Source organism: Ambystoma mexicanum, chromosome 7q (genome assembly GCF_040938575.1).
Source record: "Ambystoma mexicanum isolate Mex_15411 chromosome 7q, UKY_AmexF1_1, whole genome shotgun sequence".
NCBI lineage: Eukaryota > Metazoa > Chordata > Amphibia > Caudata > Ambystomatidae > Ambystoma > Ambystoma mexicanum.
The window spans coordinates 1,123,146,917-1,123,435,274 of NC_090941.1; the positions used below are offsets into that span (position 1 = coordinate 1,123,146,917).

At 46.6% G+C, this 288,358-nt stretch overlaps 1 protein-coding gene across 1 annotated transcript; it reads right to left on the reverse strand.

Moving 5' to 3' along the window:
- Positions 1-28,398: 28,398 nt before the first annotated feature.
- On the reverse strand, positions 28,399-228,437 carry LOC138528208 (pepsin A-like; the record flags this gene model as incomplete). The annotated part of the gene is made up of 7 exons (XM_069639665.1): positions 28,399-28,650; positions 33,042-33,186; positions 77,890-78,009; positions 166,698-166,894; positions 204,322-204,440; positions 218,761-218,878; positions 228,276-228,437. Coding segments are annotated over 7 exons (1,113 nt in total), but the record flags the coding sequence as incomplete, so codon positions are not given.
- Positions 228,438-288,358: the final 59,921 nt, after the last annotated feature.

Below are 288,358 nucleotides of genomic sequence, written 5' to 3' on the forward strand. Positions count from 1 at the left end.
GCCTAAGGCGCCAGGACAGGGGTCCAACATGAGCCTGGCACCTAAGGCGCCAGGACTGTGTCCAAAGGGCCCCAGCTTGGGCCCGCTGGCACTTCCCTGAGGGGAATGATGCCTGCCTCTGGGGTTGCTGGGTTGGACCTGGCTCCTTGGAGGTAGGCATCATGACAGTACCCCCCCTCAAGGCCCCTCCCAAGGTTGTTCCCTCCGGGGGTTTTGGCTTGTTCGGAAATCTCCGGTGGAACCTTTGTATCAATCGAGGTGCGTGAACATGGTTACTAGGCTCCCACGATCTCTCCTGAGGTCCATATCCCTTCCAGTCAACAAGATAGAAGAGTTTCGACTTTAACACCTTGGAGTCTAAAATGTCTTTAACTTCGAATTCCAATTCCCCTTCAATTTGAACTGGGTCTGGAGGCTTGGACAGTCGGGTCCCTGGTTGTACTGGCTTCAAAAGTGATGCATGAAAAACTGGATGAATACGCATGTTGGACGGTAAATCCAGTTTAAAGGCCACGGGATTGATTATAGCCTTGATGGGATAAGGTCCTATGAATCTGGGATTGCAGGTTTGCGGGCCCTTGAGGGGTAAATGTTTCGTTGATAGCCATACCTGGTCTCCTACTTGGTAAGGAGGAGTTTTACTTCGGTGCAAATCAGCGTTTTCCTTATACTTTTTCTTGGCTTGCTGTAAATGAGTTGCAGCTTCTTTGAAGGCTCGGGTTATTGTGGAATGCAGATGATTTACTGCAGGCATTTCCAGGGTCAGAGGTGGATCTAGGTCAGAGGTCCGAGGATGGTGGCCATACAAAGTATAAAAAGGAGTTTATCCGGTTCCAGAATGCACTGAATTGTTGTATGCATATTCTGCGATCCAAAGGATGTTTTTCCAATTTAACTCGGATTGGTGTAACATGCACCGAAGATATTGCTCGAGAGTCTGATTGGTTCTCTCGGTTTGTCCGTCGGTCTGGGGGTGGTGGCTGGTGGATAACCGCACATCTATTTGTGCTAGTTGGCAACACGTCTTCCAAAAATGGGAGATAAATTGACTTCCACGATCCGAGACTAATATGGAAGGGAAACCATGTATGCGAACTATATTCTCCAGAAATTCCTTGGCCAAGGTGGAAGCTGAAGGCAAACCTTTTAAAGGGATAAAGTGGGCCATTTTGGAGAATAAATCCACAATTACAAGGATAGTGTTGTAACCAGCACAAGGAGGCATATCAGTTATAAAGTCCATTGACAAGGTGTGCCATGGTGCCGGTGGAATATCCAAGGGTTGAAGTAGGCCGGCTGGCCTTTTCTTTTGACCCTTGTTTTGGGCGCAAATTCCGCAAGACAAAACAAAAGACTTTATGTCTTTTCTCCAAGAAGGCCACCAGAAGTGGCGTTTGATTTTTTCCTCCGTTTTAGCGATACCAGGGTGTCCTTCCATTAATGATTCATGATGATGGGCAATAACAAATTCTTGCAATTCTTTACTTGGCAGAAACAACCGCTCCTGGAAGTAGGGTAAATCATCCTTAACGGTGTAATGAGGACCCTTTTGACTCCATTCCAGTAAGGCTGAAGAGTCTAGAAGTTGTTTTACTTGCGTTTGGATGTCCTCAATAGTTTGCAATGAAGTTAGGCCTAAGATTCTTTGTTCAGGTATGATTGGCACAGGTTCTAAACTCGAATTGGGTTCTTCCATGCCAATCCGGGATAAGGCGTCCGCTTTACCATTCTTGCAGCCAGGGCGATAGGTAATTACAAAATCAAATTCCGCAAAGAATAGAGCCCATCGGAGTTGTCGTGAAGATTGAGCTTCAGCCGTCTTTAAATACTGTAAATTTCTGTGGTCCGTAATTACGGTGATGGTGTGTCTTGCCCCGAGAAGGTAGTGACGCCAAGCCTTGAAAGCAGATTTAATAGCCAGTAACTCTTTGTCGGTAATTGCGTAGTTGATTTCAGGAGGAGAAAATTTCCTGGACCAAAAGGCCACAGGGTGTAGTTGGTTAGTTTTTGGGTCTCTTTGCGACAGGACAGCTCCCATCGCCGAACTGTATGCGTCGGTTTCCACAATGTAAGGGAGATCTGGGTGTGGGTGCTTCAATACAGGTACAGAGGTGAATTTGGTTTTCAGGTCCTGAAAGGCTTGTTCGGCCTCAAGAGTCCATTCAAAGCTGTTTTTTTTCTTTAGGAGAGCTGTGATGGGTTGGACTGTTTGGGAAAATTCCGGGATGAATCTTCGATAGAAATGGGCGAAGCCGAGCATGCTCTGAACTCCCTTCACCGAGCTAGGAGATGGCCATTTGAGGATGGCATCCACCTTTCGCGAGTCCATTCGGACTCCTTGAGATGTCAGGATGAATCCGAGAAACTCAACTTCTGTGGTATGAAAAACACATTTTTCGAGCTTTGCAAATAGTCTGTGCTGGCGCAATTTCTCAAGAACTGCCCTAACATGTTTTCTGTGATCGGATTCTGAAGAAGAGTACACCAGGATGTCGTCAATATAAACAATGACACAGACATCGATAAGTTCCCGAAGAACATCATTCATAAAGTACTGAAAGGCGGCAGGTGCATTACACAACCCGAAGGGCATCACCTGATATTCGAAGAGCCCAAATTTGGTGCGGAATGCAGTCTTCCATTCGTCGCCTTCTTTTATACGCACCAGGTGATAAGCTCCTCTGAGATATAACTTGGTGTACACACAAGCGTCTTTCACCTGGTCGATAAGCTCAGGGATCAGGGGCAGAGGATAACGATTCTTAATCGTTATTTGATTTAGGGCGCGATAGTCTATACATGTTCTAAGGTCGCCCTCTTTTTTCGGCACGAAGAACAGAGCTGAGGAGACAGGAGACTTGGACGGGCGAATAAAACCATTGGCTAGGTACTTATCTAAATAAAGACGCAAATGCAGGTTCTCAGGTTCCGTAAGAGCATAAATCCTACTACAAGGTAGTTGAGCATTGGGTACCAGATCGATTTGGCAATCATAAGAGCGATGGGGAGGTAACGTGTTAGCTTGTTCCTTCTGAAAAACGTCTTGGAATTCTTGGTATTCTGACGGTAGCTGTACAGGGGTGGAAGTTGCTGAGGCTAGACCCATAGCTGGATTTCTTGGATAACAAGTTGGTTCACAATCAGGAAAACTTATCTTCTTTGCTCGCCAGTCAATTCTGGGATTATGTGTTTCTAACCAAGGAATTCCAAGAATTACTTGAAATTGTGGGGCCTTGATCACATCAAACACGATTGCTTCCCGATGTCCATCCTGACCCACCAGTGTCACTTCAACAGTGGAATGCGTTACAGGCCCTGAGGCTATTTCGGTTCCATCTACTGTAGTAATGACATCTTGGGTTACTTTCGGGCGGAGAGGGAACTTAATCCTGGAAGCCAATTCACGGTCTATGTAATTTCCAATAGCTCCACTGTCGATGTACGCTTTTATAGCATGCAACTGCTGAGGCTGTTTTAGGTCCACGAGCACCATTGGCATGACAAAATGCGAGGTCAAAGAGTTTGTTTTCAAGCTCGGCAAGCGGACCCCTACGCTTGTCGGGCTAAGTCGTTTCCCGAATCAGGTGTCAATAAATCGTTATCAGTGGCTCCAACTACCTTCTTATGTGGTTTAACTGGACAATTTCGAAGAAAGTGACCGGAAGTCCCGCAATACAGACAAAGTTGCATTTGCCGCCTTCTCTCTCGTTCCTTCTGCGTTAATGGTCCTTTAACACTGCCGATTTGCATAGGTTCGGATACGTCGGTACTCTTGGAGTTAGCGTGGGTTTTGATCGGTACTCGGGTTTCGTACTTGAACCGATCTGCTTTTCTATTTTGAAGTCTGTGATCAAGTTGAACCACCAAGTCTATGTAGTCTGCGCAGACCTGGGGTAGATTTACTATCTGAGCTAGAACATCCTTAAGCTCTCCGCGCAGGCCTCAATGAAACAATGTGATCCTTTTGTTTTCTGGCCATCCAGTTTCCACAACCAGCCTATTAAAGGTGGCAACGTAGGACAGGAGATCCTGATTACCTTGTCGTAAGGATAGCAGTTCGTTATCAAGGGCCTGTCCTTGAGAGTGTCGAGCAAACAATCTTTCCATGCTGGCCTGGAAACCCTGAAAATCCTGGAGAATGGGATCATCCTGATTTACCAATGGAATAGACCAATCGGCAGCACTGCCACTGAGGTAAGATAGTATAAAGGCTACCTTGGTCTGGTCGTTAGGGAAGGCCCCGGGTCTGCATAGAAAGTGTAAACGACATTGGTTCATAAAGACGGCATATTTTTTGGGATCCCCCGCAAAACGTTCAGGCGGGGCCAAAGGCATGTGTCCAGGTAGATTGATTTGTACCGGGTTATTCAAACCCATTGATGTGGAAGTACCACCGGAATTAGGTAAAGGAGTGTGCCCTGCCTGGGCCTGCAATAACCTTCTGGCCAGGTCATCTGTTCTTTCCTTGGATAGGATCAGTTCTCTTTTGAGAGCGTTAGTCTCCTGGCGGGCTGAGTGCACATCTGCCCGTAATTCCCCCAGAGCATTGCCAGTGGTTAAGATTAAGTCTAAACCTTCCAGCCATCACCTCTTTGTTTTTGCTATGTCACCCCGAGTGGGACGGGTATGCCCAGACGTGGGTCCCGTGCCTGCTGGGCCTAGAGACCCAAGCTACTCCTCACTGATGAGCCCCAACAAGGGCGAAACATGTTTGGGGATGCTTGTGGTCTCGTACAGAAGGGATGTGACCTAGCAGTTCGGGCTGGACTGCCCCTTTTGGGGTGGGGCCAAGCCTGATTTGCATATGGTCTTTCCCTTCTGTAATGGCTTGGCAGGCGAAGAACGGTGGTCTGGAGGGTTGCCCAGAGCATTGCCAGTGGTTAAGATTAAGTCTAAACCTTCCAGCCATCACCTCTTTGTTTTTGCTATGTCACCCCGAGTGGGACGGGTATGCCCAGACGTGGGTCCCGTGCCTGCTGGGCCTAGAGACCCAAGCTACTCCTCACTGATGAGCCCCAACAAGGGCGAAACATGTTTGGGGATGCTTGTGGTCTCGTGCAGAAGGGATGTGACCTAGCAGTTCGGGCTGGACTGCCCCTTTTGGGGTGGGGCCAAGCCTGATTTGCATATGGTCTTTCCCTTCTGTAATGGCTTGGCAGGCGAAGAACGGTGGTCTGGAGGGTTGCCCAGAGCATTGCCAGTGGTTAAGATTAAGTCTAAACCTTCCAGCCATCACCTCTTTGTTTTTGCTATGTCACCCCGAGTGGGACGGGTATGCCCAGACGTGGGTCCCGTGCCTGCTGGGCCTAGAGACCCAAGCTACTCCTCACTGATGAGCCCCAACAAGGGCGAAACATGTTTGGGGATGCTTGTGGTCTCGTGCAGAAGGGATGTGACCTAGCAGTTCGGGCTGGACTGCCCCTTTTGGGGTGGGGCCAAGCCTGATTTGCATATGGTCTTTCCCTTCTGTAATGGCTTGGCAGGCGAAGAACGGTGGTCTGGAGGGTTGCCCAGAGCATTGCCAGTGGTTAAGATTAAGTCTAAACCTTCCAGCCATCACCTCTTTGTTTTTGCTACGTAATTCCCCCAAAAGCTGGGCCAGCTGATCTGTCTCGGAAGTCTCCATAGCGCCCGGGTGGGAAATTGTGGGTAGGCTTCGGGTTCTGTCACGCTCACCTGATTCCCACGGAGGCGCAGGTCTGGCTTCGACTGCTGATGCTTCTTCAATGGTGAAGCGCAGGACTCTGATGATGGACAGGAAGGGCCCCTCTACTCTGGCTTTTCTGGCTCGCAGGAATATTCCCCTGTGCGTGAAAAGTGAGTATTACCTACTGACGGAATAATGCTCAAGCCTCCCACTCCCTTCCAACCCTCCACGATACCCTTCCAGGATTCCCCGTGAGGTCTCACCTTAGGGTCTGGAAGGATGAGTTCTCCATCCTGCTTCTGATGCAGGGGCGCGTTGAAACCCAGTTACTTCACTGGACTCAGGTTTGATGGGAGTTCAAAATAAGCTTGACTATTCAGGTGAGGCGCTGTAAGAGTTCTGTTGCAAGTTCAAAAGTTCAAGCTTAATAATAATGTTCATTGTCTTATTGCATCAAGCGCTAATGCTTATGTCTTTTTCCCCTTAGGGGCCGGGGTTCGGAATGCCGGAGATATGGCGCCGACCCGAAGTGAAACGTGCAGTTCCAGTAAATGACAGGTAAGTTCTGGATGAGCGTTCAGGTAATGTCTTTGCATTCGCTCATTCAATGTCTTTGTCTTTTTTCCCCATAGGGGCCGGGGTCCGGAATGCCAGGAAGCGGCAGGACCCGAAATGAAATGGGAATGACCCAACAGGTAAGTCTTAGAAGGAAACTGAGCTTTTCCTATTTCCCTTCCTTCTCTCACCTTGTTTTCTTGTCTTTTCTCTCTAGGCTCTGGGAATTGGGTGTGGATCCGGATGATCGCTGCTGAAGATGGAGGCGCCCAGGAAAGGTGAGTGAAATGCAGCGCTGCAGCGTTTGAAGCAAAATGCTTTTAAAATGATGTCTTCCCTTTCAGGATCGTCGGTGTGATGTCTCCGTGATGCAGCTTTAGCAGGTAAGGTCTTCTTTCTCTCCAATTCTCTCTTATCTCCCTTTGCAGGCGACCCTGGATGCTGACAGACGTGGCTGAAGTCCAGATGCAGGAGCTGACATGGTGAGCGTCTAGCTCCGAGGAGCAGAACAACGCGAAGCGTGAGTTGCTGATCGGGCGTGGTTTAAATAGCTTTGGAAGAAGTTCCAGGTATGTATCCTTCCACCGATCAGGTATGTATCCTTCCCCGACCACACCCAGATGGAAAGTAGTCCCAGAGGTAAAGTAGTTCCATGGGCCTGATGTAGCAGCATGGTCTACCTCAGGTAAGTGCACATTAAAACACTTGAACACATGTCTAGCTTTATGAGCCTGGCGCCTAAGGCGCCAGGACTGTGTCCAAAGGGCCCCAGCTTGGGCCCACTGGCACTTCCCTGGGGGGAATGATGCCTGCCTCTGGGGTTGCTGGGTTGGACCTGGCTCCTTGGAGGTAGGCATCATGACAGTGGCCTGCTTTTAAAGCTATTGTTTTTTTAATTTTATGTCCTTTTAGAAACATAGTCCGTGTGTGTGTGAGTTACTGGGCACCCTTATAGGAAACAGTGTTGTAGAGGTGGAGCCAAGCACCCCTACTCAAAGCTCCTCCCCATGCCCCCTGTATGTTGGAAGCCGGATTGTGAGACACGTGCAGTACCAGTGAAAATATCTATACCAATGAGACTCTTGGAAGTAAGGTTTCCATTAAGAAAGCCATACATGCATACACAACAGTATGATGGCCATTTGAATAAAGTCCCGAAGGAAGTGGGAAAACTGAGCAAAAGAAAAGACTGGTGACGTCATACAGAACAGAGCTGGCCCACTTATAAGAAGAGATTGAAGAGTATAGGCATTCTATAGAAGCAAAGGAGGAGGTGTTAAGGGTGAGCAACAATTTGGGCTCAAGATGAAGATGCTCATTCTAACAGAAAATAACAAAGATATCAAGTTATTTTACAATTGTGCAGTCACAGCAACGCAAGTAGACAAGTATTCTTACAGGCCAGCTATGTAGTAAATAGATTGTGGCAATGCGCCAACGTATATGTAGAGGAACGTATGGACTATGGATGGTTCCACAAAGCAGTTTAGCAGAGCTGAATCCAGTGAAAAGAAGGGTTTTCAGTGTGTCAAACATTGTCTGCAGTCACATGGATGGATGAAAATAGACACTAGGATGGGCTGTATCAAAATAGAGAAAAGTATGCCTATACTCCCTCATATTCTCCAGCACAGAGAACATTTCCAAGGCAGAGTTCGAAGCCTTAATTGACTGGCAGGCTGCCAGAGTGATGATGGAAGACAGGCTAATTGGAGGGAAGTTATGGTTATGACCAGCCCACCAGCACCTGGATGCCAGGCTGTGTGCTGCTGGCGCATGTGGAATAGTACTGTTACGCTCACCTGGTATCCACAGGGACGCCACCCAGCTGGGTTATTCGCTGGTATGCTTCTCGGCTTTGCCCTGATGTGGTCTGTGGGGAAGGTTCTGCCTGAAAATACAGGAGGACTGTGTTCAAGACTGACTGACTGGGGTAAGTATCCTCCCTCCAGCCCTGTATGCTTTCAGTCCCTCTGGTGCCCTCTCCTCACCTTGTGGTAGAATTAGGCATGCTCTCCGTCCTGCCTTCTTTGCAGGGGTGCGTTGTCTTTCATGGGTGAGTGCGGTCCAGTTACTTCACTGACGCCGGCCCGTTTGATATTGTTCAGATAGGTCTTATTGCTGTTCTTTACTTTTGTTGCTATCCTGCATGCCTTTCATTATTTAAAATGTCTCTTTTTTCTCCCTTAGGTATGCGGAGCTTCAGCACGGCGAACTGGCTTGGTTGAGCCCCACTGGTAAATGAAGGCGGATTAAGAGCGCTATGATGCGGTAAGTAAGCGCTATGCACAGCACTGCGAAGTCTTGCCTTTGCTAACCTGTGTTTTCCTTCCTTGTAGGTTGCGGTGTTCTTCAGCATGAGTGGAATGTCCAGAGTGGTGCCAGCCGAAAGGCGACCAGCCAGGTGAGCCTTTTCAGCAGTTCGTAATTTGTAAATGTCTCTACTGCTTTCTTTAATGTTGCCTCTATCTTCCTCTTTCAGGTCGTTCTGTCCGGGAGGCGTGCAGATTTGAGGAAGCTGTTCTCAGTAGCTGCGAGAGTTTAAAGTTGAAGACTGCAGGTAAGATGCTGCTGCTAATGATGTTCCTTTTGTCTCCTTGCAGGTTCTGCTTCTCCGAGGTTCGAGGGAATAGCTGGACACGGTGAGCGTCACATTGCAAGCTGCAAAGTAACACGAAGCATGTTCTGCAGTCAGGGTGTGGTTTATATTGCCCAGGTAAAGTAGTACCAGGGAAAGTAGTTCCAGGCCTGCCACACCCAAAACACTAGACCACATAGCTTGGTTCTTAGGAACCAAGCTATGTGGATGCCTCCATTTTGGCTGACAATACAATAAAGTAGTTCCCAAGCACGTTGTTGTTCATGGTGTATGAGCCTGGCACCATAGGTGCCAGGACTGGCCCCATGAGGGCTTTTGAAGAGGATGCCAGGCTCTAGAGGCCCAAGTCCTGACTCCAGCTGGCCAATGGGTTTGCCAGAGGGGGTTTTGGGACAGAGTCGTGACAAGTACAGAGGGTTACAAGGGTGGCAACCAATTATAGAGGGACACGTAATAGAGAGTCCTAGAGTTTGTATAACCAATGGGATGTCGTGTATTTGATGACGTTCATAGTGACCTGAAATAGCGGAGGGCTTAGTTGCCCCACCTGATGTTAGAGACCCAATCACTTTCCCTGACTTGTATGGAACGCATACCTAGATGTTCCCTGTAAGCCTATCATCATTCCAAATAGGTTTTTGTCGGTTGCCAAGTAATTAGACGTCAATGATGATGGGATTTTAGTATATAGGTTTTTTTTTTTCTGAAATGCATTGAGAAGATCGAGTGAGTTTGTGGATGTTTGCTGTAACTCCCTGTTTTAGATAATTGATATTAAATCAGACGCACTTTTCCAACTTCCTGAGTCAGTTTGATTATTGATGTTTGAGTATATTCTGAATCTCCATCCATCTCTAAGTATTGCTATCTCGTCTTAAAGGGATGGGTCGCAAACCCCAGTTCAGTGTGTTGTTCATTGTAAATGCTGCTTGGAGCGGCAGGAAGGTGCTTGGCGTCCTGATATTTTGATTCACAGACGCGCTCCGCTGTCTGTCTTTCATGTCCTCCCCCAGTGGGTGGAGCTTGATTGCTTGTTTCCTTTAATATTGTGCTTATTCAGCACCCGACGCACTCGCAGGTAGGACCTGCTTTTAAAGCTATTGTCATTTTTATTTTATTTCCTTTTACACACATAGCACGTGTGGGTGAGTGACTGGGCACCCTTATAGGAAAAAGTATTCTTTTCCTTGTAAACACTGCTTGGAGCAGCAGGAAGGTGCCTGGCTTCCTGATATTTGTATCCACAGACACGCATCGCGGTCTGTCGTCCATGTCCCCGCTAGTGGGCGGAGTTAGGTGTGTTCACCATGTGTATTGGTATAAAGGATTGTTCCAAAGTCGCGCCTATGTCCAGCCCGTCTGTGCTCGAACGTGCCCAGGCCGTGCATGTTCTGCATGTAGCTGCGGATTTTCCCTTGGAAACTGGTTATTGGGAGCGCAGTGCTTTGCTATCTTTAGCCCCTCCCAACACCCGATGGCCAGTGGACTTTAATAGACTCTCTAAAGCTGCCAACGCCACTTTGGTAGGGGCTCCTCCATGTGGGCTGCTCAACACTTGCTTGTTAGTGGCTCACACCATGGAGTATTATGACTTGGTGTGAAGCTCCCAGCCTGATCTCCTGTTTTTGATGGAGAATTGACTGAGTACCTCTATTGTTCAGGCTCTTCCCCCTACTAATGAGCTGGATCATGTGTATCATATTTTGCCCTTCCCACTGGTGGGTTAGCCATAAACCTACATATAAAATGTCTTGTACTGTGCCAGAGCAAAAACAAAGAGGTAATTGCTGGAAGGTTTAGAATGAATCTTGACCACTGGAAATGCTCTGTGTAACCCTCCAGACCATCGTTCTTCGCCTGCCAAGCCATTACAGAAGGGGAAATAACATATGCAAATTAGGCTTGGCCCCACCCCAAAAGGGGCAGTCCAGACCGAACTGCTAGGCCACATCCCTTCTGCACAAGTAGACAAGCATCCGAAAAATGTTTTGCCCTTGTTGGGGCTCATCATTGAGGAGTAGCTTGGGTTCTAGGCCCAGCAGGCACGGGACCCACGTCTGGGCATACCCGTCCAACTCGGGGTGACAAAGCAAAAACAGGAATAGGAAACCAAGCTGTACCTCACTGAGGAGGCCCAACAAGGCCGAAACATGTCTGGGGTTGCTTGTATTTCCATGCAGAGGGGACCTGGCCTAGTAGTTCGGGCAGGGCTGCTCCCATTGGTGGCAGTACCTGACTGATTTGCATATGGTTGGACCCCTTTTGCAATGGCGCAGACGGGCTAAAAAACGGTGGTGTGGAAGGTTGCCCAGAGCAATGCCAGTGGCTTTGAATTATTGAAAACCTTCCACCCATCACTTTTTTGCTTTCAGTTTGTCTCCCTATGTGAGAGAGGGTATGCCCAGACATGGGTCCATTGCTCGCTGTGCCATAGGAAACCAAGCTGCACCTCACTGAGGAGGCCCAACAAGGCCGAAACATGTCTGGGGTTTCTTGTGTTTCCATGCAGAGGGGACCTGGCCTAGCAGTTCGGGCAGGGCTGCTCCCATTGGTGACAGTACCTGTAACGCTCACCTGGTTCCCAAGGAGGCGCGGCGTCGAAGGCGCAGAACTCTGAAGATGGACAGGAAGGGCCCCTCTATTCTGGCTTCCCTGGCTCGTTGGATACCCTCCTGTGCGTGAAAAGGGAGTATTACCAACTGTGGAACAATGCTCAAGCCTCCCACTCCCTTCCAACCCTCCACGATACCTCCTCCACGATTCCCCGTGAAGCCTCACCTTAGGGTTTGGAAGGATGAGCTCTCCATCCTGCTTCTGATGCAGGGGCGCGTTGAAACCCAGTTACTTCACTGGATTGAGGATTGATGGGAGTTCAGGTAAGCTTGACTGTTCAGGTAAGGCGCTGTAAAAGTTCTGTTCAAAAGTTCAAGCTTAATAATAATGTTTGTTGTCTAATTGCAGCAAGCGCTAATGCTTATGTCTTTTTCCCCTTAGGGGCCGGGGTTGGGAGTGCCGGAGATATGGCGCCGACCCGAAGTGAAACAGTTCTGGATGAGCGCTCAGGTAATGTCTTTGCATTCGCTCATTCAATGTCTTTGTCTTTTTTCCCCATAGGGGCCGGGGTCCGGAGATGCCAGGAAGCGGCAGGACCCGCAATGCAGTGGGAATAATCCAACAGGTAAGACTTAAAAGGAAACTGAGCTTTCCTTAGTCCTTTTCTCCCTCTCACCTTTGTTCTTGTCTTTTTTCCTCTAGGCGCCGGGGCGTAGCTGAATCCGGAAGATCGCTGCTGAAGATGGAAGCGCCTTGCAAAGGTGAGTAAAATGCAGCGCTGCAGCGATCGAAACAAAATGCCTTTAAAATGATGTCTTCCTTTTCAGGGCCGTTGGAGAAATGACTCCGGGATGCAGATTTAGCAGGTAAGGGCTTTTCTTCTCCTATTCTCTTCCTTTCTCCCCTTGCAGGTGTTCCAGGGTGCTGGCAGGCGTGGATGAAGTCAGGATGCAGGAGCTGACACGGTGAGCGTCCAGCTGCTAGGTGCAGAACAACGCGAAGCACGTGTGGCTGTTCGGGTGGGGTTTAAATAGCCTTGGAAGAAGTTCCTGGTATGTATCCTTCGACCAATCAGGTATGTATCCTTCCCCGACCACACCCGGGTGGTGAAGTAGTCCTACAGGTAAAGTAGTCCCATTCAGGCCTCAAGAGGGCCTGGATGAAGCAGCAAGGTCTGCATCAGGTAAGCGTGCACCCAAGCACTTAAACACATATCCTCTTCTATGAGCCTGGCGCCTAAGGCGCCAGGACTGGGGTCTGCTATGAGCCTGGCGCCTAAGGCGCCAGGACTGAGTCCAAAGGGCCCCGACTTGGGCCCGCTGAGACTTCCCTGGGGAAAATGATGTCTGCCTCTGGGGTTGCTGGGCCCGGCCTGGCTCCTTGGAGGTAGGCATCATGACAGTACCTGACTGATTTGCATATGTTTGTACCCCTTTTGCAATGGCGTAGACGGGCTAAAAAACGGTGGTGTGGAGTGGTTGCCCAGAGCAATGCCAGTGGCTTTGATTTATTCAAAACCTTCCACCCATCACTTTTTTGCTTTCATTTTGTACTGTGCCAGAGCACTCCTTGAAGATAGAGTGTCTTCTGGGTTGTGTCTTCCTATCCCCCTCCTCGACGCAAGCCTTTCTGGTAGTCTATCGAACCCCTGGTGCGGGTGGCCCCTTCTGTGTGGATTTCCCTGCTTTTGCTTTGGAACTTCAGATTAAATTCTCAAATTTGGTGATTGTTGGAGATTTTAACCTCCCAGCAAATGAAACCAATACATGTCAGGTAGAAAATGTTCTGGCCTTGATGTCTGATCTTGGCCTCCCTCAGTTGACTGTGCAGACTACCCATTGACTGGAAACATATCCTGGACTTTGTCTGTGCGCCCAGGTTGTCCACTATTGTCTCTCTCCTGAGTCCATTAGTGTTGTCTGACCACTTTTTGTGGTACCTTTTTCCATTCTACAGTGGCATCCCTTTCTTCCTGTGGCTAAAACCCGCTATCTTTAAACGCAGATGGCATTGGGTCGCAAACCATGAGCTAGTTGCCTCCCTTCAATCACAGTGTGATCAGTCTGCCCCTTGCTCCTTGAAGACACTGGACGCCTCCTTTGCACCAGCTGCTGATCTACTGGCTCCCCTTAGGCTTTGCAAACAAAAAAACATCCCTCTGAGCCCTGGTTCTCTGATGAACTTAGGGCTGGTAAACTGTTGTGTAAGAAAGTGGAGAGGAAGTGGAGTGCAAATTGTCTTGCTGATGATAAAGCTGCATTACGTTGCACTTTATTAGAGGGCGATTATATATGCAAAAAAATCCTTCTTAATCAGAAGGTAAAACATGCTGTAAATCAACCTAAGGCTTTGTTTGAATTTGTAAAATCTCTTCTTTCTCCTACAAAAGCAGGACCTCAAGCGGTGCCTTCTCAGGGTCTCTGTGATTCTCTTTCCTCCATCTTCTACACTAATATTGAGCCTATTCATGACAATATCAGCAGCACAGCTGGTCAGTCTGTGGCTGTGTCTAGTATTCAAGTGTCACCTGCACCAAACTCTATTTGGTCTGCGTTCCCTACCTTTTCTGACCAAGACATTCTTCGGGCTATTCCTCAGCTAAAATTGTATTCACCGACTGATGCTATTCCCCTGACCCTACTTAAGAAAATCTCTGGAGACTTGATCTCCCAAATTACTTTAGCAGTAAATATGTTGTTCTGCAATGGATGCATCCCTAACACCTTGAAACATGCTTGTGTGATCCCCTTACTAAAGAAATCTTCTCTAGATCCCACGGTGCTCGCTATTTATCGTCCGATTACTCTCCTTCCCTTCCTTATGCAGGTACTGGAGGACCTTGTGTCCCCTCTGCTCTCCTCCTTCCTGGAATCCTCTGGGTTCTTTGATTCCTGTCATTCAGGTTTTCGGCCTGGGAGGGGCACGGAGTCAGTCCTAAACTCTGTGCTGGATGACCTGGCCCACTTGGTTGATCAGGGTGGAGTCGGAGCAGTATTATTGTTGGACCTATCTGCTGCGTTCGACAGTCGATCATCCCACCTTGATCTCCCGGCTATCTGCTGCTGGTCTGTCAGGCCAAGTTTTGGTGTGGTTCTCTGCCTTCCTGGCCGATTGCTCCCAGTCGGTTTCTCTCCCACCTTTTCGTTCTAAACCGGTGCTGTTGTCATGTGGAGTCCCACAGGGTTCTGTGCTGTCACCAATTCTGTTTAATATTTACATTAGACCACACCTCCGCCTCATTCTATCCCATGGGTTCAGGTACTACTCCTATGCCGATGACACGCAGATCCTGGTCCGGTTGGATCTTACTCAATCAGGCACTGCGGCACGGCTTAGGAGTTGCCTTGAGTACCTGGGCTATTGCATGGCGGCAAATTGGCTAAAATTGAACAGTAACAAAAAGGAGGTCCTGGTTGTTGGAACCTACAGTCCTCTTTCTTTTTGGATAGCTGATTTTTGGGCAATTTCTCTTGGTCCGATTCCTTTACATTCCTCTTTAGTAAAAAATTTGGGGGTAAAAATGACCATGTCTCTCTCGATGAATGAGCAGGTAGCAGCGGTTTGTAAGACTGGGCGCTTTAAATTGAAAATCTTGAGAAAAAGTCCTTCGCTTCATCCTGGCAAAATTTCAAGCACCAGTAGTTGCAGCTCTTGTGCTCAGCGCAGTTGACTACTGTAATTCACTTTACCTTGATCAACCACGCTATCTTATAAATCATCTTCCGTTGCTTCAAAATGCTGCTGTCAGGTCGATTCTTCATGCCCCGTTTGGAGCGCATATTTCTCTTCTGCTTAGACAGCTTCACTGGCTGCCTATTGAGAAGCAGATTCTTTTCAAAACTGTATGCATTGTCCATCGCACCGTCTAGGAATCGGGGGCGGAATATCTTCAAGCTAAGTTTCCTTGGTATGTCTCCTCTCGTCCCGTTCGCTCTCAGTCGGCCTTACAGGTTCCAGTTCCGTGGGTCAGATTATCCCGAATGGGTGGTCGAGTTATCAGTGGCTGCTGCTAAGCTCTGGAAAGCTTAGCCTCACTCTTTGCGAGCTATCTCGATTATCTCATCTTTGGCCGTTCTCTTAAAACCTTATTGTTCTAGGCTGTGAATAGAATTGCAGGTCTTTGTGATGGCGTAGCGCCAAGATGCCTTTGGGCGAACGTGCGCTCTATAACTTTAAATAACATAACATAACATAACAGAACGTGCAGTTATGGTTAAGCTGCTCAACCTATAGGAAGAGCACATTTTGGGTGGCTTATGACTTGGCCCCCCTGGACAAATCCTAATGGAACTTTATAGAACAAGTATATGGCACTGTTATATTGATTCTGCAAAGTTTGGTGAGGTTTCGTGCAGTAGGGACAAAGTTATAGGGGATCCTAAAATGTGTGTTTTTTCCCTTAGACGCAATGGAACATTTTTTTTGCTCAAGCCTAAATCCCAAACCGCTGGATAGATTTTCACCAATTTTGTGGCAGGAGTGGCGGCCTGGTCCCGAAGGTTTGGTTTGGTAAATGAGGTCTAAATCAGTCTAGTAGCATTTTTAAAAACTACCAAAAAGTAGGTAAAAAAGAATTGTGATATTGGGTTCCGTCCGCAGACACACTTCCCTAATTGTTCCGTGAACGGGCCTCTAATTAGTCCAGGGGGGCAGCGTAATGTCCACAGACATCGGACTCACCCGCTGATTGAAAGGTGGAAAGCGTGATGTGTGTCGTATTTTTGGAAACGCGCGCCATGTTGGATTCGCGGACAGCTGGCCAGTAAGCGCGATCACCACAGTGAAAACATATTAAAAAATACAACATTCCACTTGTCAAATTAATGTAACAATGTCTGGGGAGCTGAGGGGTGATGAGGATGGGATGGGATGGGATGTGGCCTTAAAAAGCCTGAAAAAACAGGTGTTTTTTCAACTCTGACATGTGCAAACGGTCCAGATGTCCGGGGCAGTCCTGTGATGTTCACGAACATCTTTGCCTAGTTATGCATTACAGGGTTGGTGAAATGCAGTTTTTGGATGGCTTATAACTTTGGTGCCACTCAATGAAACTGCATGAAATATTGGAATTTCAATCTAGATCTGACTCTGAATGGTTCTGCAAAGTGGGGTGCTGCTTTGTCAAATGGGAGCAAAATTAGAGGGGGGTCCCAAAATATTGTACAGGCTTATAATTGTAGTGCAATTTGATGAATCTGCACAAAAGTTTTTTTTTACCTAGATAAGAATGTTTTTGCAAAGTTTGGTGTGATTTTTTTCAAGAGGGGGCAAAATTCGAGGGGGGTTTCAACATTTTTAGATGGCTTATAATGTTGCTGTTTGACAAACGTGGACAAATGTTTTCAGAAAGATTATAGAATTCACCTTGAATGTTTGTGCAAAGCCTGAATAGATTTTCGTCAAGTGGGGGCTATGTTATATTATATGAACTTACATTTTGACACTTTTCAAAAAAATAAACCATGGGTGGATTTGCAGCAAACACGTGCCAGGAGCATTGGCAAGGACTTGAAAGCATGGTTTTTGCAAATTAGTCCATGTTTTCTTGTTGTTAAAAAGTGTCATAATGTAGATACAAAAAATAGAGATATAGCTTTGGTGACTGAAGTATAGCCTGTGACCATGGGCAGTGGCCAGATTGTCCGGGTCATTGCCTTTTATTTTTTTTGAAAGTGTGAAAATGTAAGTACACAACACAGTGATATAACATTGGTGCCTGGGCAATGGGCCTGGCCATCAGCAAGGAGTAATGTGTACTGTAATTTGCTTACTGGGGCATACAGCATGGCCGCAGCGGTAGGTTTGAATGGGAAAATATATTCTGCTTGCAGTTACAGCTGGAAGTGGTGGACTAGATTACAACAAACTTGCACGAGGAGCATTAGCAAGGACCTAAAAGCATATTTTTGGAAATATATCTTGTGTTTTATTTTTCCAAAGTGTAAGAATGTAAGTAGAAAAACTAGTGATATACAGTTGGTGTCTGGGCAGTGGGCCTGGCCCTCTTCAAACATGCATGTGTACTCTGATTTACTTATTGGGGAATGTAGCATAGCCAAAGCCCAGGCCCAGTGGATTTGGAAACTGCCATGACTGCAAGCCATGAGCACTGGCCATTGCTTACATTATTAGTGTATAGTGGACACAGAGCTAGGTTGCAGGGTAGGTGCTGTGAATAATACGGGTGATTTGGTTGGGCTGGGGTCATGGTGGAGCCTGATTCCATAGGTAATGGAACGATGATTTGCATCCCCAGCATGCACTGCTCATAACGACAGACATAAGTAAGTGTTGCAAAAAATATGTTTCTTGAAGGATGTTTATAGTTCTTTCATATATATAAAAAGAGGAATTATTAATAATTTACATACAGTGATGCAAGAACATGAAATATTCTCACTTATAAAAACCTATTAAAGTGACAGAAAAAAGCTGTTAAAGGGATGTTACGGTTAAAATGCATCCCACCCTTGAGACTCCTCTGATCCATTTGTTAGCCAGTGGCATCCGACATGATCACTTGCCCATCCGTACTGCCCCTTCTATTTATGCACTTCTGTCACTGCACAATGCATATGAGCATGTATAGGAGCACTGTCTACACTTTGTTTTGTATAAGTAAAATAAATGCATATGTAAAAGATTTGTAGAAGATTGTTAAGTGGCATTTGGTGTGTGGAAGCTTAATATTGTCATTGGGTTATATGTACAGTTTGTGGAAGTGACTGAATGTGTGACTGTTTGAAAGCAGGCATTGCAAGTTAGCTGGTGGGATTTTGTGTCCCTCAGAAGTAGGCTGTGTGGTTACAGTATTGGTTGAGGAAGATGAGGTGGAGGAAGACAGCCTACTACTTGCTAACAAAGGAACAGTCTTTCTGAGAGCATTGTGGTGGTTGGATTTGGTGGGGTGGCGCATGGAGGTGGTCCCATTGGAGTACTGTCCAGGTTGTCCATGACTGAGTACAAGGTTGCCCTCAGTGCATTTCACTTTGGTAGATTTAGTCTTTGGTACATTCCCAAAAGTTGTAAAGAACTGGCACACCCATGATTCCCTCTGAGTGCTAGAGGTAGGCATTTCCTCTACCTCATCTTCCTGGTCCTCTTCATTGTCTTTTGAAGTACTGCACTATTTCTTTTGTGTAGGTCCTCCAGCTGGTGGTGGTGGCTCTTGGGGAGGAGGGATGGCAATAGCTGGTGCCATTTTTAAGATAAGTAGCAGTTTTGCTAATATTCTTCCAAATATGTGCTATGTGCTAGATTGTTAATTGATAATGGGCCTCATTACGAGGTTGCCGGTAAGCGAAAAACCATGCCGGTAATGGATTAGCAGCATCGCTTACCGCTCCGATGCATCACGACCCGTCAACCTGCTATTAGTGGCACCCTAAATAACGGTGCCACTAATAGCGGCATGGCTGCGTACAAGCGCCCCTCCGGGGAGAAAATACCGGCATGCCGGCAGTAGGAGGTAATCCCAACCCACGTGGACATGCAAATACAGGCATCACGAAGCCGGTATCCATGGGCTGCGCGATGCCGCCCATACAGGCATCGCGTACCACCCGCAAAGAGCAATCAGGATACTAGGCAACTGTCACAGGTACACACCATCCCCACAGGTGGAATCAGTGGAGGCTGGGCCAGTATAAAAGGAGCACACACACACAGACACCACACCCCTTCCAACACCACAATGCTACCACTAGCTGTTGCAATCATGGCGCTGGAGGACATGCCTATACTGCTACAACTACAGCAATAACAGCAACAACAATAACAACTACAGCAGCAACAAGAGGCAGCACAGAGGAGACACAGGAGGAGAAGGAGGGTGAGACAGGCCCAGCAATTACCACCAGTGCAGCCAGCAGTGCCTCGTAGGCAACCACCAATCCCTCGCACCAGACCCAGCCCTTTTAACCTAACCCCTGAGCAGATCCACACCCTGTACCGGTTGGACCATGACACCATCACCACCATAGTGGACATGATACAGAACGACATTGCCAGCCTCATAGAAATAGGCACTGCCATCCCCTCTGCTAAAGGTGGTGTCTGTGCTCCACTTCTTGGCCACAGGCACCTACCAACACACAGTGGGCCAGCTGCATGGCATTTCACAGCCACTATTTTCGCGCATGTTGAACCAAGTGCTGGATGCCCTCCTGAAGCACGCAAGCAGACACATATCCCTAACACAGACTGCCCAGGAGATAGCCGACACCAAAGTAGGCTTCCATGCACTGGCAGGCATGCCCAATTGTGTTGATGCCCTCGACTGCACCCATGTGGAATTGGTAGTCCCCCATGCCATAGAGGCGGTGTACCGCAATCGCAAGCAATACCACTCCATCAATGTGCAAATGGTATGTGACTCCAGCAAAATCATCACACATTGCTGCGCCCGATTTCCCGGATCAACACATGATGCCATGGTACTGCGCAACTCCACGCTACCCCGTCACATGGAGCGACATGCTGAACCACGTGCCTGACTGCTTGGTGAGTTGCACAACTGTCCCATGGCAGTGCTCTGGGGTACTGATATGTAGGGATGCATAAGGGGGGGGCATACTCCACCTGGGTGGGAAAGGGGGGGCATACTCCACCTGGATGGGCAAGGGGGGCATACTCCACCTGGGTGGGGAAGGGGGGGCATACTCCACCTGAGTGTGAAAGGGGGGGGGCATTTCCAGTGATTGGAGAATGCATGCAGAGCTAAACACTCCTGACCTGAACCGCCCAAACATAACATGACACATCACTGGGCCACATTTCACAAATTATGCATATCGATGACAACAAGTAAGCGGCACAACCAGGCCACCAGGGTGATGGCAAGCAATGCATGAATGAACAGGATGGCAACTATGGCAATGTGGTCAGTGTGACCATGCATAATGAAGAATGAACAGCATGAATTGGAGGCTAAACAGTGTTACACTACCGCAGCACATCTGCCAGAGCATGCATGTTTACACCCTGCATCATCTATTGAATGCCAACCAGACTACCACACCTCATGACAGTATAGATTGCATCTAGGTGACATTTTTGCATGCATGCAGGGACATGTGCAAGCCCACACCAAATAGCTGCCGCCATGACTGTGCTCCCTGAAGGTGGCAGTTCAGAGTGACACACACCTATTTGTATCTGCTTGCAGGTGATGGAGGATATCCCCTGAGGCCGTGGCTACTCACCCCTGTGCAGAACCCACAGAACAGCCATGAAGAGGAGTACAATTGTGTGCACACCCATACCCTGGTTGTGATTGAGCAGACCTTTGGCCTGTTGAAGGTGCGTTTCCGCTGCCTCAGCTGGTCTGGTGGGGCACTCCTATATAAGCCTGAGAAGGTGGCAAAGATCACCATGGCCTGTGTCATGCTGCACAACATGTGCATCCAGAGAAATGTACCACTGCGACCTGACATTGACATGCATGGCCCAGGTGAGGATGATGAGGATGGAGATGGAGGTGAAGTAGGCCCCCTGCCAGTACATAATGCACGGGATGGCCATACTGTACGCCAAGCACTAATTCACAAATACGTCTGAAACACAGGGACTATGATAGACATGTGTCAGTGACACACTGGCTCCATGTGGACATGCACACTTGTATTGTTGGGAGTTGGCCACTGAACACCATCACACATTAAATGAACATGCACAAAATGAAGAATGTCCAGCCATTGAATTTTTGGCACACAGCGGGTGTATTTTTCAAAAAGGCAACAATGCGAGCCCTCCCCCCCCAACCACCAGTGAACTCCCTAGCCCACCCTACAAACCCCAATAACCCCCAGTGAACTCCCTAACCCACCCTACAAACCCCAATAACCCCCAGTGTACTCCCTAACCCACCCTACAAAACCCAATAACCCCCAATTAACTCCCTAACCAACCCCACAAACCCTCAATGTCCCCAAATGTACTCTAATGATTGTTCCCTTCACCAACAACCATGTGTCCAACGCCCATTGTCTACCACACTACTTCTTGACCTTTTTGTTATCCGGGGGTGGCATCTCCGAGTGCCGTGCACTCCTCTGGGTCATCCGCACAGGGCTTGTGGGGGTTGAGGTTGAAGGTGTTGTAGCAGAGGACGTGTCAGAGGCAGGTTCCACGCCTGCTCCAAGGCGTGGCCGCTGCATATGGAGCAGGATGGAAGTTAGCACTTGCGTTACTTCCCCCAGACAGTCCCTCATGAGGATTACAGACGCGTTAACGGCAGCAGTGTTTGCAGCGATGGCTGCTGTCGTCTCCCCAATGGCAGTAGCAAAGGGCCTCTTGGTGTCCTCCCCATCGGCAATATAATGCCGCATGAGATCAAGCATTGACTCCTGTCGTGCATCCACCCTCGACAGGCGAGCCTCAAAGGTGTTGGTGGTAGCTGGAGTGGTGGTGGCTGGAGTGGTGGTGGCTGGAATGGTGGTGGCCAGGTGGTGGTGGCTGGGGTGGTGGTAGCCGGGTTTGTGGTGGCCAGGGTGGTGGTAGCCAGAGTGGTGGATGGTGCATGCGTCAGGCCCACATCCAGGGTGCTGTCCTCCTCGAAGAGGCACATGTCGGAATCTCTGAGGTCGGAGTTGTGGAGGCACGGATCGTCACTGCTGTCGGCATCCATATGGGGTGGGGAGTGGTCAGGGGGCTTGCGGTGGGTGTAGTGCACACGACTGTGACGCCCTCGGTGTTCACATTTGCATCCACAACGTCCGCGGTAGTTGGTGGTGCAGGATCGGAAACGCCTCCCACTGTTGTGGGTGGCTGCTGCTGGTCTTGATGTGTGTGGCCCACACTGGCAGCAGGTGTTTTTTGCTGGGTTTCAACCCGGTCTGGCACACTGCCTGTTGGTCTGGCCTCTTTCTCTGGCTGGGGGGTGGTGGTGGCCCATGGCGTGATGTTGATGCCCTTGCGCCCCTCTGCTGACTGGCATCTTCCTCATCGGTGCCTGGGGGTTAGAAGAGATGCAGGTCATCAGTGATGGTGTCACATGCCAGCGACATACTATTGTGCTGTGATATATTCATACAGTCATGCATCCGTTTATTACAGGGGTGTGGCAATTGGTGTTCTGTGGGGGCATGTAGGCTATCAATGCATGGCAGGTGTCATGCCATTGATATGGGGTCTGTGTGTTGGGTTACATGGGGACGGTCGTGTTATGTTGTCCGTGTGTTGGTATTGAATGTGATTGGCACTCAGCATGCATTTGTGTGTGGCAGGGTGTGGCATGCATTCTTGACTGGATATGTTGATGTGGGCCTGGGACATACATTGCCTTGCCTAGTCTCACTTCCACGTCACTTGTGCTACATCATGGTTTGCCCTACAGGGATGTGCTGGGTCACTCACCTCCTTCTGGGGATGATGCGGCGCCCATCTCCATCTCTCTGAATCCCTCTATTGACTCGGGATCAATGAATGAGCTGGCAGCCTCCTCCCAGGGCATCAGCTTTGCTGGTGAGTGTGGCCCTCCACCTGTCACCATGGCCGCACTCCTGTTGGCTGCCAGGATGTTCCTCACCCTCAAGCAGAGGTTGTCCCACCTCTTGCGGCAGTCCTGCACTGTACGTGGGGTGGTCCCCATGGCTGACACCCTCTGGGCAACCTCCTGGCACATTTGCTTTTTCTTCATCTGAGCAGCATGCTTCATGTCATTTGACTTGATTATGTCTGCATGCTGGGCCAGAGTGTCTGCCATCATGCTGAGCTCAGAGTCAGAGAAACGCTGTTTCCGTTTTTGGGTGTTCGTCTTACGGGTGGCCTTGGACATCCTCAGGGTTTTCTGATGCAGCACGACACGAAAGGACTGGTGGTTAGGGAGGATGGCAATGGATTGTGTTTTTAAAGATGGCCGCCGGCCCATTTCCAATTCCTGCGCGATGATGTAATTTCTGGGTCCGGTTTTGCGAACCCGGTATTAGCATGGTGGTATTACCGTGCCGGTATTTAGGGGTTGCTCCGAGGCGGTGGCGTTATAGGCGGGTCCCGCGATGCCGCTATAGGGGGGCTGGAGGGCCTTTAGCAGCATATCAGTATTGCCATTACCGGCATGGGGGTTCACGGGTGCTCGCGCACTCGTAATCACCCGCTATTGGCGGATTCATACGAGCACGGACCCGCTCTTACCGGCATGCCGGTAATGAACCCGTTTTTACCGCGCTACTCGTAATGATGCCCAATGTCTAAGAATAGGGAGCTGTGCAAGGGTACATTTTTATTTTTTATTTTTTATGTGTTAATGACTCTAAAGTCTTTACAAAATTATTAAAACACATTCAAATTTTAGTTAAAATTTTTACACCAGTGTATAGCAATCCAAAACAGAAAGAGGAAAAAAAAAACACAATAGCTAAATCTTTTTACTTAGTAATTAATGCTACTACATTTGACATGGCTTCTCTTTAACTTCTCTTCCTTTACTCGCCTTAAGGCATTATAATGTTCTTAAATAATGATATCGCAAATTGTTTGCGCACATATCACCGCTGCTGTTAATACGGCATTGCAGCCCAAGACTATCTTATCCCAGAAAAAGTCTGAGACAATGTACTCTTTGTGCTGCACAAAACACTTAAAGTGTGCTATGCGTGGGCTCCATGTGCCTTACCAGTCCATGAGCAAGTGTCTAAGCGTTTGCTTCTCTGGATTAGTGCAGATTTTGCATAGTTGTTTTGCTCTATGTCCCTGTTTACGCCTTGCCAGTACTTCCTCACAATGGACCAGATTTAATCTGATTCTTAGGAAGTTATTGCGTAGAGAACTGCCTGGGTACTTCATGCGATATTGTGAGATGCAACCTAACTTCTTTTTGCCATGCAGAAATGGATTTACAGGTGAGCCCATTCTACATTTTTCAAAAATTTTAACCCAACAAGTTTTTGCTTGACTTTTAATGGGTTGGAGGTGAGTTTGTCTAGATCGAGATCGACACTAAGAAGGAGCTCTCTTGCCTTGCCCTCCAATCGTGTCAGAATTACAGATTTCAATTGTTGCTATAAAGAGAGGCCTCTTGACCAATGGTAATCTCCCAATATAGGCAGATTAGCTTCCAGCTCGCCATGCAACCCAAAGATTTTAGGCCGAGCTCATATCTGAGACTCCAACTACGGTGCAGGCAGGGAGACCTAGTACTCTCTTCCATAGTCAACTTTCAAATCTGTCCAAGTTGGTGGTCCAAAGTTGAGGTTTGGCCTCCAACCCATAAAGGATAATTGGTACTATTTTTGCTAAATAGTATCTGATTAATGGCAGGATAGAGAATTTACTGAGTTTATGTTTTAGTCTCACCATTTGCACTGCACCCTGTACCACTTTTGCTGTAATTTCGGATTTCAGCTTTATAGAGGGCTGGTGAGGCATGGATAATGTATCCAAGATATTTAACCGCCTACACTTTTTGTACCTTCTGTCCGTCTAATTCCCAGTTTGAGCATTTAATTTTTTGCTGTGGGTGTTTAAATACCATTATATTTGATTTGGCAGAGTTTATAGAGAGTTTATTTGTTTCTGCATAATTAATGTGTGTTCTATCCAACAGCACTATGTCGTCTGCACAGGCAAGCCAAAATATCTTTTTCCCATTCAACATTGGGCTGGCCGATGCAGATGAACCCAAGGAAATGCCCATGTCTGCTATAAAAAGATTGAACAAAAGTGGGGCTCCTAGGCAGCCTTGTCTAACCCCCTTGTGTGTCTCAATGGTTTCTGATTGGTGGCCGCACTCGTCCAAGCGGACTCTAAGATTGGTTTCTTTGTGCATCTCTACAAGCATTGCTAGAATTGTTTTTGGCAGGCCCCACTGTCTCAGTTTATTCCAAAGTAGGGCCCTGTCCACTTGGTCGAAGGCTTTCGATAGGTCAACCTATGCACCAAACAGAGGCAGTGTTCCTCTTCTGCCTGCTCGCAAACCAGATTTAGTATAAGGCCATTTAAGGCTGTTGACATGCCCTTACGAAAGCCTGTTTGAAAGCGAGATAGGATGCCCCGATCTTCTAGCAACTGCTCTAGTTCATTCAGCAAAAGCTTCATGAAGATCTTGCTTTCAATGTCAAGCAGGGCTATTGGTCTATAGCTAGCCGCTGCTCGACGATCGACAGATTTAAAGAATGGGATAACCAGTGCCGTTTTCCAAGATGTTGGGAATTGGCGCCTCTTTAGAATCTAACTAAATAATCTGAATAAAAGTTGTGACCACGACACCAGTTCTTTTTTGAGTATTTGATAGGTCAGGCCATTAGGGCCTGCTCCTCTTGACGCAGAAGATTTCATAATTATCTCCTCTATATCCCTCTTACAAAAACTCAGTTGCCAAGGTGTACATAGCTTAGCTACAAACTTAGAATCGCTGGTATTTCTGAAAACCTCTGTTAGATGATCTATCCACCCCTTCTCAGAGACCAGATTACACCGGGAGTTACTGCAGTTACCCTCACAATTGTTATTGAGTGTCCAACATTTTTTTGTATTCCCTTCTGCAAGTGTTTTAAGCATTCGTTCTCCGTCATTCTGAAGCTGTGATGCTTTATGAAGGGATGACCATGATTTATAGTTTGTCTTTTCTCTACCAATTTCTGCTTTATAGGCCTCTAATGACAGCCTTGCCAACTTAATTCTCTGCACAACTCTTCTGTGCTCCCTTTTTTATTTTGTGTTGTTTCATCAAAAATGTGTACATGTTTTTGTTTAACCAGATTTACTGGTTCATTGGGAGCTGATGTAGCCCAAAGGAATTTAATGAATGTTTGTGGATGGCATTTGGTTTCCCAGATGCTTCTTGGGATCTTTTTCAACTGTAGATTTAAACTTTTCTCTCATGCCTGTACTTTACCAGTCTAATTTTCCCTTTTTTCCACATAACAGCTGATTGCTTATACTTTGTGAAGAGCTAGCGAGGTCAGGGAGGTAGAGTTCTAATCTACTGTGATCGCCCCCTCCATCATGTTTCACTAGCAATGACGAGGGCAACGTAGACAGAAAATGAGAGACAAAAATGTAGTCCAAGGTTGAGGATAAATCCCCTCTCCGCCATGTTGCAGAAGGCTCCCCATTCTCTTCCACACTACTGCTCATCATTTTTAGCCCCCAATATTACATGAAGACCACCCACAGTCTCACATTTTTGGATTTACCTAATGGTGGAACAAGTATTTTTCCCCATTTTTAATTGCAAACATTCCCCATTTAGTTCACCAGTCAAAATTATATTGCAATTTGCTGGGCCTAGTTTTATTGATTCTAGTAATGAGTTCAGGAGCTCCAGAAATGCTTGTAGTTTTGAACAGGTGGGCTTCCAGTGAACATTAATTATCACCCATACTGTGATTCTGTTGTGCTGGTGCAAGTGGGCTTTACATGCTTGGATTTCCCACAGCATGTTCGTAGATGGGGACTATATTTTTAAAGGTGTAGTTTTTTTTATGGCTATCAGGAGACCTCCCGAGGGTCTTCCTTTTGATTTTTGTAAAGCTGGTAAACAGGTTATGGTAAAGCCCTCTCTATTCAGAGGGGGCCACCAGCCATGTTTTCTGCAGTAGGATTATATCTCCCAAGTCGAATAAATAGTCCCCCACCCCCACAGTCCTCAAGGCCCCCGTTGGACTCAATGATTGAGATTTCCAAGCCATATGTCTCTAGTTCCCTTGCTTTGTTCAAGATAGCATTTATTGCGTTGGATGATGCAAACACTACTTCCACTAAGTAAGGATCTTGTGTTAAGGGTAATGTCACACTCTCAATGTCCTCTGATGCAAACAGATATAATTTTTTGACATTTTTAATTATTTGGAGGATTACAGAGAAATTTAAGGATTTGTGTTGCTTCAACTTTTTTCAGAGTCTAAGCCATGCTCTTGGGATAGCATAATCTTTGGGGTTGTCTAATGTTTGTGTATTTCTTGCTTGGGTTCTGCCTGAGGCACTGAACAATGTTTTCCATGAATATATTGAGTATAGAGTGCCGCATTTCACATCCCCATTGTACACGCAGTTCACTGCTGGAGATGTTATCTCAGATGGGTCTTGAGCTAAAGCCGCTGGAAACAGAATTTGTGGTGCCGAGCATTCCACCCTTTTTTCCTATTTGTTGGTAGAAAAATTGGGGCTAGTTTAAGATTTTTTTGGACTTGGACTAATGCTGGCTGACCTGAGGGATTAGTCGTTTGCTTCAAGAGGGAGCTTTTCTGTAGGAAAATAGGTGCCCATTTGACCTTTTTCTGTAAATTGACTTTTTGGCAGATACAGGTAATAAATTGGCGTTCTGACTTCTTTTAGCAGGATTTGGTCCTCTTGCGTTATTCTCGTCCAGATCCTCCTATATAACACTACTTCGTTTTTGGCTTGGATCTGTTTGAGAACCTATACTTATGTTCACTGTTTTTACAATCTCATCCGTAATAGCTTGCACAGTACTTTTAGATTTTCTTTCCACCATTTTTCATTGTTCCTTTGGTTCTTATTTTGTCAGGGACCTCTTTTTTCCCTGGAAGAAAGGCCTCATCTCTTGGGCCAGCTGGTTTTAGTTGCACCTCGTCTCCACGATTAGGAGTTACAACTTCCTGTTGATCGATAGAATTGTCTATTGTGATAATATTGAGTTCATCTTTAGTTTTTGCTTTTTTTTAATTATTCTTCTTGGAGGTTGGTTGCATCACTTTTGATCTTTTCCTTCCTGCTTGGCGTTTTCTCATACTTCTTCTGCTTCTTGATTATTGGCAGTATGCTGGACGCCATTCAGACTCCACCTCGGCTTGCTTTTTTGTTTCTGCCACAGGTGTAGTTTTTACAGTGGCCACAGAATTTTCCAGCTCTCCATCCACTATGGTTGCCAAACGCCAAAATTCTTCCAGCACTGATTCTGAGACGGTTGTATCATCGAAGGGATGAGTGTGAGTAACGTTCTCCTCTCCATCTAGGATTTGCGGCAAGGTGTTGTCTTTCAGATATTGTAACATTTCTCCCAAACGTTTGTTGTTTTCCTTGTCTGTTTTTTGTCAGCTGCTTATCATAGTTTGGATTGAAGAAATGTCCAGACCCTGTTTGACTATTCTAGTCTTAGGTCTCTTAGTGGTAGGGTAATGTTACTATTGATAGTTGATACCAGCTTTACCAATATTGGCTCGCAGGATGCTACTTCGCTGGTCATTTCTAAGAGTGTTCCCGCTTGTGATTGAACTTCTGTTTTCAGTAGTTCAAAGACCGAGACTAGGCAGTTCAAAACAAAGTTCAGAGCCATCAACGTATCTGTACTTGGCTTGGATTTTTCTATGGACAGATTTGGTAGGGTTACATTCTCCTGCAGTTCCAAATCGTTTAAGAAGTTTTTTGAAAGACTCCTAGTTAAAGGTAGTGAGAGTTCTCTGCCCTTTGCTAAGCGTGCTTCATCCATAGCAATGTCTGAGTTAGCAGTCAAGGGGTGCATTTCAGAGCTAGAGGATGAGGTTTGCTAAGTTTGTGGCACAGGCCAATAGATAATGGAATCTCTCTCCGAATCTCTATGGCTTTTATGCCTTTTCTTCCCAAAATGGTTTTGAATCGTTTGATGGATTTTTTTCGTTGTTAGTGTGTATTCCAAACCTTGTTGCCATTGTTGCAGGAGTATAGTTTGATGCGTTTGTTCTTCTTCTCTGCTTTTTGGTGTAGTAATTATTGCCTCTGCATGAACTTGAGCATGGATTGTTGATTGATTGCTACGACATATATCCTGAAAAGCCACTTGGATGGAGGTGGATCCCTCCTGCACTGGTTCTTGCAGGTAGGAGCCGTCGCCCTCCATCTCCCCCTCCCTGCCTGTAAACAGACTGCTGTGCAATTTCATGTCGGGTCCTAGAGTACGAGCCCTGACAGTACTTCTGTGGTGACTGTTCACGTTTATGTACATGGCGCAGCGATCTGCGCTGAGTACAGCTAATGGTGCCGGGACAGCTACAGCAGCTCAGTGGCATGTATCTACTTTTGCGCCAAGAAGCAATAATCACGGGATCAAAGGAGCAAGGTTTCTCCAACAGTCTCCCGAATTCTCGCTCAGATTGCTTTACAGATCTCCTCTGCCAATAGTTTCTTGCGGTTTATGTTTGTGGCAGCCTTTTTAATCCACACCCCTTTACACGCCTCCAGTTCAACAATGCAAGCTGTTGTGCAGTATTTCTGCTATACCTTTCCTTTGGTGTCTGGGAAACCCCAGTCTAATCTGTTGCATTTACCGCAAGTAGTGCAGAACTGTTCCTCTGCACTGGAATGACCGGAGGTGAAGGGTAGGGGCTGCCGTGTCCCTTTTTCTCCGCCGCAACCAGAGCCAAACAGCAGCAAAACAGCACAGGAGTCCACAACTGCACCGCCCTTAATCCGCGGCCGGGCTTCACGCCACAAGGGCTCGGTACACTGTATTTCACTTCCTGTTCTCCAGGGTGCGTGGCTCTCTCTTCCAATGATCTTAAGGGAACCGGCACTGCTTTCAAGTCCAAACGTAAAGTGCTCCAGCACTCGAGCACACCATTTGTGTTATTATACTAACATGTGCTGAATAAGCAGAACACCAGTGCAACAGACTCCAACAGTTTCTAGCCCAGAACCACAGCAGCGAAACAGCACAGGAGACAACAAGTGCACCGTCCATTACTCCACGGCGGGGCTTCCAAGTACAAGGGTACATTTTGAGCTTGAAAGTTCCTAGATCAGCAGACAATGCAGTTTCGAACAGTTCATGGGACACTGCCCGAAAAGTCAGCGATGAGATCAAAGGTTCGCAAACATTGACAAACACAAAAACAGTGGAAAAAGTTGCAAAAGTGTATGGACGTATACAAAATGATGCTGGAAGGTGGGGAAACTTTGTAAATTGGACATACATTTTGCTATATTGGGGTAAATATGATATTAGTAAGTTGTAGGAAATTAGTGTGCACTGGTAAAAACCGATGAAATTCACTGAAAAAATGTTGTTAAAGAGATGTTATGGTTAAGTTGCATTAATAAAAACCTATGAAATTCAATGAAATAAGGTTGATAAAGGGACGTTATGGTTACAAGTAAAATCGAAAAACCCCAGAAATTCACCATTTTTGGTCAACTAAGCAACCATAACTCGCACCACCACTGTGCACTGCTAAGACTAACAACCAGGACATTAAAGATGACATCACCCATGTCATTGATGACATTACTGATGAAATCACATATTAAATTAATTTTAATAAACAGTCCCTACAAGGGGTTGAGTTTATAATTTTGGAAACAAGATGTTAGTGGTGATTGGGAGACCTATCATGAACTACTTAATGTATTAAATAATGTAATCATGTAAACATATCATTATATTCTAGTGTTGTTGTTAGTAGAATAACCTAATCATACATACATATAGGCAATGGTTGCAACATGCACTACAGAAGTACAATATTTTTAATCTTGTCATTTCCGATAATAAAATAATAAATGCTACCTTTTGAGGGTTTTGAGTAATGATAAACATGGAATAAATAGGTAACAATTGAAAACTTACAACACACGTGTTAGTAGAATGAAATATATATAAAAACACACAATGCATACAAATTAGAGGCATATACAGGGAACTAAAGTAAGGAAGAAAGAAACAATAGCATCAAAAAATGACAATAATATTAGAGTTATTCATGATATACACAAATCAATTGTGTGTTTGAGGCGTGCCTATTGCCCCATGTATGTGCACTATGAGCTCAGATTAAACTCTAAGGAAAGTACTTTGAGAACATATAAAAGGGTTAATGTGTAGATATATAGCACCTTTTTAAATTTTGGAAATTCTCATTGTCAGTAAAAACAAAAAACTAGCCTCATCATGTCAGTAAACAAAAACAAGTGGCTCGGATATGTGATGTCATCAATGATGTCATCAATGGCATTTGTGATGTCTTCTTTCGTGTCCTGCGTGTTAGTCTTAGCAGTGCACGGTGGTTGCGTGGGTTATGGTTGCTTAGTTAACCCTAACTGGTGAATTTCTGGGGGGTTTTGGTTTTATTTGTAACCATAACATCCCTTTAAGAAAATGTTTTCAGTGAATATATATACATACACTCCAAAATCCTAATGTTTCTTTGTAATCACACAATTGCACTCTCCTCCTCCTGTAAACTCGCCACTTTATTGATCAACAAATATAAATGAACACAAAGAAATTTTGAAAATCCACAGTAAATTTAACCATAAAGATATTAGGGCTATAACCATAAGCATTTCTTAAACTACAGAGGTTCGAAACACATTTTGACAAACGTGATTTTGTTTAATATTCCAAAAGTTTTCAGACACATTTTTTCATATCTATACCCTGCAATAAGTGTTGTACAAATATTAAAATCTAATATGTTTATGGAACACCCACCCTGCCTCTACCTGTCTTGAGCCGTAGCACCTTAAGTTCCAGAAACTCCACAAAACTTTCCTTTCCTCTTCCTCTTTCGCTCCCCCTCTCCCTTGCTATACTCCTTTCTTTCTCTCCACCCTGCTTCTCCCCCCTAACTCTGTTCAGATTTCGCTAACTGGTTGCCTGGTTCACCTCCAGAGCCTGCAGGTCCCAGGCACCCCTGCCAGTCTTTTTGCACTTGCCTCCAGGCTGCTGCACTTTGTTCGGCATTACTGCACTTTCAGCTCACGCTGCATGAGCGGGGCAAGCTCCCTGCACTTAACCCAGGGCCCCGCTTGATCGGACTAATTTTGTTCCTCCCCAGTGCCCCCGTTCCCCGCACCTCTGTCTGTACATATGCATTACCTAAATGTACTAGTACCAATTAGATGTCTCTCCTGTCGCCGCCGTCTCTCGTCCCCCCTCCGGAGCTTTGCCGATACTTAACACTTCATGCACTTGCACTAGGAGAAATGTTGTCATACCTAGTATTCTAGTTTACCTGTGTTGATTATTCGGAATCTTCAAGGCCTAAGACTGGTTACTATATTCCCTTGTTCCCTTCCCTACTTTAAGCACTTTGAAGCACTTCACCTGTGTATAAGCGCTTTATAAATAAACAATATATAAAATAAATGTAATAACACCACGTGGACATTCAATATTTTGACCCATTATGCAGGTACAGAGGACCTGTCCCATCGCCTATTTCAGGAATTTGGTGGCATGCCATCCCTTGCAGTAAGTGCATTTTTAAGTCATGTACTCTTAATCTTCAGAATAATCCATGAATCATCCCTGTTTGCATGGATATGCCTCTACCATCACGAGATACAAACATTGTTCCATGTACCAGGGTCCACTATGTGGATGTGGGCTCTATAATTACCCCACACAAAACCAAAATAAACTAAATTGAAGATATTTCCTTAAGGAAAAGCTGATAATTGCTTAAGGATTTGTATGGAAATTGGGGATCTTTATGCACACTTACTTCCAGAAGGAGACCCATATGATCATCTCGAGAGGCTGTTCTATGCACATATGACCATGCCTACAATAGTACTCTATATAATGTACATGAGGCTGTACATAATTCGAAAGCAAAATAAGTGTGTCTGAGCCAAGAACACAATGATTGGACATTATTCTGAAATATTAATTGCAGTGTTAGAACCTTCAACCTAGGAGTGCTTCTTATTTTGGAATAATTCCTCGATTATGCTATGGTGAGACACGTGTACAATGCCTGTGCTGCTACGTGAGGACAGTGGTGACCTTATGATATGCATGGCACTTACAACTCCGGAACCATCCAGTGTCGCTCCGATATAATTCTGGATTTTGGCAATGTCGGTCGAGGGTCCAACTATCAGGGACGTTCCGGTGTCAACAATGGCCTGGCAGCCTCCGTTGCAGGCAATCACATTCCCATTCTTGGTGATGCTGAGGAAATTAAGTGAGGAAACAAGATCACTATTAACTAATTAATGCAAGCTACAACAGTTTGGGTGATGCTAAGTAAAATGAGAGTGAGTAGACCAGATCACCTTCAACGGGTTCATGCACATGGTCATGGTGAAGAAATAAGGTTGGGACAGCAAGATCACCATCAACCAATCCATGCACACTGAGACATTTGTGGTGATGCTAAAGAAATTAGAGTGAGAAGACCAGATCACCATTAACAGATCCATTCACATTGAGGCATTCATGGTTGTGCTGCGGAAGAAATGAGATTGAGAAGAGGAGATCACCATCAACCAATTCATGCACATTGAGCCATTCATTGTGATAGTGAAGCAATGAGAGTGAGAAGCATGCAATGGCTAAGAGTGCCACTGTTTGGGGCTGTGCTGCTTTGCTTGGAGCCTTTCTTGTTTCCAAATGGATGCGCAAGCATGCAGATTGGGCCCCAACCCCCGACCCCCTTCCTGGTACCTGGAGCTTAAAACAGACAGCTGGTCGCCAATGTGGTGAAGCCTGTGTTGCCTAAGTGTGCCAGTGTTTGGGACTGCATTGCTTTGCTTGGATCATTTCCTGTTCCCAAATGAATGCCGCAAACATGCTGATCGGACCCCAACCACACCTTGGTGCCTGGAGCTTAAAAAAGCTGGAGAGTGATCCAGACGGTGAAACCCTCGCCACCCAAGGGTAACAATGTTAGGCAGTGTGTTGCTTTGATTGCAAACCTTCCTGTTCTCAATTGGATGCCATGAGGAAGCTGATCGGGTCATTCCACCCCTGATGCCTGCAGTTTAAAACAGCCGACGGGTCGCCCAAGCGTCAAAATCTGCATTGGCTTAGGGTGCCGCTTTCGGGGTTGTTTGGCTGGTCAGCTGTGAGAATACAAGATCATCACCATCAACCGATCCATGCACACAAAGACATTCATGGTAATGTTAAAGAGAGTGAGAATACAAGATTACCTTCAACCGATCCATGCACACAGAGGCATTCATGGTAAAACCAGATCACCATCAACTGATCCATGCACACAGATGCATTCATGGTAACACCAGATCACCATCAACAGATCCATACACACAGAGGCATTTATGGTAATGCTAAAGAGAGAATGAGAATACCAGATCACCATCAACTGATCCATGCACACAGACGCATTCATGGTAACACCAGATCACCATCCACCAACGCATCCACACAGAGGCATTCATGGTAAGACTAGATCACCATCAACCAATCCATGCACACAGAGGCATTCATGGTAATGCTAAAGAGAGAGTGAGAAGACCAGATCACCATCAACCGATAGATGCACACAAGGAAGGGAAGAAACCAGCAGCAGTGCAAAGCAATGAATAAAAGGTGCACTCCTTAAAACCCAAACAGGGTCCAACCTTCCTGGCTATCCGGCCCACTGTAGCTCTGTACAGTGAATTCGACCAGAGGAGGGGTCCTGGCTTGCAGTTTGGGCGAACTGGTTGGTCCCACCAGCTCAAGGGAAGAAGTTTCCTGGAGGATCTTCTCTGTCATCGGATTCTGAAGATTTGGACCTGCAGCAGGGCTTCACCGGGCAGTTCAGTCGTTGTAGGGGTGCTCTTTCATCAGCTCCTCATTGGTTCTTTTGTTCCAGTGGTGACTCTGCCTTTCCAGACCCAGAGACCTGGTTTTTATGCAGTTGTCCCCCATTCACACAGCCTGGCTCTTAATCACACAGCAGGGTGGCTGTCCTGGCAAGGACAGTCACCCAGCCAATCAAACAGGAGTGTGACTTGGGTACCAAAGGAACCCATGGCGGGGGTCCTAAGACCCCTCCCTCATATCCTGCCTACCCAGACTTTCAGGCGCCTTAAGGAGGGCTTCTGTGCAGAAGCCTGCGAAAAGACAGCGAACAAAGGGACCAAACCTGGTTTGGCGCGCAGAGAAAAACACGATTAAGAAATATACAAAACGAAATGGCAAATAAACCCAGCCGGAACTGTAATAAAATATATATGGTCAAGCGGGTTTATGTTTGAGGCTAATACAATAGCCTAAAACAATACCATGGCTATTTAAGATTACCACGGTATGAAAAATAGGGTAGTTACCACTGCCACCAGCCAAGTCTTAATGTAAAGGGAGCGAAACAATACCCCAAGAGGCACAGACAAAATGGGATAAGAATTAACCCTTTCCAATACTCTATGTAAGATGGGGTGTACTGGGTCTGTGGTGTAAAATTAATGGCAACTTTATCTTTTCTGGGGGACAGTAGTCAGCCCCAGAAAATGGAGTCAGTGGGAAGTCTCAAAGCTAACTCTGTGTCACTGCACTGAAGGTGCTGTGTACCACACATAGCAAATATGAGACTGTGGAGTAGGTGAGGCTCCAGTGCCCACCGTCACACAAAAAGTAGAAATACACTCAGCAAAACACATGTAAGAGTGGGAAAAAGGTTCACACTCTACCAGGTGAAAAAAAAAGAAACCCTAGAAATCTAGCAAAGCTGCTGAGGGACTCATTAGGTAAGTTAAATCAGCCATTTATGAGAATTCTCCCTAACAAACAGATAGATGCACACAGAGGCTTTCATGGTAAAACGAGATCACCATCCACCGATACATGCACACATGGTAATGATAAAGATGTGAGAATAATAGACCATCAACTCATCCATGCAAGTAGAGGCATTCATGGTAAGACATGATTACCATCAACCAATCCATGTATGCAGAAGCATTCATGGTAAGACCAGATCACCATCAACCAATACATGCCCGTAGTGGCATTCATGGTAATGCTAAAGAGAGTGAGCATACCAGATCACCATCAATCGATACATGCACACAGAGGCATTCATGGTAATGCTAAAGAGAGTGAAAATACCAGATCATCATCAACTGAAACATGCACACAGAGGCATTCATGGTAAGACCAGATCACCATCAACTGATACATGCACACAGAGGCATTTATGGTAAGACAAGATTACCATCAACCAATCCATGCATGCAGAGGCATTCATAGTAAGACCAGATCACCATCAACTGATCTATGCATGCAGAGGAATTCATGGTAAGACCAGATCACCATCAACTGATACATGCACACAGAGGCATTCATGGTAAAACAAGATTACCATCAACCAATCCATGCATGCAGAGGCATTCATAGTAAGACCAGATCACCATCAACTGATCTATGCATGCAGAGGAATTCATGGTAAGACCAGATCACCATCCACCGATACATGCACACATGGTAATGATAAAGATAGTGAGAATAATAGATCATCAACTGATCCATGCACACATAGGCATTCATGCTAAGACCAGATCATTATCAACCAATACATGCCCATAGTGGCGTTCGTGGTAATGCTAAAGAGAGTGAGCATACCAGATCACCATCAACTGATACATGCACACAGAGGCATTCATGGAAAGACAAGATCACCATCAACCAATCCATGCACGCATAGGTATTCATGCTAAAACCAGATCACCATCCACCAACACATCCACACAGAGGCATTCATAGTAAGACCAGATCACCATCAACTCATCCATGCACACAGAGGCATTCATGGTAATTCTAAAGAGAGTGAACATACCAGATCACCATCAATCGATACATGCACACAGAGGCATTCATAGTAATACCATATCACCATCAACCGATCCATGCATGCAGAGGCATTCATGGTAAGACCAGATCACATCAACTGCTGTTCATGAGATCCATCCAACATTTCGCTTGAGGGGAGAAGAGAGTATTAGGGATGTCAAGACATTTTAAATTAAGATCACCAGCTATTAGGACAGTGTCAACGGCATTATCGCTCAGAGTTAAATCTAGCATATTCCCTGCAAGTAAAATAAAGTGATCATCAGCAATCGCATGGGGGTTCCAATAAAGATTTAAGATGGCTATAGTTTTGGAAGGAGAAAAAGTCAAATTGTTAGTATCGGAAAGCTTGGATAATTGAATAAAGGGATGCAGGGAGGCCCAAGGAAATAAAGTGTAACCAGAATTCATTTTACAAGTTTTTAAAAGGTCTGCAGACAGCCGCCCCTTAGGATGTTTAATTGCTGGAATCCAGCAAACAGTTCAAATGGGTTGGTCAAGTAGTCAAGTTTCCTGTAAGAGAATAAATCATAAAATGGCGAAGAATGAGGATCAGCAGAAGAGAGAAGGTGTTAGTAACCCCTAGTATTCCAGACTCCAGCTGAGAATGTAGAGGTCTTTATAGTCTTATGACACTAATGTGAAGAGACAACTTCACTATAATTGATTGCTTGTTGTAACCATCACCATGTAGATTATTGAGATGTTTTGGTCAAGATACCTAATTGCTACTTTTCTAGAAAGGTCACCTTGGGTGTCATGACAAGGGATCGATAGTGGTTCAAAGATTGAAGCTGTTTTTATTCTAGAGGCCGATTTCTCCATTTGATGTCTGGGTTTGGTTATAGATCTGTGAACATTTACTTCTTTATTAGTTTCCAGTTTGAAGCCTCTCTGATAAAGATGATGTTTGCCACCCCAAAGGAGATTTCGTGCCATTTGGGAGGAAACTATGAATTTTACTTTATCAAATCTATGATAATTTATAAATTGGATGTAATCAATGTCTTGCGATTGTATGTCGTTGAGAGAAGGAATGGATTTCAGGATGGTTACAATTGTGGTTCTGTTTGGAAATGGATTATGCCAGTGGCTGTCTTTCATTGTCAAGAATAGACAATCTGAGTGACCTAAGTTGATTGAATTTATGAGCTGAGGTTCTTATGAAACAGCAATTGTTTTTAATTTTCATTTAGAGTTTTGACAATGGTGGCTGGAGAAGACAAGCTTCTCGATGTTAGAAATTGGGTTTCTATTCTGGGATCTCTTGTTCTTTCTTGAGTAGGATTTGGGGAACCAAATTGAAATAGTGTGTTCTAAGATGCTGTGGTGGAGTGCTGATACGTATCAGAATGAGGTAGATTGTGATTTGTAGATGTATTCAAACTTAACTGTCTTTTTTGTTCTAGGTTATGAAATTCAATGGTTTTTATGGAGCTGAATGGTCCTCAAATGGGTCTATAGTTTTGGGTTGAGAGGTCAAACGGCCATTGAATATTAAAATAGGAGCTGAATGAATAGGGGGAGAGATGGCTTGTGATGAAACAGAATATGTAGATGGATTCATTCGGTCTGTGCCATCCAAGGAGATGTGAAGTGTATTATTCAAGTCTGATCGTTCAGAACGGGCCAGTTTTGGAGAGCTTGGTGGGGGGAGAGGCCGTTCAGTAATTTTTCTTTGAATTTTGGCCGCTGGATTGAGGGGCTTTTGCTGACCATTGGATGAGGTTATAGCATGGCATCTCCTTCGAGGTGTGGTAATGGAGAGATTATTTTTTGTTTTTTTTGTTGTAGTATTATTCCTATTGGGAATACTAGAACCATTTGATTTGGCCTTTTTACGTTGTTTTTGGATCTCAAACAGTTCAAATACTAGGTCTTCTGGTTTTTGAATAAGTATTACAGATTCTGCGGGTGTAGCGGACATTGATTTTTGCATAGAAATCAAGTGAGTTTCAGCAGCGATGCCAGTGTCCTCAGTAGATTGATGCTAGGTCCTATGCGCTATTCACCCGGCCTATTTCGTTATTGTAATTGTCAGTTATATGTCGTCTAGCTGCAGGAGTCTCACAATCTGAGAATCCTCCACAAAAGATTCATCCTGTAATGGCAAAAATTATTAAATTATTGCAAGACTGTCACCGCGCTTGAAACTAGTATTCATCATCCATATAACTATATTAGGCGACAAGTCGTCAGATTATTCCATTCAAAACAATAAAGTCCACACATTGAAATCAAAATTATGTTTTTCTTTATATTGTTGTCCTGTACTGCAACAATAGTATAGCTGACACGTGTTTCGACTAATGCGGTCATCCTCAAGGCTATTAATGTCCATACAAATGATGTTAAAGCATAGCCAAACAAATGATGAATGTTATCATTCATAACAAATCCATATGATGGTTGCCATTAAAAGCAAATCACAATTGACAACATTAAAAGAGTAGGCAGATTGTCAAAACCATGTCAAAAAACATACCACACAGGTTGTTGCGGGTTGGCAAATGCAAGCATCCATTGCAATCACGGTGAAAAACAAAAGAAAAGCATTCCCAGTTAGCTACGTCTAGAATTCACATGCATTTCCACACAGTTCACATGAAATGTTATCTAGTAGCATGTGTCCATTCTAATTAATTTATGAATAACGTGGTCCATAATCCATTGATTGGGAACATGCGTTAAGTGCAACCATCTACCATTTGTACATTATCCAAGTTCTCAAATCTCCCATGCCCACACGGTGATGACTTAATGCAAAATTATATCCGAATTAAATGTGGCACCCAAATAGTGCTCCCCTGAATACTAGCCAGTGTTTTGATGATTCTCTTACCCTTATCCTTTATTTAAACTTCAAAATCTGTGTTGAAAATATAATATTGTCAGTAAGTGTATATTGTATTATATTCTCTGTGCATGATATCATGCAGTTAGTATAATGTTACGCCCACCTCATATTCTGCTCTATATTCCAATCCTGAAAAAGCGTTGCTTCTAATGCAGTCACAAGTATATTTTGGGTTATATCCCAGTGCCCTGAATGGATCAAGAGAAAATGTAAATAGTTTGTTTGTTAATATCTATTATACGTGTGCCATAGTGTAAGGTTCATCTCACCTGTTATGTAAGGGTTAATCCCTAGACCGGCATCCTAGCCCCATCGATCGAAAAGTCTGTTCTGTTTTGTCTTGGCTTAAAAAACAAGCCGCTGTCAAGCTGATTGGCCCGAGAGGACCGCGTACCTGTAGTCTTGGTGGTTGGTCTCGCAGAGGTCGCCAGTCTGGAGTCCAGGAACTGATGAGATAGCGGCACGAGGAATCAGCCTCTCCACCACCCAAAAGAGGAACTGGGTGAAGGATGGACCAACCCCCAATGTCACGAAGGCACTCTCCCAGGTAAGCGTGACAAGAGGATGTAGGCTCAGATGGATGGAACCATAGTCCAGGTAGAGCTTGTTGTCAAGACCATGAATCTTCCAAGAACCTCAGTGCAGCGACAGTTGATAGATAGACCAGTGTAGCAGAAAGGTATTCGCAGTAGGCAAAAGGAGCTTGGCTGGTGCAGATGGGTCCAATGGTACACAGGATGAGATTAGGAGTCAGGCAAGACAGGAAAGAGTGAGGACAGTTGGAACTAGCATTCTGGCCAATTAGAGAACTGTAGGAACGTGCCCAAGATGGAACAGGGGGAATGCAGGCTAGTGTGGGATAAGTCCCATCTACTCAATGATGACTCAGGACAGAACTCCGGAATGGGCTGAGGGAAGACTGACCCAGGGCAGAACCCAGGTAGTAGCTGGAGGCTGGCTGGCCCAGGGCCGGACCCAGGTGAGGATTGGAGGCAGGCAGGCCCAGGACAGGCCACAGGTAAGGCTGGAGGTAGGCAGGCCCAGGACAGGCCACAGGTAAGGCTGGAGGCAGGCAGGCCCAGGACAGGCCACAGGTAGGACTGGAGGCAGGCAGGCCCAGGACAGGCCACAGGTAAGGACTGGAGGCAGGCAGGCCCAGGACAGGCCACAGGTAAGGCTGGAGGTAGGCAGGCCCAGGACAGGCCACAGGTAAGGCTGGAGGCAGGCAGGCCCAGGACAGGCCACAGGTAAGGCTGAAGGCAGGCAGGCCCAGGACAGGCCACAGGTAAGGCTGGAGGCAGGCAGGCCCAGGACAGGCCACAGGTAAGGCTGGGCAGGAACAACAAGGTGAGCAAAGCGAACCGCGTTGAGACGCGGCCCGCTTTGACTCGCGGCCTCTTTTATGGGCCGCCGGCGCCCGAGAGACCTGGAACGCAAACCGTTCCGTTTCCGGGCGCCGGCGAACCCAGAACGAGGCTTGGGAGGCAAGCCCCCACGGCGCATGCGCGGAACCGAGGGAGAGGGCCTCCGCGCATGCGCCGAAGGCCGCCGGCCCCGTAACCCGTCGCTCCCCTCCCGGCGAGTCCCCAGACGCGAACGCGCGGGTAGACTCGCCAAGAGGAAATGGGAGCGGCAGACCCCAGTCTCCCGCGTGACATGACACTATGCCCCCTCCCAGGAAGACCCGGGGCCCCAGGTTTCCAGGGAAACCGTACGTAGAACTCACGTATCAGCCGGGGAGCATGCACGTGCTGGCGCGGTTCCCAGGTACGATCACAGGCTGGGTACCCCTTCCAGTCAACCAAATAGTGGAGCACCCCTCTACGGTACCGAGCATCACAGATCTCGTGTACCTCAAACTCAGGGACGCCCTGTACCAAAACAGAGGCCGGACGAGGAGAGGTGCGGCCGTAATCATCGACCACATAGGGCTTTAACAGGGACACGTGAAAAACGGGATGTACACGCCAGGAAGAGGGTAGGCGAAGACGGAAGGCTACAGAGGACAACCGTTTGGTGATAACAAAGGGACCCAAATATCGAGGGGCCAGTTTGACGGGCAGATTGCGGAGAGGCAGGTTCTTTGAGGACAACCACACCTTGTCGCCCTCCTGGAAATTAGGTTCTGCACTCCTCTTCCTGTCTGCCTGTCTCTTCATCCGATCCTTGGCTTCACTTAAGATCTTGTGTGCAAGTTCTTGCTGTTCCCAGATGTGTAAGACCAGACCATCAGCAGAGGGAACAGTACTAGATGGAACTGGTTGAAAAGGCATTAACCGAGGATGTAGACCAGTGGAACAGAAAAATGGGCTGACTCCAATGGAAGCATGAACAGTGTTGTTGTAGGATACTTCGGCCAGATCTAACCCACCTTTCCAATTAGACTGTGTGGCATTGGCAAAACAGCGGAGGTACCCCTCCAAAGTCTGATTGGTCCTTTCGGTTAGCCCATTTGTCTGTGGGTGGTAGCCTGAGCTTAGAGCACGATGTATTCCCAGATGACCACACACCTGTCTCCAAAATGATGAAAGGAACTGGGTACCTCTATCCGATATGATTTTCTCCGGTAGGCCGTGCAACCGGTAGATGTCGTGCAGAAACGCTGAAGCCATTTGAGTAGCTGTAGGTATTTTCTGGAATGGGATGAAATGGGCCAGTTTGGTGAAGCTGTCCACAACCACCATTATACAGGTGTACCCTTCAGATGGAGGCAAATCCACAATGAAATCGGTGACGATGGTATGCCATGGATAGGGAGCCACTTCGGTGGGCATTAACAAACCCAATGGTCGTCTTCTGGGAACCTTGCACTGGGCACAAATTGGACAGCTGTCGATGTACTTCTGGACCTCGGTCGCCCAACCAGGCCACCAGAACTGTCGGGATATCAACTCTCGAGTGTGCTCTGACCCCGCGATGTCCTCCTATGGGTGAATCATGGGATCCATGTAGAATGCCCCTTCTAATGGCTCCTCTAGGTATGTAGAGTCTTCTCTGAAAAAACAACAGTCCATCTCGTTCTGAAACCGATTGCCGGCTAAGAAGGGACGTTCTTTCTGGATCCGACCGAGTGGCTTCCGCGATGGACTTAAGGTGAGAGGACAAGGCCAGCAGAAAATGGCGAGGAGAAATCAGTGGCAGTTCTGGACAAGGCGTTCCATCTACGTTTTGCAGGGACCTGGAAAGCGCATCCGCCTTTGTATTGGAGGTTCCCGGGATATAAGTAACATGGAACTCAAACGGAGAGAAGAAGAAGGCCCACCGGGCTTGACGAGGAGTCCGACATTGCAGAGAGCGAAGATATTGCAGATTGCGATGGTCTGTCCGCACCTCCACAGAAAAGCGTGCTCCGAGGAGAAAATGTCTCCATTCCTCGAATGCGGTCTTGATGGCCAACAGTTCCCTTTCAATCACCGCATAGTTTCGTTCGCTGGGACTCAACTTGCGAGAATAATATGCCACTGGATGTTCTTCTAACGTGGTTGGATCTTTCTGAAGAAGGACTGCTCCTACAGCAAAGCTGGAAGCATCGGCCTCCACTATGTAAGGCAACTCTTCCTGGGGATGGCGCAGGATCGGGGCAGCCATAAAGGCCGACTTCAATACGTCGAAAGCCCGGGAAGCCACGGGATCCCATTCGAACGTGATCTTGTTGCTGGTTAGCCTGGTGAGGGGCGCCGAGATCTGTGAGAACTGTGGGATAAAGCGCCTGTAAAAGTTTGCGAATCCCAGAAAGCGTTGGAGAGCCTTGATATCGTGTGGATGTCTCCATTCTTGTATGGCTCGCACCTTCTTGGGATCCATCCCAATGCCTTCTTGATTGATAACAAATCCCAAGAACTCAATGCTGGGTTGGTGAAAGCTACATTTCTCCGCTTTGGCGAACAGGTTATTGACAGACAGCCGATGAAGGACCTCACGAACGTGTTCCACATGCTCGTCTAAGGATTTAGAGAATATCAATATGTCGTCCAGATAAACCCAAACGGATAATCCTAACAGATCACCAAAGATGTAGTCCATGAATCGTTGAAAAACAGCGGGGGCATTACATAGGCCGAAAGGCATAACCCTGTATTCAAAATGCCCAAAAGATGTCTTGAAAGCTGTCTTCCACTCGTCCCCACTCCTGATGCGCACCAAATGATAAGCTCCGCGGAGGTCCAATTTGGAGAAGATTCGCGCAGTATGCAAGGTTTCAAGGATACTGCGAATTAAGGGTAAAGGATACCGGTCCTTGGCTGTTATGTCATTCAACTGCCGGTAGTCGACACAGGGTCTCAATGTACCTTCTTTTTTCTTTACAAAAAACAGGGGGAATCCTGCAGGTGATTTTGACGGCACAATGTACCCCTTTTCTAGACTCTCCGACAAATACTCCTGAAGAACTAGCTTCTCGTCACGTGTCAAAGCATATAATTTCCCATGGGGAATAACGTGGTCCGGGAGCAGGTCAATGGAGCAATCAAAAGAACGGTGTGGAGGAAGGGGTATGTTGCCGGGTTCAGAAAACACCTGTTTGAATTCAGAATATTCCTGTGGGACCAGAGACGTGGAACATAGATGAACCCCATTGCTGTCCGTAACTAGAGAAGTCGAGACGGTCCTGGTGGGAACCGGTAGCTTGCATTCTTGGGCACACCTTTCGGATGAAAAGGTCAAGGTCTGGGTTCTCCAGTCTATCAACGGATTGTGGTGTTGCAACCAAGGTAATCCCAAGACCATCTTGTAGTTTGGTGACTTAATAACATCAAAGGCTAGTTCCTCGTAATGATCAGCAATCAGAAGGGCCAGTCCAACTGTGAACTGACTAACGGGTCCAGAAGACAAGGGAGTACCATCAATAAGCTCCACCGACAGGGGCGTGTGTCTGGAAACGAGTGGTATCTTATGTCTGGTGACGAACGTTTCATCGATGTAATTGCCGGAAGCCCCACAGTCCAGTAGACCGGATACTTCCAGGTTCTTGTCTGGTAGTTTAATTCGGACCTTCAGGGTCTGTAGCACCGCTGGTTGCATGGGTAGACGAATAGCACAAATAACAGAAGGGTCTGAGGAAGGAATGGGACCTGTCGTTGCCCTTCCTGTATACGACAGGTCTCCTAGTTTCCCGACTTCTTCTTCTGCGGACGCAAAGGACACGTGCCCAAATAATGTCCAGCTGCCCCACAGTAAAGACACAAACGCAAAGACCTCCTTCGTTTCTTTTCTTCTTCCGTCAAAGGTCCCCTCATGGCTCCTACTTGCATGGGCTCAGGTCCGGACTCGGTCGACCCAAACGAACCAGCGGGTGTGTTGGTTGTCCGGGGACCGCTTCTGTCAAGCCGACGTCTCTCAGCCTTTCGTTCGGCTAGCCTTTGGTCAATACGGAGTACTTGATCAATCAAGAGTTGAAGGCTCTCTGGTTCAGGGATGTGAAGTAACTCATCCTTGTACTCCTCTCACAGGCCTCGACGAAACAGTGTCTTCTGTGTAATCTCGGGCCACTGGGAGTCGGTAGCCAAAAGTCGGAAACGGCTGATGTAGGTGATGACGTCATTGCTTCCCTGTTTGTAGTCCATCAATTGATTCTGTGCAACGGAGGCCAGGTTCGGCGTCTGAAATACCTCAAGAAAGGATTTTTCAAAGGCAGCAAAGTCATTCAAAATAGGACTGTTGTAACCACAAACGGAGTTGCCCAAGCTAATGCGTTCCCAGTTAGGTTCCCCAAGATGTAACCAATCTTGGCCCTATCGTTGTTGAAGTAGGTAGACCGGAAGAGAAAGTGTATCCTGCAGTGGTTACAAAACTCAGCCACCCGTCTAGGGTCTCCGTCGAATTTGATGGGTGTTGTATGAGCCAATGATCCCTCTACTTGAGAGGTACTAGGTGCTCCTTGCGTTATCATTTGTCGTAATGTTTGATTCTCCTGACGCAGGGCGGTCATCTCGGCCCTGAGCGCTAGCAACTCGTTCCTCATGTCCTGCGATTCATCCATCTCTGAATCAGGAGGAAGGCGTCTCAATCTGTCAAGCTGATTGGCCCGAGAGGACCGCGTACCTGTAGTCTTGGTGGTTGGTCTCGCAGAGGTCGCCAGTCTGGAGTCCAGGAACTGATGAGATAGCGGCACGAGGAATCAGCCTCTCCACCACCCAAAAGAGGAACTGGGTGAAGGATGGACCAACCCCCAATGTCACGAAGGCACTCTCCCAGGTAAGCGTGACAAGAGGATGTAGGCTCAGATGGATGGAACCATAGTCCAGGTAGAGCTTGTTGTCAAGACCATGAATCTTCCAAGAACCTCAGTGCAGCGACAGTTGATAGATAGACCAGTGTAGCAGAAAGGTATTCGCAGTAGGCAAAAGGAGCTTGGCTGGTGCAGATGGTTCCAATGGTACACAGGATGAGATTAGGAGTCAGGCAAGACAGGAAAGAGTGAGGACAGTTGGAACTAGCATTCTGGCCAATTAGAGAACTGTAGGAACGTGCCCAAGATGGAACAGGGGGAATGCAGGCTAGTGTGGGATAAGTCCCATCTACTCAATGATGACTCAGGACAGAACTCCGGAATGGGCTGAGGGAAGACTGACCCAGGGCAGAACCCAGGTAGTAGCTGGAGGCTGGCTGGCCCAGGGCCGGACCCAGGTGAGGATTGGAGGCAGGCAGGCCCAGGACAGGCCACAGGTAAGGCTGGAGGTAGGCAGGCCCAGGACAGGCCACAGGTAAGGCTGGAGGCAGGCAGGCCCAGGACAGGCCACAGGTAGGACTGGAGGCAGGCAGGCCCAGGACAGGCCACAGGTAAGGACTGGAGGCAGGCAGGCCCAGGACAGGCCACAGGTAAGGCTGGAGGTAGGCAGGCCCAGGACAGGCCACAGGTAAGGCTGGAGGCAGGCAGGCCCAGGACAGGCCACAGGTAAGGCTGAAGGCAGGCAGGCCCAGGACAGGCCACAGGTAAGGCTGGAGGCAGGCAGGCCCAGGACAGGCCACAGGTAAGGCTGGGCAGGAACAACGAGGTGAGCAAAGCGAACCGCGTTGAGAGGCGGCCCGCTTTGACTCGCGGCCTCTTTTATGGGCCGCCGGCGCCCGAGAGACCTGGAACGCAAACCGTTCCGTTTCCGGGCGCCGGCGAACCCAGAACGAGGCTTGGGAGGCAAGCCCCCACGGCGCATGCGCGGAACCGAGGGAGAGGGCCTCCGCGCATGCGCCGAAGGCCGCCGGCCCCGTAACCTGTCGCTCCCCTCCCGGCGAGTCCCCAGACGCGAACGCGCGGGTAGACTCGCCAGGAGGAAATGGGAGCGGCAGACCCCAGTCTCCCGCGTGACATGACAGCCGCAGCAAAACAAGATGGCGGCCGCGCGTAGCCTGATGACGTCACGTGTTGTGTTGCGCGTGACTTTACAGTGTAAACAAAGTACGTCATTATTGACATGATATTTATGTAATTCCCTAGATCGAGTACGATGTCTCGTTCATTTTATGTTATACCAATGAATGCATTTGCTATATGAATGTCTTAGTACAAATATGATGCATGTGTTGTTTGTTATTTGTCAAACTTGTGTATAGAGATACACTTTGTATTCATAATATACTTATAAAAGCCAGTATAGATTACTTGCAACCTAAATATATGTAGTATCTTTGATTGTTGCCGCTGTACTTTAGCGCGTTTGATAGTGCATAAAAAGAAAACCTAAATTTGGTATGAAGTGAGTAACCTTTTGACCGAAGAATGTGGTATTTGGTTGACAACGACATGCTCCCAAATTATTAGTGCAAAACCTCAAAATGTATATCGGAGTAATACAATCATAAAAATACATACATCTCATGATCTGAGTTAAGTCCGTGTTCTGTGGAGCGTAGAAGCCAAATTACTTTAGCTTCCATTTTCCGTAATGTCAATTGTAAATCACCCCCTCTCTTTCCTTTCTTGGCTTTCATAAGCCCCACAAACCTTGTATCATCTATATTGTCCATTTGATGTAGACTTTGCCAATGTATGGCCAGTGGTGTCTTAGGCTCAGTGTTCTTCAAACTTGACCAATGTTCCCTGATGCGTATAACTGCCCGATAGTACTGCCAACATAATTCTTTCCACAAACACATTTGATTAGATATACAACATAACATGTTTTACAATTAATGTGATCCCTGATATTGATTACATTGCCAAAAAACTGATCTCTAAAGTTTTTACATTTATCCCAAGCGTATTTGCATTGGTTGCAATGCCCACATTTATAAAAGCCCCCTTCACTTTTTAGCCAGTTTGTGTCTGAATATTCAGTCTAGTGTCCAGAAAAGACGGACATAGTTTTTTTCTGATGGTTGGTGCTTGTGTAAACGTGAATTTTGGCTTATCCGTGAGAAAAGGAACCAAATCTTTATCCAGTTTGAGAATATCCCAATATTTAGCTGCCATTCGATATAGAGTGTTACTATCTTTGGTGTTATGACTGCAATTGGTTGTGTTTGAGATCTATCTCTAATGCTCTTATTGACCAATTCCTTTTGTTTGATATGTTTATATTTATTGGCTGCATGGTTAATGCATTGCAGGCTGTATCCCCTCTCAAGAAATCTATGTGTGAGTAACTTGCATTCTGAGTTATAGTCTTGATCTCTGCTGCAATTCCTGCGTGCTCTATAGAATTACCCACCAGGTATATTCTCAATAGTTTTCCGTTGGTGAAAGCTGTCTGCATGCAGGACTGAATTCACCTCAGTAGGTTTGCGATACGTTGTAGTATGTATAGAATTCTCTGAAATTAATATGTGAAGATCTAAGACGTCTATCTGCGATGGACTCACATGCCCCGTGAATTGAATACCAAATTTGTTCTTGTTGGCATAAGTAACAAATTCCTCAAAGGAGTTAGATGTCCCATCCCATATCACAATTATATCATCTATAAATCTCTTCCAACCTATGATGTTGTTGCAAAAGACTTCATGTTTATATATATGCTCCTCTTCATATTGTGACATGAATAAGTTTGCCAAAGAGGGCACAAATTTAGCGCCCATAGCTACTCCTCTTTCTTGCAAAAAGAACTGGTCATTAAATAAACAAATGTTATTCTTCAGTGTGAAAATTAAAAATTCTTTCAACATTTCAACTACTGGCGTAACAGGGGCCCCCGCACCCACGTGACCACATGTTCTGGATGGGGGCCCCACTTATGTAAAAAAAACAAAAAACATTTTTTTTTTTTACATTTTCTTTTTGAATTCACTCTGCATGAAGGGCCGAGTGAATACAAAAAGTCTGGTGGCTACCCCCATCCCATGACATGAAGACCCTAGGCTGGAGGCCTCCATGTCATGGGGTGGGGGAAGCCCTATGACTTCAAAAATAAATAGTTTATTTTTTAAGTCACTCTGCCTTCATAAAGATATTATTTCCATTATGGTTCAGTCCTTAACGGAAATAATTTCTTTATGGAGTCAGAGTGACTTCAAAAATTAAACAATGGGCCTCATTACGAGCATGGCGGTAGCCGTGCCTGTATGGCAGGCACGACTTCTGCCATGCTCGCTACCGCCACAGCCTGCTGCGATTAGACAATAACCGGCCCATTACAAGATGACTGGTCTGGTAATTGCCCATTCGCGGGTAGCGGTATTGCCGGGCTCCCGATCCCCATTCAGCCCTATAGGGCAGAATGGGGGTGGGGAGTATTGTTGCGCCGGCACCATTGTTAACGGTGCCGGCACAATTACGAGTTATGCTCGCTGGTGCCGCACAGCCCGCCAGGTAAGACCTGGCGGGCTGGCGGGAACCTGCGAGCAGAACTCATAATGCAGAGGGACAGTATGAACGGTGCCCTACCGCCACCGTTCATACCATCACCGCCAGGGTCCTAATGAGGCCAAATGAATTTTTGAAGCATTATGGCTCCCCTCAACCCATGACGTGTGCATGAGTGTATGTTGAAAGAGTGCACACAAATGTATGGCTGGCTGGTTATGCGTGTGTGTGTATGGTGAAAGTATGTACACATAAATGTATGGGTGGCTGCTTGGGTGTGCCTGTATGGTGAAAGTGTCCACACTTAAATGTATAGTTGACTGTGTGAGGGTATGCTGAAAGGGTGCGCACTTAAATGTATGGGTGGCTGGTTATGCGTGTGTGTGTGTGTGTTTGTGTATGGTGAAAGTATGTACACTTAAATGTATGGGTGGCTGCCTGTGTGAGTGTATGGTGAAAGGGTGCACACAAATGTATGGGTGGCTGGGTGTGCCTGTATGGTGAAAGGGTGCACACTTAAATGTATGGGTAGGTGGCTGGGTGTATGTGGCTGTGTGGTGAAAGGTTGCCCACTTAAATGTACGGGTGGCTGCCTGGGTGTGCCTGTATGGTGAAAGAGTGCACTCTTAAATATATGGATGGCTGGGTGTGTGTGTGTATATATGGTGAATGGTGTGTGTGCTTGTGTTCAGGGGCGCAACAAAACCTACATTTCAGGGAGGCTAACCCTTCAAATGATGGGAGAGGCGCTAAGTTCACGTGTGGTGGGGAGGAGAAAACTTATTTGTGTGGCACCATCTAACTTTTTTACGCATTTTAATGAGACTATTCTAGTGCAGCTTCAATATTACAAGCAGTTAAATCTCTCCTTTAGGTCTGAAAGCACCCACTTATGGGCTGCTGTGAGAATGACTGGTCTCCTGTTTCCTCTCTACACTTCCAATCACTCCCCCGGCAAGCAAGTACTAAACCCACATCGCAATTTCAATTGCTTAAAAAATGTGGTATTTGAATGCAGGTACTAACAGTGAAATGCTGTATATTAATAATTGCTGGGCCGGGCCCTTCTTAACGGCAAAACCCAGGTGCCGTTTAACATCTGTGTCCTTTTCTGTCTGGCAACTGCTCTGTAGGTCAGCCAGGTCAAGTCAACATAGCCCACAATTTCAGTGGGGGGTTGAGTGCTGAAACCCAGTCAGCTCAATGGTGTTGCACCACTACTTGTGTTTAATGCCTTGATTAATTAATTAATTATTGGTAATCTTCTTTCACCTATGCCTATTCTTCCTCATTCCAGTACTTGTGCATGAGGCACTATGCCTCATACACAAGTACTGGGATAAGGTAGAGGTACATAAAGGTAATGCCTGACTTAGCTACCTGTAATCTTCATTACTCCTAGTCCCACTCTGCCCCATCCCAGTACTTACCAGTGAGGCAAGGAGCCTCATACGTAAGCACTGGGACAAGGAAGAGGGACATGGAGGTAATTCTGGGCCAAGGAGCTGGTTTTGGAAGTTGGGGTAGGGGATGGGAGGGAGAAGGGATGTGTGGGGGGGTTGGGGTTGTGCAATAAATCATAATGGTCATCCATGTCCAGGCTAAGCAGGCATAATATGTGGCATTAGTGGCTAGAGAGGCATTTTGGTGCAACCAGTCTAGTCATTCCTCAGTTTGGTATGACTTTTTTAACTGGGCATTTCTGATAGAGCAGTGTAAGTGCTAAGTGTAATTACCTAGCTAGACTGACATTTGGGTTCTGCCAGTCTAGCCGTTTCTTACTGCGGCACTGTATATTTTTCTGGGCATCTGTGATAAAATATGTTATGATATGATAAGTCATATATAACGCACCTGTACACAAGTGTTTTTAGGCACGACAAGACAAGGGAAGGAAAAGTGAGGGAGGACAAAACAAATGATCTTACTAAGCCTTGTGTCATTCAGATCATGCAAGTGTGAGAACGAGAAGTGCAATTGAAAAGGGAGGGGGGAAGTGCAAGGGAGAGGGGAGGGGAAAACACGGCAGCAATGCTCTGAGTAAGTGCCGCCAGGGCAGCGTGGCTCTGGGTAGTGCAAGGAGAACAAGGGACTGTATGGTTACAGTTACAGCCCCTAACTGCGTGGTAGGCCTGGAGGCAGTGCAAGGGTGACTGATCAAGAACGAGCCTGGACTCAGTGAGACAGAGGGTAGCCAAGCAACCAGTTGGTACAGCGGACAGGTAGGTCAGCAGGGGAGGGAGAGAGAAAAAGCAGAGGAGAAGAGGAACATTTTGAGCTGTTTCCAGAGCATCAGGTGGTCCGGCTCAAGTATGGGAGAGTCAGGGAGGCCATTTCAGAGGGAGGCACCTGCAGGGGAGAAGAATCTACCCCCCCCCCACTCTCTGCCTGGAGAAGCATCTAACCCTTAGGGCTCGAGAAGGAAGGTATTTTGGAAGATAGCGTTGGATGTAGTGCGTATCCCAGCCCCAGAAAGCCTTGTGAAAAATAAAAAGGGTCTTGAACTTGATCCTTGCAGCCACCGAGAGCCAGTGGAGAGCTTTCATGGCTGGAGAGAGACAGTCCCTGGGCTTGAGGCCAAGGATAAGTCTTGCAGTCCTGTTCTGGATTAGTTGCAGAGGGCGGAGAGTAGAGGAAGGCAGATTGAGAAAGTGGCTGTTGCAGTAGTCCACCCTAGAGAGAACCAGTGCTCTGGAGACAGTGAGCTTCTGGGGGAAAGTGAAAAATGTAAGAGTCCCTTTGAGGAGGTGCAGCTGGTAGTGGGGTTTCATGGCTACGTCCGAGATGTGAGGAGAGAGAGAGTGGAGTTGAAGATGACACCTGGAATGAGCGAGAGAGGAGAGGCTGAGGGGAGCTTGAAGGAAAGCTGAGTGTCATCCGCATAACACTGTAAATTAGAGGACAAGGTAGAGATCAGGTGGGTCAAAGGGGCCAAGTAGAGGTTGAAAAACCAGGGTGAGAGGAGAAAGCCCTGGAGAACGCTACATGTAGAGAGAGGTGGCGGAGTGAAAGGGACCAAGTTGGACCTGGGAGGGGCGGTCCAAGAGAAAGGAGGACAGCCACTCCAGGGCCTGATCCATGATGCCCATGCCCTGGTTCTCACAGAGTCAATTGATCAGTATGGCGTGGTTGACCGTGTGGAAAGCAGAGGAAAGTTACAGGATAATGAGGACAGAAGGAATGTGAAATCAAGGTTAGAGATCAGCTCTTCACAGGTGTTCAGGAGAGCAGTTTCAGTTCCTCTGACAGCTCTTAAGCCAGACTGATGGTCATGCAGAAAACCAACACATTCAGTATGGAGAGTAAGCTGGCAGTTGGCCAGCTTTTCCAAGAGTTTGGGAGAGGGGAAAGTTCCAGTGGCAAAAGTATGATTACAGAAATGGATCAAGGGTGTCAAAATAGTCCATAATGGTTCTGGAGGAGCAGGCGAGCACCTGTTTCGCCGATACTTCCAGAGGTGGGACTTGCCTAGAAACCTAGTCAGGTGTTAAAGAGAAAGAGGAGAAAGGAGGAGGAGAGGGAGAGATGGCCAAAGGGGGCCCAGAGAGGAAGAGGGAGAGGAAGAGGAGATAGTGGACAGGATGTCCTGAGTTTTAGCGGAGAAGCGAGAGGCCAAAGCTGTACAGAGGACCTGTTGAGGGGAAAGGAGAGGTAGAAAAAGCAACAGGATTGGCCAGTTCCTTGCAGATTTTAAAGAGTTTGGCCGTGTTGTTAGAGGCACACGCTTTAATGTGTGCTCTCTTCTTGATGAGTGTTATTGCTTCGACTGGCATTTTGGTGCAACCAGTCTAGGTATGTCTAAATGTGGCCTGGCATGCTTTACTGTAATGTTATTATGTGTCTACACTGGTCTACATTGTGCAGCCAGTTGGACATGTTTTCATTGTGGCTTGGCATTTTTAATAGCAAAGCATTAATGTTCCTGTGCACTGTTGGTGACTTGCATGTATTGGATTGCTGTTACCCTACACAACAATACCAAACACTGTGGCTTTTTAGCCAATTTTTCTCAGAAAGTGTGCTGTATATTGCATTAAAACACATATTTATATCTTTCTCCTAGTACAGTGTATGGTATACCCCTTCAGCAACACGTTTGTGCATATGGCGCAAGCGTGGTAATCTAGGCCGGCCCCCAGTGTGTGGCGCGACCCGTGATTTGTTGCCGAATTGGAGGGGGCCCCCTCAGCATGGCTTGCAGGGGGGCCCCAGACCATTTGTTACGCCACTGATTTCAACATACTTCTAATGTGAAGCCGAACAATTTCTAAAGGTAAATTCTAATGCCTTCACTGCTAAGTCATGTCCAATGCTAGTGTATAGCGCTGTCACATCCAAAGTAGCTAATAAGTAGAATGTGTGCCATTCAATAGATTCTAGAAACTTAAGTACATGCGTACTGTCCCTAATATATGATCTTATTTGCACCACAAATGGTTTGAGAGCCTCATCTAAATATTGTCAGAGGCCCTCTGTGGCCCACCCTATGCCACTCATGATTGGCCTTACTTCCGGCAGTTGTTGGTACGCTTTATGTATTTTCGGTAGAAAATAAATAGTTGGTATTATAGGCTTGGTAACAATTAGAAACTTTTTTTCTTCATCCTTAAGAAGTCCCATAGTATGCCATTTAGAGATTAGATTGACCAACTCAGTGACTATATTTTTAGTGGGATTGCACTTGATTGTCCTATAGCATTGTGGTGTGTTCAAGTGATTCATACCCATTTTTATATAATCAACTGTTTTAAGCACCACAACGTTGCCCCCTTTGTCTGCTTCTTTTATGGTAATCCTGTTGTTTTTAGAGAGGGAATTCAGCGCTTTGCATTCATCTTTGGTGAAATTATGTTTTGATTTATCAGATTTTTTGGAATTGTGATTCAAAGATTTATCCATTATACAATGTATGTCCTTAATCATAGAAGTTCTTAGGATGTACTCCCAAGTCCAAACAAGTTGAATCTAAGCCTGAATTCCCTTCTGTACAGAGTGAAGTCAACATTTCTATACTATTAAGATCCGCCAAAGTTAAGGTACTCAAAGGTTCTTCTGTTACTGATGGTATAAACATGTGAACTTGTGTTGCAAAGAATTTTTTTAATCTAAGTTTGCGCACAAATTTAAACAGATCAATTTGAAAATTGACATAGTTAGTATTTGTTGCTGGTGGAAAAGGAAGTCTCTTGTTGAGTATGGCAATCTCATCTCTTGTCAAATTGTGGTCTGATAAGTTAATAACTAAATTAGGTGTTGTTGCTGTGCTTGTCTCTTCTTGACGGTTGATCTCATCAAGATTCCTGGTCGGCATGTGTCTTCGTCTGAACTGCCACTTCCGCTTACATCCCCCCCCTCCTCCGGCCCCTTGTGGGGTATTGGTTGTTGGCGTAGATGTTCCTGGGGAAGTCTGGAATCTGACTTGTTTTTGGAGGAATCTTTTCTGATCTCCTTTTCTGTGCCTCCGTATTTCTTCTAAAAAAGTAAAACCGCGTTGGGTAACTTGTACAGATTTATCTGCTGTGTTAGTTGCCAATTCTTGATTTGGATTATCTCGGATCTCCTCCTCTGAATCGGGGTCAGAGCTGACAGGAGTAGTATGAGTTGAACTGGGTTTGGATTTGGGGCCACTGTTGTCGTATTTGGTCTGAAAAGTGTAGATCCTGTCTAGTCTGTATTCCTTATCATCCCTGAAAAACTTTCTAATTTTTCTCATTTTAATCTCATCTTGATATTCCCAAAGGATCTCATTCATTTTATCAGGATTTTTTTCATTTTATCAGGATTTTTTTGTTTGGTTGTTTCTGCATTAGTCATGTTCTTGATTTCCTCCTTTAATTGGTTGATCTGTTCTAATACCCTGGTGTGTTCTCTGGTGGCATGCATAATCAATAGTTCCAACATGTTTTTAGAACTGGAACTTAAGTTGTGTTCCCATTTCTCTGCTAAATCCGCATCCTCATCTTTATCACAGTTTGGGAATATGAGGATCCTTAGACCACGGGGAACAATATTGTTCTCCAGATAATTAGTTAGTAATGCTTGTTCCCAGTATTTATGTATTTATTTTTTAGAAAGTCTTTCCATTCTGATACATTTTTGCTTCAATGTCTCTACTGAGTCGTAATTGCTCTTAAATGGATTTGCCGTTCTGCCCCTTGGTGCAAAAAGTGCCGCACTATCCTCATCCCTGTTTAACATATAATCTGTCATATTTGCCGATGGTTGTCAGCAGGCACAGTATTGTATCCAAGAAACAAACCTATTAAATTGCAGTGGATTGATACTAGGTCCTGTGCGCTATTCACCCGGTGTCATGATCTCTGCTTCCAAAAGGTCAGGGTTTTCCCAACTCCCTTGGAAGCAGATCCATAACCCAGGTTCCGAGTGCCAACCAGTCCCAACTGGGACCTTTTGGACCCAGTCCTGGCGCCAGTGGCACCAGGCTCATAAATATGCCCAGTCCCAGCGCTGGAAGCGCCGGGCTCATAATGCTTCAGTGGACTTACCTGCAGCAGACCATGCTGCTTACTTGCCTGCCAGTTGAGCCTCTGATCCTCTTCTGTTTGGAACTACTTTTCCTGTTGGGTGGGGCAGGAGCCACTCCCTAGATTCAGAACACTGGAACTCTTCTGGAAAGCAGGAACTCTTTTCTTACCTAGGCGTGGCTGTGGAAGGAGGGACCTAAGCACTACAGGAGGCTATTTAAACCACACTCGATGGATGAATCTTGCTTTGCGTTATTCTGCATCCTCTGCAGCAGAACGCTCATCGTGTCTTCTGCATCTGATCCTGGGCCTAAGGAAAAAGGCTTACCATCCTGAATCCAGTCTTCAGCAACACCTATAAAGACAAGAAAGAACAGGTTAGCATTACGGTCTTCAGTGACAGCTCTTCACTTACCTGGTCCATCGGCTGTCACCAACGCCTCGCGTTGCATTCCGGCATCTGAAAGACAAAGGCTTACCTACTCTTCGTGCGCTCCGGAGGTCTCCGCACTGCATTCCTGCATCTGAAAGACAAAAGCTTACCAACTCTTCGCACGCTCCGGAGGCCTTCGGCGCTGCATCCCGCATCTGAAAGACAAAACAAGGTGCGTTTAAAGACATTGGGGAACTTTAATACTCACGTGCCATTACTCCTTTCCACATCTAACCCAGTGGGTATTCCGGCACCCTGCAGCCGCTCCGAACTTGTACCTGCAAAATAAAAAGACAGTTAGAGCGCATCGTGAAGCAGGCAACAAGCGCTTACTTACGTGCTTCCAGGCGCTTCTATTCATCACACGGGCTCCATCTTCAACTCACTTCAGCCCGTCATCCGCCATCGCCGGAACCCTGAAAAACAAGAAACATCATTACTAAAGACTTTAAAGACATTAGAATTACTCGAAACTTGCCGTTCGTGCAGTAAACGACGGACAGCAGTCCTCTGAAGTCAAGAGGCCTGCTCCCCTTATCCAGTGAGGAAACTGGTTACAGCACCCTTCCCCAAGGCAGATGGAGAGCACGGCGTTCACTTACCTAAGGTGAGAGCGTTAACCTTTGGGGTTGTACAGGAGAAGAGAAAGGGAAGAAGAGAGAGACATTCAATAACCCAGTTCCTTAATCCCATATTTTCTATCTGCAGACATCTTACCCTTCGAGTCAGACATACAGTGCACAGAGGTCCAGCCCAAAGAGCCACCCGTGTGTTACACATCACCTTTGAAGATACGGTATACGCCCAGTCAAGACCGGCGCCTCTACGGGAATCAGGTGAGCGTTACACCCGGCCTATTTCGTTATTGTAATTGTCAGTTATATATCATCTAGCTGCGGGAGTCTCACAATATGAGAATCCTCCACAAAAGATTCATCCTATAATGAGAAAAATTATTAAATTATTGCAAGACTGTCACCGCGCTTGAAACTAGTATTCATCATCCATATAACTATATTAAGCGACAAGTCATCAGATTATTCCATTCAAAACAATAAAGTCCACACATTGAAATCAAAATGATGTTTTTCTTTATATTGTTGTCCTGTACTGCAACAATAGTATAGCCGACACGTGTTTCGACCAATGCAGTCATCCTCAAGGCTATTAATGTCCATAAAAATCATGTTTAAGCCAAGAAAAAACAGAACAGACTTTTCGATCGATGGGGATAGGATGCCGGTCTAGGGATTGACTGCCAACAACGGCCGTAAATAAGGCCAATCATGAGTGGCATAGGGTGGGCCACAGAGGGCCTCAGAGGGCCTCTCACAATATTTAGATGAGGCTCTCAAACCATTTGTGGTGCAAATAGGATAATATATTAGGTACAGTACGCATGTACTTAAGTTTCTAGAATCTATTGAATGGCACACAAGCTACTTATTAGCTACTTTGGATGTGACAACGCTATACACTAGCACTGGACATGACTTAGTAGTGAAGGCATTAGAATTTACCTTTAGAAATTGTTCGGCTTCACATTGGAAGCATGATGAAATGTTGAAAGAATTTTTAATTTTCACACTGAAGAATAACATTTGTTTATTTAATGACCAGTTCTTTTTGCAAGAAAGAGGAGAAGCTATGGGCGCTAAATTTGTGCCCTCTTTGGCAAACTTATTCATGTCACAATATGAAGAGGAGCATATATATAAACATGAAGTCTTTTGCAACAACATCATAGGTTGGAAGAGATTTATAGATGATATAATTGTGATATGGGACGGGACATCTAACTCCTTTGAGGAATTTGTTACTTATGCCAACAAGAACAAATTTGGTATTCAATTCACGGGGCATGTGAGTCCATCGCAGATAGACTTCTTAGATCTTCACATATTAATTTCAGAGAATTCAATACATACTACGACGTATCGCAAACCTACTGAGGTGAATTCAGTCCTGCATGCAGACAGCTTTCACCAACGGAAAACTATTGAGAATATACCTGGTGGGGAATTCTATAGAGCACGCAGGAATTGCAGCAGAGATCAAGACTATAACTCAGAATGCAAGTTACTCACACATAGGTTTCTTGAGAGGGGATACAGCCCGCAATGCATTAACCATGCAGCCAATAAATATAAACATATCAAACAAAAGGAATTGGTCAATAAGAGCATTAGAGATAGATTTCAAACACAACCAATTGCAATCATAACACAGTACACCAAAGGTAGTAACACTCTGTATCGAATGGCAGCTAAATATTGGGATATTCTCAAACTGGATAAAGATTTGGTTCCTTTTCTCACGGATAAGCCAAAATTCACGTTTACACAAGCACCAACCATCAGAAAAAAACTATGTCTGTCTTTTCTGGGCACTAGACTGGATATTCAGACACAAACTGGCTAAAAAGTGTAGGGGGCTTTTATAAATGTGGGCATTGCAACCAATGCAAATACGCTTGGGATAAATGTAAAACCTTTAGAGATCAGTTTGGCAATGTAATCAATATCAGGGATCACATTAATTGTAAAACATGTTATGTTGTATATCTAATCAAATGTGTTTGTGGAAAGAATTATGTTGGCAGTACTATCAGGCAGTTACGTATATGCATCAGGGAACATTGGTCAAGTTTGAAGAACACTGAGTCTAAGACACCACTGGCCATACATTGGCAAAGTCTACATCAAATGGACAATATAGATGATTTAAGGTTTGTGGGGCTTATGAAAGCCAAGAAAGGAAAGAGAGGGGGTGATTTACAATTGACATTACGGAAAATGGAAGCTAAAGTAATTTGTCTTCTACGCTCCACAGAACACGGACTTAACTCAGATCATGAGGTGTATGTGTTTTTATGATTGCATTACTCCGATATACATTTTGAGGTTTTGCACTAATATTGTGGGAGCATGTCGTTGGCAACCAAATACCATATTCTTCTGTCAAAAGGTTACTCACTTAATACCAAATTTAGGTTTTCTTTTTATGCACTTTCAAACACGCTAAAGTACAGCGGCAACAATCCTTTGATTGCCGATACTACATATATTTAGGTTGCCTTTGGTTGCCGATACTACATATATTTAGGTTGCAAGTAATCTATACCGGCTTTTATAAGTATATTATGAATACAAAGTGTATCTCTATACACGAGTTTGACAAATAACAAACAACACATGCATCATATTTGTACTAAGACATTCAGATAGCAAATGCATTCATTGGTATAACATAAAATGAACAAGACATCGTAATCGATCTAGGGAATTACACAAATATCATGTCAATAATGACGTACTTTGTTTACACTGTGACGTCACGCGCAACACCACACGTGATGTCATCACGCTACGCGTGGCCACCATCTTGTTTTGCCGTGGCTTGTTTTTTAAGCCAAGACAAAACAGAACAGACTTTTCGATCGATAGGGCTAGGATGCCGGTCTAGGGATTGACCCTTACATAACAGGTGAGATGAACCTTACACTATGGCACACATATAAATTTACTTACAGTTTGTTAATAGATATTAACAAACAAACTATTTACATTTTCTCTTGATCCATTCAGGGCACTGGGATATAACCCAAAATATGCTTGTGACTGCATTAGAAGCAACGCTTTTTCAGGATTGGAATATAGAGCAGAATATGAGGTGGGCATAACATTATACTAACTGCAAGATATCATGCACAGAGAATATAATACAATATACACTTACTGAAAATATTATATTTTCAACACAGATTTTGAAGTTTAAATAAAGGATAAGGGTAAGAGAATCATCAAAACACTGGCTAGTATTCAGGGGAGCACTATTTGGGTGCCACATTTAATTCAGATTTAATTTTGCATTAAGTCATCACCGTGTGGACATGGGAGATTTGAGAACTTGGATAATGTACAAATGGTAGATGGTTGCACTTAACGCATGTTCCCAATCAATGGATTATGGACCACGTTATTCATAAATTAATTAGAATGGACACATGCTACTAGATAACATTACATATGAACTGTGTGGAAATGCATGTGAATTCTAGACATAGCTAACCGGGAATGTTTTTCTTTTGTTTTTCACCATGATTGCAATGGATGCTTGCATTTGCCAACCCGCAACAACCTGTGTGGTATGTTTTTTTATATGGTTTTGACAATCTGCCTACTCTTTTAATGTTGTCAATTGTGATCTGCTTTTAATGGCAACCATCATATGGATTTGTTATGAATGATAACATTCATTATTTGTTTGGCTATGCTTTAACATGTTTTGTATGGACATTAATAGCCTTGAAGATGACCGGATTGGTCGAAACACGTGTCAGCTATACTATTGTTGCAGTACAGGACAACAATATAAAGAAAAACATCATTTTGATTTCAATGTGTGGACTTTATTGTTTTGAATGGAATAATCTGACGACTTGTCGCCTAATATAGTTATATGGATGATGAATACTAGTTTCAAGCGCGGTGACAGTCTTGCAATAATTTAATAATCAGTGTCCACAGTACATTGCGATCCCACCTCGATTGTTTCAGCTGCGATGCCAGTGTCCTCAGTAGATTGCGATCTCACCTCGATTGTTAATCTGGGCTGATGTATAATTGGGATATAATGTTTGAGTGAGAATTGTGAGAGTTCTTGATTTGATCCCTATTTGAACGGTGAGTTTGAATGTTCAGTAGGGGTTTTAAGAACTCTACTTTCTGTAACAGGGTATTTATAAGGAAGGTTTGATCGTAGGATTTCCTTTCTATTACTTTGAACAAGTTATTTAATGTTAAAAAATTGATACTCATTGTTGTCAATGTAATTTTGTGTAAAGAGTTCATGGAAGGGAGCCCAAAGAAAGGTCTTGGGATGGGTTTCGCAAATGACATTTTGGAGAGCTTGCAGAGCAAATTAAAGTAGAGTTAGAAGACTCAGGGTATAAGATTGGAGAATGTGATAAATTAAGTGGGTGCAAATAGGGAGACTCACCTGGTTGGGTTTCTTGAATTACTTGGGAGGTATTATTATGCAATAAAAATGAAGTTTGAGAAGGAATCACCAACACAGTGAGGAGTGAAGGTAGGGCTGTTGACAAGCAGCATTGAGCTTGGTTATGGGAAGGAGCTTTGGAGGGTAATTAACCAACTTGGGAATTAAGCAGCAGGGTTGTCAAATAATTTTTTGTGTGAATGAGTGCTTCTGGGGTCACAGTGAACTCCGCAGTTCCGGTTGTGTTTTGACCAAGACTTCTAGGTTTAAAATTAGTAATGAGAACAACCTTTAAGAGTGCAATAGTGGATAAAGGCAGCACCAATTCACTCCTCTGAGTATTAATAATGTTTGTTAATTCTGCCAATAGGTCACTAGCTGGTATGTGATTAAAGTCAATCAGACAGGCACCTTGAGTAACCTAGATGGGCAACAGAAGGGACAGGGGGTGTGTGGTGATGGGACTTGGACTCTTTTGGAGGTGATTCAGCGGTACAAATGGCTGTGCGCCATGATGCCACAAATGCCTGATGTCTACTGTTAAGGATTTCGATTGCTGATATTTCTTTTGATGGGATGGATTTCTGGAGTCAGATGCCGCCACTTGTCGAGCACTCAACGTTGATTGAGAGTGATTGCCAGCAGAGTTTAGCATGGTTGTTTTGAGGTTATACATATATATTTAGAGATTTGAGAGAGAAGATGAAAAGAAAGAAGGAAAAAGAAAAAGATTATTTCAAAAAAACAGTCGGAAAGTCTAAACGGATGAAGTAAGCAGCTTTGAAAACATTCATACACACACAATCTTAGTGCATAATGTAATGTATACCTGGGAAATAAAGATAAAGAACACAGTTCAGTTTAGAGCTGAACAGTTTAACAGCTAAACAGCACTCCACGTGCACTCCCTTTCTGTGTGCACGCTTGCCAAATTTAAGGAGGTGGGTACGAGTAGGAGGAGGCAAAGTTGATATTTACTTTTTACTAGGACAACAATTGTGAATTAATTCATATACCAGTTCGGAGAGGGTGTTGTTGGAGCGGTCACTGAAGGAAAGGATTAGCGGTATGAGACTGCTGAACAGCACTTCACTTGCACTCCCTCAATGCGTGCGGTGCTGGGCTACTAATGGTGATAATCCCCTAGCTAGTTTGCTATGCCATCTAGTAATAAAAATAAGAATTACTATTGTTAATATGACTGTATTTACTGAGGACAGAACAGAGCATGTTACAAATCAAAGGGGAACGCCAGGGAACAATACCAGGGATCAGGGAGCTAACAATAGAGGATGGGGAGGGGGAAAAAGTGGCAGCAAGTGAACTAGACGCAAGCAATGGAGAAAATAGATGGAGCAGATTGCCCTTTGTCAGATTAGGTGGGGAAAGAAGAGGGTGGAGACCTAGGTGTTAAGGACAAGCCATTCCTTGAAGACGGAGGTGTTGACCTCCTTCATGAAATGTAGAAGCAATGGGGCTGGTCTGGTGTTGATGGGGAAAAAGTTCCAAAGTCTGGGAGAAGCAACAGACAAGACCCGTATTCAGGTCCTTTCCCTTCTACAGCAGCAGAGTTAAAGTTTGCACATGTCCCTGCATCTGGTGCTGCACATGAATCCGAAGATGCTGAGCTTCTGATTGAGGGCCACAGCCTTGTAACTGCATAAAGGATCCCTTTGGGGGAGGATGATGGCTTGGACAGAAGATCCGAAGTTCTTTAATAGGATTGAAAGGTGTGAATTTCTGCTGGATGGCAAGTTATTTGTGCCTTCCTTGTATGTGCTACTTGAAGAAGAGGCGTCTGTCAATGTAGAACTCAATGGACTTTGGCACAGGTGGCCAGCTGGGGTGTGTAGCCCTCAGGGTTGATAGTGGAGAGCGAGGTCTTTGGTGGTGTTGGTCAGCTTTAGGAATTCAGTTTTGGAGGGATTGACTTGCAGGTAAGCACTGGAAATCGCGGACTGGATCAATGTGAGGCAGGCCTTAAACCTGCGGATGTCTTCAATGGAGGATATCTTAATGCACAGCGAGAGGGAGTATCATCTGCATATTGGTGAGTGTGCATGTTGTCTGGAGCCAGGAGGGTTCCAAAAGGTTTCTTGTAAGGGTTGAATATCCTCCCAGGATCCTACAGTTAATGGATAGGAATCCAGTTGGATCTAATGGTGGTGGTCAGCAAGGTAGGATTTGAACAATGACTTCACTGATTCCCTTGCAGCTATTTAGAGTGCAGCTGAAAGGTCACAGAGAACTTGGAGGCAAAGATGGCTATTGTCGAAAATGGCTAGGGCATTGCTCGTCACCTTGATGATGCAGCTAATCTCAAGTGGCATTGCCAGATGGTCGACCAGTTGAGCGGATTCAGAGGGCTCTGAGAGAGGGTGGGCAATGCATTGATGTTGATGCTTATGATGTTATCTTAGGGTAGTGCACCTGTATCAGAGGTGAATTCTTTAATTAATTAATCTTTTATAATGCACTTGATACTGTAGACCAATCTCTAAGCACATGGCTGGGATTCAAACTTGTGCTGTTTTTTGTTTTGTGTGTCTTGCTCCCAAGACAAACTCGTTGAGCTTGAGCTCTCCTACCGCCCTAGTTACATGCCCTGGAGATTATCACCTAATGAATGTATTGCAAGGTCGCTCCATCACCTATTATAACCTAAGTTTAATATATAAGAATGCCGCTCCAAAGGAACATATCACTTTCAATGAATGCACAAAAATGTCTTACCATGGAAGCATTTCACCTTAAATGAACACATTAGCCAGTCAAAGAATGAGTAAACCTAAAATAAGAGCAGTGCTTAATTTGTGGGGTCTCAGCCCTGGAACTTTATTCTCAGGACTGGCACTTGTTCTATCAGACTCATTTCAATGATGATATGGTGTTTTGACAACTATATTATTTGAACTCTCAGTATTAGTCACATAACAAGCAGCAACAGTGTGAGCCACGCTGGTGTTGATGTGCTAGTTATACTGCTTCATGAAAAAGATACCATGACATTTCTGGGTAACCACGCTCGTCATGTTGGTGCACGGTTGGTTCCAGTTGGCATACATGTTCAAAGTGAGTACCTCCACATTCCACTGACAAGTCCTTCTCCAACCACTGTTCTAGGTCAGCTTTGATTTCAGGGCAGGTGCAAGCTATGCACTGATTGGCTGGGTGGGGATGTCCTTGATGCTGAAATAACTAAATATGGCCATTGTTGGGAATGTATGGTTGTGCTTTTTCACCACTTTGTGGCTGCTGCTTGTTGTCCTTTTCCGACAGACTGTGTCTCAAGCTCAAAACCTGGGCAAATCCATTTGGGGAGGTGCTGTATAACAATTGAGAGTGCACTGTAGGGTCAGGAACATTTAGTCATTTACAGGTCAACACTCAAACACTCAATTAAGTATGTCACTATGAGGTTTCTGCAGTTTGAGATGGCGTTGAGCTCATTAAATGCTTGAATCCTTAGGGGGAGGCAAGATCTGCAGAATGGTGTTCATGTTCCTGGCGTTTTGGTGTGTTAAGTGTTTTCTAAGGCAAGGTTCCAGTCTTTGTACCAGCATTGAGCCGGTGGGAATTACCTTGGCAGGTTGTAGAACAGTGAATACCAAGAGTGCAGGCCTTCTGTTCTTGTGAAGATATAGCTGATGTGATAGAGGTAAGAGCAAAGCATTGTAGAACATTTTCAGAGATGCTCCAAAGGTGAGCAAGTACCAAAGGGAGGTGACACCAAGCAACTCACTGTCCTTTGCATTGTAGTGGAGTTCAGGATATCATTCATTTGTATCTTTGCAGGTACAAAATCGGTTCTGCATTACAGCTGCACGTCTTTGGCTCCATCAGCTGCAGTGAATCTTAGCGCATGAATGTGCTCTCTCCCAGAAGTCAAGTCACCGTCTGATGAGAGCTTGTGCATGGGATAAGTGGCAACAATTGAGGCCTTCTACTGATACAAGAAAAGTGACCTCAGCACATGGTCTTGAAAGTTCAGTTCACCAGGGCAAAGTGACGCTTCATCGGCAGGTTGTTTCGAAGGGTCGTACAAGTTCCTTAGAAGGGCGTCCATACACTGTATTCTAGTCAGGACTTCTATTCTATATATAAATAAGTAACTGGGGCACCCCCTCTAAATATATAAGCAACCAAAGTGAGGGTGTTTGTCCCAAATTCCAATCACAAGGTTTCAGGCTCTCCAACATTTGTGTAGCCTTCTAATACATGATAGTCAACCCATTCCACCAGTGGGAATTTTTCCTTGGAATCTCTCCAGATGTGGATTGACTGACAATCCTACACATCCTTTAGCTTACCTTGCCTCTGGAAATCTCTGGCTGTTGACCAGTAGCCAAACTTCCCACAAGAGTGTAATACCCACAATGTGCATAGAAAATATGTACAGAAGCAGAACCACACCTGCAGACTTCAGGAAGGGTCCTTTGTCAGTACACCCAGTTCTACAGCCATGCTGTACAGTACTACCTAAATAATGAACTGCGATCAAGAAAGGTGATCTCTCTATAGTCAGCCAGCTACATTTGCTCACAGGACAAGTATGGGGTGCACAGTGAAAGCCATTACCCCAGGACCCTTGAATTCCCAGGAGTGCACAAGTGGGGTTCACCCTGATTTGATCCTCTGCCATGATTGGATGTCCATTGTTCAAAACAAGGAGTTTCCTGGGAGCCGGCAGATAATGTCAGCTCCCTACCAAGGCCTACAATCAAGGCCTGTGTCGTTGTTCCCTGTTTGGCCCTGTTAGGCCATGGATGGCCAATACACAAGGTACGTTGCTGCCCGCAAAACAATTGGTAAACTAACAATGTCTAAAGACCTGCCACCTCACTTACAGATCCCTCCTTTTCCTCCCCTTGCTCTGGGCTCACAGCGACCCACACACACCTTCAGCCTCCCAACTGCTATGCTAACAACACCCAGTCTGGCCACTGCCAGATGTGCCCCCCACCCTCTCCACATACATATGTAAGCCATTGGCCCTCCAAAAGCTATTCAGCTTTTTCTACTAAGCTCAACAAACGCTTGAGATCACAACCTTGCAAACCCAGCCCACCCAGACCCCACCCTGCACCTGTCCATGTAGGCCACAAGAGTGCACCGGCTATCCTAAACACTGCACTGTGTCCTCAATCTAATACCAGAAGCATGCCAGAGCTCACAACAACACTGTCTCTCCAGAACCGCAACAAGCACCTGGGAATGCACTCCCAGAGAGCAGGTACACATCAGCCTCTAAAGCAGGACCCTGTGGACAAGAGGCTGACAAGAAGCAATACCACAATACGTCCCTGTGCCCATCCAAGTCAGCTCACCGCCCCCATGCCACTGCCCGCAGATCACACCAAACTGTGCCAATGACTCGCATCACCTCCCCCTTTCCCTGGCACAAGCACCTCAGTGCACATACTCACGTCAAGCCAGCCCTCACCTTGGCCCCTCTGGTGCCAGTCACCACTAGACACATAACGCTTCTCCAGTCAGCTTGACCACCCTAAACACCTACGCACCCGACCAGTATCTACCTAAGCCTGCTGCATCTCGAACAAATGACTCTGTGCACGTTCCCATCAGCCTCCACTGTGAACTCTATAGGTTACCATGCCAGCACTCTCCTCACCAACACCTCGACCTCAGTGATGCCACCCAGTTTACTCTGGTCCAACATATTGTGCTGCACACGGCATGCACCAACTTGAACCACCTTGTGAAATTTCAAAAGAGCTCCCCACCAACACTACTACCAAAAAGCTTACAATAGTCAACAAAAAGCCCACAATACTCACAGTCCCTACATTGAAGGGTGCTCTGGTGAACACAAGGTCCATTGAGTACCAGGCCCTCTGCTCTCCTTTGAAGAAGAAATCACACAACTCTGGTCATTCAATGCCAAACCCTCCTCCAGGACAATCCTCACGGGTATTATATGATATGATAAGATATGATAAGTCATTTATAACGCACCTGTACACTAGTGTTTCTAGGCGTGACAAGGGAGGGAAGACAGGGGGAGGACTAAACAATTGATCTTAGTAGGTCTTGTGTCAATCAAATTGTGCAAGGGAGGTAACTCAAAGTGTGGGGGGGTGCCACGGAGAGGGAAAGGAGAAGTGCAGCCAGGGCAGCGTGGGTCTAGGTAAGTGCAAGGAGGCAAGGGACTGTAGGTTTCAGCCTTCATGTACCTGGTAGGGCCGGGGGCAGTGAAGGGGAAACTGGTCATGGAGGAGCCTGGTACCCAGTGAGACTCTGAGGGTAGTCAGGCCACCAATCAGCACAGCAGATATGTAGGTCAGCAGGAGAGATACTGAGAGAAAGCAGAGGTGAAAAGAAGGTCTTGAGCTGCTTCTGGAACTTTAGTTGGTCCCGCTGAAGTTTGAGATGGGCAGTGAGGCCATTTCAGAGGGAGGTACCTGCAGAGGAGAAAGATCTACCCACAGTCTCTGCCTGGAGAATCGTCTGACCCTCAGAGAGTTGGAATTGACTAAGTGAAGGGTTCGGGAAGGAAAGTGTTTAGGAGAGAGTTGGATGTAGTGCGGGCCCTGACCCCAGCAATCGTTTTGGACGATGGAGAGGGTCTTGAACTTGATCATTGCAGCCACCGGGAGCCAGTTGAGAGATTTCCGGGCTGAAGAGATGCGGTCCCAGGGCTTGAGGACAAGGACAAATCTTGCAGTCCTGTTCTGGATTAGTTGAAGAGGGCTGTGAGTAGAGGAAGGCAGATTGAGAAAGAGGCTGTTGCAGTAGTCCAGCCTAGAGAGAGACAGGGCTGTGGAGACAGTGAGCTTCTGGGGGAAGGAGAGGAAAGGAACAATACCTCTGAGGAGGTGCAGCTGGTAGTGGGCCTTCTTGGCACAGTCTGTGATGTGAGGAGAGAAGGAGAGAGTGGAGTTGAAGATAAAAAAGAGGTTGTTTACCTCACAGGAAGGTGAAAGAAGAGGCCCACGGAGGGCAGCCAGAGTGAAAGAGGGAAAGCAGGGGGTCCAATGAGAAGGATCTCAGTCTTACTGGCATTAAGGCAGAGATTTTTTTGGAGGCGCACCAATCCTGAATTGCGGATATACAGTCAGGAATGAGCGAGAGAAGAGAGGAGGCTGAGGGGAGCCTGAACGGCAGTTGAGTGTCATCTGCATAACATTGAAAGTTAGAGGAGAAGGTAGAGATAAGCTGATCCAAAGGGGCCAAGTAGAGATTGAAGATCCAGAGTGAGAGGTTGGAGTCCGGGGGAACACCACCTGTGGAGAGAGAGGTGGTGGAGAGAAAGGACCCAAGTTGGACCTTGGAGGGTCAGTCCAGGAGGAAGGAGGAAAATCACTCCAGGGCCTGATCCATGATGCCCAGGTTCTCACGGAACAGATTGATCAGGATGGCATGGATGACTGTGTCAAAAGCAAAGGTTAGGTCAAGGAGAATTAGGACCGAAGGAGGGCTAGAATCTAGATTAATGAGCAGATCTTCATGGGTGCTCAAGAGAGCAGTGTCCCTGCCTCTAGCTGCTCTGAAGCCAGACTGATGGTCATGGAGACAACCAACAGATTCAGTGTTGAGGGTAAGCTGGGAGATCAGCAGATTTTCCAGGATTTTGCCCAGGAAAGGAGTGATAGAAATCGGGTGATAGTTTGCCGGACAGGTAGGATCGACAGAAGGCTTTTCACAAGGGGAGGCCACATGGGAGTGCTTAAGGAGAGAGGGAACATTTCCAGTGGCAAAAGAGTGATTGCAGAAATCGGCCAAGGCTGGAGCGAAGATGTCAATGTGGTCCCCTTGATGGTTCTGGAGGAGCAGGGGAGCACCTGTTTGGATCACACTTTTTCATAGATCAGACTTGTCTAGAAACCTTGTCAGGTGTAGTCAGAGAGAAAGAGGAGAAGGGAAGAGGAGACGGAGAGGCATCCAGAGGGGGGCCGGAAGAGGTAGAGGGTGACCACAACTTATATTTCAATGACAACACTGACTCAAATGCCTTATCCCTCACAAGCACCATTAAGGCTCTAGGGTTCACACAACATATTCAGAGCCCCACGTACGTCAAGGTAGTATACTGGACTGGCTTGCAGAGTCAAATTGAAACATCATGGTCTCCTCCAACCTGCCCTGCCACTGGACTGATCAAAACATTATCTCCTTTGTGATACCAGAAACCTACTCACCCCTGTCAACACCATTTCTTAGGCCCCCATCACTAACTAGTAATGCCATGAACATAACCTGTAGCCGCATTCTTCCTCTGCTAGCCGTTCTCACTTGCCCTTACACCCTGGACACTGGCCCTGCCACTTGGGTTGATACTTACTATCAAGACTTCACACTGGCTATAGACAGGGTAGCCCTGCTAACCTTACGCAAATCCAAACCTATCACACATCTGAACTCGTTGTTCACCCCCCAACTTGAAAGTACTCTGTGCTAATTAACATTAAGAGGATACCACCTGAATGAACTCCCCCTTCACCTCAAACAAAGCACTACTGTTCTCCCTAATCAAGACATACAAACTACTAGCAGAAACGTCCAATTATAATGCTAGAATTGGCAAATCTAACTTAAGCGCCAATGAGCCCGTTACCATTTTATGGGAGCTAGAATATCCTATCCCGCTTGCAACCAACTGCATCAAAGATAGCTCCTGGTAATCTAACATTCAAACTGTCCTACACAGAAACAGAACACACTGCTCAGAAAAGCCCCTGCAATCACTGCCCCTGAGTCCGCTTCCATGCAACCAAACTATCTGACATTTGAGTTTAAAAATTGTAACTGAGATGGAGGTTATCCAGATTATTAAAGGTCTAAAATCTTCTAGATATCAAGGACACGTCTGCCTGCCCAGAGTCATCAAGCACTTTGCTGAAGCTCTCGCTCCCTTTATCACGAGCCTCATTAACTCCTCGTTCAGCACAGGCCTATTAGCAACTAACCTCAAAAATGCCTGGGTTCTGCCACTACTAAAAAAACCTACGCAAGACCCAGCAATCCCAACCAACTACCGGCCAATTACTACTGCCCCATTCCTTCTAAGAAATACTGGACTGTGCTGCCTACCTTCAAATCCAGGCGAACCTTGATGCCAATAACTTACTCAGCCTTCATCAATCTGGATTTTCACCTGGCCATGATATGATATGGCATTTATAACGCACTTATACACAAGTGTCTCAAGGCGTGACAAGGCAAGGGAGGGGAAACAGAGGGAAGATAGAGACAACGTTCCTACTAGGCCAGGTGACATTGAGATCACGCAAGTGCAGGGCAGGGGGGAAGGGGAAAAGTGTGCAGGAGGGGGCAGTGCAGTACATAGGATAACAGTAAAATAAATAAAGACAATGAATACAAAGTGCAGCCTGCTGGTGGCAAGTGCAAGGATAAGTGCAGGCATCGGGGGTCAAGTGCTAGTAGGGGCTGTAGGGATACAGAAACAGCCCCCGGGTGCAAGGGTTGCCAGGGGGCAGTGCAGGTGTGCAACAGGCGGGGAGGGGACCTGGGCCTGAGATCAGAGGGTAGCCAGGTAACCAGTGCAGTTTCAGATTCAGCCAGGAGATCAATAGGGGAGAGGAGGAGAGAAAGCAGAAGCAACAAGGAAAGTTTTGAGGTGCTTCCGGAAACAGAGATGGTTCTCCTCAAGTTTCATAGAGGCAGTGAGGCTGTTTGAGAGGGTGGCCCCAGCAGAAGAAAAAGATCTACCACCAACTCGCTGCTTGTAGAAGCGACTGACCCTGAGGGAGTTGGAGGTGGATGAGCAAAGAGCTTGAGACAGAAGATATTTAGGAAGAGAGAGTTGAAGGTATGGAGGTCCCAGACCCCAGAAGGATTTGTGGACAATGCAGAAGATTTTGAACATAATCCTTGCCGCCACTGGGAGCCAGTGCAAAGATTTCAGTCCTGGAGAGATGCGATCCGTGGGCTTGAGGCCAAGGATAAATATTGCAGTACTGCTTTGGATGAGATGCAGAGGGCGGACAGTGGAGGCAGGCAGATTTAGAAAGAAGCTGTTGCAGTAGTCCAGCCTAGAGAGAAACAGAAATCTGGAGACAGTGAGCTTCTGGGGGAAGGAGAGGAAAGGAAAGGAAGAATACCTCTGAGGAGGTAGAGCTGGTAGGGTGAATTCTTACAGATGTCAGAGATGTGAGGAGAGAAGGAAAGTGTGTAGTCGAAGATGACCCTGAGGTTTTTAGCCTCACAGGTGGGAGCAGGAAGAGGGCCAAGAGAGGCCGGTCAGAGTGTGACAATAAAGGGGGGAGCAGGTGTGCTGATGAGGAGAATCTCTGTCTTACTGGCATTAAGGAAGCGATAATTGGTGGCACACCACTCATGGATGGCGGACAGACAGTCAGAGATGAGAGAAGGCAAAGAGGTGGCAGAAGGGAACCTGGAAAAGAGTTGATTGTCATCCGCATAGCACTGAAAGTTGGAGCAGAGAGTGCCAATACGGGGGGTAAGAAGTGCCAGGTATTGGTTGAACAGCCAGGGAGAGAGGTTAGACCCCTGGGGTACACCACAGGTAGAGATTGAGAGAGAAAAGAGGAAGAACCCGAATTGGAAATGGGAGAGTCAATCAGAGAGGAAGGAGGTCAGCCAAGCCAGGGCCTGATCGGTGATACCCAGGTTATCACAGAGGCAGTTGAGCAGGATGGCAGGGTTGACCGTGTCAAAGTCAGAAGAGAGATCAAGTAAGATGATGACCCAGGGGGTATTGGAATCAAGATTGGAGAGCAGTTCTTCAAGGATGTTCAGGAGAGCAGTTTCTGTGCTTCTGGTAGCTCTGAAGCCAGACTAATGGTCATGCAGACAACCAACAGATTCAGTGTGAATATTAAGATGGGAAATGGCCAGATTTTCTAGGAATCTGCCCAGGAAAGGAGCAATGGAGATTGGACTATAGTTAGCTGGGCAGGAGAGGTCAGCAGAGGGTTTCTTAAGAAGAGGGTGCATAAGGGAGTGCTTCAGAGGGGAGTGGAAGACTCCAGTGGCGAAAGAGAGGTTGTGGAAATCAGCCAGAGCAGGAGCGAGGGTGTCAATGTGGTCTTGATGGTTTTGGATGAACAGGGGTGAACCTGTTTTGTCGAGACTTTCATAGATCGGACTTGTCTAGAAACCTCGTCTGGGGAGAACAAGGGAAAGGCAAAGAAGGAGGGAGGAGAGGTGGCCGAAGAAGGTCCAGAAGAAGAGGGGGTAGTAGAAGGAGGAGAGGAAGAGAGAGAGGACCGGATGTCCTGAGTCTTAGCGATGAAATGAGATGCCAGGGCTGTGCAGAGGGCCTGGGAGGGGACAAGAGAGGTAGAGGCTGCAGCAGGATTGGTCAGCTCCTTGCAGATTTAAAAGAGTTTGGCCGAGTTGTTAGAAGCCGTAGGGATGCAGGCTTGGCTGCAGGCTTGGATGTGGGTTCTCTTCTTGGTGCAGACAAAGAGCCGGTAATGCCTTTGGAGCAAGCGGCAGGCCAGTTTGTCAGAGGATGTACCGGAAGCATGCCATTTCCTCTCAGCCACCCTCTACTTGCATTTAAGGATGAGGAGGTCTGAGTCGTACCAAGAGTTATACTTGGCTTTGGGTTTCAAGCAGATTCTCATGACAGGGGCAAGAACATCGAGAGTATCAGATATAGCAGAGTGGAGCATGGAAAAGGCTGTGTCAGGGTGTGAGTCAGCCAACGGGGGAGGGTGGAGAAAGTGGCAGTGAAAGCCTCATCTGACACACGCTTCATGGATCGGATAACCAAGAAGGTTGGTGGCAGGGCTGGAGTTGGCTTGGCCTGAGGGGTAGAGAGGGTGTGATGGGAGGAAAGGAGAAAGTGATCTTTCCAGGAAAGAGGAGTGGTGAGATGGATCGGAAGGGGAAGGTCTGTAGAGATCAGAACATCCTGAGTGTGCCCTGCAGAGTGAGTTGGGCCAGAGGAGAGAATAGAGAGAGAGAGAGGGAGAGAGAGAGAGAGAGTCGAAGAGGTCACAAAAGAGTCCAGTGGAAGGACAGGAATCATCCACGTGGATATTGAAGTCGCCCAGAAGGAGCCGTTGAGTGGTTTAGACGAGGAGGGAAGAGAAGAGGTCCCACCACTCGGAGTGGAATGAGGAGATCTGACCAGATGGCCGATAGATGGAAGCCACAGTAAGGAAATGGCCAGTAGAGAGAGAGAGCCTGCAGACGAGGCATTCGATAGAGGAGTATGCCTTCATAGGAATGACAGAGGCAGGAATCCACTAAGGGAAGATCAGGGCTACACCCCCTCTTGAACGGTTGGATCTGGGCACAGAGAGGATCTTGTAGCCATCAGGGAGGAGAGTTTCAAAGCTTGTGACAGAGCTGGCCATGAACCTTGTCTCAGTGAGACCGAGGACATTGGGCCTCATTACGACCCAGGCGGTAAATTACCGCCTGGGCCGTGACTTTACCACCATGGCGTAAACTATGTTTACGCCATGGTGGTTGGCGGACTTACCGCCCCATTCCGAGGTTGGCGGGGGCGGTAAGTCCCCAATCCCCATTTACCCTTCCCCATTCCCATTTTTGCCCCATAGGGCATAATGGGAGTGGGGAAGGCGTTAATTACGCCACCGTAAATTACGGTGGCGTAATTAACTCCATGGTCCCTTAGCGCCATGGATTTTAACACCTGCTAAAAGCAGGTGTTAAAAGCGCCATGGCGCTAAGGGACCTCGTAATTGGCGGTAAGGGGTCGACGCAGCTAACGCTGGCGTAAACCCCTTACCGCCAGGGTCGTAATGAGGCCCATTGAGGTCAAGTTCCTCCAGGAGGCAGCAAATGTCAGAGGAATGTTTGACAGCTGAACAAGTGTTTAGAGTGGCAATATGGAGAAGGGTGCTGTCTTTGAAAGACATCCGGATAGGGGTACAAATCAGAGGCACACCCTGCAGAGGTGTAGAAGCAGCCCAAGGCGGGGCAGAAGATGAAGGAGGTAAGGGCAAGGTAGCCAAAGAGGAGACAGAAGGGGGAGGCAGGGAAGCTGTGGAGGGGAGAGAGGGGACAGCAGGAGAAGAAAGGAAATTTATGAGGCGCGGGAAGCATCTATGAAAGAGGAGAAGGTTGGCTTCAGAGCCTTGGACCAAGACAGTACCATTCAGGTAAACATTAATGATGACCTTAGAGGAGTGGAAGGAGGCCAGGATGGCCTCCCACTATGTGCCAACATTAATGGAAGAGGAAGAGAAAGGAGAGCGCACAGAGACCATATGTAGAGTCCATAGGTCTGGTGAGGGAACGACAAAGAGGATGTTGTTGAAAGTTTGCCTGGAGGAGGCACTGGTATAGGTGTCAGCGATAGGGAGGCCTGGTTTGGAGACCAGGTTGTCCTTTTTGAACTCCTTCCTACCAGATTTAGTGAGGAGTGCAGGATAGTTGATAGAGAAGCAGTTAGAAAATATAGGAGAGGCAGAGAGCACCAAAGAATAGGTGGGGTGAGGAGAGGAGTGGGAGGGGGTAGGGGAGAACACTAGGGAACACAACAGGGCAGGATGCAAGCAGACAAGACAGGGAAAGACAAGACAAGTTAACCATTGGACAAGACAGCAGGCACTAGGTAGTGGTAGAGCAGGTTTTCTAGATGTGTTATTTGTTAGGAGGCAAAGCTACAGAACGGCACTACTTTCACAATGCAATTTTAAAAAAAAGAACAGGAGAAACACACATAAACTGGAGAGTCCTGGATAATGGGAAAAAGGCCAAGGTTTCACAGTGCAATTTTAAATACTTTCACAATGCAATTTTAGAAACCGGAGAAGCACACCTAAGTTTGAGAGTTCTAAATAGTGGGGAAAAGGCCTAGGTTTCACAGTGCAATTTTAGAAACAGGAGAAACACACCTAAGTTTGAGAGTCCTGAATAGTGGGCAAAAGGCCTAGGTTTCACAGTGCAATTTTAAATACTTCACAATGCAATTTTAGAAACAGGAGAAACACACCTACGTTTTAGAATTCTAAATAGTGGGGAAAAATCCTAGGTTTCATGGTGCAATTTTAAATACTTTCACAATGTGAGTCTGCTATATGGACAGGTTTGCAGGGTAGAGTGAGGTTCCATACCAAACCTGGGCCGCTCTTACCTTCCTTAGTTGCTGCTGGTTGATGGCTGGCCACTGGCTTCCCCTGCTGACACCTGCAGACACATGGCACAGAAACAGCCCTTCTCTACCTAGAAATACAGATGGACAACCTCAAAGATTCTGGCACGATTGCCCTCCTACTACTCCTGTACCTGTCTGCGGAATTTAACCTGGCAGACCACCAAATCCTCTGGCAACATCTCCAGTCAGCTGCACACATATAGATTGTGTGGATTTTTTCAGATGAAAAACTGTTCTCATGTAATATTATTGGTTGTACAATGTTCATTGGACATAAGTTGTTCTTTCTCACCCTTTTCCTTTCATGTGCTGGATATAGGTTTTTGCCATTTTGAGGCTGGACGTGCTCCTTTCGATTGGACAGATACAACGTCTTCCGTATTGGCAATCTACATTTCAGCTGCTAATCAATAACTCTAGGACGTCAGAACTTTTATCGTCGTTATACTCCAATACATTCAGATACGAATGCTTCCCTCAGAGAAACTATCATTGCAGAGCTTTGCCTTGAAAAAGACCTGTGAAGGTTGAAACACGTGTTGGCACACAACTCTGACTTTGAACTCAATTAAATTTTGAAATATATAAGTTTGCAACTTCTTTGAGCAATATTTTTTGAGGACTTGGAGCACTGGCAACTCTGAACTGTACTATCTAAGGACTCTCTATTTAGTGGCAGCTGGCAGCGCATTCACATGGTGAAACAATTCCTGTTTTTTTTATTCTATCAAGCTCCTCAACGTTTCCAGTCCCTTCATCCCCAGAGACAGCTGCCGCACCATCGTGCTTGTGCGTATCGGTTCTAGATTGGATTACTGAAATGATATGCTGGGTCCTCCTCCCATAATGTCAGGAAGTTGCATGTGATCCAGAAGAATGCGCTCACGGCTGCCCTGAATATCCCCTGGCGGGATAACATATCGACTGCGAGAAGGAGTGTGCACTGTCTACCATTTACAAGCGTATCATCTTTAAAACCTTAGCAATTACACACAAGTGCCTCTCGAACGTCACCTCAAGATACCTTTCACAAAAACTCACGAAAGTTAACTTAATGAGACCTACCCAGTCCATGAACACTCATCCCCTTATCACCCTAGATTCAGGCTGAAAAGATCGGAGGGGCTGAGCTTCCCAGTCATAGCCACCAGGAACTAGAATGCCTTACCCCCTTTGCCTAGATCTGAACAATCCTACTGGGTCTTCCTCAAATGAAGACCTTGCCCTTCAGCCATGGTTTGACACTGGCACCTGCTAGTTTACCCAGTAACTTACTGATTTTGCCACTCTGTGGCCCTGATGTAACTACCACTTGTTTATGAACAACTACACTGCTGCATATATCCATGTAACAGTTGCACATAGCGACTTGATGCCTACTGGTTTAGTGTACTTTACAAATACCAAAATAACATTAAAATGAATGAAACTAGCAAAAGTAGCCATTCTCCGAACGGGTTCTGTAGGCAGACCTGATAACACTCTTAATCATTTTAGAAAATGAATGATCCTGTAGGTTGCTGTTCCGCCTTACCCTGGTGTAGTGCATTTTGTTTTGGTGCAAATATCTCAGAAATTGTGCATCCTTGAGCCTTGAAAGGTGGTGTTGGGATCAGTTGAGGAAGAACATTTTTTCTTTCCCTTCCCAGTGAACATGGCTTACGGCTTCGCCTGCAGGCATCATCTGGCAAAAATCCCCAGCAAAAATAGTTTCACCTGATGCAGCAAGCATTTGGGTTTCCCTTCCCGGTGAACATGGTTTACACATTGTAAAAGTTGTTTATAAACATAATTTTGTGTTTCCCTTCCTGGTGAAGATAGTTTATGCTTCGTCGATGGGCACCATCTTGGAGAAATTCTCTGGAAAAATAATTTCACCTGATGCACAAAAAATGTAGAAACTTCTGGAATTGTGCCTGCCTTCACCTTCACCTCTCAGGTCCATTCGCCTCTCATACATTTTTTGTTACCCTTCCCAGTAACATGTAAACATGTCCTATGTCTTCGTTGGCAGACCACAAACTTACAAACATATTTTAACCCTTGTTGAAATCCAGTGAGAGGGAAATGGGGTGTCCAAATGCCATGTAGCCAGTAATGTGTGGAGGCTCCTAAGAGGTATCTATGCAAGAGTTGGTGCCGATTGGTGAAACAGTGTGGAATTGTATATGGAACAACGCTTTGCCAAGCCACACAAACCCATAAACACACACACAACTTTTGACTTTTATATACATAGATTAGAACTTATCAAGGAAAAATCAAAAACACAGTGAGGTGGGTGGGGAAGTTGAACTATTGCATAGGGGTTCGCTGAAGAAGTGTACCTTATGGCCTTGTTTCTTGAACACAGAAATGGTGTGAGTACCTGGAAACATGACTGCAATGCAGTTACTGGCAACACAGAAAACGTTTCCACTATAAACGTGTTGGCTTTGTTGATGATTGCTCCCTAATGTGGATGCTTGAATTGTTTCTGTACTGTACCTCTCCAGGTCGATTTGCCAATATTTTTGCACGGTAACCGGTACCCAGTTGAGTTTTCCTGTATAGTACGAAGGGTCATATCCACCAAACATTATTGAGCTCCCAGGTTCTGAACTTTCACTGAAAGATAGAGAATTGATTTTGCTTTATACATGTATAGTGGATATCATGACCGACGTGGCCAAAAATGTATTTCAGTATTCATTATATTATATATTAAGTCAATCTCACAAATAAAATAACCATGCACAATTTGGATACAGAATATTTGCATAGTTCATTGACATAGTCAATAGATTGCATTCAAATATTTTGATGTCAGCATTTTATACAGTTCATTCAATATTTGATCTATTAATTATTAAATAGAAAATGTGTGTGTTGCACAAAAGCTTGAGTTTCCATTTTTTGAATTGTAAAATAATTATGCAATTGCCAAATTGACAAACACACGGAGTAAACAAGAAAGATCCCCCACCAGGAAGAGTAGCCGGGTTCATTAGACATGGTTTTCCAGATAGAAGACACATAGTGAGATAAGCGTGCAGCTGTGACATTGATTGCAGTAGAATATGGCTTTCGTGCCCTGCCAGAAGGGTGGACATGGCCTTTAATTTAATGGCTTGCCAGCGCCGAGCTCTCAACTCGGGCTGTGGGCCGCTAAAGGCCATGTCTGCCCGACTGGCAGGGCATGAAAGACATTTGCACCGCAGGGTTCATACGGGGTGCAAATGGCTTACTCAATTTTTCATTAGCAGATCCGCGCTGATAGCAAAGCCAATCTCCATATGAAAAAATAAAAGATTGCCGCCGCCTTATGAAAAGGGACTAAGTCACTTTTCCATGTCTATGGTGGTGGACAGATGGGAAGAGCTATGGGATCGGGGTGCAATGCTCCGGTCCCTTAGGTTAGTGGGGAGGCCTCTCACAATGCAAATAGAAAAACAATAAGTGCTACCAAGGGAAGGGCCTCGGGTGGCTGGGATTGTGTATTCTCGCCCGCTGTTCCAGCCACCTCATTGGCTATGCGCCCTTCCCTGGGCGCAAATGAGTTTCAGTCTCTGAACCTTAACTCTCGCTTTGAGACTGGGGCCAGATCATTAACATTCCTTGAAATCACTTTATTTTGGCAATGCTGCCATAAAAGGATAACAACATAAATAAAAACATTAGAAATAATACAAATCTCAAGAACATTTACAAAAATTATATAAATACTAAATTACAAAATCTGTCTGTCCATGCCAATATAACTGGGTTAAAATACATCTATTATCAGTACAAAGATAAATAAGAAACAGTTATTTAAATATATTACAATCTTTTACATCCCCAGCTTGTTTCCTTAATTCCTCTTGGTTGTTATGAGCTAGACAGATGTGGGGCACCGTCACATAGAAATAAATGAAAAACACAGATGCCCCACTAGCTAGTGCTTGTCTAAAAAAAGAGAGCAGCGACCAGCTCACAAACGGGTCCTCTGCCCAGAGAAGATATAACAAAGCAGGTTGAGTTTGTGCAAATTGGCTGAAGATTTGTACTAGCGTTGTTGCTCTAAGGACTTTAAAGACTCAACAGAAGAGCACAAAATGCAGAGTATCCTCCTCTGCGTCGCAACCAAAGGGACACACTTTGCCATCCCGCCCCCATACCATCAGGACAATGTGGATCTTTTAGGGAGGCAAACAAAATGTGCTTGAGTTAGAAAGTTTCTCTCGGCAGGATTATTTGCCCATAATAGATAGTTTTGGATTGGACTGGATTCTGGATTTCCATGGGGTTCTCTCTCTGGATAGCGGTTGGTGCTTACGCTGGGTCACAGCAGCTTTAGTAATTAATACAGGATTGGTCAGATGGTGTTCAGCGTTCAATTTCACCAACCACTTCCTCACTTGTCACAGCCATGGGACTTTCTTAGAGCCACCTCTGGTTGGCTATCAGTGAGTGTGTTACCCCAGCTTTTAAATGTACCCATAATCTGGCCTAGTGGAAGATTGGCTCCAACTCCATTTTTTATTGCCCAAAAACAGCATCCCTAGCTCGGTATGGGCACCATAATTTGGGGCAGATTGGGGAAGGTCGAGAATACGTTTTAAAAAGAAGTTCTCAGAGACTTGAATGCTTTGTGTATTTCCACAGCCCCATTTTTTGCAACTGATTTTGCTTTGCTTATATACGCCGTCTTTATCAAGTCTAGTGGCTTAGAACTGGACTTCGACATGATTCTCCTAATCCCCCCAAGAAAATGATTGAGCCTGGCCCCTTGCTTCTCAATCTGAGCCGCAGGTTTCAAGTTTGAAGTGAGACATATCCGCTGGTAGTCAATAGATATCACCTTCGGGATTATAACACCATTCGAATAGATTGGTGCAACGTTTGGGCTCTTCCTACTCAGATCACACGACATCGCAGCCGATTTGGCAGCATTAACCTTCAAGTCCAATGACATCAGAAAATCTGTATATGAGTATGGCAACACTGGGTACAGCTTCCAATAAATTTTTGGCACATCCATACTAGGTTGCATCAATGCCCATTAATGTACAGAGAGAACGAAACCATCACACATCCTTGTCATACTCCCATGTGGGCCTGAAAGCAAGGAGTGCAATGGCCAAAGGAACCCCTTCTCACAAAGATTGGCTACTTTTATGCAAACCAATCAACAAATTCATTATCCCCACGGGGCAGCCCTGTAACGCAAGCACAGCCCACAGTTTTCCCTGATAACCTTATCAAATGCTGTGCTTAGATCCATGACGGCAAGATATATTACACTTTAAATAAAGTGAGTTAGCCAGAAGCAGCTAGAGTTTTAGGATTTGCACAATGGTCCCTAGTCCTGGGCAAACACCCAAGTGTATCTCATGAAGAGTACCACTGGAATTACTCCAAGATTCAATGTTACCCAGCAGCCCTTTTCCAAAGATCTTAAACAGAGAGATGAGGAGTGGACTTGGTCTATACGAGGCCAGAGTGTCTCTTGGTCCCTTTTTATAAATGGGGTGAATTGTCGCCTTACCCCATGATTCCAGGAACTGCACCTTCACACACATGGCATTGAAACAGGCTGTTAGTACTGGGGCCCAAAATTCTAAATTTTCTCTGAACAGGTCAGCCGGAATGCTGTCCGATCCTGGTACACGGCCGAGTTTCTGATGGGAAATTGCATCTGCTACTTCTTCAATGGAGAATGACACCAATTGCACTTTGTCTCTCCGTTGCCTTATTTCTAGAGACTTAGGTGCATCGTCAGGGTCATCCACGCCCATTGCCACCTCAGAAGGGGTATTTAGGGTGGCAAAGTGCTTGATCCAATCTGCATCCGCCACATTGGTTTCTAACCCATCACCCAATCTTTTATGTTTGGGCCCCAAGGAAACTAACTCTTCCTTGCACTCTACGGCTACCTGCTCATGGTTTACTCTAGCTAACCTGATCAGGTTTCTGTTTGTCTCTTTCCTTTTTAGCAGGGCAAGCAAAGATCATGTTGCCTTCTTGCACTCCTTGTTAAACCAAGAAGCCTGTTTTTTCCGGCCAATTTCGATGGCCTCCTTCTGGAACCCTGCAGTCAATTTCCTGTATAAAGAATCAAAATCATCCAGGACGTTGGTTCCCCTCTGGGGTTCAACCATCTGCTCTAGCATATAGCTGAGGAATAGTATGGCCTTGTTATAGATCCTTCGCAGTAGTTTGTCTTTATTATCCGGTCGCCACCTTATCGTACTTGTGGTGCCCTCCCCAAGGTACAGGATGATACTATTCATTAACAAGATGCATTGGAACTGGAGAGAACACACCTGTCTGCGGAGGAAGACAGCTGTAAAGTAGATTGATTGGTAAAGTGAGAAAAATAGCAAGATCTGCCAAGCATGGACTTTTATTCTGGAACAACTCATGCCACTGAACCTTTGTAGGTATACCAAGATGGCCCTCCATTTAATTATTTATCTGAATGTTTATTTATTTATTCTAAGACTTTGTAAAGCACAATGTGCCACATGTTACACCTTCAAAGGGCTTTGGAGGTGGGCAGAGAAGAAGGAAGTGTTGCTGGAGAGAGGATTATTTCTAATGAGTGTCATGATTAACAAACAATATTCACCAGGCTTCTGCCAGTCTTCTTTATCACAGTTGCTCAGGTAGGTAAGTAGTCATCCGAAAGATGAACAACTGACCCGCAAGCTAAAAGAAAAAACAAACTATTTGTTTGAAATATGAACACTGAACATTGTTTTCTTACAAAAGCTTCTGCACTCACCAGGACATTCTGTTTTAGATGCCAATAGCTAAACCCCATAGTTTCAGAAAAAGAGAGGGTATAGGGATGTTGGACTCTCATGCACAATCAAGAGGAATCTACAAGTCGCCTTCTCAGACATCTGTATTATTACAGTCCCCACTCTAGGCAGAAGAACCAAGCGGGACTTCAATACAATAGAAAAGATCCAATGTAATATCACAGCCGAGGCAACCATGCACGAGCTACCAAATTCTCCCATGAATGAAACATGAAAGAGCCAGGAAGAGATGCTTAGTCAACTTTATTCTCCATGAGAACTATCATCCGAAGGTAATAATCACACCCGGGCTGCAGCAGCAGCTCTTCTCAAAGCCAATCAGACAGACAGCACCAGCTGTGGTGACAGGATGTGCTTCAGTGGGGAGGTGATATTGTGCAGGACTACCTGCAGAACATTTTTGAGAACGGGGACAGCTGCCGAAATATGTAATCAATGCTGTAAGAGAAAGAGCGGGATGTAGTCAGTGACACAGACTTTGTCCAAATCAAAGCACGATATTTACGAAACAGATCGATAACATCATATTTGGACGGAAAATATATAACAGTCAAACAACCGCAGAGGTGAGGCCAAAAAAACAGAAAATAGCATTCCCTTAGACCAAGTCTGAATAGATGAATACTTGAAGGTTCAAATACCTCCCTGTGACTTGACCGCCAGCTCAATAATCAAAGGGGAATCCTCACGGATAGAAAATCGATGGGTGGATCCTAGCTGTGCAAATCAAGAAGTCAGGGTTAAGCATAGATAGAGCACTCTTGCCAAAACCATCCGAAAAAGAAAACACAAACACAAAACCGCTAATGAGGAAAAGTCACTGTGAGAGAAATGAGAAATGGAGTGAGACAAATATCAGAGGTCCCCAGCACTAACTGCTAGAAGAAAGGGAACCCTGAACACATATTAATGATCCCTGCGAAACATTTTGTAAAAAAGAGGCACCAGGCATATTCTATTTTTTTTTTTTTTTTTTTTTTGAATTTAGCTGAGAAAATCAACTTTTATCAAATACAAAGCTTAGTTCATTAAATCTTCATTTTCAAAGAACAGTACAGTTAAGAAAGACATTTTACAAGTTACTAAATCAAGAACACCCACATAAGCACATATTAAAAAGAGGACGACATGTCCAGGCTTTGGATATTACCATAATATAAGACATCAATACGTTAAAAGTAAGATAAAATAAAATGCAGGTGGACTAACACGTTTCCCCTTCTCTTAACCCTATATAGCTTCTGCGCATCAAAGTTTAAAGACCCTGCAACCAACCTATTTTTCACTGTGCAGTTCACAACCTTACATTTAGGTCAGTATTCAATTTTAAGGCATTCAGAAAGTTATATGTGGCAATGCGGATACTAATAATTCTTGTGGCTAGAATAGTAGTCCATCTGTGCTCTTCTGCCATCCAGCCAAAAAGGGTTAGATGTTTCCAAAAACACTTGGCTCTGAGATCTATTAATGCTGGACATTCTACTATTAGATGTTCTAATGATTCTTTAATGTTTTTATTTGTGCAGAATCTACAAAAATTCAACTCATTCTCAATTTGTCGCCTCCTTAGCAACACTTCTCTTGTTGGAAACAAATTAAAGCGGAGACGTAAGATGCAAGATCGCACTTGCGGCGTTGGAGACCTGAATAAATAACTTTCTAGTTCTCCCAACTTTTTATTAGAAAAGGCACTGCTATTGAAGTCCTTATATCTAAGGCAGAGATTTTGGGTCTCAATCCAATCCCTCTTATGGATTTTATCTTTAGCCTTGGTTGGATTCATAATAAGGAGCTCTATGCTTATGTCAGAGTTGGCCAACATTCGCAAAATGTATTTTGTCCAGGTAGTCGCAAATTTATGTGACGATGTTAACATATACTTGGACAAAGTGGTAAGATTATCCATTTGTGTATGTACCAAACATTTGCGAAACAGGGCACATAATCGCCACTCATATTCCGCTAACAGCGACGTGAGGCCCAGCTCGTGTCTTACCCACGGGCCTGGAACGCATGGAGGTAAACTTAACACGGCTCTCCAAAATTTAGATTCTAATGTTATTAAGAAGGCAGATTTAATTATGTTCAACGTTTCCAGACCATATAATAGTTTGGGCAACACTTTTTGTCTCCAGAAAATAATTACACAACTGATTGAGAACTTGCCATATTTATATAGTAGAATTCTGGACTGAGAGATTGCTGACACTAATTTATTCTCAAGGGCTCTCATCTGGGAATCCATTTGTGTGGTTCCATCAACCAAAATGCCCAAGTATGGATAGTTCACAGCCACCTCAACACTGATACCCTTAATCATCCAGTTCATTCTCGTCCTTTTAGTCGCTCTGGGTGCATAGTACACAATTTGTGTTTTCTTCATATTTATAATCAATTCATTATCATCCAAATATGATCCCACAGCGTTTAAGAGACGTTGTAGACCTATCGGTGTTTTAGAAATTAAGACTAGATCGTCAGCATACCATAAGGCCCTAAAAGCAAGGCCGTTCAACTTCGGGGAATCAGATGCAACATGATTAATGGTGTGCATCACATCATGTATAAAAAAGTTGAAAAGGGCAGATGCAAGAATACAACCTTGCTTTAAGCCTCTGAAGGTATTGATGGCAGCTGACAGCAAGCCTAATACCGATAGCCTCACCTTAATGGATGTCTGGGAGTGTAGATCATAAATAATGTCGCACAAAGTAGCGGGACAATTTGCAGTTTGAAGTTTTTCAAAAAGCTTGACACGAGACACCGAGTCAAAGGCTGAGCTGAGATCAATAAATGCAAAATAAATTGGTTGATTGAGGGTTTGGGCCTGCGTCTTCAAGGCATTCAGAGTTAGTAAATTTACCGCCGTACCCAAGCCTGCAACAAAACCTGTCTGGCTCGGATCGCGATGATGGAAATCTAACGTCCATTTGACAAAGTCTCTCAAGACCAGCCGAGAGGAGATTTTTCCCGGAGCGTCAAGAAGAGCAATAGGACGATAATTGGATGGAGAGCCTCTATCTCCCTTTTTAAAGATTGGCACAATCAAAGAAGTTTTCCAGGAAGTTGGAACTTCCCTGGAAAGTAGAATTTTTTGAAAGATATTATTCAGAATGGCGGCCCATCTCGATGGGTTGTCATTGAACATGGCATTACTCAAACCATCTGGGCCCACTGCTCTGGAAGAGGATGATTTTCTGATAAGATCTTCAACTATATTCTCAGAGCACTCTAATTGCCATGAACCTGAGCACTGTTTCACATAATTATTTTCATCAAATTTGGCGTCTGCATAAAGCTTTGTGAAGTGAGCCAGCCATGCAACTTCAGTCACCCCACTCAATTGGTCATTGTTTCGGGTAGAATTTGTCGTTTTATTCAAGAGTGCCCATATTTGTCCAGAATTTTTGTTCTGGATGGTTTGCATAAACGACTCTCTATCGGACTGGAAGAGCGTCGCTTTCCTCGCCCTCATCCAGTTACGGTAGCGGAATTTAACGCGCTTCTGAATTTCTCTGCGCTCTTTCGATGGTAATCTGAGACAGGCCTTCAGGTCTCGTCTATAACGAGCTCTGGTTTGTTGGACAACCCGATCAAAAGTATGCCGATGCGGATATTTTAGATTTTTATCAGTGTGGATGTTTTTCATACTGGATAACACCTCCACATATGACTCCATCCCGTTGCCCAAACACTCTCTCGTGCCATTCTCAAGGTCATCAACCGCCTTCCTAGACCATCTAAGGCGGGTTTTTTTAACATTGGTATCAAGATAGTGTCGATACCACTGTTGTTTTTGCTCTGGCTCGTTTCGATTCTCCTGCCATACTACAGTTAATGGCAGGTGGTCACTTTCTTTTTGCTCTACAATCTTGAAATCCAAAATTTTAGAGAACAGTTCTTTGGTAACAAAGAGATAATCAATGATAGATTTAGATGTTCCTCTTTCCCACGTATGGTGAGGCGGGATATCTCTGGGAAACGCCCCATTTACCATAAACAGATTGTGGTCTAGTGTGAATTTTAACCATCGTGCTTGAGCAACAGAGATCTTCTTTACAGAAAAACAATCAAGGTTCAAATCCCCTACCACAATTGTAGCAATCACATTTTGATCTTGTGCAACCTTTTCTAGGATACTTACTAAATCTCTATAAAATAGATCATCAGAAATACCCATAGGGTTACGATACACATTAATTAGAGCAAAGGTAATGTTAGAGTCGGAGATCTTAACCAATTGAGAGAAATTATTAGGATCAGCCCATCTGTTTACACTCAAACCTTTGCTTGTCTTAACAGCCACCATAAGACCAGATGTCGGTCTTCCCTTGTTTCCCCCCACGGCTGGCAAAAGTACAATATCATGATCATCCCATACAGGCGGTTTTAAGAGCCAGGTTTCCTGAAGGACCACTATATCAAACTGATTTAAAAAAAGGTTTGAGGACCATTGAAGATGAGTATGTCCCCTTGTATTCCAGCTAACCAGAGTCAGGGGACTATAGTTAGGTTCTATTAATGGTTATGTCCTCGAATGTATCACGTCTACTTGGCGCGGTTTCTCAGTAGGACCACAGTAAGAACAAGAGCAGACGGCCAAGCATCCTTCAACTTCATACGCAGCTCAGCCTTTACGTTCTTCTATTAGACGTTCGGGGTCTTGAGCTATCAAGAAGCCCATCTTGAACAAATCCATTTTGGCCTTCCAAATCAAGTTCAAAACCAAGCCTGACTTAATCCACAAACGAACAATCGACAGATTCTGATCACATACAAATTCCACTTGATCAATATCATTTGACGACACATCTTGTAAATCATGCACATCCCCAAAAATATTAAGAACACTGGTTCTAGATAAGTCGTATTTTTCAAAGGGCTCATCTCTACATTTCATGATCAAAGAATGACAATTTGCAAAGGTGTTTTTGCGTTGACGGGACCCTGATTTTTTGAACTGATTTTCTTGAAAACGTACTGATTTTGGTGTAGCCAGCATGTCAGTTTTATCGTGCAAAGCTGAGGTTACATGTAAACCTTGCGCGACAGCCAGATGATTATTAGTGCTAGCAGACACTGTTGCTTTAGTGCAGTTCATTTCTTCAGCTTGCGAGCTATCTTTTTTTGAATGTGTTACTTCATATTTAGTTTTTACTAGGGCTCTAGATTCCATGTCATAGCACTCATCATGCTTTCTCATAGTTCCTACAGGTTCGCTTGTAGTAGCCTCTATGAATCTAGTATTTAGGTAAGCATCAACCGCTGCTCTAATAGAGGTCATTTGCCCCTGAATATGTGATTCTTCGGCAGTTTTGTGCCGAAGAAGTTGTTGGTCATGAGAATTGATTTGTGACAGAGATTGCGCTTGGCTATTCAGCGCAGAGGAGCTTACTTGCACCACTTTCCTAACGGGCTCAACCGGATCAATCAATTAAGTCAACGATTTCGTTAAGCGGGGCGTAATTCACATTATTTTTGTGATGACTATAAAGTGCATCATTCCTAGTTTCACCTTGATTGTTCCCAGCCCAAGTCTCTGTTGATTTAGAGGGTAGGCAATTCAAATCTTGTGACAGTGCTGCAGCAGGAGTAGTGTCAGAAATTAATGTGGGTTGTGTTAGTACTTCACTCACAAAATCCCTTGAATCAGCTGTCCTCAGTGTTTTGGTGTTCGTTTTGCTTATGGACGCAACTCTTTTCGTGCGGGCTAGAAAAGTGGTTTTGTGATTGACATTCTCCACTCGTGATGTTGATCTAATATTACGAGGTTTTTTTCTCTTTACGCTTCGATCTAAACTGATCCAAGAATCATTTATATTAATAGCCTCTGAGGGGAGCTGTTCTATCGGACATATTACATGTTCAAACAATGGGACGGCTGATACAAACTCATCTTGTTTAGAGCAGGTCATTTTTTTTTGTTGTACTTCATGTTGATTACCACTATTTTTAGTTGATGCCAAATCTAATGACATAGAGGAAGTCCATTCAAGGATTTGTTGTATTTGTTTATCCTGGGACGTGATTTTTGAATCCAAGCCTTCAAAAAGCTTGAACAAGCTAGCCAATGTTGTATTAACAGCAGCTAGTGTAATTTCGATAAGAGCAAGATTCTCTGTCCTATTCTCATGGTGACTTAGTTGAATTTGCCGACGAGGTGTTGGATATGCAAAGGAATCAGATATAGCCTTATGAGGGATTTCCACAATTTCTTCAAAGCTATCATTTTGATAGGAGTTTCCATGTATTGTGCTAATTTTTCTGGTGCTAGCATGAATGGAGATATTTGATATATCCATTATTGATTCATTATGTTCATTTACCGGCGAAAGTAATTTATTTTTAATAACTTGCTTACTCGGTGTATGAACCACAGTTAACAAGGTATTATCAGATATACTTAATATCGTACCATTACTATTGGCAGCCGGAGACATAATTTGTGGTGAAACTAAAGATAGAGGTGTTTTTTCGTTCCAGTTGGAAAGGTGAGAACTAGTTCCCACCCCATCTGTCTCATGAATGGTTGGTCGAGTAGATAAGACCTGACTTGCTAAAGCGGATAAAGTTACCATTTTTGAAATATGATTGTTCTTGGGGCATTGGGATGTAGCTGAGGGCCCCTCTGGCTGAACAGTTGTCTTGCCAATAGATGGTTTTTTAGTTTCACACTGCCCAACATCAGACATGCATGCTTTCCGTTTAGCACAGAAAGCTCGAATGTCTCTATTTGGAAATGGAATGCGTTGAGCCGGTGTTAAAACTATTGTTTTTTTCGATAATCGGGATTGTGGTGTAACTTTCACACCCGCCGGTGTATTCATTAAGCTAATTGTTTCCGGCATATTTGTTTTTAAAGTATATATATTGGAACTCATACAGGGACTGAAGATGTCTGAGGAAAGAAAATAAAAAGAAAAAAGAAAAAAAAAGAAAACAAAACAAGTAAAAACAAGTAAAGAAAAAAGAAAGATGAGATTAGGTTTCAGAAAAGTCACTCAAGATTCTGCAATCATAAATTCAAAAAAAAAAAAAAAAAAAAAAAAAAAAGCCAGCAGCAAACAGGTTGAATTGAATTAAACTGCAAAGCCTGTTATAGAGGCGTAGCTAAGGCAACCCATACCCTCTGGGTTGCGAGCACAATCTACACATAGAGTGTCTCCCCACGCCTCCCGCCGCACCGCGGTAAAGCGGGTCAAGCGGTACTTCAGCAAGGTACTTCTTGCTAGGTGCGCGCGCGCTGGTGCGCGTGCACTTTCAATATATAGCCAAGTCCAGCCCCTATAGTGGGCGAGTCCAAGTGAAGCAGGGAGTTCTATAAACAAATGAACCAAACAAATAGTTAAATGGTTATCCAAGTCCAAGTCCAGAGCCAGACTGTAGTACAGTCTAGGAAAATCCAGATGAAAGCTGACCTGGTAAATGGAGTTCAGTCACATAAAAAACAGCGTGCCGAAAGCAGCGTTCCGAAGCGGGTCAAGCGGTACTTCAGCAAGGTACTTCATGCTAGGTGCGCGCGCGCTGGTGCGCGTGCACTTTCAATATATAGCCAAGTCCAGCCCCTATAGTGGGCGAGTCCAAGTGAAGCAGGGAGTTCTATAAACAAATGAACCAAACAAATAGTTAAATGGTTATCCAAGTCCAAGTCCAGAGCCAGACTGTAGTACAGCCTAGGAAAATCCAGATGAAAGCTGACCTGGTAAATGGAGTTCAGTCACATAAAAAACAGCGTGCCGAAAGCAGCGTTCCGAAGCGGGTCAAGCGGTACTTCAGCAAGGTACTTCTTGCTAGGTGCGCGCGCGCTGGTGCGCGTGCACTTTCAATATATAGCCAAGTCCAGCCCCTATAGTGGGCGAGTCCAAGTGAAACAGGGAGTTCTGGTAAATGGAGTTCAGTCACATACAAAACAGCGTGCCGAAAGCAGCGTTCCGAAGCGGGTCAAGCGGTACTTCAGCAAGGTACTTCCAGGCATATTCTATTCAGGAGCAAATACATAATTTGATTCCAATGAAATAATTATGCATTTTAGGCTCAATTTCTGTCTAGGGCATGTCATGCTAAAATCATGGTAATTCCGATATATTACACAGTATAAACCACAGACATGTTTGATTTTCAGTTATGGCTCTCTAGTACATCTAATCTGAGAACATTGATCATGTGATATGGTCACCAGCATTGAAACAAGTATTCCACTTAAAAATGATAAAACTCATTTTAGTGGAGATGCTTGACTTAAACCATTTAAATGGGACAACACTTAAGAATGAGGTTGAAAATGTAAGCCTACTAACTGAGGCACAATCAACCAGACTATATAAAACAAAAATATATTAATATGTAAAACAAAAATAATATTCTCATTAGTGAACATCCAGTGAATTTCTCGAACAACGATGGTGTTAGAAGTAGGTTTGATCAATCTGTAGCTTGGAATTCGACAAACAAATCTCACTTTTGTCTACCTCATTAGATCTCTGGAAGTGAGCCCTGGCCAATCATGATGCTCGGAGCGCAGGCTATATTGTCTGTTACAAGTCCACTTTCTGATCACTGTGGGTGCTGCCAGCCAGTATCCCCTTTACTTCCCACTCCTCCTTTCCTAATGTTCCCCCACCTCTTAGCACACACATAGTTTCCTACGCGGGTGCTAAAGGTGTGTATTTAAAAAAAAAAGAATGTTACCTTGCTGCACGGCCCAGCACCATGCAATAGTTTGGCCGAGTCCATTTTCAAAGTAGATAACGTGACAGACATCAACATTAAAAAAATACTTCGGAAAAATGGTGCAGCACCGGGCCGCGCAGGTGGGTTTCTTTTTGTTAATACAGGGCCTGCAGTATCGGCCCTGTAGTTATGGTTAAGTTGCTGAACCCATAGGAAGAACACTTTTTGGGTGGCTTAACATCACCGCCCCTGGACGAATCCTCACAAAACTTTGCAGAAAATGTATATGGCCCCATCAGATCGATCCTACGAAGGTTGGTCAGGTTTCATCAAGGGGGGGGGGGTTATTGGGGTGTCCCAAAATGTGTGGTTTTTCCCATAAACGCAATGGAAAAAAAATAAATTGCTCATGCCTACAGCCCAAACCGCTAGATGGATTTTCAACATATTTGTGGAAGGAGTGGCAGCTTGGCCCTGAAAGCTTGCTTTTGTAAATTTGGTGTAAATCCGTCCAGTAGTTTGTATTAAAACGACCAAAAAGTAGGTAAAAAAAACAATTCATGATATTTGGGTTTGGTCCGCGGACTCACTTCCCTGTTCAGTCTGCAGAAGGGCCTCCAATTGGTCCAGAGGGAGGTGTGATGTCCGCAGATGCCGGACGCGCCCGCTGATTGGGTGGTGAAAAGCATGAGGTGCGTCAGATTTTCAGAAACGCCTGCCATGTTGGATCTGTGGACAGCGTGCTGGGGAAAATGTCTGGAAAACACATTTTGGGTCATTTGGTGGTGGAAAGAGGGGCTGGGAAGGGTGGGTGAGTGGACAAAAGATGATATAGGGCTGTTTCTGTTGGTTGAAAAAGGCCAGGCAGGTGTTGCAGCTCTCCACGGACACTGTGGTAGTTTGCAGACAGTGCTGTGGACAGACAGGCTGGAAAAGACATTTGGGGTCATTTGATGGCTGGAAGAGAGCAATGAAATGACAGAAATGGTAGGGAAGTGTAATGAAGGTAATGTGGAGCTTTTATTAGGTGAAAAATTGGTTTGGAAATGCCACCCAGTCCGCAGTCAATTTCGGTGTCCATGGACATCATTTTGATTGCAGGGGGGTCAGGGTGAGTTTCATTAGTTGACGGTGGATGGTACGTACTTTATATATAGTTAATTGTATTGCAGTGGTTGTGGTCTAGGGTACATACTTGCTATGTAGTTAATTATATTGTGGAGGTTGAGGCCAGTGATCTGATTTTGGGGGGCATGGCCGAAGGCCATGGCCCCAAGAATATGTGCAGTGGGCACAACCACCACAGTAGTAATATGTGTATAGTAATTATAGGTGATGTAGTAGGAGTATGGCCATAATCACCATAGTAGCAAGATGTGTATAGTAATTGTATTGTAATATGGAGGAATTATGTAATTGAACTGTATATGGAACTTATGATTGTAGTACAATTGAGGATAATGCTCATAGTACATGTATTTGATTATAATTGCTGGGATTACTTAATGCTGTAGCATTATGAAGCTGCAATCTCTGGTTTATTGTTTGTGGAAAGAAAAACAGTACAATTGGTTCAGCATGATAGTTCAAAAGCTGTAGTTGAATACAGTTTTAAATATATATATTTTTTTTTTTAGACTTACATTCTAAGTACTATATTTGGAACAACATTAGTGTATGACACACTACTGTTGTAATGACATTAAGTAATCATTGTGTCATTGGAAAAACATATGTACTGGATTTAAACAATGATTACAGTTACGTGAGTGTAAGGGGGATAGTACGTTTGTTTGAAGTATGTTGTGATTAAGGGAATGCTTGAAGTATTTAGATAAATGCTGGCGTTTTCTATCTACATTAGAGTTTAGAAGATGCTTTGTCTTAAAAGAATTGAGATGGTGTATTTGAAGTGCTTTGCAATGAAACATGGTTTTCAAGTAGTTAGATACCTGTTGGCGTATTCTAACTAGATTGACTTTCAAAAGTACTATTGCAGTATTATGGATGTAGTTAGATACGTTTTGACATATTCTAACTGTTTATTGTGCTACTGCAGTTTAGTGACTACATTTGGGTTGCAGGAATATTAAGTAGGAATTTGTTAAATGTGCTTGTAACTTATGCTTTGGAGTAACTGAAGTATTGTTACATTCAAACAAACAACTTGCTTTTTTGACATATGCAGTGTAGTGCCCTGAAGTGGTTGTGGCACGAGTGTAGTATACTATACCTACTGTTGTGAAGGTTTTCTTTCCAAGAGATACTTGGCCGTGTGTAAAGCCTGTAAGCGTACAGTTATTTTTGGTACCATCTGCATGGTACCTTAGAAGCATTAGTATGACATGTGGCTATGTGAATATATTTGTATGGTAGAACGATTACCTGAATTGCAAAAAGGGGATAATATACCATGTTTTGCATTCTGCAGAAGCTGATGAATTGGCAGGATTCAGAATTGTTTGGTTTGGAAATCGTTCAACAGGGATGTGGTCTTGTGAAACATGATTGCAGAGAGTGCATTTATGTTTCCACGTGTACGAAATCTGGAAGATTTCATTTATAGGTATTTTTTTGGTTTGCAGTACTTGTATTAAGCACATTAAGAATTCTTATGGATCTTCCTGTGTGTTTATGGTAAATGATATCATTCCCGCACAGTGGCCCGATCTGCTTTATACCTGAGACACTGCAAGTGTTGTCAGGATTATTTGTGGCATTTATGTGAAGGATGAGCATTTGCAAACACAACTGGTCCGAGCCGTTTAGGTTAATGTTGTAAACAATTGGTGGCAATTGAAATAGAACATTAATTGTCACATTAGCATAACAATGTACTCCAGTTGTGTTTCTGAATTTAAATGGACCAGAGAGTTCTGCTTGTGGATCATTTGATGGGCCTGCAGATGTTTCTGGAGAAGAGAGATTTGTGTGTTTCTTTTTTGATGGATGTGCACGTTTATATTTATTTATTTGGTTATTTATATGGCACACCTAACCTGGAGGTATCTGGGTGCAAGAATACAAGTTACAATTATAGTACAAGATGTTTCATTACATGTAGCAAGATACATAATTTGAGCTGGAAGACAAATTACAGTACATACGAATAAAAATAGTTAACATTACTGTTTACAGTGTGATTCTTACATCTGACTCTATATAAGGTACTATAAAAACATAAAGATAGAGTACTGAATCTATAGAGGCCTGACAATTTCAGTTGTGGTTAAGTAGAAAGGAAGCAGCACCATTATCCCTCCTGTGCAAGGAGCCGTGTTTTCAGTTTATGTGTGGCAGGCCCAGAAGGCAGGCCCAGAAGGCAGGCCCAGAAGGCAGGCCCAGAAGGCAGGCCCAGAAGGCTGGCCCAGAAGGCAGGCCCAGAAGGCAGGCCCAGAAGGCTGGCCCAGAAGGCAGGCCCAGAAGGCAGGCCCAGAAGGCAGGCCCAGAAGGCAGGCCCAGAAGGCTGGCCCAGAAGGCAGGCCCAGAAGGCAGGCCCAGAAGGCTGGCCCAGAAGGCAGGCCCAGAAGGCAGGCCCAGAAGGCAGGCCCAGAAGGCAGGCCCAGAAGGCAGGCCCAGAAGGCTGGCCCAGAAGGCAGGCCCAGAAGGCAGGCCCAGAAGGCTGGCCCAGAAGGCAGGCCCAGAAGGCAGGCCCAGAAGGCTGGCCCAGAAGGCAGGCCCAGAAGGCAGGCCCAGAAGGCAGGCCCAGAAGGCAGGCCCAGAAGGCTGGCTTGGCTCTTAGGTCTGCTGGCAATGTTAAGTGCCACTCTTAAGGCATTGTTCTGTAGCACTTGTAGTTTTCTTAGATAACAAATGTTAGTCCCAATATATAGGGCATTGCAGTAGTCCAATCTTGATAACATGAGGGCTCTGGCCAAGGTAATGCAACTTCCCTGCAGGTGGTGATAAGATTAGAGGTGTAGACCACCGCAGAGGCTCTTGCATTGATTTGTTTAGTAAGAGAGAGTGTTGAGTCCAGATAAATCCCTTACGTTTTTACTTTGTTTGAGACTTTTATGGTGATGGTATCAATGACAAAGGATTTAAACTGTTCTGGTAGTTTGTTTAACCGATTTTGGGATCTGATCAGTATTATCTCTGTTTTATTGCCATTTTGACAGAGGCCATGAATGGCCACCCATGCCTGAATAAATTGATAAATTGAATTCACAAGTTTGTAGTATGTGTCAGAGGAATCTGTGTTGGGAATGAGGATTTGGGTGTCATCTGCATAGTTAGTGTAGGTGACACCCAAATTGTCCAGGTAGTCGAATACAGGCTTAGTAAAAATATTATACATGTAAGGGAGACACAGGATCCCTGTGGTACTCAGCGTAGGACTGGGGAAGGGTCGACAATGGCCGTTGGGGCGCATACCCTCATGGTTCTATTAGAGAGAAAGGATTGAATCCATGATGATGCTTTAGTGGAAAATTGTGCTGCTGATGTCAAGTCTTTACAAAGGACTTCATGGTTGATCAGGTCAAAGGCCGCAGATAAGTCTAGTATGAAATCTGCAAAACTCCGAACCTCCAAACCTTGAAACACTTGCTACTGGAATGCGAAGGCACATGGGCCATAAGAGTGTCTTTTTTGAGGAGATTCGTCAGCAGAGAAGAGAGCTTAAACCAAAATGCATTCTGGAACAGACTGATCTCCGGCCAGGAAATTATGCTTACTGCCGCGATAGTAAAAGTATCAGAGGAACTCACCATTTTAACAAAGCATCAAAAGATGACACAGTCTAATGAGCTTCCTGGTGGTCACTCATTGGCCTTTCAGGATTTTTAGCTACTCCCTGGCTTCCGAGAACCGTTAGAATTTTATCTAAGGAAATGCACTATGCTTTTGTAAAGGTTTTCTTGTAAAACCAAAAACAAATAAATAAAAAAAAAAAAAAAAAAATAAGTCTAGTAGGAGAAGGAGCACAATGTTACCTTTGTCTTTTATCTCGTCCATTTGTATTTTGAAGTCTATGAGAGTAGATTCTGTACTGTGACCTGGTCTGAAGCCTGATTGGCAGAGGCCAAGGAGGTTATTTGATTCTAGATCATTTTGAATTCGCAGGAAAGCTGCCCATCCAGAATTTTAAGTAGGAAGGTGTGATCGGAGGGATATGGACGACATGAAAGGGAAGAGGCGAGAGGAGGGACCACATGAGATAGAGCACCCGGTCGAAGGAAGACCACCTGAGAGGGGGTACCAACCAGCCAATTTACGAGGTCGGGAGAACACAGTCCAGATAGTTAACAGTCTTGAGACCTCGAAAGACAGCATTAAGAAAGACGTAGACGAAAGGACTACAGCTGACACCGCTTACCGAGGCGGGGTTCCACTCCGAGTGCAGCATGGACCGTGGCCAGCCGAACGCCTTCACAGGCAGAAGCCGGCTTTCCACGCGGTTCCTTTCACCACAAGGTCGAGACCGTACCCACTGACATGGAAGGCAGAAACTCGCTTCCGTATTCACCGCCAACACTCACCTTCAGAAAGCGTCACAGAGACCTTGAGGTTGCCAGACCTCTTCAAGACGGGGGTTCCTCGCGGGGACCCGGACTTGGCGGGCCGGGCAGGCAACCCTCCTTCAAACCAAGAGAAAGGGGGCGGGGCTTATGGGGATATTTATAGAGAACCAAGCCAAATCCGTGCTGAATGGTTACCTAGGCCCCAACCCCTATATGAGGTAAAAACAAATGATGGACTGGGTGTATTTTTGCCATTCTCTTCTAGGACTTCGAGAGAGAGAGAGCTGTGCCTGAGACGCTGTGGGCTTACGAGGACTAGCTGCAAGGTCGAGAAGCCACATCCATATTCCAAGAAAAAGAAGAAGCATTCTTGAATTTTCTGTTCCTTTTTGAATTCCTGTATCCTGAATAAAGGTTTTACTTAAGTTCCACTCCTGGCTGCCTGTCCCTCATTCACAGAAGGGTACCGTAGTAATGGGCCGATAATTTGTAGGGGTGTTGTGGTCAAGTGTTTTTAGAAGTGGGAGGGCCCAGGCATCCTTGAGGTTTGTCGGGACTGTGCTAGTTTCGTATGATGCATTTATTAAGGTAGTGATGCTCTGCTGCATCTTTGATGACTGTAGCTGGGTATATGTCCCCTTGACATCTGCACGGTTTGAGGCTCCCGATTATTTTTTGGACTTCAAGTACCGAGACAGGGGCAAACTCGAAAGGGGTTAGTCGATCAGTTGCAGGGTCTGTTAGCTGAAAGCATTGGGAGTTGGAAGGCAGGCTACATTTTTTTGCTTCGATTTTTGATTGAAGAAGAGAGATTTTATCCAATAGTGCTTTTTGGATATTCGAGCTCCAAGATGAGTCTTAGTGCAGGGTTCCTTTGGAGTCACCGGGAATTCTAATTCTCTGAGGATTGCAAATAATTCTTTGGTGCCCGAGTTAGCATTAGTGATTCGTTCATTGTGAGTGTCACTTTTTTTTTTTTTTGTGCTAGCATCCACCAAAGATAGTGGAGGCAGTGAGAAATTTCTCTTTATTTATAGTCAATGTATTTTTTTTCAGTTCCCTTTAGCAGCCCTCGTGGTACTACATAGAGTTTTTAGCTTGGAAGTGTACCAAGTGTTTAGGTGAGCCCGTCGTTTGGCTTTCCGCATTCTTAAATGTGCCACTTTGTCAACCGCATTGAGAGGTTTGGTTGGCTCGTGATTGGGTGGAGTAACGTTAATAATCTTTTCGCTGTAATATTACCTTTGTTTCTAGTAAGGGCAGGTAGTGCCATGTTGAGCCCTAGGTATGGGATAGGATTGTCCTCAATGGTGAAGGTAATCACATGGTGGTCGGACCAAGCACAAGGGGGATTGGCAAGAATCTTGATATTACAGTTTACATCTGCTATCCAGTGAAGTGTTCTGCCCTTGTTGTGTGTGGGGTGTGTGATACGGTTGAGAAAACCGAGTTCAGATATAGTGTTAGCTAGTGATGTGGCATTGTCATCTTTGGGTTTGTTGAGTCCGAGGTTAAAGTCTCCCATTCAAATAATTTTGGACCCTGGTTTGGTATTCCTAGTGAGAAGATGTGTAATATCTTCATCAAGAGATGATGTTGGACCTGGAGGTCTGTATATGAGGTGTATGGTCAAAGTTGAGGTGGCAGTAAGTGGTAATTTCATAGAGAGGAGTTCTTCCGAAGAAAATAGTTGGTTGTGAATGCCTCTTATGCCTAGTTGTTTTTTGCAATAAGTGCTACTCCGCCACCTCTCGCGTTATCTCTATCTGTTCTGAAGATTGTATAGTCATGTGGAATAGCCAGTGATAGGGCCGGGCCCATAAACGCGTGGAACCAGGTTTCTGAGATCGCTAAGAAATCAAGTTGGTTGGTCAGAATGAGGTCGGAAATGTCAAGCACATGTGTCAAACCTATCTAGCATTTATGAGTGTGCCTTTGAAGGGTAGGGACTCAGGAGAGAGAGGATCTCTAATACTTTGCATCGAGACAACAAGTACAGGGGGAGGTGTTACAATGTTCAATCTTGTTGAGAGAGGAACTTGTTTTAAGTATCAAGCCTTGGTCAGAGACTACAGGGATATTAGTGTCGGGAGGGAAGCTAGTAGAGCTGGTAATGGGATTTAAGCACTTTGAAACACATTGTGTATAGGTGCTATATAAATGAACCATCATATCATATCATGTCATTGGATTCATAGTATGAATTATTTTCTCTCTGGGTCCTGTATTTGATGACATTTTTGAAAGTGCCAAGGCGGTTCTTACCATTGAGCATTTTATTAAAATGAGTACCGAGAGGTAAGGTATTTGTAAGTCATGATCTAAGTCTAGGGTTTCTGATATTGAGAGGACGGGGCATATTGGGTGTGGGCTGGGTGGCAAATGTTATGATCCATTGAGTAGCAGTCAGTGGAGTGTTAGTGTTGTGTACTGATGCTGGTGTAGTTTTGGCAGTATTGCTGAAGTGTTGAAGTGCAGGGAGGAATTTAGCCGTATGATGTGTCCTAGGGGAGGTGGTATAGACATGGTTAAGGTTGTCTGGTGAGCGATAGGCCAGTCCTGGGTTGGGCACGTCATCCCTTGGGAGTTACGACTAGTAATTTCTGTTTCTAGATGTCATTATCTATCACTAAATATATATTAGTGCGTAGCAAGGTTATTCTCTTTTGTATTCTCTTTTGTAAAAGGCAGTTTTATGGTTTTGTGGTTGTATTGTTTTATACAGAAGAAGCTGGTCATTGTTTTTTTGGCTGTATTGTTGGGAAATCTGCTATAAATCTGCTATAACTTCTGTTTCTATTATTTGTCTTTTAAAAGGTTTCTTTTTTTGAGGCACAGGGTACATATCTTTATAGGGGGTGTATAGTGCCCCTAGTCTGTTGTTTTGCAAGATACATGGAATGTCAGCATTGACTTTGTTTGCATCAAAGTTAACTCGGAATAGATTGTTGAGTGTACGCAGAAGTGAAAATGCTATGTAACGCATACCTTCTTTAAAGGCTGTGCTGCCAATCTGTGCTGTGTTTGATCTATGCTTAGACCTTGTGATTTGTGAATAGTGACAGCATATGCAAGAGATAGAGAAATTTGCTCTCTGCGTACGTACATGTCTTTGAAAAGAAAAGAAGGAAACATGCAATTGTCCGGCCAATTTTTTTAACTTCCACAAGTTTGTCAAAGTGGATGTTGACAAATTGAATGTTGTTGTCATTTGGATATGTTTGGAAGCCAACAACTGTACCAATTGCACCATTGACTAAACCTTGTTCTACGTCAAGGTTATGTTTTAGAATTGCTCTGCAGTTTAGACACAAAGTACATTTTTTCTCCCATACGTCTGTGTTGGAGAGACATTTTTCTAAGCTATTTAGTCCTGCTGTTATGATATGATATGATATGATATGGCATTTATAACTTGCCTATACACAAGTGTTGCAAGGCGCAACAAGAAAATGGAGGTGGAACAGAGGGAAGACAGAGACAATGATCTTACTAGGCCAGGTGACACTGAGATTGCGCAAGTGCAGGGGAGGGGCAAAGGGGAAAGTGCGAAGGGCAAGTGGGAGGGGGCAGTGCAGTACATAGGAAGTGTCATGCCATGTACTTCTAGTTTTTCTGAGGAGCTGATATGCAGTATGGGTCGCATTTTCTTCAATATTGTCTTGGTGAATTAACTGCAGCTTGCAAGGGTTGGCATTAAGGACATACATTTTATATTTGGTTGAGTAAATTGTTCCATAACATCCGGAGCAGATGTGTTTTGTCCATATAACTCATGGATTTTGCATCTTTAGTAAGTAGACCAGTTCTAATGCTTTTAAAATGTTAGGCTAGATGAGGTCTGAAGACTAATGGGGGTAATTCATAGAATCCAGTGCACAAGTGGCGCACGCAGATGGTGCACAGTGTGCGCGTGCGACAGTCTGCGCCAGCCACGTGCGCTAAAATCCATTTCCGTGCACAGCGTATTCATTGATTTTAACATCCAAAACCAGCCGTGATGCAGAGTGGCGCAGCGACCCTGCAGCAGTGCTAGTTACGCTCCCAACCCCTTCCCGTGCGCCATGCACAGCGCACAAATCCCGTACATGGCGCATAGGCCGTTGGACCAGCATACAGCCCCCCAACCACGAAAACGCCTGTAAAACTCCCCGCGCACCCCTCCGAATACATGTATACCCCAGCGCAGGGATTTTCAGACGTGATTGGCCCTGTGCGAGCGGGGTACATGTATTTTGGGGGTGTGTGGGAAGTTTCACACGCGATTGGGCCTGTGCGAGCGGGGTACGTGTATTACTGGGGTGCTTCGGAAGTTTCACACGTGATTGGGCCTGTGCGAGTGGGGTACGTGTATTACTGGGGTGCACGGGAAGTTTCACACGCGATTGGCCATGTGCGAGCAGAGTACATGTATTACTGGTGTGCCTGGGAAGTTTCACACGCGATGGGCCCTGCGTGAGCGGGGTACGTGTATTACTGGTGTGCGTGGGAACTTTCACATGTGATTGTCCCTGTGCGAGCGGGGTACGTGTATTACTGGGGTGCGCGGGAAGTTTCACACGCGATTGTCCCTGTGCGAGCGGGGTACGTGTATTACTGGGGTGCGCAGGAAGTTTCAGACGTGATTGGCCCTGTGCGAGCGGGGTACATGTATTTTGGGGGTGCGTGGGAAGTTTCACACGCGATTGGGCCTGTGCGAGCGGGGTACGTGTATTACTGGGGTGCTTCGGAAGTTTCACATGTGATTAGGCCTGTGCGAGCGGGGTACGTGCATTACTGGGGTGCGCGGGAAGTTTCACACGCGATTGGCCCTGTGCGAGCAGAGTACGTGTATTACTGGTGTGCGTGGGAAGTTGCACACGCGATGGGCCCTGCGTGAGCGGGGTACGTGTATTACTGGTGTGCGCGGGAAGTTTCACATGTGATTGTCCATGTGCGAGCGGGGTACGTGTATTTTGGGGGTGCGCGGGAAGTTTCACACGTGATGGGCCCTCTGCGAGCGGGGTTCGTGTATTGCTGGGGTTCGCCGGAACTTTCACACGCGATTGTCCCTGCGCGAGCGGGGTACATGTATTACTGGGGTGCGCGGGAAGTTTCACACGCGATTGTCCCTGTGCGAGCGGGGTACGTGTATTACTGGGGTGCGCAGGAAGTTTCACACGCGATTGTCCCTGTGCGAGCGGGGTACGTGTATTACAGGGGTGCGTGGGAAGTTTCACACGCGATTGTCCCTGTGCGAGCGGGGTACGTGTATTACTGGAGTGCGCGGGAAGTTTCACACGCGATTGTCCTTGTGCGAGTGGGGTACGTGTATTACTGGGGTGAGCGGGAAGTTTCACACGTGATTTCGCTGTCAGAGCGGGGTACATGTATCCAGTAGGATGCGCGGGGAGTCCCACACGTGAATTGGCAGTGTGGGTCCTCCCAGGTGTCCTCTCTACCCCCTCCATGGCCCCTGCAGGCAGCCCACACCACAGGGGACTACCCTGCACCCCTGGTCATGTCCCGCAGGCAGCCCATCCACCATGGGCATGCCCCCCAGCCAGGCCACATGTCACCTTGCAATATGATCACCAACTCATGTCCCCCAGCACGCCCACCCCCCAGCAGTGAGGGGCACCTGCCAGCAGGCCCCCACTCATGTCCCCGAGCACCACCACCCCCCAGCAGTGAGGGGCACCTGCCAGCAGGCCCCCACTCATGTCCCACTCATACCCCCCAGCACCCCCACCCCCCAGCAGTGAGGGGCACCTGCCAGCAGGCCCCCACTCATGTCCCCCCCTACATGACAAAAAGATGCACAATAATGGCCCACTTCTACACCAAAATAGCACAGCACATGCCTATCTCAAGACACAAACCAAAAGTCAACTATGTACATCAACACATGTCCGTCACACACACACACTGGTTGGCATTGATTGTGTAAACCCACATTTTCACATGCATTAACCCAATGAGCGAATCACACACATGGAAGTAAAATATGAAAATGTATTATGGACAAAAATAAAGCAATGAAATGAAAGCATAACAAAATAGCAAACATGAAATGAAAAGCATGTGCAAAAGATGAGTAAATGAAAAGTATAACCAATCCAAAGAAATCCGAAAGAAAAATAGTCCAAACTCTCCCTCCACCAAAGCAAATCCAAAGGAAATGTAAAAAAAAAAAAATCCATTAAATCATGGTGAAATTCAAAGAAAAAGTCCAAATAAATCCATTGTCCAACTATGTACAATCCATTGTCAAGGGTCCATGAGCCCAACGAAAGAAATGAAACCTACCTAAGAAACTACCTAAGGAAAAAAACTATATACAAATGTGTGGGGCATAGTCCAATCACCCCAAATCAAAGGAAAACGAAAATGATACCTAACACTAAAAACTATTTTCAATGGCGGCGGGCTAGTCCGACGGCTCACTTTTCGATGTCCCGGGCAAGGGCATCATCGAACTCCCGCTCTTCCATGGACCCGAGGGTTCGCAGGGAAGATGATAATTGCTTCGAGGCACTCGGCCTGCCTCAGTGCCCTCGGCATGGAGTTCTCTGCCCTGACAATTGTGAGCCGTGCCTCTTCCGCCCGCTGCCGCTCCGCACCTATGGACTGGCCCAGCCGCTGCCACACGGAAGATACTTCCAATCCTTGGTCCTCCTGCCCTCTGGCCGATGCCTGCCCCTCTGATGTTGAAGGCCTTGAGCCATCATTGCTCCCACCTTGTTGCTGCTGCTGCTGTGCCTGTGCCTGCACCCTGGCTCTTGCTGCCTGCATGTTCTCCTCCGGCTGGGGTGCAGTTGTTGTGTTTGCCAGCCCTGCTGGACGTCCGACTCCCGATTGTGGCAGGGATGTGTCCTCCACCAGCCTGGCCGCTGGGTCAGAGGCAGCTCCACAGGGTACCCAGGTGATACATGGGTGGGAAGATGGCATGGAGGACGACTAGGGGTTTCAGGTGCGGAGGGGGTCGCAAGATGGTCCAGCACACGGAGGAATCCAGCACTGGTGACCCATCCCAGTAGGTCAACGCGTCAAAGAGGCATGCGAGATGACGTGCAGTGTCTTCACGAAACCACTGCAGGTCGCCTCGCATGCCCCGTTGACGCAACGCTATCCCAGCCAGGACAGGCTCAATCCGGTCCCAGATAGCCACGTCCGCAGGGAGAGGAAGGCCAGTTGTTGTGCGCTCATCCCCTCCCTGAAAATGGGTCTGGATGTAGGCATCCCTGCTGGTGCCGGATGATGCAGTCACAGGATCAGGGACATGATTACACACAGGCACCTCCGCGGTGGCCTGTGCTGCCTCCTGTCCCTGCCCCTGCACTGCACCACTAGCATCAGTGGAATCCCTACCTCCAGACCCCGTGTGTGTCCCTTCTGTGGCCTCCTCCTCCACCAAACCCCACACCAACCTGGATGACTCCGTGCCATCTTCCTCCGTCGGACCCTGTGGGGTCTCAGCTGCCCCTTCTGCTGCCGAGGAGTCAACCTCTGACCTCCACCTCTTGGACCAACCCTCGGCAGCAGCGGCCTGGGACGCGGCACCGGACTCCTCACACCCTGACGAGATGACAATCTGGGAGGGGAGCCGGGCCTTGCGTCTCCGGCTGGTGGTGCGATCCCTGCCGCTTTGCTCCACAGCACCCTCTACGCCCTCTTCATCAGTTGACGCTGCAGACAGGGAGAGATAAAAACACAGGTATCAGGGCACTGTACAATGGACTGATACACACATAACAGTTGCACATGAGTGGCAGTGTCAAACTTCAGACATGGCATCACAATCCCCAACACACATGTCATTTCAACTCACACACATGAGCAATTCCACAGCAATGTCACTCCTGGCAGCACCATCCATACACATACGACAGCATGAGCAGCCGAAGGTGAGCCTGACATCACATGAAACACGGGGAGTGCACAAGAAATGCACACACGCCACCACACTTACATGCATGTGTACATCTCCACCAACTGTCGCAGTGATGAGATCGCCATCCATGTCACATCTGGCATTCAGCCTTCTACATATCAGTGTCACATGCATCCATGTTGCAACACAGTTGCACACTTGTCAAATGTACACAGTGCAGATACATGCAGCTGGAACCAACATCCATGTGTGACATCACAAGCATGGCAACGTACATACACAGTAATTCAAACATGTGTGCTCCCACACCTGCATTTGGCCTACATGCTTACCCACATATACACCATCAATGTGTCTCACACATGAGAGGACTCACATGTGTCAGCCTCACACCCCTGTACATACACATCCATACATGGCCCTACAAAAACACATGTGCAACCTGCACACTACTGGCACACCACGACACGCACAGCGTCCAATCAGTATGCATGTACACTTACCGCTCGACTCCAGACGGGTCTGCCTCTCAAGGACCTGGACGTGGAGCGCTGGGCGTATGCGTTCCAGGACCCTCATTTGGTGGTCGGACAGGTGGCCCTGGCGCCCCTCGGCATCCGCTGCCTTCAAGAGGCGCCAGGCCTTGTCGAAGGTCCTGGACCTGAAGTCCTCCCAGCGCTTCTTGACATGTTTGATGTCACGGACTGCCACCCCCTCCTCGTTGATGGCAGTCACGATGTCCATCCAGATCCTGGTCCATCCTTCATTGTCGGCGCGCAAACTTCCAAAGAGGGCATCATACTGTCCCAGGACTTGCTCCACCAAGACACCAACTTCCCTGGCACTGAAGCTGGTGGCCCTCTGCCTCTCTGGCTGGGGGTTGCCAGTGGTGCCAGATGGTGGTGTGCCCGACATGGCAACCCCAGAGGCAGGTGTGGGTGGGCAACTGGGTCCTGGGGCTGGGCTGTGGAGCGATGGTATCCCAGTCGGGAGTCTTCAGTTCCAGCAGGGGTGGTCACAGCAACTGCACCCCTGCTGATGGCTGATGTGCAGGCAGCAAATAGCAGGGCACATGGGCAGCAGGCAGGCAGGCAGCAGCAGTTGGCAGGTGGGAGCGTGCTCGGGGCTCTAGGGGGCAGTAATTCGGCCCTCTGGGAAGGAGCGTGGTCTTCCGTGTGTTTTCACGTGGCCAGCTTGATACGGAGTGATTTGGCACATGACAAAAGTGCACGTCAGTGTGAAATCCGAGGAAAGGCCCTTAGCGCGTAAGCGCGTAAGTGACGTTTCACATGTAGGCTGGCTTAAAAGGTACATGTATGATGCTATTTCCTTGTACGTGCTTTTTGTGGAGAGCGAGCGGGTGTATCTTGTACTTCTTGTCGGTTCACACGCTATTATTTCACAATGTTTCCAGTTCGTACTCCCTGTTTCCTCAGACTGCGTTATTTTCTTCTTTTGGCGGGGGTGTTGCCTACGCGCACACGCGCGTCTTTTTCACATTCTTTTTCAAGGCAGACGGTAAGTCGCGCACGTATTTTCCAACTGTGGTTGCCCCCGTGTGTTGCGTACCCCTTCAGAGGTCATTGTAGGCTGCGTGTAACACAGGTATGCTTATTTTTGTGTTTCTGGGTGCCACAGCGTAGTGCAGGTTTATTTTTCTAGCACGTGTGCTTTTGTTTTTGGGGTGCCTGTGCGTTGCGTGACCCGTCATCTTCCCCCAGGGGTCACATACAGCCTTGCTAGAGCACTAGGGTACCAATTCCATCTAGTACCCTACCCCTTTCACCCCAATTGCCCTGGACAATTGTTTACTGGTACTCCCATGCGCACAACAACATCAGTTCCATGGTTGGGAGGCGACCAAGCAGTAAGGGAGGCAAAGGTGGCCGACGTCCAAAAGGTGGGTGTGGTGGGCGCGGCAGGGGACGTGGCCAGGATTTGCAGGGTGCCCCTAGACCCCGTTGTGTGGAGGACCAATCAGGGACACCCAGCCCCCCCCCACAATGGTTGTGTGAAACGTAGCTGACACCATCCCAGCTCAGCCCTTGTTGGACCGGCACAAATTGGCACCTGGACTGGCACAGGATGACTCCCAGGCTGACTTCCAGGTCAGCAAGTCTAAGCCACGTGTGTCGGGGAAGGTTGCTGTCACCAGGCCACGTGGATCTGGGCAGCAATGTCATCTGCTGCCCCAAGTAGCCAGGGTGGGGAGGCTGCAGGGGCAGCTGCAGCTCAATCCACCCCAGCTCTGAGTCTCCCAGCCAGGACAGTGTCGGTCCAGGTCCATCAAACTGACGTTGACCCTGCCAACATCACCCTGCAACCAACCTATGGTCATTGTGCATTCGCACACTTCTAGTACCCAGTCCATCTGCGCTTCTGCCCCTACTGACCAGAGCGGCGTAAGCCACTCAGGATCCGCACCACCTTCGAAAAAAGAAGAAGAAGGGTGCTCTGGCACTACAGGCTGAGACCCCAGACACGGCTACACACTCCGGCACGTCAAGGAAGCCTAGCTTTAATGACGCTGAACTTGATGCACTTGTGGCATATGTGTCGGCACATAGCCGCGAAATGATGGTGACTGCAGGGTGCAAGACCACACCTGGTCAATGTAAGGCACACTGGCAGACCATCGCGGACCACATTAGGGCCCTTGGATTTGTGAGGCGCACAGCTGATGATTGCTACAAGCGGTGGAATGACCTGAAACGCAGAGCAAAGAACAAGCTGGCCTCAAATCATGCCTCTACTCTGGTGACTGGCGGTGGGTCACTGAACATGAGTCTGTTGCTGGAACCTTCGTCACAGAGGAACAGATCCAAGGCGTGGGAGACCTACCATATTAGGCCGCATTGTCCAGTGAGTGCCCATGCATGTGTGTGTAATCCATGTGTATGCTGTTTGGGTGACAGGTTCTGATTGAGTGCTAGGTGAGGGTGTGTAGTCCTGAGTGGTATGGGTCACCCATGTGCTTCCTCCAAAACATTCACCTGCCTTGGTTTTGGGTCTGACAGTATCCCTTCTGATCACAGTAGCCAATTAGCACCACATTACTGCAGTTGCCCTTCAACTGTCATCTTGAAACAACATTATTCTGAATTTTTCAGTGTTAATTCAGGCTGATTGTTTCAATTCTCCCATTTTTCCAACGCATTTTTCTTCCCTAATGCCACATATGTGACATGCTTCTGTCATTGATTACACCCCACATTGGCCCACATTTGTTAGCTTGTTATGTGAATGATTAGACCATTCAGGCTGATTGAGTATTGGCCTGCTCACATTCATTATTGGGGCCTGTTTGAATGTGGAACTTGATAGTTGTTTCCTGTCATGTTGAAGTGACCAACCATTGATGTGTACATCTGCCTGCGATCACTGTATTATTGTACACTGGATGTGTTGCAGTGTGTGGCACATGCGTATTTTGTCACACTATTTTGCATTTTTCATCTCATCATGTCCATTTCACATGGATGGGTGGCAGTACTCATTCACTGACATATGGCTGTACTTGTCAATTGTACCATGGCTATGCTACATGCCATCTGTGTGCTGGCATGTGTCATGTATGTGTATTGGACATGCCACTCACAGGCTAATGTGTGATGCCAGTGCTATCCAGCATGCAGCAAATCTGTAGCTTTTCCATCTTGGTGTCCTCAGTGTCTGCATTTTGTCTCCCCTTCCAACTCATTGACAGTGCATGCATGGCAGGGTTATAGTCATGTGGGACATGTGTACTTCATGTACTGGATCTCTGGCTTATCAGGCCTATGTGTGTGCTATGGTGGTCATGCCTGTTTCCATTTGTTGTCTTTCATGTTTTTGCAGGTGAAGACACACTTGATCCTGTTGAGGTTGAGGAAATGGTGCAGACCCAGGAGGAATCTCAGCCATGACCGGGCACAAGTGGAGGACGTGGTGTGGTGGTGGGTGAAAAACCTTTCGTACTGCAGACCATACTGTCCAGGGGTGTCTCTGGGTGCACCTCCCCAGACCTCTATTCAGGTGCTGAATCGGATGATGAGACTTATGTGCTGTTGCAGGTGAGTGTTTCTGGCAGGGATTCTGTTCTGTCCAACCCACCTGCACCAGGGGTACAACCCTCTATGGTGATGTCAGTGTTGGTAACTCCGCCTTTGGCGGTTACGGATGCAGAGTCACACTCCACAACTTCTGATCCTCTTCCTGGGCCAGCAGATCAGAGCGGGACTGCAGTCCTGAAGCCTCAGGCAGTCCCAGAACAGCAAGGTGCAGATCGCCTTGCCCCGAACAGGTGTTGTGCCCGCCGACGTGGTGGCCGTACACCACCAGGCAATACTGTATGGGAAAACTCCATGTACGGTATAGCACCCCAACAGGGAGCATCAGTTGAAATGATGGCTCAGGCAATGGATAGGGTGGACACTTCCATTCTCCCCCCTGAAAGGCAGATGGAGCAACAACAGCAGACAACAGACTCCATTTGCCAATCACACAGGGAAGACATGTTGGTATCCAATAGAGTCACAGGGCCACAGGGAAGCCATGAGTGTAGAACTCCATAACCTCAGGGAGACTCTGGTTGAACTTGAGGCTTCCCGAAGTTTTAGGGCAGAACAGCAGCTGGAGCAGCTCACACGTTCACTCTCAGCTGAGCTGCAGGCAACCCGTGAGGAGATACCGGGCATCATGCGAGGTCATGCGTGCAGAAATGCAGGCAACCCGTGAGGTGCTGCATGGGGATCTCCGCACTATCATCCTCCAGAATCAAAGCTTCCACACCTGCATGCTTGCTGCCATGGAGGACCATACCAGGGCTGTGCGTGGGCTGCCTCCCATAGCACCACCACCTCCTGATGCAGCAGCAGAGGGTGAAGAGAGCGACAGCAGTTCTCCCACAATGGCAAGCCATGAGCCCATGGAGGTATTTTTTTTCCCGCAACATCCACGCAGGTGGGTGTTGGTATGCACCCTGTCCTCGAACCTCCTGGGGGTCCTCCCCCCCTCCCTGGCCCCCATATAGGCATTTTTTTTTTAAAATTTATTTTTTACAGTGTGTTGCGTTGTGTGGCTCCCGTGGGCATCCACTGTGTATTCTGGCTGGGCACATGCAGGCTTGTACTGTGTTTGGGTTTGATGCTTGGGTTCCTGACACACACACCCCTCCTGCTTCCCGTTTCCATGGGCTTGCAAAGGGTGTGACCAAGTGACAGTGACTTACACAGTGACATTGGGCTCCCATGAGCTGTTTGGGCAGTCTGTAGTCAATACTGTGTGGACATCCCTAGTGGGTATTGTTGTTGTATTGAACACTGCATGGTGTATTGATATGTGCTTCTGCATCCATGTCTTCCTCCTTATTCGCAGGTACCTTCTTCATGTCTTCACAAGGCCGTCTCCTTTGCAGATGCAGTTCATGTTGTATGCATTATACTGACACATTTGCATGACAGCAACACTCTGCAGTTGGAAGGGGTCGATGTGCTGGCTTATTCAGGTTGTAAGACTTGCACTACTTTGACTTTGTACTGTCATATTTTTGCAATGTTTCATGCTGTGTTGCTGTATTGTGTTGCTGGTAAGTATTTGGTCATGTGTGCTGCTTGTTATTGATTACTGGGGGCATATTGTCCGTGGCCTGTTTCCATTTGGGGCAGTGCACTTTGTGACACTTGTGTCAGGTGTTGTGCATTCCTTTGTTTGCTTTCACATTGCATGACATGCCATGGTGTGTTGGGTGGTGGAGATGGGGAGGGGTTGGGTGACATGGCGCTATTTTCATCTTGTATTTTCCAAGGGGGTAGTCATTCATGCAGCATAAATGTGTGTCTTTTAGTGACACAGCATTGGTTGTCTTTCGGTAGGTAGGGATGCCCTCAATGTAACACTTCCAGGTGACCAATCTCAGGCTGGTATGGTTGTGACAGTTGACTGTCCCTTATGTCATCATCATTGATTGTCAGATGGTATGTGCCAGGGCTGTGTGCACTCCACAGGGGTGTGATTTTAGGTGAAGTAATTAGCCAACAGCTGCGCACGTGCTGCCTCACCACGTGCCCTTTCCCCTCCCATGTGCAGCGGCCGTGCATGTGGTTGGGGATGTGGGGGCACCACCATGTCCACCAGCAGGCCCCGGCGTGTTGCAACGTTGTGCAGGACACATGCTGCCACTATGATCCTGCACACTACTGGGGGAGCGTATAGCAGCTGCCCACCAGAGCGGTCAAGGGAGCGAAAGCGTGACTTGAGCACTCCGAATGCGCGCTCCCCTATGCCCCGGGTTGCAATATGGGCTGTGTTGTGTCTTACCTCAGGTGGTGTGGTGGGGTTCCGAATTGGCGTCATCATGTGGGTGCTCAGAGGGTAGGCACTGTCCCCTGGGGTGGTGATGATGGGTATCATTAGTGGGGTTGTGACATTACTCAGTATCTTACATGCATGCATGTGTAGTGGCATTTATAATAATAATTAATAATAATTAGGCTTTTATATAGCGCTACAAACCCTCAGGTATCTGAGCGCTGCTTATTATTACCCACGGTGTGTGGTGCTCATTTATCGACCTCGGAAGGATGAAAGGCTGAGTTTGGCCCTGCCGGGATTCGAACCTGCGTTAACAGGCTCTGCACGGGTGTCAAAGCGGGCGCTCTACTCGCTGTGCCACTTGACCGGCTATATACCAAGCAGCCATGTATCGCCATGCCGCACAGCTTCTAGGCCCCGGTTTAGGGTTGACATTCTGTAAATGAAACTGTCATGGGTGGACCCTGGAGAGCTGGCATATACTTAGGTAATGATTCCCTTGGCATCTCATACTACCTGCACGTTGATGGAATGCCAGTGCTTGCGGTTTCTATAGATGTGCTCAGATGCCCTGGGAGGACGTAGAGCCACATGGGTGCAATCAATGGCACCTAGCACTTTGGGGAAGTGTGCCACCCCGTAAAAATCCAGGACGGCAGCCTGCCTTTCTGCAGGTGTTCTGGGCAGGTATATGTGCCTGCGGACTGATGGCCGTGCAGTCATGATGGCCAAGACCTGGTGTAGGCAGCGTGACTGCGTGGCCTGTGACACCCCCCCACTATGGCACTTGTCCGCTGAAAAGAACCAGTGGCCAAGAAGTGCAGTACATTGAGCACCTTTTCCAAGGGGCTCAGTGCTTGGGAGCACAGGGTGGGTGATGTGAGGTCATCCTCCCACTCACTCACCAGGTCGAGTATTATGTGAGGTGGAAACCTGTACCTCCCATACACCTGGTCATCAGGCATCCCAAAAAGGCTGGTCCTGGGTGTAAAAATTCTGGCCCTGACTATCCTCCTCCTCCTCCTGCGATATCCCACAACCACTGCTACGAGGAACGGTATATTCATCGTAGCATCTGAGCTTGTTTGTTGTTTGCATGCACTTTTATGCTGCGCGGGTCCGCGTACGCCTGCTTCCTGCTGGCGTACGTGTTTCCGGATTAGCGCGTCTTTTTTGACACACACGTTAGCCCTGTTTGATTCCATGAATACGTGTTGTGGACGTTCCGCGCATTTTCCTCCTGTACTTCCACCGTTACGCCCACATTTTCACGCGTTGCTCCCCATTCCGCCTGTTACGCCTGCTTTTGTTGTGTGTGCCACGCTATGTGCGCTTTTGCTTTCCACGCTGTTTGATGACGTGTGCGCCCGCATGCGCCACGCAGGATTTTAGTGCACATCCATGGATTTACCCGCACACGGACTGTGGGATGTTTTACCCATGCATCCAAGCCCTAACACAGACTGTGCATTACTGGCATTGAAAACATCATGATGGCCAGAACTCCCCAGAAAATGCACAGGGAAAACATGCAAAAATGGGTTGCCATCCATTTCTGCCTCTATTAATGTTAATACAAGAGACCATTACCAGGCCCTATCCTTTGGCTACACACAGAGCAGAAACCAGTGCAAAGAAATATGGTGCTGTTCAAAATCTGAAATGTATTAATTCAAGACAGCTCACAAAAAGGGGTGCAGTACCGGCGGTCGACCCTAACCGGCGCTAGCGGTCTAAACTCTGACAGGAGGCCTGTGTTTCAGGAGCTGAAAAGGAACCTGAGTTATCTGGAAACTTCAAAGCCTTGCTGGTTAATGAGAAGTCTCAACACCTACTGTTCCCAGGCCCCACATCAGAAGGCAGTCTGATCTAATTAAATGTTCAAGAGGCCTCTGTCCACGGGAAGCATTCACACCTGCCCTTACCAGCAACAGCACAAAGAGATCAAAGGTTTCTGTTAAACATATGCAGAGTGGCACCCTGCTCTGCTGACCTCAGTCAACACAATACACTCTTCAGCTGAATAGGATATGCTGATTTGAGGTGTAATTGTCAACAGTTGCTCTGGGGGAAGGAAAACATTTGATCTCTGAGTCAAGCCAAGCTCCTGGGGGTGGACCCAGACGTGAATTCCAGTAAGGGCAAATGTATGTTTTATTGAATTGCTTATAAAATATTGTATTAAGCTTACAGAAACGTACAATTTGGAGATTCTTTATATGAGAAATGTACCTACAAATGGAGACTAAGTTCAACTCTGTGTGATGTTCTGAGACCGAACCCTGGGATTTATAAATATTGTGGGTATGGTGTTTATGCTAGAGACATGATAACTTATATTAATATGCTCAGGGAGAGGGTGCAGGTCTGTGTAAATTTTGAGGAAAAACCAATATGGCGAAAGTCACAAAAAAGCGAAAAATGTTGTCGTTTCTAAACCCAAGCTTGTAGAAACATGGGCCTTGAACCAAACTGTACCTTAAGCAATCTCTGATGTGTACATGTAATTTCAACAACGTGTGTATCTGGGAAACCTGTTAGTTATGAAGAATTCATTTTCTAACTAAAAGCAAAGGGGCCGTTTCTTCAATAGATTGTAAATTGGTAGCCCTGGATGACTCACAACTCTGTTCCCCAGTCAGCCGACAGAGAATCCTATAGCCTATCAGGATCCTCAGAGGGTTGGGCATAGAAAGTCAGCCTTCCCACCCACTTTCAAAAGACATAAAAAGACCAACTGAAACCCAGGTAGGGACTGCTCTTTCCACTTTCTTGCGAAGCACTTTGCCGGACCAGACAATATCCAGAAGTACCATAGACTCCAGAACTTGAAGCAGAGAGGCCTGAACCAAAAGCTGAATCCTTCTCAGCAGGCCTCAGAATCCAGCAACCTAACCAAACCATTCAACAGCTGGGCGAGCTGTGTGATTCAGGCTAGAACCTTGTGCCAATAACTTTTGCCAGAAGCAGAGACCAGAACCAGAGATCCAGAACCGCCGACCAGACCTGACCGTTATGCAGTGCCAAGAACTTTTGCCAGAACCAGAGGTCCAGACCAGCAGAGCAGAGAGAACCGCAGTCCAAACCTGACCAGATCTTGACAGCCTAGTTCAAATTTATAGTGTGAGTATCCAGCCAGAACTGTGCAGAACCAATCTCTTAGTTTACAATAATCTAATTCAAACCATTTCAACCTATTTAGAACTGCATAGAAATCGTGTGTCCATTCTGTGATTTCAAACCTGGGAAAGTGTCATTTCCATTTGAATCTTACTTTATTTCTGAAAATCTACCTCCACAAAATCGTTTTGACTTTCTACTCATTATAGTTTTTCCGTAATCGCGCTTTACGCACTCGGAAAAAGTGCCGCAAATTGCAATTTGAATCAAATGTCTCCACCTGTCAAAATCGCTGTCTTTCACTTACAACTGCTGAAATCCGTTTTCAACCTGATAATCCATCATGAATTACTAATAGTGTAGACCTGAACCAATCTTAAGTAGCTATCACCTACTCTGATCTCCTATAGGGAATTAACATCATTTTTAGCATATTTTCACTTCTTTGCAAATCACATTTAAAGTATTTTTGCCTGTGTTTTAAAATCATCCCTGTTGCTCTAAGCTTGCTAGGGGGGAACTGAATTGGTATTGCATTTGATTGTATTCCTGAAAATTGTGTGCTCTCCTTCCATCTCCTTATATTGCATAGAGGGGAAGTGAATTGTCAAAAGAAAAAGTGATCATATTATATCTTGTGGAAACCATCTCAGTTATTTCTGTGCTGCATTCTTTTCCATCATTGCATTTCCTTGAACCCATAAAAACATTCTCAGCTACTTTATCCTCTCTATACCAACTCCTAAGTAATTAAAAAAGTGTGCTAGTGTAATATTATCCATTGTTGATCACTGTCATATTCATAAGTGTGCTATCAAATATAAATTTATTTATAAAAGTGTGATATATATCTTGTTTAATTTTTCAATAAATCTTTTAATTTGCAAAACAAACCTACTTCTTGGCTCAGTGAGGTCAGGGGGATTCAAAGAGAGGGGCGTTATACAAGGTTTTATCATCCAGATCTATGAACTTGTCATAAAAATATATAAATAAAGGCTTCCCTTGGGCATCCCAGACTAGGCACTGACTTAGTTGGAGTACTGAATTGAAGTCACTTAACAGGACTTCCATGAATCCATGTGTGCAGCTTTTGCTGCGATTTTCGTACTTGAACTGCGATTCGCACGCTTGCGCAGAGATTTTCAGCGCACATTAATTCCATGAATCGGCCTGTAATGCATGTTTTGAGTTAGTTCTCTGTAGCAAAAATGTTGCCAGAAATGTACATTTTCTATTTTGTGTTGTGACACTGTTAACATCCTAATGTTTTGAAAATAGGTTGATGTTTCACTGGTGCTAACTGTAGGAGGTCTCCGAAAACAATAACATATTTTACTCCAAACAGTTCTTCGTAGTTGGTTGTTAGGACTTCTTGTATTCTGAGATGAATTAAAGCCAACATGAGGTTAAAAACCATGCTTACTTCATCTATGCAGACGACTTTATTTGTTTTAGAATTCTGTGTACTTCAGTAGCAGCTTCTGCTGATAATTTGTAGTATTCTAATTTGTTTTGGTGTTCTACAGGGAGGAGCAGTAGTCGGTATAAAGTTATATACCTCCTATGATATAGGCAGCTAAACCTGTGGGGGCTGTTCCTACAGCTGAAAGGTTTTGTCGAAATGTGCTGATTATTTTAATTAAGAATGTTTTACCAGAACCAGCTTCACCACTTACACAGGAGCAGAGGTATATAATTTGTATAGCTACAGGTTTTAGTTTCATGTTTAAAACCATGTTCATTTTCTTGAGTGACTTCTAGATAAATTGTGAGTTGTTCTTCAGTTAGCTGTGATTCCAGCAGTGACATGCCTTCCTCAGATTGTTTATATTGATACATGGTATTTTCTACCTCAGTCATGGCTAGTTCTGTTTAATTTAGAATGAATGGTTCTCCAAGTGGGTCTTGGCTTCCTGTAAGGGAAGGTTTACTGCCCCCAGGAGTGTCTTTGTCTAGTTGAGCTTCAATTTCTTCCACTAGTTGGCGTTCATTGTCCAACATTTGTTTGTATTGTTTGAAATTGTCATTTGTTATACTGTCTTAATTTGTTTTGAATGCAGCTTCATATGATTCATAGTCACATAATAATTATTTTTCATTTCTCCTAGGTTTAAAAAGTTGGAGTAGGGCCATTTAATACAGGTTTGCTGGGTGTGGTGTGCAGAAAGAGAGGGTAGTAGGAGTTTTGTTTGCAGGAGTTAAGAGAGCAGTGATAATGGCTATGGCTATGTGATTCAGAAGGCAGACTGTGTGGATTTTGGAGGGAGCTTCAATTCAGTATGCTGAAAATCATGGCATCCTTAGAAATATTGTGTTGGCAGAAGTGGAAGATGTGTGGCATGCAGAGTGTGGCTTAAACTGGGCAAGCTAGTTTTCGTTCTGTGAGAGTATGGCTCACTTTAAATGCCCAGACATTGTGATTGTGCATTGTGGAGGGGACAGTTTGGAGTTTGTGACTCCAGTGTCTTTGCAAGTTGCACTGAAGGATTTCTTTAAAAGCCTAATGCAACTGTTCCCGGCTGCTCAGATAGTTTTTTTAGGAAATAAGTCAGAGGCGAACATGGAGATGTCCAATACACATTTTCAGTCCACAAATTGAAGAATCAAGGCAGCTTGTCAATAAAGGTGTATATGATTTTGTATATGTGGCAGGAATGTTATGATAGTGTGAACTTCTTTTTTCAAGATGGTTTGTCAAGATGGAGTTCACTTCACATGTTGGAAATGTAATTTCCCTTTACAATCTTAGGAATGCATTGAAGAAGTTATTGTAAGGAAATTGTAAAGGAAGATGTAGAGTGCAGAGTACTACTGTACATAAAAACAAAAATAAAAAGCAATACAATGGTGTAGGTTAACAAACCCCCCAAAAAGTTTTTTTCAGAGCCACCTCTAAAGATTAAATAACTTGAATTGTGTTTCATTTTCCCACCCACTCTTTTGAGAGACTGCAATGTCCACGGGCACTGTGGAAGTCTGTGGACGGAACGTGCCACATCTGGGTTTTTTAAGGTTGCCTGGCATGGAAGGGCACTGCACAGACCGCAGACAGTCGTTGATGTCCGCGGACAACAGGGGATCAGCTAATCAGATTTCTTGGGTTTGGTGTACAGGAAGAGAGGGTAGGAGTTTTGTTAGTAGGAGTTGTGAGAGGATCGCATGTGGCTATGGCAATTTCTTTCAGCAGGCAGAGTGCTTGGATTTTGGGGGACTCGTGGGTCCACTGGGTGAAGGTGTATGCTGGGCATTGTGGAATATAAAAAAATCTTGGATTCCCTGATTTTGGAAGTATTCCTTATGGATTGCATGACAGGAAGTGGGTGGACTTGCTCCCATTTTGTGCAAATATGGTCCAATTGAAACATCCAGCTATTATTAGCATTCATTGTGCTGGGAACAGTCTGGGGAATTTGACTGTTTTGTTATTGCAGTTTAAAATGAAGGACACATTAGTAAAGGTGAAGAAAATGTTCCCTAATCCCCAAAAATATTTTTTCATGCTTAGGGCAGAGACAGATATGGATACGTTCCAGTTCATTTGGTCCACAAATAGAAAAAGCGAGGTGCAACGTTAATAAAGCTGCGTGTGCTTTTGTTCGAGGTGTTGCCATGGCATCGCTTCATAATGAGAACATTAAATTTGATAGGGCCAACAATTTTCGGTGAGATGTAGTTCATTTAACTGATATGGGTAATCAGATTTTTGTGGAAAACATCCAAAGTGCTTTAAAGCATTTTTTGTGAAAGTGAGAAGAAATTCAGTGAAAACGCAAAGAAAAGGTTCTTTCAAGAGGCACACTTTTGAAGACAAAACAATTAAAATTATTTTAATTGTCCGACGCCTTGCATTTTTTAGACATCTGCGGGCTACTATGTTATTCGCGGACAGGCTATGCAGGCTGAACAGGGGCCTGTGACATTTGTTTGCACTTCAATTTTTTAACTTTGAAAGATGGCTCCTAAAAGACCTGTTTTTGGGGGTGTTTTTTTGGTTTTGCATTTTTTCTGGCCTTTTTCGGGGTTTTTGCAGAAGAGGGAAGTTAAGGTGGGCAGGGAACGGAGGGAGGCAAGGGAGGGAAGGCTCCAATCATGAATATGTAGAGGCAGGTGAAGAGAGGAAGATGTTGGGCGTGTCTTTAACTTAAGGTGGGGACACTGTTTCTCATGCTCTTTGACAACTGATATGATATGATATGATAGGTTATTTATAACATGCTTAATACCCAGAGTTTTCTAAGAGCAGACCCGGGGATCAAACCTGTGTTGCTCTGTGTTGTCTTGCTTCCAAGGTGAGCACGTTGCCCCTGAGCTATCCTCCCGAGAACGGATGCTAACTACCTCAAAAGCACTGAGAAATTGATCCTCTCTGCAGAGCAGTGTGTTGCAGTACATGCAGCACACTGTGACCCTCAAAAGGTAAGGATCTAAAGCATCCCATATGGTCTACAAGACGACCAGTGGAATCCTCTGCCCCACAGGAGTACCCTGTGTGCTGGCAGGAGCAGAGTGAAAAAGATAGCCAGCTCCTCTATGAGAAAGGAACATCCTTTCTCAGTGAACCAGGTGGCGAGAACGGACGTGGCAGCACATTGATGTGGTTCAGAAGGAGTAGTGCCCCTGTTGTCCACAACTGGGTTTCACCCCACACTGTGCATTGAACATGGGCAGCCTTCGCCTTCGGGACCCCACCCATGGTCTTAAAGAACCGCCACACTCAGGACTCACTCTGGGTGCTAGAGGTAGGCACTTCCACTACCTCATCTTCGCCTTCCTCCTGATCCTCCTATACATCATCGCGCCTATACCCCTGTCCAGACCCTCAAGATGCCGATGGTAGTCAGGGTGGTTGGGGAGCAGAAGTGGCCATAGTAGATGCCATGATGCTGTCCAGTGTCCAAAAAGAAAGTTCTGCAAAGCAGGTGCTGTACGATGCTCTCCCCTGGATAGCCAGATTGAGAATGAGGAAGAGTAATGTGTGGCTCCCTTTATAGGAATCATCCGCGAATAGTCGTACTGTCCGCGGACTACTGAGTCACAAAAAGGCCTTGAAAAGATGTAAAAAGTTGCCAGATCACCGTAGAATAGATGTGGTAGCTGTGCAAGGGTAAAGTTTCTGCTTGAAACAGCATAATCGGCTGGAAAAGCACTTTTTAAAAATACTCCAATGTTATGTTTTGTTGAGATGAGTACATGTTTTACTACATTAAGTAATTCATGATGTATCTCCCAATCACCCCTCACATCTTGTCACTAACATTATAAACACAACCCCTTTTAGAGACTTTTTATTACAATTAATTTCAAATGTAATTTCATTTGTGATTTCATCTTGATGTCCTGGGTGTTATCCTTAGCAATTCACAGAGGTGGTGCGAGTTATGGTGGCTTAGCATACCGTAACTGGTGAATTTCAAGGATTTTTTGGTTTAACCGTATCATCCCTTTAACAACGTTTTTTCACTCAATTTCATGAGTTTTTGTGAGTGCAACTTAACCATATAGATATATTTTCAAGGAAAAAAACTTTTGTTGCAGGGACGTTAAGGTGAGAACTTAACGTAACAAAACCCCTGAAATCCAACTTAACTTCGTGCCCCCTGTTGTGCAACCTATGACCACAATGATGACATGCCTGATGACATCACTGATGTCACCGTTGACATATATAATGACATCCTCTATGACATCACTGATGGAATCTCTGATTAGATCACAACACTAACCGGCTACGGCCAGTGACTACAGCCTTTGGCCGTGCCCACTGTATATTTTAACACATTAAGGGGCCACTATCGCCATATACCTCGATTCCTCCTTGAGTGCAGAAACCCATGTCAATCAGGTTGCACATTTTTACATATTACCTACGACTCCTTAAAAACATTCGCCCTCACCTCACTGAGAACAACTGTACACCCATAATATGATCTGTCATCCTGTCTAGGATTGATTACTGCAATGCCCTCCTTACTGGTGCAGTAAAAATGGCTTGCAGAAACTTCAAGTTGTCCAAAATGATGCAGTCCGCATCATCAAAAGATTCCTAGGAGAAACCATATATTCCTTGGCAGACAGGCACTGCACTGCCTCCCTGTGAAGGCCTTAGTAAAATGTAAGCCCCCATGGTTCATAAATGTCTCTACAGAAAACCTCCAGTCTATATGAACATGCTAATTACCCCTTATGAGCCAACCAGATCTCTGCATTCATCTGATCTGAGTCAGGTGAACTGTCCAACTTTCAAATGGACCAAAGGGTTGGGCAAACCTTTCGCTGTATGCTCGGCCAAAGTTTGTAGCACTCTCCCCTGCCCCTAAGGCAAGAAGTCAATATTACTTCTTTCAGGAGATCACTCAAAACCTTGCTCTTCAAGTGATTTTTTTGCCTTCCCCCCTCCTTGACTGACTTATTGTCCCATGATATCTGTTTTCTCCTTCGTGTATTTGTGCGCCCTAATGCCCGCAGGCTCTGGCGCGTTATAAATAAATGAAATACATACAAATAAAACAGTGCCTCTGGAGTGGTGAGGGTGGCGATCAGAGGGGGGAACGTTCTGTCATGGGACACAAAGGCATACTTAGGGATTAGGGTGGATCCTGAGCATCAAAGTCAGGTGCTTGTGTGAGATTAAGATTGGCCCGGTGGTGGTGGTGGTGAGGAAACCTAATGGTAGTGTGCGACTATGTATAAATCTTAGAGGTATCAACATAAATGGGGGTACCAGGTAGATTTCCTCTTCCGCGGATTAATGGTCTTGTAATGTAGCTATCTGGTGCATGTATGTTTTTTACTATTGATCTAAGGGCAACATACCATCACGTTTGCTTACATCCTGTGTCCCTGGTCCTGACAACTTTCTTTACACCTTATGGATTATTAATGTGCAGGAGAATGCCACTAGGTTTGAGTACTGCATCAAGTGTTTTCCAAAGGGTGCTGAGTATGTTGTTAGGAGGATTAATGGGTTTATGCTGCAGCAGAAACATGATGTGAGGTTGATAGCTGTTTTGGGATGACTAAGTGATGCTGGTTTAACGATCTGTTTGGAGAAGTGCAAGTTTTGGGTGGGTAAGGTACAGTGTTTGGGGCACGAGTTGTCTGCACAGGGGATAAGCCTAAAGGTGACACAATTAAGGCTGTTGCCTGTATGAAAGCTCCAAAGTGTGAAGCTGAGTTATCCTCTTACTTGGGTTTCATTGGGTATTATTCAAAAAACAAAATTCATTAACAACTTGGCAGAAAGAACAAAGAATATGAAGGACCTTATGAAAGAAATGCTACATTTCTGTGGAGTGAAGAGTGTAACGCAGAGTTTGAGTTAAAGCTTAGGAGCGGCGTCCATGTTTAAAACCTTCATGGAAGATTGGGAAGTTCACTTGTATGCTGATGCCAGTGAAAAAGGTTTGGGTTATGTTCTTATGCAACAGAAAGGAGGCGGCCTGCAGATGGTAGCATCGGGGGTACGGAAGGATGCAGAAACAAGGTATTCTGTTGTTGAACGAGAAACTTTGGCTTGTGTATTTGTATTTGTTTTATTTTTGGGGAGTAAGTGTGTGCGGGGGGAGTGGAGAAGTTTAAGAACTATGGGGATCATTCCGAGTTTGGAGGTAGCCATGATGCTATTAGCACCATGACTGCCTCCAAACGCGGGTTCAGGTTCCGACCTATGCGGACCCGGTAAGTCCCCATTTTGAAAACCATTCCCCATTCCCATTGAGCCCCCATAGGGCTCAATGGGAATGGGGAAGGAGCTAATAACGGGCCCGCAAATAGCGGGCCCATTATTAGCTCCATGGCCCCTTAAAGGGTCCCGCTAAGGATGGCTAGTCAGACAAGCTGGTCCTGGTGGGACCCGCTAAGGGACCTCAGAATGTGGCGGTAGGGGGTTAACGGCACCGGCATCCTCACCGGTGCCCTTAACCCCCTACCGCCATACTTGGAATGACCCCCTATGTGTCTGATTAAGGAGTACTCCGCCAACACAGAAGCGTGTGTTCTGATTATCTGGACAGCTTTTCATTCTTAATGTGTGGTTTAATGCATCACTTTAACACAACTGACTGGCATGCCATTGCAAAGTTACTTTTTGTTTTATTCCTATTCTTGACATGAGTTTTGATGTATGCGTTGCTTAGCTTCCAGCTAGTATCAAGTTTTTATTCATGATTTTGCCTTATGATGTTGCCTTAGCCATCTATGCATACATAGCTTTAAAAGGGATTTAGAATTCATAAGTGGTTATTATGTGCCTTGATATACAGGGGATTGTGTCCATGAAATTGCATGGTGATAGATTTTGCAGCATTTTGGGTGCATTGCATTTTGATTGAGTTGCACCATTGCATGGGCTCAGAGAACCGTGGTAAGGACAATCAATGCTTTGAATAGAAGGGTTGCTTCCATCTGAGGTTAAAGAGAGCCCACCCACCATAACAAGTGGGTGAATTGGTATATATTTATTGGAGAAGTGCTTTCTTGTTGGTATTTTGTATATCTAGTGAAATTGTCACAGGATATGATATTGTAATGTATCTATTTTTGCACACTGACTCATTATTATCTTGCTGTCTTGAGGGGAAGCAAGGGTTGTGTCCATTGATGGATATCAATCTTCAGATGTGTGGGATGTTTTTACCCATGCATCCAAGCCCTACCATAAAACTGTGCAGTACTGGCATGTAAAACATCATAATGGCCAGAACTACCCAGAGAGTGCACAGGGAAAACATGAAGAATAGGCCGCCACCCATTTTTGCCTATGTTGTGAGCACAGGAGGGCACTGCCTAAAACTACCATTGGGCTACACACACAGTAGCCTGAAACCATTGGGAATGGCAATGCTGATTGCCAAAAAGCAACTCAGAACTGTGGGGAATTCATTTTCTTAATTTCAAAAATGGTTGCATTACCAGTACTCACCACTATCACAAAGCCGGCGTTTTAAAACCACCAGACTTTTGTGTAAAACTGAACAAATGAAACAAAACCAGACCAAGGAAAGACTTGCTAAGAGGTGGATACAATGTAAAACTATATTCTGAAATGACTTGAAGGAAGTAATTATTTAATGTATAGGTACAAATTGTCAGTTTGATTTGAATGTAGAAAACTGGGAACAACAAGAGACATTTAGCTGAAACCTGGCTTAATGAAACTGGATTCTGCCCGACAACTACCCCCGACAGGAGAAACATGTTCAGCCACTCTTCCCAGGCCTAGCTGCATCCAGCTGCCCCTTGCCAAAAGGAGTTGACAACTCTCTGATTAGATTAGGGGTGGAGCACCTGGGAACTGGAAGGGACAGAACAATGCAACTTCCGTGACTCAGGCAAATGTTATATTGGGGGTGTCATAAAATAGCTTCCCCTTGGGAGAAACTGGGGGGCAGCTGTGCCTCTGTGAACAAGCTGGCTTGGGGGAAGTGGATAAACCAGTTATTCCACCATGTGATGTGGGAAGCCACACCCCTGTTTGACCAGGGCATAATTTTAAAAAGATAGATAACTCATAGTGCGGACTTGTCAGAATTATATAAGTAATATCATTATTTTTGTGATTTTTCTGTGCACGTTTTAAGAGGTGTTAGGACCCTGTGGTGTATTCTGGGGGGTTGCTAGCGGAAAATAGGGTCTTACTCCAAATGCCTGCATGTTAAAAATCTGACACTTCATCAATTAATGTCCATACTCCTTGCGCACATGTGTGTAATTTTGGGTAAATGTCCGATATTGCAAAACCAGTTAAAAAGCGCAAAATGTTGTCATTTTTTTAATGCAAGCCGCCAGGAAGATCAGAGGCGGACAAGCATGGACCATAAGGAATATATAATGTGTACATGTAATTTCAACAAATTGTGTATCTGGGAAAGATGTATTTGAATCAAATATAGATTTGTGGGCAAACTGACCAGGGGAGGATCCTCTGACCCATAAACAGACCTCATCATGATGACAATCCATTTCCTTCCCCCAATCATGGGAGAGGGGAGAATAGGGCCAATGACAAGTAGAGAGGGGCAGGCTTAGCTAGACCCAGGCACACACCCATTTTCAAAACACATAAAAAGAGACTGCTGGGACAGGTAGAGACATTCAATTCCATTTGCTGCGGTGCATGCTGACCGACGACTTCACATCCAGAGATCCAGACTTCAAAACCATCAATCTCCAGAACCTGTAGCAGAAATTAACTCCAGAATTTGTAGCAGAGAGGCCTGAATCCACCAGCTGAATCCTCTTCAGCAGGCCTCAAAACTAACCAAACTATTCAACAGCCGGGCGAGCTGTTTGAATTTTTGCCGAGAATGTTTGCAAGAACCTGTAGCAGTACCCAGGAAGCAGTGTTACATCCAGAATCCAGAGAGGCTAGACCAGCAGAGCAGAGCTGACCCAGATAGCTGTGAGCAGAACCGGTGCCTGATTGACCCGCCGAGCAGATAGAACTGCAGCCGGACGTGTTGACCAGATCCGTGACGAGGCCTAGTTCAAATTTATATTGTGAGTACCTAGCAGAACTGTGCAGAACCAATCTCTTAGTTAAAATAATCTAATCCAAACTATTTTAACCTAAGTAGAACTGCCTCCTAGAAATCGTGTCATCTATCATTTTTAAAGCTGCACAACTGTCACCTGTCAATTCTGCAGCTACAAGCTGTCACCTGTCATTTTGAGTTTACTTTAAATCCGAAAAACTACCTTTATTTAATCGTCCGTATCTCTGGAACCGTTTGGGCTAGGAATCTAGGCTTTCCAACGAACCTAGAACCGACTTCCTACTCCCTATCCTTTTCCTGTAATCGCGAGACAACCACTCGCGAAATTTACCGCGATTTGCGATTTGGCCCGATTTCTTCATCTGTAGAAATCAGCAGCTTTTTGCTTCTCTTTGCTAAAATTCATTTGCAATCTGCTAATCATTCATAGAGTATTGTTAAAGAGAGCCTGAACTAATATAAAGTAGCCATCACCTACCCTGAACCTCTAGAGGAAATTAAAAGCAATTTTAGCACCTTTTCACTTCCTTGCAAACCACATTAAAGTTTTTCGCCTATGTTTAAAACTCATCCCTGTTTTCCCTAAGCTTGCTGGGAGAACTGGAACTGTGTATTGCATTATAAAGTGTGATTTGTTGGGATTCTTGAAGACTGTGTGCTCTCCTTCCATTTCTGGTATTGCATAGGGGGGAGTGAATTGTCAAAAGAAAAAGTGATCATATTACCTTTTGCTAAAATCATAACAAGTTATTTCTGTACTGCATTTTATTCCACCTTGCGTTTCCTTGAACCATATAAAGCATTCTTTTCCACCTTGTTCTTCTGTTCCTATTCATAGTTACCTCTTGCTGATTACTGCTCATATTCACAAGTGTAATATCCATTATCAATTTATTTATAGAAGTGTGATATATATATTGTTTACATTTTCAAATAAACCTTTTAATTTGCAAAACAAACCTACTTCTTGGCTCAGTGGGGTCAGGGGGATTCTAAGAGGGGGGTGTTATACAAGGGTTGTCATCCAGAGTACTGAACTGGATATAAAAATACATCAATAAGGGTTTTCCTCAGCATCCCAGACTAGGCATTGACTTAGCTGTAGTGTTGATTGAATATCGCTTACAGATGTGTATATTATTATGCAGGATATTATGTGCCTTGATATACAGGGGATTGTATCCATGCAATTGCATGGTGATAGATTTTGCAGCATTTTGGGTGCATTGCATTTTGATTGAGTTTGGTGTCTTGAGGGGAAGCAAGGTTTGTGTCCATTGATGGATATCAATCTTCGGATGTGTATATTATAAGTGGATAGTTTGCTTCTCTCATGTATCCCTGCGTGCATTAGGGACCAGGAACGGTCTCGCTGCGTAAGTGAGTACATAAAACAGATCACCACTGTTATTACTATATTATATATCCTATTATAACTCTAGACCTGTTGTGTATCTAGGATTTCAATTGTAACAAGTGGGATGGGTAGTATTTTAGCCTTTTCAGTTCTAAGGGCTGGTAAATAAATAAATAAAACCTGTGTTCGGATGTTAATATCCATGAGTGCAAAAGATAGTGCATATTATGCTCAGTAGATGAAGACATTCCATTGTCTGAGGGGAATCCCAGCACTCAGGTTGGGGCAGATAATTGGGGAATTGGGATGGCGCTATGGCCAAGGGTTGGAGGTCTACACTCCACGACAAGTGTGGCGAGCCAGCCAGGAGTGACTAAGAGATAAGATATTAGGTATACTCCCCATTACACAGTAAGGAATGCCTTCCGAAGAACTGGGGAATTAGCAGTTAATTACTTTAAAAAGTTCCTAAAAGACTGAGAAAGTCCCCGAAGAGGGAGTTAAACACAACTAGAGAGAGAGAGGCAGCGTTATCGATGAAATGATCTCACTGCGCTTAGCGCTGAGGGGTGGGATCAGCATATTAGTTACCCTAGCTATCAGACTCCTGGCTCTACTACAAGGGTCCATAATAAGTATCCCCAAAGAGACTTTGCCTCAATCCTTAACTGGTGCCACAAATGGAGGCAATAGAGGCTGGCAAAAGTATTCTCTGTAGACGATCATTGCATTCCCTTTAGATGTACTGATCAGGTTAATGTCGGTTGCACAAGGCCCACATATACCAAGTGGAGCAAGGCTTTATAATAGCTGTCCGGGAGATGCCCACTGGTAGAGCATTGCCCAGTGAGTCTTTAAACATTAAGGGCAGCTGTGCATGCTAGTGTATCAAACAAAGCAGGAAAGTTTGACTTACATGGCAGATACCACAGCCATAAGACACCCCACACACTGGTACTACCTTAGATGATTTCTTCAGGGTGGTTGGTACCCTGAGATAGTATGCAGTTGCCTTGTTCTTTGCAAGGGGCAAAGTCCTTTCACCCCAGTAGGGAGACCGTAGGGACCATATATCTTGCTGAATACAATGGCTTGAACCAGCGTTTCCAGCACTTGAGGGTCTGGGTGATAACCAAAGAAGCAGCATTAGAATGAGAAGTGCTCCCCACTAGGGAAGACCCCCTTATTAACCTACAGTGTCATCAAATGCTAAATTCCCCCATAGCAGAAGGGCAATCCCTCCACACGTGTTCAATATGGAATTGGAGAGGGCCAAGAATTCCATAGACAAGAGTATTAAGCTCATTTTCGGCATGAAACAGAAAGACATAGAGGAACAGTTCCGTAAATGCAGGAGTCTCTGATGCTGGAGACTCAGACAAGGTAGCAGTGCACAGCCTTACACAGCCTTACACATCTGGTGACATGCTTGAAATCCAATACTGATAGACATGTTCACATGGCCAGGATGTGCTTTAAATAACTTTCACTTGTAAACAGCTCTCCTGCAAAGAAATGCTTTAAAACACTTTGACTATGTACTAGTGTGTGAGCCGCATAAGCGCTATATTACATGCTTTTCTTAGCTTCCCCATAGGATAGCTCAGTGTGCTAACCCTCCATGAGCAGACAAGTGGCTCAGAGGCCTGCAAGCAAAATGTGCAGAGAGATAAGCACCCACGCAGCGTAGAATGTGCCGTGCCTCTATTACACATGCCCCTTGGAAGCACATAGAGTGCACTCGGGAGAGCTGCGCATAAAATGTGCCCATTTAAGCCTGGTTAGGTCATTCAAACATGCGCTCATTAAAATGACTGCACACAGCAGTGCCCCATGGTGCGTGGAACACAATGAAGCACCTATCGGAATCTTAAGAAATTCAAACAGAAAGAGTTTGTTTAAATGACTGCACAGCGTTTTAGCTGCTGGAAGCAGGAAAGTATTGCAAATGCAGATCACCTTTAGAATATATTGCTCCTGTAGAAAAAAAGGAGCCGATGTATTACGTTTGCATGTGGCAATAAATCGTGCCCGACGAGCAGGCCATTAGCATGCGTGAGAAAACCACTTTGCAAATCCACCGCACAAGAGAAGAGGCCTCGACAGGTTTTCTCACAAGCAACGCGCTACACACTTGCAGACGCCGTATGCAGACTGCATGGTTGAGCTACACACAGGGGTGCAGACACGCCTGTGCTGAACATTGCTGTGTTTAAACATGAGTAGCATGACCAGGGGTGTTGCTAGGTCTGGAATAGACCCGGGCTACGCTAATATTGGAACTGTCGGGACTGAGGGCTAGCTAGTCTTTTGGTTGTAGCTCCTGAGATTCTATCCAGGGCTAGAACCAAAAGACCAGGGGCTATAGCGACCTTAGCCACCGACTAGCAACGCCTCTGAGCATGACATACAGCACATAGCTTTTACAAAAGCTAGTGGGCCTCATTCCGAGTACGGCGCTAACCAATGGCGCTATTAACGCCTTGGTTGATGCCGTACCCGGACCGGCAGCGCCTTGGTGGATGGCGGAATCACCGCCCCATTCCAAGGTTGGCGGGGCGGTAATTCCCCATTCACCAAGGCTCTTCCCCATTCCCGAATGAGCCCCCATAGGGCTCAATGGAAATGGGGAAGATGCAAATAACGGTGACCGTTCATTACGGTCACCGTTATTGGCTTGGAGGCCCCTTTGCGCCCTCGACTTTAACACCTGCTCAAAGCAGGCGTTAAGGGCGAGGGCGCAGAGGGAACTCGGAGTATGGCGGTAAGGAATTACCGCCACCGGTCTCGTTACCGGTGGCCGCTATCCCTTACCGCCATACTCGGAATGAGGCCCAGTGTCTTGTAAGACATGGGGAATCATACCCTCCCAGAAGCAAGAGTAAGGGTAAAAACATTGTGAAAAAGCAGTGTGACATAAAACCAGTGTAGAAGTGCTACCACAAGGGGCAATCAATTAAGGAGATATACTATGTAGATCTCAAGGCACTTAAACTGTGAATGTGGTACGTTCCTCATCTGAGTTGACAATGTGGACTCATACATGCTCCCACAGAAATACTGCAAAGCATTACTAATGTGTAACACAATACACACCTGAATGGATGTCTCATGCCTCCCTGTCTATAGAGAAAGAAGGAGAAGAATGCAAAGAGGTTCAAATAAGAACAGGTAACCTGTGGGCTTTCCACTTCAACAGGTATGTGATGCTAATCAAAGAATGATGCCAAAACCTGTCCTAAAATGCAGCAGAAAGGGAACAGGCCAGGGTTTTGTCATAGCCAGTGTAACGGTTTATTGAGAGGCTGCCGTAAACACAGGGAGTTCCTTCCCTCCCCACTCAAGCTGTCACGCAACACGTTTAACGGATTCTTTTATTCAGCCCAACTTTACCTTCTACAAATTTCACTTCAAGAAATAATTGCCGCTGGTCAGTGAACACGATTTACACATGTAGTGCTCTGCAATTTTGATGTTCCTGCGTGCATAAAAGGCTAGCAGTTTAGCTTTTCAGATTTGGTCAAATACTTATGGCAATTATGATTTCACCCACACTTTTGGTTTAAAATAAAGCCATGGTGATTTAGCAGTCTGTTACTTTGGTCTGGGTTGGGGAAGTCTGAGAGTAAAATTAGGAGGATTGAAAAATTTTGGATTTCAGACCCCCGTCCACTGAGAGGCCTGCGTTGAGGAAAGTTATAGGAAAGGTTGGAGTGATTGAAGAACAAAGACACCCCTCTTCCTTAAAGAAGTAGGTGCTCAACAGGACAAAAAGGCTTACCCAATCAAATATAGTTTTTCAGCGCACACTGGGAAGTAATCTTTGTTACTTTCGAATTTTAACAAAAATCACTGTGTAGAGTTCCGCCTAAGGTAATTAATTAAATCAAGATCTTTTAGTTGAATAGGCTAAGGATCTACTCAGTTTCCACCCCACACCTCCACCCACTATAAAAGGAATATATTAAAGGCAAGCAGGAACCCCCACCTCTTGGTTTCCCAGGGCTCAGTTCTACTTACATAAACAACCTATGTTTAAAATTCAGGAGAGACAGCTACATTTCAGAACCGTCTGGAAAAATAGGGCAGGGGTCTGGTCACTCCACTCTCAAGGCTGGCCCCAGCACTCCACCTGGGTACCCAGTCAGCTTTTAGGCCTTCCCAGAAATAGACAGCTCCATCCACATGCACTCTCAGCAATCTCCTCTGGTGTTTCCATGCAGCTGTCAAATGGTAAGTTTGAGCAGCTCTCCCGATGGTAAATTTCAGAAGCTGTCTTCCTTCCTCATAGTGCATTCCACCCTATATAGTAGCGATGTGACCATCAAGTTTACAATCCTGTGGAGTACCCTGGAAGAGTTCTCACAAATAGGATTTGACAGTTACCCTTCTCTCTCATGCCCACTCCAGCCCCTCTCTATGGATTGGTTTAAGAGTCTGGAACAGACATATGGCAGCTTCATTTGCAATTTGTTCTCATGTCAAATTTGGCAAAACTTCATAATTTTACTCGCAACTACCAAAGAATATACATTTTCTGATTCAGCATCTCATGGGGAATTAAATAGGACAACAACCAGATCCGCACCATTTTGCACAGCCACGTGCATTTTTCTGCTATTTTTCACAAATTGTATAACCGGTAGGAACATGTGATGTATTCCCCATATTCATTATTTCACCCTGCACCCGTTCATCAACTTCCAAATTTTGAAAATGTTCAGATCAGCCAGAAACCCATTTTAGATAGCCATTACAATTCCCTGAGTCAGGGATGGATGAGTTTTATATCACCAAAATCGTCTGAGGGGATGTAGGTGGCATGATGTCCCCAAAGGCCACAGCCTCCCGGCCCCAGGGACCAATTTCAGATAAATATGGCACAGAGGATGCTACAAGACCGCTCTGTCCTGTAGCAAGCCAGACATCAGAACCTATCAATCCATCTATTAAATTGGGAAAAGCTGTTGGAGTTAAAAAGAGACGGAAAACATCTACTTCGTCCCTCAAAGAAACCCCACTGAAAGTTGGAACAAATCATGAGAGGTGCTAGAACCGCCCGACGGTGACAATAGTTTTAATATTTTGCCTCACGCATCGGCTGTCATTTATATTAATGTGCATATGAAAACACAGGTAAATTGTACCCAGAATGAAGACCAACAAGAAGTGTTCCTACCAAGAGGTGAACTAGGCAATATGAGCAAGTTCCAAAAGAAAATGAAGGACTTTTTTTCTAAAATTAGGAAAACGTTCAACTAGGAGGGAATTCTTAAAGAATGTAAATGATGGCTCAGAAAGGGGTATTTTGGAGCGAAGCATACCAGAAGTCATGCCAAGAATGGACTTTACCATTTTGCTTTCTCCAGGCTTAAGTCTAATCAACACTATTAGGCAAAATACAAGAGGAGATTCACAGGGTGCTCTTAATAGAGATCATGACTCCATCTTGATTGAACACCCAGTGAAAAGCTCCATTCTATTTCCAGCAATTTCAATGAGGCAAACCTTGAATGAAAGCTTAAAAGAAATTAATGACAGTATTAAGTTGAAGTCTCCCTCAATCTCGGCCTCAAACACAGTGCTTAGTCTTTTTGTGAACCTTTAAGACAATATCAAGGACATTGTCTCTGCCAATGTCCTGCAATCCAATGAAATAAAAATATCACTGAGTATGCCGCAGGAACATCTGGAAAAACAGAGCTGATCAACCCTGAACCTCCAGAAAACAACGTCGCAGTCATTGGAGACTTTGAATCAGAAAGTCCAACGTCCGACCACTATACTGGAATCTAATCAGTATCCTCCAGAAATACAGTGAAATACAGCAGCATCAAAGACCCAACAAGAGGGAAAAAATCAAAGTATGAACCACTTGCCCACAGAATTTTGGACTGAGGAGGGCTGTTTACATATCTTACCCTTAAATCGAGATACTTCTATCGACGAATCAGAAATGGACGTTTCAGATGTGCCCCCTGCAGCAGATTTGAATGTCGCACCCAATAGGAACAACAAAACCGGTCGTAAAGGAAATGAAAACAAAAAGGAAAAGTAGCATCTGAGAAATGGTAAAGGGTACAGAGAGTATGTGAGATTTATGGATCAATCATCGGCCATAAATGATGTGGAGGACCCACTGGAAAAAAAATGGCTTAGGTATGAAAGGAAACATTGTGGAAGTAGATAGCTGTACTGCATCTCACCCCCTGAGACTAAATACAGACACACCATTGAGCGTAATAGAAAATCAGAATATAAAAATAGATAAATACAGAAGGACAAAGAACGCAGGCCAACAAACGGACAGTGAACCTCAAATAATGCACTCCTCAGTACAGATCAAGAGGGACACCGCTGAAATCCAGACGCAACAATCTTCTAAGAATATTAAGACTCAACAACATGAGATAAAAACAGTGGGTAGCTGGGCCCCGATCTGTCAAATGGGAAAAAATGAAAGTATGCCATATAGAGTAAATGCTCCCCAAGAAATAACAACTAATCCTTCACAAACATTGCGAGCATCTGAGGACCCGCTGACCCCAAAAGGGGGAGGCCACGTTGGAAATTATCAGGGTCCAACAACTGAATGAGTCCCTGATACTAGTGCTCCCAAAAGATCAGGAGAGTTACCAGTCAATGAGGAACTTTCAAACTCTTTTTTCACATGTCCACACGTCTGGTTGGAACAGATTGACCTGGAAATTAAACAATGTACTTTAAATAGAAATGCTATTCTGAAGCTAGTGAAAGACATACCAGAGTTATATTTGTAATCTTCCAGAGACCTAGACTTTATTCATTTCCATTACGAACGTTGCACAAGCATAGAGGAAATAGGTTAACAATCGCGTCTAGGGGTGACTGCGTTCCTAGCAGCACAAAACAATCTGTTAGCAAAATGTTATGAAGTGTCTACAAAAAACCCAATGTCCAGACGCATTGATAATATGAGAAGTGGGGACAGTGCAGTGAAAGAAAGTAACATGGCTATCTCCCCAGACACAGATTTCCAAAGGTTGGAAGTTGGAGCACACAAGGCTCAAAATAACTCAGCGAAAACTAGTAGCAATGTGTGGTCAATGCTTCCAGAGATCCTGACTGAAATGTTTTAGAAGTTAGAGGCCAAAAATGTGCCACTTTAGCAAACGATAATATAAATGTTCTTAGATGGAACACCAGAGGTTTCAGGAGTTTCACAAACGAAGCCACCAGGAAAGACATCTCGGACACTTCTGATATTGTTTTATTGCAAGAGACATGGCTGCAAATAAGTTAAGATTAGACGGTTTCAAAATACTGGAACAATTGGCAACTGACAATGTTATGGGTCGGCCCTCTGTTGGCCTTATCATGGCCACTAGAAATGATAAAATTAAAAAAGGGATTAGCCTAAAGTGTGACCAGTGTGGTATTTTAGCAGCCAAATTATATTTGTACTCAGAAGGGGTTCTGAGATGTCTGGTGGTGGTACATTTGTATTACAATCCTGTGCGCTGTGAGCTGCAGGATTTTTGAGGGAGATCTCAATGTGCTTGATGACGGTTTAGCTAATAAGGAAACATCACATATATTAATAGCTGGAGATCTAAATTCAAACCTTCTGCCTACATCAAGGCCGGTAATTAGAAACTCCCTTGCACATGAAAATGGGAAATAATTGTTACACTTTCTGACCCACTGGGACCTTCTCCTTTGCAATGGAAGTGTAAAGGGAGATTTATTACCAGTGGCTACGTGGAAGAATGGGGATCAATGTTCAATTGTTGACTATATAATTGTATCTAGAGATGTCTTTGAGAAATGTGTCAAAATGGTTGTAAAAACCATGAATAAAAGCACAATAATAATATGGTAACTCTAGAACTAATCTTCCCTGGGGAGGAGTTCACGCCCATATATTCTTGCAGTTTAGAGTGAATCAGAGTTGGAATGGACTGGTAACGTTCAAAGGGAGTAGACGAAAGTAGACTAAAAGGATTGGTCGGGTCTCTAACTGAAGCACAGCTAAGTAGTGATTGCGACCAGACCGTTTCAAATCATTCATATGGGAACTAGAAACCACTATTGGGAACGACCATATGGTCAAGTAATCATGAACATGATTTTGATCTAGAAAAGTGGGCCCGCAAAAGAGTTCTCTGGAAGAACTTGAGACTACTAAAAAAATCCCACATGTTGAGACACGAAATAACTAAGGAGAATAAATGGCTGAAGCAGGAATTTCAAAACTGGAACAGAGCCATTACATTTCTAAAAATACAAAGGCTGGGGGAATCTATGATGAATACTCTGATAAGAAAGAACTCTCAAAATGTTTGGGCATTGGTAAATGAGAGGAAAAACCATCAGCTGCCTGCCCCGCTAGATAGTAAAATCTTTGCAGGGGGAGCATTGTTGGAACTTGAGAGCTGGGCAGAGAAGAAGAATGTTCTGGATAAATGCCTGATAGGATTTAGAAAATGCATGTCCACTCATCTGAATGGTGTAATTGTAAATGTGCTTTCAGAGAGTGCATGGAAGTGGGAAAGAGCATGTGGTACATGGCCAAGGTGGACCTCTCTAAGTCTTTCAACAACATAAATAGGTCCGGCCTATGGGCTACATTGTGATCTTGGGGTATTCCTAATGGCCTCCTGGCAGCAATTATCTATCAGGTTAAACAGGATGCCGAGGGTCATCTATCCGCCATGATAAGCACAGAGAGGTGTGTAAGGCAGGGATGCATTCTAGTGCCCTTCCTTTTTAAACTTTATCTTGCGGACTTGGATAGGTTCTTGAGGGACCATACTCTTGCAAGTCCTAAAATTGGTGGGAAAAAGATCTCTTGGATATCATATGCTGATGACATAATTTTGCTTGATTGTACCTCTCGAGGAATACAGCTATTGATGTCAGCCATAAGCTTGTATGCAGACTCCTCATTAATCCTGTGAAAACCCAGATTATGAGGTTAACAAATCCAACAAGAAAAAAGTTTGATCTCGGCTGGTCTGTGCAAAAGCAGAGAGTAATAGTTAGTGGAGATTGTACCTACTTGGGATTCCGCATATTGGCTGGCCCTAATAAGAAATGGGTTGAAGATGGTCTGGAAGCAAAGGTGGATCAAACTCGATCCCAAATTAAATTGATTAAGAATCTGCATTGTAAATCCACAACTTTGCCTTTCATCAGGTATTATAAGGGGAAAGTGATACTGTCTCTGCTGTACGGCCTGGACATTGAGTCACAGGCCTGGGGACTGAACTGGGAGGAGCTAGAGGGTAAACTTTGGAAGAAGTTGTTGAACCTTCCACTGTCACTACCGATGGCTGCCCTCCATTACGAGCTGGCCCTAAACTCACTAAGGGCATTTATGCACTGGAGACTAATACAGCTATATTGTTGCATTAAGTGCCCAATGGAAAACACATGGTTTGAAGAGATATCTATAGATGAATAAAACCATCCTAGCATCTATCTAAAGAAACTGTTGAAGAACATTGGTGACATCTTGGCAGAGACCTCTAAATCGTTGAAATTCTTGATGGATGATCACGCCAAGGTGAAGAAAGCTCTGATGGATGAAGTATGTGGGTTTAAAGTCCATAAGAGTCACTCTCTTTAGCACAAACCTAAAGGAGTTGTTCTGGCGAATTTGGCAAGGTTTGCAGGTCTGCGTGGAAGAGATACTTTTATAAGATTCTGTCTAAAATTAGTACCAACGAGAGAAATCATAACCAGCAGACTCAAGCTGAGAGATCCATATGATACCTGTCCAACATGTGGGTGCTCCACAAAACAGTCCTTATGCTACATGTTCAACGAATGTCTGGGTTTAGAGATGTGATGATTTCAGCCTCCCTTAATTTAGGCCCCGTTTTCACACCTTCTGCTTACATTTGGGTCATGCACCAGCCAAAGGAAATTGTCCTGCAGAGACAGCCCAGCCTTCAGGGACAACACCGTTCAGGTAGGCCACATTTTATTGCAGTTGTAAAATAGCTGGGGGGGGTTGTAAACCAGACTTAATGTGGGGGAAGTCCTTTGTCACATTTGTCCCACGGCAAGCAAAGGGTTTGCCTCCGGCCTTCAGAAACGTCTTTCTGAAAACAAAGTGGACTTTTCTTTTCAAATGTTTCTAGTATTTTGCATGCAACACATAACATACCTTTCTTTTTGTCAACATGCACCATGTCATGTTTATTTTAGCAGGGGTACGTTGTTCATATTTAACCTGATTTAACGTGCAAACACACATGCAAAGTTGTTTTTGTGTCAGTGTTTAAAAATCCTGTTATTCATGTGAAAGGGACCTTTGAATTTCTTTTTCCTTTCATTTGGCTCCTCAATCAGCCGTATAGCTTGTTTGGGATGACAGATTTTCAAATGATTGATGTGGGCCCATCTTTCTTCTGTCTGTTCTTTGTGGGATGCAGATTGTGTAGACAACAGGGGATATTTTGACTACAATTTCAAAGGCACAACACCAAGAAGGGAGAAATTTCCAATCCTTGGCCTGATTCCTTTGAAAATTGTACAGGTAAACCTTGTCCCGTACTTCATATTCTTTCTTGGTGGTCTTTAGGTCATAAACACAAACAAATTACTTGCTGTGCTTTCCGTGCTCTGCTCTTGCGATTCAAACTTTATCAATTCCATACTCACGAGCGCACCCTTCATTGGCAGAAAAACAATTAGAATGCAGACTATAGATTGTGTCGAGTTTGTAGAATTAATGAACTTTTATCCTTGCCTAGTAATGTGTAATATCTCAAATGTCACTATTGAGGTTGCTATGTTTAATATTTTCCTATTAGGAAATCAACAAAACATATGTTTGAACTATCACTTGAGAACACTCAGCATCCCTTGGTCTTTGTGAACATAGCCAATTTGTAATCATTTTAGCACAGGCTGCTTCACATAAGACACTCATTATTTACCATGGGCAGGTGTTTTTAGATGTTTTAATGATAATTGTTGCTTGTTGTTTTAGGACGTTTTATCAGTTTTTGCTTTATATGTAAATTATACAGCACACTTTGCACACTGCTAGTCTTGCACATAATTCATCTGTGATTAGCACATTACTTTACTTCTCAGGGATTGTTTGGGTTAAAGGTACTCATAATATTGCATATGCTCTGCACGTTGAGGAAACTTTGAAATGTACGCTTTGTTGAGATGTTTGTAAAGGTTTTATGTATTTAACCGCATACAAATAAATTAAAAAAATAGGTCTTCATTTCTTCAGCCAATTTTTCTAAATTGCACTGAGCCCAAGCAAAAGCAATACTGGTGGGGCTTCCTTAAATGTTCAGTGTACTCATGAGTAGTGGGTGCATTCATCAGTGTCTGCTCCTGAGTTCCATAGAGCAGATGCTACTGTAACACCATTGTTCATCCAGTCATGAGCTCAAATGGAGACATCTTTGTTGCAGAAGATGGTGTAGACCTAATAGCCATCAGGTCAAGCAGTAATCAGATATCCCAACTGGGTCCAGAGCCTGCCACAAACTTCTTTAAAATACTCACATTTGTTTTTATTTGTATCTCTCTAATCCCCAACTTGAGGCCAGTGGTAGGCATGTGGAGTTTTCTTTTTAACCCTCGAATCTCCCACATCTTCGCCATCACCTCACTGAAAGAATTGTTTCTTCGGTGCAACTCAATCCATTGCGGGAGGGGGAAATGAGAGAAGATGTGGTTGGTAATTTTTTGTTAACAAGCACCATGTCTTTTCCCTGAGATGTATATATTAGCAGGGGTACAATTTTCACATTTAAACTGCTTTAACTTGCAAACACACATGCAAAGTCGTTTTTGTGTCAGTGTTTAACAATCTTGTTTTTCATGTGAAAGGGACCTTCAGTTTGGGGCTTTTGATTACAACACACATCACATCACAGTGCAAGTATTAAAATGCAAATATACGCATCCAATGCTCTTAGGAACACAACCAGTGAAGGTGATGGTTTAGCAAGCAAATCTGTGTACTAAACATCCAGTGTGGGAAACGGGGAGAGTGATCGGACATGACATTGTGGGACACTGAGAGTGTGTTAACAACTTGTCCAAAAAGGCATCTAGCCAGTGTGAAACAAGCAAGTCACCTTTCAATCGGTATGATGACAAGGCAGGTAAATAGAGCAGGCTGATAGAAATAGATAAACCCTATCTCTCTCAAAGTGTTTAGAAGTATTGTGTTTAAGAACAGCATTGCGAGACAACTGCTTGAAAGAGCAGCCAGTATGAAGCTCATGTTTGAAATGCTTTCTCTCAATATTTTCCACACAAAACAAAATGTCATAGGGAAATTGTACATATAAAAGTTACCTTTTCTTTTTGAAATCTCACTGCAGGACCTAGTAAAAGACCCTATCAAAGAAAAACTCCCAGAGAAAGGCAGTGATGCATGCCATCCCAGAGAGCTTCAAGAGTGGGGACTCACTCATTTGATTCCCCACCTGTTCTGCTGCCTTCTTGACCTGCACAGCACAAGAAGAGGTACATTCAGCTTTGGTACCAGCAACAGAAACTTTGTAGTAAGCCTGTGTTCTCAAGCTGGAGACAGGATTCCTTACATAGGTGCATGGTTCTTCTGGTTTGGATAAATATCTTTTTGGGGTGCAGTACCATCACACCCACCAGAAGAATGGCTGACTATGTGGAATTTGAAGTGAAGAAGAAAGTGTGGTCTTGTTTCCGAAGATTTGTGGGATGGGACCTACAAAGTACAATTAATGCCTTTTACACCTAATGCATAAAACAGGTGAAGAATGGGGTTTGGCAAGGCTTTATAAAGTGTGATATATGCAATACTACTAACATTGTGGTCTAAAACATATATTTGTGTTTCTCCCCGAAGTACTTAACTTTAAGGAAACAAAAAAGGAATGAGTTTACTGACAAGCACTTGTCTGCAAGGCTTGATAACACCCTGCTCCCTAACTTATTCAGGGAATACAATGTCACCCCAAATAAAGGGCGCTCATCAGCAGGGATTAATATGGATTTGGAAACATTCCTTGGCACATTCCGAGCAGCAGGAATTGTCCTCCACAAGGAGTGGTTTCCAGACAGGTGAACTGTACATATCAAGCTTAGACAGCTATGATGGCGCCCTATTTAGAGAGATGGCAGTACAGTAAAATGAATATGTGCACAGGGAATAGTGGTCTACAAGTTAAAGGTGAACCCGAAGAAGTCCACAATGTAAATTGTGTTAATAATATTGATAATGCTGATAGCAGCTGTAACACCCAAACCTGCAATGCAAGCATTGACCAGGAAGGAATGTAACTGACGTATGAGGTATCTTATTTGATACTGTAATTAATGAAATATAGAGACCAGACCAGGCTGGGTCTAGGCGAGAGGAAACGTCCACTGATATTAAAGGTTTTAATCCAAGCAGTAATGAAACTTTAGAAGCAGCCCTACAAGACATAATGGATTGTGCATTTGACACTGAAGACGTGACATTTCACATGAAACCCATGGAGCAAAGTAGTAATGCTTTAGTTTAGCTGTTTTAGAAATATGTGAAAGATTGTGACAGTGGCACAGACTATCCGCACACCCCAACACATACAGTAAAACATCATTGATGCTTTTAGATGTGTAGAACAAAGCTAATGCCAAATTAGAGGGACTGAAAATAGCCTTCTGTTGTGTGGTCTAATGTAGACGTATTGTCACATATATTTAATACTAGAAACCCTTGTATTGTCTAGTATGAGTTAGGATTCTTGGGCACCCCACCAAGAAAAGAAAAAAAGAGGCATCAAATACATTTCTATAGAAGGGAGATGTGAAGCAAACAGAACAGAGAACATTTCATGCCTCCCATTGGTCAAGGTTTAAGCATATTTTCCTAAGGGGACATGTCATATATCCTTGCCCAGACCATCCCATCTGGGCCCAGACTAACAGCGGCCAGTGTATAAAATGATGCACATCTGAGTCCTAAGTGAGCCCGTAGAACAATAAGTGAAAAGTTGACTACTTGAGACTTAGGCCAAGTAGAATTTAGTTAATTGATCGCTAGATGCAAATAAACAAACAAAATCCCATCTAGAATGGGAATTCTTTTAAAAGTGAAGTATATTCTAAACTAGCTGAGCTTTCTATATATATAAAATGCTTAGGTATGTTTCTGTACTCAACTTCACCTTCCACTATCACAAACATTCAGAAAAATGTCAGGTTACATCTTTCCACTCCCACTTCTCTTCATACAGGGCACGGCGTTTCCAGTGTCAATGAACAGTTCACTACTGGTTCAATGTTTCAGTCTCCAAAGCGGGAAACACTGTAGGATGAATAGCTCTTCATGAGCTAAAACTGAAAGTAGGTGCTGTGATTATGCTACTTTTTCAATATTATGCCATCACAGGGACTGTGCAATGGAACACGGTTGACAATTGCGTGAGATACTGTTTTATTTATTTATTTATGTATTGGACATTTGTAAGGCCTATAAACAAGTGTTTCCAGGTGCCACAAAACAATGGGGGGGGCAGAAAAAACACTATAACAGTAAAAATGGTCCAACTAGGCCTCGTGGCATTCGGACATGCAGGTGCAGTGGCAGTAAGTGCAGGGGGAGAGGGGAAGGTCAGGGAGGAAGAGATGGGGTGGGGAAAAGAGGAAGTGAGAAATGTAGGAAGGCAAGGGTTCCAGGGATGGACAAGTGCTGAGGGGGGCCCAGGAGGGAAAGTGCCAGGGGGAAACCAGGGGTAAGGGACAGCTAGTGCAAAGAAGGGGTGGACCAGATTTAGGATAGTGAGGGAAGGGTGCCCAAGGGCAAGTGCTGGTTGAGGGGTGCAAGGGTAGATTGGACAAGATGGTTCAGGCCCCAGTAAGCACATAAGGGATCAGGTACCAGTCGCAGCGGCAGGGCGACATTAGCAAGGGCGAGGGAAGGAGGAGGAGAAAAGGAAAAACTTGAGAAGGTTGTGGAACTTAAGGAGATCTGGCTGAAGTCTGAGAGGGGCAGGAAGGCCATTCCAAAGGGAGGTTCCTGCCGAAGAAAGATATCTACCCCCCACTCTCTGCTTGGAGAAACATCTGGTCAGCAGAGAGTGGAGCTAGAGGACTGAAGGACTGTAGTAGGGAGTAATTTGGGGAGAGAAAGTTTTATGTAGTGGAGTCCCAGGCCCCAATAAGCCTTGTGGATGATGCAGTGGGTCTTGAATGTGATCCTTGCAGCCACCCGGAGCCAGTGGAGTGATTTTAGAGCTGGAGAGATGCAATCCCTGGGCTTGATGCCAAGGATAACTCCTGCAGTATATACTGTTCATACTTCTCATTCCATCTGATAAGTTTAGCTTTTTCAATGACCACAGGGACCTACGGTCCCTTTTGTGGTAGTGATCTAGTGATCAGTGGTGATTCTGATATTTAAGAAGCAGGACTGAAGTGACCCCTTGAATTACCGACCGATATGGACCTTTAAATATTAAAATATTCTAGAACGGCATATGTTACGCTGGGAACAGGTAGTTAATTTACATAGCTCTTATAATTATGAAGTAAGGTCTTGTATAACATACCAAACATATAATTGCTTATTGTGCACACATTATGTATGAGTAGTGTTTAACTTATACAAAAAAGCACCCTTGTTGCAAGCACTCTGTATGTCGACTTTATTACAGAATATTTTGTGTAACTTAGACATTAACATTAAAATTGGATATGAAAATTCCCAGACTCATCAAAGTTGTTTTCCCAACGTTGCATGACCTCCATTGACACGCATCTTTGAGTTTTAGTCTAAACCTAGAGTCCAGTTTAGTGAGATTAAACTGAGTAGCAAGCTGAACAGGATATTGGTTAGCCGTGAAAAGGGGTTATTGCATGCCAAGCTCACTAAGTCCAATTACTCATAATGGTCTGTGAGTTAATGGGGATTCAAAAGAATTCGCCTTGTGTTCAGGAACTACTTCAATTAAAAAATGCAGATTTTTCTTTGAGTTCCTGTAGACGTAGCATGCAGCTACTCTGAGCAGTTGCAGTCCTTTCTCAGCGTCTTCAATGTGCAGGAGCTATAAGGAAATGGTTGATGTGTTCCACCCCTCCCCCAGTGTCTTACACACTAATCTGCTGTTTGAGTTATTGTCTTCTCACATCACCAATTACAATTTTATCTTGAAGGAGCTAGGCAAGATTGCCACCTCCCAACTACAAGCCTATGTGGAGACTAACAACATATTACACCATCAACAATCCGGCTTCCGTGCTGCGCATAGCACTGAAACTGCGATGTTGGATCTCCAGAACCACATGCTAAATATCGTTGACAAAGGGAAGACTGGACTACTTATGCTACTTGATCTGAGTGCCGCTTTTGACCTCCTTGATCACAGACTTTTGAAACGTGCACTAGAAAAAGTTGCTAATTGCTCAGAGGATGCAATTGCATGGCTCCTATCATTTCTCTCCAATAGGAAATCTAAAGTTCATTGGGGTGACAAATTCTCCTACGCAATTGACATTCTTTGCAGAGTCGCACAGGGAGCCAGCATATCGCCCTACTGTTCAACCTTTACTTAAGACTACTCTGTGAATTCCTGGACAACATCAAAGTCTTCTTCACCAATTATGCAGATGACACCCAGCTAGTATTGGAATTAAGTGGAAACTACTCAGAGGATAGCAATTCAGTTACATCAGCATACAACCACATTGAATCATGGATGTGTCAAAACTGGTTATGCCTTAACAGCAAGAAAACCGAGCTAATGATCTTTGGCTCCCATCAAGCGCGAGCCCAACTAACCCCTGAATACGCATCTTTCCACATCAAGGACTTCCCAATACAGGTTGTAGTGAAGGTCAAGACACTGGGTATGATCATGGAGGCATCTATGAGGTCTGATGCTCAAATCGCACATATCACAAAAAACTGCCTATATCATCTTGAATTATTAAGAGCGATAAAGCCCTACATTAGTGAAGAGAACTGTACAACAATAGCCAGAGCAATTATACTACCGCGGCTGGACTACGTAAACTCACTAATGCTTAGTGCAAATAAACAGTGCACCCCAAAACTCCAACACATACAAAACAATGCCATCAGGATCATCAAGCAGAAACCCAAGACCGAAACACATTAGTAATGACAGAAGGGAACTTCATTGGCTCAAAGTTGAAGGCAGCGTATCAAGGCCATGACGCTGGTCCATAAATGCCTTTATGGGAAATCCCCCGCATACCTCAAATCAAACATTTCCATATATGTTCCAGGCCACTCATAAAGATCTGAACACAGAGGCCAAATAATAATAATCTTGCATTTATATAGCGCTATGAACCCTCAGGTATCTGAGTGCTGCTTATTATTATCCATGGTGTGTGGTGCTCATTTATCAACCTCAGAAGGATGAAAGGCTGAGTTTGGCCCCACCGAGATTCAAACCTACGTTAGCGGGCTCCGCACAGATGTCAAAGTGAGCATTCTACTCGCTGTGCCGCTTGATCAGCGCTGCCCACAAAAGATCCACTGGAATGGGCAAGGCTTTTCCCATATCCGTAGCTGTCAAATGGAATAGTCTGCCTGTAGATCTAAGACTAGAAACCAACCTTCTGTGCTTCAGGAAAAAGCTGAAAAACCCTCCTCTTAAAATAACTCCAGAACTACACTAGGTCTATATATTGTCCCGTCTCCATGTTAGTCTACTTATAGGGCCTCATTACGACTCAGGCAGTAGGCGATAACGGCGCCGTAAAAGGTGGCGGTGCCGTTAACCCCTTACTGCCTAATTACGAGGTCCCTTTGTGGGTTTCTACCTTAACGGCTGGTTTTCACCAGCCGTTAAGGATTGGACCCGCAAAGGGACCTTGGAGGTATTTACGGTACCGTAATTTGTGGTACTGTAACTACCGCCTTCCCCATTTCCATTGAGCCCTATGGGGGCAAAAATGGGAATGGGGAAGGGCCAATGGTGAATGGGGAATTACCGCCCCGCCAACCTTGGAATGGGGGGTTAATTCCGCCATTCACCATGGCGGAATCGGTCAAATACCGGCGGCAACCATGGGGCTAATAGCGCCATGGTTACCGCCTAGGTCGTAATGACCCCCATTGTTTTATGTGTCTTTATGTGACACCCTGATGCCTGGGGGTGACCAGTGTGATACAAATAAATAAATAAAATAAATAAATAGGACCAGGAATTAAGGATTCTGGCTGTGGACCCTTTAGGAACATGTTGCCTCTCTAGCTCCCAGTCTAAACAGACTTTTTATGTTTATATAACAAGGGTAGACTAGGTGGATTTTCCTCTTTCTAAATATGATGCTGAGTTCCGTTTTGTGAAATTCCAAAGGCTTGTAGGAGAAATGATCAGGTAGTTTCAGGAGTGTGTGGACCTGACAACATCTTCAGTGTGAAGTCAGTAAATTCCCAGGAATCTGCAGGGGTGGAAGTTTAACCCCTGGGAAAACCTCTCCCCTTGCCCCCACACTGCATCCTGGACACAGAGCTATGAATGTTTGCTAGCTCAATTGAAATATAAGCGCTGCCTGCTTCTCACTCCCTGCCATTTTGAGTCCAATGATTGTCAATTCATAAAGCACAGTATTTAAAAATAAATATACAGGCCGATTCATGGAATAATTAGCGCGGCGCAAGTGGCCAAAAACGTGCGATTCGCAGAGGAATAGCGAAAATCGCAGTGGAATAGCGAAAATCGCACGAAAAGCAGCGCACATCGATTCATGGAAGGCCGTGCGCGAGAAAACCATCGGACGTGCGATAAGAAAGTGCGCGGCGCACGTTGGCGCACAGGCCATCTAACGGCATGCGCCAGGTCACAGCGAAAATCGCACAGTCCACAGCGAAAATCGCACATAGCGCGGCGCACGCAACAAAAGTAGGCGGAACACGGGGCGTAACACTCGGAATGGGGAACAACTTGCCAAAATGTGGGCGTCACGGGGGAAGCACAGGGTAAAAGTGCGCAGAACGCCCACACGCTCGCCTACAACACGTATTCATGGAATAGAATAGGTCAAAAAAGCGCACGCTCAAACCAGCGCACAGGCACAAACACGACCGCCACAAGAAAGCAGGCGGTAGCGTCTCAGCGGCTGTAAGAAATGTGCGCCAAAAGGAGCGCCAACAAATAGCACCCATATACTGCCATGATGAATGTCCTATACTGTGGCCCTCCAGGACAAATGAGGTGCAAAGGGGTACCCACAAACACGGACACGCTGACAAAAAATACGTGTGCGCGGGAAGTCTCACACGCGATTTGGCCGGGTACGTGGATTTCAGGGGTGCGCGGGAAGGTCCACACGCGATTACAGCAGGGTACGTGCATTTCAGGGGTGCGCGGGAATTTCCACATGCGAATAGCCTGGCCGCGTGTATTTCAGGGGTGCGCGGGAAGTTCCACACGCGATTACAGCAGGGTACGTGTATTTCAGGGGTGCGCGGGAATTTCCACACGCGAATAGCCTGGTCGCGTGTATTTCAGGGGTGCGCGGGAAGTCCCACACGCGATTACAGCAGGGTACGTGTATTTCAGGGGTGCGCGGGAAGTTCCACACGCGAATAGCCTGGCCGCGTGTATTTCAGGGGTGCGCGGGAAGTCCCACACGCGATTACAGCAGGGTACGTGTATTTCAGGGGTGCGCGGGAAGTTCCACACGCGAATAGCCTGGCCGCGTGTATTTCAGGGGTGCGCGGGAAGTCCCACACGCGATTACAGCAGGGTACGTGTATTTCAGGGGTGCGCGGGAAGTTCCACACGCGAATAGCCTGGCCGCGTGTATTTCAGGGGTGCGCGGGAAGTTCCACACGCGAATAGGCTGGGCGCGTGTATTACAGGGGTGCGCGGGAAGTCCCACACGCGATTACAGCAGGGTACGTGTATTTCAGGGGTGCGCGGGAAGTTCCACACGCAAATAGCCTGGCCGCGTGTATTTCAGGGGTGCGCGGGAAGTCCCACACGCGATTACAGCAGGGTACGTGTATTTCAGGGGTGCGCGGGAAGTTCCACACGCGAATAGCCTGGCCGCGTGTATTTCAGGGGTGCGCGGGAAGTTCCACACGCGAATAGCCTGGGCGCGTGTATTTCAGGGGTGCGCGGGAATTTCCACACGCGAATAGGCTGGGCGCGTGTATTACAGGGGTGCGCGGGAAGTCCCACACGCGATTACAGCAGGGTACGTGTATTTCAGGGGTGCGCGGGAATTTCCACACGCGAATAGCCTGGGCGCGTGTATTTCAGGGGTGCGCGGGAATTATCACACGCGATTTGGCTTGGTACGTGTATTACAGGGGTGCGTGCGAAGTTACACACGCGATTAGGCTGGGTGGGTCCTGTCACCCTCGACGGCCCCTGCAGGCAGCCCACAAAACAGGGGACTACCCTGCACACCTGCTCATGTCTCCCACCACCCCCACCCCCCACCATCCAGGGGCAGCCTCCACCAGGCCCCCACCCATGTCCCCTATCACCCCCACCCCCCAGCAGTGCAGGGGCAGCCTCCACCAGGCCCCCACTCATGTCTCCCACCACCCCCAGCCCCCACCATCCAGGGGCACCCTCCACCAGGCCCCCACTCATGTCCCCTATCACCCCCACCCCCCCGCCACCAGGGGCACCCTCCACCAGGCCCCCACTCATGTCACCCACCACCCCCACCCCCCCAGTCACCAGGGGCAGCCTCCACCAGGCCCCCACCCATGTCCCCTATCACCCCCACCCCCCAGCAGTGCAGGGGCAGCCTCCACCAGGCCCCCACTCATGTCACCCACCACCCCCACCCCCCCAGTCACCAGGGGCAGCCTCCACCAGGCCCCCACTCATGTCTCCCACCACCCCCACCCCCCACCATCCAGGGGCACCCTCCACCAGGCCCCCACTCATGTCACCCACCACCCCCACCCCCCCAGTCACCAGGGGCACCCTCCACCAGGCCCCCACTCATGTCTCCCACCACCCCCACCCCCCCGCCACCAGGGGCACCCTCCACCAGGCCCCCACTCATGTCTCCCACCACCCCCACCCCCCCGCCACCAGGGGCAGCCTCCACCAGGCCCCCACCCATGGCTCCCACCACCCCCACCCCCCAGCAGTGCAGGGGCACCCTCCACCAGGCCCCCACTCATGTCTCCCACCACCCCCACCCCCCAGCAGTGCAGGGGCAGCCTCCACCAGGCCCCCACCCATGTCCCCTATCACCCCCACCCCCCAGCAGTGCAGGGGCAGCCTCCACCAGGCCCCCACTCATGTCTCCCACCACCCCCACCCCCCACCATCCAGGGGCACCCTCCACCAGGCCCCCACTCATGTCACCCACCACCCCCACCCCCCCAGTCACCAGGGGCACCCTCCACCAGGCCCCCACTCATGTCCCCTATCACCCCCACCCCCCAGCAGTGCAGGGGCAGCCTCCACCAGGCCCCCACCCATGTCTCCTACCACCCCCACCCTCCCGCCACCAGGGGCAGCCTCCACCAGGCCCCCACCCATGCCTCCCACCACCCCCACCCCCCGCCACCAGGGGCACCCTCCACCAGGCCCCCACTCATTTCATCCACCACCCCCACCCCCCTGCCACCAGGGGCACCCTCCACCAGGCCCCCACTCATGTCACCCACCACCCCCACCCCCCCAGTCACCAGGGGCAGCCTCCACCAGGCCCCCACCCATGTCTCCCACCACCCCCACCCCCCAGCAGTGCAGGGGCACCCTCCACCAGGCCCCCACTCATGTCTCCCACCACCCCCACCCCCCAGCAGTGCAGGGGCAGCCTCCACCAGGCCCCCACCCATGTCTCCCACCACCCCCACCCCCCAGCAGTGCAGGGGCAGCCTCCACCAGGCCCCCACTCATGTCACCCACCACCCCCACCCCCCCAGTCACCAGGGGCACCCTCCACCAGGCCCCCACTCATGTCCCCTATCACCCCCACCCCCCAGCAGTGCAGGGGCAGCCTCCACCAGGCCCCCTCCCATGTCTCCCACCACCCCCACCCCCCAGCAGTGCAGGGGCAGCCTCCACCAGGCCCCCACCCATGTCTCCCACCACCCCCACCCCCCAACAGTGCAGGGGCAGCCTCCACCAGGCCCCCACTCATGTCACCCACCACCCCCACCCCCCAGTCACCAGGGGCACCCTCCACCAGGCCCCCACTCATGTCCCCTATCACCCCCACCCCCCAGCAGTGCAGGGGCAGCCTCCACCAGGCCCCCACTCATGTCACCCACCACCCCCACCCCCCCAGTCACCAGGGGCAGCCTTCACCAGGCCCCCACTCATGTCTCCCACCACCCCCACCCCCCACCATCCAGGGGCACCCTCCACCAGGCCCCCACTCATGTCACCCACCACCCCCACCCCCCCAGTCACCAGGGGCACCCTCCACCAGGCCCCCACTCATGTCCCCTATCACCCCCATCCCCCCGCCACCAGGGGCACCCTCCACCAGGCCCCCACTCATGTCACCCACCACCCCCACCCCCCACCATCCAGGGGCACCCTCCACCAGGCCCCCACTCATGTCACCCACCACCCCCACCCCCCAGTCACCAGGGGAACCCTCCACCAGGCCCCCACTCATGTCCCCTATCACCCCCACCCCCCCGCCACCAGGGGCACCCTCCACCAGGCCCCCACTCATGTCACCCACCACCCCCACCCCCCCGCCACCAGGGGCACCCTCCACCAGGCCCCCACTCATGTCACCCACCACCCCCACCCCCCCAGTCACCAGGGGCAGCCTCCACCAGGCCCCCACCCATGTCTCCCACCACCCCCACCCCCCAGCAGTGCAGGGGCAGCCTCCACCAGGCCCCCACCCATGTCCCCTATCACCCCCACCCCCCAGCAGTGCAGGGGCAGCCTCCACCAGGCCCCCACCCATGTCTCCCACCACCCCCACCCCCCAGCAGTGCAGGGGCAGCCTCCACCAGGCCCCCACTCATGTCCCCTATCACCCCCACCCCCCGCCACCAGGGGCACCCTCCACCAGGCCCCCACTCATGTCTCCCACCACCCCCACCCCCCACCATCCAGGGGCACCCTCCACCAGGCCCCCACTCATGTCACCCACCACCCCCACCCCCCCAGTCACCAGGGGCACCCTCCACCAGGCCCCCACTCATGTCCCCTATCACCCCCACCCCCCAGCAGTGCAGGGGCAGCCTCCACCAGGCCCCCACTCATGTCACCCACCACCCCCACCCCCCCAGTCACCAGGGGCAGCCTCCACCAGGCCCCCACTCATGTCTCCCACCACCCCCACCCCCCACCATCCAGGGGCACCCTCCACCAGGCCCCCACTCATGTCACCCACCACCCCCACCCCCCCAGTCACCAGGGGCACCCTCCACCAGGCCCCCACTCATGTCTCCCACCACCCCCACCCCCCCGCCACCAGGGGCACCCTCCACCAGGCCCCCACTCATGTCTCCCACCACCCCCACCCCCCCGCCACCAGGGGCAGCCTCCACCAGGCCCCCACCCATGTCTCCCACCACCCCCACCCCCCAGCAGTCCAAGGGCACCCTCCACCAGGCCCCCACCCATGTCTCCCACCACCCCCACCCCCCCGCCACCAGGGGCAGCCTCCACCAGGCCCCCACCCATGCCTCCCACCACCCCCAACCCCCAGCAGTGCAGGGGCAGCCTCCACCAGGCCCCCACCCATGTCTCCCACCACCCCCACCCTCCCGCCACCAGGGGCAGCCTCCACCAGGCCCCCACCCATGCCTCCCACCACCCCCACCCCCCCGCCACCAGGGGCACCCTCCACCAGGCCCCCACTCATGTCACCCACCACCCCCACCCCCCCGCCACCAGGGGCAGCCTCCACCAGGCCCCCACCCATGTCTCCCACCACCCCCACCCCCCAGCAGTCCAAGGGCACCCTCCACCAGGCCCCCACCCATGTCTCCCACCACCCCCACCCCCCCGCCACCAGGGGCAGCCTCCACCAGGCCCCCACCCATGCCTCCCACCACCCCCAACCCCCAGCAGTGCAGGGGCAGCCTCCACCAGGCCCCCACCCATGTCTCCCACCACCCCCACCCTCCCGCCACCAGGGGCAGCCTCCACCAGGCCCCCACCCATGCCTCCCACCACCCCCACCCCCCCGCCACCAGGGGCACCCTCCACCAGGCCCCCACTCATGTCACCCACCACCCCCACCCCCCCGCCACCAGGGGCACCCTCCACCAGGCCCCCACTCATGTCACCCACCACCCCCACCCCCCCAGTCACCAGGGGCACCCTCCACCAGGCCCCCACTCATGTCTCCCACCACCCCCACACCCCAGCAGTGCAGGGGCAGCCTCCACCAGGCCCACACTCATGTCTCCCACCACCTCCACCCCCCCAGTCACCAGGGGCACCCTCCACCAGGCCCCCAACCATGTCTCCCACCACCCCCACCCCCCAGCACTGTGGGGAACCTGCCAGCAGGCCCCCACACATGTCCCCCTGGCCCCAGGTCCTAACGATACACAATCATGGCAGTAATGGCCAGCATACCCAGCACAAACACCCAGGCAAGGATTGCATCCACCCACATAGTGAATGCAATCACATGACACAACCCCAATGCCAAGTATGCAAAAGAACACATGTCCGTCACACACACATACACAATGGGTGCAAGTGAATGTCAAAACCCATATCATGACATGTAACAAACCAATGAGAAAATAACACAAGTGTAAGAAAATATAAAAAATGTATTAAATACCAAAAATAAGTGAACTTTTCAAACGTACAACAATGTGGCTAAGTAAATAAATGGTCCATGTCCGAGAACAAAAGTGATCAACAAAAAAACAAAGGAAAAAAAAATTAAAATGAATTTGTCCAAAGCAATATCATGTCATAGGAAATTAATGAAAAACCATTACGTCATGGTGAAAACAATAAGAAATCAAAAAAATGTATCTCCCAAAAAAACAAACTATATACAGGAATGTTCCAGGGTCCATGAGCCCAACACCAAAAATGAAACCTACCACTAACTAATGAAAAATATATGTACAAAAAAGTGGCCATTGTCCGAGCGGTCCAAAATAATAAAAATAAATAAAGGAAACCTAGCACTAACTAACTAAATAACTATATACAAAGGCAGCGGGCAAGTCCTGCGGCTCACTTGGTGATGTTGCTGGCCAGGGCATCATCGAACGCCATGTCGATGTCCTGGAGGCGGGACTCTGTCCTGGCCCCGAGGTCTCGCAGGGACAACCCCATGTCCACCTCAAACTCCCTGCGAGCTTCCTCGAGGCACTCAGCCCGCCTCAATGCCCGACGCATGGAGAACTCCGCCCTGACCATGGCGAGCCGCTCCTCTTCCGCCCGCTGCCGCTCCGCACCTATCCGCTGGCCAAACTCCTCCCACACGGAACACACCACCATCCCAGGGTTGCCCTGCCCTCCGGCCGATGCCTGCCCCTCTGATCTTGATGGCCCCGAGCCATGATGCCTCCCACGTCGAGCCCGCTGCTGCCTCCGACGCCACTGCCTCTGCCAGCATGACGGCATCCAGGCTGATGGAAACCACCGACGCCGTCGTGCACGTGCCCTGCCCGATGATGCCGTCACATCTTCCATCTGCTGGGGTCCACTTGCTGTGTTGTCCACCCCTGCTGGACCTCCGACTCCCAACTGTGGCAGGGATGGGATCCCCACCGAGCTGGCTGCATTGGTCGGGGCAGGTCCACAGGGGACCCTGGTGGCATCTGGGCCGGAAGACGGCAAGGAGAATGACCGGTGGATAGCCTGCACAGAGGAGGAGAGGGCCGTCAGATTGGCCAACACATGCAGGAAACCCCCGAACATGGCCGATCCCAATTGGGCCACGTCGGCACGGTGCACTTCGTGATGACGTGCGTGCTCCTCCCGGGAAGCACGCACGTCATCACGAATCACAGCCGTGCGCATCGCGACCCCAATCAGGACCTTCTCCACGCGGCCAGGGGTTACCACGTCCGCAGGTGGAGGGGAGTCAGGTGACATGGACATCCCCTCTACCTGCGGACGGGCCTGGGACGGGGCATCCCTGCTGGTGCATGGTGGTGCACTCACAGGGTCAGGGACAGTGACATGCACAGGCCCCTCCACGGTGACCTGTGCTGCCTCCTGCCCCTGGCCCTGGCCCTGGACTGCACCACTTGCACCAGCAGGGATGCTCCCACCAGGCCCCATGTGTGCACCAGTGTCGGCCTCCTCCTCCTCTGTGCAAACCACCAACCTGGATGGCTCCTCACCGTCTCCCGCCGTAGCAGGCCCCTGTGGGGGCTCACCCACCCCTTCCGCTGCAGCCGTGGGGGCATCCCCGCCGCCTTGCTCCACAGCGCCGTCTCCGCCCTCTTCTTCACTAGCCGCTGCGTAGAGGGAGACAAAGGACACAAGCATCAGGCTACTGTACAATGGTCCCCTAGACAGGAAGCAATAGCAGATGAGCACCACTGTCAAAGTACACTTCCATCATGTCCCTCCACAACACATGGGTCAGTCCAGGCAAAACACACACAGTAACAGGCATGGTGCATGCCATGGACATTTCCATGCATGTCCAATGGTATGTAACTCACATGCATCATGGCTCATGCATATCACATGCACACACTTCACCTCAGTCACATCCATCTGGCCCCAAACACACCGAACACAGGCGAAACAAGGGTAAGTTGGGTGCGTCACTGAATCTGTGCATTGTCACACACATGTGTCATGCATCCATGGCATGCACAAGTCACAGACACGCAGGTCAGGCACACAGACATGGCTACCATATATGTACCTGGCATCAGCACCCATCCTTCACCCCCATCCATGTCCAGGTACAGAGACTGGCATGCTCTCATGTCCAAAATCTGCATAGGGCTCCCCATGCCGCATTTCAACACATGCAACAACCATGTGGGTCACACATCACTGGTCGCACATGCATTACCATGATGTCCCTGCACACATACATGCATACATGGCCCATGGCACACATACAGGCAAGTATCATAGAACCAGCACACCGCAACATGCCCTGTCTCACACAGTAATGCTTGGACACATACCGCTCAACTCCAGACGGGCCTCCCTCTCAAGGACCTGGGCGTGGAGCGCTGGGCGTACGCGTTCCAGGACCCTCTTCTGGATGGAACTCATGCGGCCCCGGCCCCCCTCCACGAGGCGCCGGGCCTTCACAAGGGTCCTGGACCTCAAGTCCTCCCAGTGCTTCTTGATCTTCTGGACGTTGCGGGCTGCCACCCCCTCCGCGTTGATGGCAACCACACAGTCGGCCCAGATCCTCTCCCGTCCTTCCTTGCTGGCGCGGGACGATCCAAAGAGGGCATCATACTGCCCCAGGACATGCTCCACCAGGACACCAACTTCGGTGGCAGTGAAGCTGGTGCCCCTCTGCCCCTCTGGCCTGGGGTTGCCACTGGTGCCAGATGTGGAAGTGCCCGACATGGCAACCCCAGAGGCAGGTGTGGGTGGGCAACTGGGTCCTGGGGCTGGGCTGTGGAGCGATGTAATCCCAGTTGGGAGTCTTCAGTTCCAGCAGGGGTGGACACAGCAACTGGACCCCTGCAGATGGCTGATGTGCAGGCACCAAATGGCAGGGCACCGTGGCAGCAGGCAGGCAGGCAGGCAGGCAGCAGCAGATAGCACGTGGGAGGCTGCTCGGGGCACTGGGGGGCAGTAACTCGGCCTTCTGGGCAGGAGCGTGGTGTTCCGTGTGTTTTCGGGTGGCCAGCTTGATACGGAGTGATTTGGCACGTGAAAATCCTGCACGTCAGCGTGAAATCCGAGGAAAGGCCCTTAGCGCGTAAGCGCGTCAGCACGCATACGCGATTCTATTGGACCAGAGTCCCTCAGCGCGTAAGCGCATCTGACGTGACCCGCACGGGCGTTGCCCACTCAGCACGTGATGACGGAACACACGTGGAAATACTGCACGTCAGAGTGTCATCGCGTGATTGGCCTATGTACGTGTATTTCATTGCGTGTAATTGGACAAAAGTGCGCGTACACGCGATTGGCCTATGTACGTGTATTTCAGGGGTGCGCGGGCACTTACACACGCAAGTACGTCAGCGCACCTGTATGGCTGCTGTGTGGGAATTTCCACACGCTATTGGAGTGGGAACTAGATTCCAGGGGTGCGTGGGTCACACGCTGTATCCCGTGGTGCGTGTGAATTTCCACACGCTATTGGACTGGGAACTGGATTCCAGGGGTGCGCGGGTCACACGCTCGCCTAGAACACGCGCAAAGCATAAAATTGCGGACTTTAACAATAACAAGCTCAGACGCCAGGATGAACATACCGTTCCTAGCAGCAGTGGCAGTGGGCTACCAAAGGAGGAGGAGGAGGATAGTCAGGGCCAGAATATTCACACCCAGAACCAGCCTTTTCGGGATGCCTGATGACCAGGTGTATGGGAGGTACAGGTTTCCACCACACATCATACTGGACCTGGGGACTGAGTGGGAGGATGACCTCACATCACCCACCCTGTGCTCCCAAGCACTCAGCCCCCTGGAGAAGGTCCTCAATGTACTGCACTTCTTAGCCACTGGATCATTTCAGCGGACAAGTGCCATAGTGGGTGGGGTGTCACAGGCCACCCAGTCACGCTGCCTACACCAGGTCTTGAACATCATGACTGCACGCCCATCAGTCCGCAGGCACATATACCTGCCCAGAACACCTGCAGAAAGGCATGCTGCCGCCCTGGATTTTTACGCTGTGGCACGATTCCCCAAAGTGCTAGGTGCCATCGACTGCACCCATGTGGCTCTACGTCCCCCCAGGGCATCTGAGCACATCTATAGGAACCGCAAGCACTGGCATTCCATCAACCTGCAGGTAGCATGTAATGCCAAGGGAATCATCACCTCAGTATATGCCAACTATCCCGGCTCCACCCACGACAGCTTCATTTACCGAATGTCCACCCTAAGCCGGGACCTAGAAGCTGGGCGGCATGGCGATACATGGCTGCTTGGTGAGTATGTATGCCACTGCACATGCATGCATGTTGGATACTGAGCAAGGTCACAACCCCACCAATGATACCAATCACCACCTCCACAGGGGACAGTGCCTACCCTCTCAGCCCCCACATGATGATGCCAATTCGGAACCCCACCACGCCACCCCAGGTAAGATATAACACAGCCCACATTACAACCAGGGGCATAGTGGAGCGCACATTCGGAGTGCTAAAGTCACGCTTTCGCTCCCTTGACCGTTCTGGCGGGCAGCTGTTATACGCTCCCCCAGTAGTGTGCAGGATCATAGTGGCAGCATGTGTCCTGCACAACGTTGCAACACGCCGGGGCCTGGCCGTGGACATGGTGGTGGCCCCACATCCCCAACCACATGCACAGCCGCTGCGCATGGGAGGGGAAAGGGCACGGGGGGAGGCAGCCCGTACACAGCTAGTGGCTAATTACTTCACATAGAAATCACACCCCTGTGGAGTGCACACTGCCCTGGCACATTCCATCTGACAATCAATGATGACTCAACCTGACACTGATCCTGAATGTCTGGAGAATGAACCGGGAATACCATGTCAGCCTGAGATTGTTCACCTGGAAGTGTCACACTGTGTGCATCCCTACCCACACAGACACCACCAATGCAGTTTTGTGAAGTTACACATTGAAGCAGCTAAAATGAATACCCACTTGCAAAATGCAACAAGAGGACAGTGCCATGTCAGCCAACCCAACCCCAGCACCGCCACACGACACACCGTGCCATGTCATGCTAATTGCAGGTAAACAAAGTAATCCCCACAACATGACATCAGTCTCACTATGTACAGTGGCACTATTAGAAACCTGCAACACCTGAAATGCTCACAGCAATGCCGGACCAACAACATACTTGAGCACGTAGTACCATTAACATGACATCACAAATGTTACATATTAGTAGTCTCACCACCTGGAAATGCCTGCACTCCCACCACTACCAACTGTGCAGTGTTGTCGCCATGTAGAGTTGTAGGTGCACTGCTGCCAACATGGTCCCCATCTCCAGACTAGAGGTCCTTGTGTGGACATGAGGAAGGGACCTGCAAATTGGGAGGTAGACACAGAAGAAGAGTTACACATCAATGCAACATGCAGTGTACAACACAACAGCAATATGCACTATGAATGTATACACAGTATTGACTACAGACTGGCCACACAGCTCATGGGAGTCCAACGTCACTGTGTAATTCACTGTCACTTGGGCACACCCTTTGCAAGCCCATGGAAACGGGAAGCAGGAGGGGTGTGTGTGACTCAAACCCAAGCATCTGAACCAAATACATTACAAGCCTGCATGTGCCCAGCCACAATGCAGCGTATGCCCACAGGAACCACGGAAGCCAACAGATCGAAGCCAACAGATCGAAGCCAACAGATCGTCCCAAAAAAATTGGGAATAAAAGAAATCAAAATAAAAATAAAAATAAGAAACAATCAAAAATGGCCATTGATGGGCCCGGGGGGGTTGGGGAGGCCACCCAGGAGGTCCGAGGACAGGATGCACACCAGAACCCACCTGCGTGGATCCTGGGAAGATAAAACACCTCCATGGGCTCATGGCCCACACGGCTACCCTATTGTGGGAGTATCACTGCTGTCGCTATTATCACCCTGTGCAGCTGCATCCGGAGGTGGTTGCACTATGGGAGGCAGCCCACGCAAGGCCCTAGTCTGCTCCTCCATGGCTGCAAGCATGCGGGTGTGGTAGGTCTGGTTCTGGAGGATGAGTGTGCGGAGGTCCCCATGCACCAACTCACGGGATGCCCGGACCTCCGCCCTCGTTGCCTGCATCTCAGCTGAGAGCGTACGGGTGAGACGCTCCAGCTGCTGTTCTGTCCTTTGGTGTGTTGAAGCCTCAAGCTCAACAAGAGTCGTCCTGAGGTGAAGGAGCTCCTGCCTCAGGGCTTCCCTGTGGCCCTGGGACTCAATGGAGATGGCCTCCTGCAGAGTCGCCAGTGCCGCCCGCCTGTCCCTGTTGGACCCCAACATGTCCTCCCTGTGTGACTGGCAGATGGAGTTGGTTGCCTGCTCTAGTCGCTCCATCAGCCTTTCTGGGGGGACAATGGAAGTGGCCACCCTATCCATGGCCTGAGCCATCATCTCGGATGATGCAGCCTGTTGGGTTGCCATACCGTAAATGGATTGCTCCCATGCGGTATTGCCGGGTGGCGTACGGCCACCACGTCGGCGGGCACCACACCTGTCTGGGGCAAGGCAGACTGCGCCTTGCTGTGCCGGCACTGCCTGAGGCTGCAGGACTGCATTCCCCCTCTGATCTGCTGGCCCAGGAACAGGATCAGATGTCGCGGAGTGTGACCCTGCATCCGTAACCACCAAAGGCCTAGCTGCCAACACTGACATCCCCATTGAGGGTTCTGACCCTGGTGCAGGTGGGTGGGACAGAACAGATTCCCTCCCTGGAACACTCACCTGCGACGGCACGTAGGTCTCATCATCCGAGTCAACAGCTGAGTACAGCTCGGGGGAGGTGCAGCCAGAGACACCCCTTGAGAGCACGACCTGCAGCACTTGTGGGTTTTCACCCACCAGCACACCACGTCCCTCACTGGTGGTTGGTCGGCCCTCGGACCCCTCCTAGCTCTGCACCATCTCCACAACCCCAGCAGTATCAGGTGCGTCTTCCCCTGCAATGACATAATGACAAAGAAATGGAAACCCGCATTAGCACCATGGCACACAATGAGGGCTGTGAAACAAGAGAACCAGTACTTGATTGACACATGTCCCACATGACTAAGACCCTCCCATGCATGCACCCTCACTGCGTATGAAGGGCAGGCAAATGGCACACACTCATTACACAAAGATGGAAGATGAACACATTTCATGCATGCTGCCTGGCAGTGGCATCACACATTGCCCTGTGATTGCCAGGTGACACACACATGCCATCACACAGATGGCATGTGCCATTGCTATTGAGTGTAGATGGAGAGGAGGGCAGCACTTATTCATTCTGTCCAGTTCCCACATGCAATAGCTTTTCTAATTCTGACAGGTCTGCTTTATCACCTGGAGCTGCCAGTCCAATATGGTCCAATTGCACAGGGACATGTGTGAACATATGATATCCAGGTAACAAAGTAACTCCACTTTACCATGGCCATGCCATACATGTGACTAGAGGACTGAGGAATGCCTAGTATAAGTGGTGGAATGCATACAATCTGTCTGATTGAACATAGGAAAATAATCAACAATGTAGTGGCAAGGTGACACTTCAAGGCCAACTTGGGTGCTGTTGGGCTAGATGTCTACTGTTGGCAGAAGGGATACTGCAATGGCGAAATGCAGCTGCCCAGGATGTCTTGCATGAAGCACATGGCTGACCCATTCGACTCAGGCGCACACACTCTCACCTGGCACACAAACACATGCCCTCACACACACACCATGCACATGGATGACACACACATGCATGTGCACTCACCGGACAATGCCTCGTAATCAGGCAGATCTCCCACGCCTTGGATCTGTTCCTCCGTGACGTAGGTCCCAGCGACTGACTCATGTGGAGTGAGTTCCATGTCTTCTACTGGAGACCCACCTCCAGTCACTAGAGTTGCGGCATGACTTGAGGCCAGCTTCTTCTTTGCCCTGCGCTTTAGGTCATTCCAGCGCTTGTAGCAATCATTGGCTGTGCGCCTCACGATTCCAAGGGCACTTACGATGTCCGCAATGGTCTGCCAGTGTGCCTGGCGTTGTGCAGGTGTGGTCTTGGATCCTGCAACAATGACCATCTCGTTATCATGTCCGGACACATACTCGACAAGTGCATTCAGTTCCACATCCGTGAAGCTGGGCTTCCTCGACGGACCGGACTGTGTAGCCGTGTCGTGGGCATCAGCCTGTGCCGGACGAGCACTCTTCCTCTTCCGCTTGGAAGGTGGTGGTGATCCTGAGTGTCCTGCGCCGCTCTGGACACTAGGGGCAGGAGCCCTGGTGGGCTCTGTATCAGGTGTGTGGGATTGCACACTCAGCATGGGAGTTGGTGCAGGCATTGGCTCAAGTGTAATGGTGTCATGGGGAATGTCAGCAGAATGGACTAGGACGGACACTGTCCTGGCTGGGTGTGTGAGAGCTGGGGTGGATGGAGCTGCAGCTGCCCCTGCAGCCTCTCCGCCCTGCCTACTTGGGGCAGCAGATGACCTTGCTGCCCCAGATCCACGTGGCATGATAGCATCAACGTGCACCAGCGCACGTGTCGTAGCCCTGCTGACCTGGAAGTCAGCCATGGAGTCAGCCAGGTCTGGTGCCACAATGGGCTGGTCCAACAAGGGCTGAGCATGGATGGTGTCAGCCACTTCAGCCTCAACGGGAGAGGGGGAGGGGGGGAGGGGGGGGATGATGGGTGCCCTTGACTGGTCCTCCACACATGGGGGGACAGGCTCACCCTGCAAGTTACGACCACGTCCCCTACCGGATCCACCACGGCCACCACTTGTGGCTCTTCCACCTTTGCCACCCTTACGGAATCCTCGCCTCCCAGCCATGGCACTGATATTAATGTGCGTATGGGAGTGGCTGTAGACAATTGTCCTGGGCAATTGGGGGTCAAAGGGGTTGGGTACCAGATGGTAATTGTACCCTAGTGCTCTAGCACGGCTGATTGTAACCCCTGGGGAAAGATGACGGGTCACGCAACGCACAGGAGGCCCAAAAAAGGGAGATGACGTGCACGCAACCCCTCCTAGACCACGTGTGCAGAAAGAAAAACCTGCACTACGCTGTGGCACCCAGTAACACAAGAATGAACGTATGCGTGTCACACGCAGCCTAGAATGACCTCTGAAGGGGTAGGCTACACACGGGGCAAGCACAGAAGTTGGATACGTGCGTGACTCACCGTCTGCCAGGTAAAAGAGCGTGAAAAATGAGCGCGTTTGGCTGGCTAAACCCCCGCCAAAAGAAGATGTGTACGCTGTCTGAGAAGACAGGACAACAGTAGAAGGGGACACTGTTTGAGGGAACAGGCCCAGGTAAACCAGTACAAGAGGAAAAATAGAGAAAAAGCTGTCAGAGGTAACAGGGAGTACGAACTGGAAACGCCGTGAAGTAAATCGCGTGTGAAACGACAAGAAGTACAGAATTCACCCACTCGCTCTCCACGAAAAGCACGTACAAGGAAATGGTGTTCTACATGTACCTTATATACAGGCCCACACGTACAGCGTCACTTACGCGGCGTGTACGTTCACCAATCACACGCTTTGTCACTCCTGCGTGTAGATCCATTTTCACCAATCACACGCTTTGTCACTTCTGCGTGTAGATCCATTTTCACCAATCACACGCTTTGTCACTTCTGCGTGTAGATCCATTTTCACCAATCACACGCTTTGACACTGGGACGTGTCACGCAACAATTTCCTGCACGTGCAGGTGACTATAGGCGCGCATATGCTGTTGACGGGTTTACGCGCTAAGGGCCTTTCCTCGATTCACACGCTGACGTGTGGGATTTCACTCCCTATCAGGCTGTCCACGCGTTCACACACGAGAGACCACGCTCCTGGCCAGGAGGCCAAATTACTGCCCCCCAGAGCCCTGAGCACGCTCCCACCTGCCATCTTCTGCTGCATGACTGCCTGCTGGCCACGTGCCCCACAGTGCTGGTGGGTGGGGGTGTTGGGAGACATGGGTGGGGGCCTGGTGGAGGCTGCCCCTGGTGGCGGGGGGGTGGGGGTGGTGGGGGGCATGGGTGGGGGCCTGGTCGAGGCTGCCCCTGGTGGCGGGGGGGGTTGGGGGTGGTGGGAGGCATGGGTGGGGGCCTGGTGGAGGCTGCCCCTGCACTGCTGGGGGTTGGGGGTGGTGGGAGGCATGGGTGGGGGCCTGGTGGAGGCTGCCCCTGGTGGCAGGGGGCGGTGGGGGTGGTGGGAGACATGGGTGGGGGCCTGGTGGAAGGTGCCCCTGGTGGCGGGTGGGTGGGGGTTATGGGAGGCATGGGTGGGGGCCTGGTGGAGGCTGCCCCTGGTGGCGGGGGGGGTGGGGGTGGTGGGAGGCATGGGTGGGGGCCTGGTGGAGGCTGCCCCTGGTGGCGGGGGGGTGGGGGTGGTGGGAGACATGGGTGGGGGCCTGGTGGAGGCTGCCCCTGCACTGCTGGGGGTTGGGGGTGGTGGGAGGCATGGGTGGGGGCCTGGTGGAGGGTGCCCCTGGTGGCGGGGGGGTGGGCGTGGTGGGAGGCATGGGTGGGGGCCTGGTGGAGGCTGCCCCTGCTGGCGGGGGGGTGTGGGGGTGGTGGGAGACATGGGTGGGGGCCTGGTGGAGGGTGCCCCTGGTGGCGGGGGGGTGGGGGTGGTGGGAGGCATGGGTGGGGGCCTGGTGGAGGCTGCCCCTGCACTGCTGGGGGTTGGGGGTGGTGGGAGGCATGGGTGGGGGCCTGGTGGAGGCTGCCCCTGCACTGCTGGGGGTTGGGGGTGGTGGGAGACATGGGTGGGGGCCTGGTGGAGGGTGCCCCTGGTGGCGGGGGGGTGGGGGTGGTGGGAGGCATGGGTGGGGGCCTGGTGGAGGCTGCCCCTGGTGGCGGGGGGGGTTGGGGGTGGTGGGAGGCATGGGTGGGGGCCTGGTGGAGGCTGCCCCTGCACTGCCGGGGGTTGGGGGTGGTGGGAGGCATGGGTGGGGGCCTGGTGGAGGCTGCCCCTGGTGGCAGGGGGCGGTGGGGGTGGTGGGAGACATGGGTGGGGGCCTGGTGGAAGGTGCCCCTGGTGGCGGGTGGGTGGGGGTTATGGGAGGCATGGGTGGGGGCCTGGTGGAGGCTGCCCCTGGTGGCGGGGGGGGGGGGTGGGGGTGGTGGGAGGCATGGGTGGGGGCCTGGTGGAGGCTGCCCCTGGTGGCGGGGGGGTGGGGGTGGTGGGAGACATGGGTGGGGGCCTGGTGGAGGCTGCCCCTGCACTGCTGGGGGTTGGGGGTGGTGGGAGGCATGGGTGGGGGCCTGGTGGAGGGTGCCCCTGGTGGCGGGGGGGTGGGCGTGGTGGGAGGCATGGGTGGGGGCCTGGTGGAGGCTGCCCCTGCTGGCGGGGGGGTGTGGGGGTGGTGGGAGACATGGGTGGGGGCCTGGTGGAGGGTGCCCCTGGTGGCGGGGGGGTGGGGGTGGTGGGAGGCATGGGTGGGGGCCTGGTGGAGGCTGCCCCTGCACTGCTGGGGGTTGGGGGTGGTGGGAGGCATGGGTGGGGGCCTAGTGGAGGCTGCCCCTGCACTGCTGGGGGTTGGGGGTGGTGGGAGACATGGGTGGGGGCCTGGTGGAGGGTGCCTCTGGTGGCGGGGGGGTGGGGGTGGTGGGAGGCATGGGTGGGGGCCTGGTGGAGGCTGCCCCTGGTGGCGGGGGGGGGGGGTGGGGGTGGTGGGAGACATGGGTGGGGGCCTGGTGGAGGCTGCCCCTGCACTGCTGGGGGTTGGGGGTGGTGGGAGGCATGGGTGGGGGCCTGGTGGAGGCTGCCCCTGGTGGCGGGAGGGTGGGGGTGGTGGGAGACATGAGTGGGGGCCTGGTGGAGGCTGCCCCTGGTGGCGGGGGGGTGGGGGTAGTGGGGGGCATGGGTGGGGGCCTGGTGGAGGCTGCCCCTGCACTGCTGGGGGTTGGGGGTGGTGGGAGGCATGGGTGGGGGCCTGGTGGAGGCTGCCCCTGGTGGCGGGAGGGTGGGGGTGGTGGGAGACATGAGTGGGGGCCTGGTGGAGGCTGCCCCTGGTGGCGGGGGGGTGGGGGTGGTGGGGGGCATGGGTGGGGGCCTGGTGGAGGCTGCCCCTGGTGGCGGGGGTGGTGGGGGTGGTGGGAGACACGGGTGGGGGCCTGGTGGAGGGTGCCCCTGGTGGCGGGGGGGTGGGGGTGGTGGGAGACATGGGTGGGGGCCTGGTGGAGGCTGCCCCTGCACTGCTGGGGGTTGGGGGTGGTGGGAGGCATGGGTGGGGGCCTGGTGGAGGCTGCCCCTGGTGGCGGGGGGGTGGGGGTGGTGGGAGACATGGGTGGGGGCCTGGTGGAGGCTGCCCCTGCACTGCTGGGGGTTGGGGGTGGTGGGAGGCATGGGTGGGGGCCTGGTGGAGGCTGCCCCTGGTGGTGGGGGGGTGGGGGTGGTGGGAGACATGGGTGGGGGCCTGGTGGAGGCTGCCCCTGCACTGCTGGGGGTTGGGGGTGGTGGGAGGCATGGGTGGGGGCCTGGTGGAGGCTGCCCCTGCACTGCTGGGGGTTGGGGGTGGTGGGAGGCATGGGTGGGGGCCTGGTGGAGGCTGCCCCTGCACTGCTGGGGGTTGGGGGTGGTGGGAGACATGGGTGGGGGCCTGGTGGAGGGTGCCCCTGGTGGCGGGGGGGTGGGGGTGGTGGGAGGCATGGGTGGGGGCCTGGTGGAGGCTGCCCCTGGTGGCGGGGGGGGTGGGGGTGGTGGGAGACATGGGTGGGGGCCTGGTGGAGGCTGCCCCTGCACTGCTGGGGGTTGGGGGTGGTGGGAGGCATGGGTGGGGGCCTGGTGGAGGCTGCCCCTGGTGGCGGGAGGGTGGGGGTGGTGGGAGACATGAGTGGGGGCCTGGTGGAGGCTGCCCCTGGTGGCGGGGGCGTGGGGGTGGTGGGGGGCATGGGTGGGGGCCTGGTGGAGGCTGCCCCTGCACTGCTGGGGGTTGGGGGTGGTGGGAGGCATGGGTGGGGGCCTGGTGGAGGCTGCCCCTGGTGGCGGGAGGGTGGGGGTGGTGGGAGACATGAGTGGGTGCCTGGTGGAGGCTGCCCCTGGTGGCGGGGGGGTGGGGGTGGTGGGGGGCATGGGTGGGGGCCTGGTGGAGGCTGCCCCTGGTGGCGGGGGGGGGTGGGGGTGGTGGGAGACATGGGTGGGGGCCTGGTGGAGGGTGCCCCTGGTGGCGGGGGGTGGGGGTGGTGGGAGACATGGGTGGGGGCCTGGTGGAGGCTGCCCCTGCACTGCTGGGGGTTGGGGGTGGTGGGAGGCATGGGTGGGGGCCTGGTGGAGGCTGCCCCTGGTGGCGGGGGGGTGGGGGTGGTGGGAGACATGGGTGGGGGCCTGGTGGAGGCTGCCCCTGCACTGCTGGGGGTTGGGGGTGGTGGGAGGCATGGGTGGGGGCCTGGTGGAGGCTGCCCCTGGTGGCGGGGGGGTGGGGGTGGTGGGAGACATGGGTGGGGGCCTGGTGGAGGCTGCCCCTGCACTGCTGGGGGTTGGGGGTGGTGGGAGGCATGGGTGGGGGCCTGGTGGAGGCTGCCCCTGCACTGCTGGGGGTTGGGGGTGGTGGGAGGCATGGGTGGGGGCCTGGTGGAGGCTGCCCCTGCACTGCTGGGGGTTGGGGGTGGTGGGAGGCATGGGTGGGGGCCTGGTGGAGGCTGCCCCTGGTGGCGGGGGGGTGGGGGTGGTGGGAGACATGGGTGGGGGCCTGGTGGAGGCTGCCCCTGGTGGCGGGAGGGTGGGGGTGGTGGGAGACATGGGTGGGGGCCTGGTGGAGGCTGCCCCTGCACTGCTGGGGGTTGGGGGTGGTGGGAGGCATGGGTGGGGGCCTGGTGGAGGCTGCCCCTGCACTGCTGGGGGTTGGGGGTGGTGGGAGGCATGGGTGGGGGCCTGGTGGAGGCTGCCCCTGCACTGCTGGGGGTTGGGGGTGGTGGGAGACATGGGTGGGGGCCTGGTGGAGGGTGCCCCTGGTGGCGGGGGGGTGGGGGTGGTGGGAGGCATGGGTGGGGGCCTGGTGGAGGCTGCCCCTGCACTGCTGGGGGTTGGGGGTGGTGGGAGGCATGGGTGGGGGCCTGGTGGAGGCTGCCCCTGCACTGCTGGGGGTTGGGGGTGGTGGGAGGCATGAATGGGGGCCTGGTGGAGGCTGCCCCTGCACTGCTGGGGGTTGGGGGTGGTGGGAGGCATGGGTGGGGTCCTGGTGGAGGCTGCCCCTGGTGGCGGAGGGGTGGGGGTGGTGGGAGACATGGGTGGGGGCCTGGTGGAGGCTGCCCCTGCACTGCTGGGGGGTGGGGGTGCAGGGGGACATGAGCAGGTGTGCAGGGTAGTCCCCTGTTTTGTAGGCTGCCTGCAGGGGCCGTGGAGGGTGTACAGGGAACACCTGTGAGGACCCACCCAGCCTAATCGCGTGTGACTTCCCACGCACCCCTGTAATACACGTACCCAGCCAAATCGCGTGTGATGATTCCCACGCACCCCTGTAATACACGTACCCAGCCAAATCGCGTGTGATAATTCCTGCGCACCCCTGTAATACACGTACCTGGCCAAATCGCATCCCTGTAATACACGTACCCAGCCGAATCGCGTGTAAAACTTCCCGTGTACCCCTGTAATACACGTACACAGCCAAATCGCATGTGATAATTCCCGCGTACCCCTGTGATACACGTGCCCTGGCTAATCGCGTGTAAAACTTCCCGCCTACCCCTGTAATACACGTACCCTGGCCAATCGCGTGTTAAACTTCCCTCGTACCCCTGTAATACACGTACCCTGGCTAATCGCATGTAAAACTTCCCGCATACCCCTGTAATACACGTACCCTGGCCAATCGCGTGTTAAACTTCCCGCGTACCCCTGTAATACACGTACCCTGGCTAATCGCGTGTATAACTTCCCGCCTACCCCTGTAATACACGTACCCTGGCTAATCGCGTGTATAACTTCACGCGTACCCCTGATATGCACGTTACCCGCTTTGCGTTCCTTGTTTGGCAGCCCTGTAAACTGGTCCAGGGTTAGCGCAGCCCTTTGCGATGATTTTGCGATTTTGATGGCTTTTCCTTGCGCGAGGGCGTTCTTGGGGGCGTTACTGGCGCTGCTGCAGGGTCGCTGCGATACTCTGCGCCACGGCTGGTTTGGGAGCCTAAAATCCATGAATACGCTGTGCGCGGAAATCGGTTTTAGCGCACGTTTGAATTACCCTGTAAATATCTAAGGTCACCAAGTATATGTGTCATTTTTAGGCTCAAACATTGTACATGATGGATAATGTATTTATGTAGTATACATGTATTAATTTATTTTAATTCTTGTTATGCGCTACACGCACGTGGGCCTCAGAGTGTGGAATAATGTATTTTTTCATTACTATTCTCCATAGGGTTTTTCTTTTTGGACAGAAAATGTATATAATTAGGATTTTAAACAATAAAGTGCAGGACATGTAAATGTGGTTACAAGCTACGGGTTACACAGAATTATGGGTTAGCCAACCCATGAGGATGGGGATGTCCTGCCTGGATTCATCCCAATGGCAGCCCAGTGTCTCTGGCTGCCACTGGGATGAACCCAGACCGGACACCCCCTTTCACATGATGATTCTATAAAGGATGTTAAGAAGAGGAAACTCTCAGAGTATCTAGAGTAATTCAAGAAGAATCCAGGAAACTACATTTACCTGACTTCATGCAATAACTTGGCACACAGTCTACTCACATAACGAGTATCACAATCTACTGCTAATGGCTTGAGAAAGACCTTGTGTCGAAACACGTGTCGGCTGAGATCTAAGAAGAGAACCGCAATAATTGTAATGTATGCACATATCCAAATATTTTCAGAATCAATTGATAATTGTATCAAAGGACAATAAAATCACACATTTGGTGAAGCACATTCTACTCGTACAAGTTCATATCCGTGTATTCTAATTGAGGTTAAGGGTAGCTCCTCAACATACTCTTTCTGCAGCACGCCACCATATCTACTTTCAGTCCTCAGCACACTGGTAATCGGGGTTACCCTGTTTTGTTCTCACCTAATTCTCTATGCTGGCCATGTTAAATTATGTTTTACTTTTAAATTCAGTAAAATATAGTTCCTAACGATAACCTAGGGCAGTGATTTTGTAATTATAATTGTGTTTTTATAACGCACTTAATACCAACAAGGTTTCTAAGCATGGAGCCGGGATTCAAACCTGTGCTGCTCTGCATCGTCTTGCTTCCAAGATGAGCACGTTGCCACTGAGCTATACTACCCGTAATAGTTTTTTGGAGTGTATAAGAATTTCAGGAATCTTATACCACTTTGTCACCTGTTTTATTTCCAGAAATTAAGTGATTGTTGGCTGTAGAACTTGTTCAAATAACAAGAAAACTGAAATTGCTTGCGTGTAGAAACTAATGATAGCACCAAAGACAACCAGAGAAGACACCATTTGAACAGCACATTCTATCTAAGTAAGTGCCTCTCAATCCTCCTTTGTCTTCCATTGTCAGTCATCCCACTTCATGTATATGGCAGAGACTTACGAGGTCAGAAAAACAGAGAACAGATCATGGGTGACCAACTTCTGCTTCCACATGTTGTCAAAGACTGGCATGGCAGCGTCGGCCGATAAGCTGGGGTAGCCGAGGCCCAGGATCCCGTCGAAGAATACTGATGAGAAGAATTTGGCTTCAGTCTCACAAAGTCCAAAGACCTGGTCCAAAACCCTGATGTTTTCCACCTGGAAGTGGAAAGTCAGTGTTAGACATACCCTGGGGTGATGTACACATGAAAATGCGAATGGTGCTGGAGAGAAGGAAACGATTAAAATGCAGCCATTTCGAGGATTGACTCAATATTCAATGAAACCTGCACATACAATTCAAGATCACATGGATTCAATGATTTCAACTTATTTTATTTTTGTATTTATAGATGTTTTACATGTGGCCATCTTTGTAGCACCTCCAGGCAAAAGGGAAGGTTGTCCGGACAACTGATCTTTCTTGGAAAGTTTAAGATCACAAAGTGAGAGGATTAGGAAAGTCCAAGAATGAATAGGCGCTGAAGGCCCAGAGGGGTGTAGAACCAGAAGCAAAGGAGTACTAGCAAGCAGGAGGGGCAGGACCTGGTGGGAGCAGACAGCAAATGGAATGGGTGAAGTGCAGAGAAAATAGCTGACAGTAATGGCATGGAATTAGTGAATGAGTCCAGGACGAGGCACTAAGCCCAAATGAATTTCTAAAGCAGAGATATTCAAAAGGGAATTAACAAATGTAACATGTTACTAAAGGATACTTTAAAGGGAATTTAAATCTTCTGCCATTCCCCCCTTGATCTCTGACCTACAGTTTTCACTCTCATCCTTCACACCCGATACCTCTTGGACCAACACTGCCTTCTCCAGCTTCCAATCCCCACTATATGACTCATTCAACTGCTTACTTTCACCCCTATGTCTCAGCATTCTCAACCATGGGTCACCCCCTTCATACACTCTCTCCGCACAGACATGCATCAGCTGATGTGCAAATAGAGGCATACCCACTCGCTTAGGGACCTGCAACTCAACTTTCTCTCTAACCTGTACTCTGTCAAGTCCACTCTTATTAGAGTGAAAACGGAATACTACCTAACCCCCATTGACACTCACTCCAACCATCCTCGCCAGATACAGGGCACCCTAAACACACTCCTCCAAAATTATATACTCTCTCCTGACGTTCGTCACACTCCGTCCTCCTACATTTGCAGTGCACCTGCTTTACCCTCATCCTCTGCCTCCATCTCCCACGTTAATCACATTAACCCTGATAAAGTGCTATCTCTATTGATGAAGGCTAACCCCTCTTGTGCCCTAGTCAAGCCTATTGCCCCTATAGTGGCCTCTCACCTCGCTGAACTCTTCAATCTGTCCTTCGACACCACTTGCTTTCCCCCGGTTTTCAAAATGGCCATGATCATCCCTCTCCTAAAAAACAAGGTGCTGACACAAACCTACCAGCTAACTTTCGCTCTGTGTCTCTCCTTCCGCATTACTCTTAAGTGCTCGAAAGGGTTGTCCTCAACGGTATTACCAATTTCTTAGACAACCACAACCTTCAAGACACCCTACAAGCAGATTTCCGCTCGTGTCACTACACAGAAACTACTCTCATGAATGTGTTCATCTTCATCACCTCTGCTAGGCACTCAAACCAATCCTCTATCCTAATTCTCCTTGACATGTCTCCTGCATTTGACACTGTCGGCCACTCTGATCTCCTTATTGGGATTCACAATCAAGCCCTTGCCTGGATTGAATCCTAACTTGCACCCTGCCAATTCTCAGTCTCCTGGAGAAACAACACCTCTGAACACATTCCTCTAACTGTTGGTGTTCCAGCAGGCTCTGTCTTGGGTCCACTCCTCTTCACACTCTAAACCTCTGCTCTTGTGGCACTAATCTCCTCCTTTGGGTTCTTGTACCAACTTTTAGCATAGAACACCCAAATCTTCTCTTTTCCTGAACCCTCCTCTGATCTTTCTATCAAAATGTCAACTGTCTCTCTGCCATTAAAAATTGTATGGCTTTGCATTCTCTGATGTTAAACTTTACCAAAACAGAGGTACCCTTCTTCCCTGACACACGCTCTCTAACATCTCTTCCTCTGCCTATCCAGTTCCCACCGACACTCTCACTTACTCTTCTTCAGCTACAAACGTCAGAGTCATCTATGACCCTTCTCACACCTTCTATACTTTTATATCCAAAACTAGAACAGCGGATCGCCTCAACCTCTTAAATATTAGGAAAATCAGGCACCTACTTCCTGTCAACACCGCCAAGCATCTCTTAACCACTCTTATCTTCTCTAAACTGGACTACTGTACCAGGATCCTCATTGGTCTTCCCATTTATGCTTTTTGTTCATTCGACAAGATCATTAACTTTGCTACCAGGACTCTCTTTGAACTCCCTGACTTCACACCTACTTCGTCATACTGTCACAAGGCTGGATGTGTTCAAAACCAAACAAAAAGCTTACCTCCTTGCCTCTGACTCACCCTCTTAACCTACCTCTCATCTGTTTGCTAACACCTTTTCTCGCCTCTAAGCTGCCTCTGTCTCTCACTTCCTCTGCTTCCATTCTGGCACTTCACCCATCATGGTCACGTCCCGAGCACATCCGGCCATATCGCCTACTGGCAATTAAAAATGTCCAGTGTTGGTTGTACTTAATCTATGTATGTCAATTTATATACTGTCTCTGGTGACTGTTACATTTAGTCCCCTCCACAACCTGCTCAGAATGTCCCTCAAGCTCACCCCATTGTAAGAAACTCACTGCTTTCCAGCAAATCGGATTGCTTATCTATTGTGCATTCTTTTGTGATCAAAAGAGCATTGTTCCTCCTGCAAATAAATAAATAAATAAATAAATAAATAGATAGATAAATTGTGGATACTGGGATGAGGAATGGGGCGGCCAAGTAAAGCAATGGATTACAAATGGGGGACTGGGATGAGGAGGAAAGAGGTGGTGATAATGAAACAAATTACCAATGGAATACTGAGATGAGTAACAGGGATGTGGGGGTAATGCATGGATTACTATTGGGGTACTGGGATAAGGAGGAGGGAGGGAGGAAATGGAGTACTGGCATGAGGAAGAGTGAGGTGGTGATAATGTAATAAATTACTAATTGAGTACTGAGACGAGTAACAGGGAAGCAGGGGTAATACATGGATTACTATTGGGGTACTGGGATGAGGGAGAAGATGGTGGGGGTCATTTACAAAACATATATTTTATTTATGTATAGTATTTTATAGTTAACAAATGTCAACTTTTAATACAAGTCATCCAGATCAGTTAACAACAATTAATATCACATTGAAATTAGAGTAACATTCTGTTTGCCCATTCCATTTACAGCGTCATTTCAATCCGTCAGAGGTGCTAACATATGTGCAATCTTCCTCCACAGAATAGTACAGTAAATAATGCACGCTTCACGGCACCCAACCATGAAGAGTCACCAGAGCTTGTTCCCAGAGAGGCTTGGGTTCAAGCCGGCTGATCTCAGCACCGTTTCTCTGAGTTTTGTCAAGAAGTTACAATTGACCAAGAGATGTTTGGCAGACTCCAGATCCTTTTCCCTACGGAATCAACAGTTTCTAGCATGCCTAGGCTTTTTATGACATGCTCCCAGGATTTCCAAGGAATTGACAACATTGAACATTATTCTGAGGTAGTCCCAAAGAAATGAGTTACCCCAAGAATGATAAATGTAGCTAGGAAAATGAACCCTGTCCTGTATGTACTCAAGGTATAGAGAAACATTACTTTTGCCCGCAAGGTTCACTATCAATTGCTCCCTGCTTCGGTGGAAAGTATAGTTGTTATGGCCTGTTTGACCTGCTTAAGTGGCATAGCAAGGACGTTGTCAGGGGCTATCGCTAGCCACCTATCAGCAGAACCTTTGATTGTCATTATGGAACTAGGGGACATGCGGCTTGCTCTAGACTGCAAGACACCATCATGAGATTATTCAAGGACGCATACGCAACATTCACCAGCTTCCAGTATGATGTTAGAATGCCCAGTTGGTAAGGGATCAGGATTGGAGTAAAGATAAGTTCCAAATATCTCATCTCCTTAGCAGTGTGAGGAGGCAATCTAAACAGACTTTTAATAATGGATTCTAGTTTAGAAAGCTCTTACTCGAGCTTTGGGATGCAGATTTCTGCTCCACATAGAACAATTTGCAACATTTGAGCTTGATATATCCTGAGCAGAGCCCCTATAGAATACCTATGCCCTGACTGGACAAAGGACCCTATGTCACCCGCAATATGGCAATTCTTAGCCTTGGTAGCTTCCAGATGGTTCTTCCCACTAAGTTTAGAGTCTAATTGAATACCAAGATATTGATAATCAGGGAATACCTCAAGTATACCTCAAGTATCCTCCCCTTCATGTGCCACTTAAATCTAGAGGACTTCTTATTTCGAAGGTTGAAAATCATGATTTTAGATCTTGCAATGTTCACTTTACAGGAGTGCTCTGTGTCTCACTGATCCAATGAAAAAACCAATACAGGGCCTTGGCCCAGACCTAAGGGTCAGATTTCTTCAGCCGATTGCAGATTCCGTTGGGGCCTGGTGCTGGGGAGGACTTACTGGCCAAACTGACCCTGTACATGTCATCAGGGGCCTTGGTAAAAGTCCAAGCTGCAGAGAAAATCTCTGGCATATGGATGTCAGTTTCTGTGCCCCCCCCAGAGAAGATTTGAAATGTTCACTCCAATCCTGGTCCAACACCCCATTAAGATCCCTGGTCAGGGCCTTTCTCACATTGATAATTTTCCAAACCAGAGTAGTGTTATTAGTGAGAGATGATAGGACCAGGTCTCACCACAAGGCAGATTTCACCTGGTGCCTGTGCAATTTAAACCATCTGTGATAGTCCTTTTTTACAATCTGAGCTGACAAATACTGCTGAAGAAAGCCCAGTGTGCGCCAGATTCCGAAGGTCTTTGTGCAAGGCCCTTTTCATTTCCATGATGTACCTATCAAAGTTGGCTCAATGTATTTTTTTAATGGCCAAGGCCAGTGCGAGAGCATACAGCCAATTTGGTCATGTGTTGCCTCTATAATGTCCTCCACACAGGTTTCATAGATGTTAATTTTCAGATGAGCTACCCCAGGTTCGTGGCCAGCATCAATAGAGCAGCTCATCTGTGTGAAGTCTCCAAGTATGGAGCGAGCCAATGTAGATGACACCTCAATGTTAGGGTCTCTCCAAAACAATTGGTTGAGTTGCGCATCAACGTGTAGAGACCCAGGAGGGACTGGATCGATGAGGAAGACAACATATCCAAGCTCGCTATGAGGAGAAAGTGATCGCTCTCCTGCCTGTGGAATACGAACATGTCAAGAAGCAAATACAAAGCGTTAGTAAAGAAGACATAGTCAATGATGCTCCCACTGTTAGGCCCAATTCTGGTGAAATCGGCAGGTGAATCTGACGGGTATGCAGCGTTGCCCATTTTGAATCCAGCCAGATATAATAGGTTGGCCAAGGCTTTCACGTGTTGCCAGTGTTTGACGTGCCTGTCGCTCATTGAAGAAAAGTGATCAACCTGCAAATCCCACCAGTTAGCATTTTGAGGGATCCTAGCATTAAAATCCCTGCAGATAATGACAGGTAGTGAACCGACCCAAGCAGTAACAGGTTCCTTGACCTCTTTCATGATGAACTCATGAGAACTGATGTGGGGGGGGCGTAGATGTTAATAATTATACACTCTCTTACCATATTGGAATCACCATGGAATAGAACTCTGCCAATTAGTATGTCCTGGGATATAGGTGGAATATGGATCAGACCCAGAGGTTTCCTAACTCCCAGTGCTAGTTCCCCCTTAGGTGGACACCTGGGTCCCTGGGTGGCCAGAGAGGAAAGTACGTTCCCCCCATCGATCACTAGGGTTTCAGTGAGCCAGGTCTCCTGTAGTGCTATTACACTAAAAGTGTCAAAGTGGTGAAGCAGGCCATCATGTGCGAAAAGATGATGATTTTACAGAGTGTTCCAATTCAGCAGGAGGAAAGGTGGGCTAGGAGTGCGGCGATCTGCGTTGTTCCACAAGATTTGCCAACCTTTCCCAGTGGCACTCTGCACCCCTTCCTCCCGAGCAATGTCCACCCACCTTAAATAAAACTGCTCTTCACCATTAGATGCTATTTTGGGAGCTCTGGGATCTTGTTGAGACGCTGTCACGACCCTAGCCCTGGTGTTGCTACGAGAGCGATTATAACTCTGGGATAAGGGCGTAGTTTGTTCAACCAAGGCATCTACACAGCCAACCATATCCATTGATATCTTTGGAGAATTTACCCCACGGAGTGGTTCCAAATCAGTCATCAACTTCCTCAACACAGCATTTATATCCTAGTCTATGGAAAGAAGAATAGCCCATCACATGGTCAATAAATACACAATTTTAAAGAATACAAGTGAGGTAGCCTGGTTAACATTTTCTGTCGTAGACAAATTTAATGTCATCGCTGTTAATGACGTGAAGCGGTAAGATTAGGTGGAGAAGGTCCAACAGTCTGGCACAGTTCAGGAAGAGTAGCTTGCCATCCCCGAACAGGCTCTGCATTTGGAGTGCCCTTACTTTGCCATGGCATAGATGGTTAGAAGTGGACAATGCATCATTAGAGCCAGGTTGCAAGGTTCCGTTTGGGTGAAGGCATTGTTTAAAGTACGGCTCTTGGCCAGTGGCAGTACCTCAGGCCCAGGGCATGTGAATAGCTCTTCCAAATGGTGGATTTAGTCAATGCTCACAGGTGGATCAAGGTTTGGATTATTAGCTCTCTGCTTAACACAAGGCTTATTCCAAAGTCGACTGTGTTCAAGGGGTGGAGTCAGGTTTAGGGTGCTAAGCTTGATCTTAGGTGTTGGTGCCCCCACATTAGCAAGTAAAGGATCAGCAAGCATTCTGCTCACCACCTCTAAGAGCAGCGGGAAGTCTGATACACAATTGTTTGATTTGGTGGCTGTCATCTGGGTGCCATCCCCTACGGTGGGCGGGGGGACAGGCAAGTATTCCCCCAGACAGATATCCTCGGCCTTACTAATGCTCTGAGATTTGTCAACAGGTGGCGCCCTTTTTGGTTGCCAAGTGCTCGTACACAATAGCCTGCCTTGATACCTTTTTTATCTTGCATTGATAACAAATGTTAGGGCTAGGCTCAGTGACAACAAGGTATTCTTGCATGGAGGGGCCACATGCTGGGTCAATGGGAGGAGTACTAGACATCAGCATCATAACCTTAGAGTTTATGCCTACCAGGCAGTCAGGGTGGTTGTTTCAACTCTCAGAGCGGTTGAGCAAGGATCGCTCAATAGCACTGAAGAGAATGTCATACTTTTCCATCTTTTGAGCAACCAGGTCACTTTTGGAGAGTAACCGAATCAGTAGGTCCTCCAAAACAGAGAATATCATTGCAAACGAGTCGCTCACATCTTCAGTGCGTGCTTCGCTGCAAGCGGACTCGTTGAGGCCATTGGCCAAAGGACTCCAGTAAAGCTCCAACAATTGTTTCAGACAAGATACCAGCGCTGGCATCAGAGAATTCAGAGGTGTTTAATCCCAGGGAGGTGCCCACCTAAGCCTCTGAAACACACTTTGCGACCAAGCCAAAGGTGGACAATCAATGGCTTTAGCGACCTCTCTCACCATCAAAGCCATCATAGAATCAGGCCTCAGATCTGACACCGTTGGGCTGGAGCATGGATGATCCGAATGATCTTCTGAGAGCGAGGGTGCCACATGGGGTGTGGGCAATACAAGGGGTAATTCTGAAACTGGTTTGAAAGGTTATGTCTGAAATACAGCAGTGCTCCCCACAAGGCCCTCACCCCTCGCTCCAAGGGACTGGAAATTAGAGCTTTAATATGATGCTCACTATTGTTGCGAGGTAAAGAATAGTAGTCATACGTTCATTAGTCAGCTCTACATAGAACTCAGATGTAGATTCCACCGCCTCCACAGCCTCAGCAGCCTTGCAATTTATTGGGACTGAGTTCAGTGCTGAGTGGTAGTCAGTGATTGTGTAAGCTGATAAGCTCCCTGGAGACTTTTCACCAAGGTGGAAGGTCTTCAGTGGGCAATTTCTAGAGAGCCGCCGTATTTAAGAGTAGGGGAAATCTCATGGGCAGCAGGTGCAGCACCAGTAGTTAGGGGATGAATTGCTGCTTCCTGAGCTGTCTCAACTGTTTGCACACAGAGGGGTTGCTTAGCATTGATGTAAATGTTAATGTCAGTGCCCTTTGGGCTGGAAACCGGAACCCCCAGCACAGTAGAGGCAAGTAAAATGCCTTCCATCTTACCTTTTCTTGCCAATGCAAGTCTTTTAGAGGCCCTCACTAACACCCCCTCCCCCACGGTTACATCTTTTCGATGTGCTGGCAGGAAGGTAGATGCCCAAAAGACTCCCTTGCTACAACTGTGGTCTCCGTTGCTACCCTTAAAAATAAATATTGTTATTTTTGTATTTCTTTTTTTTTAATGTAAGCTCTGGCGGTGAGGCCAACAATATGTGGCTCTTTTTATGGAGTGGCTGGCTTTCTTGTTCAGGCCTCTTAAAAAAATTAAAAAAACAGGGTGTTCCCCAAGTGTACCACTTTGAGTCGTGACGCTGAATAAGAAAGAATAGGAATAAAAAATCATTTATCTTTCTGTAATTCTATACAATAATTGCTATTCTCATTCAAGGTTTATTTCAGGCACACTTCAGGGGGTGAGTCTCTGATTTAGTTTACTATTTAAAGACCTCAAATTCACAATGCAGACAAAAACGTCCAAAATGCACTTAGCATAGAATAAGCATCCATTTTGGACTATTGGGGTCATTACGAGTTTGAAGGTAGCCATGGCGCTATTAGTGCAATGGCTGCCTCCAAACCTGTGTCCGGGTAGTCGCAATGGGGACTTACCGGGTCATTCCAACCTTGGAGGACCCGTTAAGTCCCCATTCTGAAAACCCTTCTCCATTCCCATTCGAGCCCCCATAGGGCTCAGTGGGAACGGGGAAGGAGCTAATAACGGGCCAGCAAATAGCGGGCCCGTTATTAGCTCCCTGGTCCCTCAGTGGCTCCCGCTAAGGGCGGCTGGTAAAACCAGCCGGCCTTAGTGGGACCCGCTAAGGGACCTCGGAATGCGGCGGTAGGGGGTTAATGGCATCCTTACCTGTGCCGTTAAACCATTACCGCCACACTCGTAATGAGGCCCTATGTATTTGGCTTTTTGTATGTTGCATTTAGAGCATGGTTTTTCTGCTGCTGTCTCTGTTATGATCATCACAACACATTCCATCTCAGTGTCCTCGGTCACTTGACAAAATCCTTGTGCGTAAAAGCTTTTGTACAGTGTAGAAATGATTCACCATGGCACATAAAGTGACAAAATGTTTGTCTTGTTGTAATGTGCCTATCTATCCTATCTACATGGCATGCTGTTTGGGGTGTTTGTTTGCATCTATGAGGTAATGAGTGCCCAGAGTATGGGATGCCGTGTGAGGCCAACCTCTGAAGCCTGAAAAGTATACACAGACAGGCTTGAAATGTGGACAACTTTACACCAGGCCTGCAGATGAACTGGCCTGCTGTTAAATCTGTTACCAGTTTAATGGTATCCACTACATAGTGGATTCTGCTTTCTAACTTTGAGAACATTCAGACATGTAATTGATAATTTTACTATAGCCAGTGACATAGCTATAGCTGGTAAGATAGATCAGTGGATTGAGGACTTGCTGCAGCGATGTGTGTGTGATCGGCAGGTTGCAGGTTCGAATCCTGACAAGGCCAACTCAGCCATTCATCCTTCTTAGGTTGATAAATGAGTACCAACACAGGCTGGGTGATATTGTATGTATATTTGTTCTATATAAAGCGTGTAAGTGCTATATAATAACACATTATTATCATTTGGCCCTGGGCCTCTGCCTGCATTCACAATAATTTGGTAATATGGGCCTACACACACTGATATTGATGATACATATGGTGATCCATCCTTGTATGAAATGTATATCACCTTACAGTGATATTATAACCATATTTTTCGTAGTCTCCTTAGGAACAATGCTATGTGATGCCATTCCTGTGTTCCATCACTTCCTGTGATGTTCGGTTGGGGTGGGATCAAATCACATCACTTCCTGTGATGTCATCAGAGGTCAAGGGTCGTGTGATGTCATTTCCGCTACCCCTGGCATTTCGGTGAAATGACATCCCTCTATTCTTATCGCAACGTGATCCCAATGTGTTTCCAATTTATGCCTGCCAAACCAGGTAATGATCACAGACCCCCTCTGTAAAAATAAGTGTAGGCTGGTTTACTGCTTTGGAGGGCCACCAAAATTCGTCAGATTTGATTACTCGCCAACCAGTACATCCAATTGGCGCTATGGGAACTGCCCATTCATCTGCAGTTCCACTTTCTATTACCTCATAGGTAATAAGCAGCTCATTGCCTGACATAGCTTAGCTACTCTGTGTTACCTCTGAGACCTTTGCCGCCACTTCTCTACTTTGACTGCATCCTTTCTCCGCCTCCCCCTGCTTCCCTGCACTGGTGGGTTCTTTGCACCCGCGTAAGGCAAACTGGGACCTAGGTGTTTTAGAATTGAAGGGGACATTGTGCCATTATTTTCTTTTCCCCACAGGGACTCATCTACACAAGGTCAGAGAATCCTCTGCTGATAGGTTACTTCTACATGGCACGGAGTTGTTTTTCTGCAGACATGACCATGGTCTTTGATCTGCAACCAGACGATTGCATTTTGTCTACACAAATACATTATTTTTGTATATAATTGTATATAGCCTTCTACACTTCAGTTTAACTTGTTAGTATATTATTTTTTACTTTTTCTACACCTTCATAAATCTTCCTTCCTTCCTCCTTTTTTCATAAAACAGGATCCTACTACTTATTGCCCTGATGAAGGCGAAATATTTTCTCCAACTGTGAAGATTATTTACTCCACCCACCTCTCACCACCGAAACACATTCTTGATTAATGGGAACTGGAGGTCCTCCACAAAACACTTTACCTAGCTTGGGCCTTTAACCTGAACTTTAGTCCGCCATTTGAAAGGACACTCTTCTCTTTCAAGCCTCCCTTGGGTTCTTACTTTCCCCCGGATGCGCTGGCTGACCCAATCCCAGTTTTCAATATTTTTATCTTGGGATTTCATTTCTAACTAATATGACCATACATTGGAAACAAGTTTTTGTCACATTCGATGTTTACAATTTGTTGCAACAATACTGTCAGAAATACTGTATTGATTTTCAAAGCAACGTTACTGTATTTTTCTGTTCTTATCTGCATAGGAAGAATTGAATACCTAAGTGACAAGGAATTTTTGTTCATGTCCAGATTTGTTCTGTTTTCTGTATGTTTCTCTTTATCTCTCCTAGGTTTAACCCTTTTTGACACATGGTTTGAAAGATTTTATATCCATTGTTAAGAATATGTTAACTGTCTTGTTGATTATATGTTTGACTTTATTATATGCACAAACTTTTCTACATTAAATGATTTTTCAATTTTTACGAATGGTTATATACAATTATATGTAGTTATTTATAACCATTGTGGTTATACAGGTATTGGACCGTTCAAATGGTATTAATTAATTTACACCTTTTATGGGCCAATTCCTGACATACCAGTACTCCCTCTTTTGTTAATATTGGAGGGCTGGGAGTCATGAACCTTAACGATGCAGGACTGAGTGGCACTACAGGACATTCATTTATTTTTTCTTCCTCAGCAAACTGAACAACACGTGGGAGGGTCGGGTCTGAGCTCCCTTATCAAAGCGCCCGGGTCAGCTCAGACTCCGGGCATCGGGCTTCCTCAGAAAAGGAAGGAGAAGTGTTGTCACACAGCAGAAGGCTTCCCAGGGGAGTAAACTTCTCGGCTTCCAGATCCCCCATGCAAACACAGAAACACACTGCAGCACACCGCTGCGCTCTAGCGGAGGGTGAGATTTTGAATGGGGCCGACTCCTCAATCAACAGCAGTGACTGTAGAAAGACTCTCCTGGGTAGACTGTCAGGGTACAGGGAGTCGTAAGGGGGAGTCAGGGCTTAGTGAGAGGCCCAGGGCGCAGAAGAACCAGATACAAAACAAAACAAACCCAAAGGAACAGCCTCCAGCCTTATAGGAGGCTTCTCTGTCCCTTTTGCAGGCAGAAGGTTCGCCGGACCACAACTCCCAGCAGCCTCCGGGCCGGGAACTACTTTTCCACTCCCAGGTTGGGAGGGGCTCGCGCACACGCATGCGCGCAGAACAAAGGCACGGGGCTTGTGCTTAAGCTCCCGACCGGAACAGACGCATCATTCAGAGCTCCTGCCGACGGGGATCACGCGAGGGGCCACGCCCCATGGAACCAGCATTCCGGCCCCTCGCTTACAACAGATAAGTGCAGCAAAACCATTGCGAACGAGCGATCAACCGCCACATGGGAATTAGAAGCGCAGCTGCGGGGGGGAGAGCTTGGAACAAGCAGAGGAGCATTGGAATATCCAGTCCGTTGAGGGGCTCGCGCAGGGGGCACCGCCCAGCCATATTACGTCCCCTGCAAGGAGCAAAAGCTAAGTGCGTATCATCGCTCCCTAGCATTTAACCAGCGCCGATTTCGGCTACCAAGACCCATTACTATTAACGCGCTCAGCGTTTATTTACTAACGTGTTTTCAGCCACGTGCGGCAAACTTTGGCAGCACGGAGAGCATTTCTGACCACAGCCACGTGCGGCAAACTTTGGCAGCACGTAGTGCTTCATATAAGGCCACGTGCCGCAAAACTTTGGCGGCATGATTAATCTTATTCCCTTTAAGCCACGTGCAGCGAACTTGGGCCACATGTTCTGAGCCACTCGCTATAGTTGGATACTATTAAGCTCTGTGAGCAGATTGTCTCCAATGCGTAATGTGCATGTGCCAGCACTGTATGTGTGTGTGATGTATTATGCCTATGTGAGTTAACACAGGTCACTAATACCAAAACTCTCTTGCAGCATTGGAACTGCTCCGAGCTCCGGACCTGAGAGTGCGCAGGCAGGAGGCCAGCACTCAACCACAGAGCTAAGTGCCTTTTGCATCAAAAGCTATTTTAAAACACTGTGTGTATGTTGGGACGATAGTGCGTATGTTACCAATGTTTTTTCCCATGTGTTCCCTTGCCTGTCCACTTACCCTCTCCTAACCCTCACTCCGGTTACCCACTGTTCGAGACCCATCCAACCAACGAGATCCTAACCCTCTTTCCCTGCTGGGGTCTCGGCGGCCTGTGCAAGCTTTGTCTTGCAGGTACCCAGACCGCAGTGGGGGTAGTTGGTTCGCGCCACTCCTGCACCTGGACTTTGGAGCCGTGACATAGACAGACTGCACAGAAACACACTGCAGCACACCGGTGGGGGTAATGCAACAGATTATTAATGGGGTACTGGGACAATAAAGATGGAGGTGGCACAATGCAACAGATTACGAATTGGGTACTGGTCCGAGAAAGAAGGAGGTGTGGTTAAGGGAGTACTGGGACGAGGAAGTGAGATGTGGGAGTATGCAATGCATTACTAATGGCATTCTGGGATGAGAAAGAGGGGGGTCTCAGTAATTTAATGACTTACTAATGGAGCACTTGGGCAAGGAGGAGAGAGCAGTAATGTGCAGGATTGCTAATGGGCTTCAATGAGCAAGAGGGAGGTGAAGGAAATGAATTACTAGGACAAGGAAGATGGAGGCAGGGTAATAGTGTACTGGTATGAGGAAGAAAGAGCTGGTGATAACATACGAGACTACCAATGGGGTAATGGATTGAGGAAGAGGATGTGGGGTAATGGAACACATTACTGCTGGGATAATAATGTGACCAATTGCCAGTGTTCATGGCTTGTAGTCAAGGCCAGTGTCCACAATCCATGGTCATAGATTCCAGTCATGCCGCAGGCCCCCAATAAGCAAATCAGATGAGACATGTGTGCTTGCAGGGGTCCCAGCCCACTACCCAGGCACCAAAGTTATACCACTATTTTGTGTACCTACATTGTGACACTTGGAAAAAATAAAACAAAGGCCAGATTTGCAAAAGCATGCTTCCAGGTCTTTGCTTATGCTCCTCGTGCACGTTTGCTGCAAACATATTCAGCACTTCAGGCTGTAGCTGCAAGTAGGTTTTATTTCCCATTCAAGCATGCACTGATTTCGAAAATGTTACCACACAGTCAGTCCCTGGTGGCCATGCCCACTTTAACCCTAATGTCCATCCGTGGTGGCCGTGGACAGTGGCCTTTTGCCATTGTAATTATAATTGTTTATTTGTAAAGCGTTTATACACGAGTGAAGTGCTTCAAAGCTGTTTCTTTTAGACACACTAGGTGGCGACGGCCTTCTGCTGTGGCCCATATACATGTCTTTTGGGCCCACTAGCAAGGACCTTTGGCCCTGGCAAGTGAGCGTAGCCTTTGGTCATGCCCACTGTATAATTTTAAACACTAGCCTAGTAGCCTTCAACCTTGACCACTGTACATGTTCCCCAATATGTTTCTTTTGGACCCGGGAAGTGACCACATGCCCACTGTATATTTTAAAACACTACCGGGCCACTAGCCGTGGCCTTCGGCTGTGGCCACTGTACATTCCTTTAGAGTCCAATAGCCAGGATCTTCAGCATGGCCAGTGAGCATGGCTTTTGGCTGTGTATACTGTATATTTGAAAACACTACCTGACCATTAGCCATGGCCTTCAGTGAGCCAAAAGCCATGCTCACTGGCCTTCAGCCATGGCCAGTGGCCCCGGCCTTCAGCCATATCCGCTGTACATGTTCCTCCAATAGGTTTATTTTCAACCCACTAGGGCCCCAGGGCCTAGAGGCGAAGAGGGGGCCTTTGACAACTATTTTGTTGGCATCATTTCTGCCAAATCCATCACACGAATTAAAAGTTATTAGCAATTCATTTTTTGGGTTTCCTGTAGAACTTGATTCTCACCTTACATATAGTGCAGCGATTGAAAAATGAATTTCTAATAACTTTTGACTTGTGTTATGAATTTAGCTGACATTTTGCTGACAAAATTGTACGTCCACCCCTTTATTTGCCCCCCTCCACTCCCCCACACACATACTCTCCTTCCCCCACACCAGATTGGGACGTTTGGGAAGGATTCATTAAACAATCAAAAAAAAGGTTAATATTTAGACAAGAGCACAGCAAACAACTTTGGCATGAAGTGGTGACTAGCGATCCTTTTGTGGTTTGGGGTTATTCCCTCCAGTACTATTACATTATTTGATGGAGAAGGGGATGCCCCTTCTCCAAAATAAATATCTATATCTAGGGTTAGTTGAGAATCCATGTGTTTATAAATAAAGCAGTTGCCATCTTTTTTTATGTGACAGATACCTGTGGTTATATCCCAGGTTATAACTGAGGATATGAGAAAACAAAACACAGAAAAAAGCCATGTGCATGTACGAAAACATGGAAATGCTATGATATGATATGTTGTGGCATTTATATCGCACTTGTACACAAGTGTTTCTGGAATCCAACTATTCGACATGGATAGATGTTTCCACCCATCTATCAGGGTAGAGATGGGTGGAGGCAAGAGGACACCATGTGAAATTTGGGAGTTGGGATGGTGGGGGCTACGGACCAGGTTTGCAACACAAGGCTCAAACATTTTTTCCCATACCCTTCGGTATAACCTGGGGTATACAAGTGAATATCCAACATCTCAAAGAAAATTGTGTCTCTGTTACGCTCACCTGGTCTCTTACGGGGACGTTGGGGCATGGTTGAAGCCCTCCCTGGACTAGGCTCCCCTGCATCGGTTCTCTCCCCCAGTTGCTGCAAAGTAGACTGCTCTGGATGCTGGTACTGCCCCTGAGGGAATACGAGAGGCAATGAGAAGGGTGTGGTTGTATCATGATTTCCCTCATACCTTCCATGCCAGAATGAGGTGAGTAAACGTTTACCCATATAGGCTCACCGGATTTCTTGTGAGGATGAGCTCTTCGTCCTGCTTCTCATCAGCAGGGGTGCTTCAGGTGGACCTAGTTGCTCCACTGGTCCATGGATGTGGCGGCCCAGACCGGCTGCGACCGAACGACTTTGAAGGTAGGTGTTCTTCGTAATGATTATTGTTCATATTTGGTAGTAATGTCTTTTCACATGATTGATGTTCATATTCTTAGTAATGTCTCTCTTTCTCCCCAATAGATGTTGAAGGCCCGGCGGAGCCGCAATACTGATGGAGAGCCCAAAGTGCTCCCAAATAGATGGTAAGTTGGAGCCTTAAGGTAAGTGCGATGGTAATGTAGCACGCAACCTTAGTGAATGTCTTTGAGGTTTCTAACCTTAATTATCTTTTTCTTCCTGCAGGTATAGCCTGGCGACGCTTGGTGAGGAGCAGCAGTCCGAAGACCTGTCGACAGCTGATGGATGCCTGTAACCGCCAGGATGCTGGCCGTGTAGAACTCCAGTGTCGGTATCCGAACTGCAGATCAGGTAAGGAGCGCTGCCAGTGGTAGCATTACTGGAGCCAGGTAAGTGCGCTCTAGGCAATGGTAGATGGTGTTGCTGAAAGCACGTAAGAGGCGCTTCTTGCGTATGTAGGTTGCGCTCTGGGCGAAGAGTCTGCTACATACAGGTAAGAAGTGCCTCCGCAATGGTTTTGCCGGTCTTGCTGGAAAACAGGTAAGATGCTTCTTTAGACGGCGGTGAGAGTTACGCTGCATGAGCAGTTTAACGCAAAGTGTTGGCATGCGGGCGGGGCAGGCTTAAATAGCCTGGTCCCGGCCACGCCTCCTTGCTCTGCTAGATGGTTGCACCCTGCCACTCCCAGAAGATGCTGCACATGTAGCCCCATGCATTCCTATGGCCATGCTCGGCCTGGATGCACGTGGAGGCTCATTATGAGATGGAAAAGCGCGTGCCCTAGGAAATAAGTGTGCAGACCCTGGACCCTTTAGGGGATGTCAGTTGTGGTTCTTGTCCTGTGGCCATGACAGTCACAGACAAACTGAGTGTTGTGGGGGGAATGCAAGGGGGCAGGGGAGGTGAGGATGCCATCAGGGGAGAGGGGGACTGGCACAGATGAGGGCGGCACTTAATGAGAGCCTGTGGGGGCAAAAAAGCATTTTTATTTCGTCCGTTTTTCTGGTTTTCATGGCTATAAAACTACACATACATGCAGCTATCTGTGGTCCATAATACTGATACCGGCGGTTATACATGGTTTATTATCACACTGGAAATAAGCATCCGGGGCTTCCATCAATGCAGTTACCTGGACCAATCACGACCCTGCTTAGCTTCAAAATGAGGAAGGGGCCAGGGCCCCTCAGGCCACATAGCCTAATAAAAGAGAACAAGTTATCCGGTCCCTTCCTCGCTTTGAAGCTAAGCAGGGTTGGTCACGGTTACGGCATGGATGGGATGCTGTGTGTTTTCTTAGTTTTAAAAATCTCATAACACACTAAGAAAAAACACAGCATCTGCATAATGTTTTGAAACCGTGCTGCTGTCAGTCCTTGAAAGTATTGCACTCTAAAGGTCAAGCTGCATTGAGGTCCACATGAAAAGAGCAGCTATATCTAGGTAAGGGGCTGCTAATACATGGAGATTTGCAAATCCAGCTTGCATGTGCGAGGCAAACTATATATATATATATATATATATCATTAACAAAAAACCTTGTTAAATGGACGTTATGGTTAATTTGCACCACTAAAAAACCTATGAAATTCAATGGAAAAACATTGCTACAGAGACGTTATGGTTACAGGTAAAACTGAAAAAAATCAGAAATTCGCCAGTTATGGTAAGATACGCAACCATAACTCGTGCTGCCACTGTGCAATCCAAGGACTAACATCCATGACCTCAAAGATGACAGCAAAAATGTCATTGATGACATCACTTATGCCATCACATGTCTGGCTCCCTCTTTTTTTGTTCACTGACATATGTAGGGCAGGTGGTTGTCTTCACTGACAGGCAGGAAGTGAACATTAAAAAGGTAGTCTATTTGTAGACCTTACCCTTCTCCTATGTCCTTACACTCTTATCCTTCATTCACATCATGTGATACATGTACATAGGGGAAGAAGCAGGCCTGAAACACAGCAATCATGTCTGTGCATGTAGATAATCAGGTAGGGTATGAACACTCTCGGGTAATACTGCTGCTTTTTTGCTTACTTTACTTTCCCGGTAAATGGGCATATTTGTGTGCGTTGTGGTCTTTTTATGGTTTGCGTGTAGTAGTACAAATATGTAGTCAGTGAAGGGGTATTAGGTACTAATTACATGTTTCACAGTACGCAAAACTCTGAAAAGAAAGCATTCGTCATTATACTATGTTACATGGCAAAAATGTGAATATTGCACCTCTATGGTGCATGCTGCAGACAATGCCTACGTCTCTGCATGAGGTGGTTGCTATACGGGAAAGACGTCTGTAGTGCAATGGATATACAGCAATGGATTGTATATTGAATGATGTATCTCATGATAGTTCTCCCAATGACCTCGGATAGTTTTGTGGCAACATTATATTGACAATCCCTTGTGGAAATAAAAAGGGGGGTCCTGGGAGTCTCTGCCAGACATGATTCCCAGTTACAAGAGCCTAACCCAGAGTCTTTGGCTCACTATCTTTCACAGAGAAGAAATATCCCCTTGTTATTTGCATATTTCTGGTAACTTTGGGTCTCACCCTAAATTACTTAGGTAATCCAGACGTGGACCCCTTGCTCACTATTCTTAGAGAGGCACAGTTCCTCCCTACTGATAAGGTTCAACCAGACCAAAACACGTGTCTGGGGTTGCTGTTGGTACTCTTGTTCAGAACAGAATTGCCTAGCATTTCGGTGCTGGACTGCCCCAGGGCAAAGACTGATATGTTTGGGATATTTCTCTTCTGTAAAAGATAGTGAGCTAAAGACTCGGGGTAATGCTCTTGAAACCAGGACTAATGTCTGTCAGAGAGTCTCCCAGGACCCCCCTTGTTATTTGCAATCCCTTGTGGAGCCTTGTTATTGATATGATATGATATTTTATTTCTATCGCGCTCATACACAGGTGTTTCAGAGTGCGACAAGGCAAGGGAAAGGGAACAGAGGAGAACAAAAACAACGATCTTACTAGGCCCAGTGACATTGAGAATGTGCAAGTGCAGGGTAGAGGGAGAAGGGGGAGAAGTGCATGGGAGGGGGAACAAAAGGAGAGTGCGGAGCGAGAAGGAAAAAACAAAAATAATACTAAAATAATAAATAAAAGGCAACAAACAATGGGAGTGCAGCCAGCAAGTGGCAAGTGCTGGGTTTATGGCAGCAGGCCGTGTAGGTCTCAAAGTGCAGGAAGAGAAGGGGAGGGCTGTATGGGCACAGATATAGACCCCAGTGCAAGGGGTGGCCCGGAGGCAGTGCGTGAGGGTGGCAAGATGAACAAGTACCTGGGCCCAGAGGACAGAGGGTGGCCAGGTGCATGGTGCCGAGGGAGAGTGGAATCAACAGGGGAGAGGGAAGGAGAAGGCAGAAGCAAAGAGGAAGGTTTTGAGGTGCTTCCAGAACCGGAGAGGGTTCTCCTCAAGTTTTAGAGTGGCGGGGAGGCTGTTCCAGAGGGAGGCCCCAGCCGAAGACACAGATCTACCCCCAGCTAGTTTCTTTGAGAAACGACTGACCCTGAGGGAGTTAGAGGTAGAGGAGCGGAGTGCTCGAGATGGGAGGTATTTGCAGAGGGATAGCTGAAGGTATGTTGGACCCAGGCCCCAGAAAGCCTTGTGGACAATGCAGAGGGTTTTGAATTTGATCCTTGCATCCACTGGGAGCCAATGGAGAGATTTCAGAGCTGGAGAGATACGATCCCAGGGCTTGAGGCCAAGGGCAAGTCTTGCAGTCCTGTTCTGGATTAGTTGTAAAGGGCGGAGAGTAGAGGCAGGTAGATTAAGAAAGAGGCTGTTGTAATAGTCCAAACTAGAGAGAACAAGAGCTTGGGTGACAGTGAACTTCTGGGGGAATGAGAGGAAAGGAAGAATACCTCTGAGGAGGTGCAATAGGAGGTTTGACTTTTTTGGTACATCAGCGATGTGGGCGGAGAAGGAGATTGTGGAATCAAAGTTATTAAAACTAATGGCACTTGTGATGGCTGTTAAAAACATTTCCCCGTTATTGAAAAAACTAGCCTAAAGCAAAGTTATGGTTAAAATGCTTTACTAAAAACCTATGAAATTCACTAACAAAAAACCTTGTTAAAGGGATGTTATGGTTAAATTGTACTACTAAAAAACCTATGAGTGTTAGTCCTTGCTGTGCACAGTGGTAGTGCGAGTTATGGGTGCGTACCTTACCATAACTGGCTAATTTCTGGAGTTTTTCGGTTTTACCTGTAACCATAATTTCCCTGTAGCAACGTTTTCCAATTGAATTTTATAGGTGTTTTAGTAGTGAAAATTAACCATAAATTCCCATTAACAAGGTTTTTTGTTAGTGAATTTCATAGGTTTTTAGTAGGGCATCGGGTGGAGTCCAACATGCTGAGAAAGGGAGGGGTGGTCATAAAAAGTGGTAACATGCAGCAAATACAAAAAAAAAAACATGTAGAAACAGCAGCAAGTGCGTGAATGGGAAGGGAAAATGCAGTAGCTGTACAAAGTCTTTACTTTCGCACCAAAGAACGGAAAGGCATAGGGTAAGCAGCATAATGGAAAGCACCAAAAACAGAAGTGACGTTTGCCTTCATCAATGTTACCGCACACCTGATTCACACTTGAACAAAGAACGAAGAGGCAGAGGTTGAGACGTCCACTACCGAGAGCAGAACGTCACTGCAATGTGGTGAGTACAAAAAAGTTTATGTTGTAATTGCCAACATGACAAAATGAGTGAGCATAGTAGCCCCATAGGTCGGGGACACGGTGCCAAGATTAAGACAATTAAAATGTAGTGCTTCTCGTAAATTAACCACATTTGTTTTCCTTTAACAGAACATACTGGAATACAAAGGAGTACACCAGAAGTGGCACCTTGTGCACCTTTTGCACCTATTTAATGACTAGGCTCCTCCCATCTTTGATTATTAAAACATTTATGTCAGGTGATGAAGTTAAATGACTATTTTATGAACTGAACTACTGACTATGCCCTCAGAAACATGAACTCTATTTTAATTTTGCTTAATTTTACAAAAACAAAACTGTGTTAAATGTGCACTTCAATGCACTATGAATACAAAAATGCGGAGTTTGCGGAGAGTGGCAGTCCTGCAGTCTGCTTTCTGTTGGTCTGTTTTCCCTGGCCACCCTTACCTGAAGGAGGAGTCAAACCTACCCTGCTCACCATAAAGACTCAGACCTACCGCGGAGCGGACGCGGAGTGGCAGAGAGTGGCAGTCCTGCAGTCTACTTTCTGTTGGTCTGTTTTCCCTGGCCACCCTTACCTGAAGGAGGAGTCAAACCTACCCTGCTCACCATAAAGACTCAGACCTACCGCGGAGCGGACGCGGAGTGGCGGAGAGTGGCAGTCCTGCAGTCTACTTTCTGTTGGTCTGTTTTCCCTGGCCACCCTTACCTGAAGGAGGAGTTAAACCTACACTGCTCACCATAAAGACTCAGACCTACCGCAGAGCGGACGCAGAGTGGCGGAGAGTGGCAGTCCTGCAGTCATGGCTGGCATGACTGGTCTGACTGCCCCCCCAAACACTCCTCTAGAAGAAGAAAACGAGCGCTTAAAAACTTTGTGATCCCGTCCACCCCTCGAAAAACTCACTCTAGAAGACCCGCAAAACTCACCAAATACTTCAGCACCAACCACCAAACTTTCCAAAACTGCAGGAAACAAAGTGGGAAAAAAAGTATTCAAATTACCCACAAGGACTCTAACCAAAAGCCTGTGGCCGACGCCGAATGATTCCGAACTTTCAACTGAGCCTCTCTTGAAACCACCAGAGGAGCTCGAGGAGCGTGAGACATCTATTATTCAATATCAACATTCAAGTTCTGACATCGCTTCAAGTTCACCAAACACGATCCCTCCCACCATGCCTCCCCTCGCTCGCTTACCCGCTTGCCCCGGAGGGGGTGCTGTGTCTGCAGTTGAGGGGAGGACCGCTGGTGGGTCCGGATCCGTGTGCTGGTCCACACGTGGCGGTGGAGAGTCTGGAGGCCCGCCCGACCTCGCTGGACCCCCCGCCTTCCAGGACGCAGAGGCGCCGTTGAATCCAGCAAGGAAAGCGATTGGGAGCTCTGATGTTTCCCTGGCTGCCGCTGACTCTGCGGAAGACGATGCTCCCGCGGCCCCGCATTCGACTCTTGCACTTGTCCATGCTGAAGACGAGAGCCAGGAGCCGCGGGAACGCCGTGATGGAGACGCAGAGGCAGCTGGACTTGGCCCCGCTGCGGCTGCAAGCCGCCGACTGCACACCCTGACAGCCACGTCATCAGAGCAGGAGCTCTGTGAGACCTATGATGATCTTGAGCCACACCCCCCAGAGACTCAGCCTACTGAGAAAAACAAAACGAGCCCAACCAACCCAAAAAAACGTCCGCGCCAAGCGCGAACGACGACGAAAAGAAAAGGAAATCGGCAATACAAAGCCATATCTACTCGTGAAAACAATACAACAACACAAAAAAACATCATTAAAACGAAAGCGGAGAAAGTAATAACTAAAATCCTAAACACAAGACCAAAACTTTCACCATTGTCAACATTGACAAAGTTCTTTAAAAAAAAAAAAACAAAATGGGAGAAATCACACAATCACACAGACACGCGTTATGAGCTCACAGATGCTGAATTACTGGATACAGTGCACGACCTACAACCTCTCAGCAAGCATAGTAAAATTGAAGGAAGCGAAAAGGATACACCAATTCCTCCAAAAGCAAAGTCACTCCACACAGGACAAAAAGATATTCAACCTGTCAATCCAGAAGGCAATTCTACGCCAGACAAAACAATCACCATAGTGATTCCTGACAATTTCACCTTCGGTCAAACCCCGCTCATACCACAAACCTCAGCCTCTTCATCTTCTCCAGTGATCATTCCTTCAAGCCCAATAACAAATGAACTTCAAGCGGATACAGACTCTGAGATCGTCTCAGTTGCCGCCGTAAACAAGAAACAAACAACTATCCCTCCATCACCTCCAATGTCAACACTACTCTTCCCAGTCTTACAGGATATAACTACCCCTTACCCTTGCTACCAATTGAACAAAAAGACTCAAGTCATCAAGAACCAGAAGACCAAAATGAACTCAAACAAATCGACCACACAAACCGACCACCTCAGGAACCCAGAGACAAAAGGAACTCACATCGCGAGTATGACCCTCGCCCAGACAGGACAAGCTTCTATATGCCATCCACTCCCACACATGGACCAGGTAGAAAATCGTCTGCTCTGACAAATGAAACACCCTCAAAGAAACCGGACCTACTATCATATATGTCGGCATTATCAATTGCCCTTATTCCCTTCACCAAACTCTATGAATCGCTAAATGAAACACTAAAAGATCAAACAGTACTTCAAGCCATGATCCACACGAAACTCACCTTCCTCGAAGGTCACGTCACAGCTCAAAAAGACATAAAGAATACTCCCTGGACAAACCTGGCAGAAATCAATGCACGCCAACAGAGAATAGAATCGACTCTGAATCTCCCAGAAAAACGATCAACACCAGATACAACAGCAAATCAACTTAAAACACCTACCTTACCTATTGATCTCACAGCTGAAAACTTACACAAAAATATGGCAGCTAATCAAACAAATCCGATCTCCAAAAAAACGCTACAACATCCCCCCATTTCCACAAACGGATCTATTACCAACATCGTCCTAGTTATCGACGACGAAGAAAACAGAAGCAAAGCGGCCAAAGACCAAATGGAGCAACCCTATTCAATCTTTGACGCAACCAGACCCAAAAACTCAAATAACCCTACAGCCTCAGACGCTACTAACAAAAAGCCTCTTCCAACAAAAAAAATCACAAATCAAAGATCCAACCCCGGCACACCACCCAGGAGGCAGCAGTCTTCCCAAAAAAACGCATCCCACCAATTGAACAACTTACTGAGCTCTCAACCTTCTCTTACTACTCAACTTACTAGGGGCTCACCGACAACAACGGACGACTTCCTACAAAACTCAGACCTAATGAATCTTTCAGAACACCTAGATCCAACACTCGATACGAGCAATACACCTCACCAACAAGAAGAAAATATCAACCCTTCCAAACCGAACAAGGAAAATAATACTCCCAGGATCAACAACAATCGTGAAGAACAAGAAAGCCCACTGACCTTCCTAACCCTAGAAGAACGTCGACAAAAGATAGAACGGTAGGCAGAAATCAAACAAATAACAAATTCAAACAAAACGAATACGCACCTAAGATTCGTCAGCACGAAGGTCGATCAAAAAAAAGAAAAAACACGTGCTGAAAAAGATAACAACACCCAGCCAAAAAATCTAATCAAACCCGACCGATCGTCTGCCCCAAAATATTCGCCCAAATCATCGCAAAGAAATCGAGAACGAAGCAATAGTCAAAAACAAAATGCTGTCTATTTGACTCAACAACAAAACTCCAAAACAAACACACAATATAATTCCAACTATTCCGAACGTCAGACGGAAAAGTGGATCCTGAAAGTTGAACAAACGAAAGACAACAGAGACAAAGTCACACTAAACAGAAGAGGAGTCTTGACGCTGATACATCTTGTTCCAAAATTGTCCCAAATAACGTCAGACGATCTAAGAATTGTTGAACCAAGTCACTATCACGGAAGAGCTACATGCTACCTTCACATCATCTCGAGAAGAATCAAAAACAAACTGCTAAACCGAGAAAGGGACTTCCGCAGTTTGGGATATCATCTCTCTCAACAACAAAGCAACTACGAGAACCCAAACTCCAAACACACAATACCCTCAGCGAAGAAATCACGTAACAGCGAAAATGCCTATGACCCAAGACCCAAACATAACATAAATGGTAGGGCACATGAACGGAGACCTTCATACCGAAACACCACTACAACCGCTCAACAAAACTCAGATAAGCTACCACCAACTCAGTCTCAACCTCCATCTCAAATTGCCCGAACTCCATCCATATCAGACGCTGCTACTAAAGACAACCAAAAAGCGAAAATAGCCTTCCGAAAGGAATGACACGACCAATGCAAGAACCTTACCAAAACCATCCACTTACCACAAAACTTGCCCTCTACACCAAAAACCAAAAATTCGACTTCATCTAGCTTCTGGGCTTAGCTCCCAAAAGCACTGGCAACGCATCGATCGAAATAGCAACTCATGGACAGATCCAGCCTACAAGAACCAACAACTACTCAAGAAAGACTCCCCCGTGACTTGAAACTACAATCATGGAACACCAGAGGATTCAAACACCTCACCTCACCTAGCGACATCAACTTAGTATCAGCAGATCTGTGGTGCCTCCAGGAAACCTGGTTGACCAAAACTCCATCACTCGATGGCTTTGACCTTCGTTTGGCACCAGCGTCAAAACGATCACTTGGCCGACCATCCTCAGGCCTCATAACTGCATGCCGAATCAACAGTGGCCTGGCAATAACAGCCATTATCGTCTCAAACTATTCACTGCAGGCATTACTGCTAACATGGGAACTCCCTCCTAACGCGGAAGCACTCCACCAGACGATCCCGGTGGCAATACTAAACGTCTACTGGAATCCCGCGGCAATTGATGAAAAAAACTTTTTGGCCTTAATTGAATCCACTGTGGACGAGGTACGCACCACCTACAACACATACCACATTATAATACTTGGCGACCTAAACGCCCAATGCAAACAAACTTCCACTAAAGCCAACACACAGAGTGAACGACGAGGCGAAGCTTGGACCAAACTGATGAATTCTAGACACCTTCACAATTTGGATACAGTGTATAAAAGCAACACCCGCCATCCAACATGGACAAACAAAAACTCGACATCCACCATTGACTATACTTTTGTATCCGAACCCATGCTATCCTTAGCAACTTCTTTCGATGTCCAGCTAACGTCATCCAGCGACCACAACATCCTGGTAACCACATGGAAACCACCACTCATCACCCGAGATAAAATGGAGCATGGACTTGAACAAAATAATCAAAAAAATAGACTGCGTCTCACAGCTCAAAGCATAAGAGACTTGACAAATTGTTACTCAAAAACTAACGATACACCTGAACACGAAACCATGGATTATGCTCCCCTGCTTATCTCATACATGACACAGCGAACCAACCCAAGCAAAACCCCTCAAACACCCATCCATACATACGACAAACTCTTGGTTCTCAGACGCCGTGCCTACAGGAAAGCAAAAAGATCAGCAGCAACACTTCCCCCGTCCAACAGAGAACTAACCATCAAAGAACTAACGAGAGAATATAAATCTTGGGTGAGAAGACACAGATGGACATTGCATCAACAAGATGCCGAAACCATGCTAAAAGCCATCTGCACCAATAACGCAAAAGAATTCTGGTCTCTACTCAATAAAACATCTTCGTTTACCGGACCAGAAATTACCAATTCAATCGACGAAGCAACTTGGGCCACCCACTTTAGATCACTCTTCGAGCTGCCAAACACTCTATCCAAATACGAGCGTCCGAAACCATTGTCGACTGACCTGAATCGCCTAAACCAAACTAACATCTGGACAAAGCTGGACGATTTAGATGACATTTGTAACATCATTAAAAAATTGAACAAATCCAGAGCTCCGGGACCTGACGGTACCACTAATTTTGACCTGAAATCACATCCAGTCGAATGGGCCAAATTCATAAGATCCATGTTCACACGATGCGTGGCTGCACAATCGATACCTCCTACATGGCTGTCCGCAATAGTGGTCCCGATTTATAGGAAAGGCGACAAGCAAGACCCTACAAACTACCGCCCTATCGCGCTACTAGACCCTATAGGGAAAGTTTTCGGGTCCCTTCTCCTAAATAAATTCCAATCTTGGGCCACAGAAGCTCCGTGCAATGACAACTTCCAAGCCGGATTCAAAAAAACACTGGGAACCACGATCAACATCTTCCTCCTAACCATCTTGAAAAGCAAAATAAAAGACGGCCACCCAAAAGTGTACTCAGCCTTTATAGACTTCTCCAAAGCCTTTGATAGAGTCGATCGCAATAGACTCTGGCAGAAACTATCTTTCTGGGGCTGCCCAAGCGACATTCTAAATCCGATTAAGGCACTCCATACGGATACCAACATTAAAGTATGACTAAATCAGCAAGGCAACTTATCCACTCAGATCAACACGCATAGAGGAGTCAAACAGGGCTGCCCTTTGGCCCCAGCCCTCTTTATCGCTTACATGGGAGATAATCAACATTCTCAAACCTCAATAAGATCCTTCCCACCAAAAATAGCACAAACACCCATCAGTAGACTGCTCTACGCGGATGACCTTATTTTGCTGGATTTAACGCCCATAGGCCTCCAGCGCCAACTCACCAATCTACAACTATTCTGTAACGAGAACAATTTGGAAATCAACACCGACAAAACCAAAATCATGGTGATGGAGCGCAAAACCAGAGAGCGGGACAAATACAACTGGTTCCTGGAAAAAACGAAAATTGAAAGAGTAAACAGCTTCAAATATCTTGGCGTAACTCTGGACAATTCAGCAAAAGAAACGTCTATGCAAGAATCCCTGTTCAATAAGATCCGAAGCCTGGCAACAAAAGGCAAAGCAATAGACAGAAAATGTGGTAAATTTTTCACCATCCCGCTACTGAACTTCTACAAGCAAAAAGTGGTCCCCATGGTTACATATGGATCAGAAGCATTGCCGTGCTTACCCAAGACTCTTTGGCCCAAATTGGAAGCCTATTTCTGGAGGACGACCCTTTCCCTTCCGGACTCAACGCCAATCACACTGATCCGGCGAGAACTCAGTCTGCTTTCTCTTCAAGGCACTGTAGACTGCAACACTCTGATGCTATACAGGAAATGCATTCTATCAAACTGTTCCTTTCTCCACGGCCTGGTGTCCAAAGAAATTCTAGAGGGAAGCTGCATCATGCTAAGTCAATGGAAAAACGAAAACCAAGCTCTACTGAAAATCATCGAATGTACAGAAGAAGATCTGATTAACAATCCTACAGGAATAATAAAAAAAACTAAAGACATGGACTGGATTTGCACTTTAGATGCAGCCTCAGAATACAAGCTTGTCTCTCACTTACCACCGCTATGGAAAAAACGTGACGACCTACAGAACTACATCAAAAGATTCCCCAGCCGAGCGGCACGCAATCTTATAATCAGAGCAAGACTGAATCTTGTGGACACCAACGAAATCCGCCACATAAGGAAGCAATCGCTGACTAGTACCTGCAGATTCTGTGGAAACGAGAAAGAGACCATTCGCCACCTTATACTGTCCTGCCCAAGCTTGACAAATATCCCCCCCTATATGAAATATATCTGCCAACACTCCACAGTAACTGATGAAGATACATGGTGGAAAAGGATGATAAGTGGTGACCGGACATCGTGACAACTAGCGACATACAAAATCCTTGACGCTTTAACAGAAAAACTCACTGCGAAGCGAAATGAAAACTAAGACTCTCCTTGCAAAGCGACCAGAAACTCTAACCTACAGAATCAAATGATTAAGATGTCCAAATTCGGACAAAAGAAAGAGAAAAGAAACGATGTTGTAAAAATCAAATTTTTGATTAAATACTCAAAACAAAATGCAATGCATTTTATAGAAATCAAATTCCCAATTTAAAGTTAATTACAATGGCAAAACACAGCACATGTGTATCTTACACTGCCAATGTATCCCTTTGTAGCTCCCAGGCCACTCTTGCTCTCATGGAGTTAACATAAAAAAGGGTATAGGGACATCTGGATTTACCTTAGGGCTCAGTACTTACACTCAAATGTTGCTTTCTATTTTTTGCAATCTGCCTAGAATATTTCAGTTAGTAATTCCTAAATATGTAAGGTCCCTTAAGCGCTTTATAGAGGTTCCAATATAGACAGCTCATCTCCCTTAGAAAGGGGACTATCCTTCTGCAGCCTCTGTGGAAATTCCAGCTCTTTCAATATCTGTCTGACATCACTCCATTTTCCTCCTCAAGCCAGTCATCTCCTTTGGATAGTAATATTACAATCTATAATCATGTTCTTTCTATATGTAGTCTATTTTATAATCAAAAACACTCCCCTTATCACGTGGCCTAACTGATGGGGAATATTTACCACTAGTCGTATGACTTGAAAAAGGTGGGTGGGAAAAATCAATCCCAGTCAATTAGATAGCAGGTTGTTTTACGCGTGTAACCTTTTACAAAAAGTGATAATTTAATAAGACAATCACCATTAGGCTATGTTCTTTGTCCTGGATACAGAGACAAACACATGGCATATGTATTTTGGGAGTAATTGATTTTTTTCATAGTTTAAATCATTGTTAACAATGTGAATTGTATATTTGCTAAACAAATATGTTCTTACCTACAAATCACAATTAGTCTAGAACTTATCGACAGTCGATCTAGTATAGAACTAACGTGTACTTCCAGTCACAGTCACATTACCTTTCTTGACCTTGAAATCATTATTGTTGATAACCTATCCAACACACACACCTACAGAAAACCCATTGAGGTGAACTGAGTCCTCCATGCCCTGGTCATAAAAATAGTTTGATACGCCATATTTGCTACGGGCAAGACAGAACTGCAGCGGCATCAGGGATTTTGTACTCGAGACAAACATGATTACTGACAGATTCAAAGCCTGGGGATATCAGTCTCATGACATAACTAGAGCCATACCTCAGGTCAGATTAACAGACCAAACCAAGTTATTGACACCCAAAAAGCAAGTAAATAAACCAGTGTATTTTGAGATACATAATTCAATATACAGATTCTCTGCACACAACAAGGATGTTCACAGCATTTTGTTGCGACAATGGTGAGTTCTACGCTTTTGGATGAGGAATTGAGAAATTACATCAAAGATAAACCCAACATGGTACTCGCAAGAGCCCAAAGCGTGGGCAATGTCATGAGTCCTAGTTTAAAAAAACAAAACAATCCGACAGTCCTATTAGCACATGGTTGCCCCCTGTTTTAGGTTTCCATAGGTGCGGTACTTGTAAATATTGTAAATATGCATTGAACTCAATCACTACTTACACTACATTCAATGGTAACAACATTCACATACAAGGATTTATTAATTGTAGACCCATCTATGTAGTATATTGATCATTTGCGCTTGACAAAATTTGTATAACTGCAGTACCAAATAGGAGTTGTGGTTCTGAATGTGCGAGCACCTATATGCAATTAGAACTCATAACACATTGAATCCTCTTGCGCTAATCAATGGAGTCAAGAACGCAGGGGTCAAGGCACAAGTTGTATCCATTTTCTCGGCATTGAACAATTCAAACGCATTATCAGATGTGATAATAGACTTCTAGCCACGAGGCAGAAGAAAGCAAGATTGTTCTTTGAACTTTAGGGCACTAAAGAGGGCCCAAACATGGATCATGAATTGCCTGGGTTCATTAACCCCTGATTTGATCCTAAGTTTGACTCAAGGTGTTATACCTTGGTTGTTGTTCTCAGCCACTATGAACTCTGGTGATGCAAGCCATGGGAATGTTCAGTGCAGCCCAGCAGGCTAGAATTAGATTGTTCTTATCATTCTTGGACATGGCTATAATTGCGAGGTCAGTCCCAGAACTATTAGGATTATTACTTTAAAGTTATTCAAATATGCAGCACACCTTTAAGCTATTAGTGACTAATAAGAATATTTTGCAACTATTATTTGTTGTTCAAATATGGCATTTTTTGCAAGTGATTTACTGATTAGAACATAGGTGAGTCCTACTACCATGTTTATAGATTGGATTGATTGATATCAGGGGAGCAAAGTGATCTCCCTTGTGGTTAATGCATTGGCTAGACATCACTTAAATATCCTTAGGTTACCTGACGGTGCATCGGCCCATTGCAGCAGTTTATAAGATCCGGAGTATCAGCACCGGATCGGTGCCATACACGGATAGAGGTCATTTAATTTCAAGTCTAACGCTATATATCCATGATAATGTATAAGTCATGGGCCAAACATGCCCTCTAATGTAAATCAGACTGTATACCGGATCAGTGCCATACACGGATATATGTCAGTGTTCATTTTAAGTCTAATGCTATATATACGATCATGAATAGGTTATGGGGAAAACATGCCTTCTGATTGAAATCAGACTGTGCACAGGTATAATTGGGTAATAACCTATCATTAGATTAGAACACAGGGCCAACATGGCGCCCAGCATTCGGTTACCAAGCTGACTGGGATGCAGGCTTATCCATCTTTATTGTTTACAGGGCCTGAGTTTAATTTGCCAGGCAATGGTCCCCAGCCTGATGCGGCTATCATACCGTGGACCGCTAGCAGCCTGGAACAAAGATAGTATCCTAGCACAAACCTATCATTTGAGAAAGTGATCTTTAAGCTCTGTATGATTTATTTTTCTGCAAATGCAACTTTAAAATGCCTTTTCACACGGACAGGACATGATATGATGTGACATTTATAATGCGCCTGTACATAAGTGTTTCTAGGCGTGACAAGACAAGGAGGGGGAAACATAGGGAGGACAAAATAACAATCTTACTAGGCCTTTTGCCATTCACATCGTGCAAGTGTGGGGAAGATGTAAGGGGAAAAGTGCCGGGTGGGAGGTGGTAAGTGCAGTTAGCTCACAAGGACAGCCAGCCGGTGGTTCATAAGTGCAGAGAGAAGGGACTGTAGTATTGCACATACAGATCCTTAAGAGCTGGGGAGCCCAGAGGCAGTGCGAGGACAACTGGACATGCAGGAGCCTTGGCCCAAGTTCAGAGGGTGACCAGGTGACCAGTGCGCGGAGCATTCAGCTGCATCAGCAGGGGAGAGGAAAAGAGAAAGCAGAAGCAAAAAGGAAGGTCTTGAGTTGCTTCGGGAACCAGAGGTGGTTCTGCTTAGGTTTGAGAGAAGCAGGGAGGCCCCAGCTGCGGAGATTGATCTGCCCCCAAGTCTCTGCTTGGAGAAGCGTGTGACCCTCAGAGAGTTGGAGGCGGATGAGCGGAGAACTAGAGAACGTGATGTGTTGGAAGAGAAAGTTGGAGATAGATCGGTGCCAGGCTCCAGAAAGCCTTGTGGACAATGCAGAGGGTCTTGAACTTGATTCTTGCAGCCAATGGGAGCCAGTGCAGAGATTTCAGTGCTGGAGAGATATGATACCGTGGCTTGAGCCCAAGGACAAATCTTGCAGTCCTGTTCTGGATAAGTTGAAAAGGTCGAAGAGTAGAGGCAGGCAGATTTAGAAAGAGGCTGTTGCAATAGTGCAGCCTAGAAGGGACCAGAGCTTTGGAGACAGTGAGCTTCTGGTGGAACGTGAGAAAAGGAAGAATACCTCTGAGGAAGTGCAGCTGATAGTTTGACTTCTTAGAGATGTCAGAGATGTGCGGCGAGAAGGAGAGGGCGGAGTCAAAGATGACACTGAGGTTCTTAGCCACACAGGAAGGAGCAGGAAGGGGGCCAAGAGTAGGCGGCCAGAGAGAGAGGAAAGGAGGGAGCGAGTGTCCCAATGAGGAGGATCTCCACTAAACAGAACACTGTCTCCCTCTCTCTTTCTTGAAGCCGTATACTGCAGTGTACAACTGCAGGCCTATCACATAGAAACCATAAGCGTGGAGACTCTCATCAGTATTTACGCCATGGTTTAAGTGAGTAAGGAGCATGACACACTTGTGATTTTCTGAATACAAAACCACAACATCTGAACTTGTTGCATTAATGCTCGTACCATTCTCTTTTTAAGTTATCAAGCTGGTTTGAGGTTATTGTCTAGTGCTGGCAGCGGTTGTCGATCAACCAGATTCCATTAGCACCACTCAAATTTGAGTAAGTACCTAACATATTAATTCCAACTAGAATGGGAAAGGGAAAGCTCTCCCCCTCACCTACTCTCAGCACTAATATTAATGCATATATTCTGCATTTGCTGGACACAGGATATTCGGATTAACTGAAGATTCAGGTATGACGTGGTCTTGCGCAGATTCTTCAATACTACATGTCAATCTCCCTCTCACTATTTGTTAGTGGACATGAGGAACACACCCACTTCAGGAGCCCAGTATTCACTTATGTCATATACTAACACCCATTTAACTGCATTTGACAACTCCCAAGACTCTGATTCACAGTGATATGATGATTCACCAATAGGAACTTAGTAATGTACACTGGAAAAAGGCATTCCAATACAATTGTATACAGTCACTAATGATACAGGTAGGCATGCATTTTGAAGTAATTTTTTGTATCTCCCTCTCTCTCTGTTTTCCGTCATTGTATGGCTGTTTGTTTACACTGTTTGCCATGTACTGGCATGTACTGGCATGATGATTTACAAGTGGTTTGAAAAATGCACATGATAGTAACAGCCTGGAGGAAGAGCATGGCTCGAAACACATGTTGGCTGAACACACGTGTACTTTGGAATCATTATTATTTTCACTTTATATTTTTGACATATGCCAAATTTCTGTAAATTGCACCTTCTTGTGTAAATGTGTGGAATCGGTTACAGGTTCTAGCACTTACCACCAGTTATCAATTTTTATTTGGTTGCTTGTCAAAACATGAAGCTTTTCCATTCATTTGGACTCAAATGCATCTGAATATAAAATCTATATAAAAATACTATTTACGGCTGCGATAGGTCCCCATCGTTCCATTAAAAACATGATACTGACCTAGCGAAGCTCAGACATGGGAATTTTCACTGCTGAAAACAACTCAGGATTTTGAGTCTTAATACATGGTATGAATCAGATCCGGCACGTGGCTCTAAATAAGGGAAAAACAACATCTCGTGATCAGACCTCACATGACATACATTCCTGGGGTCGGGGCTAAAACTGCTCAAATCTAAATCCAAGTTTGCATATATTCAGAATCATTTCCAACTGAACAGAATGCGGGGTCACACAAACTAATAGAATGAATGGCTCAGATTGTCCTTATATACTTGCATCACCCAAGTGAATGAAATACATTGCAGCATTCAATCTACTTATTATTTAAGTTTCAGATCACAGATAGAATCTCCTTTGTACACAACATCTACATCGATAACAGTCGGGGAAATCCAGGGATTTTTCATTTGTAAGTTTCAGAGCTTCAACACAAATGTTTTGGGACCTGGGCGGAGTTCCTTAGTTGCTAATCATACACAGGATCCTTTGGCACTAGAATTTAAACGTGGCAAACTTCCATCTCAACAGGGAATGTTCTGCATGCCCTGTTTTCTTTCGCACCAACAACCCAGTCTATCGACACAATATACTTAAAGGTCCTTGAAATGGTGATAGTTTTGGTTTTTTCTTGTACTTGTTCAATGATGTTTCTTGGGTGTGCAGGTATTTACCTGCATCTCACAGGTGCACCATTCGTATCATGGTAGCAAGTAAGAGGTGGAAATTGTGTACAATATGATATGATATGGCATTTGTAACGCGCCTATATGTCAAGGTGCGACAATGGCAAGAAAGGGGGAACAGAGGGAGGACAGAGACAATGATCTTACTAGGCCAAGTGACATTGAGATTGCGCAAGTGCAGGGTATGGGGGAGGTGGAAAGTGCCAGGGGAAAGGGGAGGGGGCAGTGCTGCACATGGGATCAAAACAATAACAAGATGTGCGGCCAGCAGGTGGCAGATGCAAGGGTAAGTGCAGACAGCAAGTGTCCAAAAGTACAGGTAGGGAGACTGTAGGGTTAAAGATACAGACCCAAGTTTAAGGGTTGTCAGGAGGCAGTGCAGGAGTGCAACTGGGCGGGGAGGGACCTGGGCCTGAAATCAGAGGGTAGCCAGGTGACCAGTGCAGTATCAGACAGGAAATTAGCTGGGGAGAGGAAGAGAGAAGGCAGAAGCAAAGAGGAAGGTCTTGAGGTGCTTCCAGGACCAGAGATGGTTCTCCTCGAGTTTCAGAGAAGCAGGGTGGCTGTTCCAGATCGAGGCCCCAGCAGAAGAAAGAGATCTCAAACCAACTTGTTGCTTGGAGAAGCGACTGTCCCTGAGGGAGTTGAGGTCGAGAAGTGAAGTGCTCGAGTAGGAAGGTATTTAAGAAGAGAGAGTTGAGGTATTGAGGACCCAGGCCCCAGAATTTCCTGTGGACAATGCAGAGGGTCTTGAAATTAATTCTTGCAGCCACTGGGAGCCAATGCAGAGATTTCAGTGCTGGAGAGATACGATCCCTGGGCTTGAGGCCAAGGACAAGTCATCCAGTCCAGTTCTGGATGAGTTGCAGAGGGTGGAGAGTAGAAGCATGGATATTTGTTGCAGTAGTCCAGCTTAGAAAGAACCAGAGCTCTAGAGACAGTGAGCTTCTGGGGGAAGGAGAGTAAAGGAAGAATACCTCTGAGGAGGTGCAGTTGGTAGTTTGACTTCTTAGAGACCTCAGAGGTATGAGGAGAAAATGAGAGTGTGGAGTTGAAGATGACCCAGAGGTTCTTAGCCTCACAGGTGGGAGCAGGAAGAGTGCCAAGGGAGGCCGGCCAGAGAGTGACAGGAAAGGAGGGTGCAGGTGTGCCCATGAGGAGAATCTCTGTCTTACTGGCATTAAGGCAGAGATCGTTGGCGGCACACCACTCATGGATAGCAGAAAGACAGTCAAAGATGAGAGAAGGAGAAGAGGAGGCAGAGGGGAGCCTGAAAAAGAGCTGAGTGTCAACTGTATTGTGCTGAAAATTGGAGCAGAGAGCGGCAATGCGGTGGGCGAGAGGTGCCAGTTATCGGTTAAACAACCAGGGAGAGAGGTTAGTCCCCCAGGGGAACATCAGAGGTAGAGAGTGAGATAGAGGAAAGGAAGGACCCAAGTTGGACCTGAGAGGGTCGATCAGAGAGGAACGAGGACAGCCAGACATGGGCCTGATCGGTGATACCCAGGCCATCGTGGAGACGATTGAGTAGGATTGCAGGGTTGAGCATGTCAAAGGCAGAAGAGAGATTGAGTAAAATGAGGACAGAGGGGAGATTAGAATCAAGGTTAGAGAGCAGGTCTTCACTGATGTTCAAGAGAGCAGTTTCCATGCTTCCAGCTGCTCTGAAGCCATGGTCATCTCTATGATGGTCATGGAGACACTCGACTGATTCAGTGTGAAGGTTAAGCTGGGATATGGCCATCTTTTCCAGGAGTTTGCCTAGGAAAGGAGTGATGGAGATCGGGCAATAGTTATCCGGGCAGGAGTGGTCGGCTGAGGGTTTCTTCAGAAGAGGGTGCACAAGCGAGTGCTTTAGGGGGGAAGGGAAGGCTCCAGCGGTGAAGGAGTGGTTGCAGAAGTCAGCCAGGGTAGGAGCAAGGGTGTCAATGTGGTCCTTGATGATTTTGGAAGAACAGGAAAGAACCTGTTCTGACAAGACTTTCATAGATCGGACTTGTCTAGAAACCTCGTCAGGGGAGAACAGAGGAAAGGAAGAGAAAGAGGGAGGAGAGGTGGCCACAGGGAGACAAGAGGTAGAGGAGAGAGAAGAGGGAGGTAGGGGAGGACAGGATGTCCAGAGTTTTAGAGATGAGACTAGAAGCCAGGGCCATACAGAGGGCCTGGGAGGCGACAGGAGAGGTAGAGACTGCAGCAGGATTGGCCAGCTCTTTGCAGATGTTAAAGAGTCCGGCTGAGTTGTTAGATGTCGCAGAAATGCGGGTTTGGATGTGGGCTCTCTTGTAGTGCAGACAGAGAGCATGTATTGCCTTTGGAGCAGGCAGCAGGCCAGTTTGTCAGAGGATGCGTAAGAAGCTAGCCATTTCCTCTATAAAACATAATCCTTTAGGTAACACCTCTATTGATTAATATCAAACAATTCTCCATGTTTCCAGGTTACATTAGGGAAATTGTTTTTGACTTCATTTAGCCCCACAGTGTGTAAAACGTGGGGGCTAGGTAGGTGTTTTATCTACTCGTCATCCTTATACTCCTGGATAGCAGAAATCATTTTGTTCCATCAAACATGTCACATGGAAAGCACAGTGGACACTTGATGTTAGAAGCAAACTCAACATGAAAAAAAGGCTGAGCTTTGACCAGCAGACAGCTTGTTTTTTTTGTTATTCAAGAGAAACATTGTAAAAGGGTGATCAGTGTACGACAAGCAAGCAAAATCCTGTAACATGGTTCATACACCACTTCACTTTCCATGGGAAGGCATTTTGCTGGCCGAAGGTCCCAGCTGGCAAATGTTCACCTTGTCATTTTTCACAAGAAGAAGATATAACAGACCTGTGCTGGTCACTAAACCAATCAGACTTTGTTAGTGTACATTTTAAGTGTATTGAATTGAGTAGCCACATTTTGTAGGAGCTTAGAGGCTGGTCTCTGGCATGAAGTGCAATATAAAAGCTCAATTCTTGGCTACTTGCATTTGATTTTGCCTTCCCTTTAGAATTGAAGATAATTTCAAAATATCTTACCAGTATGACATCATAACCAAGAACCCCAGTCATACTTCCTGTCCCGTAAGCAATGGAAAGACTTGTATCTGTGGATCTGAAGGATGATGATTTAGTTGAATTAAAGACTGCATGGTTCACTGTGGAGAGATGCAACGGATGCATGGGTGTTATACAATGGCATTAGGAAGAGGAGTCTACAAAAATTATGTCCGGACTGGGCAGCCCGGAACACTACCAGCACTCACTTAGCTCATGTGAGCCCAGGTAGAGAACAATCCACAGTGATCATCTTTATCATCAGTTACTACAACTGCAGGAACATAAAGAAAGTGTGTGGGGCCAAGAGTACATCCCCAAGTGTTCCCTTTTCAATTTGAGATGCATCATGCATCTTCCAAGAAAATATCTATTTCCTCAGGCAGTAGCAGAGGCACTCAAGACATGGAGGAAGATCTGTGGCACTCATTACACTTTACTTAATCAGCAGTTGCTATTATAAATATGATCATAAAATACTGTCCATATAAATCATCACCAAAGCATGTTGAATACATTAAATATATTTACTTATCAAAATGAATTAGAAAAAGTCCAAGAAAAATGAATATACTTTCAAATACAGCTAGAGCTGTGTAAAAAAGTATCTGCAAGGAAAAGAACATTGTTATATAGATGAAAATCATAAACTGCAACAAACAATAAGGTTGATGAACAAATGAATAAGCAGGTACGCAGCAGGAAGAGGCTTATTCCATGATAAGCACCTCAAGAATTATATAACCTCAGAGTTCTTTCCTTCTCAGCCTACATTGGGTTTCAGTCTAAGGTGCCATGACATTTTATCAAGAAAGAATTCCTAGATGCAAATGCTTCCCAAATGAAACTAAAGCATATTAGTACCCGGCGCGCCAATGCTACGGCAAACACTGAACGTGGATTGGTTCAATTGCAAGCCTTACCACAGTGTAATCCCTTCTACGCAACGGCATGCATCTCGTGCCTGTTCCCTTGCCACATTCACTGGCCATTAATCGCCGCCATTTCCGCCGCCGACCGCTCGCTTAACCAGGTTCCCCAAATCGAAATCCAGGCCTTTCCTTTCAATGAAATGAATCGGAAAAATACTTTCACTTTCAAATGCAAGCTCTGTGCCCGCTGCGCACACAGAAAAGTAATAAACGTTTCCATGACCGGTGAAGTGTCACTAGAGGAGTGGCTCACCGACAGCACCACGGAAACTGAAGAAGGACCGGCCACCACAGCAGGCTTACAGAGCAACCTGAATGCCTTGTCCATATGTATGCATACTGGAAGACATACTTCATTAGCAGAAAGACCTGGACCTAATAGAAATTAATAGATGTGAGCAAAACACACATTGTGCCACCAAATGGCCAGTTGACACATTCAAAGGCTGGCTTACACAGAAAGGATACTCAACATCTTTTGAAAGGAAGCCACTCTATATACTTGTCTCTTCGCTACGCTCATTTTATTCTGAAGGGCACACTGTACATAGCGTTGAATACCAGCCACATAGCCTCATCTCACTACGATCAGGTTTAAATTGTCACCTCAACAATCCACCTTTCAGTAGAAATGTCAACATAATGCAAACTGAACAATTTACTGCAGCCAACAATGTCTTCATTTCCAAAATAAGAAGACTATGCCACAAGAGACCAGGCACAACACAAAGCACCAATTAACCGTACCAATCTCTCCAAGCTACGCTTGTGTGGCTTTTTCAATACAGCCTTTCCAGAAACATTACAGTACAAAGTAGGGTTCCACATAAACATACATTTTGCAAGAAGAGGGCGTGAAGGACTTTGTCTGCTCCCACCTAATGCTTGTGAGGTAGTAACTGATGAAAATGGCAAGCAATATGCCACACTCACAATCAACGCGTTAACCAAGAACCACCACAAGCCTTTTGAGCGCCGCTGCAGTAACCTGGGAGGAAGACTGTACGCTATTCCCACCCATCCTGAGTGCCCTGTCAAATCTCTCCTCCTCTACATCTCCAAGTTGCCATCAGATGCATCCTGCTTTTTCGTAATGCCTCGTCGGTTCATCCGCAACAAGTACCATGATGAACTAATATGTTACGCCCACTTGGAAAAAACACTCTTGGCGCTTTTATGCAATGCATCAATGAACGTGCCCATCTCAGGAAAGTATACACCAATCACTGCATTCGAGTCACTACAATCCAACTTCTTTTCCAATGCTGGCCTGGATACCAGAGAAATAATGCCTGTGACTAGACACAGACATCCATCATCTATTACCAGCTACTGACAACCCCAAACCACACAACACAATGTTTGGTATTCCATTCTCCACCAGATCCCTACCCCACAATACACACTCACATGTAAACTCGCATTCCACAATGAAACACCCTGTCCCAACACACCTACTTCTTCTTCCTCTAATTCCTTCTCCACCATCATGTCCAACATCTCTGAAAACAACTGCAAACCCCCGTTTTCAAATTTCTCTTTCACTTTTCATGGCACTGTTCAGTTTGATGAAAAATAATGTCATTATACTGCATTTTTACTCGTGCCTTATTTTGTTCATCATTTTTAAACACACTTATGTTGAAATGAACTTTTCTGACATTGTTCAATTTCACATATTGTTAAAGTTAAATAAACCACTGAAAACTTAATGCAGCCAACTTTCTTTTTTTTTAATTATCTTGGTTTGCTATTTAATGCTGTAACATACTGTGCTTGCATTTTTCTCATTGGGGGCAAATGGTGGGAGACAAACGTTAAGTTATTTCATGAAAATAATTCCACAATCATTATTACGCATCAACTCGTGCCTAAACTGGCACCTTATTCATCCGTAGTAATGAAGCAGTATGCGCATTCTAGTCTTTCTAGAAGTACAGCGTACTGTGTCTGCTGCCTTTTCAAATGGCACATACAAATGCCGAATATCAAACCACAACACCATAAGTATCCCATGGCTTTCAACCACGGAATACTAATGGCAATAGGGCCCGAGCCGGCAGGCCATTATCGCATAAGGTAATGCCCCCAGGGACTTTGTTAAGGCACTCGCTATGCTCTGGCCTGTAACTACGGGTCCCGGGGGCATTACCTTATGCAGTAATGGACTGCCGGCTCTGGGTTTATTGCCATAAAAAGATTGTTCAAAGGGTTGTATTCAGAGTCATAGATCTGAACATATAGTTTTTATGGTTTGTGAGTGAGTAACAGAGTGATCAAAATTGAAAGATATTTATTCAAAGTGCATGGCCAAAATGTTCACCCTCCGGGCTTTGTCAAGGCATCACTCAACAGGTCAATGCCTTCTAATGTAGCCTCCTTTTTTTTAAAATATATATTTTGTTTTATAAATTGAAGTCTAAACAGAATGCACGGCATTGGGAGGGAGAGAAAGTCAGGCCAATAAATAGCATATCATCTTGTGCTATTACACGCATTGAGTACAATAATTAAATTAAATATCCATAAGATAAGCAAGAGACATGAGATTCAGGGAATAAAGCACCAGAATAAAACACAATTATTGATTAGTAACTCCTGTTGTCAAACCGGATATTAAATTATGCCTCCTATTATAATGATTTGTATGTATATTGGCCTACGCCAAGTTGCTTAAAATTGTACGTGAATAACTCTCTACGGCAAGGTCTTGACCTCAGAAATTGATGTAAGCCGCCATCTTGAATCAAGCCTCCATTTTAGGTTAGAACCGCCATTTTGTTTTTTTTTGTCCAAAGTCACCCTGTAATCTAAAATGGCCGTCTCGGGTGCCCTTGTTCTTGCCTTAACCTCTCCAACCTCTGTAGGGGAGTTAATGTCCAACCTGCCTTCAGGCCACATGTTAGGGTCATGTAGACCTTGTCCTTTGTTGACCTCGGGAGCAGGGGATTACTTGAATTAGCAATGTTAAACTACAAGTATACAAGAACAGTAATGCTATCCGAATATAATATGCGTAACATTGTTTGGTCTGTATTAAAGCAATATATAAAGAGTGTAAATGTTAAATTGAAGAATAATGAAGTGTGTTAGTAAATATATTCAAAAGTAAACCCCATGCACGAGATATGTAAATTAGGAAAGTGAACATGGCGCGACCCTAGCCCAGTGCATGATTAACCTGTAAGAGGGCTGGACATCATTTTACAAATTGTATAAAAGCACCGATGTCCAGCTAGGAAATTCCCTCACTGCTCATATTGAACCCTGCTGGTGGTCTCTGTGATGCATTGATGGCCAAATAGCTATTTGTGTACTTTATTGAATACTGTTCAGTTTTGTAATAAAGATTCTGGGAATCTTTATAAGCCCGTGTCGGTGTATTTTCCTTTGCTCGGTGTAACAGCCGTGATACTGTATTTTTCTGATTCCACACTGTCACAATTATAGGAAACGTCAGCAAGTGTTAGCAAAGTATCTCTTAGTGATCACCTTAGTAAGGTCTTGTCATTGGCCGGTTAGTACTTCTTACTATTTATTAGGAGTGTTGTTTAGTGATGAGTTATTGAGACCACATCTCCTTCTTGTGTTTGTAAGCGACTGGACCTAGGAAAAGTCACAAAATAATTACTATCTTGGTGAGCAGTTCAATCTTGGCAGTCTTTGCTAAAATAAAGTTGGTATCTCTGTTTCATCTGATTATTATATGTCAATCCCGTGTGCTCACTGTCTCTTCAGTGCAAATGTTGCTATGCTAAACCACCTTTTTAAATGTGGTATTTCTTGTTGCGTCTACAGGAAACATCACCCAATTGTTATTCCGTTCTATTCTTGTAAAGACCAATTCCTCATTATGTCCGCTAAATTAAAAGCTGTATCCCAATCTTACCTGAAACATGAAGGGTTTAGTTACCGATTCAAATTCAGAAGTCTGCGTCTGGTGGCCATTTTGTTTTGCTTTCACGTATGTTCTGCAGGTCACGTGATTCCACGTTCTAAGCAAAGTGTTTACCAATTCAGTTGCAATACACATTAACAATGCTCACATTCCGGCAATTCATGTTTAAATGATGATAGTGCTTACTCGTAGTCTGTGAATTGTAGAAATATTTTGTATTTAGAATGCATCGTCACACAGTAACTATTTACATCACGTGATCACACACAACAGCTATACAAACAAATTCTTATTTTTTTAATATATGTGTCACGTTGATGTCTCCATGGTTATGGGGGGGCGGGTCACAGGGAAAGTGAAGTGACGTTGGGGAATGGGATATGACGGGTGGCGGGAGGAGGGATTAGTTCAGTTCATGTACAGTGTTAATAAAGGGAAGTCATGTGCATCCTCTCTCTGTGTCTGCCTCTCTGTAAGTGTGCCACGCGCAGTGACCGAGGCCTACCCACGGCACGACACTGACGACGAGGTGAGCGGCCTCCTGCGGGGCCCACGTGGAGCGGAGAGTGAGGCGAGGGCGTGTGCAGGGCTGCACTACCGCCCGTCGCCCACACGGAGGATGAAAAAGGCCTTTTCAACCGCATGCGCCGGAGCGCAGATAGAATGCCAGAGGCCTGCCTCAGAGAGGCTGATCTAAGCGGCAGCTCCGGATTGACGCAAATGTTCTATTCCTGGGCCACAGTAGTGAAAGCTGAAGCTGGGGGGCTCCAGCTAGCATGCACGAGCCCCATAAGAGGGGAGGAGCTGCCAGCAACACGGTAGGCCAGGACAGCAGGCCCACCAAAGGGGGGAAATACCAGGGCAAGGCCCCACCCCCACAAGGCCACAAAGACACAGATGGTGATCGTTCCCAGAGAGGCGGCCATCCTGGGGGACTGAGGGAGTGGAGGCGTTTTCTCTCAGAAATAGTGACACTTGGAGCGCTGGAAGACCTTCAGAGAGTGGTGCTCGTGCCCAAAAAGGCAGCCACATCCCAAAAGACAAGGACAAAAAGGGACCTGGGTCTAAGAAACCCCACTGGCCCAAGATAAAGAAACGACCAGGAGGTCAAGATGGCCAGTGAGGACAATGATCAAGGGGACTAAGTCCAGGGCCAAGGACAAGGCCCCCAGGTGGCAGACCAAGTCCCGTATAGGCGCCTGACACACTGGCGGCCCAGATGATAGGGGCATTTGACGCCACCAACACCAGCAACATGGGTCCCAGATGGAGCAAGTGGATTAGAGACTTTGACCTGTAGATGGGAGACACAGGGCCCATAGAAAATGCTCGCCAAATATGCCTATTGAATCTGGCAGTGGGTTCTGCTACTCATGACATCATCGACGAGATGCCCCCCAACTCCATTGACTCCATTGAAGCGTACCTCTCCCCCCACACCAATGTGGACAATGAAAGGCACCTGTTCCACAGCACCAAGCAACACAAAGGTGAGACCATGGACGCCTATGTCATGCGGCTGCGCACAAAGATGAAACATTGTGACTTCACAAATTATTCCAACACCAAAGCGCTACGGTCCCAAATCATAGCAGGGTGTGAACCTCAGACATTTAAGCAAAAATTACTCCAAATCAACGCACCCTGGATGAGATACTGGCATTGGCCCGCGCAGAGAGAGCCATAGACTCACAGGTGGAGAGCTTCAACACCCTACAACAGGAGAAAGCATCCACAGACTACAACCTGAGAGAAGGTCGGAGGAACTCTTTTGTTATAAGTGCAGGTTTGAGTACCCTCATGAAGGGGTTTGCCCTGCCGTCGGTCAGTGGTGTGCCACATGTGGCGAAGAAGGCCACTTTAAGTCGATGTGCAGACTTTTCAGAGACAGAGGAAAGGATTGTGCCAGGGAAACACCACCCAGACACAAGGAAAAACCCCACCCCTCCCCAGAGAGCCACCCTGGTGCCTCATCTCAAGGGCCATCTACTCAGGTAACCCAAGACTCCCGAGAACGAGACTCAGGGGAAGACAAACAAAGAAGAGAGAGGAGAGATAGAAGGAGATATGTAATGAGAGTGAGACCTGAGCGCTGATTGAGGTGTCATGTACGCTATCTGGTGGAGCAATCACCATCTGACTCAGACCCTAGCTCCTTGGGAAGCGACCAGAAGAAGGCATACGTCTATGCTTTAGGAAATCCCACTGCCACAGCACACAGTCCCACATTGATCCTCAAATTAAATGAACAACCCACCGAATTCCTGATTGACACGGGTGCCACGGTGAACGTCATCAGTGAAGCCGTCTTCAAGGAACTCCCTGTGAGACCGAAACTGAGCCCTCCCACGGTAGACATCTATGCTTATGGCGCCAAGGCACCCCTCAAGTGCCTAGGACAATTTGAGGGCACATGTTGATACAAGGGGCATGAGAAAAGAATACCTGTTCACGTCCTGGCAAACGAAACCGACAGTGGATGTATACTAAGCTCCAAAGCTCGGCCGACATAGGACTCATCCACATCCTATACAATATCATGGTCCACAAGTACATCGAACCTGTGGAAATGATCAGCAACATTTATCCCTGCATTTTCCAGGGCATCGGAAAACTGAAGAACAGACCCATAAAATTACACACAGACAAATCCATACGTCCTGTGGCCCCACACTACCGAGGGATCCCGATTAACATCCAGAGGAAAGTGGAGGACAAATTACACGAGCTGCTCGAACATCATCGAGCCAGCCACCGGCCCCACCACGTGGATATCCGCGATAGTACCAGTTCCTAAGAAAGGATCGGAAGCGATCAGGCTCTGCGTGGACATGAGGCACCTGAACCAAGCCATACAGCGGGAGAGACAACTGGCCCCACACATCACCAGCATGATCCAACTCCTGAATGGGGCCAAGGTGTTCTCAAAACTGGACGTATAGAAAGCCTATCACCAACCGGTGTTGAGCCCCGAAAGCCAAAACATAATCTTCATTACCCATCTAGGCCTCTTCCGTTACAAAAGGCTAAAATTTGGGGTATCCTCGGCCACGGAAATATTTCAGACCGAGGTAAATAATGTCATCAAGCATATATCAAATTGCCTTAATTACAGCAACGACTTCCTGGTTTTCGGCACTGATGTCAGAAAACACGATGAGGCCCTAATGAAAGTGTGCAAGGCCTTGGAAGCATCCAACCTCAAATGTGAATTCCTTAAGAGCACGCTGAAATTCTTTGGACACATATTTTCGGAATCAGGTATGTCTCCAGACCCCGATAATGTGGCTGCGTTGAACGACACAGCACCCCCGGCCAATGTTTCAGAATTGCGCTCTTTTCTAGGGCTCATGAGCTACTGTACATGTTACATCAAAGACTTTGCAACAGTAAGCGAATATCTGAGACTGCTAACCAGGCAAGATGCCACCTTCCAATGACGAGTGCCAAAAGGCATTCAAAGCCATTAGGGAAAGAGTTGCCAAGGCCGAGAATATGACCTATTATGACCCGAGTCGCCAGACAGAACTAATGGTGGATGCCAGCCCAGTAGGCTGTGATCCCGCACAAACTCACACAGTCGCCTATGCCAGCCGGAGCCTCTCAACCATGGAACAGGCCTATTCCCAGGCAGATAAGGAAGTCCTCGCCGTAGTTTGGGCGTGCAAACATTTCCATCTCTTCTTACAGGGCACACCATTCCAGATAGTCACAGGAAGTGGCGGCATAAATACAGCCTACCTCAGTAATCTGGCGCTTCTTAGTTGTTCTGACAGCATTTGGCTACCTCCTGATTATGGACCTTGTTTTTCTTCGATTTTGGACCTTGGACCTCGTTTTTTTGAAACCACTGAGCCTTGGTTTTGCCCTTGTTGGACTTGGTGTATGGATTTTGAAGTGCCTATTTGAATTGCTGCTACCTCGGATTCTGTTTTCTGGACTGCATTCCTCTCAACCCTTGGCTTTGTTGTTTTTGGACTAAAACTCTATCATCAAGTTCTGTCTAAACACCCAGCATCACTGCTTACACGACCCAGGTGGACCCTGTTGTACATAGATATCATACCACCTCCTCCATCTCAGAACAGCCAGAGGGAACAGTTAGGTCAAGAGCTGACATCGGCCATTCCCCGGGTAGGTGTCCTTGGGTATATGTATTCCTTGTAGAATAGTTGTATATTTGCATACATAACCCTGTATTTTCTATTGCAGTCATCTGGGACCCGGTGTTCTCTGTTCCTGCCACCTGTGGCTCCAATAAACGGTCAGCGAGTTCTTTTACTCCTCTCTGACTGGTACTTGGGGACGGAGGTATTCAAATCCACGTGGACTCAGATTGTGACAATAATTCCCCAAGCTCTGCCACGAGAACAGGTCTCAGACCTCGACAAGGAGCTAAGGGAGCAAGATGAAGCAGCCAAGGAGCGAATTAAAGACTATGCTGATCGGCAGAGAGAGGCGCGGCCACTCCAGATAGAGGTTGGAGAAGTTGTGGCCGTACAACAAACACAAACCCACAAGCACACTCCCATGTTCCAAGCGGAACCACTGCTGGTCGCGCAGAGTAAGGGATTCATGATTACGATGCAGGGCTCGGGAGGCCCCATCACGAGGAACTCATCACATTTCAAGAGCATTCCCTCGCTGGGAACGCATCGACTCAGTGGACGCGTGGTCATTCCCATTGACTATGCCTCAGACGACCCCTATCAAGGAGATCATGGAGACACAAATGACTGGACCATGAAGGTCCCCCGGAGTGCGAGACCAGTGGAAACCCACCCGAACTTGTGAGCTCACACCCTCAGAGAGCTCGGAACAAGCTGCACCGCTGGATTGAAGAAATGGACTAAGGGGCCCACCGCAGATGTTCACCTGTTTTGAATGTCCTGGTAACTGTTTAAAAAAGGGGGAGATGTCACGTTGATGTCTCCATGGTTATGGGAGGTGGGTCACGGGGAAGGGGAAGTGACGTTGGGGAACGGGATATGACGGGTGGCGGGAGGAGTGATTAGTTCAGTTCATGTACAGCGTTAATAAAGGGAAGACGTGTGCATCCTCTCTCCATGTCTGTCTCTCTGTAAGTGCGCCACGCTAGCGACCGAGGCCACCCATGCCACGACAATATGCATAACAGTTGTCTAGAAAATATGATAACCGGGTTTACCTAGCTATATCTGCTGTTGCCCTCTTCCTATTTATTACGTGCCACGTGCTCTAACCCGGTGTCCATACATTTTGTAGAATATGTACTATTGAATCCATTCAAGGGCATTAGTTATAGTACTTCTTGGTTAATACACGTGAACTATAGAGCAACTAGTTACCACTCGAAAAGTACTGTCCTGTGGCAACTTCTATATCACGTCATCTCACACATTGTTCTTGAGATATTGTTACTCTGCTAGTGGCATGGTTCTAATAAATGCCAATTTGCCATACAATGGTGACTATCAAACTATCAGTTATCGACACATTTGTAGTGTTAAAGAGCTTGTTTAATGGAGACTTGAATGTATCCATTCTTGGATAAAACATAAGTCATGATCCCGGTCAATAAGCTGCAATTTGTCCAATTTCTTGAAAAAAATAACAGATACCCGATGGATTTTACTGTTATGTTAGCGGAGATGTATCGGGTTTATGATTAGCCAGATTTCATTTTGGAATAGATTGTCACTTTGCTAGCCGTGCTGACGTTACGCCACATTGGATCTGACAAATATTCAAACTATTTATACACAATGTTGCATTTCTACGTCTGAGTTTAAGCCATGCACAGTAGACCAAGGTTTGCAAAACATGACATTCTAGATAAGTGGCTATTGCAAAAACCACAAGAGGAAAACACCTGTCCTTTGGCCACGCTAATACCTCAAGTAGTTCTCACCGCAGAGCAGAATGGAGAAAGGAAACCGAATGGTAGCAGTTTATATGTATGCATGTGTGTGGGCGTCTGTGTGTGTCTGTCTGTGTGTGTATGGGATTTAAAAAGTGTAAATATATCTGGAAAACAACAGAGTACTGCACATACAGGATACCCAGGGGGTTACAAGTAGGAGTGCGGGAGCAGCAGAGAGGTTAGGATGGATATGGGGGGGCTGTGAAAGGGGAGGAGATCCAGAAGATAAGAACTGAGTTGAGTGGAGTGACCAGCAATTTAAACCTTGTTGTTCAATGGGGACTTACCGGTGTAGTCCGACCTTTGCGGGACCGGTAAGTCCCCATTGAAAAAACTATTCCCCATTCCCATTTGAGCCCCCGTAGGGCTCAATGGGAAGGGGGAAGTAGCTAATAACGGTACCGCAATTTGCGGTACCGTTATTGGCTCTGATTTCCCTTAACGGGTCCCGTCAATAATGCCTAAAGGAGGGACCTGCTAAGGGAATTTAGTAGTAGGGCGGTCTCCTTACCGGTGCCCGTTATCTCTTACTGCCCCACTCGGAATGAGGCCCACTATCATAAAAAAAAACACAAATAGCAATGCAGGGCCATATCTCTCAGCAGGGTCCCATAATCAGCATTATACATATATTATTATATTAAATATAATACCTGCTGAGAGTTTCCAAGGGTGCTAATATTACATTGTGTCTCACTAACATTGGGAAGCTTATCTTAATCTGGTGGAAGAACCCAATCAGTAAGTTCCCAGTGTGACTTCATACCAAGGGGCCTCAGCCAGTTTATAATGTTAGCAAACCAATGGTTGCTTGTGGTCTAATGTATATTCATAACCTCCATTAGTGGGTTCTTTTTTTTTAAACACTCTTTATTGAAATGTTAACATTAACAAGATAACATAGCACAATCATTAATACGCAGAACTGGAACTGTATAAGCAAAACTAATAACGCCTAAACTCTTTAACAGTACTAAAAAAGAAAAAAAAAGAAAAAAGTGGGATCATAATAAATAAGGAAAGAAGGAAGGAAAGTAATAAGAGGAATAATTGGGAACTTTGAGAGATATCACACATATAAGTCATTAAATATATTCCAGACTGCATGATATTTATTCATTCTCTTCATCCTTTAATAACTCATTTTCTCTCTGCGTGATATGGCAATCAGATCTTGTAACCAAATACTCATTAGCGGGTTCTAATAACATCAGCTGCCCTCAATGGCAGTGAGAAATTGGCCTGAATAAAACCTATGAACCTATGTTATTTACACCCAGATCTTTTTGCAACTGAATGCTAGTGGTATTCCCAAGCTGATATAGTACCTTTCGGAAGACGTGTTCTGCTATATTCACTGAGTGGCCAGAACATCACTCCACAGCTCTCCTCCATATCGAGTACAAGCTACTTCCATGACTCTATAATCTTTTAACTAAAGGAGAGCAACACTTTACATCAAGAAGCCAATTATTCAGCATCCTATCAGACCCCCCTATATTGAGAAGAATACTAGTTCTCTCAACTGACTGGACTATGGTAACAGAATATACCTGGGTGTCAGGAAAAGCACATGCAGCACATCTGATACAACAAAACTATATTTAGCTAGTCATGAAATCTTGTCACCCATGTATCCCAAAGGAAAAAGCTCTTCACTACCGATTATTAATTATGATCAATATCATGATTGTTATTATTAGTATTATTATTATTATTATTATTATTATTATTATTATTATTATTTTAATTAATAATAATAATTAAAAAAACACTAGGAACTTAATGCATTTTTTACACAAAAATGCTTACAAAATTTACCATTGATAGCATTGAGAGCGGAGTTCATGGGTCCTTCACAGTGGGGTGAGAGGATATGACTTGAAGAACTGATGTTGCATGGGAAGGTGGAAACATGAACCAGGGATGGGCAAAGGACATAATGACACAGGAACAGGATGGTGGAGAAAGTGCTGAATTAAGAATGGAGGGGTGACGGAAAGTACTATAGGCTTGCTCATGAAGGTTAGGGGAGAGGAAACCAGGGCGATGCAGTAGCCTAAAGTGTTAGGAAACAGATTCTTCAGCAACATGGAGAGCTTTGAGGTTGGATTTAAATAGTGGTAGAGTTGGAATATTATGGAGAGAGAGAGGAAGAGCAGTCCAGAGGGGAGAGAGCAGAAACAAGAGGGAGTACAGGGGATCAAGTGGTGGAAAGCAGGTGAGCTAAAGGTAATCTTAACGAGCGGGGAGGAGAGTAGGGAGTGAGATGAGCAGCTAGATAGGGTGGGGCGAGTCCATGAATAGTTTTGAAGATGATGTGAAGAAGTTTATACTTGTAATTAAACATGAAACTGATCATCTTTGACACTTTGTACCATCCACTAGAGTATACGGAAAGTTGGCTCTACCGACGATCATTATGAAGCATTAGCAAGTCAACCCAAAAAAGGAACCTAAGATCATCAAAGGACAAGCTGCTTGCCACTTCATCATTGAAAGAATCTTATATGGGAAAGAAATCAGCAATATCAGGATCTAAGAACTGGAATAATCTCCCTCAGATTGCAGTTCACATACAAGATTCTTCAAATTCAGCAATGGCCTACAAACTAGGCTATTCCGATTAATCTTGGAACACTTTTGAGCACTGCTATCAGATTGTGGAAATGTTCAGATAACAAAGCCTTCCAGTTTTTAGTGTGCAGATAAAGAGAGCAAAGGAACAGCATGATGTGGTATCCAGACATTTTGCTCTTTTTCTTGTCCCTCTCCAATTCAGAATACTGGTTTCCTGCTATTTGCAATCGTCTGTTACTGCCCTATTGATTCCACAAATGTGCAGAATTTCAAGACAATTGTAAGACTTGTGAGTCACAACCTCTTTTTAAATCCAACAAGACTTAGCAAATACCTTTGTTATGGGATCCAAAATGTGTATCCCATTGGGCCTCATTACGACTCAGGCGGTAAGGGGTTTACGCCGGCGTAAACAGCGCCGACCCTTACCGCCTCAGTACGAGGTCCCTTAGCGCCATGGCGGATTTAACACCTGCTTTTAGCAGGTGTTAAAATCCATGGCGCTAAGGGACCATGGAGTTAATCACGCCACCATAATTTACGGTGGCGTAATTAACGCCTTCCCCACTCCCATTATGCCCTATGGGGCAAAAATGGGAATGGGGAAGGGTAAATGGGGATTGGGGACTTACCGCCCCGCCAAGGTCGGAATGGGGCGGTAAGTCCGCCAACCACCATGGCGTAAACGTAGTTTACGCCATGGTGGTAAAGTCACGGCCCAGGCGGTAACTTACCGCCTGGGTCGTAATGAGGCCCATTGTCTTGCTATGGTAATTTAAATTTGGAAGTCATCTATTATTAGCACTGACTTTTTAATAGTCACTAATTAAATCAATTAATTTTTTGTATCTGAAGTTCTTTGTATCTTGATTCAAATGTGAGTAGTGCTGTTGTCTCTAACTTAGTCAGGTAGTACTGATGGGTTAAGTCTTCAGCTAGGCCAAGTTGCCCAAAATGAGAGCCAGGGATAGCCCAAATAATTTTGTTTTCCTAATGTGGCGACATGTTCCATACTGAGTAGCGTTGCAGAAGCTAAAATTCAGTGAAGCAAGACATTAACTACTTTTTGTCTTGAATAAGAGCATTTACTTTCAATCAAACATACTTACAGCAGGCAGTGCTCTTGCAGGAAGACGATGGAACCCAGAGATTAGAAGAGCCAGTGTCAAAAACCACTTTGAAATCCTGGCCCGGGGTTCCAATGGAGATCTGGCCAAAATAAGATGCCTATTGAATGAAAGAAAGAAAGGCAGATATCAATGTTGCACGTATTGAAAGAATGATACAAATTAATCCCAGGTGTACTCATTCTGTCGTTTTCTGAATTGCAAATGTATTTAGGCGATTCATCAGAGCCAAACTTTCCTGCACTTCCTTTGAGCTTCGCCCCAAAGTGGATTGGGCAACTTTGGGCTAAAATCTAGCATTGAAGTTCAGCATCAGAATTGCAGGTAGAGGGAAGAGGTTGCCCAATCAGTCGAGGGAGCTTTAGAACATTGAAACTGGGTGTATGTTGTCAGGTGTATTGACCCACGTTTGAGTCATTAAGCTGCAACATTTGGTGCTGTGGGCTTAGAAAATCCAAGATGGCCAAAAAGCCCACATGTGCGCCAGAATCCAGGAGAACCGCGCAGTTTGTGCGCACACCAAAATGGTCGCCTAACCTTCCACCCACCAGTGCGAGCGTGATGGGCCAGGGGTGCCATGATTGGAATGTGTGCCAAAGGAAAAACAGCAGTGCCTGTTAGCTTAAAAAGCCCTTTGAAATCACCTTGGTTTCTCTGAATGCAAGCTAAAAATGCCTATGTCAAACATTGTAGGATATTCAAAAATCTCACTGAACACCAGCAGACATTTGGCAGAATGAAGTTTTGTGTGCATACAAAATCTGGAAAGAAAAAGAGCCCAAAACAATGTTCATAACAAAACTGGCTGAGCTGTGGGGGTCAGCAGCTTAAGTTAAACTGAACTGAAAACCACTAAAATCGAAATGTTTAAATTAAATGAGGGACCTACTTTTGAGTGTCACATAGTTTGTAACTGTTGAAATGTCATAGTTTTGAACTTAGAATCAGCACTCTAGCTGCATGTGTAAAAATTGTCAGTTTGATTTGAATGTAGAAAACTGGGAACAAAAAGTGACATTTAGCTGAAACCTGGCTTAATGAAACTGGATTCTGCCTGACAACTACCACCGACAGGAGTTGAAACTGGATCAACAGCTGTGTTCCCAGGCCTGGCTGCATTCTGCTGCCCCCACAAAAAGGAGGTGACACCTCTCTGATTGAATTACCTGGGGACTGCAGGAAACTGAACAATGGACTCAGGCAAATGTTATATTGGGGGGGCCGTAAAATAGCTTCCTCTTGGGAGAAGTGGGAGGAGAAGTGCCTCTGGGAGCCACCCGAGCTGGAGGCGGGGGCAGACAGAAGCTTCCCCCATGTGCTTTGGAACCTAAACCACACCCATCTGGGCCAGAGCATGATTTTAAAAAGATAGATAACTCATAGTGCGGACTTGTCAGAATTATATAAATAATATCATTATTCTTGTGATTTTTCTGTGCACGTTTTAAGAGGCGTTAGGACCCTGTGGTGTATTCTGGGGGGTTGATAGCGGAAAATAGGGTCTCACTCCAAATGTCTGCATGTTAAAAATCTGACACTTCATCAAATAATGTCCATACTCCTTGCGCACATGTGTGTCATTTTTGGTAAATGTCCGATATTGGTAAACCAGTCAAAAAGCGCAAAATGTTGTCATTTTTGAATTCAAGCCCCCAGGAAGATCAGAGGCGGACAAGCATGGACCATAAGGAATATATAATGTGTACATGTAATTTCAACAAATTGTGTATCTGGGAAATATGTATTTGAATCAAATATAGATTTGTGGGCAAATTGACCAGGGGAGGATCCTCTGACCCATAAACAGACCTCATCACTCTGACTCACATTTCCTTCCCCCAATCATGGGAGAGGGAAGAATTGGGCCAATGACAAGTAGAGAGGGGCAGGCCCAGTTATGCCACACACACACCCACTTCCAAAACACATAACAAGAGACTGCTGGGACAGGTAGAGACATTTAATTCCATTTTCTGCGGGACGCTCTGCCGGGAGACTCCAGACTTCAAATCCATCAATCTTCAGAGACCAGAAATTTACTTCAGAACTTAAAGCAAGGGCCTAAACCCACAAACTGAGAACTCTTCTCAGCAGGCCTCAGCATCCTTAAAATCATTTGCAAACTATTCCACCGCCGGCGAGCTGTCTGAATTCTTTTGCCAAGAACTTTTGCCAGTACCCAGAAAGCAGTGTTACATCCAGAATCCACTTGATCCGGACCTGAAAGCAGAGCAGTATCCAGAACCAGAGGCCGCTGTATCCAGAGAGGCTAGACCAGCAGAGCAGAGCTGACCCAGACCGCTGTGAGCAGAACCAGAGATCCGGATCGCTGTGAGCAGAACCGGTGCCTGATTGACCCGCCGAGCAGACAGAAACCGCCGCCGGACATGTTGACCAGATCCGTGACGAGGCCTAGTTCAAATTTATATTGTGAGCACCTAGCAGAACTGTGCAGAACCAATCTCTTAGTTAAAATAATCTAATTCAAGCTATTTTAACCTAAGTAGAACTGCCTCCTAGAAATCATGTCATCTGACATTTCTAAAGTTGCACAACTGTCACCTGTCAATTCTGCAGCTGCAAGCTGTCACCTGTCATTTTGAGTTTTACTTTAAATCCGAAAATCTACCTTTATTAAATCGTCTGTATCTCTGGAACCGTTTGGGCACTCGCGAAATTTACCACGATTTGCGATTTTGGCTCAATTTCTCCACTTTTCAAAATAGCTGCTCCATTCTTTCCTTTGTTAAAAATCCGTTTGCAACCTGGTAATAACTCATAGAGCATTGCTAAAGTGATCCTGAACTAATACCAACAAGCATCTCTCACTCACCCTGAATCTCTAGAGGGAATTAAAATCAGTTAGCACATTTTCCCATCCATTGCCATCACATTTAAAAGCATTTTGGGCCTGTGTTTCAAACTTCTGCCTGTTTCCTCTAAGCTTGCTGGGGGGAACTGCATTTCGTATTGCATTTTGTTGGGAATTCTTGAAGACTGTGTGCTCTCCTTCCATTTCTTACATTGCATAGGGGGGGGGGAGTGAATTGTCAAGGAAAAGTGATTACATTGTCTTTTGTTGAAGCCATATCAAGTTATTTTCTGTACTGCATTTCATTCATCATTGCGTTTCCTTGAACCATATAAAGAATTCTTTCCCACCTTATTCTTCTGTTCCTATTCATAAGTTACCTCTTGCTGATTACTGCTCATATTCACAAGTGTAATATCCATTATCAATTTATTTATAGAAGTGTGATATATATATATATATATATATATATATATATATATATATATATATATATATAGTTTACATTTTCAAATAAACCTTTTAATTTGCAAAACAAACCTACTTCTTGGCTCAGTGGGGTCAGGGGGATTCTAAGAGGGGGGTGTTATACAAGGGTTGCCATCCAGAGTACTGAACTAGACATAAAAATACATTAATAAGGGTTTTCCTCAGCATCCCAGACTAGGCATTGACTTAGCTGTAGTGTTGATTGAATATCGCTTAACAATGTGAGGGTGAGTCACACAAATGAGCTAGTATTTACTTCAGGATAGGTAGAACATGAAAATAGGATTTCGTTATACAAATTGAGTTTAGTTGAGGGAGATATCTAAGACTGAAAGAGGATAGGTCAGAAAGGTTTGGAGGCAGGTCTGATATTGGAGGGACTGTAACTGGGTTCACCATCTTTTACCATCTTTGTATTAATAGAAATAAATACTACTTGCAAAAAAAAAGCCATATGGCCTCATTATAACTCAGGCGGTCCAGAAATAACGGTGGCGGTAAACCCGCCGCCACCGTTGTTTCCGGACCGCCTGATCCCGACTCCTGCAGGCGGACGAGGAAACACCGACACCATCACGAGATGGTGCCGGTGTTTCCATGATCCCCATTCCAATCGAGTCCCATAGGACTCAATGGGAATGGGGATTTACACCATTCCGCCTCCGTGATTCCCAGAAAACCGGGGTTGTAATGCCCCGGTAATTCCGGGAATCACGGAGACGGAATGGTAATACGAGTCCGGCGGTAACCAGGCAGTTTTACCGCCGCGGTTACTGCCGGACTCGTAATGAGGCCCACAGAATTGTTTGGAGATGGGAGATTACATTCAGAGGCAGCAAAGGAGTTTGTCAACTTCTAGTGATAGATCAGGCAAAATATTAATATTGAAGATGTGTGATGAGAGAGAATACTTGTTTTGAAGAATAATTCTTAGAATTGATCAGAGGAGGCAGGAGATTGCTTTGAATTGTTTGGTGGCATGACATTAAATACAGGGATTGAAATTGGTGGACCAGGCAGGACAAAGCACTAGTCGCAAAGCGTGTGATGAGACAAAATTGCAGTAATTTTATGTTAAGTTAAAAGATATTTATACTGCACACTATCCCCACCGGAGCGGTCCCCTAGCACTGTGGCCAATCTGAAAAGCAAGGGGGTAGGGTGAGTTAGTAGGATTTAGCAGGAAAAGGTGCAAGAGAGCTGTGATGTTGGCAGCTTCAGTTCGGTTTACAGTGTTTGCTGAGCGTGGGTTTGATTATTTTTCAGTAAGTAGCTGTCATGTGCTGTATGTGAGGCTATGTTTGGTTTGGTTCGTTGTTGCAGTGTAGTGAAGTGTATGCGGTTTGTTGTGCAGTATATAGCTATGGTTCTGTTATGTTTAGAATTTGAGAGGTGTGAGCAGAGGTATGAGATTTTTAGTGGGTTTGGTTAGTGGTGGAGCTCCATTGTATGTCCTACGCTTTGGCCACATGTGATACGCGCCCCTGCTAGTGTTGCATATTGTGGTGCTCTAGGGCGACTGAGTTTCTCCCTTCTATATTCGTGTAGGGTTGCAGGTTGTCTGCCTAGCTATTTAGAGGCGATGCCCCCCCCTCCACCCTTTGTCCTGGATAATGGATTTCTACACTGCTTTGGCCCCTGGCAAAACCGTGTGTGCAGCAGCCACTTCCTTCCTGGGCCCCTTGAGAGGTGTGTGGGGGGGTGGAGCCTCTTACCTTTTCCCTTGATCTAACTGGTCATGTGTTTTTTTTGTTTGATCGCCACTCTTTCTCCTTAAATTCTTATCCCCTCTGTCTGCAGTTCAGCCTAGGATACTCCCATTTCTCTCTTTAGCCTCTATTAAGGCTCTCCATGGGGAACCCGGGTCTCCCTCCCACCCGGAAGTTTCTCCGCCTCCCTGCACTTGTGGTGGTATACTTTAGTCCTCTGTCTTGTGATGTGTGTGTTCACTATGAGGGGTGTGGGTGTTCCTCATTCATTATTTTTGTCCGGCTCTGAGTCGAGCAGTCAGGTTTTTAGGAGTATTCTGAAGTTTATATGGTCCTTCATGTTTCGTATTTCTCTCAGGCGGGAGTTCCACATTTTTGCTGCTAGGCAAGAGAATGTTGAGGCACCAAGTTGTTTCCTTACGTACGGTTTAGGTTCCAGGGGGATGTGGTTGCTGGATCTGAGTATTCTGGTCAGCTGGTAAATGGGGATGGTAAAACCAGTGTGCAAGAAGAGGCAAGTGATAATCCTATTCATCATTGGACACTTAAGTCATCTTTTCTGACCACAACTTGTAATGATGGTGATTGGCTGGAGAGAGCCTGTGGAATGCACATCTCTCTAAATCATTAATCATCTATGAGGAGGGTCTACAAGAAGATACCAGATGATACAGTAGACACTCAGAAGCTCGGAAGACACATCTTTCATCAGTAGGGGTAACGACCCACTGAAGTACTATTTCAGTAAGGTGTCGATCTGACCAGCAGCACTTGTGAGAATAGCCTTAGGATACCTTAAATGTGTCCTTGTATGTGTGCAGTTTGAGTAAATATTCAGAGCTGTTTGTGCTATTGGATCTGACTGCAGAAAAACCTTGCAGTACCCCGTGCTGAGCCATTAACATTCATTATAATGAAACTACCCTATATTGAAGACAATGTTGGCAAGACACCTAGCCTTATCCAACACACCAGGCTACTAATTGATTTATCAGGCTACTAATTATAGGGCCTGCCTAAGTCCCAAATCCACAGAGCTCAACTGCAGCATGTCTCATCAGCAACCCACTCAGTCCTTGGGCCCGCCATACAAAGAAGAACCAAATGCAAGGCCTTATGCATCGTATGTTGTCGAAAATGGCACTTGCTCCAGTTTTTCTCTGGAGAAACTGCAGATGCACTTTGCATAAAGAACTGTATCTACGTCAAATAGAAGGCTCCTTTCTCTACGCCTTTCATAATATAAGACTGTCATTCATTTTCGGTTTCCGCACAAGTCAATATTCTATGACAAGCTCCCCTTATGAACATCTGCACTTTGAAGACCACATTTCCTTCAGTGAAAACCTGGAAATAATCTTCAGTCTAACCTTATCAAACTTTCCTCTTCTCCCTTTCTGAATGTCACACCTTTTGATTATGTCAGAAACACGATTCTTTATAAAACTTAAAAATATATATCTCAATGAATAAATAAAAAACTGGCAAATTGTCCACCTTCTCTCAGCTACATAGGAACCAATCAAGTAGACAATTTAAGCTCTCTGTCACGCCTCCAGCACAACTCCATCAACGGTGCCAGCGTACCCGCCGTGCACAGTATGATCCAGCCTGGCAGGGGCGCGGCAAGCATTCTGTACTCACTCATGCATGTCGTCATGGTAGGAACTTTGGCCTCCTACAGAGATTACTTTGCTGGCGTCTTCGGCCGCGGTCCCGATGGCGGTTGCCAAGGAGACTGATGGGCTCACAGGGAATGCTACAGTCTGATAACATGGCACGCAAGAAGTCATGTGATCGGTATCCATAGCAACATCCATAAATGAACGCCCGGCGCGGGTCTCAGTGCTTCTCAGCTGTGTTTCCAGCCGGTGTTTAGCATTTTCTTGCATTTCGTTCCACGTGCTTTTTGACTTCCTGGCTCCCGACCTCGGTTACGCTCTTACAGATTGTTTTCTGGACTTCCTTGTATTACGTGGATCCTCTTTCCCTTGGATTGCTTCTGTGACCTCGACCTCGGATTTGCTCACCGGATTGTTTTTTGGCCATTCCTTTTGTACCTTGAACCTCTTTGGAAGGGGTCTCTGTTGCCCCCTCTGACATCCACGTTGCCTCTTTGCTGCAGTACTCTTGGACACCATTTCCATTGGATGTATCACCTTGGTGGTTGGACCTTGCTTAAACAACCACATTACACCACACCCAGTGGGTAATTGCCTCCTGTGTTTCAGGAGTCCTACATCTTCCCCTACTTCAGTGCCTGTTCCCATCCATTCCACTTGTAGGTGTGTTTCCTCTAGTTTTGTGCCTGCACTGATCATTGCATTTCCCATAACCCGTTATTTTTCCCTTGCAGCTTCCTGGGTGTAACGCTCACCTGATTCTCGCAGAGGCGCCGGTCTTGACTGGGCGACTACCGTATCTTCAAAGGTGATGTGCAGCACCCGGTTGGCTCTTTGGGCTGGACCTCTGTGCACTGTATGCCTGACGTGTAGAGTAAGATGTCTGCAGATAGAAAATATGGGGGTTAATGAACTGGGGTTATTGGGGTGTCCCTATCTCTTTCCTCTTCTCCTCTCCTGTAGACCCCCAAAGGTTAACGCTCTCACCTTAGGTAAGTGAATGCCGAGCTCTCCATCTGCCTCGGGGCAGGGTGCTGTAACCAGTTTCCTCACTGGATAGGTAGCGCAGGCCTCTTGACTTCAGAGGACTGCTGTCCGTCGTTTACTGCACGAACGGTAAGTTTCGAGTAACTCAAATGTCTTTAAAGTCTTTAATAATGATGTCTCTTGTTTTGCAGGGTTCCGGCGATGGCGGATGACGGGCTGAAGTGAGTTGAAGATGGAGCCCGTGTGAGGAATAGAAGCGCCTGGAAGCACGTAAGTAAGCGCTTGTTGCCAGCTTCACGATGCGCTCTAACTGTCTTTTTATTTTGCAGGTACAAGTTCGGTGCGGCTGCAGGGTGCCGTAATACCCACTGGGTTAGATGTGGAAAGGAGTATTGGCACGTGAGTATTAAAGTTCCCCAATGTATTTAAACGCACCTTGTTTTGTCTTTCAGATGCGGGATGCAGCGCCGACGGCCTCCGGAGCGTGCGAAGAGTTGGTAAGCTTTTGTCTTTCAGATGCCGGAATGCAGTGTGAAGACCTCCGGAACGCACGAAGAGTAGGTAAGCCTTTGCCTTTCAGATGCCGGAATGCTAACCTGTTCTTTCTTGTCTTTATAGGTGTTGCTGAAGACTGGATTCAGGATGGTAAGCCTTTTCCTTTCAGATGCCGGAATGCTAACCTGTTCTTTCTTGTCTTTATAGGTGTTGCTGAAGACTGGACTCAGGATGGTAAGCCTTTTTCCTTAGGCCCAGGACCGGATGCAGAAGACACGATGAGCGTTCTGCTGCAGAGGGTGCAGAATAACGCAAAGCAAGATTCATCCACCGGGTGTGGTTTAAATAGCCTCCTGTAGTGCTTAGGTGTCTCCTTCCACAGCCACGCCTAGGTAAGAAAAGAGTTCCTGGTAAGAAAAGAGTTCCTGCCTTCCAGAAGAGTTCCAGTGTTCTGAATCTAGGGAGTGGCTCCAGCCCCACCCAACAGGAAAAGTAGTTCCAAACAGAAGAGGATCAGAGGCTCAACTGGCAGGCAAGTAAGCAGCATGGTCTGCTGCAGGTAAGTCCACCCAAGCATTATGAGCCCGGCGCTTCCAGCGCTGGGACTGGGCATATTTATGAGCCTGGTGCCACTGGCGCCAGGACTGGGTCCAAAAGGTCCCAATTGGGACTGGTTGGCACTCGGAACCTGGGTTATGGATCTGCTTCCAAGGGAGTTGGGAAAACCCTGACCTTTTGGAAGCAGAGATCATGACACTGGGGGCCTAGCGCTGTTTTTCCAGTCATCTGTGGCCCCAAAAAACAGTCAGCGAGTAATAACATATCTCCCTGACTGGTACTTGGGGATGGAGGTACTCTATCTACGCGGTAGTCCACGTCTTGACAGTCTCCCCACTAACCAGAGCCACCAGCATGACATTTATTTCAGAATTTACCTGATAAACAAGGAATGCCAAAATACAACTTTTTCAGTTTCTCCCTGCTACATGAGAGCTACCACCATCGGGATATTTGTAGATTCTCTCTAGTGTAAGATATCCACCAATATGAGACATTGTCACATTCCCACTCCTACACAAAATCGATCACTGATCATCAAGATTGATAATCATGAGACATTCTCAGGTCATTCCTGCCACATGTGATCCACCACCATGAGAATTGATGAGGGTCTCCTCACTTCACTAAAGCCACCAACATCTGATTCCTTTCAGATTCTCCAAGCCCCAGGACATCTGCTAACATGGCCATGAATCCTAGAATGGACCTGATGTCTCTGGACAAACATGACAGCAATCCTTGAACATAGATCTGCCATAACATTTTACTAACAACTTAGTAATATAGAAAAGCATTCATTATACACTAATGAAAGACACTCACATCAAAGTAGTTAATCAACGGTTCACTAGACTCTTGGGCTTTGAGGACTGGTAAGTACTTAGCGGCTGGATCGACCTTGTATGTCTTCAGGAAGTCATTTAATGTTCCGTGTGCTCTCAGCTTCTCCCTCAAGGTCGTTCCTTTCTTCAATGGGATCCTGTGGAGGGCATTTAATGTAGAAAGAAAGAGCACAAATTATTCACATGAAGCAAATGGCGTTTGTTCCTTTACTACGTCACTATGCGTGAGTCTCCAAACTTATACATCTATCATAAAAATGTAAAATGCATTGAAGTAAAGATCGAACCATAGAAATATGAGACAAGCACATTTGGGGATTGAGAATGAATGTCTGTTAGACAAGATGAAGCTGCAGAAGTTAACAGTATCATTTCTAGAGAGAACATATCACTAAGCCCATGAATCTTTAGGGAATCAGGTATATATGGTGGTATTTGAAAAACTGCCCGGTTATAATGACCCCAATTTACTCTACTGGTTTCGATACTCACACGGACAACAGGTTACCTTTGAGACAGAATAAATGAGAGAGGTCAAGAGACTCTCCGATGCAGGATTTAGGAAAAAACTAGATTACAAACAAAAGGAAGTGGCTCAGAATAGGAATTTGCCAATTACGAATGAGCAAAGGTAATGGTATGGGTAACTCCTTTGGGGATTGGACAGGGCACTGCAGTTAAATCTTATGAATGGATGTGGTACTTTGCAAAGCTCACAGTAGCTTCTTATTGCTTCTAGGAGCGTGCCTGGATGGCAGTCTTGTTTTGTCCATAAGCCGTCTATATGGTATTTGACTAGGACTGTCCAGAGTTCTGATTTGAAGAGTGGATCGCGGAATTTTAGGCACATCATTTCTGGTGTTTAGTAATTTTCCTTTAGTGAGATGAGTGACTCAGAGAACCAGTTATTATTTTGGCCTTTTTGCAGAGGTGTGCAACTTTCCACTGCTTGGCAGATTTCACCATTCAGGGCACTGAGGATAGTTTCTGGGGTAACTTTCCGGTAATGTTAACAACGGGCTCAGTGAGTTGGATTTTGAAGAATGAGGATGGGAGAGGTTTGCAAAAGCAACATTAGCAATTGGGAATGGTGTGTTTGAGTTGTTCACTGGTGAGTGAGGATCATTTATCAGGCTGGTAAATTGATTTAGCAGGGAATATGGGTGGGTTTGCAAACCAGGTAAGAGGAGCCAAGAGGCTGTACTTTCACAGTGCAGAGGAATTTGCGTATGGCATCCCAGATGTGTACTGTTCATGAAAGTATTTTAATGGCGGGATGGAGGAATTATGCAACCCTAAACTAACATTTCTACCAATTGGAAGGTTAATAAAAGTGAAGAAGTGCAGTGTGAGGATTGTTCTGGAGTCCTCACTGAAGAAGATCGATGGATCAGGTGTCATCGAAAGTTATCAATGCAGAGCTGGTGGATAGGTCAGTTTACCTGGATACCTGTGTGCTAGATTTCTTGGCTTGTGAGGTAGCAATAAATCAGGTTGTGAAGACTCTTACGATAAATCATTAATACAAGTCCAAATTTTACTGGTACAATAGCTAGACTAGCTCCCATCATATTTTAGTCCTTGGTGACTTATGGAAACTGTTATTGGGCATCCATAGTCATAACTCATGGCCATAAACCGTCTTACTGTGATAGGTGATTACAGTACCTGCCCTTCATATCAAAGGGCTTTTTCTGACTTTGGAGTCAAGAAGGCGATGGGAAGCCATGACATTGGTACCAGCAGTTTTCTTTCAGTTGAATTCAAATGGTTGTGGCTGCCAATGGGGTTTCTCATGCCAACAGTCACAGCAGAGCCAATGATGATGTTTTACAATTGATTCCTTTTAATTACTTGTAAATCATGAATCACTCTTTTTAGCCAACAGGACCAGATGCTACATCATTAACACTGATGTGTGTCTAGCCACTCGCTCCGCATATGTGTAAGCTGGAGCATAGATGCTAGACGCCTTTCTGCTGCAACCTAAACCTACTAATCACTTAGGATGAACTGAGGATGGTGCATGCCTACTCTCTTGCTGCACAGCTCTGAAAGAGGCCACATGGATGCTGGAAGATATTCCGAAGCAATCCTGGTGGCCATCTAATACATATTCCTCATATTGCAAGGGGCTGTGGACAGTTATGGACTGGTTTACAGGGATCTCAGGAGATTTCCGGTGGCCTCTCCCCAATTAACCTATTTTGTCTGGTTACCCTAGTGTTTGTTCTCCTCTTAACCTCTCTCCCAGTCACCCATCGCTCGCACAGTGTATTATAGAGCCACTTTGCAAAATATTTACACTGCCTCTTTTGGTTCCCAGTCCTCCCGTGGCTGTTGACCACAACATATATGAACTATGAGATGTCATCTATGTAGAGCAGAAACCAATCCACCTGCAGCACAACAGGTATGAGCTGCCAGTATGCCTTGTGGAAGAGTGCCCATGTAGAAGTCCTGCTTTTCAGAAACTAACCATTGTCTAAGGCTCACACCAAAACAGACAGGAAGCCAAACAGGAATGGCCAAGGACTCCAGATCAACTAAGTGAGAATACACTGATCTATATCTGGTATGAAGATCCAACTTGACCCATTACTGCTACAATGAAGGCCCATCTAGAGATTGTGGGATTTCACCTGTCACTCAATGTGTCATGATCTCTGCTTCCAAAAGATCAGGACTTGCCCGACTCCCTTGGAAGCAGACCCATAACCCCGGTTCCGAGTGCCAGCCAGTCCCAATTGGGACGTTTTGGACCCTGTCCTGGCTCCAGTGGCACCAGGCTCATAAAGATGCCCAGTCCCAGCGCTGGAAGCGCCGGGCTCATAATGCTTGGGTGGACTTACCTGCAGCAGACCATGCTGCTTACTTACCTGCCAGTTGAACCCCTGATCCTCTTCTGTTTGGGACTACTTTTCCTGTTGGGTGGGGCAGGAGCCACGCCCTAGGTTCAGAACACTGGAACTCTTCTGGAAAGCAGGAACTCTTTTCTTACCTAGGCGTGGCTGTGGAAGGAGACACCTAAGCACTACAGGAGGCTATTTAAACCACACCCGATGGATGAATCTTGCTTTGCGTTATTCTGCATTCTCTGCAGCAAAACGCTCATCGTGTCTTCTGCTTCTGATCCTGGGCCTAAGGGAACAAAGGCTTACCATCCTGGAATCCAGTCTTCAGCAGCACCTGTAAAGACAAATAAAGAACAGGTTAGCACTATGGTCTTCAGTGGCAGCGCATCTCTTACCTGGTCCATCGGCTGTCACCAACGCCTCGCGCTGCATTCCGGCATCTGAAAGACAAAGGCTTACCTACTCTTCGCATGCTCCGGAGGTCTTCGCACTGCATTCCGGCATCTGAAAGACAAAAGCTTACCAGCTCTTCGCACGCTCCGGAGGCCTTCGGCGCTGCATCCCGCATCTGAAAGACAAAAGAAGGTGCGTTTAAAGACATTGGGCAACTTTATTACTCACGTGCCATTACTCCTTCCCACGCCAAATCCAGTGGGTATTCCAGCACCCTTCAGCTTCTCTAAAGCTCTGAACTTGTACCTGCAAGATAAAAGGGACAGTTAGTGCGCATCGTGAAGCAGGCTACAAGCGCTTACTTACGTGCTTCCAGGCGCTTCTATCCTCACGCGGGTTCGATCCTCAACTCTCATCAGCCCGCCATCCGCCATCGCCGGAACCCTGCAAAACAAGAGATATCATTACAAAAGACTTTTAAGACATTTGAAGTGCCCAGAACTTACCGTTCGTGCAGTTAACGACGGACAGCAGTCCTCTGAGGTCAAGAGGCCTGCACCCTTATCCAGTGAAGAAACTGGTTACGGCACCCTGCCCCGAGGCAGATGGAGAGCTCGGCGTTCACTTACCTAAGGTGAGGGCGTTAACCTTTGGGGTTCTACAGGAGAAGAGAAAGGGAAGAGGAGAGAGGCACCCAATAACCCCAGTTCATTAATCCCATATTTTCTATCTGCAGACATCTTACTCTTCGAGTCAGACATACAGTGCACAGAGGTCCAGCCCAAAGAGCCAACCATGTGTTACACATCACCTTTGAAGATACGGCATTCACCCAGTCAAGACCGGCGCCTCTGCGGGAATCAGGTGAGCGTTACACAATGCCCCTACTCATGTTGTGGGCATACATTGTACCTTATGTTCTATGCCCCTGGCTTCATCAAAATCCATCATCATCCCCAGCTCCTGTGGCTTTTCTTCCCCTCTGCCCTGTGCCTCCTACCAGAGTACTCTGTGTCCAAACAGAGATATTGGGGCAATGGCAATCTAGGGCAATGCTTTGATGAATTCCATTCATGACAACCTTACCTTATGTCATTACCCATGGTCCTACAGATCTTTGCTTTTCTGTTCCCTTTCTAAATTCCTTTTTTCAAATGATTGTGCACCACTACCTCATCATAAGATAATTGTTCTGAAAGCTTGTACAGAGTACAAATATTCCAATACCAAAAGAAACAGTGCACTACAGAACATGCGAAATAAGAAATACAACCAATCCATTAGCTCCCTTCCTTTAACATCCCAGAACACCACAACAACCACAACACTGTAGCGTGCCCGCGGGTGCGTGCATGCACGCACGCATGCACACACGCACGCACGCACGCACACACACACACACACACACACACACACACACACACACACACACACACACCCCCCTTCATTGCACACCTCAACAACCTCTATTAATGTGATGAAATAGTCACAGTAGTAACATTAAACATGACACACAGGGAATACCTATGTACAAAGGAGCAGATTTGGATAGAGGATGGAGGGAGGAGGAATAAGAGTGGAAGAGGCGCCAGATAAAGGAACTGAGGGGGGAGCAGGCAGAGTGGTGGAGGGAGAAAAAGGAGCAGAGGATGGAGAGTGAGGAATGTACGTGTAAGAAAGGGGAGTAGAATCAGAGGGAAGAACAGAAAAAGTAATCCAAAGTTTCTAGTGTGATTTAATGTTTAATAGATGTATTGTGAGGATTCTGAGGTCGTCCCCCCTTCTATCCCCAACATATCCTCCTCCCAGGCGGCCAGGGAAAGGCCATTGCTGTCAGATCCTGACCCTGGGGGTGGATATGCGAGGCAGGATCACCTGGGTGGAGGAGGCTTAGGGAGTGGGGATGAGGCTCCTTTGGGTGAGACACCGTATCCCCTATTTCCCTTTTCCAATTTGTGTAATGTCCGCCAGGCCTTTGTAGATTATTACTAGTCCCTTCCCTGTCTGAGGGAAATCATCTCCCCGTAAATACCTGTCAGGTACTGGGGCAAGTGGGAGACACACCAGAGCCATACTTCCTCTCTTTAATGATTCTTAGGCACACAAACACCACTTTAGTACTGGGACGAGGAAGATGCAACAAAAAGCGAGAACAGACTACCAAACTAATCCTTGCAGTCTAGTTGCCAAGTAACTAATCAAGCTGATGGGATATTTAAAGGACAGTACTGGAAAAAGAAGAGAGACGCGAAGGAGAGTGCAGTCATGTGGAAGTGAAACCCTGAGAAATCTAGAGAAGCCGGAGAGGGATGCAGAGGAAGCACAGCAGAAAGCAAAGTGGAAAGCAGGCGGGCGCGAGAAAGCTCTGCAGAGAAAAGCTGGTGCTTCCCTCTGAACTGGAGATGCTTCTGGAGAAGCCGGGTGAGAAACAAAGGAGCCCCGCTGAATAAACCGCAGTAGAGAAGGGGTTGGCGGAATCACAGAGGCAGTGAGGTGCATCGACTACATCGACAGGCGAGAGAGAAGGTTCCATGAAGCCGAGGGGGGATCGGCAGGACAGGGAAAGTTTCCCGGTGACACAGTCAGTGCTGCAGCCCCACACCATAAGTCCAACACACCAAACGACACCAGTGAGTCTGCCCAGGAGCGCTGGGGGCCCTGGGGCATAACGTTACAGATTTCAGTGGAATTTCGCCACATATGACAAATAGATAAAAGAAAGAGACTGTATTTATGTGAATTCCCTTACTTAAATCAATTTGGGGAAAATTCAGAATAAATACACCAGCAAATTAATGAACAGTGATAAAACCAGAAGAAACGTTGAGTCTAGTGAAGTGAATTGTTTATGAACTAACATGAACAGTAATTGTAACAAAGCCAAAAAAGCAAGCATGAGTGAATGATTGTGATGAACATTGTCGAGAGACAAACACGCATTGCCAAGAGTCAAGCAAGCATTGCCAAGAGTCAAGCAGATATTAATGCTTATTAATGAAATAAGGAAATGGTTATCAAGAAACCTGAAACAGTGAATATGTTTCCTCGCAGGAGAGTGTACTGGGAAGCTTATTTTCGTCATTGCAAGTGAAAGCGACCAAACAAGTGAATGGTGACAAAACAAGCAATAATAAAGCTTCACGGGCGCTTGAAAGGATAATAGGTCAAGCCTTACTGTGAAGTTGAAACTGTGGCAAGATACCTATGAAGCAGATCCAAGTAAGGTGTGTCGGCTGCCTGACCTCTAATGGGTGGAATTTGTGGTTCGACAACTGTGCCTAGACCGAATGCACCCACTCAAGGACAAGTCACTTTCTGATTGAATAAAGGAAAACCTGTGTGAACTTGAATTCGTGAAAGTAAACCAAACCCTAAGAGCTGGGAACTATCCCAAGGAGTTGTGTTATTTTGGAACATTGAAAGACTTGAAAGCTTGGGCAAGGCAACTCCTCTTTTGTAACATGAACTATTTGAACATTGGGGAAGGGAAACCCCTTTTCCACCCAATAGCTGGAAGAAGCTCTGAACTTTGATTTGATGCTGACATCCCTACACATTGTATACAATTAGATGTGAGTGCAAGTATAGGTTTCAGACACAGATAGACAGCTGCTTTCGACTTCCTGACACAGACTATATATTTTTTTAATTTAGGTAGGGATATCCCACCTTAGCATAGGGCAAGTTAGGTCTTTTTCCAACCCTCCTTTTTAGTTAATAAAAGTCTAAATCCCAAAACGCTATTCAGTTGTCTGTGTCTACTTCATGATGCCTTCACAAAGGGTGTCAAGAATGGATTGCGGCTCAACCGATACAAGTTGGGGAGCCCTAAAGTTTGAGGAATGAAGTCCCAAAGCATCAGACCCCTCGGTAGCCACAGAAGGCTCTATTGGGTTTCATATCTGCAGCAGCAGGAAAGAAATTATTCCCCCAGGCGTAAGAAGACTAATACCTACTGATCTGGTCTTGATTCAACCCCCCACATACATGCATCAGGTTGGCTTTCAAATCAGGGTTAGCATGGAGGTTTCGAATTGATGTGTAAACCGGGATATAGTCCCAGACATAAGGGGAACATAAAGGTGTTACTAGAAAACCATGGGAAAGATCACTTTCAGGTCTGTCAGGGAGATACAATTGTACAGGGAGTGCTTCAAAGAGCAGTGTTTCCTAGGGTAAAGAAAGAGGCCGGGAAAGAAGTAACAGACGAGGTACCCGAGGCTTCAGTGCAGCTGACTAAACACCTGACACCCCACAAAAACCCAAACCCAGAAAATTAGGTAGAATCTGAAACTCTTCCCGACCTAGACTTTGACCAAAGGAATGATTCACTGTTAGATAAAGCCTTTTTTTACAAATCCTATCAGAACAATCTCTTTTTAAATCATGGGTTGATGTACAGGGGAGACACCACTTCCGAGGGCATGGTTAAAACACAGTTGGTGGTACCAAAGAGTCACAAACAAATTGTCCTGGAAATAGCCCACTCCCACTTCACGGGCGGTCATTTAGGGCAGACAAAAACCCAGGCATAAGTCTTTAACAAATTCTACTGCCCCAGAATTCACACAGACATTAAGACCTTTGTACAGTCTTGTGCAATCTGCCAAAAGATCAGCGCCCATATGCCCCCACCAGTAATCTTACAACTACTCCCAATCATTGAAGTTCCATTTTCTAGAATTGGCATGAATTTTAAAGCCACCCTAGAAATGTGAAAGGTATGGAACAAGGACATTCTGGTCATAGTCGACTATGCCTCGATATCCAGAAGCCTTTCTCCTTAGAGCTAATACCACCCAGCGGATCCTGAAGCACCTAGACTAATCAACTTCCGGGGCACCAGTGGTCCAGGGATGAATATCAGTTTCTAAACCATCAATCAACTGCACACCTCTAGTACACCAGAAGGGATCCAAACAGATTAGAATGCAAGTGAATTATAAGACTTCCTTGTCCAATTTTGGTAACGTAGACAGCATGGCAGGCTTATCTCTGCAAGGTTGTGGATCGTTGGTTAGTTTCAATGCAGTGAAGATACAATTATTACCCAATGATAAAAGGGACTGTCCAGTCAAGGTTGTATAAAAATATCTACTTTAGTATTACTACAACAGACAGTTCTAGCACACTACAAATATAACCCACCCTGTAAAGGAACACATAGGACAACAGTTTCACAGAGGAAAAGGATGCACTCTGGATACTGACAGGAGGGTGGTTGGTAAAGTAATCAGTCTTACTGTTCAAGAATATTTGGTTTCTGTACCAAGAGGGGGGGTGTAACTTTCTCTAGGGCTCTTCAGAGAAGGACCAGGGGGTATAACCACAATGTACCTGGTGCTGAAGAAATTCTTGGTGCATGACAGCATTGAGTTGGTTCCAGGGCACTTTGCAGCCTTGACACAGAGTTAGTGGTGGGAGACAGCTGCAGGTACCAGGCGGCAGGCAGTTCAGCAAGCAAGGTTGGACGGATGTCTGCAAGATGTCCGGTGCAGCGGCTTGGGACAATGAATCATTGTCTCCATCAGTGGCTAGTTGGCGGATATGGAATGCTGGTTGAGGCGTCTCGTACTGCTCTGGTGACTGTGGTGTGACAACAGTCAACGTTGCAGTCGAATGCGGTTCAAGTACTCATCTGTCTCGAAAAGGTCCTTAAAAGATGGACGCTGGATGATGCTTGGGTGGCACTCCTCCTAGCTTCTTTTCAGGGCTCATGGCCTTTCAAGGCAGATAGCCCAAAGCCCAGGAGAGTGTTTGCAGGCAACGGCTGTGTCCTTAGATCAGATACTCTCTGGCACTTCTCACCTAGGAAACTTGCTGGCAGAACCCAGCAGGGCTTGCTGTGTGCTGGCTGGTTACCGGTTCTGTAGCTGCTGGACGGATCCTCTGAGTCTGGTATCTCACTCTGTTCCCTGGGAGATGTTTAGGGGACAGATCTTGCTTCTCGCTTGGAACTCCTGGCCTTCATTGATTGGCGGAAGATGTAAGGTAGACTGTACCTTCAGCTCTAGTCCAAATGAGCCCTTACTCCTTTTGAAGCCTTCAGATGATCTACTAAGTGAAGGGTTCAGCCCTCTTTTAAAGCCAAATGGGCCCGGTGATTGGTACAGGATTAGCCCACTTTAATGAACCAATCCTGGGTCCCCACAAACAATCTTCTGTTATGTATGAGGCCAGGACCAGAGTGCTCTGCAACAGGACAGACAAGGACATACAAGGGGGTGACAACATATACCCATCTCCCTGTCTGTTGTAGATCAAAGTGTCTCTCTGGTTAACTGAGTCCTCTGTGACTCCTGATGAAAGCATATTCTTGATTAAAATGTGATTTTTAGATTTGGATATACGATTAAACTGTTGTAAAAGGTTAATGTTAATCATATACAACATAAAAAATAAAAATATTAAAGCACAGGTTTCCCCTGAAGTCTGTACTGGGAGCAGACTTTGTGTCTCCCCCAAACCACATACTTCTCCCCACTGAAAAGGGTCAGCTCTGCAGGGGTTTGCCTACGGTAAATAGTGGACCCAGACATGAATTTCACTGCCTTTCATACAGAGGGGTGGAAACTAGCTTAAAGTTGACACATAGGATACCAGAGGGGTGTTAGCCCCGCCTTTCTGTCGTCTGTTAGGCAATCAAGCCTCTCCTCTAGGCTTGCCTGAATTTCTCTCATTAGTATGCACTGCCACCAGCCAAATGACAATAGGAATGCAGATCCATGGAGCTTTTTATATTTAAATAAGGCTGCTCATGGCTGGAGGAAGGTGTGCCTTCCCCCTTCATGGAATGCTTTGATGTACCCGGGCTGTCACATTACAGCTTAATATGACAGGGGTAGACAGCGCCTCTAGCCTGTGTTTTCCCGGAGTACATGTGACTATGTGTTTTGTGTGGGAAGCAGATGCAATGTGCGCAGAATGGCCTTGAACATTTCTCAGAAGCTGATCTCCCATCATTCATTTTCATTATTAATAAATCAAAAAAGCCCAGGCGAGTGCACTCTCTCTGTGCAGTTGGTCGAATTCCTCACACCTACTCCCCTTCTTTACATGAATAGGATTTCCCAAGGAAATCCTAATCGATGAGGGCTCTACATTCATGAGCAAACTCATGGGGGAAGTGTAACAACTATTGCAACTCTGTCTTCTCCAGGGCCTATTTAGGCAAAATTGTGATCCACAGTAAAACCTGGGAAGATAATATCGGTCACCTAAAACCTGGGACATAATATCGGTCACCGCTATACAGTCATTACAGTCTTAAGAACAGCAGGGTTAACAGCTAATCCTAAAAAGTGCAAATTGGCTCAATCCGCAGTAAAGTAATGTTTCATCGGGAATGGCACACTACAGTCACAAGAAAAAGTAAAAGGAGTCCTTGACACCCCTACACAAAGCACAAAAAAAGATCTGACATCCCTACACATTGCATACAATTAGATGTGAGGGCAAGTATAGTTTTCCAACACAGACAGACATTTGCTCTGGACTTCCTGACCCAGACTGTCATTAGTTTGATTTAAGTAGGTATATCCCACATTTTAGCATAGGGAAAGTTAGGCCTTTTTCCAACCCACCTTTTTTAGTTAATGCAAGTTTATATCCCAAAACTCTATTCATTCCTCTGTGTCTACTTCATGATGCCTCATAGTATATATGGCCTTAACAACTATCACTATTAAAATTTCATTTGTGTGCCATTACAAATGACCTATTAATTGTACAATATGCATAGAATCTATTACACAAGATTTCAATTGAAGGACCTTTGGCCAAATTGCATTGTCAATAAACATTCACATTTTCTCAGCCAATGCCGCTTACTAGGTCTTACTTCTGGCATGTTGTCACACTGCTTATGCATTTTAGGCAGATAGAAAATTGATGGGTTTACTGGATGTTCACAGAAAAGAAGTAATGTTTCATCAACTGTCAACAAGCATCTTTTATACCATGTTGTGATCAATTCTTTGCACATCATACTTATCTCTCTGATGGGATCTGCTAAAAGTTTAATATAGCAGCCCGGTGTGTTAAGGTTTTTTATTTTGGTTGGGTGACATAATCTGTTCTTTTAAGTATGACTATATTGCCTCATTTGTCCGCTCCTTTGATAATTATGCATTTGCTTTTGCTGAGTCTAAAAAGTGCTTCCCTTTCCCTATAAGTAAGGTTTGATTTGGGCTTCTTGCTCTTGCCTTTGACCATTGTTTATGTAGATCCATAATAACTGCCTTATGGAATGTGTCAATTAGATTTTCATTAGAGAGAGAGATTTGATATGAATTTAGATGAATTCCTCATTTCCGGTGAATCAAAGTTACTGCATTCAATATTTAGATCTCTGAGCAACGTTGTTTCTTTTATATCAAGGAGTAATTCAGCATTTATGGAGTCATTTATAATGAGATCACCAGCTGTGATCCTAGATTCTTCAAACTCATGTTGCAAAATGTTGTGTTTGAAGTATTTTTTCAATTTAACTTTTCTGATTGTTCAAGGTAGTTGGTGCAAAGGATAACACCTTATTTAAGACAGCCATTTCTGTTTGTGTGAGTTCCCTGTCAGATAAACGCAGTATCAAAGTTACGTTCTGCTCCTCCTTGTTTGTTTCCTCATGGCTAATCTTGTCCCGATTCAGTTTTCTTCCTCCACAATTTCTATATCTTTTGGTGTCTCCTCTCTTGCCCCTTGGTCTATTGGATCTGTTCTGGAATCGTCTATTGGATAATCTTTGAACCGTACAGGTTTGCTAGTATTCTTTCTGTTGCCACGTTCGTAACATTGAATTTGGGCTAAGTAATTGCTTTTTAGTGGTGCACTCATTGAAACATGAATTCATTAATACCAGACAGACTCTCCAATCCTAATAAGCAGTTTTTGTATATCTTGGTTCAGCATGGCAATCATTTTTAAGTTTTTCTGCCTTGAGAAAGACCAGAAGGTTGAAAAGCGTGCTGGCTGAGTTTTTGATTAGCAGCACAAGCTGTTCTATTACAGCATTACTCAGAATATAAATCAAAGATGAAAGGCGGAGTTTTCAAGTAACTGAACTAGTTATGTTAAAGACAGCATCACAAATGATATTCATATAGTTAATAAATCAATAATAAAAAACATATTTTCATGTTTTTTTCTTTCATTTTACAATATGTTTTTCCATGGTTTGAATTTTTGGAACAATGCTCTTCTTTCACAAATAATACACAAGTCTAATTAGAAAATCCTATATGCATGACCACTCCCCTCACACATTTCCCCTCAACTGAACTACTCCACTAAACACTGACCCCCCACTGACCTAAACAACCATTTCCATTACACACACACATTGCCCGTGAACATCCCAGACACCCATTGCCCATACACAAACAGCCCAAACACACTTGCACCCACTCCCACTAACACAAACACTGCCCACACAACGCACATTCGCCCTCAAACTGCTCTCCCAACATGTCGAACCAAACATATTGACACTACCACATTGCCTCACTGCACATGTCCACACTGCCCTTCCCATACACACTTACTCTTCCCACACATTCACACTCTCTCACTTCACATACAAACCCCCACACATTGTCCCCACACAATTTCCGCACACACAACCCCAAGCACTTATCATGCTCACCCTTCACCCTTCAACCGGACACTAACCCAACAATGCTCCACCAAAAAACGCACTGCCACCACACACTTTGTCCCAAGCAGACTTCTCCTCACACACATTGTGCCCCGTCACACTCTGGTCTTGCCCTCACACAAACACAAGAACACACTGTGTTCTTCCCACACACACACAGCTACTACAAATTAACAATTCCATGTATACACTGCCCTCCACATGCACACTTCCCCACATATTGACAACCTCCACACATGCACACACACACACTGAACCCCTACACCTAGACACACTGACCTCACAAACCAAACACATTGGGCCTCATTATAACCATGCTGGTCCGGTCCATGTAAGTAAGTCTACCGGCACCACTGTTACCGGACTGGCACAGTACGACTCTGCGGGCGGGTGCCATCCCACCTGCCAGGGTCAGACCTGGTGGGTGGAACGGCACACACCTGCAGAGTTTCACGAGAGCACTGGCACCGTTGTTAATGGTGAGGGTGCTTCTGTGGTCCCCATTCCCATGGAGTCCTTTGGGACTCCATGGGAATGGGTGTTAGGCAGAATCCTGTGCAGTGCCCTTAGGGACCACTACACACGATTAAGACCACAGTTGGGTACAAGTTTTTCCTTTGGTACAAGCCTGTACTACTAAGTTATAGTGGTAGCAGTAGTGGAGCAGCCAGGCCTATCTCAAGAGTATATGAGCAGTAGCAGAGATTACACAAAGGGACCACAATTACTGTGACTCAAGCAAACACTGACTCAAGGTTTCAGGTAAAAAATATAAGTACATTTATTTTTAAACCATCAGTTATAAACTCAACACTTCTATTAACCTTTAAACAAAACCACACGTTAAATATACTACAACTAACCAATTCACTTTGTACAGTATGTCTCAAGGGAAGTACCCTGTGTTTGAATGAACCAGTGTTATGAACAAAACACGATACCACGGATACGGTTGCGAACACTTTTTGATAGTTCGGTCTACTAAATAAAAGCGTATACGTGACATGAAATGCTACCGGGGCAAAAACGCACTTAGCACTTGAGATACCCCGAGGGAGTTGGAGGCAAAAATCACAGGCAATATTTAGGTTAGGCAGACAGTATCGAGAAACACTCAGAAACAGAAGTTCAAAAGTCAAAGGGCCGGAGAAAGGGTTAAGTGACACCGGAGACCTGTTGCCGAAGATCACACCGTTAGACTGTTCACGTTTCAGCATAGCTCAAAAGTACTTTGATATTGTCAATGTTCGGCAGCAAAAGTTATAAGAAGGAGGGAAGACAAGGACAAGCCTTGAGGATGAAGAAAAGGGATTCACCCAGTTTCCTCGAGCAGAACACAGTACCTTACTCCAATAGTGCAGCTGGTGCCCTGGCAGTTGTTCCTGTTGGTTACCCGCAGACCCACGATTCCTGGAGCTTCGTTGTGAAGGAGGACGTCTGAAGGGGGTCTGCACCACACAGGGATGAAGCCGGCAGCAGCGACAAAGAATAAAAGATGCGCTCCTTAAAAGCAGGAGAGGCTCGGCAGGCGGCTATCTGGATCACTACAGCAGTGTGCAGCAATTTCGATCACGACAGAGACCTCTGTCTGAAGAAGATGAGCTGGTTATCCCCACCAGGCTCAAAGGAAGGAGACTCCGGACTGGATCTTCTCTTAGTCGTCGAAGGGTAGATAGCTCGGGACTGCAGCAGGGCTTCACCGGTACGGGGTAGTTGCAGCAGCCTTTGTTTTCTTTGCTTCTCTTCGGTTCCTTGTAGTTCCAGAGGTGACTCTGACTTCTAGCCCAAGAGACCTGCCTTTTATGCGCAAACCCCCATTCACACAGCCTGGCTGTCAATCACGCAGCAGGGGGGTTGTCCAGCCGGGACAACCACCTCAGCCAATCATGGCAAAGTGTGACTTGGGTTTCCTAGGATACCCTGTGCAGGGGGTGACTACACCCCTTCCCCACATTCAGTTTAACTGGACACCCAGGCGCCAAGAGGAGGGCTTCTCTGCAGAAGCCCACCAAAAGACAGTGAACAAAGAAGGCAAACCTGGTTTGCCGCACAAAGTAAAACACAGGAAGGATTTTAACAAAAAGAAATGGCGAATAAACCCAAACGGAGCCAAAAGAAAGACGATTTGGTCAAGCCGGTTTATGCTTAAGGCTGTTAAAATAGCCAAAAATATTACCACGTTTATCTAATATAATCGCAGTGGAAAAGTTAGGGTAGATACCACTGCCACCAGTCTAAATGTTAAAAGAGCGAAACAATGCTCAGGGAGGTACAGACAGAAACGGGGTACAGATTAGCCCTTTCCAGTACTCCATGTAAAACGGGGTGGACTGGGTCTGTGGTAAAAGTGACTATGTAAAGTAAATGGCAACTTTACCTTTCTCTGGGGGACAGTAGTCAGCCCCAGCAAAATGGATTCAGAGGGCAGTCTAAAGGGAAACCCTGGGTTACTGCACTGAGAGTGCTGTGTAACCCAAACAAGAACAGGGGCACCTGGAGTGGTGTGCTTCAGTGCCCAAGATCACACAATGAGTAAAAACACATAGGCCAAAACACATGTAAGAGTGGAAAAGGATGTACACTGTTACCAGGTGGAAAAAATAAACTCCAGAAATCCAGCAAAGCTGCTGGGGGACTCACTAGGTGAGGGAAATTAGCCCTAGAAGGAGAACTCTCCCTAACAATGTGGACTTACAAAATTACAATTACCACCGCCTGACTTCCCAGCCGCCAGGGTCATAATACCCTTGTGTTACCGGGAAGTTAGGTGCCAGTAATTTATTATGGGTCCGGTGGCAACCCGGGGTCTGGCGGCAATCCACCGGTATCACCAGCAGGGTTACCGCCAGACCTGTAATGAGGCCCATTATCTCTGAGCCACAAAGTTTCTTCACAAACATTCACACACTTTTCAAACCAACACACCGCCCCATGCGCTCACCACACAATCATATTGCCCTCAACCACTAACACTTCCAACAGATACTACACTGCCCCCACACACACTACCACAAAATCCATACACTGACCCCTCACTCACAATCTGCTCAGCCCAAACACACACTGCTGCCCACTCCACACACACACTGCTGACCCCACGCACACACACTTCTCCCTCACCAGGCATAAGTGCCCCCACATACACATCCCCCCACCGACAAACACTTCCCTCACAGGCTTCCCCATGCATTTACTACCCCTGACACTGCTCTCACCCACACTGGCCCCCACACCACTGCCACCCAAACACATTGCTGCACACACACGTGAACACACACAAAATGACCGTAACACACACTGCCTACATATGCACACACTGCTCACACACACAGTTCATACACACATACACACACTGCCCAGATGGACAGAACACACACACACACACACACACACGCACACACAGCAGGGTTGTGAATACATGGGCATTCCAGGGAAATCCATGCCAATGGTGTGTGTAGCTGGACATTTGATGTCAATCCCTGGCGATGAGGCAAGGGTATTGACATTTGTGGCCAAAAGCTGCAACACATCCCAGAAGTAGAGCATGTGATGGTCAACCCTGACAAATGCTTATACAGTGCCCATTCAAAAAACAAAAGTATTAGACTTGCCAGTGCCTGTTTTCTGAATTGTATGTCAATTTGGACCATGTCAGCAAGGGTGGCCATTTTAGCAACCATATTCATAGCGCTCACTTGTCCCCTCTCCTCTTCTTAGGATTGGGGAGTTTTGCTGTACGTTATCTGCTCCTCTTCTGTGCACCATGAGCAAGACCTTGTGGACGTAGCTTTCAGGGAGGATGCACCCAGAAAGTAGCCTATCCGCCAGAGGGCGCCTATTCTTCACATTGAGCCTGTGTGTGTCTGTCCTGCCCCTTCTTTCTCCATACACACACACATGATGCTGAATATTTACTGGCAAAGCTACTGCATAGGTATGTTTGTAAATATAAAATGCGTGCCTTACAAATTGCACAGTTAAATACACAACCCTCAGGTTATGGTTCGAGCCGCATCCGGAGGCCATATGTTGTGGAGGGGTCTCCCACGCGATACCAGCCCCTGCCATGGTCTAGGAGACTATTAACACATAGTGGTAAAAGCCATGTCATTTTGGGGTTGTGGTGCTGACGTGAAAAACAAAGCAAGTTCTGTAAATAAAATGTGATTCAAAGTATTATTTAATTAACAAGACATTCTTCACACGCTAACCAGTGTGATTGCAAACTTGCTTGAACACAGTGGAATGACTTTGCTGAAAATGGTGGGGGGGACATGCAACTGAAGGAGAGGGGTGGGGTTAAGGGAGGGCGGATGGTGGCTCTGAGGGATCGTTTCGGGCAAATTGTTTTAAAAAATGTGGTTGAATGGTAGATTTGACCGAATTCGGTCACCACCATTAGTTCATAGCGGAAGATACCGAACATGAGTGTGGTTGCAGGGGCGGCCCCCTCAGCCCATGTTCAGCCCATGTTCAGCCCATGTTCAGCCCATGTTCAGCCCATGTTCAGCCCATGCTCAGCCCATGTTCAGCCCATGTTCAGCCCATGCTCAGCCCATGTTCAGCCCATGTTCAGCCCATGCTCAGCCCATGCTCAGCCCATGTTCAGCCCATGTTCAGTATTTATGGCTTTGTCGGTTGCGGGGGTGTCCCCTGCTTCCTTAGCATTGGTGGCAGGGGACCCAAAAAAAAAAGAAGAAAAGGTACGCTGTAGCGGCCGATCCGACCCGCGTTAAAGGGATGGATCTGATGCAGCAGGTTACAGGAGAAGCAGCGGATGGAGAAAAGGTAAGTGGGGGCTTATGGGTGTACTGGCGGTTTGAGGGGACATGGGTTTGCTTTTTTGTACCGAGGTTAAAACATATTTGCAGCGAAAATGAACACAGCTAATTCTGCCATGATTTTGTACGTCGGTCAAACAACCTAAATCCCTGAGGGATAACATTAAACTACTACACCACAAGAGTCCATTGCTGACGCTCTGTTCTAACTTTCATAAGACTGGTGGTGTATCTTTAAAATGAATTTGGGCATCCACAGCCAGTCTGCCATGCACCCAGTGACACAAAATAACATTCACAAATTAAATTCTCACACATATGCTTGCACACACTCTCACACACACACAAATGCACCCAGCACCTCCACTGACATGCACTGTGTGCACACAACATTTATATGTACATTTAGAACAATACATGGAAACAGTGGCACAAGCATTGAGCAGACCAGACTATATCACCCCCTGATACCTGAAGTTTTGGGATATGTTGACTTGACCTAGCTGAACTATAAAGCCATGGCCGCAAGGACTAGATTCACTGGAATGTCAGCAAATGTCCTGATTTTTCCTTTCATTCAATGGCAGAAAGCATTGGTTAATGCAGTGCAGTGGGTGAGCAAGTATACTTGGTATCGATTCTTAAATGCCATATATCTCCAAACCTGGGTTCTGCACTGCACCTTATATGTCGACGTGCTGATTGATTTTTTCTACAAGAGTCTGACTAATTATAATTAAGGTATGTTTTCCTGTGTCCAAATGGCTCCAAGCAGTGGAGTACCGAGCGGGAGAGTGACAAGGGGGTGGTCAAGCTGCCCCCTGTAGCTCTTTTAAGAGCCAGACCGGGACATTTGTCATTAGGACACCTCTCACATTGAGCACCTCAAAGAGAATGCCCAACATCAAAAGTGTCCCGCTGGCAAGACAATGGGTCTCATTATAAGTTTGCCGGTCCAGTAGTAATGGCGCTGGTAAGCTACCTACGCCGTTACTACCGGACCAGCATACTACAGGTTTTGCACACGGGTGCCTTTTTGCCGCCAGGTCTGACCTGGCGGGCCTACCGGCACCCGCAAGCAGAGCATGTCGGATGCACCGTCACCATTCACGAATGGTGCCGGTGCATTCGGCTTCCCCATTCCCATTGTGACCTATGGGGCTCAAATGGGAATGGGGAAGAATATTTTCTGGCGCCCGCGAATGGGCAATTACCGGGTCCGGCAAGGGCGTAATGACACGGTAATTGCCTATTTGTGGGTGCCGGAAATAATAAAATGATACCGGCGGTAGTCGTGCCGGTTTTACATGCCTACCGCCAGTATCGTAATGAGGCCCAATGTGTGCTGAGCAAATTCCTGTTCAGCACGCTCATTGTCCTGGCAGCAGGACACCTTACCAGTTTCGAATGGTAGAGGTGTCCCGCTGCCAGGACAATGTCCCAGGGAGCGCCAGGCAGCAGAGGGTCCACACGTTGCTCTGTATCAACAGAGTATTACAATGTGAGCCATTAGGCACTGATAGGAGGGAGGGGGGAACTATTAGCAGGGACCTGTGTCCCTTTAGAAATGTGAATGGGAGGGAGTGATCAGAGGTGAGAAGGGTGCATAATGCTGCAGGCTTTATGAAATAATGACTACGGCTTTAGAACCCCATAGGGATTTGTTAGGCTCACATTAATCTGCATGATGCTAATTGTGATTTTGAATGCAGAATGGGGAGAATGAAACTAAAGCCATAATCCCATTGCTCAAAATATTTCTATGACAATGTATATAGTTTACTATGAAAGGCACGTTTATTATGTAATATTGTTTGCTTCCAATGCATTGCTATAAATAATTATATGTTATATGTATTATATAAATAATAAGCACATGAAATGTAAAGCAAAACCTTCCTAAATATCTATATTAACTAAGCCTGGAAAGATGAGCACAGTCGCTTAAGTTGTCTCAGAATTATGTAATGAGACAGCGCAAGCCTTGCTGAGCACCCCAGCCGGGCTCACGCTGTCCATTTATATAATTGATGATTGTGTCCCCCCTGCCCTCCCTCCAAAAGATGGGGGGGACAAAAAGACATGACCGAGAAGTTGGGGGCGGAGAAAACCCCCTGTACCCACTATAATTACACCCCTGCTTGAACACAAACCGTTTTAGAAAGAGCATACATTATATGCAATGCACATTTGGGAATATGAAGGTTAATACATTATTCCATGTTTAGCTTTCACTTTGGTGTGTTAAATTCGTGTTGCCTGACACCTTGAAGGTGCAGTGAAAAAAGGCTCTCCGATAGAGGGAGGGATTTCCTTGTTGAAAGAACTCTTAATGAGAAGTTGCATTGCAGTTTCTTGAATTGGGAGAACTGTTTTATGTTCTTTTTCTGTCTGCTTCTTAGGTGAAATTTTGGAATAGGGTCAATGCTAGTGTAAGGCAAGATGATGAAAACCTTATAAAATGAAACAAGGAGAAGTGGAAGGTTTCTCATCTCCTTTAAGGAGATTCTTCTGACGGAGAGATTGGGGGGATTTAATTTGCAATGTAACTGTTATGTCAAAGCATTGGTGGCCTGCCATGTTTGTGTGGGGAGAGGGGGATGGTGTTATACTCTGTCACCTGCCTTCTAATTCCTGGTGGCATTCACACTTGGTGATGTGCAACTTGCATATACTATACTATGCTGGTCTTTAGTTCACTGTTGGGGATTTTCCTTAAACCCCACAAAACCTGCAACCACTCCCTGGAATGTAGATGGTGGTGTCGGGGGGAAATTCTGCCAGGGTCGGCCGGGCCGTCCACAGACCGCCAAGCAGGGAGGCCCCAACTCCTCCCGTGTATCCCAAATGAGATAGAGTATGAGACTCACACAAGGAGCAAGGTGACTCTGCTGTTTATTAGACAAAACGGCAGGGATGGGTCAAGGAGCGTACGCGTCCGTCCTGACACACACACAATCGTGGGGCTCGCAGGCCCTTTTTACTGTATTATGACGCGCTACTTGCGTCACTTCAGAAAGTTAACAAAAAACCTATCGCCACTCTTAATTGGTTGCTCGAGTGGTAGGGTTAGTATAGCACACATATAGAGAACGATGTTAGTGGACAAAGGGTAGTCAGGTGGTATATCTGGGTTGTCCCTACAATTAGATACATGAGAATTGTTACATGAAGACTCCTGGGGATTGGTTAACATTAATGGCGTCAGTGATAGGAGCCCCATGTTCTGATTGGTGCGCCCGTGAGCTTCCCAGCCTGGGACCACCGCTGTTCCCAGCTCTCGGTGTACCTGCAAGTTGCAACAATGTTTCACTACGGGTACGTGCAGACAATGTGAGGTTTTATTCATAGCTGGAAGGCTGACCGCTCCCACTGTCGCAGATGTCCATTGAGCCTTTCATGTGTATCTGCCTGTGTCCCGTAGCGAGAGATCCAGACGCCTCTTCTCTCCTAGGTTTGGCATCTCGTCAGGTTCGGCTCGGTCACGTGGGGAGGGACCGTGAAAGAGCCAGAATTCTTCACAATTAATATTGTTTTTCCACTGCGCGTCTGGTTTAATTTGCCGGTGTGACTTTAACGTTGGTGCGCGGAGTGCGAGGTTGTAACATCGTGCCTTTGATGATTTGTTCTTGGAATGTGGGTTTGCAACATTGTGACCTTGGCTGGTTGCTCCACCGGGCTCTTTCTGCAGGATCAGCAACCTGACTCTTGCTTTGTTAATGTCCACGGGAGCTCTTGTTTGAGGCCTACTCGGGCCTGGTGCATAAGTAGTCCGTTTGGTGCATAGGTTTTTTAGGTTATAGTAGCATATAGTTCCATGACCAGTATCGTGTCTTCATTATACCTCTCATGATGGTAACGGGTTTCAAGAGAAGCGTGAGCAAGCTTTATAGATGAGTTCATGACGCGTCTTGCGTTTCTGCATTTCTGAAAGCCTATGTAAAAATAATAAAGATGCACGTCCGTGAATATGCCTGTCGCCTACGTCATAGCACTGAGTATATTCTTCGTGTAGGTTGGTGTGGGAATGTCCAGTGTGTATATTTGTACAGATGTGCTTCCCGTTGTCTAGGTCGTCATGGCATCTCTAACGACGTGTAGATTTTAGTCTAGTTGATCCGTGCCGCAGGTGTCGGCATGGCCAGTGCGGGCTGCTGGGCAGGCAGATGGACACATCCGTATGTTCCTGTACCAGGGTATCTGGTCGTCTGGTAAATGGACAAATTCTTCTCGTGGCGGGTGTCTGGGTCGTGACCCTCTAGGCCAAGCGCGAGAGGCGAAGGACGGGAGCCTGGTCTTCCATTCTCCCACTTCAGTCCCCCCTCTGGTCGACTTGTCGACCACAAACATATCCTTCTCGTTATCTCCTCTTACTCGCCATATCTTAGTTATCCCTCCGAGATGTCCATAATGGTTTACATGATCTTCAAATGACCAATACATATATTCACAGGTTCCTCCAGGAGTACAGTATACCCATCTTCCTATGTAGCTCCTGGGGTTTCTTGGGTTCTCGACCTTCACTGATGGTGGGTCTAGATGGTTGGTGATGATTTGGGTGCGCAACTTCTCCCTCTCCTGTATTATCACACCTGTATGCTGGCCGTCATCTGCTGGCATCAAGGGGTGCATTCCCACCATTTCCAGCAACTCGTCAGTAGTGCGTGCCTTCCGGGCCTTCCAAAATCTAATTATGATCAGAGTGGCTCCAGCCAAAATAGTACAGCCCACTATTATTTTCAGTCCATCTGACAGCCAGGATGGCATCCATGACCATAATAGTGAAAACCAGCTCTTATCCTTGTTTACACCGTTACTTTCATCCATCATTTTGGAGTGCATCTGGGCCAATTGTGAAACTGCTTCTGTCAGTGTACCATTGTCAGCATCGTTGGCAGGTATGAACGTGCAGCATGATTGTCCTATCTTTGCACAAACTCCTCCTTCCATTGCTGTGAGAAGGTCCAATACATATCTGTTCTGGAGTGCTACCATCCTTACAGCTCGCAGCTCCTCTTTTATGGCTTTAAACCCATTTACTGTAGAATTGATGGTCATCATTAGTTCCCATCTAGTTATTTGGAGCCATTTTGCGTTTGCGTAAGCCTGCAGTCCCGGGTGTATTATTGAGGAGAAGAACATTGCTGCTCTGCTGAATAGTCTGTGTTCTGGCGGTATTGATGTTAGTGCCGTTTCCGACCTTCCCCACAGGTAATTTCCAGTCAGTGGCTCTCCTTGTCTTTTTCTTCTATTTAGGACAGTACCATTGCTGTTGGTCCTGTTCCCTTGCTCCTCCTGAAGTGGTGCAGATCTCTTTCTTCTCTTATCCCCTTCATCCATTTTAGGAAATTTCGCCACATTGACGTGCTTCTTAGGTACCACTAGTGATGGTACATTGACGTGTACCATTGTGCACACACCATTCCACAGAGGAGGCAGTGTATGGTATGCCTTTTCTCCACAGGCCCAATAATGGTCCATTATTACTGCTGTTCCCGCTCCCCCCTCAGGTAACTCCATCACACTTGCACAATTGGTGTTATATCCTACGTCCACCTCTCCTTTATGCTGGTAGCATACCTTGGGCGCAGTCAACGGTAGTATTGTTATTGGGTCTTCATCTTCTTCTACCCACGTGAGCATTGGTACATACTTGATCCACGTCGTCCAACATCGGTGATTGTGTGTCTCGATGGTTGAGATAGTTTCTTTTGTTACCATGTTGCTGCCAATCACTCCTATTTCCCAGCTGTTGTCCAGATACACCTTTCCTGTTATCGTCACCAGCGGCCTCTCCCAGCATCCTTGTTTACCCGGAACTTCAGTGGCGTACCAATCACATGGTAGATACTGCAGCGTTACTTTCTTTGTTTCTCCTTTTGCAGGGCCACTTGTTATGTATTTGAATGCTTCAGCATGTAAACTGGTCTTGTGATAACTCAAATAGGCCTTGAGGAAGTTGTTTTCATATGGGTATGAGTCTCGTGTTTTCCATGTCATGTGCACTACTGTTCCTTGGAATCTTCCTTTCGTTTGGAACAGTGCCAAGTATATTATGCACTGTGCTGTCTTTTCATCTATTTCTGTGGCAACAAATGTTCGTGAAGCACTCATGGCGTATGGTATTAATGAGCAAACGTAGCAGCTATCCTCAGTTGTCTGCTTACCAATGCGGGTCATGTGTTGGTACCATATGTTGTTTGTGACGTGTGCTGAATCTTGTATATAATTATCAATACCTTTATTGTCTGAGTCTGTGCTGCGTTTAACTCTATTTTGCTTGTGTGCAATGTTACTATTACCACCTGACGTAACACCTGTTGCAGCAGGGAACGGGGGTATATTAGGTTTGGGTGCAGCAATAAAATTGATAGCGTAGCTGTACTGCCAGACAGAGGCAGCCAAGAACCCGGTGATCATAAAAATCCCTATTATTTTTATTACATATGCTAATCTCACCGGCATTTTGCTCTTACCTTGCTGCAGTCCTGGCAGCGTATTCTTGCGACGTTAAAGTTGCCCGCCTAAAAATTCTCAAAATGCTTGTTATTAAATGTTAGTTTTGTTTCCTTTAAGCTCTCCCTATCAAATAGTCATTCAGTGCCCAGGCGAAGAGCTGCTCCCATGCTACTCTAAGTGATCGGTCTCTTAGGACCGGCAAGTATGGGCGGAGGTGGGGCGTGGAATATTCTATGGCCAGGAGGAAGGCTGTGTAGTAGACACGTGCCCTTCTCCTTTTTAGGTATGTTGGCCTTTTTATTTCGTATACAAATTGGTGTGACAATTCTTCTGGGTAGTTATCGTCTGGGAGTACCATCTACGCCTGGACAGTGAACTTGTTAGTTAGCCTTTTCTTGACAATACAATATTACGCAGTTCCTGTATGTGCGAGAGAAAAAAAAGAGAACATTCACGTGTTTACATGTGTATTTGTGCAGGCAATGTCTTTCAGTTTAAGTTATAACTGTACTTGGGAGTCAATGGGCGGGGGGTTTGGGCTCAGATGGCGGAAGTATTTTTACTCTTTGAACGTGTGACCATGGGGTGGGCAGTATGGGGATCACCCCTTTCTTCGTCAGTTATTGTCTCCGGGGTAGCTGGGTAGTGGCACGGTAAGGGAACAATTGGGTCGTTGTCTGTGGTGGAACTTCCTTCCGCTGTCGGGGGTGTTGTTGCTGTTCTTCCAATGGACCTGTCGTTGGCGCCGGGGCGGGTCTGCAGTTTGTAGATCTTTACATCATGTAGGTGGTTCCAGGCACGCTTGTCCTTTAGTTTTACTGCTCTTGTTGATACGTCCTCTACCAGATGGGGGCCAGTGAACCTCTTATCGTTCCATTTTCTATTGAAATTGCGAAGTAGCACGTGGTCACCTTTGGCAAGTTTGCACAAGTTCTCCTTTTCCAATTCTGTACTTGCGCCTTCCTCTTGATTGCTGGTAGACCCGCCCCGTGTGCGCTCGAGCTGTTGAGACACAAACACAACACTAGTAATCAAAGAAGACACATATTGATACATTTCATCACCTAACACACTCGCTGAACTTTCGTGGTCAGTGAATGCCCTTGACGTTGGCGTTAGGGGAAGGCGCATTTGACGTCCAGTAACCACCTCGTGAGGGGTGAGGTGGTGGTCGGACCCTGGCCTATTCCTTAATTCAAATAGGGCTAACGGGAGGCAATACAACCAACTTTTCTTTGTTGTTTGTTGTATCTTTGCAATTGCTTCCTTCAATAAGCCATTCAGGCGTTCACATACACCGTTAGCCTGTGGGTGGTATGCACATGCAAATTTGTGTTTTATGCTCAGTAGGGATGTGATATGCTGGAACATTTCGTTTGCGAAATGCGGGCCATTGTCTGATCTTAACACCTCGCACACTCCCCACCTGGGGAAGACCTCCCTTACTATGAATTTGGCTGCTCTAAATGCATCTGGGTGTGAACAGGGCCCTGCTTCAATCCACCTAGAAAATGGGCATACTACTACAATCATATACCTATTACCTTGACATATGTTGATCATATCAACATAGTCAATGTGAAGGTGCCGAAAAGGTCCTTCTGGCCGGGGTATGGTACCTCTTATCACTTTTAGGGTATGACCGGCCGTAAACTGTTGACATGTGAGACAATTGCTGATAAAATTTGACACATGACAATTTAACTCAGGACAGAACCAATCTTCTCTAATTCGTGCTGCAATTACTTCCTTGCCTGTATGGGCTGGGTGATGTAATTGGCTCAGGGCGGTATTTAAAAGTGCCAACGGTATTACAACTTTCCCAGTGCCACCCTGGCGCCATAGTGCGTCGGTTGGTGACATTGTACATCCTCTTTTTACCCATATTTCTTTTTCGGCCATTGGTGCAGCCGCTTGTAGCTCCATAATCTGTGTGGTTGGGAGATGGGTGTACCCTTCTCTTATTACTATCTCCCTAGCCATTCCCCTCCCTCTCCCTCTCTGTGAGTCTGTGGGGTTCCATATCTCACCACAGTATGCAGCATATTTCGCATGTGCGTCTGCTGCTGCATTCCCTTTTGAGACGTGGTCTTCACCATTGGTGTGTGCGGTGCATTTGACTAGGGCTAGTTCTTGGGGGTCGTTTATTACTTCAATTAGTTCAGCCAACAAGAGGGCATGTTGCACTGGAGTGCCATCAGCTCTCCTAAACCCTCTTCTTCTCCATTTTGATAGCCCTGAGTGGACAGTGGATGTAACATATGCACTGTCGGAATATATGGTCACTCGTTTGTCAAAACTTTCCTTCAATGCCAATATTAGTGCAACCAGTTCCGCGGCTTGAGCAGAGTAATGTCGTGGTAATTGTACACACTTCATAGCCACACACACCGGCGCCTCCATCATTTTTACTACTGCTGCCCCAGTCCTCCGTATCCCATCTCCTTGATCAATAGTTGATGACCCATCAATAAACAAAAGCTCACCTCCCTCTAGTGCGTTTTCTTCAACTTTTCTAGTACACGAGTACATTTCAGTTATTTGGGTGCAGTCGTGGGCGTAATCTCCCTCCTCAATTACTTCTGCTAGGAACCTTGCAGGGTTAACTGTACTACATCTAACAATTGCTAGTTCAGCTCTAGACAAAATGATCTCATACCCTGATGCCCTCTGTGTCGTTAGTGTGGACTTGGGTTTATTCAATATTGCAAATAGTGCATGTTCCACAAACAGTGTAGTTGGACACCCCATGGTTATTGCTGATGCTTTTTCCACTGCAAAAGCAGCAGCAGCGAGACCTTGTTCGCAAGGGAAGTGGCCTAACATCACAGGGTCTAAGTGACCGCTGTAAAATGCTACTGGTTTATAGCCCATGCTTGTTTTCTGGGCCAATACTGCTTTCATCACTGCTGAGTCGCAATGTGAAAATATAAAAAAGCGTCGCTCATAGTCTGGGGATGCCAGTACTGGAGCAGTTGATATCGCGTCTTTCAATTCGTCAAAGGCCTCCCTCATTTCCATAGTCCACCCCAACTTTTTCTCCCCTTTATTGGCTTCCCTCAAACCCTCAAGCAGGGGTCCTATGTATGAACTGTAATCAAATACCCATGCTCTACAGTAGTTGCACAACCCCAGAAATTGCTGTAGTTCTCTCACAGTCTGTGGCACGGGAGTACTTGAAATGGCCTGTGCTCTTTGTGGTGCAATCTTTCTTCCATGTTGGGATATCAGTTGGCCAATGTAAAGTACCTGTTCCTGACAGTATTGTATCTTTTCCATGTCTACCTTGTACCCCTTTTCAGCCAATATTGTCAACATTTTTAAGGAGTCCTCTCTACATTTACTTTCGTTTTTACTGCAAATTATTATGTCATCCACATATTGTAACACTGTGCTTTCCACCTCAACGTTACCCAAATCCATTTGTATTACTCTATTGAAAATCGAGGGTGATTCACAATATCCCTGTGGTAATCTGGTATGTTTCCACTTTGTATTTCGGTAAGTGAAGCTTGTCAAATCTTGTGAGTCCGGGTGTAATGGTATTGAGAAAAAAGCATTTTTAAGGTCAATCACTGTAAATCGTGATGCTTCTGCTGGAATGCCACACAATATTGTGGCCGGGTTTGCTGTTACTGGATACTCTGCTTCTACTATGTTGTTCAAAGGCCTGAGGTCCTGTATGAAGCGCCAAGACCCCCCTTTAGCCTTGCGCACCGGGTACACAGCCGTGTTACATGGTGATTCTGAGGGGACCAATATGCCATTGTTTATAAGGGCCGTTATGGTTTCATATATGCCCTCATCTGCCTCTTTTGACAATGGGTACTGTTTCACTCTTGGTAGTATGGCACCTTTTTTCAATTTTATCCTTACACCCCCTATGCTTTTTATGCATCCCACGTCATAAGGGCTAATAGTCCATAATGATTTGGGCACCTTTGACATATCCTCCTTAAAGAATGGGACTGGGGTGCATGCTGGTGCCTCAAGTGCCATTGCAATTTTCTGTGCTACTTGTTTGTGAGCCACTCTTAGCCATATTTCTACACTCATCATGAACACCATTTCGCCTTCCTCCTTTTCTTCTGAGAACAGCTCCTCATCTGACACCTGGGTCAGCCTACATCCTTCTGCTAGTGCTATCACTGCCCTCCATGCTCTAACTTCTTTATCTTGGGCGTGCACAGCAACATAATCAGCTGTTGCAATAATGCTCTCGATGTCCATTACAAACACCTTTCCTTCTGGTTCATTTACGGGTGTTTCTGGTCGGAACAGATAGGCTGCTGGCCTCCTCCATATTTTCCCTTCTATCCCTGGCCTCCATGCAAATGCCATGTCTGTTCCATACTGGAATAGTTCGTCATCTACTGGCTCCGCCCTAATCGCTGTCTGCCCACAGTATGCTTGCATAATCTGTCGTGCTGCGAGCATGTTAATCCCTGGAGTAGAGCAAATTATGCCATCCTCTGTAAAGGAGATCGTCATATTCAACCTGTTCATTATGTCCCTTCCCAGTATATTTACTGGTGAGGCACTATAATACAAAAGTGGAACCGACAGATCATAATCTCCAATAGATAAGGGAACGTTATCAGTAAATGGAACCAACCCTTTAGCCCCAGAAAATCCTTGGGTGTTCATGGCTTCGCCTGACATCTTAAATTTACCTTCCCTTATGCAAGACCGGGTTGCCCCGGTGTCAACAAGGAATGATAATTTTTTGTCACCTATCGTTACCTCTATGCGTGGCTCCTCCGCACTATTAGGTGTTACTGACAGGATGGGACACACCAAGGCCGTCTGTGGGCTGTCCTATTGAGGGTACAATGATTGGCCATTCCCTGTGTAAGGGTTGTGTCCCAACACCGTCACCCTACCCAATTGCGTTTGTTGAGTTTGGGGTGGTTGTATTAGCGCTACTTGTTGTTGTGGCAGTGGCTGTTGTTGTGTTATTTGTTGTTGTGGTAGTGAATATGTTTGTGGCTGCTGTTGTGTTGTTTGTTGTTGTTGGTCACTTCCTTGTTGTAACATCTGCTGTTGTTGTATGCCCTGCTGTTCTTGTGAGGTCCTAGGTTGTGCTTGTTCATTCCATGCTGGTGTTCCTGGCCTGACCCTACACGTACGTGACATGTGTCCTAATAGTCCGCAACTCCAACACACGGGTGGTTCCCTGCTTTGCCATGGGAAGCTCCCTGTGTTGTCCTGATATACCGGTTGCCCTGTGGGGTAGGAATTTCTAAGTCCCCCCGCCTGCTGTTGGGTATTATATCCGTATCCTCTCCCTCTCATAAATCCTCCTCTCCCCCTGTTATAACTATAATACCCAGCTCCTTGCATTGGGTACCCTCCTCCCATGCTTGGTGCGTGTAATTGCAGAGGCGGCACTTGCTGTATTACACTTTGTGGAGGTGCTATTTGAGCGGGATCTTGTGCAGCCACTACTTGTGTGGGGCTTTGGGTCATTGGTGTGGGCGTAGTTATTAGTGCCCCTTCCATTGTGTATTTAGTAAGTTTTTTCTGTACTAGTTTGGCCTCTTCTGTTTTCCTGTCCTCTTCTTTTTGTTTCATTTTTCCTTGCCATGTCCTGCAGTGATGTACTATAGTCAGTTGTATTTCTGGCCATGGTTTTGCTTCCATTCCCACTACTTTCTTTAGTTGTTTCTGAACTCCTTCTGGGAGCCCTTGTACTAGTATATGATAAAATATGGCTGGTGTTTTGTCCCATTGTTCTCTAGTTTCCATGCGCCACTTCTCTTGAATATCCTGGATATAATCAACAGGATCCTCATTCTCACGCATCTTACGGGAAGTAATTGCTCCTATGTCTGATGTGTCTGGGTACTGCACTCTCAGTGCCTGCCATAGCGCATGTCTGCAGTTTGCAAATGGTGCCCCATCATGCGATGTGTTCGTTATTGTTACCCCATGGAATCCCGCTCTCTTCCAAATGTCATCCGCTCTATCCCCTAATATTGATATTAACAGGCCCTTCACATCTCCTACTGCTAGTTTCTGTCCTGCGGTGTGTTTCTCCATTTCATATATCCACTTACCCGCACCTCCGCTTAGTGATGGGAGCCTACATTTTATATTTTCTTTATCCGTATGCTTCCAAGGTACATACTGTGGTCTAACCCCTCCTCTCTCCAACAGTGGCATTAAATTGTGTCTTGTGTCCCCCTTTACGTTCCATAATATCGAGTCCTTACACCCCTCCTCTTCTCCCATTTCCTTTACCTCTTCAAGTTCATCCTTATTACCCCTGCTCCCAACTCCTTCTCCGTCCTTTCCCCTTTTTTCGTCATTTCCTGTGTTTAATGTGGGCATGTTTATTTGTCTGTCTTGCCTGCGACTAGGGAGGTCTCTAAGCCGACATGCATAGGGAGTCAGTTCGTCCATAAAGGGCGCAAGCTTTATTGTGCGCAGCGAGCGTGCGGCGGTTGAGCATGTAGGGTGCGATGGGGGAGGGCGTGATGGAGATGGGGATGGTGTGGCTTCATGGGTTTGTTTTTCCACTAGTTCTTGCACCCCCTCCTCACTTCTCTCCAGCTCCTCCCTTCTCCTACTGATCCATGGCGAGTCTATGTTTGTTTGAGTGAAGTATAGCTTATCTAAGCTTTCCCTTTCACTCTTTCTTCCTCCCCTCTCTACTCCTTCTTCCTCCTCACTGCAAAAATCAGTCATAAATGGTATCCCCCACTCTGCCTTTTTCCCTTTTACGGTTACTGTTTCTAAGTCTATTAAGTCCATTTCTCCTCTTCCTCTGTTACCAACAGCTCCCCCTAGTGCTGATGTTGTTGCTACTTCTCTACTTCTATATACATCCCCCCATTTTTCACTCTCCCTACTCCTCCCTTCTCTTTCCCCTTCACTCCTCTCCTCCATCTCCCTACTATTTTCCTCTCTTTTCCTTTTTAATTCCTCCATCACTTCGTTGCTCATCTGTTCCAATATTCTTTCATCCTCTTTCTTCCTTTCCCATTTCACCCTTTCTCTTTCTATTACTTTCCCCTCTTCATATTTCTTAGCTGTCTCTGATAGTACCCTCTTCCTCCATATTGCCATTTCCTTTTCCTTTTCTTCTTCTTCCTTCTTCTTTTCTCTCAGCACTACTCTTGACACCCTGTCTGCTGCTGCTTTTACCCTTTCAGCTTCTCTCCTTTGCTCCTCATTTCGTTCCCTTAATTTTTCCAATTCGTCCTTACCTTCTTTCCTTTTCCTCACTCTCTCTCTTTCCTCCCTCTCAAGCTGTTTGATCAATTCATTCTGCTCATCCCTTAGCTTCGCTAATCTTTCCTCCAAAATCTCTTCCTTTTGTCGTAATAGCTCCTCCCCCCTCATCTCACTCTCTCTTGTACTATCCTCGTCTGTTCTCTTTACTACCTCCCTCTCTTCTCCAGTTAGTGAACCTCGTAATTTTAATAATATCTGTGCAGCTACCCACTCATCATTTCCTATCTCTACAGTCTGCTCTTCTCCAATCCTCCCCTCCCTCATTGTCATCTTCCTATGAGCCACATATGGTGGAGGGCTGTATGCCGGGTTCGAGTATCCTTCAGCCGCCCTTAACTGTCCTTCTATTTCTCCTAATTCTCTTAAAGGGTACAACCCTCCTCCCTCTGTTTTCACTCCCGGTGTTATGGGTATCTCATTGCTTGGTTCCTTTTTTATGTCGTCTGATTTATCAATCTTTTCTCCTCCCTGTCCTCCGTTCCCCGTATTCTTTGTGCTTTCACACCCCTTTTCCCCATCCGTTCCTTCTTTCTTAATCTCCTTTTCTTCCGGTGTTTCCCCAATAGTGAACATTCCATTTGGTCCTGGTCGGGACCCCTGGAACATCCTCCATAAGTTAAACACCTCCACATGGCTTGCCAACTTCTTCCCCTTGTATGTATTGTGCAGATGGTTTAGCAGTGAATGTTGGGCATATGGATCAAAACTACCATTAGGCGGCCATGGTGTCAACATTTTGTTATCCGTCCCCTGTGTCCACTCTATGCTGTACTTAATTAATTTCTCCCTATGGGGTGGCAGTGTGGTGCATATGTGTTGTAGTGGGGTAGTGAGGGTGTTCCCCCACCCTCCCGACCCTGCCCTGTATGACATAGTGGTGCTCCGCTTGTTACCCTTCCCTTCACTAGCAGTTTATAATATACAACCTTATATTGTTTACCTGGCCCCGTAAGTGTGGGGACTTACGACAATCCTTTGACAAATTATGCAATAATAATAAAAAAAAATAATAATAAAAACAAATATATATGTATATATGTATGATGTTATATTGTATATTCCTTCCCCTACGGCCCCCTGCGGCCGAAGCGCACGCAGCCCCTTGCGGCTGCGTACCCCTTACGACGATCTTATACAGTTGTCCTGTTTCCCCGTTCTCCTCCCCCTTTGACACTTGCCGTGGCCGGCGTTCTCCGTGCGCAGCCACGCCCCTTTCCCCTTCTCCTCTTTCGATCCACTCGTTTATCGTTTATCTCCGTATCCGCTCCTCTATCATGTTTCTCTTCCCCACCACTCTCAAACCCAAAGTTCCTTGTGCTCACGATATCCTATTAAATCCCTACTGGTGACGTCACCGATTTCTTCGAGCTACTGGTACATTCTTATTATGTTCTTTAAGTTCAAAATACACTTGCAATCTACCCCGCTAACCCTACAGCTGTCTTCCTGTCTCTCCTGGAACAAGGTAATCAAATCAATAATATAATCGGACTGCGCACGCTGCGTCGCCTCGCGTGTGATACGCCCCTCAACAGGAGGGCTTAACCAGCCAATTATCTTCTGTATTGGGCAACTAGGCAACTAGCTACCGTCTACAGGGAAACGTCATCTACCTATCGAGTTTCTTGCTCGAACAATAGGGATCCTCATCTACTCATTGATCAATAAATGCCAAATTGTAGGAAACCACACACACCCACCCTCACACATAGTCGCGACTTAGGCCAATCAGTGTCTTACGAGCGGCCGCACGTGATGTTTTTGTGCTCCGCCCCCTCTTTCCCGTGCCGTAGCCGATTGCTCTCGCACTCGTTTCGCTACCATTCATTCCATTAGCAACACTAAGTTGTTAGACCTTCGCCGCGCATCTGTACAACACCTCCCTCCTCCCTTATTTACTTCCTCCCCCTCCCTCACAATTTCGCATTGCTCGTTGTGCGTGTCATGCTCACCAAGTTCTCTCGATGCAGGGCCGCTCGACTGCGTGCACCCCTCCAAGCGGCTCGCCACCTCCCCTCGTCTGGACCACGTCTGGACACTCGCCAACCGCGGGCGGGATACTTCTCAACCGGCTCCCGAGGGCCAATATCCGGATTGCGCTGTCCGGTCTTCTCGCAGCTCCGCGATGGTCCTGTAGTCCTCAGAAGGGGGCAACGGCAGAGGGGGCCGCGCCGCCGGGCCTCCTCGCAACGGGAGTGCCTGGAAAAAGTAAAAATAAAAAGTCGATCTTAAACAGATCTCAGCAGTGCCTCCAACTTGTCGGGGGGAAATTCTGCCAGGGTCGGCCGGGCCGTCCGCAGACCTCCAGGCAGGGAGGCCCCAACTCCTCCCGTGTATCCCAAATGAGATAGAGTATGAGACTCACACAAGGAGCAAGGTGACTCTGCTGTTTATTAGACAAAGCGGCAGGGATGGGTCAAGGAGCGTACGCGTCCGTCCTGACACACACACAATCGTGGGGCTCGCAGGCCCTTTTTACTGTATTATGACGCGCTACTTGCGTCACTTCAGAAAGTTAACAAAAAACCTATCGCCACTCTTAATTGGTTGCTCGAGTGGTAGGGTTAGTATAGCACACATATAGAGAACGATGTTAGTGGACAAAGGGTAGTCAGGTGGTATATCTGGGTTGTCCCTACAATTAGATACATGAGAATTGTTACATGAAGACTCCTGGGGATTGGTTAACATTAATGGCGTCAGTGATAGGAGCCCCATGTTCTGATTGGTGCGCCCGTGAGCTTCCCAGCCTGGGACCACCGCTGTTCCCAGCTCTCGGTGTACCTGCAAGTTGCAACAATGTTTCACTACTGGTACGTGCAGACAATGTGAGGTTTTATTCATAGCTGGAAGGCTGACCGCTCCCACTGTCGCAGATGTCCATTGAGCCTTTCATGTGTATCTGCCTGTGTCCCGTAGCGAGAGATCCAGACACCTCTTCTCTCCTAGGTTTGGCATCTCGTCAGGTTCGGCTCGGTCACGTGGGGAGGGACCGTGAAAGAGCCAGAATTCTTCACAATTAATATTGTTTTTCCACTGCGCGTCTGGTTTAATTTGCCGGTGTGACTTTAACGTTGGTGCGCGGAGTGCGAGGTTGTAACATCGTGCCTTTGATGATTTGTTCTTGGAATGTGGGTTTGCAACATTGTGACCTTGGCTGGTTGCTCCACCGGGCTCTTTTTGCAGGATCAGCAACCTGACTCTTGCTTTGTTAATGTCCACGGGAGCTCTTGTTTGAGGCCTACTCGGGCCTGGTGCATAAGTAGTCCGTTTGGTGCATAGGTTTTTTAGGTTATAGTAGCATATAGTTCCATGACCAGTATCGTGTCTTCATTATACCTCTCATGATGGTAACGGGTTTCAAGAGAAGCGTGAGCAAGCTTTATAGATGAGTTCATGACGCGTCTTGCGTTTCTGCATTTCTGAAAGCCTATGTAAAAATAATAAAGATGCACGTCCGTGAATATGCCTGTCGCCTACGTCATAGCACTGAGTATATTCTTCGTGTAGGTTGGTGTGGGAATGTCCAGTGTGTATATTTGTACAGATGTGCTTCCCGTTGTCTAGGTCGTCATGGCATCTCTAACGACGTGTAGATTTTAGTCTAGTTGATCCGTGCCGCAGGTGTCGGCATGGCCAGTGCGGGCTGCTGGGCAGGCAGATGGACACATCCGTATGTTCCTGTACCAGGGTATCTGGTCGTCTGGTAAATGGACAAATTCTTCTCGTGGCGGGTGTCTGGGTCGTGACCCTCTAGGCCAAGCGCGAGAGGCGAAGGACGGGAGCCTGGTCTTCCATTCTCCCACTTCAGTGGGCTGACCCAAGCCCCCAAAATGAAACCGGCTAGGCGGATCAACATCACATCTGAAATTCATAAGGCCAAAGAAAACCTTTTGCAAGAACAGAGTCTGCAACACCTGTAAGAATAACGAGGAGCCCCACAAGATGATCACAGAATGAATGTCCCCCATGTACCTCTCCCCCACAAACATCTCCCAATCTCTTTGTGACGCCCTCCGCAAGCACTTCTACAACACAGCGCTAACCTGCACCATTGACACAAAACTGGCAGCACTCCCACCCCCTCTACTCGCACCACCAAAAGAACCCACCAACCATCCAGCCCTCCTCCCATCTTCTCCTCTTTCTCTCCCATCTCCAGACCTGAATTCCTTAAATTACTGACTGACGTCCATCCATCCAGCTCAACTAATGACGAATGCCCCCCTCCCTCCTCAAGGAAATATTTACCTCAACCTGTGCAAGTGGCATCACAAGATCCGTCCTGAACTCTTCCCTCACCTCTTTCATCTTCCAAACTGATTTCACAACATCTCACGTTAAACCCCTCCAGAAAAAGCCCTCACTTGACCCCTACTGCCTGAAAACTAAAGACCAATTTCTAACACCTGTTTCCTAGCCAAACTCACCGATTGCACAGCCTACTCCCAGCTCAGAACTTTCACAGAAGCCAACCACATCCTCGACCATTCCCAGACCGGCTTCAGACCCCTTCATGGAACTGAACCATCCCTAGTCTCCATATGGGATGACCTCAAAAACACTGCAGACTCTTAGGGCTGTACCGCACTCATACTCCTTGAACTCTCTGCAACCTTCAGCACAATCAAACACATCATCCACATTGACAGACTCCACACCCTTGGTATTAGGGGCACAAGAGTAAGATGAATCTCCTTATTTCTTGCCAACAGGCACCAAATCACCACCCCACATTTCACTTCCTCCGCTCGCTGCGTCAATAACACAGTCCCTCAAGGCACCTGCCTATCCCCTCTTCTCTTCAAACTCTACATGAGCTCTCTACCCACACTTATCTGCTCACACAACCTCACCTGCTACAACTACACCAACAACACACATATCATCTTTAGCCGACACTGCACACCGAGCCCTGACATCCTGTCTCACAGACATTGATCTTTGGATGGCAGTCAACCACCTCCTGCTCAATGCAGGAAAAAACAGAGAGCATGATTTGTGGAAAGAAAACCCTCTTCCCGCAACCCACCACCTGGCCTCCCTCCCTATGCCCCCCTCCTACTGCATCTGCCACAGGCAAAAACCAGGGCTGCATGATGGACACTAACCTCACTCTATCAAATCCCAATAACAAGGTGTCAAAGTCCTGCACCCTTACCTCCACACTCTCAGATGCATCTTCCCTTAACCCTCCTGCCCCCACTACCTGGGTGCCCCTGCCTACCAACTCAAAATGCTCCAAAGACTCCAGAACTCAGCAGATAGACTCCTCCTCGCACTCAGCCCCAGAGAGCACATCACCTCTGCCCTCCGTCTCCTCAATGGCTCCCAGTCGGACAACAGGTCGCTTTCAAAGTCATGTGCATGACTCACCGAGCCCGGCCCAAAATACCTTCAACAGAAAATCACCCACTACCACCGCAATAGAAACCTGCGATCAGGCACAGCTCGCATACTGGTGATCCCCCCTTTTCATGTAACCAACTTCTCTGTCCAAGTCCCCACTATCAGGAATTCATGCCACCTAACACCTGACACATAGAAGACCACCTGGCCTTCCAGAGGGCCCTCAAGACTTGGCTAGTCCCCTCTGCACCCTGACTAACCCTGTCCTCCCCTCTGAGCTGGTCATTCACCTCAGGAGAATGGCGGCAGAAAGGCATTCCCACAAAATCGCCAAAGAACGGGAAGAATCCCCGGCCAAGTCCATATGCTTCGCCCGGCCCATGTGTCTGTTCAAACATCTCTTGCCAAATTAGCCTGACTCACAACTCCCAAAAGAAAACAGGAGAGGATCCATGCTGCAGATACAAAAACCAGGTAGCCAGGAAGAGCAGATGCTCTATCACTCCCCACACCCATGGGTAATAGCCAAGCAAGGCGAGGCAATGCACTGCCCTAGATGCATTATAGGGGTAGACATTGCATTGCATTTAGATGAATGTGAACATAACCAATGTATTGCAACCAGATGCATTTTATAGGGTAGCCAAAGTACTGCACCTAGTTAGTCTGTTCAGGGTAACCAATGTACTGCACTTAAATATTCTCGAGGGTAACCAACATATTGCATTTAAATGAACTTCCAGGGTTACCAATTACACTGCGCTTAGTTTACCTTATAGAGGGGACAATATATTGCACTTAGAAGAACTTTGAGGATAATAAATATATTGCATGTAAACAAGTCTCTGAAGGCAGCCAATGGGCCTCATTACACGGAAGGCGGTAAGGGTTAACGGTCACCCGTAATGGTACCGGTGACCGTTAACCCTTACCGCCTTACTACGAGGTCCCTTAGCGGGTTGGTACTTTAACGCCTGCTTTTAGCAGGCGTTAAAAACCAACCCGCTAAGGGACCTTGGTGCTAATTACGGCACCGCAAATTTGCGGTGCCGTAATTAGCACCTTCCCCATTCCCATTATGCCCTATGGGGCAAAAATGGGAATGGGGAAGGGCAATGGTGGAAGGGGGAATTACCGCCCCGCCAACCTTGGAATAGGGCGGTAATTCCCCTTTCCACCAAGGCTGTGCCGGTATTTTACCAGCATAGACCAAGGTGCTATTAGCACCGTGGTCCACCGCCATCCGTGTAATGAGGCCCTATGTATTGCGTCTAGACAAAGTTTTCTTTTTGAGGGTAATGCATGTATTGCGTATGGATGGATTTTTCTGCGCAGCAAATGTATTACATTTACTGACAAATTTTGAGGGTAACCAATATACTACCGCTAGACAAACTCTTGAGGTTAGTCAATGTTTTTGGATCTATGTACATCCCAGGGTGTACTCAAGATATTGCATCTAGGTGCATTTTAGACTTCAGCCACCATATATAATAGGCACATGTATATAGCAAATGGGTAGAATTTAACTGCACTCCGAATTCACCTCCCTCTAAATTCAGCTGCATGTGCACAACCAAGAAACCAGCCAGGACGTGCAGGTACGTACCACACTACATGCGTATTCAAAACTAGTTTTAGGCACTGCCATCCACCCGCATGCATCTACTATCAGGCACTACTCTTAGACCCTTTGCACAACACCTCTGCCATAACAATGCAGCCATCCCTCGTGACAAATCCTGTCTAGCTGCACACATAGTGACTCTGCGTGCTCCCGCATACTCTCCAGACTACCTCTCGGCACCCATCCACATGCCAGCTCAACGGGGGAGGCTAGCAGGGACCTGGCAACTCCTATCTACCTTCATTTTGGCTAAAATGCACACACGCATTGTAAACCACTCTGACAAGTTTCCCATACCCGGACCAGCCTCCCAAGGGTGCCCAACCTACAGCTCATTGGGAGCATACCAATGGTGAAAGGCGCTATACAAATGACAATTACATTACATTATAGTGACTGCGATTCGAGCATACTGATTGGCTGACTGGAGGTCAGTAACTCCCTCCATGTGCTAATAACAGGTAAGAGAAGTCTCCCTGTGCTGGGGTTTTGGGCCTCTATTCTATCGTATGCCCTGCCATGGCTTGACATCATAAACCCCTGGGGGACATTCCCTGACTCCATGCATGGAAGTGGGGTACAGTGCTACCCACTCTGCGAGCAGCTGGCGCGCTCAGGCTTATCAGCAGCTCTCTGGCCCCCTAAGATGAAATCCTCTTTTATTTGTTATTGTCAGTTCATCAAAAGCAGAACAGTCACAAATAAAAGGCAAGGTTTTCATTACACAGAATGTAATAAGTCAATAGTACATGAAGCGGTGAGCACGCTCATTGAGGTACCATACAGATATGTGCATGCAAGAAGCAAGAAAGATTGATCACATGGGATACCGAATGCAATGAGCCTGAGAAGTTAGCGCCTAGAGTACCATGGGGGCCGGATGCAATGAGCCTGAGAAGGTAGCGCCTAGAGTACCATGGGGGCCGGATGCAATGAGCCTGAGAAGGTAGCGCCTAGAGTACCATGGGGGCCGTATGCAATAACTCGCATCAATATGTGACCAATGAGAATTACAACGCATTCTGAGTTACTTCGTTTCTGGCAACAACAACAAAAAGGCAAGCACTCACTTGACCAGGCAGTCAGAAAATGCCAGAAGTGACCAAAGCAGGAGTGACCTCATGGTTCTCTCGTCCGTCCGAAGCCTCGAGGTAAGTGACCGTGAGCACGACTAAGCCAGGCGTATCCCGGTAGACGGTGCAGAGCCCTGGCGATACCGAACCTCTGCAGAGCCTGATATGGTGAGCAAACATTGCCGACACATCTGGCTTCCTTAAGAGTTTCCACTCGACTCTACATGTTTGCTTAGGGTTGCCATCCAAATAAATCGCACCCTGTTCGTGCCAATCACATGAACATGGCATTGGCACCTCATAGCACTATTTGCTCATTTCAAAGCCAGAATGTGCAACTCATGGCAGGCGTGTTTTGTGTAAGAACTGATTTGTTAATGACCGCGAACAAGCGGCATTGGAAAAGTTCCTATTTGAAGGCCAGCTCTTTCTAAGGGGTTCCTTGGATTAATCATTCAAGAGAACCGATGGCCATGCACAGAGCTTTTAGGCTGGGTCTGTGGCTCAGTGGACTAATGCAGCCACTGCAGGGGCCTGTGTTTCATCTCATGGTCACAGGTTTGAATCCTGGCAGGTAACTCAGCCCTTCGTCCTTCTGAGGACGATAAAATGAGTACCATTAAGTTGGGTAACAATAAACATCTGTTATTAGCACCAAGATGCCCCTTCAGGGGGTGAACGTGGGCTTTAGCTTGTTATGTTATTTATTCAACAATGGGGCTTAATTCCGACGAGCAACAACAAAGCAAGTAGCCCGGGTAGATCTTTGACCTATGACCTCCAGCTTCCTGTTTGGTGCAGGCCTTCATAGCCATGGTGAATTCCATCCAGTGCAGATGGACGTCCTCTGCCAAGGATCCCTGACTTCCTCCCTGCCCCTCCTCAGAAAGATTACACAGTGAGTTTGTTATTTATAAAATCCTTCATGCTGGATGCCTTCAGATTCTTAGCTCTGTAATAGCAGGTGTCACTACTTCTACCCAGAGAGTTGTTGTACTCAATTTATCGACGCAGTGGAGATGGTAAGCTGAGGTGCGGGGTTGAGTCAGCCCTCTGCTCCAGTGGCGTTGCTAGGGGGTGCTAAGGGGGCTATAGCCCCTGATCTTTTGGTTGTAGCCCCGGATAGAATCTCAGGAGCTACAACCAAAAGGCTAGCTAGCCCCCAGTCCCAACAGTTCTGACATCATCTTTTCCAGACCTAGCAACTCCCCTGCTCTGCTCTATCAAACATATGATGCACTGGAAAGTATCAGAATTCCAGTTATTAGCAAAATATACTCTGGCGCATCTCAACTGCCGTCCTGTACTTTTTACAACAAAAATAACACAAATAATCAGACAATGGGCAACGACTGTCAACCGTCTTCATGTCACGCGTCACACTGTCTTCATTTGCGCAGTCTACTCCTCCAACTCATCCATCCAGCAGCTCGGTCTGACTGGCACAACATACAATCCTCCAGTGTGTCGGGAGATACGTATTTGCTCTTACACTTCAGGGGCTCCTGAGCTGAGTCAGTCTGGAGTAGTTTATATAGTGCAGATACCACCCCTTTACACCCGGGGGAGTTTCTAATGTATCGTAGCAACGGAGTAGTGTGTGGCATTTCCCGGAACACCGGGGACCACTCTCTAAAAGCCGCTTTCATTCTGAAGTATTGCAGTGTGCGTTGGAAACCACTTCCCACCTTTTCCACAAACAATTCCTGAGAGACGAACGTCCCATCCGGGTACATATTGTCCATACGGGTAATGCCCACCCCCCGCCCCGGTGATGATCAATGGCCTTATCGCAGGTTGGTGCCAGGATTTCTATGTTCCATGGTGAGATGCCCGGGTCAAGCGGGCAGTCCACTCCCAGCCTTTTCAGGGCTCTCCTCCAGGCGTGCATTGTACATGCAAATTTACAATTGTCCCGTGATGTGCCAGATATCAACATTCCCTGTAGGGAGAACGGGTGCACCGAGCGTCGCTCAATGCGAATATGAGGAGTCGCCTGGGCTCCTGGTATCGAAAATTTTGCAAAGGACAGTTGTGCTGCCAGAAATAACAGTGTTCTACTTACATACAGTGCTCAACCACCATGAAACATTTCAGTTATAAAAACACTAAGATTCATTGGAAAAACCTTTTTCAAAGGACGTTACAGTTACATTGTCCTAATAACAATTTGTGAAATTCAGTGAAATAACTTTGCTAAGGGGTCACCATGGTTGCAGCACAAAACCTAAACACCATAGAAATGTACCCGCTATGGTAATCTACGCAACCAAAACTCGTGGCTCCATCATACACTACTTATACCCATATATATGACATCACTGATTACATCACAAATGGCATCATCAATAACATCACTGGAGTCATAGATCCTTGCATGCCTGTAGGAGAACCACCCAGAGACACCATGACCTCACAGCGAGCGCAGTGCTGGATTGATCCAGTGGAGAACAGAGACCCCTAATATTTGCAGATATATCTTTAACTGCCTGTGCTGGTGTCAGATGTGGGCAATAAGTATGGGACACTCTGCAGATGGGCTGCAGGTGGGCTTCAGTGTCTAATGAGGAGTACAGTAATAGCAGCTGGCCCAAGGTGTACCTTTAACCAACACTGGCTGGACATATATTTACATATTTCTGTCCTGAAATGTGTCTAGTTGTTAAAGCCTAATACTAACTAGCGCCTTTGCAAACGGGTATATTGAAAAGACCTGAATTCCAAGACCACATGTTTACCATTTGTGCTTTTAGCAAGTTCAAATGTCAGTGTCTTATTTTGGAAATGTCATGGTGCCCATACAATCCAAATATAGAACCCTGGTGCACCTCTGTGCTTTTCTTTCAATATCTGGGCTGCTGCGTGTACCAGCAGTGTGTTGGGAGTGCCTGCGGTATATACATAAAAGGCATTATTGAGAAGGCTTAAAAGGGAAAGGTCCAAGGACCACATGCGCTGCACCTTCTAATATCTCTACCAAAATGTCGATGCAATGTATATAAGACTGATATTTTATAAGTTATTGATATATCTTATTTAATGGTATACCAACACGCGTTTCGACCTCTCCATGAGGTCATCTTCGGGGCATTTCTCAATTCGAACAGAAATCTTGAAATGTATCAATCTTCCAAAATCCCTACAAACATGAAATGACAAATGACCCCTCAAGGGCTGAGGGTCCTCAATTTCTCCAAAAAGCAGGTGTTGCAGCAATCACTTTGGATTGCTGGATGCCGCCGGTTCTCTCAAGCATCGCTCTCTATGAAAACGAAATGCTTAGAGTGAACTATATCGGGGACCATATAAACTCGCAAGGAAGTGACACCATGTAATTACGGCGTGTGATTGTTGCAACACCTGCTTTTTGGGGATATTGGGGACCCTTAGTGAACCTTTTGTGTATGTCATATATGATGTCATTGGTGATGTCACCAGGGATGTCATCTGTAACGTCATCATTATGGTCATATGCTTCACAACAGTTGTTGGGGAAGGTAACCAATCAAATTAAGTGTGTTTATACAAGTAGTGTAGAAACTACATTCTCATGAAAGCAAAGCGGGTGAGGATGGCGTTAAGCTTACACGAGGAGAGGGCCTTTAACAGTATTAATTGGAGATTTTTGTAGGAATATCCAATTAGTTGTGGTTTCTGTCCTTCGGTCAGTTACTTTGCTAGCTCCATATAGATCAATTCCAGGGAAGGGGTTTTCAACAATAGAGAACGTTCAGGTGAATTCCCCCTACAGCGCGGCACTTGACAAAGCTCTACTACTGAGCGACATAACCCTGGGACCCTTCATCCGTCAATAAGGGTGTATGGAGGGACTGGTCATCCTGGTTAAGGGCATTTCATGCAAATCACAATCTAACGAAGGTGGCATTTTCTTTCTCTTTCAAACCCATGTGTTCACTTAGCCATGTCATTAGACAATCTGAGGAAGGCGCTATCATTACCATTATCATGGTGTAAAACGTGCATTGGATTCCTGCAGGCTAAGGTGGTGCATGACATTAAGAATGGAATGTTCTCCGCAATTGGAAGACGATAATGGAGGCAATGAATATGGACTCTGCAAGGTGTTCTGGCCGGAATTTTACACCATATGGGGACATTCATGTTACTAAGACAAATACTTTGCCAGACATTCTGCAAGTGTTTAAATTCATCCATGTTATGTATTTAAAATATAATATAAAATATGCAAAGATCTAGTTGCTTTCCTATGGGATCATGGGAAATGCGTAACATATTACAGTTTAATCACAAAGGATGAAAAGAGAATGAATGCCTCCAACCGCCAGCAGGGGCGCCAAGTACCCGGCTGATCCTGCGCCCGGGCACCCGCCGGCAGAATGATGTCTATTGCATCTGCAGAGGGAGGGGGCAAATGAGACTGTTTGCATGTCTCTGAGGGTGCACTTAGTGAGGTTGAAAGCTATGGGCGGTGAACGGAGACGTTGAAGGAGGGAACTCCCCTGAATTCTAAGGAAGGAAACAGCGTGGGAGAGGGGGTGGGGGGTGGGGTTAGGGCGGACAACCTTCTTGGGGGGGCTTAGCAGGGGAGGGGCAGTAGAATGTGATAATTCTGCATTTTAAAGACCACACCAATCGACCAAAATAAATCAGTCTTTTTTGTATTTGTTCTTCAAAATGCAGAATTATCACATAGAACCCAGTATGAACCTTGCCATACTGTTGACCTTGTTCAGTGTAATAGCATTCAATGGGACAGTACTTGCAGGGCTGCCGTAACTCAATGGTGCAGAGCTATTGGGCTTCTATAAAGACAGTAACAGCACTTCTCAGCAGGGATGTGCAATCTATATGAGCCAGCACTTTCTAGTAGAGCTGCCATATTTGAAACGGGGCAATGCTGGTACTCCTCAGTTAGCTCGCTATACTCTTGATGGGGTAGTACTGCTGTTTCCCAACAGGGCTTCTATAATTTTTTAACCTTCTCAGCGGTAATACTATGCTTTTGTTGAGGCAATGCTAGTTCTTCTTAGTGGGGGTGCTGTACTTTTGATGGGACAACATCAGCACTTCTCAGTTAAGCTACTACACTCTTATTAATAAGGCCCAGCACTTCTCAGCCGATTTATTTATTTTTATTTTTATTGGTTATTTACAATGTGCGTAATACCCCAGAGGTTTCTATGCGTGGACCGAGGGATCGAACCTGTGTTGCTTCGTGTCATCTTGCTTCCAAGGTGAGCATGTTGCCCCGGAGCTATCCTCCCGAGACTCTGAAGATCTGAAGTACATTTAATGATACAGAACCCGTCTAACATCATCTTCATCATCATCAGAATAGCTCAAACACTGTCTTGATTATACAAGAGCTCATATATTTAAAGGGATGGAATTACTCAGAATGTAGCAGCGCTATTGAATAACCCAAAGTGTTTAAGCATAGTGAATGTGAATATGCTACACTTCTCACCGTTGGGACAGTACTGCCACTTCTCACAGAGGCTTCTACACCTTTTATGGGGCAGCACTGATCCAGCCTACTGGACAGCTTCACTTTTAATGACACTTCTCAATAGGGCTGCTATACTTCAATAGGAAATGACCAACACTACCCCGCAGGGAATTGCATAGTCTCAATGCCACTGAAGCAGCACTACCACCCACCACAGCTGCTTTATTTTTAATGGCACAGTGTGTGCACTTCTAAGTCACTTTGCTTTACATTTAAACAGTCTTGGCCAGTTTCACACTGAAGAAGTGAGCATGTGATCCGGGGTCTGCAGCCCACACACACGAAGGGGATTCCCATGCTCCCACTTGTGAGATTTGCACCAAATTAGTGAGATTGTGCTCCAAGGTAGGAGGAACCTGAACAGTCTTTGCTCTGAGGTTTGACACACTCATAGGATGGGACGGCATTTCGGTCTCCCATCCTAATTGTGCTGCTCTGTCTTTTGAGGGCTACTACAACCTGGATGATTATAGAGGGGTGGAGTAGAGGCAATGATGGCCTACTGGAATGCAACTGGAAGGCTTAAACCTCCTTCTTACTTGACTTTAGTATATACAGTATATGCTAGCCAATGTTTCCACTGTTCTGTTCCCCACCCCCCTTGCACCAAGTTGGCGACTACGTGCAAATGTGGTCATATGATTGCCGGTGATGTCACTTCTTGTGTTTGGGCAACCCCGGGGAAATTCATAAGTCGGCTCCCCTGACTGCCAGGATTTCTCTTAGAAAACCAAGCCTCTATTCTGAGTCAGCTCCTGGATTCATTAAATGTCGGAAAATGGAACACATTCATAAAAAGGAAAAACAGTTCTATACAAACCTTGGAAATAAAAAAAAAACATTACTCATAGAATGGTGTAAATCACGGTGAAAAAGCCTGCGCTCAATTTTGCAACAAAGTCTTCAAAGTATAAAAACACTCGGGGCGCTAGAGAGCTGGCAGCTAGGATGGCTGCCATATACTGAGCTCTGCCTGGACCTTTGTGGGGGAAGCCCAAAATTGTGACCTCCGGTGAAAACAGGTGTTCATCGCTATGGGGGCCCGCACCTGACCTCGTTATCTAGCAGCCTGGAAGATTTGGAGGTAAACTGCGACCCTGAAGGGGGCTAACACTGAGGAGGACCCCGAAGGCCGCATGCACAAGGCAGCTGGCGCAGCATCCTAACATAACCTGGGAGAAGTGGTGTCTGGCGGCTGAGGCTGCTCTGGTGAGATGACATCACAGCAGGAATACGGCTGCAGCTGGGTGGAGCAGACCTCCGAAGTGGGTGGCCCAGAGCTCCAGACATAATAAAGTGGAGTGCGGAGTCAAGCAGAGTCTTTGGAGCAGTTGGAGTGGCTTGAGCCCCTTTACTTTGCAGTAACTCTTCTATCTTTACATTTGGTGGGCGTTGCTCTGCTCAAAAACTGACTCGCACTGCAGAGCGGTCGCGGATTCAAGCAGAGTCTTTGGAGTCTCTGGAAGCTCGAGAGCTCAAAGCTCAGTGACTATGTCCAACCCCCGAGGTCGCCCGACACCACTTGGCCCCTCGTACCTGACGTCTGCTCCTGCACAATTGAAGACGCGTGCTCAATCGCGTCGAGAAATGGAAGAAGAAGAATCTCGCCGTGAGCCGCGCAGAGATCCTGGAACGAGCCTGTTGGAGTGCTGCGAGCACCAGCATCAGTCAGCATCAGTCTGCGGCTTCTGTGAAATGTGCACTGTATCATCGACTTTGCACGAAAACCAAGTAAGTCAACCGCGGCACCTGAGTGTGCCTATATGCGCTCGAAGTGATTTGTTCCAACGTACTGTTTCCCACTTAGTATACCACAGTAAGGACTGCGAGTTTGTCGCCCCTGGCATAGATCATGAGGCTGAAGTGGTGGAAGTGTCACGTGCTTACCCTTCCCCTGTCTCTGTGACATCTGCTAGCGCGCCTTGCTGCAGTACTGATGCGTGCTTCTGCGCGTATAGGCAGGGACTCCATTCATTGCCCACAAACGCTAAGATCACCCATATAAACGCTTTGCTCTGATCACCCTCTAAATGTCCGAGCCACAACCAGTTCATTGATCTCACTGTTGAATGTACGCAGAAGCCTATAAATAAAGAGGAACGGCCTCAAGTTCCAATGTTGCGAGTTCCGGCATGGCGTGCTGGCAACCTTCCGATTGATACAAATCTGACATCTCCTAAGGAAAGTGGTGATGGGTTTGTGGACAAGGTCCACTCTGACCTTGAGTTTACATCTCAGGGTGCACTGTCAACATCAGTTTCGGGCGCCTCAGCGGTCATAGCGCCGGAAGTAATTGTTTCCTCAGCAAAAGTGAAGTGCAACACTGACCAAAGCGCCAGTTTTCCCACCACCGTAAACTCAAGGTTGTCTCTCACGCGAGACCCAAACCAGGGTGTCTCCATGAGCAACGTTGAGCCTGATATTGATGATGGTTTTCACGCACCTTCGATTGGTGTCCCTCACCCTCTACAGTCTCTAGAAACTGATGTGTTGTTTGCCAGACATCCATTTCATTCCCAAGAAAATGTTGGACGTGAATGTATTGTTGAAAGAAGAAAGTCGCTTGATATAGTCAACAAGCTCCTTCTTGACCTCTCTCATCTCAACAAAATGAATAAAATGGACACAAACAAAGAGATGCGCCAGGAGGTGGAAAAAGAGGCCAGTGAAGATCTACCAAAAACCTTAGAAGCGGTTACCGCCGAATCTCCATCCAATATGCGATGGAAAAGCGGTCCGAATAAACGAAGAAGAGTGGCTTTAAGCCTTTCACCTAAATTATCATGTTCCAACAACGTTTGGGTAAGTTAATTATAAATGCAGAGGGTCCTGTACGGAAAAAGAAAAACCTGAACCCTGATTCCAGGAATGACTCTTCCTCTTCAACAACCTCCTCCTCAACTGACTCTTCAATTATGGAGCGTGAATTTCCTACAATACGGAAAACAAAGTTCAGCAGTCGCCCTAAACAATCTGAACGCTCAGAACATCAAACCAAAAAAATCATACAGGATTTACAACCGATATTGATGTCGACACTTGCAATAACAATCTCAACTTTCATCAAATTATATGAACAGATAAATGACAACATCAAAGACCTGACAACCCTCGTGGCCTTGATGAATTCCAAAGTTGTAAATCTTGAAAGCGTCAACACACTATTCAAATATACCTATCATGAAATTAATGCAAGGATTGAAAGCTCGTTAATCAATCTAACGGATCAGAAAAGAAGTCGTGGGCCTCATTACACGGAAGGCGGTAATGGTTAACGGCCACCGTTAATGGTAACGGTGACCGTTAACCATTACCGCCTTACTACGAGGTCCCTTAGCGGGTTGGTGCTTTAACGCCTGCTTTTTACAGGCGTTAAAAACCAACCCGCTAAGAGACCTCGGAGCTAATTACGGCACCGCAAAATTGCGTTGCCGTAATTAGCGCCTTCCCCATTCCCATAGAGCCTCATGGAGCAGAAATGGGAATGGGGAAGGGCAATGGCGGAAGGGGGATTTACCGCCCCACCAACCTTGGAATGGGGCGGTAAATCCCCTTTCCGCCAAGGCGGTGCCGGTATTTTACCGGCATGAGCCATGGCGCTAATAGCGCCATGGCTCACCGCCTTCCGTGTAATGAGGCCCGTAGTGTGGAAAAAAATTGTTCGCTGAAGTGGCAAAGGAAGCTTTGGCATTGTTAAAAATGAAAGATCACTCAATGGGAAATATAGGCACAGAGAACAGTCTAAAGTCCACAGCACAGCAAACTAAAAACGAATTGAAGACTCAGGACACTCGATCAGACGCAAATCGAAATGAGCACGACTCAGAGGCTCAAATTCAAAACACTGGTGACCAGGCCATAAGGTCCGTCCGAAAGCTGTGCAGTGGTATCTAAAACAACAGTGCTTAAACTTGCAGCCGTGGACTACACCGACCTAGATGCCTGCTCTCAAAATACAAAGGAAAAGCCTCTTATTGCGGAAAATCCTAATGGGCAAAGAGCATTGACACCGGGTCAAATGAGCGTGGGAAACTCGACTCATAATGGCCCAGCCCTAAACACAATGGAGGGCATCATTGCTATATCTGAAACAACTAAACCCCTAACCATGCAGTCTTCATTTGCCTCTGCCGTTCAAAGTGTAATGGTGAATACGAACTATGTGTTAAGGAGAATTCTCTTTTATGGCTAATTTCCCTTACCTATAGAGTCCCCCAGCTGCTAAGAGTGAGACCCTTTTTTTCCCACTTAGACAGATTGCTAGTGTGTGTTTTAGGCTATCTTGTGTGCTTATGGTCTATGGGGTTTTTCACACCGTCATAGGAATCATCTTTTTACATGTGTGTTACACTGCACCCTCCCTGCCGTACCACAGGGGTGTCGTAGCGACCCCCAAACATAGACTCCATACCCTGGGACTGACTACTGTCTCCCAAGGCATGTAAAGTCCCCATTGACTTTAATAGCCAAATCTTATGAACAAAACCATTACAACCCATCTTACTATGGAGGTACTGGGAAGGGTTAATAGTTTTTCCCTTGTGTTCTTTTTCGAGGGGGTACCGTACAGTCCCTCTCTCAAAAGTTTCTGGCTGGTGGCAGTGGTTACTACCGTAAATATTCGACCGCAAATATTTCCCTGGGGGATTTTCCCATTGTTCGAGGCTACCGCTTTTACTGACAGCCGCTAACATACCGCCTGTTTATTTTAATATTAACTTTACTCCGGTAGGTTTTTATTGCCAGAACTTTGATTTAATTTCTTTCTTGTGTCTTTCTCTATAGTCCTAGGCAGGTCGGGATCCTTTGTTTGTCCTTTTGGTGGGCTTCTGCACAGAAGCCCTCCTCTAGGCGCCGCTGAGTCTGGGGTAGACACGATGGGTGGGAGGGGGAATAGGCACCCTGGACAGGGTTGCCTACGCAACACAAGTCGCACTCTGCCCTGATAAGCTGGGGGGTTCTCCAGCCAGGAGAGCCACCCCACTGGGTGAGTGACAGCTAGGCTGTATGAATGGGGGTCTTGCTGCATAAAAGCAGGGACCTGAGCACTGGAGGACAAGACATCGCCACTGGAACTAAGAAGCTGAGAGGAGAGAAGCCAAAGACATCTGCAACAATGGAACCATCGGTGAAGCCCTGCTGCAAATCCTCACCACTTTTCTCCAACGACTCACGAAGATCTTCACCTGCAAGAGTCTTCTTCCCTTGAGCTGGTGGGGACAACCAGTTCGCCAATCACCTTCCAGGACCTGCCTTGGTCGAATCCCCAGTGCCATGCACTAGGAACCGGATAGCCAGACACCCATCCACCCGGACCGCGATTTAAAGGAGCGTACCTTTTATTCTTTTTGGCAGCACTGCGGCTGGTTTCATGCCTGGGCAGTGCAGTAACTCGAACCTTCCTCCATGACAAAAGCCTCTCTTCCTCTGCTGGATCTCCTGAACTACAGGAACTGCCAGGAACTACCGCCACCACAGGAGCCTCTTCCACTTTTACGGTACAGTGTTCCGCCAGGCCTCCCTTTTCGCTGGGTACTGCTAAAGGTGTTTTAAATCCTTTACTTACCTACTGGGTTTGCCACCCCTATCATCTAACCTTGTCTTTCACCTTCTGCAACCACTTTTTCGAATCGTTTAACAAAGACTTGACTACAGCTACAAGAACATTTTGGTCCTGGGCACTTTGCCCTGTACCACTGACTCTGGCACAAGCCTATTGACTCTGGCTAAATCTGTTACAACTGCCTTCTCTAGATTGCTTCTCACCTAGAAATGTGTTGGTGCACTTAACTCTTATAACCACCTTTTTCTTGCCTCTTTATAAACTTGTGAAGTGCCATTTTGCTCGGTTTTCACCTCAGTATTATACATGCTAAAGTACTGGCTTGCCTAACTTGTTCACAACCTTATTGGGAAGTGTTGCTGGTGTGTTTAGGAGTATATCCTGTATAACTTGGCCTTTCCCTCCCTTTTGAGAAATTGTTAGAGTGCCATTTCTGCTTGGTTTTCACTGTGCTGTTTTGCTCAGTTTTCACTCTTGCTCTAACTTGTCTACAATTTAAATAGGGAGTTGTGTATATTTTTCTTGACTGATTTAACTTGCTTTTATAATAGTGATTTGTGTGTGAACATCAGAGTGTGTAAAATAAACAGATATATTATTTTTGATACAAAGCTTTGGTTAGTGTTTCCTTGTGTTATTGTGCTGTAATACCTATTGTGTAAACCCTGAATACTGCTCATCTCCCTCTTGAGATAAGTCTGACTGCTCAGCCACAGCTACCAACTAAATCTTTGTGGTACAGACTGATAGCAAAGGGGATTTTCTTGCATATACCTGTAGTTTTAATCTTCTGTAGTGCTCCCTAAGGGAACTGCACAGGATGCTGCCTAACACCCTGCCTTACTTGACCATCAATTGTCCAACTCCTCAAGAAATACAGTTGGATGTAATGAAGCCATCTTTGACAAAAAACCCACCTCCTCAAAGCAACTCACAATAAAAGTTCCTGAACAAAAAAAACAAAAAATCAGAGAGATGAACATGCAACAGCTCAAGAAAATTCTTGCACAACCTAAAATCTGTTAACCTCGCGGTAAATACGAATGGAATTGCTATGCAAGATAACAACAAAAAAGTCAAGGAAATGAAATAGCAAGGTCATTGTGTAACTGGTGTGACAACGAATCTCAAAGACACTTCAATTGATTTGATGAACATGTCTACATATGATGATGACTGCATGGAGACTCCCGAGGAGGTCTTCGGCTGAGACGACAAAAGTTGTGGTAAACAATAAAAACTTGCCATCCTTCTCCCTTGATGTTAAAAAATGGACTGACAAACCTCAAAAGTTTCTTTAGGCGAGCCTGAGCTACATAACAACTGTTTACCACCAAAATTGACATTAGCGGACGCAATCATTAATTCAAATGCTGTCCCCATGGGAAGAATCTGCACATTCACGCAATTGACACCTCACGTATCAAACACAGTGGAAAAACTGAGCCATAATCGTATGATGCTGAATGAAAGATGGAATCAGCTTGATCAACGATTTGGTCCCCAACATCAAGATCCTTGAGTGAAAGAGGCAGCAACGAAGTCAGAGGTGCAGATAATTCCAACATCGTCAGGAACTTCACCGATTGACTTATCAGACAACCGGAAAACTATTTCTTTGGAAAAAATCTGTACTCTGATTCAAATGGTTCCCTCCGTGGCTAACATAATGGTAAAACCTAATCCACCACCGCTGACTCTGAATGAGAGGTGGAATAAACTTGATCAACAAAAAGGGTTTACTCAGCAGGACAGTTTGAGTGCATCAAACAGTGTGGCTCTATCTAACATAGCAACAAGAACAATGCCACACTGCTCCACTAAATCCAAACCCAATTTCCATCATCACCTACAAAGACCCATCCAAAATCAGGAGGTTGGAGCCCAATTGTTGGTATCCGATGGACAAAACCGTGCCTCTATACAATGCAAAAAAGATTCAGGAAGACCTGAAAACAAAAACCAAGCAAACTACAAACTAGGTTTTGAACGTATTGTGAGTAGCGACAACCTTATCCTAAATCGATATAATGTACTTTGTCTACTACATCATATCCCCAGTCTTAGAAGCATTGCATCGGACGATCTAAAAATTGTGGAATTTGCAGGAGAAAATCGAAATGACAAAGTTATAATACATCTGAACTCCAAAATTGTATATAACATACTACTTCAAGCAACCTCAGCATTAATATCGATAGGCCTTGATATTTTTGAGATCAGTAATAACATACTCGGAATGGTGAAGGAAAATTAATGGCATCACAAAGCAAAGAGGGACTGGAGTCAGAGCCCCAAAATATCTACGCAAATGAAGCCCAAAACAGCTGTAACCTCCACATTTATCAAGCCCACAGCCATTTCAGAAAATACTAATGAAGTTGCAATGGACTTCAGAAATACCTCAAACAGCTGGATCAACAAGCAACAAATCAAAATAACGGTTGGATGTGACACAGGAAACAGAGCTAGTGCTGAAGAATGAGTAAAATCTGGAAACACAGAACAAAAACCGGATGATTGGCACTGGCTCGCTGAAGCTTGAACAGTAAAAATCTCCATCTGACTGACATTGAAACAAATTCCATCGCAAGAAATGTTCATGAACAGCAGAATGAAATTGAATATGGACCTTTGCTAACTCAATACATAGAGAGGAATCAAGGCTTAAAACATCGTAAATTTACACCAAAACACGCTTTTGATCTTGAAAATTGCATACGCACCCGAATGATGCATAAAGATTTGAGAAATTTACACGCTGAAAATCCAACAGAACGTGAAATTAAGAAAAAACTTGTGAAGCAAAGGTGCAAAAACTGGATCAAATCACATAAAGCTATAATGCTACAAAATGATTCAGAACTTATGATGGGGAAACTAAAAAACTAAAATTCACGTGACTTTTGGAACTTAATTAATAAAGAGAGTGCAACACAAGCTGCGCTCCAAGTCAACATCGTATCCGAGTCTGATTGGATTAAACACTAAAGCACATTATACAGCAAAAAAGGGCACTTTGCAGAACCAGAGCTGCCACTTCTAACAAATTGTAACCTTGAATTTAAACAAAGTGATATCCTAGAAATCATAAAAAAGTTGAGCTCATCGAGGGCGCCGGGGCCTGACGGTCTCACAAATTACACCCTTAAACAAAACCCTGAAGAATGGTCTCAAATATGCTTCACCCTATTCAATAGAATCAACACAAAAGGTGAATCTATGACGTCTTGGAAAAGTGCTGTGATTGTGCCTATATTCAAAAAGGGAAATAGAGCTTATCCTCATGACTATAGGCCAATAGCACTCCTGTATGTCCTCGGGAAGGTCTATGCAACAATGTCGCAACATAAATTATCCAACTGGATTTCCGAGTCACAGCACACTGATTTGAGACAAACTGGCTTTGTGAAGGGAGTCGGATGTGGGTTTAACTTGCTAGTCTTAAATTTATTAAAAATGGAGCCGATAAGAACTAAGGGTAAAATCTATCTGGCAATGATAGATTTCAGTCATGCTTTTGATAGCATAGATAGAGAAATACTGTGGACCAAAATGAAGAACTGGAACTGCCCCCCTGACTTACTGGCGGCCATTGAAGAATTACTTACCGGAACCGTCATCAAGATTCGCTTAGACCAAACGGGTACCTTGTTGGCGGCGATTCCTACATTTTGTGGTGTCAAGCAAGGAAGCCCCTTGGCATCGATTATCTTGAATATGTTTATATCCAACATCGGACCCTCCATTGACAGAGTGTGTTCATTTCCACCTAAAATACACGGAAACCACATGAGTTGGCTACTATACGCCGATGATCTCAAACTTCTTGACGCCACACCGATCGGACTGCAACGTAAGCTTGAAGCTGTAGAATTATATGCAAAAGTCAATGGACTCTGTTTCAATAAGAACAAGTGTGAGATCTTGGTCTTACAGGACTTGAGAACTAAACGCAAATCAAAGTGGAAACAATTAAAGTGGCGATTAGGCACAGAATCTCTGAATATTGTGACCAATACTAGATACTTGGGGTTGCAAATCAGCTCCCACATTGATGGTAGTCCCTGGATACAGACGGTTAATTCTAAGTGCAGACAACTTGTATGCCAGGCTATAATTACTAACAAAAAATACCGGAAATGTTCTTGGCAACCAACAATACATTTCTATAACCAAAAAGTGATCCTGGCACTCATATTTGGTGTTGAGTGTGCGTTAGGCTGCACATATGAATTATGGTCGAATCTGGAAAATATATTCTGGACAAAAGTCTTGAAAATTCCAAATGGGACGGCAATGGTGTGTGTTCAATATGAGTTGGGTCTTCTGTCTATCAATGCACGCGTCTGCTGGAACACCTTAGCATTATATCACAAAATTATAATGCAAGATGCTGCCCCTCAATTCTCCATTCTACACCAACCAGGAAATGGCAACACAGAATACTTACTGTCACAATGGTCAAGACGTTGTGAGAGTATACTAAATGACTTGGAAACAGATTGCCTAACTCTACAAAACAACCCTGACCTAGTTAAAAACAAATTGTGAAGGCTTGATTGGATATCAACTGAAGAACAGAGAGCGAACCAAATACTGATGAAGGACGTTCCATGTGAAGCCAGAAGGTTCAAAGAGCGTCCAAAATTTGTTGAACTCTTCCCAAATCATCGTCATGGACTTACATTTTTGCGCTTTCGCCTAAATGCATTTAAGACCAAGGAAAGGCTAAATAGTTGGAGTAAAAATCTCAATCAAGACCTAAATTGTAGATTCTGTGCTGCACATGAAGAAACCTTAAAACATCTGGTTTTGTTCAAGAAGATTAGCATCAACCATTGAAAGCCAATATACACTAAGCAGTGAAGAATGGTGGCAGATGAGTTCAGTGGACATCACAAAAGACTAACTTATGCGTTCATGTTCTTTTGTCCTCATCAAATTGTGGACTTGAATGATCGAAAAATTTGTTGGGAACAATAATCCCTTAACGATGTAAAATCAAAGAGAAAGCTCACTTTTTTCTCAGCAAAGAACCGATTGACATTTGAATACTGTTTGGTGTAAGATATCAAGTAGGAATGTCATATGTTGACTGTGTTGTCTTTGATTTCTTTTGTGTAATGTCGAATATGTTTTAAAGGTTTGTATAAACCAAATAAAAAATGAAATAAAAAATAAAGTGGAGTGCATGGCCGAGGGTAATGAGAGCCGCCCCCGAGAAAGAGCGGGACCCACTTCAACCGTCCGGGGCTGCAAGCCCCGCTACAGCAGTGTGGAGGACATCCCCTGTGAAGATGGTGATTATAATGGCCCGTGCTTATCCAAGGATTGAAGTAAAGGTGGCATAAAACAAATAAAGGTCGCAAGTGGGGTATGATGACCCCTCACTACGAATTGCAGCCACAGGTGCCGATGACCCCTATTGGACCCACTGCAGGCGACCTGTTAGACGGCTGAGACCCCGCCAGCGGTTGCTGTAAGAGGAGCTGCAGTGGAACTCTCCATGCAGTGACAGGCTCAAGACAAGCTGACGAAATAGGAGGAAGGAGAAGAAGTATCGGGGCCCTGGGAACCTCTTCCCTCTAGAGGCTTGAATTGGAAACCAAGGTGGCACGGGTTATTGGACTGCTGAAAAGAGCTGGGCCACTGCAGGGACATATCTGCCTGATCTGCAGCACTAAGGGGAAGTAGAGCATGCGACATAGATACCTCTACAACAAAGTGGAGAGCTGGTGCAGGACAAACACCATGTGTCGCCAGGGCCCCCGGAAGCAGGAGCACACACTGCCACATACACATGCCTCTGCATTAGACCTGCCTCTCGCCCTGACAGCACCTGAACTGGTGTTCTAAGGGCCTGAGGAGGGACCCCTTGACAACTTGTGCCTAGCGGGACTGAATAACCCAAGAATTGGTCCTTCATTCTGGTTGGCCCTATCTGTTTCTGAATCTGGTCTGCCTTCGGTGAGGCGGTGCATCTGGTGGAACATCAAAGAACTCTTGCTAGAGAGAGGAGCAAGTGTATCACTATCAACATAGACATTTGTGCCACAACACTGGCTGCTGATTCCTTGGTGGGTCGGAAGTAAAACCATAAAGATCAGGAGAGCGATTTAAGATATTCAGGGTGGGGGTGGCGCACCGGTGCAAGGTCCCCTGGTGGAGGCAGAGCGTGCCAGCAGTGAAGTGGAAGTGTTGTATGGGCAAGGGCAATAAGCGGCAATCTCGGTTGCATTTTACCCACAAGGAGGGCCTCGGTGGAGGGGGTGGGAAGATGCTGGTGCCCCAAGAAGATGCAGGTGAATCTGGTCCTCCTGGGCGGGGTGAGGCCCCTGCAGGGGCTACGAGAGGAGTGCCGTCCTCTGAGCTGGGCATTGTGCTTGCGGAGATGAGGTCCGGCTTTGCGTCTCTCAACACAAAATTGGACAGCATGGCGTACAAAGTCGACCGCATGCAGGAACGGATTGAGAAGGAGAGTAGGCGGATCTCCGACACAGAAAATAGGGTGGGAGCCCTTGAGGACTCCAATGGGGAGACATTGCAGGTGATTCGGTCGTTACAGCAGAAGGTTTCTGCCATTAAAGAAAAGAATGAAGACCTGACGGCATGCTCCCGAAGGAACAACATCAGAGTGGTGGGGGTTCCGGAATCCATATTGCAGCAAAATTTGGTGGTCTTCATGGAGCAATTAATCCGGGAGGTGCTGAAGATGCCTTTGCTGTCGAGCCAGTTCTTAATTGAGAGGGTGGATAGGGTCTGTCAAGTGGCCCCCCCGCCTGGGTCAGAGCCCACGCCCAATAATAGCGTGCCTCTTGAATGAAAGGGAACGCAACAATATCCTCAAGAGGGCCCGTGAGCTTGGGGATCTAACCTATGAGAACTCCAGAGTGTTATTCTATCCAGATTTCACCCCGACAAAGCGGGCCCTGCCTGAGAGGGGCCTGCAATATGCCATGCTGTACCCATCCAAGCTGCATGTGCAGCATGAAGGCCTGGCGCATTTCTTCACTGACCCGGGGCGGTGCTCGACTTCCTGGAGGCGCTGCCTAAGGATTAGCCTGGGTGCTGGGACTACACGGCGGGGTCCTTGGCGCTGGGTTTCTCTTGGATTTAGTTGCAGTATGAGATGTGAATGGAGGTGTGTGAGTAGCTTGTAAGCATGAGGGGTCCACTTTCCTCTTTTCTCTGTGCCCCTCACAAACATCACTATGTCTCAGCCGGTGGGTTATAACTGTGTGAGCCCATGTAACAGATCAGTCCAACAGTAAAGTTTAATGGGCTAAGTAAATGCCTCCCCCTTGGTCCAGGGGAGGTTGTGCTTCTTGGTTGTCATGTGCAGTGTCCCTGGGCGACAGTCCAAGAGGTTTGGCAAGTTGGGGAAACTTGACAGGGGAGGGTCAATCCACTGCTAGTTGGGGGAGGGCCGTGTGGGTGGGAGTGTAAATGCTTGGGGAAAGTTGGAGTGTTCACTTGGGGCGGCGGGGGGTTGTTGGGGAATGTTACTTCAAAATGGTACACATTGCCATATTGCAGATACATGTCTACTGTGGCGGGTATGGGAAAGTGTGTGAGGGGGCGAGGAAGCCCTGTATAAAAAGGGAGGGATGGCTAACTGCAAGATCATAAACTGGAACGTAAGGGGGCTTAATAATCCTCGCAAAACTCATAAGTTCCTACAATACTGCGAATGGCATGGGGCAAAAGTGGTCCTCTTACAGGAAACTCACCTGGTTGGGAGAAGCAATGAGAGTGCGGCTAAGTCGGGGGGGGGGGGGGCTGCAAGTACTATACTTCCTATTCCACATATTCGGTGGGCTAATGATAGTGATACACAAATCACTCCAGTTCGCATCAAGGAATCTGTGATAGACCCGGCTGGTCTTCTTTTAATTGTCTTGGGATTTTGGGCTCAACGCTGTTAATGTATGTCAATATCTATGGGCCTAACAGGACGACCCATCATTCTTGGAGTCCTTGTTGTTTAGTTGTCAGAAATATGCACACACTAACCTTGTTTGGCAGGGGACTTCAATTTAGCCCTAGATCCGGAGCGGGACAGATTGGGGGGTGGGGGGTATATCAGGCTGCGTTCCAAAGCCGCTGAGATGGTGAGGTACTGCATGACTGAGCTGGAACTGAGGGATTTATGGCAGCTGCTCAGGCCAGAGTGTAGGGAATACTCTTTCCATTCTACGGTGCACAATACATCCTTGCACATAAATTATGTGCTGGCGAGCCTCCCCCTGTTCCGCATGATGGTTGACTGTTCCCTACTCCCCAGGACATTATCCGATCACTTGCTTGTTCTATGGTCCCTAAATGCGGGAGGTGAAGTGGTTCCTCGCCCCTTTTGGAGGTTCAAAGCGGCCGCCCTCCACGATGTAGTGTACAAGAGTGAACTATTAAGCTTGGTCAGGCAATATTTTTAGGAAAACCTAGTTTCGGTCGCGTCTATGTGCTCCACATGGGAGGGGTTCAAGTTAGTGCTGTGGGGCAGGTGCCTGTCGCTAGAGTTGTGGATTTGTAAGTTGATGCGAAGGCAGCTTTCGGAAACTGAGAAGGAGCTTAAAGACCTTGAGAGTAGAGCGGAGGCTGGGCGAGGCGCTGGACATGGGAGTAACATCAGGGAAGTGCTGGATCGATTTAATGACACGGTGAACAGAGAGATCAAATATCTGGCCCAACCGGAAATGGTACACCACTATGGGGACGAGGGCAGGCCAGGCCGCAATTAGAGGCGATGATTCGATGTGAATGACCGCTTTCACAGATACTACAAGCGATTATATGAGCCCAGGGGTGTGACCCTGGCCTCTGAGCTAGAGAGGTACGTGCAGGAGGCATCTCTACCTATGCTGAAAGGAGAGGCTGTGGCAGTCCTTGAAGCAGGAAGAGATTCTCGGAGCAATACGTTCATTGCCGTCGGCCAAGGCCCCAGGCACGGACGGGATAATTGCGGAATTTTATAAAGAATTTGGCTCCTGAATAGCCTGGCACTTGCTAACTGTCTGGGAGGAGGCAATAGAGGTGGGCCAGCTCCCCCCAACATTGAGGGAGGTGGTGATCACTCTCATACCAAAACCTGAGAAAGACCCCCTCGAGTGCTCATCGTACCACCCTATTTCCTTACTCAATCTGGACACGAAGATCTTCACCAAGGTGCTGGCTGACCGATTGCTCCCCCATGTCTCCAGTATAGTCCACATAGAACAGTCAGGATTTATTCCTGGGAGGTCGACGTCACTAAATCTGCATAGGCTCTTTGCTATGCTCATCCAAATTGACCATAAGGTACAGGCAGCTGCGGCACTCCTTGTCATGGAAAAGACGTTTGGCTCCATTGAGTGGGACTATCTCTTCACGGTCCTACGACAGGTGAGCGACCTAGGGTACTTTCTGGCAGCAGTGTTTGTTTGTTTATTTATATAGCGCGCCTGACCCAGGGGTATCTGGGCGCTTGTGTGAAAGATGACGGTTACATGATACAGTTTATACATATGAAATACAATTTATACAATTAAGATACAAGTGATAGTCAGTGGTGGATGGGAACCGGCAATAATATGTGAGACATG